Genomic DNA, 243,793 nt, shown 5'->3' on the forward strand with positions numbered 1-243,793 from the left:
AGCTGTGAGCTCATACAAGACTCTCTACACTTTCCTTTCAGTCGTTGTAGATTAATTCAGGTTGCAGGGTAAATCATCCAAGGAGCTCACAGAACAGTAATTCACACGAATCTGGCTCTGATGACAGTCTTTGCACTTAGTCCTCTTAGGTCCTTTGAGCCTGCAGTCTATCTCCTTGCCTCCCTTACTACTATTTCAGTCACGCCTTCAAAGCCAAGGCTTGGTTTTGGAATGCCAATTTGTTTTTTAATCCTGACTTTTACAGGCTGAGCTTTTCCACTCCAAAGATTCACACGGCTAGCTCAACAGCATTACAAGCAGGAGCTCTGAAATCCCAGCAGCTCTGAAAGAGTCACCTATGTCCAAAAGAAGAGTTCCCATTTGTCTGACTACTAAACAATTCTCTCAATTAGCAAAAGTACAAACAAAATCATATTAATATTAGCAGACTCCTGATTCTTGTGTTGCACCACTTTTGAGTAACAATTAAGAGATTCATTTGGCTGAAATGTCTGAATTAGAAAAAAAAAATATTGGAGATTCTGAAAAAGGCCAAATACTATGCAAGTAGTCCAGATTCCAACATGATACGATGAGAACATATGAGAAAAATAGTTAAACCATGTCCAACTGCATCACTGCTTAGGTTCTCTCTACTGCTCCTTTTTTCCTACACATCAAACAATTCTGTAAAAATGGGTTAGTTTTCACAGGATTGAAAACTTAGAAGCTTTCTATTAAAAAACAAAATAATCCTGATAAATAGGAAAAGACATAAAGCAAAATAACTGGGATCTTCAAGAACAATCCTCATTTTCCTACCAAAAAGTGAACTGAAAAAAAAGGACTGCTGTAAAGACAATGTTAAAATTTCTACTTACCAAACTGAGAGTAGACACCCCCATATTACTTCACATTTGCGGCAGTAGTTTCAATAATATAACCTTTTTTTTAGGATTATCTTTCCAAAGAAGACTGCAGTTCTGTGTCTACATTGCTATACTATACTACTACAATTTCAGAGCACCTGGATACAGAAGTACTGATTTATGATTCTAGGCTTGCAATGAAGTCTGTTCACATTTCAAAAACTGAATGAGTCAGAGTAAGATTGGTCAGTGCTACCTGAAATGTAAATAATCTCCTTTGTATTCTGTTTGAGGGCCTGATTGTCTTTAATGGTACATGGATTTTCTGTCTTCTTTGTAAACAGTCAGAGACAGAATTAGAATGATTTAGGTAATCATGGGACAAGAATCATGGGACAAAAGCATACATGTGTTTAGAAATCATGAGATAAAATATAAGCAGAAATTCATAGTTGCATCCAATTCCCTGTGGATTTATATATATATATATAGCATAAGCATATATGTATGTATACATATATATATATATATATGTTTGTGTGTGTGTTTGCATCTGTACATACAGACACATACACCAGTTTCTTGAATGTATACTTGGTGAGAAATGTTAATATCATGACATATCTCAGACACAGGAAGAAGTTCAACAGCACAAAACAAAAAAATCTGAAAGCATGAGATAAACAGGGAAGTCCATAAACTGAGTGGGATGTTGAATAAGACCTCTGCTTAAAGTTCATCAAGGTGGGAGATGTGGCAGTTCACTCCGTCCATCATGCAAAACCAGTACCTACACAATATGCTTGCAGTTTTGTCCAACTACAAATTAAATCTCAGGATTTGCTGAGACCCTTTCCTCCAACGCAATGCAATCCAAACCATTAAAGGAATACTACGATATGGATATTTTAGTATATGCTATTAAAATCTAGATGTATTTCTCCTCCCCAATCACAAGCCATAGACCAACAAATGCCTTTCCTATTTATGAATACTGGGAAGTCATTCCATGTAAATATTTGCTGAGACTAAGAGACTTCAGTGATAATTCCAGAAAATTAATCTCAGCAGCTTTGATTTGTATCCTCAGTTTTTCTGACCATTTTGTTCAAAATTTCAGGCATCCCCGCAGGATCTTAGTTAAATTGTCAGTTAGTTCCCTGGCTCAACAGATAGAATTGAAATGTCTACAGAACAGTGGAAACAGAACAAATGTTCTCATTGATGAAATTTTAGCATCTGGGGAGGGACAATTCTATGTATGCACAGATATCTTGCATTTAGATCCCAAATACTTAGAATACCAACATGGTCTATTTCATGAGAGCCTGAAAAATACTCTAAATGGAGAAATGGAGAAATTCAGCAAAAATGGGTTTGTTATGAAAAATGTAACTGCTTATATGTATTAACATATCAGCTATTATTCCTGTAAGCCTCTGTATTAGCTGCAGAATGACGGTCAATGGTAACAGGTCAAAGTTTGGTTCCTGAGATACTGATTCCAGAGAGGCAAATGAGTTTTATTTATTTTGGTTGCTATAAAGAATACTTTGCTCTAATGCCATATATTCCATGCAGCTGGTTTGAGTTACACTTTCCAGAATAAGAAGCATATATGCTACCACTTTTATAGCAACATATTCGTTACAGTCACAGAATCCTATAATAAATGTATAAAAGGGAAAAACAATACCCTGTGGCTAGTACAGGGGACACAATATAGAAGTCCAGCATCATTTTTATTAACTGGATGATTCATCTGGATTCTTCAACACAGAATAGAACATGTGAAGACACCGTGATTACATTAAGTGTTTGAATTGTCAAGTAGCCTTAAAACATGGAAGAATGTTAATTAGTATAGGAAAACAACTGAGAGAAAATACAGTTTCTTTTAATAATTAGGCAGAATATATACATTGTGACAAACGCTTCATATGCAACCAATTCATCAATGACACATTTATTGGGGTATAATTTGTCGGGAGTCTGCTTTCTTAAGTTGAATCATATCTGGTGTCAAAAGGCCTCTTCAAAGATGAAGGGTTTAAAGATATCTCGTCTTTCTAATGTCCCTGCTGTGTGTTCATCACTGTAATTATACATAGAGTTGTAGTGGAATGCTCTGTATGAGTGCAATTAAATTTTCCTCCTTGATTTTCTGCTTGAATATGAGTGGACACAAAATCAGTTATCTTTCAGAGCCTTGGTCTTGCATTGCAGTGAAAGTTTTCGATACATTTGACAACAACTTCTAAATCCAGTGAATTGTCTTTATACAGAGTAGTGGGAGAAAAAGAATGGCTTTTAACTAACGAAAAAACCCTGAACACCAACTGTCTTCATTTCCTTAAGCAGAAAATATTATGTGATTGAACTGAAATACCTGGGAAAAGCATTAGGAAAAGCAGAAAAGTGGAAAAGCAGTTTTTAAAGTGTTTACAAGTCATTTCTCAGAAGTGTTTCTGCAGAAGTATAACTGCTGGCACATAGGTAAAAGGGGGATCCAGACAGTGAGAGGAACAGCTTGCCAGACAACTTCAGTATGATGGAGGCAGCTGTCATGGAAAGCTCCTTTGCAGAGCACAGGACAATTGCATCTCACCGTGAAGCTCTTAAAGAAGCCCCTAGCTGTGTATCTGTGAGTATTTTCCCTTTAGAAATATAAGAATTGCCTTAAAATCGGAAAACATGCTCACTGAACTCCAATAACCTGTCTCTGCTGGTATCAGATATTCCATAGGAGGGTATAGGAATCCAGCAAAGGACATATATGTCAGCACTGCCCACTGTCAGGGCCTTAATCTGGTCTGTGATTGACATCTGATGAAGTCCTGAAATATGTCCTTGAATAACTCTTCAAAAATATTTCATCAAGAGGAATTACTCATTACATATCTGTCTCATTAAGGATCTGCCACTTCCCAGCTTAAGTACAGATTGTGTAACATAAAAATTGTTTCTATCAATATAAAGTCTCCCACATTTTCATTTAATTTATTCAAGTATTTTCCCCTTTTTCTGTCATGTACCACGGGAACAGAAGTTCCAAATCCCTCATCTGCTTCTTCACATATTTTTTGTAATTTCCTTTCAAGGATAAAATATGTATTTTCACTGCCAGTGTAACTGTTTGGACTACATGTTCCTACTCTCTATTTTCCCCTCTGTCAGCAATGTTTTATCTGAAGAACATAAGAAATGCTTCTGAATATTACATTTAGGTTCATTTAGTATTGTAACCTGCAACCCCTGGTAGGCCTTTTGAAACGAAAGAGGGTAGAGACTTCTCCTTGTACACAGACTAACATATGCAAGTAAAGGATGTACTGTTGGCTTGGGCTGTCACTAGCCCCTGTGAATGCTGTATGACTAAACAGGAGAACAAATGTTGTCTCCTAAGAGAGCTGTGATAGATACAACGTGCAGTACAGCTTCGAAAACTGTATCAAGGATTTTTAGAAGTTGCACAGTCTATTACAAACAATAGGTTCTGATCTAAAATCCGCCATTCAGGTAGGATTGATGACTAATCATTTTATAAGTTTCTGTGATAACCTACAGAGAGATTAGGTACCTTTTCATTAAGCAGAGCTCCAATTACAGGAGTTGCTTTGTAAGGAAATATGTGAATATAGCAGTAGATTCAAGAGATAGGCCATAAAGCTTCTACTCCTTGCTTTGATAACTGCTGAAAAGCATAATTCAAAAGTTAATATGGAAATAAACTGGGTTTCTTTATGTTTATTATGTAAAATGCTCTATTTATAGTGTTGTTTTTTTTTTCTGGAAGATAACAAAATGCATGAAAAATGATAAAATAATAGAAAAAAATATGCAAATACTGCAAATATACATAGTTTGATTTAACAGACCTCATACCACATAATGAGATTACAATTTAACTATCTTGCTTTACTAACGTTCTGGTTTTGGCATAAAATCAGTATTTGATTATAAATATCTAGAGATGCTTTGTTTGAAGGTTGCTTGGAGGAAACAGAACACAAGAGATGCCAGGTCACTTGACTGCTGAAAATGGCTCTGTACAGATTAAAAAGTAAAGGAGGAGAGGTTAAGACATAGATATAATTGGAGGCCTCATCTATCAGAGTATTTAAAAGAAGGCATGCAGCTGGAATTATTATGTAATAGAAATGTAACACAACTTTTGTGTTAAACTGACACGTTGAAAGTAACACATTGAAGAAAAAATCCATGGCCTAGTTGTCAACATTTAGAATACATCTAACCCATCCAGGGATATCTTCACACAGCAGATTATCTAAAAGTCTCACCAACTACCACCAGAACAAAAGGCTTATACAATGGTAGTCCTAAAAAAGTCAGTGAAACTCCCTCCCCTCCATATATTTAATTCCCTGGAGATCATTAGGCAAACCATTAACAAATGCATTAACAAACTTGCAAGACCCTTTTGGCAGACAAGACGGTTTGAATTCATTCAGGGAAAGCCTCACATGCACATCCAGCCCTCTCAAATTGACTCAGGCTAGAGAGTCATGGGAACTGGGTCTCATCCGAGCCCGTAAGTGAAAAGGTGGTGACTGATGGAGCCTTCCATGCCGCAGCTGGCTTCAAATCAAACAGGACCACTATAGAAAAAGACACCTTTAACTAACAAACAAGGAGCTGTTACAAAATGCAGCATTCACAGGAAGGCATCAATCTGCACTTTATGCCAAGATAGCACAATGTACTTCTTGAGAGCTTCTCTAATGGGACAGAGAAAGCACTGGGAACACAGAAACATGCTACATCCACCCCTCCTCGCCCTCTCCTTTCACAGTTCACTAAAGAAGCTTAGTGGTTTGTAACGAAGAATAGGATAATGCAGAGTTTGCTCTGAAAAGCCTGCAGCCAAGATGTGAGAGCATAAGGGGGATGCTACAAAACAACAGAAACCGCCTGAACTCAGAGCATCACCAGCAAATGAACTGGGGGAAATAAAAGTTTGCTCTGAGTAGGAGTCAGGCTACCATGAATAGGAATGTACAAACTGGCTAATGCACTCAGATAATGCAAGTTGCCACATCTCCCATACTCATTTTACTACTAAACTTTCAACTTACAGTGCTCACACTGTACATTTTGCAAAAGGTAAATAGCCTGAGATTGAAAAAAATCAGCTTTTCAGGCCTTAAAGAGCAACCATTCATGAGTTACTGACAGCAGAGGAAGTCCTGCCCTCAGTGCCATGATGCCTTGTGGGCTAGTGCTCCCGCATGCTCCTGCACCACTGGGCTTTGCAGAGAGGTGCAGTCTGAAGGCACCATTAACATAAATGCAGAACAGGACTTCAGGAGGCAGAAGAGAAACCCCATGTCCAACTGATTGTCCATCCAGTTTTTAATGTATCTCAAACTGCAGGCAAGGGTTGCTCTTCCTCCTTTGAACAGAAGCAACTATTTATCTCTAAATAAAAAGTAAGATCAATGTTTTACTTGAAAGTGATTGAACACAGCAAATTAAAAACTGTACTTGAAGTACCAATTTCAAGAAATCTTTGAAAATAAAATGGGCACATGAAAAAAAGATTTACTAATGTGCAAAGCATAGATGGTTTCTGTCTTCTCAGGCCTGGTAGATATCACCAGTTCCAGATTAATGACACTAACCTCACTCCAACCGTACAATCCTCCAATTAAAACAGGAAATTTGCCTTTAGATTTCCTTCACTATCACTACTAATGCAATGGTTCATTAACTTTAATAACATGAATGTGTTACACTAGCCCATTCAGTGCAATTAGTGTACAAGATAAGATAATATTTTAAGAGCACACTTTGCACAGTAGTAACTAGTAGATAATGGATCTTTAAAAAGCCTTACACCCTACATGGGCTACCAAATCCCCAATATCTAATGGCACTTAGACATGCTATAAGAAGGCAACACATACCCAGCTCACTCACCAGACCATGTAATCTTAGATCTATGTAAGCTCGGTTTAATGTCTGCACCAAGGCATGTTTTGCTATGTTAATGCCCTTAAACTAGTCTTTCGGAGCCACTAAGCACTTGTTCAGGGGTAATGGAAGGGTGTATTAAATTTATTTATGTTTCCTCAATCTACTTCTAGATTTGCAATGCATAAGTCCAGATCATTATGCAGTATTTTATTTTCTACTTATTAAACAAGAACCACTACAGCAGCACACTTTCTTCCAGTTTTCCTATGAAATAACTTGTACTTATGTGTTTTTGTAGTACTTCAGTATAAAGTTAAATTGACTAATAGAATTTCCCATACTAAATTGCACCATTTATATGTCAAGTCCAATGTCTTGCCTCCAGCAACAGCCAGTATTCAGTAATATAGAAGGAAACTAGGAAACAAACACTGCTTCTCAGCAATTGCTTCAGTTTTGTCCACAAGTGAAGTGTTTCTTGCCTCCTGAAGCAGTTATTTTGTTCTCAGAGCTCTGTAAATCTATTTGTGCTAAACTTCATTTAAGACAAACATGTCACAACCTTGTGAAACAGAAACACAGGGAATGCTTCCATATACCATCCAGCCCAGACCCATATTTCGAAAGGTGTGCCTGCTAGCATCATCTGACCCAACATGAGGGCCTCTCTGCTTCATTTTCCTTTCCTCAAAAGAAAGTCTTGTCTAGGCCTCTCCCTCCTCCTCCTTCTGATCCCACCCGCCTTCTTTTCCAATCACTGTGTTGCTTAAAAATGACACTTGTCCCAAAAAGTGTATTTTTCATGTTACTACATCTACTATTATTCCACTGTAGGTCTGAGAATTAGAATCTTTCTTCTAATTCCTACCACACATTGCTTGCAGCTAGTTTTTCCTGTTTGTTCTTCTCACCTCACTCAATACACCCATGCGCCAGATCTTTCACCCTGTGGCACTGGCAGCTCAAATACATACTACAATCCTCGTGGTTTCCTTATTAACATCCTGAGTACTATTATTTTCATTTAGCACAGGAAACACAAAATGTCTATTAATTTAAAAGTGATTTTTGCCCTTTGTAAAATTAAGTAACAGCTCCAGTTCTTAGAGTTAACTTTTGCAATTTATTCGCTTAGATCAATTCACTCTTGTTGTTTTGCAGATTGCAATTGTTCCTCTACCTTATAAGTCACTGCCTGTCTCCTTTTTTTCTTGCTAAGGAGCACTAAAATGCAGCTATATATGTCTACATTAATTACGCCAGACCAGTAATTGATGGAGCTTTCAGCATTTTAAAAATTTGTTTCCCAAGCCTTCATAGATCTAGTGATATACCTTCAATTGGCAGAAAGAAATGCAGCAAAACTCCTTTTCTTCCTTCTCATGTGCTGCATGTTAAGTTACAGTTATCTATAAATTCCATAGCATTAATCATGTCCTCATTCCACTGACTCATATTTATATGTTAGAAGGAATGTGTTATAAAAGAGACTCTTGGTAGCAAGGTCTTTCTATAGCTATTGCATTGTGCTGGCCCCAGGATTATAACTCGTAATGAAATGTAAGAAACAAAGGGTGCTAGACTTTCATTACCTCAAAACAGGGTCTAAAATAATGACAGGAGAGGTGTACAAATGAATCTTACATAAAGTACAACTGTTTGAAAAAAGTTTTTATTTTAATAGGCAAACTAAATGCAAAGAAAGCAGCAGATTAAAAGGAGATAAAAGAAGATGTTAAATATTTCAGCCTAAGGAAAATTCTATGCAATTTAGACAACATATTTTTATACAGAAAGAGTCTAACTATATAATCTTACTCTTAATCCAATAAGTACATTAAAAGTTAACATTGGTGGAAAAAAAAATCAATTCTAACATCTTACTTCACTCTATATACAATGCATGCTCTGCACTGCAACCAGTTTCTTATCATACTAAAATCAAGAATACAAAAAATATTATTACTCCTTAGCATTATATAGAAAAGGGTGTTGATATTAATCACAAAAAAAATCTTTTCATGGATAAGTTACAGAATTTTACTAGTTTAATGGATTTTTATTTATGTTATATTTTCCATGGAATGTAAAGAAAAGCAAAATTTCTAAATAATAGTCTTTGTACTTTATATTCAGACTGAAATGTTTTTTCATATTTCAAACAGTCTGAAAAAATACAAAAGAACATACTATTATTTAGAGAATACCTGTTTAAAATTCACTGTCATTTATATGTCTAACATAGCTAATAGAACTAAGTGTCATGTTAGCAGGTCCCAGTTTAAAAGTAGGAATGACGATTAATCCAGTTGCACTCTTCATAAGCTTAAAAATATTAAATATTAGGAATCTTGATCAGTCCATTCAAATCACTTCTTTATGTGCTATAATCCAAACCAAAAAGACTGTAATTTCTAGACAGATAGACATTGGATTTAGGGAATTGGGGTTTTTGGTTCATTTGTTATCTAAAATAACCTGTGTGATATATCACACTGGCATTGCAGGTATTTCAGTTGTGTTAAATATCTGCCAAAACCCAGAATAAATTAAAATCTTCATTAGTGTTAAAAAAGGAAAAAAATCTTTCCTAAAGGCCATTAATTCAGAGTAAAATGGGTTAGAGTTCAGAAGATCCCCAAAGTCTTTCTGTTCTGTTGGTTAATCAAAACTTCAGCAAATACAGTAAATCAAAAGACTTATCTCAATAGATCTCTTATCTCACTACCCTTATCTCAGTATCTTTACCGATGTCTTAAATGTTTTTAATATGAGACATACACATGGGTATATTACTTGTGCTATCATTCTGTCTAGCAGCCCTAATTATGGACTGTTTGATGTTATACAAAGACAGAAAATGAATGATCCCTGCCTTCAACCACATTAAAATGGAAATTAAAAGCCAGAGAAAACCAAGGAAGAAAAAGGCTGAATTTCTGAAACTGTCACAGCACACCAACAACTGAACTATTTTCAAGATCTTTTCTTATATAGACATTACACAAAAGTGAGAGTTTCAGAGAGCAGTTACAGAGGGTTGTGCGTGTAATTCTGGTAAAAAATAGCTGAATGTTTAATAAGTAGTGATAAAGGCTGAGCTAGCTAGAAACAGGTCAGTTTTCTACTACTGAGTGAAGGACAAGAGCCACAGCTATGACCTCTGCTTGAAAAAACATAAATTGGGATTTGATAGGTAAAAGGGACAGATGGAAAGAAAGAGGAGGCATGGATAGAGAAACGAAGTGGGAAAAGGATATGTCCAACACCTCAAATCAAGGCCAGATGAAATGATGGGAGTAAAGAAACACATAACCAAGGTGCTGGCTGTGAAGTTTGTATGAAAACTAGAGTGGGAGATGGGAAATGCAAGAGATTATCTGAGGGACAGAGAGAGACAATGAGAAAAGAGAGCATGTCAGCGTAAAAATGTGGAGGGACTGCAATACGATTTCAGAGGGTAAAGAAAACATGCAGGCAGCCATGCTCAAAACGGGGAAAAAGAATGGGAGTGGAAACCTCTGAATCACAGAAATGGAAGAGGAGAAGCCTAACATGTATAAATCAAGATTAAGCCCAACACATGTAACGCAAGATACCAAATGCCTTTTTTTTTTTTGAAATGTTCAAATGTATTTAGCCTCTACATGCTGAATTACCATAGCCAAAACAGCCTCCCAAAAACTGAAAGATTGGATAATTTGGGAGAAAAGGGAAGGATAGGGCACATAAATGGATAAATAGAATGGTTTTACATATTTCATAGTATTTAGTCAGTATTCCCACACCGTTCATTTGTTTGGCTTACAGCTGTAAATGTGTAAAAACTGAATTGGTAAATCCAAGCCAAAAAGTATAACCTGAAGTGAATCAATAACTGAAATTGAACCTTCACATCAACATTTTTAGTGTGGAGGGGGTTTGAATGATTTTTAGTGTGGAGGGGGGTTCTCTCTTTGAGAAAGTTCTTTTATAAAGAAGGTGGAGAGTAGTTCTTCCAGTTCTCTTTTGTGATTCTGTGATTTTTTAGAAAACAGCAATTGCTGCCAGCTCAGTACACCAAACTGTTCAAATATCCAGTCTTTTCTCAACCCAGTTAGTGTTTAAAATGACAATAGTTGCAAACACAGCTTCAAAATATTACAAGGCTAATGTCAGGCAATTCTGCATCTAATGTGCTTCTTTGAATTTCAGAAGACTCTCTAAAATCTTAAGTAATCAATTTCAAAAAGCAATTCAATGGACAAAATATTGAGGAGCTGGCAAAATAGATTTTAAATGGCAGTTATTCTGTCAGTTTTTAAAAGTGACAATAAGGTTGGCACTGCAGAGGGCTATGGTCTTCTTATAAACTTTCATATCATATGCAGTCACTTAGAAATTAAAGTAACATTAATTTCTGCAAATAAAAGCAGGTCTCTGAGTGTTCAAGCTATATGGTCTTTTATAGAGCAGGAAAACTAATATAAGCAAAACTATTGAAAATGCGCAGAAAGGAAGATAATCCATTTTATCTCCTAGATGTGTGAAACAGTGGGTTTAAAAAGAGTTAGAGATAACAGAACCTTATAGACCTTTCTAAAGCTGGCTAAGCAGACAAACATAAACCACAGACAAAACTATTGAACAGGCTATATCACTTTTACACATTTTTAGAGTAAGAAAACACTTTCATAAAAGGAGGTTAAAACCAGAATGGGCAGGAGACAAAAGAAGAAAGTACAACAGTAGTCAAGTGTCATCCCATAGAAACAACTGTGCACTGATAGCAGTAATGCAAAATTAAAGAGAATAATCCAAATCAATAAGCCACTAATTTTCCCTTCATAAGTTATTTTGGATCCAGTTTCGGCTTACATCCTATTTAGCTGTTCCAAATCATATAGGCTTCAATTTATCTCTTGTCACTAAGAGGGACAACATAGCCTGCAGAATACATGGCTAACATAAGTTTGGTTTTTGGCAGCTAATAGAGCACTTCACATAGTATCTTTCAGGCCAGTCCATGATAAGAATCATTGTTAATGTTCTCAATAGCTAGCATGAATAGTTTAACAATGAAGACATATGACCTAAAGCCATACTGCCAATTGTTAATAATATGGCTTTACAGCAGGAGTTCCTTTTTTTACTTAACAAAATGTTGCGTATCAAGTGACAGACATTTATGCTTCTAGACTAACAAAAAATAAAGCCAATAACCCCTCTGCTGAAGCTACAGGACCATCGCAAACGTGTCAATTGCAGCCAAGCAGATGCAATAGCAAAACTTTCAAATTCCATTAAGTCACAAACAACATGATATCAAGGCTTTTATTCATTCTCCTAATCCCTAGAAACCAACGAAAAAAAAAAAAAACCCTAACAAAACTAATTCCTGATGTTGTGAACATTACTCATTCACACCATGCAGTAAGCACAGTAAGCAAGCTGGGTCTATTCTAGAGTTATTCAGATTTCTCTCAAAGCAAAAAAAAACCCTATCAATTTGAAAACAAGCCATTTTAGACCAGCTAAAACCTGCAAACACCTACCAGTAGCTAGCAAGTTTCTAAGCTTATATATCATCAAATTACCAAATCAAAAAACAATAATGTTCACTGTATATAACCCAGATTATGTCATTTTGGCTCCTTCTGGAATTAAAAACACTTTAAATGACTCATCCAGCTTTCATCAGCAAGACACTTAGAACTACAGGGGGCTAAGGTGGCTCCTCAGAGCAAAATCCAGTGCCCATCCATACCAATAATTGTTTACAGCAAACTTTAAAACAAACAAGAAAACAAATTAATAATAATTCAGCTCATAAAAAACAGTTGTGAGAGGACAGAGATGCTTTAGCAGCATTAAGGGAAAAAGAAAATGAATGCAATTTCTTAACCTCAAAGTAAGTATTTGTACCACATCAGATGCTGGGCTTTTGTTCTTTTTCTTTTTCCTTTTTCACTGTCAGTTATCCTCAGACATTTTCTTGTAAATTACATTGTTTACAGAATGGTTATTTCAACAATGCTCATATAAATGGGGACTAAAAGAAGTGTGTTGTCTATATGCAAATCTGAACATTTACAATTTACAAACAGTATATAAACTAGGAATTATGCTATGAATGCAATGAACAGCAAATATACCTGAGAAAAATATTATCTGTTTACGAACACTTTTTAAACAGAAAGAAATTAATTAACACAAAAAACCCACTAGGAAATAAACTGTTTACTTCTGTAATTATTTTTTTTGAAAGAGAGAGAATCTACACTTCAGAAATCCTACTCATTCTGCAAAACATATCAGAATAGGTTTTTGTCAAATGTGAATTCTAGCTCCATTTTTTTTCTCTTTGATCCTTTTTATTTCTATTATTCTGTGGAATTTATGCATGATTGTATAATATAATTGGCACTTCCACATCACTTATCTAATATCTAAAAGAATGAAACTCTATTAAAAATTAAATCTTGCATCACTCCTCAGGGTGATTAAGCATTAAGCCCAGTTCTTTCTTGATTAGTTTATTGCTAAAGCACTGTAAGACACAGAGGTTTGGGGGGATATTTTTAACCAGAATAAAGATGTGAAGTATTGGGGTTATAATGGAAAAAGTACAAAATATACAGTGTCAGAGGAACTGTGGTACTAAAGAGAAGTCCTGGTGTCTTGCAAATGCAACTGTGTTCATTGACTGGGCACCTTGACTGATACTATGAGATATCTACTGTGGCCACTTATTGTATAGTCCATCTTCCTTTTATTTACATCATTAGTCCTACTCTATAACAAGGAAAAGGCCCAATTTAACGTTCTGCAAAAAGAAGTCAACAGTTCCAAAGGCTGTAAAATCTCTCCTGGATCATCTAAAGACAAAATAAGGGATCTTCTTCAGGTTTCCGACGCTGCAGAGCATAAACTGCTATATCTAAATATAACTGTAAATTGTCAGATCTTTTGATAATGTTAAAACATAAGAAAGGTCAATTTTCTGAGACATCAGTTTTGCTGATTTGTAGTATATTTTGCATTTGGAAGTGAGTAAACAGGATACTTTCAAGAATAAACATTTTGAATTTTGGAAGTTTACTTCCTTTATCTTCACCTCACAGAGATGGAAGAGCATCAAATGATATATAACACTTAAAATTTTTGTGCTGTCACCTGGAAATGCTCTGATCCAAGCACCTCTCCTGAGGTCTATATTTTCTTTTGGTCATAAGTTGCAGGTAAATAGTATGGAGAATAATGACTTCAGCATAGCTATAGATCAGCTCAGTAATGTGCTCTTACTCTGGAGAGTCAGCAGCACAACTCACTAATAGAAGTGTAAAAACTTCATGCCTCTGTTTCAGGATATCATGAGAGATCTGGACATCTGGAACCACAAAGCTGCCAGAAGCAGGCTAATGTCTTTGCTTGGCAGAAGGCAGTTAAACGGAAAGCTTTCTATGAAGCTGCCAGCATTTTGAAAATGTTGAATGCCAACAAAGTGGTGCAAAGATCTTCACCTTGATGGTGAGTTTTGACATCACATTACGGTAATCATTTGGTATCTGTGTCCTCTGGTACCTACAAACTCAGACATAATGGATATTATAATTTATTTAGGTAGAGTCCTGGATCAGAAGGTGACTCAAGCAGAAATCTAGGGCAGACTTGGAAATCATACACAGGTAAGAAAAAGAAGAAGAAAATAAGACTGATAGGAGAAAATAAGTGTTGCAAAATAACAGCTACAGGTAGAAATACAGTTATTGCTAGCTCTACTGAATTCAGTGGGTGCCCATTCAACTGTGCAGTTGAACTATGGATAAAGGAAGACATATCAAAAACACCAGGCTGAAGGAAACATTGAAAGGTGCAGAGCTTCAGAATAGTTTAAGAAGTCATGTATTTCATTATAAAACATACAAAGTAAGTTATAGCTGTCAATTTTAAAGCATCGATTTAGCTTCAGTAAACTACAGACCAGCTTGTGAAACATATGCTTTTTTCCTGCCCTCAGTGAACCCAGCTATATTAGCTATGGGACTGCAAAGAATGTTACAAACTGCCAGGATTTTTCCCCCAAACACATACATAGTTATGTTATGCTTTGAAAAAAAAAAATATTTGATTGAAGCATGTGATATTTTTCACTAACAACACAAGAAACAGTTCTCCTAAGCTAGTCTATTTTGCAAACCTTTTAAGCTTCTCTAAAGAGGCATGAAAACTTCTTGTGCTTCTGTTTCTCCGTTCTCATTCCCAGTTAATACGTTTTAATCTGTTCTCACTCTCTGCTCTTTAATGCTTTGTCCTCATTGGAGTCGCTCTTAATTTCACTAGAGAATATAGGAGGAAAATCAGGCCCATTATATATACATTCACATTAGCAGATGGGATTTCAGGTGAGACTCAGGCCAATACAGTGGTACAGAAAAGAAACTCTGCAGAGCATTCAGCAGCCTTGGAGGTTTAGCAGGGTGACTTTAAATCACCAGTGCCCTCTGCTGCTCTCGGGCTGGTCTTTTGTTTCATTTTGGTTTTCCATGCAGCCCAGTATAACTTTGACAGTGCCCCAAGCCTTCCTTAGTTACTGCTTCCTTGTAGGATGATTTATGGTTACTGCTATGCACAGAATTTTGTCACTATGAGACATTGCAGCCTGCCCTGTCCCAGCATCGGCATAGGTGCTGCATGGAGACGGGACATGGGAGGATGTACCAAGAACCAAAGTTACCGCTGCTTTGCACCGCAGCTCTGACGGGAGTGCTCTTCCTGTCCAAAAGCAAAAGCTCGCAAGGTTTTCAAGGAATTTTACTGCTTGTCCCTAAAGGCCACAGATAGATAGAAAGAGAAGGCTGTTTCTGTTTTTGCCTGGGATGCTTGGTTTTGCAGGAAAGATCCTGTATAGCAAATAGACTAAATCTAATAAAATGAAAAATGAAAGATAGTGAAACATGAATAGTTACAATTTCATCAGCTGCACAGCTTAATACCTACCTTGGGGGAAAATCAATCAGCTAGTGCCTGATCAGTGTTTTCTTGATAGTGTTAGCTATGAGGCTTACACAACCTCTGAGGAGATAGTGCTTGTTTTCCTTACCTGTGTAATTAATTTATTAGCCTAAATTTACAGCTGTCAGCACAGATTTAGAGCACCAAACCCAAATGAACACACATTCTGTAGGTTTCAAGGACATGCAGCTAAAAGCCTAAGACAAATGTAACAGAATTTTTTCCATAGAACAGCTAACTAATATCCATTTCATTTATGGTACCATAAAAATAACTGAATTCCTAGTAGGAAACCTATCTGGTCAGGAGTTCTGAATTTTGTTTCCATTTCCCTTCCTCAGTCACAGGAGGAAGTATGTAAACCTTGGTATCATCCAGGAACTCTCACAGTCTTCAGAACTGGGAATATGGGGGGATTGTCAACTTCAGGTTAAAGGAGATGCATATTTTTGTGACTGTAGGCTACTTTTGTATTCATGCCCAGAATCCTTCTGTACATCCACTTCTCTGCACAGGGTGCCACATATGACAGAGGACATTGTGAACCAATCTGACAGACGAAATAATGTTAATTGCATTATTTATTTGGTACAGCTTTTATAACAAGGGATGAAAGAAGCCAAAAAACCTACTTTTCTACTGGGCTAAATCTTGGGTTGACTCATAAAACCAGGACATACGGTTACAGCCTTAAAGTAGTTTGTGAGCTAATTAAGGCTTAATTGAGCAAGCAGGATGATAGCACAGGGAGCAAGAGATAGCTTGGGTGCTCCCCACTTTGTTTCAAGTAGAGTGACAGAATCATAGAATCAGAATCGTTTTGTTGGAAAAGGACCTTTAAGCCTCTGTTTTCCCTTCAGAAGTGGTTGTTTGGGGTGCTGGAGGGGGGGCTTGGATTTTTGACAGGAAGGGCTGTTACACATAGACACTGCTTGCAGACTTATGGAGAGAACGCTTGTTCCTGTTCTTCTTGATCTTGATCTTGCCCAGAACAGGCACTGCAGGAAGCAGACGCTGCAATCTCCGTTATGCTGCTCCAGCTGTCCTCTGCAGGGACCTGACAGCTTGCAGAACAGGCTCCAACTCATAACAAAAAGCAGCCCTGCTGTCCACGGCTGACTGTGACCCAGAACTGTAGTGTGGGATGTGTGTGTGGCTGTCATGCATCATTTCATTTGGTCTTTCTATGCCAAGAGACAAAGAACCCTACAAAATAAAGATGTTTCATGCTACTACTCTCAACTTTCTTCTGAAAGGAAAGGATTTATTTTACTCATTCTCCAAAGCTGAGATGCCAGCTCTCCTATGCATTACAGTTTGATCCTTGCGGCAGTGCCAGACCATTGCAATAAAAATGTTATCAGGTTATACAGCACAATACAAATTATAAACTACATTCAGTACCCACAGGGCACAAAAAAGTACCAGGACTGGTATTCAGTGACTATGCCATATGAAGAAAAGTACTTTCATAAATGATCTTGAAAGGTAGTAAGAGGGTCCGTACCTTTACTAAAGCAAGTAGCTACTCCAACAGACAACAAAGTAAAGAACGTAGCACTTGCTTGCATTCAACCAACCAACCACTGCGCAATAATTGCCATGCTGTTCAGAGCTAGTATTAAGTGAATGAAACTAAATGAATCTAATCTAATTCTTTGGTCAAGAATTCAAGCAACATCCTTTTCTTGCATTTGAATGTTTGCATGTTTGAAGACCAGTTGAGTTAGACTGAAAAAACTCCAGTGGAGGGGAATGGCCATGTTTCGTGACAAGTCTGACTGCTCAATTACAGACTGTTTTAAAAGGAGTCTTTTGGCAGTATAGATCACAGATTTGTTATACTCTCGCTTGAGTCTCGGTATTTAACTGCCAAAATCAGACAGTTCATGTCATGGACATTGTAATAGCCTACTATTAGACACCAGAATTTTGACAAAGGTAAAACAGGATCTTGTCAGCATGTGTATCACAACAATGCTACTCTTTTCATTGACACTGTCCATTACTGTGCCTACTTGTTCTCCACAGATGAAAAGAATCTGCACTCTTCCAAAAGAGACAGGAAAAAAAAGAGGGCAAAAAAGTGAAAGAAAGAAGACCAAAGGATGGAAAGGGGAAGACAAGTTTTGGGAGCAAGGACAAAAAGTAACTGATGTCTTACAGTCCTTCAAAAGGAAGACATTTAGAGTTAGAAGAAGTTCTGCTTACTTCTACATCCTGGGGCATTTTCAGTTTCTGTCTTTGTTTCAGCAGATACATGTTAGAATTTTCAGCATGTGCAAGACCTAAAATTGACGTGAACAAGTGAGCCTTCAGGTCTTTTTCCACCAGTAACACTCCAGTCCTCTCACACTGGTTTCTGAGCTTAACCTGCCAGTGAATTTCACAGCAGGAGACAGACAGTTGCAGAGGGAGAGCAGCACAGAAGTCAATGTTTCAATACATAGCAGAAAGTAGAGCTGTAAGTGAATTATACTATTATGAATAGGGCACTTCAGAAGATAAGTACACATTTGAAAAGTCTTGAAAAAAGGGTCCCAACCCACTTGCCCAATTGCTTGAAAGGAATAGGAAATTCCTTTCAAATTAAAAAGGGATTTTGAGAGATGTCCTTAAATATATTAAAACGACTTGGCCTTTTGAACATCCAGTGCCATGTGAACATGGTAGGGATTTTCTGACAAGGACAAAGGACACAAAGATTGAGCTGAAACTCAAATAATTGGAGGTTTTTATCACTTCTATTTCTCAAGAGAAAGGAAAATAAAATCCTCTGAGGCTATTATGATCTTCCATGCAAAGCAGGAAAGCTCTCAAGGTTTCTAAGAGGTGAAGAAAGAGCCCATTAACTTTAGCTGCATTTTATATGGCATTTACCTGTATTTATGCATTTATTTCAAGAGACATGGGGCATCACATGCGCAGTACACCATCATACTTCCAAAAATAGGGGGCTTTGACTGCAATCTTTTCATCAATGTCAACAGCAAGAATTCTGCTTCTGTCAGAAGACTAAAATTGTGATTCACAGTATTTTAAAAAATACCAACAATTGTTATATCATGGAAATTCTTATGGTCTCAACTTCCATACATGTTTATGAAGGCTGTTGTGTACCCTTCACTTTGTCTCATCTCTATTTTTCCAGCATTTTTTTTCCTTAAATGCCTACCTTTTCTTCCTCAGTAGTGGCTAAAGACATTCCCCTACTTCAACCTCCTTGTCATGCTACCTCCTGCCCTATATTTGGCTCCTTGTTGGGCTGAATGTCCTCCCTCAAAGCTTCCTCTTGCTTTCAGTCTCTGTCTTAGACACTTAATTTGTATTGATTCACAGCATGGCTGCTGTGAGCTTTGCACCTGCTCCTATCCCACATTGACGGCTAAATTCTTACAGATGACTGTTTCCAAGGGAGACTCCGGCAGAAACTTAAAAATAACAGTTGAGCACGCTATGCAGTGCTGACTCTCAAGCCTACACATTCAATGGCTGACAATTCAGTTTCACTTGAAAACTGTACCGTGCAGTCACTGACCTAAAATCTAAGCATACTCAGGCTTCCCTCTGTATAGCCAAGCCAGCATATGTACAAACAAAATTAGCCTGTTAGTAACTAGGGGTAAGTTTAATTCTATGTTTGCCCAAATGCACAGTAAATGTTGGCAATCTACTTGCATACAAGCACAGTGCCTGCATGTTACCTGAGGCTAACCCTAGTCAAACCCAAAGTGGATGTTTTCCACACAAATATTCAAAGAAAATTAGAAAAGATCAGTTTAAGAGAAATTTTCCAGTTTTCCAGAAAGATGAAAATCAAAACCACAACCTTCCCTTCACAAAATATCAAAATTATTTTGTGTTTTGCTAAACAAAGAACTCTGAAGAATGGAAAGCAAGAAGAAATTTGTACAAAAAAAAATGACCAGTTTTTCTCTGAAACCTAGATGGGCCTACCAGCAGAATCATGTTCATCACCACTTCCAGGTTTTGTAAGAAACTCATACAAGAAACCAACCATGTCCCTACATTGTCTCCGTAGTATGGCTCTAAAATTTGTAAACACAATTATAACTCATCACCATTAGAAACAGTGTCTGAATTATTGCTCAAAATTTGTATCAACCATGTGATCAAGAATGCAGACAGCCTTAATTACTTTAACAAAAAACAGCTGTGTTGTTGTGGGGCTGCCATTTTTTTTCTCATTAGTGATTAATTTTTAACAATCTCACAAGACCATTAAATTAATAAAAAAGAATTAATTATTGGCTCATAAGGAATACTAATAGAGGAAACCTTTTTAATATTTGCTTTGTATTTTAAGTTGCCATGGATGTTATTTATCTATTACTTTGTTCACGGGAGTGAAAAGGCACTTTTTAGGCAGCGACAACTTGCTTGAAGAAATTAAATGCATACTGGATAAAACCCAGGTATTTTTGGTTTTGTAAAGTACTGGCCACATCTTGTAAAACCAAAATTTCTCTAGATACTTGCTTTAACTATTGTCCAGTCTGCTAAAGATTTGACTGAGCTGAAGGTATGGATCAGTTTGCTCTAGATGGTTAGTAATAGGTTATTTTAAAAAATAGGAGCTGCTACTTCCTTCCTATTCCCTATTGTTAAACATTAATCCCTTTCACATATTGCATTCTTAATTAGAGATGAATCAGGGCATTATTTTATTACCCAAACTTTACTACCACTTGTGCTTCAGAAAACTAATGCTTCAGTACGTTTTTTTTAAAGTGGATGCAGAGCTTGCATGTGTTGCTAACTGCAGTCCCCTACCATTGATAATATCAGAAAAATAGACTGAAATTCTACCATTACATCTCCTCTGTTACAGAGTACATTGGCTTCTGCCAGGAAATAAATGTTTGAAAGCCAGGGACGTTTGCAGTATGCAGTAATCCAATGTGCTAATGGAAGTGCAATGGCATGAGACAAGAAAGGTTGCATGTTGGGTCTGCATGTTATTTTCTTTTCCGACACACGGGTAAGTTGCTTAACCACAGCCATACAAACAGCTCCATCAGACATAGGGAGAAGCTATATAGGCATATTCATTATGCAAAAGTGCTGGGCAATTCATGTCTTCCTAAAGCCCCTGGGAGATCACCAAAGTTGCATAACACCAAGTGTCATTGCTGCTGCCCCTGTAGTATGAGATACCATTCATGCACTGGGGTTAGACAGGCCTGCAACAGACTGCCATTCTCCCAAAGATGGGATGAGAGAGACTTGTGACAAGGTATATATCTCCTTTAGAGAGTGTTAAGAAAAATAAAAACCCACATCTCCTGAATCGCAATTATTTTAAAGCTTCACAGAAGATTAAGTGAAGACTTAATTTTAACTTTTTTTTTTCATAGAAATTGAAACATTTCAGCAATATTGGAACTGACCCTGTGGAAATGGCAATTCAATGGAAAATTCTTGACCATAATTTTTCAGGCCATAAATTAATTTGGCTGTCACTTACAAACATTTCAGACTAATATTTTTCAAATGTGAAAATCCATTCAATATATTTAATATCTTGTATTTCCATGTACTTGTACTTAATGTTTGTGATAGGGAAATACAAAAGCATAGTTTTATTTTGAACTAGTAAAACAGCAAAAGAACACAATAAATCCTTTGGATAAAATGAACTGCATTGACAATAAGTCTCTGAGGGATCTCACACTAAACTGATATAATGAACACATGGAAATAGTCTGAAACATTTCTGTGCAGTAGACTCAGTGGAAATACACAGATTCTTCAAGTGGTAATTACCAGGTTTTATTTATTATCTAAGGAATACTCAAAAATAATAAAGCATACTATCTTCAAGTTCAAAGATAACACAATATACAGACATAGAACTTGAATTCTGTCCTTGATGGATATAATATTAAGTGACTTAGTTGAAATACTAGTAAGGCTGTGCAAACATTTTAATAAAAGTTGTGACAAAAAAAGACAGTGTATAATAAAATAATAGAACTTTATTTAAAGATATTGCTGATACATAGGAATCTCTTAAGTATATCTTGAGAACCTTGTAAAAGTTGTTGGGTTTACAAGGTCAAAATGATTAAAAATAACACAGTGAGGAGATTAAAGAGACAGCAAAGAAGCTAAGTGATTTATTTGTTTTGATTTTCACAGAGGGAACAGGGAGGAAATATCTAGTTTAGTGCTGATCTTTAGAGATAATGAAGGTGAAGCGCTGTCAAACCCAGAGACATAAAAGAATAAGATAGAACTCCAGAAATCGTATTAACATAAATTACTCTGGCATGATGCCAGAGCTCTGCAGGAACTTCTGCGCATTCACGCTCAGGCTGAGGATCCCTGGACATTATCTGGATGTAGAGTGAGGGGTAGGAGCCTCCAAGGCCATACCCTGCTCTTTTCATCTACCTAATAAGGATGAGACTCATTTCATTTCCTATAAAAGGGATGAGTTCTTCACAAACTACGGCAAAGAAGATTCGGTGAATAAAAGTGGAAATAAAAGCACTTCCCTGGATAAAAACTGCACTTGATGACCAAAGTAGGACTGAATGATTAGTGCTCAGTAGAGAGACATGTTAGAAGAGCTGTCAGGCAAGTAGTGAAGACACTTTTCCACACACACTTATTTTAATGCTGTAATTAGTTCATTTCACAGCTGCTAGCACCTTTTAGAGCCATGCTTTTATTTCACCAGCATGAATGGTACAGAGAACTGCAATTATGAACCGGTTAGTGTAAATCCACCCTCCAGGAGCAGTTTCAAGAGCTCTACCTGCAGAAAAGCTTCGCAGCAGTGCAGAGACCACCCACCGTCAGGCAGCCACAACTAGCCAGCACAGCACATAGCTCATACTTCTGATTTCCAGCCCAAACCTCACACTGTTCCTCATGCACCTTTCCCATGTCACAAAAACCACAGCACTCACTGAAAGGCAACAGCAGGAGGTGGACAGTGTAGCTGGCAGGTGAGTCCAACCCCACCTCCAAGCCACCGTTTCGGTGCAAGGATGCGTTCAGCTGCTGGTAGGCAGTAGGGTGCTCTTGCCTTGCTCATAGTCCCACAGGCAGCAGCATCCTCATCTGCCACCACCATCAGCATTCCTCTCCTCTCCTCAGAAGAAAGAGGTCCAAACCAGACTATCTCCCCAGCTGGGCTCAGCACCAAGGTGGGCATAATTTGAAGGAGTCAGGTGCAATGACTATGGATGGATTGCTAGATCTTGCACTGACAGAACCAAAGAAAGTAAAACAAATCAGACTATATCTTGTTAAGCATTTGTGCAAGACTTAAACTACAGGATTTATTTTCTCAGAGCTTTTTTTTTTAATGGCTTTTTAATCATAGTATTCCAGAAACTGCTCTCAGAGAACTATACAAATAGCTGTGGAAACTTTGCTTGCAGTGAGTGACTTGTGAAACTCACTTCCCCTTGGAGTTTTTGAGGTAAAGAGATTTGGCAAAGAACTAACATTTATAGCATCATTTTGGTACCACATGCATGCTAAACTTAAAACAATCCTTAAATGCTTCAGAATACAGTCACCAGCTGAAATGAAATAAAAACCTGCACCACCTGTGACAGGACCATTTAGTGTTTCTGTATTTGGCAGTGTCACACAGAAGGAAGCTGTGGTATATTCCCATGCTCTGTGCTAGATGCACATCCTGCCTGGCTCACCACAGGCAGCACTTTGATGTAAAAGAGTTGGGTCTTGATCAACATCATTGATGTCCTGTCTGTCATCTCAAAGAAAAAGAGCCCAGAAATGACCCTCAGTGTGCTACACAACTGCTATCCCCGAGCTGGGTGGCAAACCAGGCTTGAGGCCTCAACATTATCTCTGACCACTCCTTCTGACTACCTCAAGCTTTGCTTCAGCAAAAAGATGTTCCACCAATCAACACTGAAAGCTAGGTCCAGAAGAGGGAGGTTGACAGATGCCGCGGCGAGCGAGAATCAAACACTGCACTCCTGGAATTATCGTGAATGTTCCAACTTTATTCGGTTACACAGTGTATATTTATACTGTAAAAGCAAGGCACAAAGCTATGTGGCTATTCCTGATTGGTTATTTCTATGAGCTTACAAGCCGTAGCAATTATATGATTGGATCATTGTTGCTGTCCAGCTGTCTTGGTAGAGGCGCCAGGCAGTCTCGCAATCTGCTCCTGTTTTCCGTCTCCCACATCCGCTAGAGATCTTGCTAAATACCAAGTTCCTCAAACTTGTTTACCAGATTGTCTCGTGATGACCCCAAACCCTGCTGATACAGCTCTAGTATTTTTCCATGTCCTCTATCCTCTAGAAAGTCGTCCACAATTCCCCCTTTTTCTTTAGCTACGAGGAGCGTCTGTTTAAACATTACTTGTACCGTATTGTTAATCATCCGTTGCAAACAAGCACAAAAACAAGGTAACATGATTAATAATGCACAACAAACTAAGCATCCTACTAATATCAATTTTATAAGCGACGTTATCCATGGCCCAAATCCTAATGAGCGTAACCAGTCTTCTAATCCCCAGCCAGAATTTTCTTGCAGCTGCTTGGTCAATTGTTCTAATTCTTGGATATGTGCATGAATGGATTTAGAATGACTGGATAAATTCATGCAACACATGCCATCGAAGTCTTGGCATCCATGACCATGGGCCAGTAATAGAAAATCAATTGCAGCCCGGTTTTGTAATGTAGCATGACGTACTGAATCGACATCAAGGAGTAACTCAGATAATGCCGATGAGGTAGCATTTGTTTGTTTTGCCAACCAACAGCCCAATTTGTTTAATGTCGCCAACGCTTGTGCTGCAGCGACTCCTGGGGCCAAAAAGGAGGCTGCCACACGCTGTTCTAGTGACCAAAAGTCTGCGTTTGAATCACAGTCTTTGGTAAAAGCATGACTACTTCGTTTTTGTCGTCTATGCCGTCGAGTTATATTCAAAATCATCGAATTGTTTGCCGTCAACAATGTAAGCCTTCCAATTGTACATGGCCCTCCTTTTAAGTGAGAGGGGATTCCAGGCCATGCCCGATCACCACAAATCAAAAATAATCCCGGGGGCAAGGCGATAGGTGTGGTGCTTGATCGAGAAATATTGGTCGATGTATAATTGCACCAATTAGAGGTATTTTGATAATAAACACTTGTTGCATTAACAGTGACCGTAAAATTCTGGCTGTGTTGTACTGATATATAGTTAAACATCACACAATGATCTGCCTTCAAGGATCCTAATATTTCCAGTTCCTGAGGCTCTAGAGGTGCCTGTGGTAGATGTGGCACAATTCCATCCCAGTTATCTACATACGTACTAGTGCTACACAACCCCAATACGGTTGACGGGCAAGGCCATTCCACATCGGGTACTCCTACTAAGCATGTGCTAAAAGGGTTATCTGGTGAAGCCATGGATAAACAAATTGCATCTTGTCCTGTCATGTTAGCTAAAGTAATCCAAATGTTTTGCTTTGGTTGAGCAGGTAAATAGGCAAAAGCATAGCATAAACTAAAAATCAGAGCTGTTAACCTAAACATGCTTGTTTATAATACTCTAATTCTTTTCTATGTACTTTACCCTGGAATTTTTTCCATGCAAAGCGAACAGCGCAATAGCGTTTTACTCGATCCCACCTTTCAGGCTGTATACTCCAAATATGTGGAACCAGGTTGCTTTTACTACATTCACTTGAAATAACATAAAATTCCCGATTCTGTTCCCTTATCCAATTAACCCACTGTTGTCGATAATATCTCCAAGACTCAGAGTCTGTGTCCACGTGGCCTGTAACCTTTAAGATTCTTATGACATCTAACTGTTGATTATAGCATGCTTGACACCATCGGGTAGCTTGGTTACTACGTTTCCACCACTGTGATTTGCAACCTTCACATTCCACAAGGATCCATGGATGACAATGTTCGCAGACCGGACACTCGATAGCTGTCGCCAGATTACGGTTTGGTGTTTACAGCTCGAGTCCACTTGGATGGAATCCAGTGGGGCCCTTCTCCTGTTGAAACACAAGAATAGCCTCTACCGGTAAATATGAGTTGAACAGGTCCTTTCCAGACACCAGAGACAGGGTCTCTATATTCCACCAATACTTCTGAAGTATTCAAAATTTCATGCTTACCAAAGTGTAATAATACTGCCGGTAATTGCCGCTGTTCCGTGATGTTTAAAAAATTCAGAGTAAACAATACCTTAGACAACCTGGTTGAGGGGTCAGTTACAGTAACCTCCTGCTGTTTTTCTAGATATGTTTTCAATATCTGATGCGTCCTCTCTATGATAGCCTGACCTGTAGGGTTGTGAGGAATTCCTGTGATTAGGGTCACACCCCATGTCTGTAAAAACTGCTTTACCTTTTTACTTACATAAGCTGGGCCATTCTCTGTTTTAAGGGTGAGTGGTACTCCCATAACAGCAAAGCACGCTAACAAGTGCCGAATAACATGTACAGCTTTCTCCCCTGCCTGCGGTGTTGCCCATATCATGTGTGAGAATGTATCTATGGTCACATGAATATACCGCAGACGCCCAAAGCTAGGATAATGAGTAACGTCCATCTGCCATATCTCACAAGATTTAAGTCCTCGGGGATTAACCCCGACTCCCAACGGACCACTATGTCGACTACAGGTGTCACAGGCTTTAATTATTCCTTGAGCATCAACAAGGGGTAGGCGAAAGGTTCGTTGCAATGCTTTAGCATTCTGGTGAAACATGGAATGACTGACTCGTGCTGCTTGGAACTGATCTACAGGTCCTTGATGGCCCATAGCCACTAAGCGATCCGCTCGCTCATTTCCTTCCCCAAGACCTATGCTAAGCATATGGCTGCGAATATGGAGGATACAGCAGGTTTGCTGACGTTGTAACATTACCTTCTGTAGATGCAAAAACAGATCTAACAACCGTTCCCTTTTTCCTGATTTGATTATTGCCTCTGCAATGCGTTTTACCACCCCCACCGTGTATTGTGAGTCCGTAACCACGTTTATAGCACTGGTTTTCCAGGTCTCTAAGGCCCATACTATGGCTGTTAGCTCCAATGTCTGAAGGGAGTCCGCATTAGTGCCCTGAATTACGTGATGCACCCATTTGCCATCCTCCTGCCAAACGCAAGCAGCTCTCTTTGTTCGGCGGCCAGCATCTGTAAAGACCGTGAGAGCGCCTTCAATAGGTTTCTCCTGCACATATTCTCTTGGTCGCCACACATTTTGTACAATGGTCTGTAGGCGAGCATCACATAATTGCCGGGCCCGTACAGGTCCTGTATAACCCTCCAGGGCAAGCTGTATTGCTGTGGATTGAGCAATAACCCACTCCAGTAACGGCTGCGTCTGGATCGCCGCCCAGACTTCATCGGGTTCTTGCCCCGCCACATCAACACATCGCTTCCGGCCTTTGACAATTAACAAAGCAAAGACATCAGAGGGCGTAAAAAGACTTTTGGAAGGTGTTTGAGGTGGGAACACCCATTCTAATATGCGCACTCCCCCTTTTTCTTTAGGAACCTGCAAGAGCAAAGCACAAGGGTTCTGTGTTAAGGAACAACAGGCTAACAACAAAGGCAAATTGGGGTGACGTCGATCGGCAAATGCATGAAGGATCTTATCACCCACAGAGGCACAGTGAGATTGGAGTTCAGGTGTCCACTCAATATGTCGCGAGGGATCTGTGCCCCGTAACAGCGCAGTAATGGGTTGTAACTCATTATTTGTAAGGCCCGTAATCGGGCGCAACCATTGTAGGTCACCTGCAAGTTTCTGCACATCCGCTAGGGTTTTGATAGGCGGTATCAATATTGGCCGTAAAGGTCTCACTTCCTTCTCTGTGATTTTCCATCCAAGATACGTCCAAGGGGTGTCTCGTTGTATCTTTTCAGGTGCCACCTGTAAACCTCGAAGATGAAAGATCTGAGTAATAGTCTGAACGTCCTGGTCTACAAAAGGGAAGGCGGAACAAAACAAAATATCGTCCATATAATGATAAATAATCCAGTCTTCATGCTTTTCTCGCAAAGGTTGTAACGCCCACGCCACATACATTTGACACATAGTCGGACTGTTTTTCATACCCTGGGGGAGAACCACCCACTCATATCTTTTGTCCGGTTCCCCATGGTTAGTACTGCGCAAAGTAAAGGCAAAGCGACAAGTGTCTCGTGATTGTAAAGGAATGGTGAAAAAACAATCTTTTAGATCAATAATTAACAAATGCCAATTTTCAGGTAACATTGTTGCTAAGGGTAAACCAGGTTGTAATGCCCCCATGGCTATCATTTGCTCATTCACTGCCCGCAGGTCATGCAACAAGCGCCATTTGCCAGACTTTTTTGGGATAACAAAGATAGGGGTGTTCCAGGGACTAATAGAAGGTTGTATATGGCCTGCTGTTAACTGCTCCTCTACCAACTGAGCAGCTATTTTTTGACGCTCTTGAGATAATGGCCACTGTTCAACCCACACTGGTTCATTTGTTTTCCACTGAATAGCTGGTATGGGTGGCGTCTCAACAGTGACCTTCAGGCTAAATTTGGCGTTGGGATACAAATTGTTGCTCCCATTTGGGATAGTGCATCCCTACCAAGCAACCCTTGTAAATTGCCGGGTAGCGCCATTACATAAGGGCGTAAAGTGACAGCCTGACCCTCAGGCAAAATTAAGCGCACCGGTTTCTGTGCTTGCATGGGTATTCCTCCTCCACCCACACCATGCACTGAGTCTAAGGCCTGTTGTAAAGGCCATTTTGTGGGCCAACTTTCCGAGATAAGATTGTCACATCTGCCCCAGTGTCACACATGACTGGAATTGTATATCCATGTCCCTGGAACTCCACCCGTAGTTGAATCATTGGTCGCTGTTGCATTTTTTGCACCAAATTAACTAGTTGATTGCCAGTAGATCCGAAGGCCTTATCACCTCTATCGTTACTTAAGGCACTTGGCGTCTTAATGTGCCGTTCCCAAAAAACAAGCTGAGCAACTCGCATTCCCTTTTCTACCGTCAGAGGTGGTTGTAGAGCATATGCAATGATCATTATTTGCCCCACATAATCGGCATCAATCACCCCAGGTAACACAATTAATCCATTTATTCCGCTGGAAGACCGGCCAATCAATAAAGCACCAACGGATTTGTCAGGTGTTAACGGTCCATAGGTGGTAGTGGGAATCTTAACGGGGTTAGTAGTTAGGAAAGTTACTGTTGCTGCTGCTTCCAAATCGATTCTCAAGCTGCCTCGTGTTGCGGGGCCACCGCTGGTGAATTGGTTACCGGGAATGTGAGTTGCGCAGCCCCTACTTGTGTCTGTGCGCGAGGGCCCGCGCTCCGCGGAGGGTTTTTTGAACCCCTACACACGGCCGTGGCATGGTTGTCCTTTTGACAGTTGTCACACCATACCGACACATGACATGCCTTTCTGAAATGACCTCCCTTTCCGCATCGATAACACAAGATGCGGTCTGATGTGCCCTTGGGTTTTGTACGTCGGGACAATTGTTGTACTGCAGCCGCAATTATAGATGTAGTTGGTGCCATGGCTGCTTCTACCGCCCCCGCTATATGTTTTGCTTGTGCACCCTGCTCAGCCCGCAATGCCAATTCAGTCATATCGGGTACATCTGCCGTTTTAGGGAGGGTGGCTAGCACCGCCTTCGTTTTTGCATTAGCGTTTTCAAAAGCCAATAATCGAAACATACTTTCCTTACTTTCATTAGGTAACTGAGAAGAATTTCGAATGGTGGCATGTAACCGATCAATAAAATGTGGGTACGGCTCGGTTAACCCCTGTCGGACACTAGTAAAAGAAGGAGGGGTATCTCCGTCAGGTACGGCATCATATGCTCGTAACGCTGCATCCACTACGATATCAATTAAATAAGGAGGATATCGTAATTGCTCTTCCATGGCACTATATAGCCCAGTCCCTGTAATCATATCAGCATGCAACCCAGCCAAGGGGTCATCTTCTGCTCTAGGTCGGTCCTGTAACTCTCTACCCAACCGTGCCCATTCACGAAACCACAGAAGATGCTGAGATGGTGTTAATAACGTTCGTGCAAGCTCATCACAATCGATAGGAATAATGGGTTCATATGTGTGAAGCCATTTTAACATGGCTCGACTTGTTTCAGACTTTAGACCGTTTTCTCTAATTGTCTTAATGGCTTGTTGTATAACTTTCCACTCATGTTTCGCATACACATGGTCACCCCGATCATTCAACACAATAGGACATGCCAACATTTCAGGTGTCCACCCCCCTTCTATAATAGCATCGCGTACCATCCCGCACCATCGCTTCGGCTTCACCCCTCCCCCTTTCGCCGCCCCCCCTTTTATAACAGCGTGTAAAGGGGATAGGGACGGAGTGGTCGACTCAGAATTTAGCTGAGGAATGCCCTGTATCAGTTGTTCAACACGAGCCAACGACGCCTGGCTCCGTAGCTCCATGTCTTTCATCATATTCTGCAGCAATTGTAGGTTCAGTGTGTCAGCACTAGTCGCTGCACTGGCCTCTCCTTCATCTATCCCGTCAGAGTCTTTTGGAAGCGGAACTGAAGCTGGAGAGGGTGGACGGCAACTGGGTCCTCCCTGTTCTTGTTCCCCCAATTCAGCAGAAGGAGGGGGTGCCGATGGTGTAACATTAGTGTCCGGCAAAGGGGGTAACACTGCAGGTAACGGCACCGGGGCGGTTACACGAGTATTCAAAAGTTCAGAAACGGAGTTACAAGGAGTCCCTTTGCGGCCCTTAATTGGAAGCGGGCAATCAGTCTGCACTGGGAATGCAAAACACGGTGGAGAAGGTAGAGGAGTACCAGAACCAACGTTAGCATCAGGTTGCTTTGTCACCACTGGCGAGAGTGCCTGCACAGCAGCTGCCGCAACTGTTGTCTCAGCCTTCATAGCATCTAATGCATTGATCACTATACGCCAAGGTACTTTCAATTCCTTAATGTGCTTATCTTTATCGTCAATAGTGAGTTGCCACATAGCGTCCCCCACAGCTCTCCACTCATCCCTTGAAAACAACGCTGGAGGCTGCTTAAAATGTCCATGGTCTCGTGCCCATGTAATCAGCTTTTTTAACAGCTTATCCGTAACGGCTTCACCTCTCTTTGAGAGAATAGCAAGTAAGAGCCGTTCCGCGGCGGCAAATTCCGCCTCCATTTTTCGTAATAGAACTTAGCCGGCTAACAGTATCCCTCTACCGCAAGGACAGCCCAGCCTTACCTGAAATGTAAGGACGGCGGGCTCTGCTCCTTCAACGCCGATATGCGTCTCTAGGGCACGGCTCTCGAAGTCCCTGTTCGGGCGCCAGATGCCGCGGCGAGCGAGAATCAAACACTGCACTCCTGGAGTTATCGTGAATGTTCCAACTTTATTCGGTTACACAGTGTATATTTATACTGTAAAAGCAAGGCACAAAGCTATGTGGCTATTCCTGATTGGTTATTTCTATGAGCTTACAAGCCGTAGCAATTATATGATTGGATCATTGTTGCTGTCCAGCTGTCTTGGTAGAGGCGCCAGGCAGTCTCGCAATCTGCTCCTGTTTTCCGTCTCCCACATCCGCTAGAGATCTTGCTAAATACCAAGTTCCTCAAACTTGTTTACCAGATTGTCTCGTGATGACCCCAAACCCTGCTGATACAGCTCTAGTATTTTTCCATGTCCTCTATCCTCTAGAAAGTCGTCCACAGACAGACCCATAGCTAAAGGGCTTGCAATAATCTACTGCTTTTAGACATCCAAGATACTGATAAAGAGGGTCTCTGCATACAGCATCATCGACAGCTCCTCAAATTAAATCTGGTCATTGTGATGCACTCCTTTAGTAACAGAATATTATTGTCCTGACCATCCCCCCTGCACTAATGGTTTTAGTTCAATAACACCCCTTGATCCCACCTTACATTAGCGATTACCAAACCAGCCTTTATCTGTTGGTAACAACTGGTTGAGGAACATTACTCTGCATGCATTAATGTCACCATAGTAATAAACTTTCTTGTTGTAAAATGCAAAAACATATTAACCTGTCTAATATAGTATAATAAGCTTATATTTTTTCATTGGGAAATGATTGTCTACCAGCATTTAATATCAATATCAAAGGGACAAAGATTAATTAAAAGAATATTTATTCTTATATTAGAAGAAAGCTAGCAACAAGGCATAATAGGTGGTGAGCATGATAATACATCAAAATCCCAGGGAAATTATTCTGATTAATGCCATTAGCACAGAGCAAATCTCACTTACATTGCTCTCCAGTATGTATAGCAAGTAGGCCACGCCAGAATGCTAATTTGGATATAAGGCTGAATCTTCCAGAATGTTCTCCATTTGCTTGATCGATTCTTTAGGTATACAGGAGGTAATTCTTAACAACAGGCAGACATAAAACTCCCCCAGTGATTATTCCCCAGTTAGCATTCTTGCAAAAACATACCTGCCCAATGTTAACTCCCATATCAGAAAACATAATGCTAAAAAATAAGTCCAGCTAAAAGAGTTGGAGAGAACTAGGACTGTACATACCCAATTATACAGAGTTGTAGGAAAGTGAGGTGAATACCACAGCAAAGATATTTGTTACAGGCATTCAGTGGCCTGCTGGCTTCAATGTTTCTTCTTTCGAAGGTCAAGGGAGGGAAGTGCCACAGCTCAGGGGAAGTGGCATCCTCCCCCGGCGTCTCTGCGCCCAGCGGCAGAGGAGCCCAGCAAGCAGGGTGGCTAACAGCACTGACCACTTGACTTTTGCATCCCAAGCCTTATTGTAAGCTCTGCTTTAAACCTTCCTACTGCTTCAGCTTTTCAGATATACATTTTATCTGTCCTTTGTAAGCCACAGCATGCATTTCCCCTCTGGTTATGGACTTCTATCACACATCTGTCACACACTGGTTAATTACTTTACCCTCATTGCGGATGCCTATGTGTTATAGCAGTACAGTGTATTTAACTCTTGCAATATAATTACAGTGCTGTGATTCTGCATCTCCCAGTCTGCTTACCTTTCCCTGTGAATATCAGGTGTCTCATGTAAACCTGTATTAGCATCTGATAGACTACACCAATCCTACTAATCAGTCTGTTATCTAGCTGCTTATCAGCTCCATTCTCAAGCTTCACCTCATACCTGTTCCAGAGACACAGTAATTAGACTTTTTATTTTTTAGGGGTTTTTAACGTTACTTAATCTTATAATGTGTAAAAACAGTCAGCTGTTCAAACTTGGTGATATTCACAAAGAAATAATGGATCAGCAACATCACATGGGGATGGTTTCTGGAAATGAGAGTACCATAAAAACGTAGCTGTTTTTCTTTTCACTTTGCCCCTCAGACAGCTCCGTGTTAACTATAGATTCAGGCCATTTACTACTGCTGGAGACACCACCATACATCAGCAAAATGGACTTATTTCTGGGAAGACTGTTCTGCCTGCATAGCCATAACAAAACTGCTTAAATTTGGCTTTGTCCTTTGCATAAGCTTTGCATTTCCTACGGTTTTCTCTACAAAGCAAATGTTAAGCAGTGAGGGGTAAAGAATATACAATCATATGGCTAGATAAGTAATCCATGCAGCACTGCTTCTAGAAATAAACACGACCTCAAAGGTCTGTGTTAGGGACTGATTTCGTATGCGAGTCGGACCCTCATACCACCAGGAACAGCTTCCCAGTAGTATCTCTTTGAACTAGAAAAACATCCAGAGATGACATTGAGCAACAGCTATTTATACCAGTTATGTCCTAAAGCTTGTCCCACCTTTCAAAATATGTTTGCTATATCTTGTCTATACATTTACTGGTAACTGCAATACTTCATTTGGATAGCCTGATTTTGCAGAGTATTAGATCTCCCGACTAATATTATTGTAAAATATTTTCATTCTTTTTGATAGACCAAGGTAACTATTTCCAGGTATCAGCTGCAGATTTCATATATTCTTCACTATCAGATTGATTGTATCACCAAAGCTATTTTCACATCCTCTGAGTATTGTCACTTACTCTACCAGACAAAATAAGAGCTGGAGCACAAGGGATGTGGTGCCATTTTGTGACCCAAAGTCAAGCACCTTAAATAATAGAACATGAAACATGGATGGTTTGTGTGAATTAATTAGATTGTGCTTCCAGTCGTTCTTCACTTTTTATACACTATTTCAATATGGAAGGTATATCTTTTCTAGTAGTAATGTAGTCATTACAGTACACAGTGTGCCCCCAATAGAAACCCTTACTAGTCTTTTACAATGAGACTAACTGTAGGAGGCCTAACACCTAGACTATTAAATTTTCTGTATTCATATCTTTAATATTCCTTTTGCTCACATTCAATACAGTACTAATAGGTATTACAGCTGATAAATACTGAGGACAAAAACCTAAAATATCATAATACATTTAAATGGAGTGTTCTATTCTTTTTGTTATTACAGTTGTAGAATTATCATGGTATGAAAGTTCATAACACTACATATTAAGTCTAATGTTCCTATACCTCACAAAATTTGACTCTTAATGGAATATCTAATCAATAATGCAGATTTTAAAGTTCAGATTCAGGTAAGTAATGGTTATATATAGCTATTAGCCAATAATGAAGCGTTGAAAGTTCTGAAAGACTTGGACAATTTCACTAAAATATTGAAATTTCCAGCACCTAAGGTCAATCAAATAATCTATAATATTTTAGATTGATAATATTAATACAAAATTTCAATTAATAAATGCATTTGATAATATTAGATTCTATAATATTATTTTACTGGTATTTGTATACAAATTTACTTATGAATTTCTTCATTATATTGTCTATTTTTTAATATACTATTCTCTGCCAGTCTGTCTTTTTAAAACATGAGTAGAGCTACTCAATATTAGTGCTAGACAGGTTACAGCTGATTGAGTCAATGTCTCGAAAACCTTCATATTATCAAATATGACATTATGTAGAAAATATTCCTCAATAGAGAATTTATACAGTAAATAATCTCATTTTGGAAGAATGTAGTTTTCATTTAATTTTCATGCCTAAATCACTTGTATTCAAAGGTATGCCCACATGTCACTAGGACACCTACTGAAAAATAATCACAAAGAATTATATTCATATACCCATCCATGCACTATTTCTGAATGGAGGACAATTCCATATTAATAGCCTATTATCACTTAGCTTCCAAAGGTCAGATCTATGAGGACATTAAGCTAAAACAATTTTCACCACCCATTTTGTCATTAAATCTGCTGCCTTCTCCCAGTACAGTTCTGATCTTAGATACAGACTACAGGGCATTCTTTGAAGTTTTTACGAGCACCTGTATTTCAAGTCTTTGTTACTATGTGCATAGCACAACAGAGATGTCATTTCTTCACAGAAGCTAGAACGCAAGTGTTTAGCAATTGTAATGATTCTGTAGTTAAAATAACACCCATTTGTCAATGTTACTTCACATACAGGTTTGAATGGCCATAGCACCAATTTAGTCAACTAAATTATAAAAAGGGATAATCATATGGTATTCTACTGTTTTGTTTTGCTTTTCTGATCTTAAGTGAGATCTTCAGATCAAAAGTTATCATATATTTCTGTGAAAAAGACAGGAAAAATATTAGGGATATTTGCAGTCTTCATGGGACATTGGGTATTCAGGCAAGGCCAAACGTTGCTCATGCAAGGAATTTTATTTAACTGAAGGAAGCAAAATATTCCCAAATCATTGAGGCAATACAGAAGGTACCGGCAAGCAGTAGAGTAGTGCTTGCATTGCAGGGAGGAAGGGGGACAGAAAGATGATCAGCAAAGAGTGGAAGTTTCATCAGCTGCTCCAGCAGTCTATTACAGAGTATTACATCCAGAGCAGAGGACAGGTAGGACAAGAAACATCTGTCTCTCAGTTCTCCTAGGTGCAGTCCACATACCTTGGGCACAGCCCTGGGCAAAAGAACCTTCAGTGCAGTACTGGAATTAGCATCCATGGATGCAAAGCAATGGTTTAAAACTCTGCTTATAGTAAGAATTACTTCTGCCGTAGCTTTCCATTTCTAATCTATGAATCACAAGCAAACAAAAAAACAAAATAACCCACAATGCCACAATTAATATTCAGGAAAAAAGAACAACCACTCCACTGCAAACAGTCTGGGTAAGAGTACGTTGTATATTATTTCAGCAACAAATAAGAGTCACAGGGTGTATATTTGACACCAAAGGGTATTTTGACTTTTTAGTATTACATTACACAGAGTGTGACCATAAACAGGCAGAGAATCTACAGCATGGTTCTCCATTTCTTGAATGACAAGACCTCTCTGACTGTCAGTTTGCTTACATTTCACGATTTCAATGTAAGTGAAACTAGGCATGATAAAGAACCACTACGCATCATGTGGCACCACCTAAATTTAGGAACAGCAAAGTCTATGAAAGAAGTGTGCTGTTTCTTTAGAGCTACAGAAGGAGGAGATGATGGTTAACTATGGAAAGCCAGGTATTTGTCCAACAGAACCTATTTTTCATTTGCAGTCACAAGCTACAGGATATTGTTGTTACAGGAAAAAATTCTGATACTGCAAACTGTCTAATTATCTTATTTTTGTTGACCTCACACAATTCCAGGAAAACCAAGAAACACAGATTTTCCTCTTTCCAGGAAAAAGAAAGCTAAAAATGATTTTTGGAAGGAACAAGAATGCTGACCAAAGCAAAAGAAAAAAACAGGTGTTTTTTTTCTTTTTCCTAAAGGTATAATGATTGTGTGAACTACATCATTACAATATACAAGTATGCAACTCCAAAAAATTATAAGTTTGAAAGAAATTAGAAATATCAGTTGAACCTGAACAATGTCCTAAATGAAGTGCTGGCATCAGAAAAAAAAAAAACATTACTGACTGATAAAAAGCCTTAGATCCCCTTAATGAAAGTATTCTCAACGCTGAGAGTACTGAGGTTCTCAGTATTTGTGGGGGGGGATGGAGGGATTGAACATTGACTTTGAATAGCCTTCTGAAATGTAGCAACTACTGTGTGTCTTTGAGGGAAAATTTATTATTTATTTGCACTCAGAGTGAAAAGCTAGTGTTTTTCTTTTCTGACAAAATTCAAAAAAAGCAGATTAATGATAAGCAAGGATGATAGGATGTATGGAGATTGCCTAAAATTCATCTCAGGATGAAAAGGATGAGAAACTAATGTACGTACCCCTCTGTGTATACTAGTTCAGTTACAGAGAAAAACAAATTAATATTAATATATTAGATTCAAGTACACACTAAATATTCAGAGACATTTCCCATTTGTATTTATATTTTTTGACTACTAACAAGGGAAAAAATAAAGGAAAATTTACACAATCCTATAACTTACCCATGTGAAATAATTAGAAAAAATGCAAATAGCCTCTGGCAGGTAGATCTGATAATAGACGCAAACAATTTAGTTATAAAAGGCACCTGGTTTTAGATACCAAAATGTACATGAATTTGCATGTGCTCATTATTTAACACTGTCTGAAAACATATTTCTGCCACTAAAGTATCTGAACCCAGAATCTGGTACTTAATGCCTCAAGTCACACTTCTGTGGCTAATTGCTGTCTTTCTCTGCAAGATGAAACACTGGCTGTTGTTTTACATGTGACAGCGGCCAGCAGATAGAGGGGAGTTACCTTCCTGTACTCAGCACAGGTGAGGATACATTCAAAATACTGTGTCCAGTTTGGGACCCCTTGAGCCTCGTCCAGAAAGGTGTTGAGAAATAGGAAAGGGTACAGCAGAGGACTACTAAAACGGTCAGCAGCTAAGAGGTTGAGGGAGTTGGGCTGGCATCATATGTGATCTAAAAAATGCTTTCTAGCTTCCAAAACATAGGTTTTCAAGTGTACAATTTTAGCCTTGAAAATTGTTCTGTACCATGTTTGGAGATGCGTGTCACATGAGGAAATCGAGAGCAGAAATTTCAGAAAGAAACTCTGAGGCAAGATGGTCAACATTTTTTTTTAAGATAATTTTCTTAAGAGTATTTAAGCTATCTCTAAGCTAGACAGAATTTGCAGGTAATAGGAAAAACTGCAGCAGGACTTGACAGGTGGAGTGAGCTCTTGACAGTAATAAGTCAGAAGGCAGACAAGCACAGGAAGAGCAAGTTTCGTAAAAACAGGCCATGCAATAGCCCACTTTGTCTCTTATTGATAGGGACCCATGGAACTGTGGCCATAAGTGCCTTCTGCCGCTTCAGGTTTCCTCCAGCTGTGAAGCTCTTTCTGTCACTAACACGTTCTCACAAAACACTGAAATTAATCACAACATATTAAAAACTATACCTTATGCACATTTAAATTAAACACTCAATTAGAGAAACCATTCACTCTGTAGTGTCCATATTTTTTTTGCCATTTTATGATGCAAATGGTACTTCTTTCATGGTCGCTATTACATTATTTTAAAGATTTCTTTCCAAGCCACAAGCCATTCATTTATTTGTACATTTCACTGGAAAAAGAATGAGGCATAAAGCAGAACAGTTCTCTTCGAATTTGTTTTATCAGAAGATCATTTTGGCCATCAGTGTCTGAACCCTGCTGAAGTATAGTTTCAATTTTCCTCCTCAGCCATGGATAAAACAAAGCTGACAACACATATTTCTCTCTGTCAAAACATTTCATCTACTTTTCAGTGCACAGACAGCTTAAGAACCATAACTTAGGCCACGATTACAGCACTATTCTTTTTGTTATCTTAATATTGGAAAGGTACACCCACTAGATCCTTAACAGGAGTATACTAGCTTAAAAACATGTCATAGATAAAAAGGGATTTCCCAAACGATAGTGTCAAATAGGAAAAAAAAATAACCTAGCCAGTTATCAGATGAGAGTGGAGAAGGCTAGAACAATACCGTATGCTGTATCTTGTCAGATACATAATGTTCAGCTGTTTCAAGAGTCTTTCAAGCACATTGTATATAGACTTTCGGTTGGCTGAAATGCAGTGTGCACATCTTATGTTTCTGCCTTGGCTGATGCTATTTTAAAGGCCAAAGCAGACACAGACTGTTTATGCCAAGCCTTCCCTTGTACAAAATGAGTTTCTGTCTTATGTAATGCATCTCCCAGACACATTTTTCCTGAGGATTACATAAAGAAAATCACAGTAACATAAGAAAAACCCATGCACACAAATAAATTGCTCTTATTCCCAAACATGAAATTGTCATACAGTTGTCTTTCAAATACTTAGTGCTCCATGTGAAATAAAACGACTACCAGTAAAACAAAATGCTGTGCCTACACAACTGCTGCAAGATGTCCAGATCAGGCCTGCTCAAACCATTTTTAGAAAGACAGTATAAAGGCAGAACAAAAATAACCATTTACCAGTCACAACACACAACTACAATACTCCTCCTAAGTTAAACATGTAAATGGACAAGAAGCTCTCCAGGCCAATGAAGAAAAGATTCTTGTGCCTTTTGTATCAACAACAAAATTGCTATTTGTGCAGAAATATAACTGACAATAAAGTCTGTTATCTCCAAAGTGAAGAACTGTGCACCACCACAAGGATCAGGGGTCAGAGGAAGGGGTTTCTGTCCCTGGCCTGAAAGGGTGTTTAGCCACAGCACTGAGATCCAGTCACTGCAGATGGCAAAAACTCTTCTAATGTACGAAGGTGTCACCTTCAGCTGTGTGTTTCTGCCTACTTGTACTTCCCTTGCATGGCACCCCCCTCAGTGTTGCAAAGGACCTTACAAAAAACATTTAAATAGTCTGCACAAACAATACATGCCTGGAAACTGCAGAGCTGGTGGCACAGGAAGGGATAATGTATTTAAGCAAAATTCCAGCATAATGTTATCCTGGTTCATAATTCCCCTGCCTAAATAACCTTCAATTAATCTGAATAAAAGCATTTATTTCAAATTACGAACTTGGTAGGCTTTTCCTTAGTTGCAGTCTGAGCTCCTCTGCCCCCAGTGCATTCTAGCCTAGAACCATTAGCTATATACTGGCCTAGAGAGTTTGACAGATTCATTCCCTTCTCTAGCATAACATATACACTGATGGTAGGACACCTTTTGCATAGCAGGCCTAATGTTTGCCTCCTAACTAAACAATTAGTTCATATTTTTCTCTCATCTTAATTTATAGCATAATATTGCTGGGAAACTACAAGCAACTGACAGGTTTCTTCCATCACTGAAACGTAGAGCTCTCAAATACTACCTCTTTGAAACTGAGATAAATATATGGATTTATAATCACATAATAACTAGTATATGGGTCAACCACTGTTGAATCAATTGGACTGTTAAGTATTGACCAAATCAGGTCTTCCTTTTCTATTTCAGCACCCATGTAAGAAAAATCACTTCTTGTATTTCGTAGTCTACAGTTGCCGCATCCATATACATATTTTCATTCAGAAACTTTTCACCATGAGAGCAACTTAGGTAATAATTATTAAAACCACAGAACCATAGAGTAATTTGGGGCGAAGAGACCTCTGAAGTTCTCTAGTACAACCCCTTGCTCAAAGCAGGGCTAACATAGATCAGGTCCAGTTGGGTTTTGAGTATCTCCAAGGGCAGAGACTGTAAAATCTCTCTGGGCAACCTATTCCAACAATTTTCCATGCTGAACAATTTTTTTTCTTATGTCAAGTCAGAATTTCCTGTGTTCCAACCTATGTCTGTTGCCTCTTGTCATACCATTACGTACCTCCCAGAAGAGTCTGGGTCCATTTTTTCTATCCCCTTACATTAGGTAGTCATAGCAGAAAAAGACAAAAAGGAAAATAAAGCTGTACTTGACACAAGATTTCCAGAGAGTTTCTTTTTTTTTTCTTTACTGTTTTCGATGCTCTTAACTTAAAAGTGATCAAATTGTGATTGATTACCCAACTTACCTTTGTCTTCTATTTCTGTCAGCTATAGAGGTAAAAAGCAAATAGCATTTGGTCAGGGAAAGATGCAAAATTTATGTTTTCCAAACCATTCAGACTCTCTGAGCCTACAAATTAGGCAGAACATCCTGAAAAAGAACCCCGTGTTTTCTCATAAGATTTCCATTCTTTTTGCTTGTACTCAGACCACAAATAATAGCTGTTCAAGAACAGTTTTTCTTATGCTGCTCTGGCCATTCTTCTTCAGGCCTTCACCTGAACCATAAAAATGGACAAACATGAAAAATAAATTTAAGGTTGAGGTTCTGTTCACATTTAGGCAATTGCATGTTTGTCTTTTTACTTTTTCAATAGGATTAATCTACCTCTAACTGCTTTGTTCCCCTTTGATCCACATCAAGCAGGTTCAGAGACTTTCCTCCTTCTCCCTGCTTCTCTCTTTAATTTCTGTAGGGTGTTTTAAACGGTATCCCTTACATTTCTGTTCTGATTTCACCTTACTCTCTTATCATTCTTTGCAATAACTTTTTTGGAGACTTGTGACATTTCAAATAGATTTCAGTTCTACAAGATTGCATTTCATTTTTCTTTTTACTTCTAGATCGACAGGCGCATTTTCATTCAGAAAGAATGTAAAAAATAATGTTTTGGGTTCCATGTTTTAGGTTATATCTTCTCAGTCAGAACAAATGGGAAACAACTATCTTGGGAATAACTATTTATATCTAATCTCATTTGTGGTCCAGAGGAATTAACCACAGTAGATGTCAACTTCTATCTATTCACACAATATACATACTGACAGCTAGGAATCCCATCCACAACAGTGGTGTGTTCACCCTCTGAACACCAAACCATACTAAACTGGCATGAGTGGCTTTTACTAGACCATTCAACTTGGATGACATTTTCCACTTGTCACGAGTTTGAGGACATGGTAGACAAGAGCACCTAGCTGCATCTTCAGGCACTTCCTGTGGAAGAACAGAAATGCAGACAGGACCATGTGGAATAAAACTTCACAGAAGGTGAAAGACTAAAGCCTGGTAAAATAAGGCCCACATTATGCTTCTTGCAAATAGAAAGCACATTTAGAAAGCATTTAAAAACATTCCAGAGGTATTACTTCTTTACTCTTTCTTTTAATTAATACTTTGGCCTTCATCACTGCAACATAATACATTTTTCTTTTCCCAAAGATTATGGTGATCATATTTACCCTTATTAATACAGAAGTTATATATACTTAGTTACATCCTACTGGATCATTAACAGTCATTTCAGGTGATTAAAGGCCCTTGGCCTTCAGCCTTACATATACAGTATACCTCAAGTATGTATTTATAGTCCATTAATGCACCATCATCCTGTCTTACTGCTTTATTATTTTACATGTTGCAAACCTGGAGCAATGTTATTTCACAATATTTATCTAGAAAAGCGGATGGGGGAAGAACACTGCAGAAATTCCTCTATGGGCTAAATATCTAAAATAGAATTTCATAATAAATTGAAATTGCATATACTAAAGGATATTTGCTGTGGCTTATAGTCTTCATTTGAGTTATGTAGTGCTATGAACCAGAAGAAACAGCACTAAACTATGCAAAAGCAAAACTCACTTGCTTATTCACTTCTTTCCTTGCACAAAGTTCCCAGAAGTCTCCTTCTTCCTCTCCTACACTTCCCAATCCCATACACAGAAAGACCAGGACAGGTGAAACAGAAATGAGTACACTACTCAACTAGCATACTGCAGACAAAGGGCAGCCCTCAGGGAGAGCAGAGCAGAGCAGTAGAGAAGCAGCAGATGATAGTCTCACATTTCTTTTCCAGACAACATGTCAGACTGCTTGCAGTCTTGAACAACTTTCAGTTTGGATATCTGATTTATACTTTAAAGATTATCTTCACAAAACTAAGAGATAATAAATCAAATTTTTTTAAAACAGCAAATATATGTTCTGAAGCTCAGAGTGCAGCCATGAGTAGTATTAGGTCACTGAGCTTCAAAAAGTCAAATCAGTTCACCCCCTGTTATTTCCATCCATGATACTATGAGACTATATGCACAACACTTTCTGCCAGTAACTTACAAAATCTTGTATTAAGAGGTTTTTGCCCTCATTCCATTTTTAGGAAAGTTTATCTTTTATTTTCTGGGTCTTGTCTCAGCACACCCTGAGTCATTTTACCCAGCTCCTTGGTATGCTCTCCTATTATAAGTTGGATCACCACACTTATTTGTTCCATCAGGAAATGAGCCCTCCAAATTGTCTGATACCATTATATCACTCTGCTCAATGCTCTCAATCAGAATAGCTAACACTGATCTAATTATTCTTTAGTAATTTCCAGAACAATAAAAAGGGTGAAGCAAGAGGATATTAACTTCATACAGAGCTGTCATTACAATCATTAGTGTGACAGTAGGTGAGAAGCAGACTTGCAGAGGTCTACTCAGCTGGTAATCCAGATGGGTAATTTTGAAGTTGTTTGCAATTTGGAAAAATACCATGACTGTTCATTGCTCTCAACTTGTCCAAAATAAATTAAACGTTCAATAAAATGTAGGGCTAAGGGTTACGCACAAATTCTAAAGATAACGACTATGGTATTCTAACTGTATTTCCTTGATGAGCATATACGCATACTAGTCCATTGCCCCAGCCAATGACGACAAACGCCAGTGAGTCATACTTCATGGCAAAGTTGATCAGAAAAAGCCCATTAGAGACTTGTGCTGATCTTGCAATATACATGCATAGCAAGGCACAAGGTCCAGCATAGAAGTTCCCTGTTGCAGCGACTTTTAGTGAGCTAAAAGATGCTTGGAGCGCTGTCCACCTCCACCACCTACCTACTTCTATACGCCCTCCTGTTACAGGGGAGTATGCCAATGTCCAGAGAAAGGTCAAATAGCTCAGGTAAATTCATTAATGTCTACTGTTAGAGTTGACGATGAAGCCAGCTCTTAGAACCAAATCAGAAAAGCTGAAGTCACGAGATAGATATAGACAGGTTTTTAAGTCAGCACTTATATATTATACTTGGTCAGACATTTGCAAAATGTATGGTAACCTTTACATTAAATAACCCAGTTCAGGTAATTCAGCCAACAACATGACTCAGACCAAGTGCTGTTCCCAGCAGCCACAGGAGTGGACCTAGATGCACTCAGATTCTAGGGGAACATGTGGCACCCTGCTGTCCATCGTGCCATACCCACTCAGATTGCACAGCACAGATATACTGAGAACCTGGGGAAGTGTGACTCTCCTGAGACAGTGCCACGGGAAGCTAGAGAAAAACAACAGATGTACTGGCAGCAAGAAATGGCCTGTCTCCAGAAGAACCAGAGCTGGAACCTACCTCCATGCACAAACCACAGCAAAGTGCAGCACAGATGCTGTGGGAGGGAGTCTGGGATGGCTGTGTGTTCACGGACACTCAAAAATCTTCCAAGAAGAAAGGCAGAGATGATGATAACACATAACTACTACATGCAGATGCAAATAAAAGTTGATTGGTATCAAGATAAAACTGCATCATGCTGGCTTTCAGTTACCAGCTTATTGAACAACACTATTCTTTCCCTCACAAAGCTCAAGAAGGAGCCTTTCCTGCACTCATTATCTGTGCTAAAACAGAAGAGGAGAATGCACGTTTTATCATTTCTTTGAAGTGCAGTCCAGAATGAAACTGTTGCCTGAGTCTGAACATACACTCTGCAGAACATGAGTAACCCCACTGAGATTAGAATGAGAGCTGCTGTTTCCTAGATAAATGTAGTTAGTGGAAAATATAGCACATTTTCTCAACATTAAATTTTACTTTGTGTTTTGCATAGATCTAACCACTCAGACTTTGCTGAGACTGCAGAAAAAATAAATCTCTTCTGCATATGGGCAGAGTTTGTGAAGACATTCATTAAAAGTGGCTCATGCAGAGCTCCTCATAGGTGCAGTTCCAGAGAAATGTGATGTTGCACAGCAGAAAGATTAAGTTCCTCCCTCAGTTAAATGTGGAATCTTCGTATGTGGCAGTATGATAGCCCTTATTGGTACTTCCTTGCCTTGAGCCTGGATGTGGTTAGTCTCATACAAAAAGCACTGTTCCAGTAACTTGGAACTGACTCTGTTGTCACTTATATCTGTTTTGCACAGGAACATTCCTAGTAAAGAGAGTGGATTTGTTCTGACACGTGAAAGAAGAATCATTATTATATACAGCAGCAGAACAGGTCAGCTGTTAAACAGTCCTAAATCGGATCAACTTGCATGAGAGATGTTCTGAATCAGACAGATTTACCTGCATGTATCTTATCAATATAAACTGTTAAAATAATTTTCATGCATCTTTGCTGGGCGAATAATGTAGGTAAAAACATGAGATAACAGTATTTAGTATGTTGTGTCAGTTCATGCTTTCCTCTTCATGCCAGCCAAGGAGCAGCTTCCTTTCAAAATAAATAGTCATTAATATGAACTCATGTATAATTGTCATGCTTGCTGTGAAAGGATGAAGAGACAGTGGAGCTGAAACACCTTTTCTGGCTTACCCTCTGTAATAGCTGTTGCATTATTATATTATAAGAGGTAGAATGGGGGGAAAAAATAGTGTACGTGTAACGTTTTGCTTCAGAGAGCTCTTCGACTAATTTTCTTGCTGCCTGCATGTGAGAAAGTGCCCAGCTGGCAACTTTGCTTCTGATTTATAGGAAAGGTCAGTTAATTCCAAGCAGGCATTTTCCTAAATATCAAGATATCTCCCCATGTGTTTTCTCTGTCTAGTTCAAAGCAAGTTAGAAGCTGAAGCATTAGCAAGGCTTACAAAGTAAGGTGGAGTGATACTATCTTTAATCACTACCACTCACTAATTTTGCTTCCCAGTATTGTATAGTTTGTGGATCATAATTAAGATTATAAATTTACATATAGTCTCCATTTGTCACAATAATTCCGTATGGACAGACTGACAGGGCGAACATCCCATCTTCACCCATTGTGTGACTGCAGTACTGCCAAGCAAACAATGTGGAGGAGGGAAAGCACGTTGAGAATAATCCTGCAGTCCTGACTAACTCTGAGCAATTCCTCTGTGATCAACATGAGATCTGCATCAAGACTGACGCATCTTAGAAATACCAGTTCTCCCCAGCCATTCCATCTCTGATTTTCAAAATACCAGTTCATAAAAAGGCTGCAGAAACAGCATTCAATGGTTGTTTATTTTCTAAATGTAAAGAGTAGGAACAGTTTCCTCCATGACAGAAAAAAAAAAACAACCATAAAGTCACTACAGGGTCCACAAAGCAAGTGAGGAAACTTTATAGAATTAATACTTGCAGAAATCTGTGTGTTTACCCAATGACATGAAATAAATGGAGCAGAAGTATTGACATCAACATTTGTTTAAGTACACATTAACAAGAACACAAAGTATAAATAAAAGGAGATAAAAGCTTGGCAATAGCCCTGAAGGAAATTGCTGAATTGTCCAGAAGCAACACACCATAACCCTTTCTATATTAAAAGAGTATATCACACCTGACAAGATACCAAGGGAAAAGAGAGTCATAGGAGATGCTTTTTCAGTTTGGGGTTTGGTGTTTTTGCAATTATCTGTGGCACGTAGGCAACACTTCATGCAAGAACGAGCACCCTGAAATTTATACTGGAGAAAACTGTATGAATCACACCGTTATTAAAGCAGAAAACTGTGGCTTTCCTCTCAATTCCTTCACACACCATTCTGACTCCAGTGTAGATAGCATGTCACTCAGCTTAAAAATTAGCATATACGTGTAGTATAGAAGAGTCAATACCTTGCAGTGGGGGACCCCGACATGACTACTTTTTCCATTCCAGAGTCTGTACATTTTGCTAGGGCCATGAACACCTCGCCATTACAGGGTGTGACGAGAACTTCAGTCGGCCAGCAGAGCAACGATGATCCTTTTTAAAGGTCTCATCTGAAAGGCCCTGCACTGAACTTCACACTAATCCTTTTTTCTTTTGAAGTAAGCTGAGCTGAACCCACTAAAATGTCAATGTGAAGTCCAAAAAGGGCAGACATATTTTTGAACAGAGAGCACAAAAAAGTCTAAGGAATGTATAAGCATTTATTTGAATCCCATCTGCATTTTCTCTTAAAATTATTTGCAAAAAAAAATAGAGGGCTATCTCAGCACATTCTTGACAATGCAGCTACAGTAGTGCACGAAATAAAATCATGCCTGGCCAGAGTTTGTGTTCCAGGCAGCCACTGGGCGTATTGTATAAACCACTTAGCCATCAACTTTCACAACAATCTCGGATCAAAGGCACTGACTTGTTAAAGACAGAGCTTCAAACAAACCTCCTCTGTTGCAGCGACTGATCACTGCACAGAGCTTAGTCCTTCCTCAGAGAAGAGGTTTGGGGGGAAAATCCAAAATGTAAGTTTCGCCATCTCCATATTGCTCTGGAAAGGTCCTGCAGAAAGACTTTTCCTGGTGTGGGAAAATTACCTTAAAAACTCTGCTATGTCTTCTCCACATCACCAGAGACAACACAGGGCATAGAAGTAATTGCTTCAGTTGTCTAATGGTGCTGCAGCATCTCCAAGAGGCAGGATCACACGACGCACGTTGAAGCCACTTTCATCTCTGTCTTTGCAGCTCGCACTGAGCCCATCTCAGCCAGAGCAGGATCACATAAATATGTTATTCCACACTGTTGTTTTGCCACTCTTTGGTTAAAACACACAATATCTTTACAATCCTCTCAATTAACTCTATACTTATATTATATATATTATACTCTATACTCTAATCAACTAGAAACTGTGTTGATTGCAAACATATACAGCAAAGACCATCTGGGTCTGGAAATTTTAAATATTGAGTATAAGATGATATTAAAAGGTTGAAGGAGGAGACATTCTTGAGTTTTGCTTGATTTTTGCTAGTTTTTAATCTCCTTGTTTTAAAAAATTATTGGAAAGAAGTGCCTGTAAGATGATAGCTGTAAGATTTATATAACTGCAATTCCAAGAACAAATAACAGAAATTATTAATATGAAACAGAACAGATGATTAACATCTACTTTGTGCTAGAAGCAGAGCTCCCAAGGCTCTGAAATGGTCCTAAACCAAGTGTTGGTCTACTTCCTTGGGTCTTCCTTTGCTCAAGGATGGCTGTGAAAACCTCATTTCCTTTACATCTCTTTTGGCCATCACTATTAAGTCTATAGCAAAGTGCCTAGGCTACCATTTCTGAACTTGTTGTTGCTGTTGCTGCTGCAGCTGATAACCAAAGTAGCAGTGGGTAGCTCATGGTGGCACTTTTCCACTCTGAAATCTGCAGACATAAAATTATCATGTCATGCATTTTAAGGACAAACATCACATGTCTTCCAGTTGAATTATGAGACCCTGCAGAGTTGCATTTTACGGTGTTTGATGGCTTCCATAATTTTCAGTCATCAACCCTTTAAGTTAATTCAAACTGCTCAGCTGTAAATTTGGCACAAGTTACTTTTAATATTATGTAGTAGTTAGAAGAAAAAAGAATATAAAGGTTCAGCTGAAAGTAAGTCTGACCACATACTCCCATGGAAGGTTTGAACAAGTCTAAGAATTTTTGACACAGAACTATTTACAGATCCCAAGTTTTCAGAGCACTTTCAGAAAGTTTGAGACACAGGGTTTTCCCAATTTCTGTTTTGTATGACAGAAGAGGTGAGAGCAGGGTCAGAAGAGCATTCTAAAACACACATCTCTTCCTTGCCTCTCTTGCAACTACCCTCAATTCAATAATTATCTAAGAAAAAATGGGTCAGAAGTTCACCACCTAAGTTAATTGAGTATCTGACAAAAGTTCTTACTCATGAATAAAATTATAACTGTTGCCTAAATTATACAAACAAAACAAAACCATGAAACCTGTCATGGCTGTACTGTTTTTCAGCAGCTAGAGCAAATATTTGCTTCATAGTTCCCTTGCTTCCCCACACACTGCACATTCCACACACATTTACAGCAAAACTCTCGGTTAATGCCTTTCTGCCTCAGCAAAATAAAACCACAAGAGTAGGACGCAGACAAGACAAGTTGTACTCCAAAGGTTTTGTAAAACCTGTGTTTGAACTAGAAAACAAAAATTGCCTGACGTTTGAGGGATTTAACCAACATAAATCCCAAGGCAGAAGTTCAGGGCACTGCGTTAATTTGGTTAGCAACTTTAAAAGCAGTTAAATGGTAATAGGCCTTAAATTAAAGAAAATGTCATTGAAGTGGAAGGGCATAATGGGCCTAAAAGATTCATTATTCTTTGGGGAAGAGGATGTCCCGCCCCACCATGTAACACAATAAAAATCCTTCAATTCAAAGGCATAGTGATAGTTCAGTTAATTACCCTTTTCTCTTGTATTCCACTAGCTGAAAAGTGATGATTAGAGGATTTGTAGGGTCTGAATTTTGGCATCTCTTATGCTGTATAAATAATAGGCTCCATTTTCATTTTAAAATGCAGATTTAAAGGCCTGTGTATTGCTGCTGATATGAGTCAAGCGTGAGCCGTGTTGGTTTACACTTGCTGAATACTCAACCCTTGGCTATCAAAAATACATAGTTCATTAGAGGTTAATTTTATTACAGCAATTTCTGTAAAAGGCTATTGGTTGCTCATGGTCTGTTTGCCCACCCTCCCAGTTTTCAGCTGCTTACCTTACACACACATGAACACACACACAAAACAAGTCTAAAGGGTAATCTAAAGAAAGTGCAGATATTGGTAAAATATTCGTATTTTTTTTGTATATTAAATATATATTAGGGTTACTCAGAGTCAATGTACTCACAAATTCCACAAAGATCTTTCCTGACAAGCAGATTATTTTGGACTTGTCTTTCTAAAAAGCATTACTGATCTAGAAAGCACCAGCAAGAAAAGTATACTGACAAACTTCTAGGGTTATACCATGCTAACAGCAGCCAAATTTGGAAAGTCAGAGAATTATACCATAGTTTCTCTCCTGGGACCCAGATAGGTAACAAAGCACATGTAAGGATCTCTACTAAGTCAGGTAGTCACATGATAAATGTGATTTCCTTAGCATAAGTACTGTGGTATTATATTCTGGGGCATAGACTCCTGAGAATAAGAGACATGAGAGTACCTATAAATCAGCATTCCCAACGCTGACTGCAATACCATCTTCCAGAGATGATGCTTCAGGGAATGATAGTAAGAAACATAATAGGTAGCTAAATCAAAGGAAGTTTCAGCAACATACCTTCTGCCCAAGAGAATGAGTTCTACCCTTAGTTGGGGAATTAACCAAAGTGTATTTTGTGAGCTCAACGAGCTTTGTAAAAATTAATTTTAGGGAAAGATGAAGGATTTTTCACGTATCCAAACTAAATGAAGTTATTTAGGTTGATGCAAAGCCAGCCTAGCACATAATTTAAGTTCAATATAAATATATTTCTCAATGATATTGAGAGGGTGGGGCATACAGCTTCCAGGTATTGCTAACTACTGTCATTCAATTCCCACATCAAAAATTTGTTTCTTTATTGGACACAATTAGAATAATTTCTTTCAGACAACTTGAAAGAAATACAATTTTCATACCTATGAGTTTTTTTTAAACAAACTTTAAAACTTGTTTGATTTTTCTTGTAATGCACTGAGGCAGTCTTAGCACATGTGCACTGTTACTAACATGGCTCGATTCGCTTTAAACCTTCCCTTTTATAAATCTATCTTTTACAAATCTATCTGATCCTCCCTGAAACTGGCAAACATGTTTGTTACCTAAAAGCTTCATTCCTTACACATTTTTTGAAATTCTGGGAAGTACGTTAATACTAATTAATTCATCATTTATATACATTTTTCCCCCTTGCCTCTAGACAAAGATATCCTTTCTGGTCAACAGACAAGAGCCTTGAGCTAGGACACTTGTGTTTCCTGGAACCCAGTGTCCATTTCTGCTGCCAGTGCAGTCACACAACTACACGCTGACTTTTACACATTTCTGCACAGAAGCTAGTGGCCACAACACCCCCTCGTTATCAACAGATGTGTCTGCTCATCAGAGTTGGCTCTTAAATAAAACCACAGAATGGTCACATCACCTGTGGGTGAGCAGCTTCCCCCACTACTCCCCAAGGTTTTCATTTAAAGTGAGGAGAAAGGAGAAGATGAACAAACAAACTACTCTTTGGAGTAGTTTGATCCTTCTCTCTTAATAGCAAAGGACTGCTGAAAATTGCCTAAGAGTGTGAGTGGGATGGGCACACCTTCTCATGAAATTCAGCTTCCTGAAGTAAGTTTCTCAAAATTCAGTTTCTTTAGGGGTCATGAGATCAGTCAGTCCTTTTTCTACCTGAAAACAGAGCTCAATGGAAATACATAGAAAGAAATAACTGAAAAGCAAACTGCAAGTCTTTGCCTGCTTCCCCCTCAATGTCACAGCCCAACACATTCTTCCAGCTCTTGTCCTCCATATTAAGTATGCTACAAAGAATCCTTCTGGGCACAGCATACATTTTCAGCATCCATCCACCAGCCAGGCAAAGTGTATCCAAAGGCTCAAGAGCACAAGTGTACTTAGAAGGAAAAAGCTATCACTTGCCTCCAAGGAAAAAGAGAGGTATGCATCTGTGAGGAATCATATTCTTTTCTCCCCACTGGAAATAAAAAACTGTTCAGTGCAAAGGGATCCTTTCCAGCAGTAAATGAATACTTCTGTTACCCATTTTGTTAAATCAGCTTCAGAAATAGAAATTTTAGTACACAAATTTCCAGGTTTCTAATGTATTCTTGACACTTAGTGATCAACATTGTTTGCTGGTAAAAAGCTATTACAGGTATGCTGTTGTCAGAGGAAAAATATGACCTGGAATACTCAGCATTTCCAATTTCAGCATCTACTTCCCCTTTTTGGGAATAGATTCTTGACATTCAAATTGTGGATTAGTTACCATATTCAGTGAGCCGTCCTCTTAGATAGCAGCTTCACAGAAAGACCAGTGCCAAACAAAGTCAAAACCCAATCAGCTGACTTATCCATTAAGAAAAGAAATGCCTATAAAAGAACTACAGATGAAAAAAGTACAATCACAGATAAACATCTGCTGGGACCCAACAACAGAGTGGATGGCTATTGGTCAGAAAAAATTGTAAATGACCAGTAGGAAAAAAGGGTATATCAAAAAAACCCATCTGAAAAAGAGGCTATCCAGTTCAATGGTCTTAATGTTCCCCTACTCCACAAAATGAGAAGCATCAGTAGAAAATTTTTTACAGCTTAAACTCACATGACCTCAGATGGGAGATGTATGAGGGCTCATGAGGACTCGCGTGTGAACATGCTGTGCAGGATGATGTCAGTGCTATGCAACATGACTGAGCATGGCACTGCAAAGCTTGATGAAGGTGAACTAGAGACAAATTGAGCACAGTTATGAAAATGAAACACAATTACTTTGATGTCATTTTCTTTTTTAATATCAGTTGCGCTCTGAAGCATATAAATGCCGCCTTTACTAAGCTTCTCATGCTGATGGAAGTAAAATTGTCCCATTGATTAAACTACTTGTGGATTTGAAAGAATTAATGTACACCAGGCTAAAGAGGTAGTTATGCATGTATTTTAATAAAGATTAAATGAAGAATGACATTCCTTTGGATCAGAAAAGTCTCCCACTGATCCTTGTCCGGCTCCTAAGCTCCATATTCCATGGTGTGATTTTTTCCCTCTTCATAAGCATCCAATGCTGGCCAGTGTTGCAGACAGGACAGTAGGTTAAATGCACCTTTGATTAGATTCAGCCATCTATGACATTTTTCAATACCGTAATTTAGTCAAATACCTTTGGGGTTAAACAGCTAGAAACACTCTTTGCCTTTATCAGCTGAGGAATTACTTACAATGAGTAAAACTTATAAAATTTCCTTAAAGATTTGAGAGCTTACATTGTATTTCGAAGTTATTTTTCAAAAGTATGCTATGTAATATTCATTTTCCTTTGGGTCTTACTAAAATTCACTTTTGCTGAAAACAGGAATTAGCACCAGTTAGCTGCGTTATAAATCACACATAATAAATTGCCTTTCACCCCCTGATTTCAAGGTTAAAAAAAAAAAACAGCTAATCTGAGTAATAGTGAGGTCACCTAAACACTTGCATATATGTATCATATTTTTAGAGACTAATAATTATCAGGCAGTAGAATTTTAATGGTGGCCAATATATTGTTGCTGAGAATCACAGAATCACAGAATCACGTTAGGGATTGGAAGGGACCTCGAAAGATCATCTAGTCCAATCCCCCTGCCGGAGCAGGACTACCTAGACCATATCACACAGGAACGCGTCCAGGCGGGCCTTGAACGTCTCCAGAGAAGGAGACTCCACAACCTCTCTGGGCAGCCTGTTCTAGTGTTCGGTCACCCTCACCGTAAAGAAGTTTTTCCTCATATTTATGTGGAACCTCCTGTGTTCCAGCTTGCACCCATTCCCCTTGTCCTGTCAAGGGATGTCACTGAGAAGAGCTTGGCTCCATCCTCATGACACTTGCCCTCTACATATTTATAAACATTAATGAGGTCACCCCTCAGTCTCCTCTTCTCTAAGCTAAAGACACCCAGCTCCCTCAGCCTCTCCTCAGAAGGGAGATGTTCCGCTCCCTTAATCATCTTCGTGGCTCTGCGCTGGACTCTCTCTAGCAGTTCCCTGTCCTTCTTGAACTGAGGGGCCCAGAACTGGACACAATACTCCAGATGCAGCCTCAGCAGGGCAGAGTAGAGGGGGAGGAGAACCTCTCTTGACCTGCTAACCACACCCCTTCTAATAAACCCCAGGATGCCATTGGCCTTCTTGGCCACAAGGGCACACTGCTGGCTCATGGTCATCCTGCTGTCCACTAGGACCCCCACGTCCCTTTCCCCTACGCTGCTCTCCAACAGGTCTGTCCCCAACAGGTCTGTCCCCAACTTGTACTCATCCATGGGGTTGTTCTTGCCCAGATGCAGGACTCTACACTTGCCCTTCTAATATTTCATTAAATTACTCCCCGCCCAACTCTCCAGCCTGTCTAGGTCTCTCTGAATGGCTGCGCAGCCTTCCGGTGTGTCAGCCACTCCTCCCAGTTTGGTGTCATCAGCGAACTTACTGACAGTGCACTCTATTCCCTCATCCAAGTCATTAATGAATATATTGAATAGTACTGGTCCCAGTACCGACCCTTGAGGGACTCCGCTAGACACAGGCCTCCAACTGGACTCTGTCCCATTGACCACCACTCTCTGGCTTCTTTCCTTCAGCCAGTTCACAATCCACCTCACTACCCGATCATCCAGACCACACTTCCCCAGTTTAGCTGCGAGGATGCTGTGGGAGACCGTGTCAAACGCTTTACCGAAATCAAGATAGACCACATCCACAGCTTTACCATCATCTATCCACCGGGTTACGTCCTCATAAAAGGCTATCAAGTTGGTTAAGCATGACTTCCCCTTGGTGGAGCCATGCTGAGTGCCCCTAATGATCCCCCTATCCTTGATGTGCCTAGAGACAGCACCAAGAACAAGTTGGTCCATCGCCTTTCCGGGGATGGAGGTGAGGCTGACCGGTCTATAGTTACCCGGGTCCTCCTTCTTGCCCTTTTTGACGACTGGAGTGACATTCGCTTTCCTCCAGTCCTCAGGCACCTCTCCCGTTGCCCACGACTTAGTAAAGATGATGGAGAGTGGCCTAGCAATGACTTCCGCCAGCTCCCTCAGCACCTGCGGGTGCATCCCATCAGTGCCCATGGATTTATGGACATCCAGGTTGCTTAATTGGTCCCTGACCCAGCCCTCATCTACCAAGATAGATTCCTCCTCTATCCTGACTTCTTCTGGGGTCTCGAGAAACTAGAGGAATGGTAAGAGAAAAAAATCTTGATATGGAGACAGCTCCTACAAATGTTACTTCCCTGGGTTGACTGTTACAGAGTGACATGTCACCAATATTTTAAGATAAGGTAACACTTTATAAGTTGTCTGATGAGTTCTGTCTTTTCTTTCTTAGAAAGTCTTCACTCGCCATTTTCTCCAAATACCTGTTTTTCAAACATATTATTTGAGATGTTTAGCATATATAATTTTCCCTGTGGCTGCCTATTTAAAATTTGAACTTTAGGCTCTGAGCTTCGTCTCTGATTAAAGCACCAAATGTTACTAGTTTTGATCCCTGACTGAACCAGTGAAACTCTTACAACTTCAAATTTCTGTTGTAAAGTTGCTTACTGATAGTACATTTAAACTTCACAATCTGCAGTAGACCTAAACTCCACTTGAAATAAGCTTTTGGTCACAAGCTCATGTGAATACTTACAGAAAGCAAACACAACAGGAACACAAGGGCAGACATTCAGTAATATATGTTCATTACAGGAACCTATAACAAACCTTGTTTTGATCACACACCGCCAGCAAAACTCATTTTGAAATTTAAATGAATGTTTAATTCACTTTTTTTTTTTTAAGAGCCCACTCAGAATCCTGAAAAGGTATAAATATAAAGTGACACAGCCCTACTAATACAAAAGCTTGTACTGGTTTACATCACCTTACTTAGGCAAGCAGAACTCAGGTATTTCAATCACAAGAATACTTTTATTTCATGGACTATGTCATGTCGTCTGTGTATCTCAGCTATTCAACATTGGAGACCACAGAGGATTTCTGGCTGTCAGCCAACACCACCGTGCATGAATATCCAAGACTAAGACAAACATCTGCTCATAGCCATGTCATCCAAGCTACACGGTAACTAACAAAAAGAGGTCTAAAATGATGCCTTATAGTCCCTTGCATCACTGCATAACTGAAGAAAAAAAGGAAGCTTCTACTGAAATGCTGGCATACTTCAAAGGAAGAGCCTTCCTGTTTTTTTGAAAAACATATTTACTGTACTCTTCCTGAGTGAAGTCCTGGGTGGTGGCAGGACAACAATGCCATAGTGAGGTGCTTGGGTTTCCCCAAGCCAGCTGCAGCACTGTAACTAGAACCAGAATATTTTTCACAATCCTGAAAGAATATTCACATAAAGACATGGAAATATATAAATATAAGCAGGCGTTTGAAAACAATTTCAAAGGAAACTATAAAATTGCTAGAGAAATTTATCTAATAAATTGTTTGCATCAACATAGTTTACAATATATTCACACAAAAAACCCCAGCACTTGGAATACTTTATTTTTACTCATAGAAAAACAAAACAGTTCAGGTACTTTAGTATCACAGCATATTTCAAACATTTTAGTGAAAGTAACATTTTCATGCTAGGAATTAATAAACACTGTTGCAGTGCATACTCTTTAGAGGGAGACGTTAACCACAAAAGCACTAAACAAAAAAAACCCAAACAAAACAAGCTAAATTGAATTGTCATTTTTATTTTATTTATGGCCTCCTACTATCCTCTCTTGCAATTACACATATGAATGCTAGCTATGAGCTGCTATACACATTAGTGTGTGGTAAAATGTATAAAGCATTCTTTAAATCCATGAAAACAGAGAAGAAAAAACATCTACTTGCCAATATCCATTTAGAGTTCTATCGTTTTTGTAACTTACCAATAAGATACACAGTTACAGATGTATTCTGCCTCAGAAGATGTTATGGATGGCTGCAAATCTGATAAAAAGACAGGTTTAGTGAAAAACAAAGATTTCTTCTTCTTTTTTCCAGAAACGACTTTAACTCTTTTTGGATTTTCAACCAAAATAATTATTTTTATACACACTAGTTAAAACAGTAGTTTTAATTTATTTTTGAGTACAGCATATATTTCCATGTTTTCCTCATAGCAGTTCTCATATAAATGCTTCGTATTGTTCAGTCTTTTATGGATGAGACAAATTGCCAAAAGGAGATACTATCTCTAACTTCCAGAGGAATAGTCTTGATAAGCTGAAGGAAAATAAAGTTTCTCTACAAGGTGTCCACAATACCCTTGCACCCATTTCCAAAAAACTTACCTCATGCTGTAACTTTCATTTGACATCTCATGTCTTTTCTCTGTCAATTGAAGGTTAATAAATTTATCCTTCCTAATTTTTTAAATGCAGAAAGCAGAACAGAAAGTTAATATCCTGCACAGAGCAAGGACTCTCTAAGTGGCTTATTGTTTAGCATCATTTTTACGGCTACTATTTTTATAAAGATCTAGAGTAGAAGACAGGCGTGGTGAGCTGACACTTCATCCTACCTCTGAGGAGGCCAGCCCCAAGGCTTTTATTAGTCAATAACACTGAGATAATTCCTATGCTGTAACAGCTTTTAACATACAACAGGCTTTGTTCTGAAGGGATTACTGTCCTTGCTGGCCCTGTTCCTTAGCAAACACCCAAGGCATCAAACAATCCTTTAAAATGCACTGATGGACACATCTTACTGCCAGAAAGTGGATTCTTCCTTCTCATATTTAAAACTTCCTGCCACATTCTGTTCATACCTACATTCCATATATAACCTGTTACACCCTCCTTCACCATACAGGTCACAGACAGAAAGTGCATCCCAGCACTGGTCTAAACTATCCATGAACAACATGTTATACCAACATATATTTTATCAAGCTACTCTTACTCACCTGTAAAGCTAACTCAGAAAACAAAAAAAAACCAACCATGACTCTATACTGTGTATACAATTTATAGTAAAACACGTATTACACTTTTTAAATATAAACACTTAGCATTTATTTCAACGTCTGTAAAATTGCAATGCTTTTAAAAGCAATAAAGTACTTTGATTTTTACAGATCTATCTTAATACTGTACCTAAACACATCAAGAACAAATAGCATTTTAGTTTCTCCCAGAGAAACTGTCTACAGTCTAACAGCAAGTGTCACTTCAGTTTAATGTATATCCTCTTTCAAGAATGTACGTCTTCAAGACAGAGGATGATCTAATATGCCTTTTCTACATTTAACTGCTATTATTTTAACTGATTTTTTTTAAGGCAATTTAAGCTGTCTGCAGGTTTGGGGATGTTACAGATTTTCCTTTCGTAAAAGTGATGTAAGTATGTAAGTATGACAATACTTTGGCTGTATAATGGCAATAGAAAGTTTGATGTACAAAAATACTGTGGTTTCAACAGATGCATAAAAATGGTATCTTCTCAGAAGTTCTAAATAAATTATATTGAAATCTTAACAGTAATAAAACAGTGTAAAAGATTCTAACATTTATTGCAAACTACATGACACACTGGATTTCTTCTAATTCTAACTCATGCTCAGCTACAAGCATTTAAAAAGTAGCCAGGCCTTGAGGCTATTGCGGACTACTACTGCAGTCACCTGAATCCTCAATATATTTCAATAACAGGCTCTTTCACTATCTGAGCACCAGGGATCATCCCTTAACAATGTTTACTTGATAAACTCTGAGTTAAAAGACATGTTTATAGTCAATAATACAAATCCACTGTATGTTTAAAAAGCTTTATTAATAATACAATGTCTAATAACTTCATATTGATTATACATTAATTCAAAGCTGTCAAAGAGTTTAATTTATCGTCTTGATATACCTGATGTGTATATTACCCACCCAGTTGTATAGATCAGAAACTTGAGATACAGGCAGGTTGAATGATTTTCCCATCTGTTCGCTATGTGCTTTGGAGCATAACCTAAATGTAGACATGTGGCAAAGTTCAAGAAAAATGCTAGCTCCACAAAAGACAATTTTTTCTTTTTGCCTCAATGGAGGCAGAATTTTATCCTCAATTCATAAGAAACTTCCTGAAATTAAAAAAAAAAAAAATAGTGATCGTCCTAATTACATTTCCACTGGGTACAACAGATGCAACCCAACATACGGTAGTGAGCAGGTTGATGCCATCTCAGTTTTTCCTACGGCAACATTACATTTCTGGGGTGGGTGGACATGGACCAGCTTCAGAATGGACTGAGAATATCTCTTTTCAGGACCTGAAAAAGCATGAAAATTAGCATGACCCAGACAACAGCTCAGGGTGGCACACAACTAGCCTGGAAATTAATAATTTATAGGATGCCCTTTTAGTTTGGTCTAGAATATAAATGAACACATCCATGTCATACTTGTACTGATTTTTCTCATTTTCAATAAAATGATGTCTAGTGCCTTCAAATTCAGAAGCCCCTCTTTCCTGTTTAACCTATTATCTAGGGTAATACAATCATGCAGAGCACTTGGTAAGTCACTTCTCAACCATCAATCATCCCTAAATAGTGCGCTCTCACATTAAATCAAAAGGCTAGAACAGATTCCCCCTTTTCTCCATCTCAAAGATAGCAGCAGTCAATAAAGCCGTCCACTTCACATACAAGATTTATAGCTGTCAAGTTTTTCATACCATCTACTCCAAGTTTCTAAATGCGATATTCATATTGGTGGCAAACAAGCAGCAACTACCTGTAGTAATATCTAACGGGATTTTATGTGCCTAACAAAAATCAGAATCCTATCCAGGTGCCTGCTAATTGACCTGCAGAGGAAGCATTCCATTGTGTGCAGCCAGGCAGCCCTGTTTAGATAAATCAATACAGAAGAGAGTTTGGGAGTTTTTAAGCAGAGGTCAGGGTTAATCTGTAAATGTGTTTTATCCCTTGAAGGTTTTATATTAATCCAGGACTGTCTCTGATGCTCCTGATTTGAAGCTTACATTATAACAGAAAATCTTCCCTCTGATGCTTTTTTTTTAAAATATTCAACTGAAGCCACTTAATAGCATACCACGCAACAGGAGAGCAAGGAGAATTGCCTGGTAAATCTTTAAGAAAAGCCCACATACCTTTTAATAAGTGACCAATTATACCTATTGGAGGCTAGAGTTCCTCTAATGAAAAAAAATATCCTGATTTCATGTCTTTTCTGAGTTGTTGTTTTGTGTGTGTGTGGTTTGGTTTTTCTTTTTTTTTTTTACTGCAAGTTTGCATAATATTCTTCTACAGCAAGGAAAAACTGGAAGTTTTCCTGATATTAAGATATGCACTAAAATAGCACAATAGCACAAAATATGTCCAATAGCACAACCCTTGACAGAATTCAGACATATCCCAAAATCCCAAAGAACAAGACAAGAATCCGGCTGATGTCCAAGATATAGAATTTTGTGGGGTACATTGGAATTAAATTTCAAGATGAACCCCAGTAGATGGACCATCCATTTTCAGCATATCAGATGGTGGCTGTTACAATTAGAAATCCCAACTGAAAACCAGGCAGGAGACAACTGCTTCAATTAAGCATTCCACCTTTGCAAACAAGGTCCTGAAAAGGGGGATTTGCTTCCTATTGCAGACTATCCCATTGCCTTATTCTCTGGGGCTCCCTTCTAAGAGGGCAGCTCCTGAGCTGCCAGACCGGGTGCCACATGAATGCTCTGGAGCACTGCCATCCTGGGGTAACAGCCACACCAACACAGGCAGATCCCTGTCCAAACACTGCCCCAGCACAGGCTGCAGCTCCCAAATATACAGCTTCCTGTATATTAAGGGAAGTCAGAGACAGGGACAGTCAGAGCAGAAAGACTGAAACCTTCATTCAACAGCAAGAATCTACCATCTACAAGAGATCAGATTTTGTCATTGGCCACATATCTGTGTTTTGACTGGAATGTGGTCATGGATGGCTATGTCTTGTTCAGGAAAGACAGGCCACTAAGGAGAGGTGGTGGAGTTGCTCTTTATGTGAGTGGGTAGCTAGAATGTATTGAGTTCTGTCCAGGGGCGGATCAGGAGCGAGTTGAGAGTTTGTGGGTGCGAATTAAGGGGCAGGCTGGCAGGGGTGATACTGTTGTGGGTGTCTATTACAGGCCACTGGATCAGGATGAGGAGGGTGATGAGGCCTTCTACAGGCAGCTGAGAGCAGTCTCGCAATTACAGGGCCTGGTTGTTGTGGGGGATTTCAACTACCCTGATATTTGCTGGGAGGCCTACTCAGCCAGCCATCCTCAGTCCAGGAGGTTCCTCCAGTGCATTGATGATAACTTTCTGATGCAAATGGTGGATGAGCCAACTAGGAGAGGAGCGCTGCTGGATCTTATCCTTACTAACAAGGAGGGTCTGGTTGAAGAGGTGAAGGTTGAGAGCAGCCTTGGTTGTAGCGACCATGAGATGGTAGAGTTCAGGATCTCATGTGGCAGGAACAGAATAGCTAGCAGAATCACAACCCTGGACTTCAGGAGGGCCAACTTTGGCCTTTTCAAGCAATTGCTAGGGGAAATCCCATGGGACAGGGTACTAGAAGGTAAGGGGGCCCAAGATAGTTGGTTAGCATTCAAGGACTGCTTCTTCCAAGCTCAAGATCAGAGCATCCCAGCAGGTAGGAAGTCGAGGAAGGGTACCAGGAGACCTGCATGGTTGAACAGGGAACTGCTGGGCAAACTCAAGTGGAAGAAGAGGGTGTACAGATCATGGAAGGAGGGGCTGGCCACTTGGGAGGAATATAAGTCTGTTGTCAGAGGATGTAGGGAGGCAACTAGGAAAGCTAAGGCCTCCTTGGAATTAAACCTTGCAAGAGAGGTCAAGGACAACAGAAAGGGCTTCTTCAAATACATTGCAGGTAAAGCCAACACTAGAGGCAATGTAGGCCCACTGATGAATGAGGTGGGGGCCCTGGAGACAGAGGATAAAAAGAAGGCGGAGTTACTGAATGCCTTCTTTGCCTCTGTCTATACTGTTGGAGGCTGTCCTGAGGAGCCCCGGACCCCTGAGGCCCCAGAAGAAGTCAGGATAGAGGAGGAATCTGTCTTGGTAGATGAGGGCTGGGTCAGGGACCAATTAAGCAACCTGGACGTCCATAAATCCATGGGCCCTGATGGGATGCATCCGCGGGTGCTGAGGGAGCTGGCGGAAGTCATTGCTAGGCCACTCTCCATCATCTTTGCTAAGTCGTGGGCAACGGGAGAGGTGCCTGAGGACTGGAGGAAAGCAAATGTCACTCCAGTCGTCAAAAAGGGCAAGAAGGAGGACCCGGGTAATATAGACCGGTCAGCCTCACCTCCATCCCCTGAAAGATGATGGACCAACTTGTTCTTGGTGCTGTCTCTAGGCACATCAAGGATAGGGGGATCATTAGGGGCACTCAGCATGGCTTCACCAACGGGAAGTCATGCTTAACCAACTTGATAGCCTTTTATGAGGACGTAACCCGGTGGATAGATGATGGTAAAGCTGTGGATGTGGTCTATCTCGATTTCAGTAAAGCGTTTGACACGGTCTCCCACAGCATCCTCGCAGGTAAACTGAGGAAGTGTAGTCTGGATGATCGGGTAGTGAGGTGGATTGTGAACTGGCTGAAGGAAAGAAGCCAGAGAGTGGTGGTCAATGGGACAGAGTCCAGTTGGAGGCCTGTGTCTAGCGGAGTCCCTCAAGGGTCGGTACTGGGACCAGTACTATTCAATATATTCATTAATGACTTGGATGAGGGAATAGAGTGCACTGTCAGCAAGTTCGCTGATGACACAAAACTGGGAGGAGTGGCTGACACACCGGAAGGCTGCGCAGCCATTCAGAGAGACCTAGACAGGCTGGAGAGTTGGGCAGGGAGAAATTTAATGAAATATAATAAGGGCAAGTGTAGAGTCCTGCATCTGGGCAAGAACAACCCCATGGATGAGTACAAGCTGGGGACAGACCTGTTGGGGACAGACCTGTTGGAGAGCAGCGTAGGGGAAAGGGACGTGGGGGTCCTAGTGGACAGCAGGATGACCATGAGCCAGCAGTGTGCCCTTGTGGCCAAGAAGGCCAATGGCATCCTGGGGTGTATTAGAAGGGGTGTGGTTAGCAGGTCGAGAGAGGTTCTCCTACCCCTCTACTCTGCCCTGCTGAGGCCGCATCTGGAATATTGTGTCCAGTTCTTGGCCCCTCAGTTCAAGAAGGACAGGGAACTGCTAGAGAGTGACCAGCGCAGAGCCACGAAGATGATTAAGGGAGCGGAACATCTCCCTTCTGAGGAGAGGCTGAGGGAGCTGGGTCTCTTTAGCTTAGAGAAGAGGACAATGAGGGGTGACCTCATTAATGTTTATAAATATGTAAAGGGCAAGCGTCATGGGGATGGAGCCAGGCTCTTCTCAGTGACATCCCTTGACAGGACAAGGGGCAATGGGTGCAAGCTGGAACACAGTAGGTTCCGCATAAATATGAGGAAAAACTTCTTTACGGTGAGGGTGACCGAACACTGGAACAGGCTGCCCAGAGAGCTTGTGGAGACTCCTCTGGAGACATTCAAAACCCGCCTGGACGTGTTCCTGTGTGATATGGTCTAGGTAATCCTGCTCCGGCAGGGGGATTGGACTAGATGATCTTTCGAGGTCCCTTCCAATCCCTAACATTCTGTGATTCTGTGATTCTGTGTGATTTTATTCAGCCTGTTCTAATGTAGTAAAAGAGAGTAGCCTGCACTGTTTCATAAAGTCACCCATTTTATATGAACACACCAAAAAAAGTACTATGTATGATTTTGGATGTATCCCTTATCCAAGGTGCCATAATATACCAAGACTGCTCCTGCAAGATAAGTGAAGTATCACTGCTCCCTCCCTGTACAAGTCACCTCAGTTTGACGTGATTTCAGCCAGTCATGTCTCTTGCCCATTAGTTGACATTAATGCCCTCCCTTATGATGACATTTATTGTTTCCATTATTTTTTGCAGCACTCCATTGATTTTGAGATCTATAGTACCTACATGAATTGCCCTTCAAAGCTCTGCCATTACGCTTTCTTGTACAATAAGTGAAGGCATGCCCAGTGACTTGGGATCAAATGTAACCAACCTAGCAGCTGCCTGAGGGCTAAAGAAGTGAGGATACTTCTCTCAGCTGAAATTCAGCTTCCTGAAAATCATAAGAATAGTGAAATTTTAATGAATAATAAATGTAATGACCACCATTATACTGATCATTTTTATCTCTCACTACTAAATACTTTAGGCCTTACAAAGGCCTTACAAACTAACTGGAAAATGTGAAAAACGTAAGACTATAAAGCCTCCATTTAGGAACAACCAGAGCAAGAATTAACAGCACATGAAAAGTAGTGTTCAAAACTAAAATGAACCAAAGCCAATCCAAGGCAGGCCAGACTTCATTGCTGTCCAGAAGGACAAATGGGACTTTGCTGAAGTCAGTTCTCAGGATGGGATTGTGCTTGCCTCTCCCCAGCATCTGTGATTACACTGGTTTTCCCTGGCTTAGGGCTGGACATGGGATCCCTTTGGTGGTAAAGGTGAGTACAACTGCAAAAATATACACAGAGGCTTCAGTTTAGGCTTCATTCACCCCCTCTACACACAAAAGTAGCCAGTTTCCAGAGGACACTCTTCTGAAATATTTTGTCTAGGCCAACAGCCTTGGTAGCACAAAAAACCTCAGTAGTTCATGAAAACATCCTCTCTTTCCTCAGTGTTGATGGCTAAACTGCAGGCTTACAGTTGCAGGGCTGCTTGTGATTGCCAGGACTGGACTGCATGGCTGGGTGGTCCACAGTAGACATTTGCTGGGTGTCCTATGGCAGGCTGTCCTTCAGAGGTGCTGTCTCTGTAGTACCATCAGGCTTCAAAACACCCTGAATCGGCGCAAGCTGCCAGTATCGCCAACAACTGCTCCACTGCTGCTGGGGTGAGATGAGAACAGGAAGCTGCTGGGAGCTGTTGGAAAGTCAGCCAAGGTTAAGCCTAATAAATATTTTAGCCAGAAGCATCCCAATTACAGTAAAATCCTCTGTGGATATTCATAAAACCTTAGCTTTTATCACAAGGCTGCATTTATGTGTATTTTCATATTCACAACATTCCCCATTCTGAAAAGGAGAGAAGTGTTGGTGTGTTACTATTGATGGCTAATGTCAAAATTGCTATGGCATTCTCCAAAAACAGGGGGAGTTTATAGAAGAACAGACTGAGCCTCAATATGCTGGTATATAGGGTCATGACTCTTCCTGGAGCTTCAGTCTATGTCTCTTTCTATACTTTTCAGGCACATTTATTTCTCCTTAGACTAGTCACACTGTAAATCTATTATTTTGAAAACTAAGGCCTCCAATAAGTCCTGAACTTCAGTGCATGGTTTTTCTATACTTAAGTCTGACATACTCGCAAGGAAATCATTTTAGTGTGATCTCATTTATCCCTCTCAGAAAATGGTGGTTCAAAAACAAATTTTCATAAAACTCCTCACACAGCCTTAATCCTAGGAACATTTTGCCATCCCATTTGCTCGTGTCATACTTTATCACTGTACAATAGCAGCACCCCACCACCAAGAAAAGAGTGGTGTATTTGCACATGCAGGCAGTTAAGACAGCCACTGCCAAGGGCACCTGAGCTGCATTCGACCTCCTTCCCCAGGTCTCCTCTATTTTGCGCTTCCAGAGAACAGCCATGCATTCAAAATGCTCTCACAAATAGGACAGAGAAAAAATTTTGTCTCCTAAACTAAAACAACTGATGATACCTGTGGCTAATTTCTGTAATTAAAATAGCTCTATCTGTGTGAACCCATTGCAGGGCTTTTGAGCACATTCCGTCCAGTACATGCCATGAAGCCATATACTTCCACCCCTTTGTTTCAGAAACAATGTTTATCAAATTGCAATGTGAGGCCTAAATTTGAGCATTGTTTCTCTAATAAAGCATTGGTTCTTCTACGGCAGCTCAGCAAGGACAAGCAGCTCTCTCCAAGCAGGTTTTCCACATCTGTCTGCCCACGCTCGCTGCAGTTCTCCACTGAGAGAAAGGGGATTCTGCCATCCTGCTACTGCACTGATGAAGTGTTTGCTGGTAAGCACCAGTAGGCTCTCCAGAAACATGACACAGCAAGATAAAGCTTATACAAGCTGAGAGGCATAAACATAGCCTACTTGTGTTAATCCTGTAAAAGCACATGTCTACAACAAGAGGAGGCAGCACTACAGAGCGCTGCGGCCTGTGATTCTCCACTGCAGTTTTTCACTCCTGAAGAGACAGGACATAAATGAATGTATCTTCTGTTGGTAAGCCCTTACATTCATGCAAGGTAAAGCTTCTTTGTAACTCAATTAGCACCCATACTAACTAGGCTGGTTAAGACCCACTTTCAACATACACAGAAAAAAACACTGCATCCATTATGTTAGCGATCAAAGATATACAAGATTGTAGATTGTTTCAGAGATCAAAGGCAGTCTGTCAGACTTTATTACAATAAGAAAAAAGGCACTCTGACTTCAAAAGACATTGCATTGTCCTTTGTTTTCTCCTCGAAAATAATTTTCAAGAAGATGGTGAGCCACCTCAGAGAAATCTAAATTAACAAGACTTTTGACATTACCTTCTAGCTTTGACTGCAGTTTGATCTTCTCATTCTTTTTTCTTCTCCTTTTCTTCTATCATAAGTGAAAGTTGACTGTTTGGCCTGCTGACTTAATCCTGGGGCACATTAAGGAATAAAAATTTAAGCACTTCATACACCTGCAAGTTACCTAAAATTGTTCCTCTCTGTCCCCCAACCCTGACTGCTTTGTCTTGCTCACAGCAAGATTATCTGCAAAACTCTTCTTGAAAATATCTTCAGTTAGATTTTGCATTTCCCTGACTGAAGTGGTAACTTCAGTCAGATTCACAGAACAAATTACACTAATCGTGAATAAAAATAGCATGAAGTTTAGAAGACTTTGATACTGTTTGAGCTGTAATTCATATGGATACCTTTCTGGAGTGTAGTTTCTTGAAAGCATTCACATTTTTGCGATTGCTTTAAATGTTTTTAAACTATTACATAAGGGAATTTTCAGAATTTTCATAATTGTCCACAAGACAAAAAAATAAGCCAGCCACACAAAGATTCAAACCTGCATACCTCCATTTGTATGTCAAGGCTAGAAAACACTAGTATTGCAATATTAGCAGTTTAAACTTGCTTTTCCTATATCCAGGGCTATTTTACATTATCAATGAGGTCTCCATTGACAGTCTACCTAGCCTATCACAAATAGGCTAACAGAGCTAAGTCAACAGCACTGAGAAGTTTCTTCAGTCCCAAGCAGAACTATGAGAAAGTGCAGGTGTTTCTCCAATTCACCTTCTCTACAACACTCATCCAAGTATCACTGAACAAGTGTGCCTTTTGTTTGCCTCTGGGATCTAGTTTTCCATTTCAGAAATTGCACATGAACAGGTTTTTCACTATCATCAAACACTGAGCTAAAATATTTAATAGACAAGATGTTGATTTACCATGTCTTGGGCTCTTGCCTCGTAGGTAATGATCACCCTTCCAGCTTAAGTTGCCCTCTAGATAACGGGTAACATCCCCTCTTTAACATGCTATTTCTTTTCCTATTAACCTGTGATTAATACTACTGTAAGATAAATTCCCAAAATTTACTTCAAGTTGACTCAACAGGCACTGTCAATATTGATGATGTCAAAACACTGTTGGAATAAAGTCTTCCACCCATCTGCACTGTAGTTTGAGAAATGTAAATGCTATGGGAAACACTAAGATAAAAAGCATCCTCTCCACAGACAGTGCTGAACAGGCACTGCAGCAATGGAGTCCTCAATCAGCAATGCCAATATCTGAGATGGTGTTAATATGCTGTAAAGTAGTACTTAATAACAAAGAAATATACCTACAAATGCTCAGAGTAGATAAGGAAAATGAGGAAAGCACTCATGCAGGCTGCTTTGCACTGTTTCTTTCTCTTCCTTGAATGTTTCGTTTTACTTAGCATTTAAAATCTCTAGATTTGCACAGAAATAAAAAGTGGACTGGGATGGGGAGAGGTCCCCCTCAAGACATGAGAATAAAACCCCTTCTTAATAGGAATATTTTGTTACATAATCTTTTAGCCTACACGGATCAACTTAAATCTATTTCCTGGTGACTCCATATTCTATTCCTTAACAGTTTCTCCCCACAGTAATCACTGAGGCATCATCTAAAAGCTGAGAAGCATAAACTGATCAGCAAAGCTAATAGCAAACAGCCAAAATAGAAAACTGTAAACAACCTCTGAACAGACAGGTTTGGTCTTTGACGGCTTTTTGCCTCCTTTTCTCCCCAGGTCTGTTCTTTCTCAAATGTTCACGTGGAGAGACACACATACATACTTATATACGTATAAAAAGCATATAAACACATAGATATAGATATAGATGATATAGATATAGATGATATAGATATAGATATAGATATAGATATAGATATAGATATAGATATAGATATAGATATAGATAGATATAGATACCACCACATATACTGCATATGTATAGAGAGAGATACAGATATAAAAATAAACAGATTGTTCTCTTCAGGGTTTTCTTTAAAGCTTTTTTTGCTTAAAATGCATCTTCTCTTCACTGTACAGGATGGCTGGATGTATTGCAAAATTCACTTTGATTCTTGGTTACATGTCACATTTTTTAAAATGACCTTTCTGAAATAGTAATTCTCGGTCAATAGTGGTTTAGGTCTATGATGACTGCAGATTCAGACCCTGAGATTATGCAGTAGCCAAGAAGGCAACCTCTTTGGGAGTCACAACAAAATGAACCTGGAAGTCTATTAGTTGAGGTTACTTTGCATTAATATACAAATAAAGACAAGGCATAATTGTAGTCTTCACAGACATCTTGAGTCCAAGCAGTGAAATTTTTATCTTTTTAAGGATAATTTTCAACTTTTTGTCATGTTGTTTCCTCATAAAAATCATAGACAAAACCAATAAGGACAGAACACTAACAAATGAGGGATTTGAGACCTTCTCTGCATACACAGACACACACATATGTCTGTTCTTAGAGATCTGTGATTCCCCCTCAAGTAAAAGGAAAGCAAACCCAGGATCTAATAATCTACTTCTTGCTGTAACCACAGTGAACCTTATTGTTAAATCTTGAAAATAGTGATGATGACTTCCATCTCACACAGGCAGCATCCAAAAGTGAGGCAGGCTGCAACAATTTTCCTACCTCAGCTTGGATAAGTACAAGAATGACATGACTTCTCTACTTTGGTCATGGCTCAGAAGTCACTTTGCGTTCTGGAAGTGACCTCTACACCAAAATTAACAAGGTAGAACATGGTCCTCTGGCTTGTGAAATATTAGACTTTATGGATTTTTTTTCATTATATTTCACAAGCAGAAGGTGGAGTTCTTTCTTCCTGTTAAATTTATTTGTGCCTTGCTTTGCATGTAATACTGGTTGGCTCACTGAAAAGGATAAGCATGATCAACCGTATGCTCTAGATAACTCTAATGATTTTGCTGTATAGCCTGGGCCAATGACTGACTACGCAATTAGTGAAAACAGTTCAGCATACGCTTAAGATCATTCCAACTGAAAGCACAATTTAGATATTTAAGTGTAAGAATATGTTTCAGCCCTTTTGAATAAGTTACACATAAACCTAGTCTTATGAAATATTGTGAATTAGGATGTTTTCTTGATTTAGGACCTAGCTTTTGTCTTCCATGACTATAAAAGCAATATACAGATGAAGCTGGGCAGAGACCAGGTTTGGACAGTGGTCCTCATAAAACTATTTGCACCAAGAGGAGGTATTGTTATTCCCCCAACTTGCTTTCTCCTTTTCCTCATTTTATTTTTCCTGCTCATTTCCCCAGTTAGCTGGCCTGACTGGTAAAAAAATGACGCCATAGATTGTCATCTCTGGTCTTTACAACAGTTCCTTATACAAACAATATTCAATTCCCAAATAATTGTAATGTTCCTGAGGAATGCAGGCAGTTTGTATTCATCAATGCAGAGCAACAAGCAGAATCCTAAGGTAATGGCCACCTTGCTCATTACGTACAAGCTGGTTGAATGTAACAGCCCCTTGGGAGCAAATGCTATTTGCTGCCTGTTAGATAATGCATTAAGACATGATTCTAGTTAATAAAGGGCATTCAGATGCCACGCAAGGGACACTGAACACCTGCACCTGTGAAATGGCCTCCCATAAAGCAGTACTGATGGATTTTTTTAAACATGAAACTCTGCTGCAGGAAGAATACTATTAGTGGTGAAGGCAATGGAATTAGTAAGAGTTCATACAGATACTTCTTCCAAGGTCTACAACAGAGTTTTAGAGCCAGGGCAGGGGCAATTCTCTGGTTCCTCCGTGGGTCACAGCACCATATTTTCCTACACTTGGCTTCATGGCATACAGGCAAAAGTTCTTTCCCATTATCTTCCATTTGCCCAGAACAACTTGGATGACAGCTTTCACTGGGAGAGATTATAGCTGGAAAACTCAAGTCCTCATGGTCTCTGGGCACAGGAAGACAGAACTACTTGCCTCCAGAAATATCTTGAAAACACCAGATGTTTGAACAGGAGATGCCATAAACAAGGATCCTGTCTACTTGGAGAGGCAATCTGTAGGCAGCTCATCACAGATGTGTTCTGGATGGCAAACAGAGTTACCACCCTTCGTAAAATGCCTTTTTTCCCCCTTTTTAAAAAAATATGTCTAACAAGGCCCTTACTGGGATTCTTAATAAAAAGACCACTTTTTTTTCTCAATATGATCACAGAATCACAGAATCACAGAATGTTAGGGATTGGAAGGGACCTCAAAAGATCATCTAGTCCAATCCCCCTGCCGGAGCAGGATTCCCTAGATCATATCACACAGGAACGCGTCCAGGCGGGTTTTGAATGTCTCCAGAGAAGGAGACTCCACAACCTCTCTGGGCAGCCTGTTCCAGTGTTCAGTCACCCTCACCGTAAAGAAGTTTTTCCTCATATTTGTGTGGAACCTCCTGTGTTCCAGCTTGCACCCATTGCCCCTTGTCCTGTCAAGGGATGTCACTGAGAAGAGCCTGGCTCCATCCTCTTGACACTTGCCCTTTACATATTTATAAACATTAATGAGGTCACCCCTCAGTCTCCTCTTCTCCAAGCTAAAGAGACCCAGCTCCCTCAGCCTCTCCTCATAAGGGAGATGTTCCACTCCCTTAATCATCTTCGTGGCTCTGCGCTGGACTCTCTCTAGCAGTTCCCTGTCCTTCTTGAACTGAGGGGCCCAGAACTGGACACAATATTCCAGATGTGACCTCAGCAGGGCAGAGTAGAGGGGGAGGAGAACCTCTCTTGACCTGCTAACCACACCCCTTCTAATAAACCCCAGGATGCCATTGGCCTTCTTGGCCACAAGGGCACACTGCTGGCTCATGGTCATCCTGTTGTCCACTAGGACCCCCACGTCCCTTTCCCCTACGCTGCTCTCCAACAGCTCTGCCCCCAACTTGTACTGGTACATGGGGTTGTTCTTGCCCAGATGCAGGACTCTACACTTGCCCTTATTATATTTCATTAAATTACTCCCCGCCCAACTCTCCAGCCTGTCCAGGTCTCTCTGAATGGCTGCGCAGCCTTCCGGTGTGTCAGCCACTCCTCCCAGTTTTGTGTCATCAGCGAACTTGCTGACAGTGCACTCTATTCCCTCATCCAAGTCATTAATGAATATATTGAATAGTACTGGTCCCAGTACCGACCCTTGAGGGACTCCGCTAGACACAGGCCTCCAACTGGACTCTGTCCCATTGACCACCACTCTCTGGCTTCTTTCCTTCAGCCAGTTCACAATCCACCTCACTACCCAATCATCCAGACCACACTTCCTCAGTTTAGCTGCGAGGATGCTGTGGGAGACCGTGTCAAACGCTTTACTGAAATCGAGATAGACCACATCCACAGCTTTACCATCATCTATCCACCGGGTTACGTCCTCATAAAAGGCTATCAAGTTGGTTGAGCATGACTTCCCGTTGGTGAAGCCATGCTGAGTGCCCCTAATGATCCCCCTATCCTTGATGTGTCTAGAGACAGCACCAAGGACAAGTTGGTCCATCACCTTTCCGGGGATGGAGGTGAGGCTGACCGGTCTATAGTTACCCGGGTCCTCCTTCTTGCCCTTTTTGAAGACTGGAGTGACATTCGCTTTCCTCCAGTCCTCAGGCACCTCTCCCGTTGCCCACGACTTAGCAAAGATGATGGAGAGTGGCCTAGCAATGACTTCCGCCAGCTCCCTCAGCACCCGCGGGTGCATCCCATCAGGGCCCATGGATTTATGGACGTCCAGGTTGCTTAATTGGTCCCTGACCCAGCCCTCATCTACCAAGACAGATTCCTCCTCTATCCTGACTTCTTCTGGGGCCTCAGGGGTCCGGGACTCCTCAGGACAGCCTCCAGCAGTATAGACAGAGGCAAAGAAGGCATTCAGTAACTCCGCCTTCTTTTTATCCTCTGTCTCCAGGGCACCCACCTCATTCATCAGTGGGCCTACATTGCCTCTAGTGTTGGCTTTACCTGCAATGTATTTGAAGAAGCCCTTTCTGTTGTCCTTGACCTCTCTTGCAAGGTTTAATTCCAAGGAGGCCTTAGCTTTCCTAGTTGCCTCCCTACATCCTCTGACAACAGACTTATATTCCTCCCAAGTGGCCAGCCCCTCCTTCCATGATCTGTACACCCTCTTCTTCCACTTGAGTTTGCCCAGCAGTTCCCTGTTCAACCATGCAGGTCTCCTGGTACCCTTCCTTGACTTCCTACCTGTTGGGATGCTCTGATCTTGAGCTTGGAAGAAGCAGTCCTTGAATGCTAACCAACTATCTTGGGCCCCCTTACCTTCTAGTACCCTGTCCCATGGGATTTCCCCTAGCAATTGCTTGAAAAGGCCAAAGTTGGCCCTCCTGAAGTTCAGGGTTGTGATTCTGCTAGCTATTCTGTTCCTGCCACATGAGATCCTGAACTCTACCATCTCATGGTCGCTACAACCAAGGCTGCTCTCAACCTTCACCTCTTCAACCAGACCCTCCTTGTTAGTAAGGATAAGATCCAGCAGCGCTCCTCTCCTAGTTGGCTCATCCACCATTTGCATCAGAAAGTTATCATCAATGCACTGGAGGAACCTCCTGGACTGAGGATGGCTGGCTGAGTAGGCCTCCCAGCAAATATCAGGGTAGTTGAAATCCCCCACAACAACCAGGCCCTGTAATTGCGAGACTGCTCTCAGCTGCCTGTAGAAGGCCTCATCACCCTCCTCATCCTGATCCAGTGGCCTGTAATAGACACCCACAACAGTATCACCCCTGCCAGCCTGCCCCTTAATTCGCACCCACAAACTCTCAGCTCGCTCCTGATCCGCCCCTGGACAGAACTCAATACATTCTAGCTACCCACTCACATAAAGAGCAACTCCACCACCTCTCCTTAGTGGCCTGTCTTTCCTGAACAAGACATAGCCATCCATGACCACATTCCAGTCATGCGAGGCGTCCCACCAAGTCTCTGTAATTGCCACTAAATCATAGCCCCCCGACCGAACACGGATTTCCAACTCCTCCTGTTTATTCCCCTGTCATGCGACAGGGGATGATCCTGTCATGCGACACACATGACCTTTTTTGACATGTCAAAATAATGAACTTTGAACTGAAAAATATGTTGAAAATATTTTTAGAGGGGAGCAAGCTGGCAGTAACACAACCATCAGAAACTTCAGAATATCGGAAAAAATATTTCACCTACCCACACAGGCTCTCTGGGAGATTGTTCTGGGAAAGATGTTACATGTTGCTACAAAGCTATTTTTGCTTGGTGATGAAAATAGAATAGTGGAGTTCAAGAGCCCCTGTGGAAAAATAGGCAGAAGGGGAATAAACCAAAAGCCTCAGGACGATGTCATCAGTAGTACCTATAATTTAAAATTCATTTTCATCCCAGGAGCAGTATCTCAAAAAACAGGTAACACACAAAAGCCAAAGCAAGTTAGGTGTTTTTGATATCACTGCAACATGTAGAATTGGCTTGTACAAAGATAGATGGGCAGGAAGGGGTGATCTCAGAGTAATTTCAAATGTAGTTCATAAATGCAAAGACATGGTTTAAAAGTCAAATTTAATATAAAACAAGATATGGTAATGTTGCTGATCATTTATTTACTTGAAAAATGCATCGATCTTGGGTCCCTCTTTACAAAAAAAAAAAAAAAAAGTCCAAGCTGATGTACCCGAGTCTGTCTGAACAGCACATCAAGGCACACAACAGAAACACAGATTTTAACAGATACCTTACATCCACATTCTTCAAACATCAGACAAGACTCAGCACTGAGAAACTCCTTACTAAGCTACTCACTCTCCCTTAGGAAAGTCAGAGAATAGCTACTAGGGAACACTTGCTACTTAAATTAACACTTTTTGTTCCTTCAAAAAACCTAGGGCTTAGAGCCCAAGATATTCCCATCTCAGCCACACTGGAAGAGAAGCAGAAGGTGCCCACCAGCTTGTCCTGAGCCTGTACCTGCAACAGGATGAAAGGGGGCCCAAAACCGGTACCCAGCTGCTTCCGCCATACAAAACGCATCCCTCAGTATAATGACTTCTAATTCAAACCATCTTAACAACTCACCCAAAGCACCACACACAAGGCTTGACTAAGGATCTGCTGATACAGGTGGGGAGGATGGGGACTGCCTTGGTCTGCCTGCTCTCCTGCTTGGCCAGGGCACTGCTCTAGAAACTGAAGAAACGAGTGAGCTCTGTGGTGTCCCGATCAGTCTGTATGGGAGACCTGACAGGCAAATAGACCTGGCACTCAGGGTGGAAAGACAGGAAATGGCACTGAAAGTGAAGGCCAAACTGCGAGACTGCAGTTCCTGCAAAAAACTAGTTGCAGGTTCACAACGGTCATTATTGTAAAGTCAATAGTCAGATTTTCCCCCTACAGATGTACACCTGCACAAGAAGTCCCTGGGCTACAGAAGATGGTTGGCTTTACGTTATAAGCAGTAGCCTTCCTGCAGATGAAATTATTACTGAGTTCAGCAGAGGCGCCAGGCACATCTTCCCTAAGACTTCAGGGGAATACTATAATATTTAAGATAACACTGTGAAAACTCTTTCAGATGCTGGCTCTTTTAAATAATGAAATATTGATCCTTTGTTTTTCAGTATTAACAATTTTTTTCCATATTGTGGTCAAGAGCAAAATAAGCATATGAGTCACTAAAGGAAAAAAGTAGATTAAATCTAAAAAGCTCTGTAATTTTCTCAGTATTTTTAGTAAAATAATGCATAGCATTCCCATTCATTAAGATTACCCAGCACCTTCCATTATAAGGCTCTTTCTAGCTGCTTAACACTTTGCCTTTAACTGCTAAGGCTAAAATTTCCTGTGTAATTTCTAAGCTTCAGTTTCAGTTCCAGAATAATCACAGTCATTTTTCTGAGTAGAGAATAACATAAGAAGATCAATTGTTTCGCCCATGCTGAAAGAAAAAAAAAATACAACAGTATCTAATAGTGTGCTCAAAGATTGACTTATAAATGTACTGCAAAAAGAGCTGAATTCAAGTTCCACAGGCAACCACCATTTTGGCATTTTCTAACCCAGTTTCCCATTTACTTTTCCCTTAATGCCACTGTGAGACTGTAAAGTACAAAACACATATACAGCATTTAGCATAGGGTATTTCTTCTCACAGTTTTCTTGAAGCAATAGTTTATTTGTAAGTGACTGAAGGTTTGGGGGCTTGGTTAACTCACTGCTGGAGGCCTATATCTGGATTTGAAGACTTATAGACTTCTAGTGCACAGTAAATCCATGTGAAAAGGCCAATTTGAAATTCATAGTTATACTTTGGCCTGGGAAGGCAATGCATACGGTGTCTTGAGCAGGCTACATCATTGACAGCTTCAGCTGGCATAAGGACAACTTTGGCGGGCTTTTTTCTGATGGGCATTTGCTCCAACAGCAGTGTGGGAAGGGAATGGAAGAAATTCCCATTGCTGTTTCTTGTTCACTACCTCTAAGGATACAGGAGATACTACAGAACAGCTCACGCAACTGCAGGCCATGGAAATTATCCTGACGTTTCTGTAGAATATTGGGGAAAAAAGTGAGTTTTGGCAAGATGAGAAAAAAAAGAACCTGTTGTTTGCAAATGAGTTTGACCTCAGAAAAAATGCCACATGAGAAAAATGTAGGTCTTTGCACTTGAGGGGTATGAGCAATTCCTCATTCCTGCATCACTTGCAAGATTTGATTGAAGGCAATTCAGAGTAGCAGACAGATAAGGTTAGAGAAACCTTTAACCTAAGCTTTAGGTAAGCCAGCCTCTGGAGGCTGATCCACTCAACAGAGTGTGCTCTCAGTCATACTACTTGAATCAAACAGCTTTTACTTACTGAGCAGAGAGCTTAATTTGAGAAAGCGTTCAGCATCATGTGGTCAGGCGAATTGCTCACATGAGAGGGGGAACAGGGATCTTGATTTTTAATTCTACCACCCCCTCGCCCCAGAGAAAGCGGGGCCAGGCCCTGGGAATTGGCTTCATAAATTGGAGGCACCATGGAAGGGGCTGGCTGTGGCGCGGCACCACCAATTGGCAACACAGGTGCTGTTTATAGCAGGGAGGCGCTGGCAGCTCCTTGGCATACTCTTCATACTACATGTCTGTGCATGTGCACTGAGCTGCCTTCACAACTGGAACAAGATGCTAAATTTGTCCTTGTCTGTCTCTTACTTGACTCCAACTGCTGTCTGCTGGCAAATGCTGATACCCAATGCCTGAATGCGGTCTCTGTGAAGTGGGCACTTGCTATGGTCTGCTCCACCCATCTCCTGTTTCAGGACTGATGAGATCTGGAACAGTCTTTCAGGAGCTATCAGCATTAGATGCGATGACGAGTCTCATCAAGCACAGCTGGGAAATCTCCATTTTAGGATCCATATAAGAACTATCAACCAACAACTGTTCAGATTATCCCAAAGACAGATTGCTTGCTCTCCCTCACACAAAAATATACATATTTCCCACTGCCTCCAGGGGTCTCCTAAAAAATATACAGAGAAAACCTTTCACAATGGGCTCATTGTGACTGATGTGCAACTCAAGTGTAGCAGATTGAAACTGCATGGCATGTTGTGCCATAATGTCTTTATCTGGATTATTCCCTCTTTCAGCAGCTATCAAATATGGTTTTATCTTTTTTTTAAAGCAGTTTTTGCTGAGTGAAAGTAATACAGTCCCTCTGAGGCTTCTGAGGCTTATAAAAAAGGTACTTCATTTTTTCATTTGTGTGCACACACTTGGGGTTCCTACAGTTTGTGCTCAATCAGTAAAACTGAATGGAAATAAAAATGAAAAATGAAATATGTAAAGATCACAGATTTATTTTTGTCTTGAGAACCTTCAAGAAGGAACATTTTTCAGCCTCTAATCTTAACGATAAAGCAGTTGGAAGGAGTGATTATCTCTGTGAGCTTTACACAATAATTAAGCTGTATTGTATATTCTTAGTTGAACTTAGGCTTTGTTATCACCACCTCTGTGAATCTCTCCTTCAAAAAAATTAAAGACCCTAATTGCAAAAGAATCCTTGATTTAAAAAGGTAATGAGAAGAGTTAGCAGTCTCAGGGAACAGCTGATTTTATAGTCTATTAACAGCAAAATCTTCTACAGCAAAGTCCTGATCTACCCGTTTATAAAATAAGTATTTTGAAAGAGAATGAGTTTTAGAGGAGTCTGTGTGGGCATTCTGAATACCCAAGCACAGCCACAGACTCACCTCTATTGTTATAGATATACAACAAACAACAGCTCAACATGTTTGCATTTATTGTCCAGATTTTTTAGGTTGCCAAACACTTTGCAAACAGTAACCAGCACATCTTTGAAACACTCCAGTACGGTGAGGCGACCGGTACTGCATGTCTCCTTTTACTGAAATAACAAGGTCAAAATATTCCATTTTATGTGGATGCTCAATAAGACCACTAAAACCTTATTTCAGAAAGTACTTAGTGTTCTATAAAGCTTTATGTTGAAAGCACAGCTCAGGGGTCCTCCTGCAATTTAGAGGTCTCTGTCAAGCACAGGGAACAGGTGCCAGTCATCTGTGAAAAATCTAATCTAGGTCCTTGTGGCAAAGGCTGAAATAGCCAAATCTCTACTACGGTGCTTCCTATGAGAGGCTTCTTTCTCCTCCCTAAGCTTTACCTCATTGCCTGTACAGCCTGTGCAGCCTCTGCAGCAAAGGACATACAGCTCCTGTATGAAACTTTTTAGCTACTTACCCTCTGCCCATGGGCTCTCCTTAATTAAATCAACCATTCAAAGTCCCACCCACAGCGCCTAATTTTTCAGCTTTTCAACTTCTCATGTGACCTCAACAAGGGTGCAAACTAAACATCTCTTCTTTATGTCCCGTGACAGTGCCCACTGCTACGTATCCTGACAGCCTGATTCAAACCCAGGTCTTTATTGAAGTACCAAAAGCACACACCTGAGGAAACCACCACTGTAACACACATATATGAGTAGCTGCAGCAATGGCTAATGTTCTCCATGACTCCTCTCACTCTCCTGTTACAAGCAGTCTCCCCCCTCCTCCTATGATGGTACCACTCAGCTCCACATTGCACCTAGGTCACCTCCCTACCCTGGAGCCTTCAGAAGAACCAAGAATTTCCATTTCACCCATTTTCCTGACATTTTCACACCCATTACCATGTGTTAGCAGCAAGAGGACATCAATCTTAAACTATTTTTTTTCCCAAATTCTTAAAGCGTGTTTATGTTGAAGTAGAAGCAATGGTATGAGGAATCACTCCCACCTCCTTAGTACAACTTCTCTTCACCCACAAAGAGGAAAGTAAAAATATTCATACCAGACATTCAAGGAAAGACCAGAAAAAGGAGAAGGGATGTCTTTTACTGGTCCCATATTCAACACGGAGTTTTCCACCTGAACATCCTAAAACAGAAGACACAGCCTGAATGCATTGTCGTGCTTTATGTCACTGCAAGAAAACAGGACATCTGAAAGAAGCAGCATCCAAAATGTCAGCAAGCAGTGAATGGTTTTCATGAGCCACTGCTCTGCAATACCCAAAGTTATAACTACAGTTGCAATCAGCTGTTGGGTTGATAGCATTTCAAAGCAGCATTCAATATTCCCACAGTATTTTCTTCTACAAGTGGCATCTACTGCACACACTGACTTTTTGCTTAATTTGCTCATTGGTGTGGTATGGTGGGACACTTCAGTAGTACTAAAATAGGAATGCTCACTGTTCTTATGGGGACTTGTGACACGGGCCTTTTATTTCGGCCAATCATTTTCTTTTTAGCTTATATTACTGATGGGAGTTCTCTTCTCTCACTTTCCTCAGGGACAAGTGCTTCATTTCAGATATGCCTAAAGCTGTGTTTACTACTGGGAAATACGCTGCCAACATGAACAATCTTGTTGGGACTGGAACAATGACAAATCAATCATTCCACAGATTGGAAATGGATGCTGGAAGCAGAGCTGTGTAAAATTATTAATTCCAAGATATAGCAGATAAAACTGGCTCCAATTTATTTAGCAAGTCTTTGCATCTCTGTGAGTCTGCACCATATTTCGGGTTCAAGCCTCCTTAGGATTATTAGAGCAGTATCTTCATTTGTATCAAAAAGGCCACAAAGTGATTTTTCTCTTCCAGTGTTTTTTCCCCTGTGAATGCACTTTTTTTCTGTCTGATTTCAAACAAGTTTCCAACTGCATTCCAGGGCAATTAGCCTTTTGTTAACGAAAGAATTGCTTTGTGATTTTGTGGCAAGTAATACATTGCACAGTGATACACAAAATAGACATAAGATCAGTAGTACCCACTCAACACCTGTGGAATAACTGTGTCCAAGACAAAAATCAAGATTCTCAGATAGGGTCAGTTTACAACTGTGATGCAAAAGAAGTGCCTAGAAAACACTCTAAATTTCAAAGCCTATGATACAAACCAGTTACCAAACAGTAAGAAATCTGCTCTCAAGCACTACGGTGTTCAGAGCTCTTTGAAAACTCCTTCTGCTTTTCTTGCCTCCGATGAACCTGTGATTATACAACTATGATTCAATTTAGAAATAGAATGATGTATACCTTCTTTCCCTCTAATACCCTGGTCACAATGAATCTAGCTCTTCTACCACTCACCTAGTAATTCCAGTCCTTCCTCAAAACCTACAGAAATTTAATAAAACAATAAAAGTAGAATCAGTAAGACAACAGCCAGTGTGACAACTTGCTCACATTACCCTGGATTTGCTTTCTAGCTGACCAAATCTCATTGCTGTGTTGTGGTTTCACATTTTGGATCCTCTGAAGAGTACCTACCACACTAAGTGCTGACATGCTGAAAACCATGAATAAGCATATAATACCACTTGACACCAACGTCACTCAATATACTTGCTAAATGACTCCTAACTTGCCAAGCAGGCAAACAAAAAAATCAATATCAAAACACCTGCAGTTAAACTGATAACATGGGCTGCCTACTACTTCCTGTGCATTTCTCAATATACACCTACAATAGCGTACAAAAACTACCTTCATTCTTGAAGCAATTTTTAAAAGGTATTTGCGAAACAGTGAGATTGCAAGAAGAAAGATTATGTTTATTGTTAACATGAGGAAATTTTCATTGGCTGGTTAGCTATGTTTATGGCTCTAAAACATGAGGATTCTATCATCGACCCTCTGAACCTTGGATTTCTGATGACTTAAAATTTACAGAAGCATTTCATTTTCTTGACTACCATTAGTAGTATTGAAAAAGCTGTAGCTAGCATAAGAATAGATGAGATCATTCAGGAAATTTACAACTGCTTTTTCTTACTTTTCAAGATTACAAATACAATAAATGCAAATCTGCACCAAATTCTTGTTTAGCATTTGACCATTTTAGTCAAAGCAGGAAAGCAATTTCCTTTACTCCTTTTTTAATAGGGAACGGGAAGGTAATTTTGAAAGCTCTGCTTTTACTGAAATCAATGTGCAGTATCTTCACTATTTAGAAGCTGTTGATTAAGTTAACTCTGGCTAAAGGATGAGTCACCACTATAGAATTTTTTTGTGCTTATCATGTTTTGCTTCAAGCAGAATAGAAAGAAGAAATTGCTCAAAATACCTTTAGCACTTATTATGTGCAAGACATTAAACTACAATCAAGCAGAAGGAATTGACAGCAATGCTCAGAGGTGAATATGTACATTTTATAGCATGTCCCTCAGGCTGGCTTGTAACCTGTGTGCTACAGACTCCAGACAAGAAAACTTCTAACAATACTACGTAATGATCACACAGAATCACACAGAATCACACAGAATCAACCAGGCTGGAAGAGACCTCAGGGATCATCGAGTCCAACCATTGCCCTGACACCACCATGTCAACTAGACCATGGCACTAAATGCCATGTCCAGTCTTTTCTTAAACACATCCAGAGATGGTGACTCCACCACCTCCCTGGGCAGCCCATTCCAATGTCTAATAACCCTTTCTGTAAAGAAGTTCTTCCTGATGTCCACCCTGAACCTCCCCTGGCGAAGCTTGAGGCTATGCCCTCTTATCCTATCGCTAGTTGCCCGGGAGAAAAGGTCAACTCCCACTTCACTACAACCTCCCTTCAGGTAGTTGTAGACTGCAATAAGGTCACCTCGGAGCCTCCTCTTCTCCAGGCTAAACAACCCCAGCTCCCTCAGCCGTTCCTCGTAGGTCATACCCTCCAGACCCTTCAGCAGCTTGGTCACCCTCCTCTGGACTCGCTCCAACACCTCAACATCTTTCTTGAAGTGCGGGGCCCAGAACTGGACACAGGATTCAAGATGCGGCCTCACCAGTGCCGAGTACAGAGGGACGATCACTTCCCTAGACTGGCTGGCTACACTATTCCTAATAGAGACCAGGATGCCATTGGCCTTCTTGGCCACCTGGGCACACTGCTGGCTCATGTTTAGCCGGCTGTCGATCAGCACCCCCAGGTCTCTTTCCACTGGGCCGCTTTCTAACCACTCTTCCCCCAGCCTGTAGAGCTGCATGGGGTTGTTGTGGCCGAAGTGTAAGACCCGGCACTTGTTCTTGTTGAACCTCATGCCGTTGGTCTCGGCCCATCTATCTAACGTGTCCAGATCCCTCTGTAGGGCCTTCCTACCCTCCAGCAGATCGACCCTCCCACCCAGCTTGGTGTCATCTGCAAATTTACTGAGGGTGCACTCAATCCCTACGTCTAGATCATCTATAAAGATATTGAACAGCACCGTCCCCAGAACTGAGCCCTGGGGAACACCGCTAGTGACCAGCCACCAGTTGGACTTTGCCCCATTCACCACCATTCTCTGGGCTCAGCCATCCAGCCAGTTTTTAACCCATTTAAGAGTCCACCCATCCAAGCCCCAGGCAGCAAGTTTGTCCAGGAGGATGCTGTGGGAGACAGTGTCGAATGCCTTACTGAAGTCTAGACAGACAACATCCACAGCCCTGCCCTCATCTACTAAGCAGGTCACTTTGTCATAGAAGGAGATCAGGTTGGTCGAGCAGGACCTGCCTTTCATGAATCCATGTTGGCTGGCCCCGATGCCCCGATTGTCCTGCATGTGCCGTGTAATGGCACTCAGGATGATCTGTTCCATCACCTTGCCTGGCACCGAGGTCAGGCTGACAGGCCTATAGTTCCCTGGATCGTCCTTCCAACCCTTCTTGTAGATGGGCATTACATTTGCTAATTTCCAGTCATCTGGAACTTCTCCAGTTAACCAGGACTGCCGGTAGATAATCGAGAGTGGTTTGGCAAGTTCGTTTGACAGTTCCTTCATTACTCTGGGGTGAATCCCATCTGGGCCCATAGCCTTGTGGGTGTCCAACTGGCACAGCAGGTCACTAACCGTCTCCTCCTGGATCATGGGAGGTTCACACAGCCCCCCATCCCTAACTTCAGGCTCTGGGGGCCGAGTCTCCTGAGGACAACCGGTCTTGACCTTAAAGACTGAGGCAAAGAAGGCATTGAGCACCTCTGCCTTTTCCTCATCCCCTGACACTACACTACCCTCCTCATTCAGCAAGTGGTAGAGGCTCTCTTTGACCCTCCTTTTGCTGTTGATGTATTTGTAAAAGCTTTTTTTGTTGTCTTTGACTGTAGCAGCCAAATCGAGCTCTAATTGAGCTTTAGCCCTTCTAATCTTCTCCCTACATGACCTGGCCATGTCCCTATAGACCTCCCAAAATGATAAGAGAGGACTACATTTTGTGAGAACCCCAAGAAACTACTACACTCAGTTCTTCTCATTTTCCAAATATTGATATAACGTCCTGTCATCCCTGTAGGAGCAGATAAGAAGAGTCAATAGCATAGGGTGTTCCTTCTATTTCCTGTACTGATGCAGATAAAGAACATTCCAACATACAGCATACTCCCTTTATATGACGGACCAGTAAATTTAACCTTGCTGACCTTGTATGGAGTCTAATAATTAGGGGTATTAATATCCAAACTGTGTCTGACTAAAACATATTTTCTAAACAGTCTTTCAGTCTCAAGCCAAAAACAGTAGGACAGGGAGTATTGGAAAAAACACCACGTCCTTTGATAACTTCCCCCAAGGATTCATCACCCTTCATCAAAGACGACAAGTATTCCCCTCACTTCCTACCTGAATTTATCTATTTCAGATTGCAGATGTTGGTTCTTCCTTTTGGTCCATCTCACCTGGGTTAAATACTCTGCCTTTGCCCTCAGGAAGCTGTCATTCTCTAATTGAATTAATTTCCTTGATAATCTAGATGTACTGAGGTAGAAAACTCTCACATTACCACACTTGACAACACCACACACTTCACCACATTCTGGTGGATATTTGTTCCATTGTTCCTTACTCTTTAATTCCTTTTCCAAAAAACACCTACAGAACTGCGTACAACACACAGTATTCTACAACTAGACACACTTCCCATTTTCTCCTACTCACTGCTTGTGTTTACTGATTCTAAAAAAGCATCTACAGCTGTTTTAGGCATGAAATCACTCACCAATAGTTTATTCTGAGTTTTTGTCAGTTGCGACAGCCAGATTTTTTCCAAAACAAGTTCAACATATTTTTTTCATTCCCTTTTTCCTTTGTAATACAGAAATCATCTGTATTAAAATAAAATATTATGAAATAATACAAAGCAGGGTCATTATCTCTTCTTATAATCTTTATAATCTTATAGTCAACAATTTTTTAACAATAACTTTATTTATTTCCAGGTAATAAAGTCCTACTCAATGCTTCCATCAGTCTAGTACATACTCCCAAGAAATCCACTAGAAATACCACTATTCAAGGTGATTTCCTCTGAGACATGAGTTATCCAGCTTTGAATTTGTTTAACACACACTTGATTTACTGATATTGTTTTAGTATCCTTTTAAAATTGGAATATCATTGGATGAATGCCATTCAAATATTTATTATGCAGTTACCTTGTACAACCTATATTGTAATCTGATTGAATAAGACCTGTTTTCCATAGAAAAACATGGAACCTGCTGCATTACTGTTTTGTTTAATCAAATCCAATATCAGGCCTTTCTGTTACAGTGCCTAAGGCTGAACTCAGCTTAACAAGTTACCCATGCGATGCTTGTCTACTTCAAATAGCTCTCTGAAGTGTTATAATCTTCCACATTTATTAAATATTAATGCCAGCAAGAAAGACATCTTACCCAGTGGTATTAGACTGTGTACAAATTGTCCAAGTCTTCTGTCTGAAGTGTTTATCTTTAAACTTTGTTGATTATTATTATCCTTCGTGGATGAGAAGGCAGTATGTCAACCTCAGGTGACACAGGCACATCATCTGATTTATTTTCAAATACAGAAGAGAAATGGTTATGAATACTTGTCTCTTCCCTGCATCATAATTTTATCACCTTCATCTATAAATGAACTTTGCCATTCTTTGTCTCTTATATACATGAAATTTTAAATCTTTTGTCTCTCTTGCCCTTCTTAGCACAATTATTCTAGATTCCCTTGTGTTTTATACATCCCTAACTTTTAAGTTTTATAGCAATTCGTATTTCTCCCTTTATTTTGGTAATGCTGAAACAGTAGGGTTTAATTACAATTGTCCTCTTAACCATATTATTGCAGCTTTTTCACTTCTCCATGAACTGTAAGATACAAATTCCTATTCATATTTTTCCATGAGAGTTTTACTTATAGTCATCCTTATCTTTGCTAAATAAGGCTTTTTATCACTTAAAAGAAATACTTGACTGCTTGGAATTGTCTTCATAACTACTGATTTATAAGCCATCAACCAACTTCCACGCCAGTCATAACCTTACCTTAATCCATGAACTTAAGTCTCTAAATGTGACAAACATATTCATGTAATAGTCAGTCGGCAGCAGCGACAGTGACTGAGATGAGTCCGGGGCGAGGGTGAGATCGGGCTGTACCGGGCGGGTTCCGTACTCGGGGCCACCAGAGCAGCAGCCCTGAGTCCCGTCTGGACCCAGAAGTTCCCGGCAACGAATCAGGCCAGGAGGGGGCGGAGCTGGAGGCACCGCGGGAGATTTGAAGGGCCCCTGGGGAGCGCGAGCGACCCGGAGCGCGCGGCAGTTCGCGCAGGCAGGGCGAGCAGGGTAGGTGAGCAGGAAGGTGCAGTCTCCCTCCCATCGGGGCAAGAGGAGAGTCCAGGAATGGTTTCCACTCGGCGGGGCCCTAAGTCCTCTGTGGGTGCCAGAAAGGACACGGCAACCCAAATGGACCTGCTGCGGAAGCATGCGGAGGTGCAGGTGTCAGGCTGCAGGGAGTGCCAGAGCCTGGCCCTGGCACTCGAGGGTAACGGAGACGTCACCTGTGTGAGGTGTGAACAGGCCAATGACCTGATCTTGGTGGCCCAACTCAAGGAGGAGGTGGAAAGGTTAAGGAGCACAAGAGCATCCCAGGAAGAGATTGGCGGGCAGTGCTGTTCCCTGCCTGCCCTGGGGAAAATGGACGGGCCTAATGCTCCCCAGGAAGTGGAGGATCCTCTTTCTCCTCCACAAGGAGCAGGAGGAGACCTAGGGGATGGGGGGGAATGGAGGCAGGTCCCTGCTCAGGGTGGCAGGCGAATCCCATCTCGGCCTTCCTCTCCTCCCCACATTCCCCTGCAGAATAGGTATGAGGTGCTGGAACCTGAGCGTCAGGAAGACACGAATCCACGTGAAGAACCTTCTTAGGGGCTACATAAACAGAAGCAATCAACTAGGAGGGTTGCAACCAGCTCCAAAAAGGAGAAAAGAAAAGTAATTGTTGTAGGTGACTCCCTGCTAAGGGGAATGGAGGGGCCCATATGCAGGCCAGACCCGACTCACAGGGAAGTCTGCTGTCTCCCTGGGGCTTCGGTGAGGGATGTTGCCAGGAGGATTCCTCAACTGGTGAGGCCCTCTGACTACTACCCACTATTAGTATTCCAGGTGGATAGGGATGAGATTGAAGGGAGAAGTGCCAGGGCAATCAAAAGGGACTTCAGGGCCCTGGGGTGTTTGGTGAAGGGGGTAGGTGCATAGGTTATATTCTCCTCAATTCCTTCGGTGTTAGGTGAAAATAGGGAAAGGACTATGAAAATACAACAGATTAATACGTGGCTAAGAGACTGGTGCCGTAGGTGGGATTTTGTGTTCTTTGACCACGGGGCGGCTTTCATGGCACTGGGCATGCTTATGCCGGATGGGGAACACCTGAGTCAGAAGGGGAAAAGGGTTATGGCCCAGAAGTTGGCAGGGCTGATCAAGAGGTCTTTAAACTAGGTTCGATGGGGGAGGGGGATAAGAGCAGGGCAACCACAAATGAACCTAGGGGTGACAGGCCTGCATCTGGGGCAAGACCGTTAGCCCAGCTGAAGTGCATTTACACCAATGCACGCAGTATGGGCAACAAACAGGAAGAGCTAGAAGCCACTGTACAGCAGGAAGGTTATGATGTGATTGCCATCACAGAAACGTGGTGGGATGACTCTCATGACTGGAGTGCTGCTATGGATGGCTATAAGCTATTTAAGAGGGATAGGCGAAGCAGGAGAGGCGGTGGGGTAGCGTTGTATGTTAGGGAGTGCTTGGACTGTGTTGAAATTGAGGAAGATGATGAGGATGACAAGGTTGAATGTCTACGGGTAAAGATCAGGGGGAAGGTCGGTAGGGCGGACATTACGTTGGGAGTCTGTTATAGACCACCCAACCAGGATGAGCAGGCGGACAAGGCATTTTATAAGTGTCTGTCAGAAGCCGCCCGGTCGCCAGACCTTGTACTCATGGGTGACTTCAACTTGCCGGATGTCTGCTGGAAATACAACATGGCAGAGAAGAAGCAATCTAGGAGGTTCCTAGAATGTGGGGAGGACAACTTCCTCACACAAGTGGTAAATGAGCCCACTAGAGGAGGGGCCCTGCTTGACCTATTGTTTGTGAACAGAGAAGGACTAGTGGGAGATGTGAGGGTCGGTGGCCGACTTGGGAACAGCGACCACGAAATGTTAGAGTTTTCGATAGTGGGGGAAGTAAGGAGGGGCAAGAGCAGAACTTCTGCCTTAGATTTCCGGCGGGCAGACTTTAGCCTGCTTAAGAGGCTGGTGGACAGAGTCCCTTGGGAGTCAGTCCTGAAGGGCAAAGGAGTCCAGGAAGGCTGGATGTGCTTTAAAAAGGAATTGCTAAATATTCAGGAACAGGCTGTCCCAGTCTGTAGGAAGACAAGCCGTCAGGGAAAAAGATCAGCCTGGTTAAACAGACAACTTAGGCTAGAACTTAAGGAAAAAAAGAGAGCCTATTTGCTCTGGAAGAAGGGTCGGGTAACAGGAGGTCTATAGGGATGTTGCCAGGTCATGTAGGGAGAAGCTTAGAAGGGCCAAAGCTCAATTAGAGCTCGATTTGACTGCTACGGTCAAAGATAACAAAAAAAGTTTCTACAAATACATCAACAGCAAAAGGAGGGTCAAGGAGAGCCTCCACCACTTGCTGAATGAGGAGGGTAGTGTAGTGTCAGGGGATAAGGAAAAGGCAGAGGTGCTCAATGCCTTCTTTGCCTCAGTCTTTAAGGTCAAGACCGGTTGTCCTCAGGAGACTCGGCCCCCAGAGCCTGAAGTTAGGGATGGGGGGCTGTGTGAACCCCCCGTAATCCAGGAGGAGACGGTTAGTGACCTGCTGTGCCAATTGGACACCCACAAGGCTATGGGCCCAGATGGGATTCACCCCAGAGTAATGAAGGAACTGTTAAATGAACTTGCCAAATCACTCTCGATTATCTACCGGCAGTCCTGGTTAACTGGAGAAGTTCCAGATGACTGGAAATTAGCAAATGTAATGCCCATCTACAAGAAGGGTTGGAAGGATGATCCAGGGAACTATAGGCATGTCAACCTGACCTCGGTGCCAGGCAAGGTGATGGAACAGATCATCCTGAGTGCCATTACACGGCACATGCAGGACAATCGGGGCATCGGGGCCAGCCAGCATGGATTCATGAAAGGCAGGTCCTGCTCGACCAACCTGATCTCCTTCTATGACAAAGTGACCTGCTTAGTAGATGAGGGCAGGGCTGTGGATGTAGTCTATCCGGACTTCAGTAAGGCATTCGACACTGTCTCCCACAGCATCCTCCTAGACAAACTGGCTGCCTGGGGCTTGGATGGGTGGACTCTTCAATGGGTTAAAAACTGGCTGGATGGCTGAGCCCAGAGAATGGTGGTGAATGGGGCAAAGTCCAACTGGCGGCCGGTCACTAGCGGTGTTCCCCAGGGCTCAGTTCTGGGGACGGTGCTGTTCAATATCTTTATAGATGATCTAGACGTAGGGATTGAGTGCACCCTCAGTAAATTTGCAGATGACACCAAGCTGGGTGGGAGGGTCGATCTGCTGGAGGGTAGGAAGGCCCTACAGAGGGATCTGGACACGTTAGATAGATGGGCCGAGACCAACGGCATGAGGTTCAACAAGAACAAGTGCCGGGTCTTACACTTCGGCCACAACAACCCCATGCAGCTCTACAGGCTGGGGGAAGAGTGGTTAGAAAGCGGCCCAGTGGAAAGAGACCTGGGGGTGCTGATCGACAGCCGGCTAAACATGAGCCAGCAGTGTGCCCAGGTGGCCAAGAAGGCTAATGGCATCCTGGTCTCTATTAGGAACAGTGTAGCCAGCCAGTCTAGGGAAGTGATCGTCCCTCTGTACTCGGCACTGGTGAGGCCGCATCTTGAATCCTGTGTCCAGTTCTGGGCCCCGCACTTCAAGAAAGATGTTGAGGTGTTGGAGTCCAGAGGAGGGCGACCAAGCTGCTGAAGGGTCTGGAGGATATGACCTACGAGGAATGGCTGAGGGAGCTGGGGTTGTTTAGCCTGGAGAAGAGGAGGCTCCGAGGTGACCTTATTGCAGTCTACAACTACCTGAAGGGAGGTTGTAGTGGAGTTGGAGTCGGCCTCTTCTCCCACGCAACTAGCGATAGGACAAGAGGACATAGCCTCAAGCTTCGCCAGGGGAGGTTCAGGTTGGACATTAGGAAGAATTTCTTCTCAGAAATCGTCATTATGCATTGGTACGGGCTGCCCAGGGAGGTGGTGGAGTCACCATCTCTGGATGTGTTTAAGAAAAGACTGGACATGGCATTTAGTGCCATGGTCTAGTTGACATGGTGGTGTCAGGGCAATGGTTGGACTCAATGATCCCAGAGGTCTCTTCCAACCTGATTGATTCTGTGATTCTGTAATATCATTAGAGAAACAAAATCATCATCAGTAGTAAAGACTTTATACTATGACAGCTTGCATGTCTCTTCCAAATTGAAATTCCACAGTAACAAAAGGCCTTATTGATATATATTGAAAATAGTGCTCAAAGAGTAACTTTTCTTGTTCTTTGTTCTGATTCAACAATTGTTAAAATATCTCCAGCATTCTGGAATTTGGACTATAATATTCAACCATAATTGTTAGAGCTCCAGATTATGTTTTTATTGGTTATTGTTTACTTGAAATCAAGCAATGGTATTTTACTGTCATGCCACATTCCCCTAACTGTATCTCTAAACCACTCCAAATGTTGTAGAAATTAGCCAATGAATATGACTGGTTGCAATGTTTCAGTACTGACAAACAGTTCCAATCAGGTATTAGACATACCTGCTACAAAATATTTTCACACCAGTTGGATTTTCAACTTCCTCTTGCTTGTTGTTAATATTTATTGTATTTTTATTTGTATTTTTTCTATTCATATTCTTCCGTTAATTACAATTAGTCAAAGTTGATTAAAAATTAATGAACAATATTTTTTCAATTTTTTTTTTTTTTTTTATTTAACACACTGGTTTGTCTTCTAGTCTGTGTCAAACTTGCCTCCCTAGCACTCTTCCTTCCAACTAGACCACCAAGAATGCTCCAGGAAGTCTCCAGCTACCAGACCCTTCCCCATCTCTAAGACGCAGAATAAAACCCCAAATCTTCAAAGACACTTGTCACACTGAATATTTGAACTCTCAGTATTTCCTACCTTCTCTCTTTCTCAGAGACGAAAGGTGACCACTTTATTCTCTGCTACTCTTCATAATTTCAAGCTTTCCACATACTGCGCTGTGCAACATGCTGTCATCTACTTTGCTGCCATTTATGTAATCAATTTGATGTAATTTTCTGAAGACTCCATAATCTGCCCTAATTGTGCAAGCATAATTTAAACCTTTGCCGTGAAGAGAAACAGATATTCCTACTGCATTAAAGTCGTGTCCTGAATTTTCAGTATTTTCAATGACAAATCATCAGGCACCTCAATATTTTTAAGTTTTCTTTGCCCTCTTTGTTGTTTCATCAGGTATTTATTTTCCTCAGAGACTGAGACATGTTGCATTTACCAGAATAAATATTTCCAGCCAAGTTGAGTAACTCCTGGTTGTCATTTTTCCCTAGTCAGAAATATCTAGCCTATTTATTTACTCTTAAATATCTACAGTCACATTAGTACAAATATTTTTTTTTCCAAGCTACCCATGGCAATGGTTTTTCAACCTTTGTTTCTTCAATACTTCATAGCACAGGAATTTGCATCTCCAAATTACACATTTGCTACTGTAGCTTATGCCACAACCTGCTCTCTACAAACCAGAGCTCTGGTGTATTTGTGTTTCAGAACAAAAAACACCACACAAGCTTTAGGAGAGCCAGCAGGAGCATATTAACAGACATCTGCAGAATCAGAACAGGACAAGAGGATTCAAAAGGAGGTTTTCTTCCCAGTGACAAATGTCAATCAAAAAGCATGTTTCTGCTAGGAAAGGCTTCATTCAAACAGGTTCTCTGCAAGCTAAGAATTAGTAGGAAAATAATTTTGAGATGAATTATGAGATAGCAAGTTATATAGCATATGGATATCAAACATAAAGAAATAGTCCCAACCAATAGCCACTATGTAGTAGGTCACTAAAACCACTGTGAATACTTGTAAGAAAGAAAAGCTATCAGTCAGGCCTGCCTTTGTTTTCTAAGGGAATATGGTGTCCAGAGCATGGCACCTTTCATCTGGACAGATAGTAGAGTTGCAGGAGTAGTGTCTCTGATGCCAAAGAAGTTCTGCTGGCTAAAAATGTACTAAATCAGACAATTTGGCTCCTTTTCTTGAAAATACTCCTACCAAGACCAGTGAATTGTTATCCTGAACTGATTCTCAGTTTCCCAAGTACATTAGACTAATATTTCTCAAAGTATGATCTGAAAATAAACCCCCCAAAAACTAACATCTCTGATGCTTATAAATAAAAGTACAGGAAAGGATACATGATGGTCCCAATATTTTAAGGTTTTTCAATCGGTCTAAAACATCTGGGGACCACATATCTATACCTATCTCTTCACTAGAAGCCTGAACCAGACATTTTCCAAATGGAGAACATAGTAAACATATTTCCACCTTTCAGGGTGAATTTTTGTCTTTCTTTTATTTTCATTGTTTTCAAATTACTCCTTTCTTAATCTGTTTCTTTTTCACCCCATCAGAAAGATTCAAAACTCGACATTCATTTCAGTGGGAAAACATGCCCTCAAGAGATGCCACCACATGAAATAAAATCCTGTGTACTGGGCCGCTTTTGCAGCAGCCTGGGATCTTTCACATATGTGAAAAGTGGATGTGAAGTGCTGTAATTCTCAAACAGAGTGGCCACACAAGCAAAAGCGGAGACAGGCTTGCAGCCTTTTAAAAAAGGGAGCCTAGGTACCACTGGAGCTCTGCAACGGAAAGCAACATTCCTCCCCTCTGGAAGATCTACACCACTGGGACCGTGCTGGTGCCGCTGCTGATCAACAACACTCCTTCTGATGACTTTAGCCTGCCAGCAGTGGTTATGGTCCCCTGCCATGAAACAGGGCACACAGAAAATAAAGATCACTGCAGCTGTAAACTTGTGTTTCACCCCTCATATCTTTATCATTGCTTCTTATTTATCTTTTCTCACTTCTTTTTCACATCCCAGCAATCTCTGAGCAAATGAGAGAAGTGGAGCTTGTTTCTGCATAGCAGACTTCCTCTTCTTCCACGACAGAATCGAGATTTAACTCAGGAAAAATTTTAATCGGGCTTCTGAAGTGAGAGGGTTAAAAGTGAACACACTTAAGAGAGCAGAATTTCTCTAATAAATTTTGAAAGTATGCCATAGTCAAAATAAAATACATGAATTTTTAAAAATATCTTTCCCCTCAGGGTGGGATGCCGTGCATATATGTCTCCAGTACTCTAATATACATACATAATGAAAAAGATATTTATCTTGTATAAGGTTTGAAGCAGGTAATTTCCGTGTTTCCTTATGCAAAAAAGAGTCTGAAATACCTGATAGACCTCAATATGAGAGCAGCTGCTCTGTTTTTTTCAGAGGAACTGATGGGGTATTAGCCAGAGAATACTTGAGCCTGTAGGTTCTTACAGTTTACTTTGCAAGTGTGACCTATGAGTTTTTAGTTTTATGTGTGTACATCCACCTCTCACAAATCAACTTCAATTGTGAAATAGTTTTCCTCTGTATATACTTAGATAATTCTAATTAGAATACATTAGATAATGAATTCTTCCTGTTGCAAAGTGACCTCTAGAGTTTGAGAACTAGTTTTCATTTCAATTTGTGTCAATGAAATACTTGACAAATTGCTCTATTTAGAGTCGCGTATATCCTGGATTTCAGTGGTGAGCATTGCTACCCCTCTGACAAAGATAAATGAGGCTGGAAGGTTTGCCCTGTATCGTAACGTCATGACTGCAATTACAGCGATGAGCCCAAAGTGCAGCCTCTGAACAAAGTTGGATGCATCACAGTGACACACTATTTACTTTCATAAAGATTACAGGCATCACGCAACTTGAAGATTTTAGAAAGCTTTAAACAGAGCATGAGGCCTAGTTAAGGAAAACCAAACACACTAACTAGGAAAGTGTATATGGATTTTTTCGTGTATTTTTTTTCTTTTTTTTCTATTTAAGTGAATACCAGTTAGATGCACTGTGAGCTCAGTTTAGCTGTGAGGCTATTGATTTAACATTGTTTTCATGACACAAAGAGCATTTCTGGAAGGAAGACATGTCTTGACTTCTTTTGTGACTCTGCAGGATCCTTCCGGAGAAGCCATAACTCAATCTTCTTTATTAACAAAAAAAAACACGAAAATTTGTGTACTGTTGATCTGAAGGCAAAGCCTTCATCACAGTGATGATGAAATCATGTGCTTATGATTTGCCCTTCCATATGCTGCACTGATAGAAGCCAAAGTTTCTTGGAGCAGCTGCCACTTGTTCGTTTTCTCCTTGCTCCTAAATTATATGAGCTTCACCTGCTCCTTTCTCAAATTAGCCCAGAATTGTTTTTCATTTCTAGTCTTATGCCAACAGTAGCAACTGTAGCAACTGCTACCTAGGCCTGAAATCAGTGGGCCATTCACTTCCGAAACAACGTGTTCCTAATTTCTTTGAATGGAATCAAAGGTTTTCAGAACTAGCCCAAGGATTCAAAACATGGAAATTATTCCTGAGCAATATACATGGAATATACAAACAGATACTATCATGTATCTCAGGAACAAAAAAGTATATCATGTCACCTCTAAGAAACTGAGCAATAAACCAAAACCACAGAAAATTGTATTTGTTAAGTAGCCCATGATTACATTAATTAGAAATGGTCTGACTCCAAAATACTGTCAGACTGTTACAAAGCTGTTAAAGTTTTCAAGTCCACATACAAATCAAAATCAGAATATTAGAGAAGATCTTCTCTCTAATATTTTTTATCATGTTAAGCTCTTACTGACTTCAAAACCATCAATAAACTTTACCTTGACAATATTAACTTAGGGCTTACACAGAAATTATTACTTAAAATTACAGTTAAAGTTCACGTTTATAATTGAAATTCTTTTGTTCAATAAAAGAAAGAATGAAGAAACAAGCAGGGTTTGCATGCTTCAAATTGAAAGTGAGAGTATCTTTTATACATTTACTCCTCTAATTATTTGTGAAGACAAGAGCATGCAGAATTTGTGCTACATTTTTATATTTTCAGTTATATTTACAGGGAGAGTATAATTTCTTTTCTCTTCTTGAAATGCCTACTCTTTCCTCTCTAGATCTAGTTTCTTTATAAAAGGTTGTTACTCCACATTTGCAAAACAATTCTGATTTTCAGTAGTGCAAGACGGTGGTTTCTAAACCTTCCAGTAAAGGTTTCCAATTCAGCTCTCATAAAAGCAGTGGAAAGCTCTCACTTACTGTGTTCAGTGAGAGCTGAATGCATCCTAAAACCTGGAGTAAGTCTCTTTGACTGGAGGTTACAAAAAAAATTAAATTTCCATCTTTTACAATCCAACATGACTAAAAGACCATCAGCCACAATTCAGAATCTCTATGACTTTAAGACAGTTCCTAAAGCAAAAGCCGTAATCAGCTCCTACAAATAATTATCAGTACACAAGATGAATATGAATTCCTTGTTTATTCCTACCTAAGCCTTATTGTTGTAAGAGGACCTATGAGTAGCGTTTACCACATGCCTCATTTCAGGGACTCGCATGCAGCTATTAGTAAAAAAGTATCCCTATAGGCTCTGAAGAACATGGAAAGATCAGTGGTGAAATCCATGTCTTATTCATTTAAAATAAATCTTACAAAAAACCCTCAATATATATTGCAATCCACCTTCTAGAAGGGCATTTTGAAAAATATGAATATCATTACAAGTAATACTGCTGGTATCACTTTGCAGCGGAAAAAAACACAAACTCCACAGAACCACGTTTCCTGTAAGCGCAAGTGCTCAGCCTTCTCAGATATGGCCATAGTAAATCAAAACAGACCTTTATGTAGCCTGGGTTACAAAGGAAAAGGAAGGAGAAATGAATTTGATGTCATGCTCGCTTTTGTTTTTTTAACCGGGGTTTGAGTTGAAGATTATTTAAATGATATTGAAGTAAAATTAAGAAAAGGCAAGATGTCATAGGCAGGATCACTAATCAAACACAGCCTAGATAATATGCACCATGTCTTGCTCAACGGGAAGTAATTACTATAACATTAGCTTTGCAGTGTTTAAACAACCATTTCATTATATTTTTTCTACACTGATTAAATTTTCTCAGCATTTATAATGCATCATTACATCTGCTTTGTGCACAGATAATGCACAGCATAGCTACTCATTAAAACTTCCCTGCTCCCCTTCATAATTATTAATAAATCTAATTTGACTGATTTGTATAAAGTTTTAAAAAGAATGGTTAGTTCTTTATTAACACCATACCTTAGGTGTGAAGTGACTAGGCTACTACTTGCCAAAAGCAGTTTTTTTCCATTTCAAGGCCTCAGGGAACTACACACGCCAGAGGTAAACAAGCATGGTGTGAACATATGACCTTACTGCCACTGCCCTTGTTGCTATGACATATTGTCTCATGGGTGTAGTAATTGAAAAAAATAAAAATCTCAGTCTTCTAGTTCATAATAAGCTTCATGGATATGAAGGATACTTCAGAAAATAACTGAAGGAATAACTTGCTTAAATTATCTCAAGAAGAATTTTGTATTGTATGGCTGCCCGGGGCTTGGATGGGTGGACTCTTCGATGGGTTAAAAACTGGCTGGATGGCCGAGCCCAGAGAATGGTGGTGAATGGGGCAAAGTCCAACTGGCGGCCGGTCACTAGCGGTGTTCCCCAGGGCTCAGTTCTGGGGACGGTGCTGTTCAATATCTTTATAGATGATCTAGACGTAGGGATTGAGTGCACCCTCAGTAAATTTGCAGATGACACCAAGCTGGGTGGGAGGGTCGATCTGCTGGAGGGTAGGAAGGCCCTACAGAGGGATCTGGACACGTTAGATAGATGGGCCGAGACCAACGGCATGAGGTTCAACAAGAACAAGTGCCGGGTCTTACACTTCAGCCACAACAACCCCATGCAGCGCTACAGGCTGGGGGAAGAGTGGTTAGAAAGCGGCCTGGCGGAAAGAGACCTGGGGGTGCTGATTGACAGCCGGCTAAACATGAGCCAGCAGTGTGCCCAGGTGGCCAAGAAGGCTAATGGCATCCTGGTCCCTATTAGGAATAGTGTAGCCAGCCAGTCTAGGGAAGTGATCGTCCCTCTGTACTCGGCACTGGTGAGGCCGCACCTTGAATCCTGTGTCCAGTTCTGGGCCCCGCACTTCAAGAAAGATGTTGAGGTGTTGGAGCGAGTCCAGAGGAGGGCGACCAAGCTGCTGAAGGGTCTGGAGGATATGACCTATGAGGAACGTCTGAGGGAGCTGGGGTTGTTTAGCCTGAAGAAGAGGAGGCTCAGAGGTGACCTTATTGCAGTCTACAACTACCTGAAGGGAGGTTGTAGTGGAGTGGGAGTCAGCCTCTTCTCCCACGCAACTAGCGATAGGACAAGAGGACATAGCCTCAAACTTCGCCAGGGGAGGTTCACGTTGGACATTAGGAAGCATTTCTTTACAGAAAGGGTCATTAGACATTGGAACGGGCTGCCCAGGGAGGTGGTGGAGTCACCATCTCTGGATGTGTTTAAGAAAAGACTGGACATGGCACTTAGTGCCATGGTCTAGTTGACATGGTGGTGTCAGGGCAATGGTTGGACTCGATGATCCCAGAGGTCTCTTCCAACCTGGCTGATTCTGTGATTCTGTGATTCTGTGATTCTGTATTCTCTCAAGCAAAAAGTTACACTGACTATTAATCTAAATGTTGTACAAGAAGGTTACTCTGGGCTGAATTTTTTGAGTCTGGGGAAAAAAAGTTCTATTTTTTTTTTAAACTAACAAATGAAAAAACTATCTTATTTCTTTAAACCATTGTGAAGTAGATGATTTATTTTAATTATTGCCCTTGATTTCATCATTAGATGCAAGACTGTACCAAGAAAAAAGCAGAAAATTTATTTCTCTTTATCATTTATGATTTTTTAGATCTCTGCCCGACCCCATTCCATCTTTTTTTTTTCTTTCTTAGATGTCTTACTTCATGTGTATGAACATTATATCTTCAATTTGTACAACAGAATGAGCTGCCAGAGCTGACAGGTCTGAGACTCCTGAGGGCCCTGGCTCCCAAATGCATAATTGCTGATTATCGTGAATTTGAAGTTCCATTACCACTCATAAAGCATTGAGAAGTTTGGGGGAACTTTGCGACCAAGGTGGAATTACTCTTCTGGCTGTCATCAGAATGAAATATCCATCTTCATTCATCTCTCCACCAGGAAGTTACAAATCTTGACAAACAAGAAGGCTCAATCAAAGCCAAGTTCTACTTTCAGTGACATTGATGTAAATCCAAAGAAACTTCTCTCACTTTGAGGGGGTTAACCTTGTAGTATCCAAGATGAGGCTTTGCCCTGACATGTTTAACATTTCTGTTATTTTAAAGTAACTCCAAAAATGAGGTGCTGAAGAAGATGCCATCTTGATTTCCTTTCTAACACTTGCTCTTTAATTCATATACTTCTGCAGTGTTCCAAAACTGTCACATCATTACCGTCACATTTCTAAAATTGTTCAGGTCAAGGTATTGTATTATCCCAGACAGAATCCAAATAGCAGACGATATTGTGAGTATAGCTGTGCTAACAGGCGGCCACTCCTAAGGAATAACCTTACATTACAAAATAGTGAGGTGGGAAAGTGATTAAAATATTCTTGTACTCTTTTAATAGATGGCTATGTGCAAATCAGTTGTGGATAGTGATGAACTTCTGCAGTGGGTAACATCTTATTTCTTTCCCAAAAGCATGTTGTTTTATCCTTAAGAAGTCCCCACAGCCTCCTTTCCTCTGTGTGCAAGCTGATCTGTGCTAGAATTGTTTCTGCTTGCTCTACAGGCACTTAACAACAGGAAAAGAAAAGGTATCTTCTATTCTTGCTATAGATGCAAATATATTCTCTTAGGAGAAATGAAAGCTTTTATCTGCCCAGTAAATTATAACTTGTCCTCTGCTCAAAGGGAACATGTCTGGCTGGAAGTTTTTCTTTGATGGGAATTAAACAACACCAGCATTTTATTAGATGTACCTGGTCTATACTAACTAGATAGCAACAGAAGTTTTATACTAGACATGAAAGCCTAGCATCAGTTTCAGCTTTATGGGCATGCTGCCAATAATTACTCCTCAGCAATCTGTCTCAGGAAAGATCACTCTTCTGTCCTTACCCATCTCTGTAGGCAGAAGTTCTTGAAGTCCTTCTCCTGTATTTATACATAACAATACTATTTCAAAAGAAAGTGCTGGCTTGTGATCAAAGAGAATAAATACTCCCCTTTCCCCTTTCCCCCTCAGAGAGGCCACACTATTTGAAGTTTTCCAAATAAGCCAAATACAAAAAAAAAGAATCAAAAGATTGTAAAGGAACAGCCTTTCAATAGCTTGACATCAGAAAAAAATGGGAAAAGATAAGGAAAACACCAGAAAATAACATCTGTCTTAAAACTCAGAACCATTCTGCTGTCCCATAATGAAACAAACTTTTAAGATCCTTTCATTAGACACAATTAGAAGTTTCTGTCTTGAAGAGAAGAACAGCCTTCTTCAGAAAGCCTTACTCTCCTCCACCTTCAGCTGTCAGAAGATCTGAGGCAGGAAGCAAGAGTCTTAAGAGGCAAGCAAACCACAGGACTTTCATCCTTCAGATCATGAGACCAGATCCTTCAGAGGTGAACAGCACAGCTCTCCAGACAACACTACCTTCTTTTTCTTTGTAAACAAAAGGAGAAACAGTGCCCTAGGCCTCATCTAAACTCTCCAACAAAGCTAATATTACAGCTTTTACTTTCTTTTCTCTTAAAACCATTTTATTTCATTTTAAACTCGAACATTCATCCATCACATCAAACAGATTAACAAGTGCTTTTCTACGCAGACTATGGGTGCACTGACCCACTCTTAAGGAGGGCAATAGAGTCAGTGTCCAAAGGGTGTGTTTGTCTGCAAAACAGGATCCACATTCACCCCACCACAGGTTCCTGCTTGAAACTCATAGGATTTGTAGGTGAGCACTCTTTTTCCATTGGTATTGCTAATACCTCCTGCTTCCCATAAAGCTACTAAGTCCATGCCAGTGACTTCACAGAGCAAGGGACAAGAATTTTTTTCCTGAGAACTTATAGGCAAATGACCTTGACAAAAGCTGCCTAAATAAGCAGGAACTAAAACTACAATAAGAAGAGAGACACCAAGAAATGAAACAGCTGTTAAAATTAACTCAATGAAAGAGATTAGGCACATGCAATTGTAGCCTATTGGGTGCTAAAATATTTTATAACATGATTTTGGATGAGGAGAATTGTGCCTGTTCAACTGCAACCAGTGTTTCACTGAAAGACTAAAGGATAGAGCATTCATCACTCATCAGTATCCTGGGCTGAGCATAATTTTGCAAGAGTTGCTACATAATTCTGGAAAAATACTTACATTCTCCTTGCCTCAATACCCTTAACTGTAAAACTCGGTTACGTTTCATGATCACACTTTGGTCTAACTCACTGTTCAATCCTTAATAGTTGGTGCATTGCATTATTCTTCTATTCACTTGCAGATATCCTGCAGTCACTGCACTGACATGTAAAACTTCAGTGATAAAAAGCAAATGGTGGACAAATGTATGGACAAATCAATGAATGCAGACTGTGAATCTGAGGCCAAATAGTAGAAAGTGAAGAAGGAAAACAACGTAAATTCACAGAGACTTCTTAAAGACACAGAGCTGACAAATCTCACCTTGGTTGAGAACTAGCCAGATACTGTTTTCAGTCAAGCATAAGTCTCAGTGTATTAAAAGTCTCTTTAGCTCCGCATGTTCTCACATAAACATCCCTGCTATCCACACAACATGGTCTTCGTATGAAGTCCTTCCTTAATGAAATTGCATCCATTGCTCATAGAAACATCCCAAAGCCTCCTGGGTCTTTTTCCATTGCTAACAAAATTCCTATTCTGTTCTGCCTTGCACCACTACCTCTAGAGCAATTATTCATCATTTGTCAGAGGCAGAAAAATTACTTTTGCTTCCTTTTCTACATTTAGCAATACTGGACACCAGACATTTGAATATAAGAGATGTCCATGCAGACTGTGGCCTCCACAGCAAAGACTGCTAGCCAGGGACAGATTAAAGTAGTACAAGAGGGCATCTTTAGCACAAAGCTTTCTGAAAAGCTTGCCTGAATCTGGAAAGAAACTCTCTAGAGCAAAACTGCATTTAGGATACACAAAGCAGGAATGAAAGTATCTGAAAATGAACTAATGTGTTCTTGATTAAAATGCAATTCTAAGTAAATCATTACTTTGGTACTCAAAGAAAAGTTTTATTTAGTGCATATAATATGGTGTTATCTGATCCTAAAATCTTATGGCTACCCTTCTGAGAAAAATTTTAGAAGCAATTTATCCCATCCATTCCCTTCTGGATAAAAGGTGGAGCAGCTTCCAACTCAGAATTGTCTCTACATGTCTACTTTTGTATACAAACTGCTTCTCCTTTTCCCACTTATTGTCCTCAAGTTTTTCCTCTTGCATAATAGTTTTTGACATTATTATGGTTTCTATAACATAGGTAAGCCAAGAAGCTTGAACCCTTTGTGTAAGGATGTGGACTTTGCTTAACTGAGCAGGAGCTTCATGGAATTTGGCACATCAGTGCTCAGAACCGTGTCAAGGATTTCAAGGATGTGGGTGTGGATCTGTAAACGCTCACGCCTACTGAAAGATATCTTTCATCACTCCAAACATTTTCATTCCTGTGAAAAGAAAAAAGAGTTAATGGTAATTTCTATTTGGCATATTCAGGATAGAGACAGCTATCTTGCACAAGTGAAGTGGACAGCTGTTGTAGACTGGTTGCAGGGCACCAACACAATGAGTACTTGGTGCACGTGGAGAGGCACCTACTGCTGTTCTTGTTTTCCTCCCAATGTGGACGAAGCAAGAGTGTTCGCAGGCACTCCACTCCCATCTCTCCTTCTCCCCTCTGTGGCCATAGCCTGGCCAGGTGTGACCTCTTCAGAGCTTTGGGCAGTAAAATTCAACTTGGATTCTATTTCAATAAAATTAATCTCTGACTCAAGCTTAACCAAGAAAACTGAAGACTTTACAAAAGAAAAACTTAGGCCAGCCAACAAGTCAAGTGTGATTGCAAACAGCCCACTTGTCACCTGGCAGGAATAAGGCAGCACTGCCAAGAGATCCAGCAGGCTCAGGCCAGATAAGGCTGCCTCACAGAGCATCAGCAGGTGCCATTCTACAAAGACCTCATCTCTGCTTGCAGGCTGTTCTTTGAAGTTAGGCTAGAAAATAATTTAAAAAATAATAATAAAAAAAAAAAGAATAACATGAATGTTTTATTATTGTTCTGTTCTGCTGCGAAGAACTGAAATAAAAATAGAATTTGGGGCAGAGACAGCAGCACATTCAGGCAGCAAGCATACTCATTTCTTTCCGAAAGATAATACTATCTGTCAAGATCTATCCCATAAAGGGTTTCATATACTGCTGTTCCACTTCCTCACATTCAAGATGAAAAGAACAGAAATTGTTTTCTAGGGGACTCAGAGCCAGAAATCATTCTTTCTATCCAGGTTGCTGTAAGAATGAAAAAGGTTAGCAAGCCTAACAAGACAATAAAGGAAAAATGTGGTGTAAAGGGGAAACCTGAAAAGAGATGCAGGTAGAAGCAGTATTCACAATGCAAATTCGACATAGCCTATGGAATAACTTCAGCAGAGTGGCAGGAAAAATTAGTTTAGTATAACAAGCTGCATTCATAGTAATTCCCCCAGATGGATGTCAGGAAATGCAACAAACAAAACTTTGCTCTGACACACTCTTCTGATACACTGTTTTAAATATTACCACTCTAAAGCAAGCCCCTGTGAAAATTTTCAGACTAATTTTGGGTACTACTACTAAAAAACAAAGCTATCCACACAACAGAGTTTGTTTCAAGATCAGCAAATCATTCTGTTGATTAGTTCTTCTATGCCCAGACTCTCACAAGTCTGTGCACAAGAAAGCAATATTCATTGGCTTGTGCTAAGCTTTGCTGTCTGTGCTCAGTCTCAACTTACATGCCGAAGTGTGCAGGCATTGTGCAGCACACACTGCCTGCAGCCTTAGGTAACACGGAATGTCAGTCTTTCAGAGCTCACAAGGTGACATCCCTAGCGCTACCACAGTGCAGTTACTGAATACAACATGGAGACTTGAAATTTAGAATTTCGTGTCACCTATTTGGCATCACAGACTTTGGCCAAGATCCTTCATATCTGTCTGATTTCATTTCCCCTGTGGGAGAAAGATTGCTGCTTTCTACAGGTGCACAAGGAACTCATTCCCACAGTATTTGGGAAATGCAGACGTTGCTCATTTAGTGTTTATGAAGTACACCGAGCTGCCCAGAGCTCCTGTGTTTTAAGTAAAGATATCACTAGCAAGCAGTCAGCGGTACCTAGTAGTACAGCTATCAGTACTCCTATTACATAAAAGGGAATTCTCAGGTATTTGGAAACTATGTGGATTGGATGCTGTCCTAGATCATAGGGACTGATGATGGAAAAACCCTTTTTCAAACAGAAAGTCACTCAACTGCTCAATTAAATTGAGCTTTGTTGACTCGTTCCTGAAGTCAGACTGGAGCTCCACTAGAACAGACTGCTAAATCAGCATTGAAAGCTATTCATTTTCTTATGCTCCTTAAAATAACTGCATGAAATCACTGAACTCTTTATGCTGTGGCATGTTTTTAAGTAAAAGATGAGTATGTAATCTTCTCTGCCCATCAGAAGCATTCAGCAGCAATATCGACAACTATCTCAAACTCAGTTGACATTCCTCCTCTTTTCTACCCTTCATACTGTCTTTAAAAGCGTAGACCATAAAATATATTCATTAACATTAGATGGACTAAGACCAGAAAAAGACAACGACATTTTAATAAAAAGTATTACTTCCAGTGGCCATACAGATACTAGACATATTACGTTATGATAGACTAACTCAATTATTTCTACTTATCACATTTTCATCTTCATCCACGCCTACAGAGGTCCAAGCTCTACATTTTTCTTTGAAGCTTCAGGGTATGGAGGAAGCATGAGGACCTTTGACTGGAACTCTTTCCTCAGTTAGGCTATTTGTTTTCAGCTGAGCATGTTACAGTTTATATGTGTTTTCCTTCCCTTTCCTCAGTTTACTGGGAGGTGAAAAAAAGCCAGTTGAAAATCTACATCTGACCACTCTGACAGCTGCTCTCAAAAAGTTTTTCCCATCTAAGATGGACTACAATTTTTTCTGGTTAGTGAACAAGTATGATTTTACTTTTCACATTCCTTAAAGCAAAGTTGTTCTTTATTTTAAAGGAATTGAAACTGCATGACATTAGAAAAAAAATGAAAATGTAAACTCATAACAAACTAATAACATTGATTGAAAATACACAAATTCAATATAAATTCTGAAGTTTATCCATGTGGTTAATTTTTTTGCCCATATAACATGGTCTAAAGAGTAGAACATTTTATCCTACTGCAATCTTTTTCTTCTGAGGATTTTTTTCACAGTCCTGCATACTTCTGCGGTCTTCCTTAAAGATGAGTTATTAGGCCCAACATGTGTGCTTAAAGCTTTGCTGATACATAAAGACTTGCAGGATTATAATTCTAAAATCCAAATCTGAGGATATATTCACATTGTTCTGAACAGAACTGAACAAAAAAAAAAAAGAGGAAAAAACAGAAAGTATACCACTAAGGAAAAAATAAATCTAGAATAGCAGAGTTGTTGGCTTTTTTTTTTTTTCAAAATAGGCCTGCTTGAATCTGGTCTTGCCACCACGTTGGAAGTTCAAACATAAACTTGCTTTACATTTTTTTCTGTCTCAAACCTCAGTATGCAGTCTTTCTCCTTAAATTAATCTCTGTACTGTAGTACAGTTCCATACAACATCCTCCCACTTTTGCTCTAGTCCTCCCCAGCATCCTCACCTCTCTTTGCTGGACTCCAGCAATGTCTCTCTCTTCAATCCAGATCAGCATCTATCAGCACTGTGGGAACTCATTTCAGCATAATGAAAGGTGGCAGGAAACAACCACGTCATAAGATAAACTAGAATGCAGGTTCTCAATAAGTTCGTAATTTGGAGATTCCAACTGGATGTAGCCTTCTAGACTTCTGGTATGTGTCTGTCATTGCCTCTTCATATGACGTTGAAAATGTTGATGACTGCCACAGGATGAATTGCTCTATACGCATGGCTTAAACAGGAGGCAACCACGGGCCTTCAAGCATCTCAGCACTGCCATCATTCAAATAATGTCACAAGCTATGGCAGGTCTCTATGGAAATGATTTGCTTCTTATGGAGGTAGCTCTGTTTATGAGCTGCAAAATGTTCTGAATCAGATGTCTGCTGTTCAAACCTGTTACTTCTGGCAAGACTTTTGAATGATACCTCAGGGAGCAGTTCCGGACAAGTAGAGCAATTGTCTATAAAAGTTTACAAGAGGTCATTCTTTAAACATATCCTATGCTGTACTTGATCATTTTGTATATTTTCACTAATGCATGACTTCTTCTCTATGGGCTTCACTTCACGAAGACAGAAATTTTTCAGGTCTTCATGCTTTTTTTTTTTCCCACTTGATCTCATCTTGTAAACTGGGACTGGGGAGTCTCAGGTATTTTGGACACCAGAACACAAACTCATTGGAGGTCTGCTCCTTTTCACATCGCTGGCAGAGTACAAAAAAAGAAAAAAAAAAGAAGTAGGTTTGCTCATCTTTAAATTCATTTTCATAGCACGATAGAAGGGACTCACAATAACTGTGAATTCCTTTCTGCAGGCAAGGAATCACTCGCAGATGACGTCAGAATCAGCAATGACCAACATGAGCTAGGACAGAACTGAAACAGTCACTGGATTCCCTAACCTGTGCATCTCAAATGCGCCCCACTTCGTATCTTAGAGTGTCTTATTTCCCACAACAGCAAGTCCCAGCAGGAAGCAAGGACAGGCCTCAGCAGAGGTACCATCTTGATGTTCAGCAGGAACCTTAACAGGTCTCTTAGACAAGTTCAGTCATATGAGTCCAGTATGCAGATAAGTATTATTTATCTACACAAAAGGCAAAACTAAAGCTTTAGGAAGACACACAGAATTTCTTCACTGTTCACATCCCAGATTTTGCAGCCATGTGACACAGCTCCCGCTACAAAATATGTTCCTGCCCTAGAAAGGCTCCAGGCTCTAAAACAGGTGCTAATGTCAGTAACTGAGCCACAGTGGAAAACCCAAGTCCTGCAGGGTAGCCATAAAACAGAAGATGAGAAAAAATGTGCTAGATGATTAAGAAAGTATATAATTTATCAGAAATGTATCAACTTGATCAGAAATAAGTGCTTAAAATAGGTTCAAATAGGAACACTTAAGTCACTGACACTGTACGCAAATCTTGTTCTATTAGAAATTACATGTTATAATGAGGTGATTATTAACCATAATACTCTTCCTTCTTCAGTATCACAAGCAGTGGATCACGGCATTCTCCTTTCTCATCTCCATCTGACTTTAGGCTACAATATTACTTTCTTTGCTTATTCATATCTGCCAGTGAAAGATCTGAAAGTTTTGGGAGTGAGTGCAAAATCTGCCAACAGTGCCAGGAATGTAACACACATAAATACATTATTAATTTTTCTGTAAATGGATTAATGCAGGAAGATAGAAAATATTTTGCACGCAAATGGGACAGAATGCATAATCTTTCAAGAGTAAAGAGCAGAACTGCTGAATCAGTACAGCAATTCACCCAGGTCCTGACCCCGCTCCTTTGCAATTAACAGTAGTTTTGTTACTGACTTCAATGGTATGAAGGCATACTCTGGTGGTATCTGAAGTTTGAGACACATGCAAGAAATGACACAGTGAAGTATCAGGAAACCAATTTAATAAGTCAGCATATCCCTCAAGTATAATATACTGCTCAAATATCAAATCCTCTGCCTTTCAAAGATAAGACTCCCTACAACAGGAACCACAGAATGGTCACGCCTGTGGAGAAAAAAGGCAAAAAGAAATAACTTTCACCAAAATCAAAAGTTATTTCATTGGAGGATGATGTGTTGCATCATAAATGTCTATTTTAGCCTCTAAAAAGGTAAATTCATGTTGCTACTCAGAAACTAGGTCATTTTCTTTACTAATTTTGTACTACTCTTATTCTCAGAATAAGATTCATAAAAGCATATATATTTATATAAAAGTAAAACACAAAGTAGGGTGTTGTAAATCTGCATCTTTTATTGAAACTAACACTCATGCTTCATCAGATGCCGCCTATTTGCTATTTAGCCTAATTTTATGTTCTTTTTCCCAATTTTTGCTGTGGAGTTGTGCCTTACATGTGGATGTCAGAGCATCAGAGTGGAAGTCAGGCAAACGCACCAGCACACAAGTGTTTCAAAGCACCCTGACCGAAACCTGTGTTTTTTGGAACAGTCTCCTAGAATTGGTCATTCCCACCAGCAACCATATTTATAACTCTGTATTGTCGATAAGGCTGAGGCTGATAAATATGCTGAAAAGGTCATGTCATGTAGCAGTTGCTAAAGGGATACTAAAAAGGCCACAAGTAATAAGTCAAGCAGGTAAAATTTACTCACTAATCTTAACACTCTTACAGTCCTTCTTTGAGAAAGGCAAAATTGCTTGCTGGAACAGAGGGTGACCCCTGCCTAACTAACACTTTCAGTACCTTCCCTTTTAAAGTCCTCTACTGAAACAAACCATTTGGTACATTTTCGTTGTTAAGTTGGGGCTTTTAAACTACACAAGAGGATGAGAATTCACACAACATGTTAAACAGCTCCATTTCAGCATGATAATTACATGGCTTTTCAAAACATAAGATCTGCATATGGTACCAGTGACTCTCACAATCATCTCATATGGAATGTCACAAATAACACGACTTCTGGTTTTGTCAACAGTTTTAATTCATCCATTTACTACTTCATTGCAGCCTTATCACAGCACATGTAATGTCACAAACACAACTGAAATGGCTTCTTTTCTTTTTATTTTGTATTACCTACTACAAAATAAAGCCAGACAGAGACAGATCTGTTTGATGTAAGGGTTAACTCCAGAAATTAGTGCTATAAACGCTCTCAAAGCATTTGTTGTCTCTTGCAGCAAGCCATGGATATTGGAAACTCACCTTGGATGCAGACTGTCTTTTTACAATAGAAAGTGTATTTAGAAACAAAATATATGGAACATCAGCTTACCTCACAAGATAAGATGGTGGGAATATTTGTTTTGGCAGAACTCACAGGGAAATGGTTACTGTTTTGTAGGAAATTTTTAAAGATAAAATAAGGCTTGGCCCATCAATAAAGTAAACTAAACTTCAACAGCCAGCAGCCCAGGAAACTGTTTCTTTATTAGACTTTTTTTGCTGTTGTTTTTCCACTCAGTGGCACAGATCATTGAAAATGATAACCAGCAGTTGAGGCAAAAGAAAGCTCCTGATAAAGAGCAGCTTTAGGAGGGCAGGAAACTTTAGCAGGAATATATTCTGTTGCTATAAACTTTCAAATGCAAATGACATGAGATCTGAGTATCTGGCTACAATAGTGCCCCCAGGTGATGTCCCTGTTTCTATTAGTTATTCCTGTGTGCTAATGCTGTAACGCACTGAAATGGACTAATATCAAGCTGTTTCGGACCTGCGTTTCCAGTGCTTACTTCCGTCTCTTACTCAGTCCAACAGCTGTGAGAGGAAAGAAAGCTTCTACGCAAAGCACAGCTGATGGATGCTGCACTGAAGCCTCATCCTGCTGGGACATCAGGACAGTCTCAGCAGCTATGCTAAGGGGGAAGGAGGGGGTTTTTGCAGGAGGCTTTTTTATTTGTTTTACCATTAGCCAGGAGAGTGGATGAAAGAAGGGATGAGTTTAGTGGAGAGGAGGACAATTCAAAGAAAGATTTACTGGAAGTAAGTTTCATGAATTTGCTACAGTGTTACACAGGTGCTGTTCTGTACATCTTCAACAGACACTGCACATACGTTTATTCTGCTACCAATATTTGCAAAGTAGAAAAATATGAAAAAAAGTATGCTGGGAAGCAAATGGGAATTTGTAAGCGTGCAAGATAAACCAGGCCATCAGGCTGAAGAAATGTTCAGTGATGGACCAAATAATTCTCAGCCTTTATTCTGAGCTCTTGCATTTCCCGGAGAAGAGACAGACCTCTCTTTTAGCCCAAAGAAAGCTTTAATCCAGGGCTGGAGATATACATGATTTTTCCGGCTCCATCACTTAGAGCCAGATATGTCCACTCTTGGGCAGTGCTAACAAGCCTCAAGGGCAGAAGCTATAATCCCTTGGCTTCCCTGTAAATCCACCCTTGAAGCACAGACTTTGAGTTTATTTGTCATCTAGGAGTACACTCCACCCACTTCTGATATCTAACTGCCAGTGGTCTCCCATATCTGACCTAACTGTCTACCTACAGCCTAGGGAGGTCAGTATACATGCCCTGCATCCGTGCTGTCTCTCCTGAACTGGCCTCAGGAGTCTCATTTGAAGCCCATTTACACTGCTTAAGTACCACCTAAAGGCCCAGATGTAACCAGCATGTATCTTTCCCTGTAAGAAAAATGGAAACTCAGAGCGACTGAATGACTACTACTCTCCCAGAGATAGATACTGTTTTTTAAAAATTACCTATAAAGAACTCTGAAACTTTAATAAAACTTTGTCTGTCAAACTATCTGTTCTGTACCATGGATCATTCCCAGTTAACTCACACAGGTTTCTCCAAGAACACTTACAAATTACTGAGGCCAAGACAAGCATACCCTGCTCGTAACTGACTGAGAAACCTGGCATGGAATGAACTACATATCTGCTATTCATCTACCTCTTCCTTTCAAGAAATGAAACAACACTGCTGTCACCACCGAGACTTTGCTACTAAGAGAGGCCTGATTGAGGACTACAGCTCTCCAAGTGTACGCTGGTGTTGCTGCATCCGTTGCAGTGGAGTTATCATCCTGTACAACAAGGCAGCACAGATAAGTCCGTGATGTGCAAGTATACCAGGAAGAGATCCTACCCCACACTAGCAAATATTTAAACATGTCCTTAGGCCTGTTTTCAGGGGCAGGCCTTGAAGCTTCAAGTGCTCAGGACCCTACAGGACAAAAGCCCTCTTCCCTAGAAGCTGTGAGATATTTTTCAGACCAGTGAAGAAGTACAGATTCTACTTCAGACAGCAGGATTGGTGGTTTTTTGTCAGTTTGAATTTAATTGCAAATACAAGTATATTTTCACTTGCTGCCTGAGGGAGAAAAATCAACACCTGCCATTTTGGACGTTGTACAGTGAAGGGCTGGCTGCTCCAAACATTTAATCAAAAGCTAGGAATCCTCAGCTAGCTGTTCCAGTTTATTAAGGGTGCAGATGTTTTAAACACCTACGATTCAGGTTGCCTGTGTAATTTCTTTTCATACAAAGAAGTCAGGCAAGCTGCTGGCTTGTTGTTTTCTAACCACTTAATGCAAGTGGATGAAAGAGTCATCTTCTCTATAACATTAACAGTCCAGTTGACAATGCCCTCTACTATAAAGCTTCTGCTCAGTAAGGGATAACATAGTCAGGGGCTACTTGTGGAGATGTGCTTTGATTTCTCCTTACTCATGTTACCTTGCAGACTTAATAGGCACTTTGAATCTATTTGTTTATATATAGACTAGATTGTTAGTCAGGTGGAAGCTGTGTTGACACCACTTAAACCCAACTGGTAAGATTAAAATCATTGCCATGACAAAAAAAAAAGATATTCTGACTGCCTATGGCACTCCAAGTGCAAGTTCAGACATTAGCCTCTGGAAAGAACACAAAACAAAATGTAACAAAGAAATCAAAAAAGCACCCCCCTGACAAAAACCCAGAATGTATCTAGCAATTTTCAAGCCAGTCAAAAAAGAAAAGGCACAGGCATGAAACGGCAAATTAGCAAATTTTTCCAAGCTTTGAATTAATTCTGAGTACCACTGCACAATAATACCCAGAATTAATTCAAAGGCTGGGATGGATGCTTGAGGTGGTAAGATAAAAGCATACATCCATTACGACTTTTATTATCAGCAGCGTTAACGAAGTACAGCCTTTTCCCTTGCAAAGCAGAAACTGTGTCGGTTACAGGCTGGTTTTTGCTCTCCCTGCAAGGGAATACTTCAGCTGCCACCTCCTGGATAATCAACTCGACTGCACTGCACCGGTCTTGTTTCTCACCTGCCTTCCTAAATCCTGTAAATATAGACAAAACAGGTTCTCCTTTAAGTGTATTCTTACCCTAACCCAAAGAGGTGCGTTACTAACTATTTTTCCAAGGAGTGAAGAGTGACAAACACTGTATTTTCAGCCTTGACCCTAAATCGGGCTGGGCAGAAAATAGATTAAGAGCAGGCCTGAGAAGGACTTGGGGGTGATGGTTGATGAGAAGCTCAACATGAGCCGGCAGTGTGTGCTTGCAGCCCAGAAAGCCAACTGTATCCTGCGCTGCATCAAAAGCAGTGTGGCCGGCAGGTTGAGGGAGGTGATTCTGCCCCTCTCTACTCCGCTATCGTGACACCCCACCTGGAGTACTGCGTCCAGCTCTGGGGCCCCCAACATAAGAAGGACATGGAGCTGTTGGAGTGAGTCCAGAGGAGGGCCACGAAGATGACCAGAGGGCTGGAGCGCTTCTCCTATGAAGACAGCCTGAGACACTTGGGGCTTTTCAGCCTGGAGAAGAGAAGGCTCTGGGGAGACCTCATAGCAGCCTTCCAGTACCTGAAGGGGGCCTAACAGGAAAGCTGGAGAGGGACTTTTTACAGGGGCATGTAGTGATAAGACGAGGGATAACGGTTTTAAACTGAAAGAGGGTAGATTTAGATTAGATATTAGGAAGAAATTCTTGATTGTGAGGGTGGTGAGACAATGGAATGAGTTGCCCAGAGAAGTTGTGTATGCCCCCTCCCTGGAAGTGTTCAAGGCCAGGCTGGATAGGGCTTTGAGCAACCTGGTCTAGTGGAAAGGTGTCCCTGCCCATGGCAGGGGGTTGGAACTAGATGATCCTTAAGCTCCCTTTCAACCCAAACGATTCTATGCAGGAGACCAGAAAAGACTAGGAACTTGGATGCAACACAGAGGGAACATGATTAGTCCAGGGCAGGATGTGGTAGGTACTATAGACCCACCTACCTAACAAGATGGCAGTACTGAACTAGGAGGATCTCTGTTCTGCCCAGATTTGCTAAGTCCTGTAAAGTGTAGCCTTCACAAGGAAGAATAAGAAGCTAAAAGAAATCCCTGATGATCTATAGCAGTGCATCAGAGATTTTATCAACATGATGTGGTATAACTGGTCATTAAATAACACAGGCCAAATACAGGTTTGTGGTGAGGAAGAGAAAGGTATATACACATGTACTTCTTCATTTGATTACTACCATGACATTAGTTACTACGTAAGCCAATGTAGCTTGGTCATGGGTGATACCTATCACCTTGCTTTAGCAAGAATGAAGTGAATGTCTCTAGGTGACCTGTGCATTACAGCACAGGAGCTGCAGCCTTTGACATTCTGCTTCTTGTTCAAATGGGGCTAATACCCTAAAGTAGATATTTTACAAAAGAGGATCTGGGGTCTCTTTGAACAGGAATTTTTAAGGTCGCTGCATCTGTCTATCTGCTGCAATGCCCAAACGGAACTACAGAGAAAATGCTTACGATAAACACAGGTATTTCACACTGGTGACTCAGGCTAAAACTAAGAGTTGTAGGATTCTACTCAGAAAACTGAACATTCTGGACCTCTTAGACATTATGTTTCTGTCTCAGGACTCCCCTGTACTACAAGTCAACAGACACTGTGAGAACATGACAACATTTCTCTATATGCATCAACCCCATTTGACTCTGTCAGACAAGGCACAGGGTCATAGTTGAACATTTAACCTAAACAATGTGTCACACTTAGTTAAAAACAGGGCCATAGAGAGTGGAAAGTCAGAGGTAACACCATTCCTTGTAACCACAGCCACTAGTAGCATCCAGTTTCTCTCATCAGTGACTAACATGCTTCCAGTGGTGTTCCACAGTCCCTGTTGGCTTTATCTCCTTAGTATGAGTCTTCAGCAGCTTGGGGTATTCTGACACTGTGAAACAAGTATCACACTCTGTGGAAATGTGAGTTCTCCAGGCAAGGGCATGGCTGGACGCTCTGTTCAAAACCTCTGTTCATGGATGAGAAGACCAGAGAAGCAGAGCAGTAGACTTAATCCCCAGTTTTATAAAGAAGCAGCACTGTTTCATTGTACCATAACATATCATATTTACTTCCAGCCAAGCAAGACAACAAATAAAAAAAGCACGCTGCAACAAAAATTGCTTGTACATTTGAGGTTCACCTTTAACTCTCATAATCTCCCTGCACATCTTCAGTTGTTGGTTTTTTTCTGTTCTGAAGTATGGCGTTGACTTATCCAGTGCTCTGCATCAGTGATGGCCTCCACGTAGAAAAGGTTAGGGATCTCTGGCCTAGAAGCATAAAGATTATGAAAATACTAACATTGTCTCCAGAAATTATTAAATAACTTAGACAATGAAAAGAGATGGGGAAATCAGCATACTCAACAAATCAACATAATGAAAATCAGAAAAGCAAGCTGAGGAGGTTTATCTGTTTTGTGATTCCTTTCTAATGGGATCTAGCTGTCTAATTACCAGGTTCTTCGAATAAGCCAGTTTTTGCCTCTTTACCTCTAAATCTCAACATGGTTCTCCATGAACCTGCTAACACAATTTTCTACTTCTTTTTTTTGTGCCACAATACAGGAGAGGGAATTCTCTCCTAGTATTAAACAAACAGTCCTGTTCACATGAGAACATCGCAGTCACTCACGCACACTGACATCACATCCTCTGAGGTTTCTAACACCAAGTATCAGCCATTCATTCCGGTCTGGTATTTCTTCCCCATTAGACCACATTGAAAGAATCCTTCCTCCCAGTCTTGACGCCAGTCTCACAAGAACTGCCTGACTCCCCACTTCCCGCTGAGCTCTTCCCCCAGCCACTGCCACCTTTGCCCCAAGATCTAATAAAGGCAAATTCGTTTATCAGTAATTTCAAAGTCATTTTCTAAGATGGGCATTACACTCTTTTGGCTTCTGCCATCCACTGCACAGGTTTGTATATAAGTCACAGTCATTTGCATAAATAATGTACTATTTATTTATAATCTGTATCAGTGCTGTACCCAGATCTCACACAATATTTCATTAGTTTCAGGGGCTGTGACAATTTTCTTACAAGCTGTAATTAATCTTTTTTAAAAATGGAACAAAACAAAACAACAAACGAACTCCCCTCAAATTATTTAGTCAGTCTTCAATCAAATCGTGGAAATACAAGCCAATTTGAATTAACCCAATTACCCTTCTCTTTCTGCTTCACTCTGTGTTTCAGTCACTTGTCACTAAGATGAAGCATGGTTTAAAGGAAAAAAGCTTTCACTTCTGTCTGGGAATAAAGGGCTTGTTGAAACAGATTGCTTTTTCATTTTGAGGCTAACCTTGCCTTCATTTCCTTTCACTCTTCATCTGCATGTCACTACAGCAATGTTACTAAGGCAGGGAGATAGATGTCATGTAGCTGTTGCAGGAAAATAACATCCCAAGAATGCGCACTGAATGTATATGCAACTGTTGGGACACAAACGTTCTGCGGATTTTCCGTCTTCCCACTAGCTGTACGACGAATTTAGAACACCCTTCATGGCTGATGTTACCCCCATCTCCTCAGCTTGCAGAGAACTGTGGGACGCTTGTTTTCTTTTAGCACTCCAATAATGTGAAAATTTAACCCAAGAGTACACCTTCCTGATAGGCAGGAGTGATGCTTGGTCACACTGAAGAAGAGATATCACCATTAGGGTGCTCAAATACACAAGAAAACCATGCACTGTTCATCTCAAGAAAGCAATGCAAGGAATAAACATGAGTTTGAGTTCAAGGAAATGCAGTGCAACACAGCTGCAGGGTTAAATATGTACACAGGTTATTTTTCTGTTTTATCATCCAGATCTGCAAGTAATATGGCTCAGAACTGATATTGCATCACCTTGAGGAATTCACAGCTGCGCAACATCAGTCAGAGCCAGATCAAAGATCCACTGCTAAAGGCAGTAACTTTTTGGTGTCAGCTTGCTGTGTTTCAGTGTTTCAGAAATGTGGTTTCTCTGCAAAAGCCAGACTACTGAACTAGCAAATTCATCAAGCTATTTCTTTCAACAAGTCATCAAGATGAGCAGAATGAGTTTTTGTCCTTCTCAGCATTCTGTACAGGTTAGCACTGGTTTCTGAAGATCATTTTGAAGTAGCAAGGCTGGAGGGAGGATCAGGTAGGTCATTTCCTTTAAAAACACTTTCACTGACTTGCACTGAAGTGAAACTGCTGATTGTCCGTTAATGCACTCACCATCTTTCTATACATTCAAGACTACTTCAAAAGCAGACCTTGAAACATCTGTTCTCTTTGGTTTTGTATTTCTTGCTCAAATTAGTGTATGACAAAAGACACTTATTTAGTATTCTCATTCATAAACTTTAGTAGGAAGAAAATGTGTCAGTTTTATTCCTGATCGATACCATGTCAATAGGGGCTATGAATGAATAAATATAGTTTCAAAAACAAGGAAGCTTTGCAATATGAACAAAATACATTGAAAATCGATGTGAAAAAAAGTCAAACTAGAACCTCTGCATGCAATATAATTCAGACTACTGATACTTAAATGAAGCTGTTTATTAATTGGGACAGCTTACTACGATATAGAGCAGGGAAGTAAAAAACTATGTTTGGGTCCTCCATCTCATTACAGGACCAAGAAGGAACAGTCATTTGCTAGCAAAGTGACGGCACCAAGATTTCTGGGTATTTACCTAGACATCTTACTGAAAAGCTTCAGACTAAGCAATATCAACATAAGAGGCTAAAGAAAGAATTTTGGAAAAACTCTTAAAAGACTATCATGTATGTCAGCTTAGCCAAGGTAAAATAAGAGGAAAATAAAGCAAGTAAGTGGATGCAAATATCTGACGGGAAGACACATCAAAGTAAGAAGAATCATGTGCAGAAATAGAAAGCTTGCTATGTTGAACAGAGAGATGCAATTAAAATAAGGACATTTAATATGTTTATTACCAAAAATAGTTTATGCTAAAATACAACAGGCTATGGGAAATATCACAAACAGAACTGAAATGTCGTAAGTATTTAGAGGAAGAAAAAAAGCAGTATTTTTATATACAATCATTCTGCAGCAGAAGTGAGACGATACAGAAACTACCAAGCAACAGCGATCCTACAGTGCTTTTGTCACTATGTTTCTAACTAATTCGACTAACAATGTGTTCAAAAACTGCAAACACTTAAAAGCTGCATTGGTCATAATGCTAAATAACTATTTTCTTAAAAAGACAGGCCCTTGCAAACAGTGGCACATTTTTCCACTTCATGTAGACATATCCAAAACATCAAGAAATACAACTCAAGGGTACTTATGCAACCTGAGTAAAAGTTTCAGGTGGTTTTCTCTCAGTTTCAGCCTCCCCACTGATATGTCAAGGGGGAGGGAGTCCCATGGCAACCAGAACAACAGGATATACCCTTTGTGATATGCCACCATGCCACACAGGGCTGACCAGCATGCCGTTTATATCAAAACAGAGCCACTTCCCAGGCGATGCAGACCCCTGCAGCACTGTGGCAGCGCAGGGACCATATCAGAAGAAACTCTCGAGGTGTTTAAATGATCCACAGTTATTTTCACTATTCATTTCATTATTATTAAAACAGTGACAGCATGACAAAAGACTGCAGATTTTCAGATAGGTCTGTGTAACGAAATGGCAGAAAGCCTGCAGCCTGGCTGTGCACACAATTAAAATGAACAGGCTACAGAGACAGATGCAGTCCCCTCTGACCTTAACGATGTTGATGTTTGCACATGAACCTCCCCGCTCAGCTGCAGATAAGGAATGACAGACAATACTACAAATTAGTGAAGGTCAATAGAGCAGGAGGCAGCAGTTAGTCAATTACAAAAGCAAATCCTCTGCTAAAGCACCAAGTCCTGTGTTTTCTCAGTATAATCAACTGCCTGAGTCACCTAGTCTAATAAAATTGACCTGTTTTTCCTTTGTCTAATTGACTGATGCCTGGAATTGCACAAACTTTAGGTGTGCTAGAATTTAAGTCTTAATACCATGTAGCAAAAGGCAGACATCTAATTAGTCTGTCTTCAGGTCTAATGGCTGCTTCTGCAATGTGCAGTTCCATCCAACCATGACAAGATCTTTGCTTTGAAGGTGTTTACAAAGACAACAAAATTTGTTTACAAGCTTTGTATGAACTCTACTGGGTGCTAGTAAAGTTCCCATAGCAAAATAGTTCTTGTGTGAAGAACAAGGATTGAATTATAAACAAAAGCAAAAAAAAAAAAAACCACTTTCCTCAAATGAGATGTGTTCTTTCTGGCAGAGAGATGAAGAAAACCATGAAGTTAGTTTGCTTGAAATAGCAAGGCGTAATAATTTTCCTGATTCATTCCCCAGAACAAGTCATTCAAATTCCTAAATAGCCTTATAGATCTGTTTTTTCTGCTTAGCTCTGTGGGTCATCTACATAACTATTCAAGACCTCTAAAAAGCTGTATACAGCTTCATGATTTTCAAGGGGTTTTTTTCCACACATTTCCTATATATTCTGAGCTTAACTTAAAATGGCCTTCAGATGAAATACCTCAAAGCTTGCTCCCTAGTGATAAGTAGCTGCAACTGCTGTTGTGGTTTAAGGGACCTGATGCTTCATGGCTCCTCCTTTAGCCAAGGTATTTGTGTGTGTACTTAAGCTTAGACACCATGGCTGAGCTTTAAATGAAATAAAGTTGGACACTGGTCTCAAGTACTATTTGACAGGTGGATTTTCAAAGGAATCCAAGGACTCACAGATCTCATTGCAAGACTTGGTACCTAACAAAATCCCAACAAAAACCAGAAGATACCTTACTGTTTCTTGGCCATGCCTCTTTTAGTAAAAACATAGTTGGACATGGAAGACCCACAAAGTTTAGTTTTACTCAAGGCTCTACGATCCTCAAACTATACTCACTGATGTTACAAATTGGAAAGTAGCTGTAAAACTCCTCTACTATATCATTTGCAGTATAGGAAGATGCAAATCATTAAAAATAATAATTAAAAAAGATAATAAAAATTAAGACAAACTCCAAAAATGTACCTTCTATGTACAGTTCCCTACGCATTCACAGCAACATCATGTAGTTTCTGCTTTGGACAAATCAGCTGCCTAGGGTTACTGCTGATAATTCTATTTAAAAATACATTATAAATAGAGTTCCTCTAACAGTGTACCACAGAGCACCAGTGCCCACAAAGGGATTCTTCTGACACCAGAAACTCTAGACCAAGGAGTTGAAAAGCACATTCTCAAAAACTCAAAGCAAAATTATAGCCTTCATTTATGCACAGTTTGGTGAGAAAGTATACCTACTCTCTCTCTCTCTCTAATTACACACAATATTTTATACATATGTTTACACATTTTTATATATATAAATAAAATACACAACTTGGAAATTCATCTTCCAAATCCATTCAGTTTCTCATTGCTATACTAGCAGCTTCTCTGCTCCACTAAACCTCTACCCAGATTTTTCAACAGTCTTTCTCTTTAGGCTGGGAAATTTCCTAGTTGCTTTCCTTCCCTCCCAGCTGCACAGTTACCAATGCCTCACTAACACATTTCCCTTGAACTGACATTGCTTCTCAACCATTTCTATGCTCCCCAGTGTCGTACTGTTATTTCTGGACTAATGCATTCTATTACCATGTTAAGAGTCATCCCCTAAGAGGCAAATAAATGTATTTACTATTACTCACTTCTTTTACCAAGGGGCTACTTAGTTGAAAAATCAAAATTTGTTTTCAACATCCTTAAAAACAGCACACTTATAATACACACCATGAAACTCAAGTTTTTTAAACAACAGCTTCAGTGCTCACATACATTCAGAAGCAAGCACCCAATGCTTCCAGAAAGTATCAAAACGTTGCCAAATAAGGCTATCTCAATCTATAATAAAAGGGCAGGGAAAATGGAAACCCTTTAGTCACTGACACGGTTGTTAGATTCATGAAATGTCAGAAATAGAAACATCTTAGCAGCAGATACAGAAAAAGGGAAAGTAAGTAGACTTTACATCTCCCGTTTATCAGATCGAGTACACTGTACAGGTCCAGCTAGTTCCAGCCAGTTTCACTGACACACCTTAGAAACCTTTAACAAACTTTAAAAGCTTCACTTGAACGAACTCTCGTGTAGTTTAAGTGAGTTCACAACAGGCACTGGTCTTACAACACTAGAATTGTCATGCCTAGTCAACTTTTACATAAATATTTCCATTCCACTGAAAAACTGCTTACACGGTAACATCAACAAAAACTGAGTAAACATCAGAAGCCTATGCACCTATTAACCACAGCCACCAATTAAAACAAATTACTAGTATAAAAGACTTTTAGCAGGATTAGTGTTCAAAAGTATGAGATTCCCTTGGGAACTCTGAGAAATCAGAGCCCAAAGTTTCCTTTTAATGAAAGATGGTACTTTTGTACTAGACAGAAAGTTAACAAACACTAAGGCAAAATCCAGAAAGGTTAAAAAAAATCCACCTTCATTTGATACTAAACATTAACCATGTTTAAGCTCCTTCTCAAAGAAGGAATAACATTGGTTTTGTGATACTACACTCACTTCCAATGCAGTAAAATTTTATGTCAAATAAAATTACGTTGAAAAGAATGTCTGAACATATCTTGCCTTTGGCCATCACACTCCTTGTCTCATTGTCCAAAGAGGCACAATAAAGATACAAGGGGAAAGTTAGGGGATAAGGAGAAACAAGTGTTCTCACACATCATCCATGCCTTGAGGTAGCTGGATCCTGTTGTGCACATCAGCAGGATCAAGTATTTCTTAGTATACTGGGTACACGCTGCAAGTGGAGCTGGCCAACTCCAGAGAGAACTAGCAGCCACACCAGGAGGGCTGAGGCTTTCACTGACCTCACTGAAGAGACATAAACCTGCCTCTCAGAGACTTTAGTAAATATCTACACCTCTATGTCTAAATTCACTGAGCGCTGTGCATACCAGTTGCATCTCCAGAACAGTAGACTTTGGCCCCTTTAGAGTGCACCAGTTGTGTCCATACTGGAAAAGGGAAAGCTTTTGTCCAGTTGATCTAGAGTTTGTATCCAACGCTAGAGCTTCCTCACAAAGGGAAGCAGACATACACCAAAGCCAAGGCCTGATGTGAACCAATATACAGATGACTGAGGGACAGGGTTTAAGAGAGAAGACAAAAGAGCACCAACATGACCTTACAAACTCATCCACACACATCTCCTATAATACAGTTAACAAATCTTGAGCTGGCTTTTATAACACAGTAAGTGCTCTATAGAAAGTTATAATCTGATAAAACGTCAGTTAACATACATAAAGGCCAGAGGTCCCAAAGGGGAAAATTAGTGAGATCTTCCTGAAGAGAAAATTAAAACAGAACAGCTTATAGAAAACAGATACCATGGCAGAACACAATTTTAGTTTAAGATACAGCACTATGAACCATAAAATGTTGTAATCTCATATTGAGATATGAGGTCTTTGAAGCAAAGAAAATGGATCTTTGAAAGCAATGTTAATAGAAAGTGGTTAGCACAGTAAGGCAAATGAAAGAACTAATTTATAAGCAATTAAACTCCAGACACTCTGAGAAGTAATTCTCAAGCCTGTCCAATCAAAAACTTGGCATATAAAAATAACAGAAAGGATCTGATAACTTACTAGTTGGAAAAACTAGTACTCTGTTTTTTAGCAATTTGGCAGACAAAAGGCAAAGGAAAGATATTTAAACACAGCCTTTCAGAGAGGTGGGTCAGTATATGCCCTGATTTGGGAAGAGGGCACATCAAGAGGGACGCCAAGGAGGTTAGAATGTAATTCCTAGCACAAAGATGTTGAAAATCAAGGCAAAGACAACAGAGGAACTTGAAAGGTTCAGGAAACCCGAGCAGTCCTGAAGAGGCACCTGTAGTATCTCAGGCTTTTGTAAAGCGTAAACTATGTTTGCAATCTATGAGAATTAAATTTTTGCTCTGGATAAATTGTGGCTTGAGTGAGAAACCTCTAGCAAGACGCCAGACTTGATTTCTCTTTCACAGAGACATAAAAGTCTATTAAGAGAACAGGAAAAGGCACCAGGTAAGAGTTACAAACGCACCGGGTAAGAGTTACATTTTTTAATGTTGAAATTAGTTTGTTGGGTTTTTTTTATTCCCCAAGTACTTTTGCAGTAACAAACTTAAAAGACTGGTATGACCTACCCCGCTCCACTGAGCAGGTTTAAGTTGGCAGTCACAAAGGGGCTGACCTGCCTTCTTAGGACAGATTTTCTTCTCAAGGACCCAGGTCTCAGCTGGGTCCACAGCATGAAGCTTTAATGCAGTGGCACGTGCGGTGGTCTGTTGCTTGAAATGTTGCATTAAAGTGTAGCAGCCCTCCACAAGCCAGAGGCACTGGCTGCCCTCTCCTGCAGAAGCCCAGGCCATGGCCATTGCTCTGGAAGGTGACTCTGAAGAGGTGCGAAGCAGGACAGTGTGTTTCGCACACTCCTTGGTCCAGCCACTGAGCTTTACGCAAGCAGAGCAGGAGATGACTGCAAGGACTTCAGGTCACATCAAGACTTTGGATGACATCCTCTGCTCACATCAGCCCTGGGGAGGGAGCGTGGCTCGAAGGAGTGCCCGAGCCTTGTGCTGAAGAGGGACTCCCTAGGTCCTAGTGGGGAAGGGTTCTGCTGGACTCCTCCAGGCTGAGAGCACAGGCAATGTTGCCCTCAGCTAACGAGCTACCTGGCTGCTTGTGGTGCAGCAGAAGCCTCTGGCCAAGGCCAGGCTGTAACCTGACTCTTGGCCCTTCCATGGTGATGCCAGGAGTCTGCTGCACAGGGTCACAGGGAGGGAGCCCAGCAAGCTGTCCCATCTGTGCCCGGTGCATGGCCACCAAGGGCAGGGGCAGACCACAGCCCCTGGGCACAGGGACCGCCTCGGGGCCAGCACCCCAAAGGCCTTCCTACTGTGCAGCCCTCCATGGTGATACGAGGGGCCCCACCACCCCCATGGCACAGTGCCACTGCCCAGCAATGCAGCGTCACCATGCCTGGGCAGGATAAAAGGGGCATCCTCCCGTGCCCCAGCACCAGCCTGCAAAGGTTGTGCCATCGGGACAGAGCCAGCTGGGGCTGTCCCATGGCGTGGGCGAGGATGTCTTTGAGGGGCCAGTGGGATTAATTGGAGGGGCTGATGGGGGAAGACTCGAGGCTGGACGAGGCTGCTGGAGGTTCTCTGCCACAGTCTCAGCTCCTGGCAGGGCCACGTTCAAAGCTGGATGGAAATCCTGCTTCATCCTTCCTTTGGGGAATGGAGACAAGCTCCTGGGGAGATGAGAAGCGCCACAAACACCTGGAGGTGCCCACAGCTGGATAGCAGTGGCAAAGGTTGGCTTGGTGGCCTACTGAGACCATAGGAATGCGTTCTCGGTGCTCGAGGAGCACTGCAGAGCTCACTGTCCTCATGCCCTGCAGAGCCAGTGGCAGCAGCACTAAGGAATGGGCTGCAAAGATGTTGCGAGGGGTATCAGAGCCAGCACCTTCCCCAGTGCTTTGGAGCACCCACTGGTGTCCTGCCGGGCACACGAAGGATTCTCGCCCCCAAGGCTGATCTCTCTGGGGGCTCTTTGCCATCTCAGAAGCCCCTGAGACGGATCTGGGTTGCAGGAGGGAAGGGGTCAGGCAGTGGTGGCGTCCCTGGTAGGTATGACCACCCCGTGGGGCCAGGAGGCAGACCTTGCTCACATGCTCAGGGAACAGCTGATCACCAGCTCTGGGGTCAGGAAGCAATTTCCCCCTCGCCTCCCTGGGACAGATTGGCACTGGTCCCCGGGGGCTTGTGTTCCTTCCTCTGCAGTACTGAGCAGAGCCCCTTGCCAGGGCTACTCTGGGGCATTTTGGCTAAGTGCCTGTCCTCTGTTCTTGCATCATGAAGACACCGTGGGTGCCCTGGATCCCCCCAAGTGGCCATTTTTCAGCTGTCCCCGCATTCAATAAAAGTGCTGTTTTGTCCTTGGTCTGTATTCATGTCATGTGCATGCTGGTCTCAGACCAGAAGCCTTCTCCTGCAGCTGTGCATGTACACTGTATTGGGTTCACGTGGCAAGTTTCAGGGGGCTGGGGGGGCTGCAGGGGTGCCTTCTGTGAGAAGACACCAGAAGCTGTCCCCATGTTGGACAGATCCAGTTCCAGTTGGCTCCAAGATGGACCCACTGGTGGCCACAGCCAAGCCTGTCAGCAACGCTGGTAATGCCTCTGTGATACAATATTTAAGAAGCGGTAAAAACTGCTGCAGTATCTATCCAGGTATTGCAGTAACCTTTTGAATGGCACTGCACATTAGAACATGTTTTCAGCTCTAGGATGTTGAAACAAATTTTACATGCTGCAGCAAAGTCCTTATGCTACTGTACAAAACCATGATGGTAAGGCAGAAGGAAAACAGGAGCAGTCTCCAGCCGTACCTAAGAGAGGCCTTCCATAGCCACAGTCGCTGCAAAGGACGAATTCTAGTCTTACCAAACAGCACTAATGAAACAGATAAATAGGAATAGCACAATTGATCCATTAACTTTTCAACAACTCCTTTCAAGCATAAAGCAAGCATCTTAGCAGGTTTTGGTACCACAATGAAAATGCAGAAGTTAAGCAACCTTTTTAAACTCCTCACAGATTCACAGATAACAGTCATTATCCTCCGTATAACTCCAGCATCTACAGGCTGCATTTACAACTCAGGCATATTTGCAGAACAAATACATTTGTTTAATAAATACGGAAATTAAAACACAGCAGTTGGTATTCACTATGCGTTTCTTACATGAGCTACCATAGTTCATTTTTAAAAGATATTGGATTCCTATTAAAGCTTGCTTCTGTTCCTGCTTAGATTACCTACACAAAGAAGTTTAACCCTTCAGGAAGCAGAGCAACATAGAGTGGAGTACCTGCTTCTTCCCTATAGTTTTTCCATACCCATCTGTAAAATTCTGTCACCATGCTCTCTTTTAAAAGCCAGTTCAGCTTGCCTAAGAACTGGAGCCTGGTGCTATTTTAGGGAACAGTGACCATCCACTTGGTTCCATTTTAAAACAGAGCATTTGTGACAGCTTCAGAAGTGATACACACAAATGCTGTTTGGGGTTCAACCCTACTGCACCTCTGGCTATCCTACAGGACAAAACTTATTAATACTTAAACATCAGCATTAAGACTATCATGCATTTTACATAGAATGCTTTGGTTCCAACATGGTTTCTTCATTGAGTCATAGGCCAGCAAGGCACTTGCTTCTATCTTATCTGAATTATTCACAAGGCATTCCCCTGTAGAAATCATCAACTTAACTGGAAGAATCATTCAACAGAACACTCCTGTCATATTTTATTTTTTCCCCTTTATTAAGTTCCAATGTTAATCAAAAGCACTGCATTTCCTTCCCCAAGAAAGAAATTGTGTATGAAGCATTTTTTCACGAACGTCCATTACTTGCCACACATCAGAAGCAGCATCTTGGACTAAAAGGTGGGAAATCTGTTGTGCAGATGACGAAGTTACTAAAAATCAGTGAATAAATACAAATGGGTAGATACGAATAATAATTTGATATAAATACCATTTGATATAAATAACTACCTGCCAAATATCTACTTCTAGGAACTAGTAATTTTCTCAAAATAAAGGAACCAGTATGATTGTAACTTTAGATTAATTTATAAAGGGGATGAAAATCAGCTGTTGCCATTGCATAGACAAAAGTCACAAAATTATTTCAGGAGGCTGACGTTTCATTATGAAGGCTGGAGACACACAAAGTGCTATAATACTACTAGTAGGTTTCCATCTTCTATGGTTGCTTCAGCAATTTTGGAGGCAGAATATACTCAGTATTTTACAGGCAAAACATCAAAGGTAACTAAAACTTGCAGTGAATTCCATACAAATCACCAAAATTTCATCCAAAGCTTCACAAAGGCAAAGTTCATACCTCTGCAAAGGGCAGCACAGGACCTTTTTTTAGAATTTCAACAGAATATAGATGAAGAATGAGTTAGCACTCTGAAAGGTTACAGCATTCACATTACAATTTTTCTGACTCGAAAGTGCTAGGAAGTCAGAGCAGATGCAAATTACAGGGCCTAAACTCTCCAATTCTGTCACTCACACCTCTCTCCACATCCAGTCCAATTCCTCCAATCATTTTTGCCCTGCTCCTGAATTTTAGAGCGATTTCAAAAAAACCAAACAAAACCAAAAACATCCAATTCCCCGACCCCAAACTTCATTACCACTTTGAATTAGGTATCATTTTCTCATATACACACTGTGAAAACAACAACAGTAACTCAGATCAGTTTCTGTCTGAAGCAGGCAATGCTGCCAGGTAAGTGAACGCTTCTTGTTTGGTTTTTAACTATGCTTAACTTCCTCTTGCTGTAAAGCTCTTAAAAACTTACAGAGCACATATCCTAAAGAAAAGGCTGCATCCACCCACGGATTCACTTTTATAGGGGTAACATACAGTATTACAACAATTTTGAGCTATACAATAGTCATGCCCTTTTCCCTCCATCTTTGAAGTGATACATACCTCTAGAGACAGAGCAAACGAACTGTTCTTCTATTCCCTTGAACAGAAGGGCTGTGATTTCCCTTGTATCTTGTGAAGGGCACATAAGCGAGGACCTCACATTACCTGCTCCCAGGCAAGGTGTAAAATCTGGTCCTTAAAAGTTTGCTTTCGTATTTGGTCTTTATCATCAGACAAATATTGACTTTTTATTTTTTCCTTTTCAAATAAACCCCTAGTGAACAGTAAATGCAACAGAAATTTACATTCACAGCATGCTCTCCTTCTTCATACCAAAAGCACATAATGCCCCAACAGTGCCAGAACAGCTCTGCAACTCCACAGTGATGACGGGGTCAAAAAGTAAACACAACTGCTGTCCAAACAGAGAGGCAGGGATGATTTAGTTTTTCAGGCAGAGGTGTCAGTTCAGCCCGCACAGCTAAAGAATGTGAAACTCACGCTGATCACAGGGAGACCAGCGGCACAAATCCCAGAGGGGAGAACTGCTGCCTGTCTGGGGGGAGACAGGTGAAAAAAGCCAAGCAGAACAAGAATCTCACAACTATTTCAAGATCAGCTGAAGCATGTATTTTGTCTACTACAAATGCCAGCTCAAAGAAAAAGAGAAAGAAAATGTCTTTCAATAAGGCAAGGGTCACAGACTGTAAGTGTTCAACTTTTTTGGCTACGAGCACTTTCCATTAACAAATCCATAATTGATACAATCCATAATGAAACAGAATGACCAGTAAGATTCCAGTTCTGCATAACTTTTATGACACTCAAATGGCAAAAAACACAGATACTGATCCAGAGACACTCAGTGAAAGAGAAAAACCTCATAATCTTTCTAGGGAAAATTATATAAGTGATCTTTTCATCTAAACTTGGTATTCCTCACAATACTGATTCCATATTTGCCATACATCAGCACATACTAGCACTGACTCAAGACATCCTACCTAATCCCTGAAAAGAATAGGAAACTTGATTTTGTGTAAAGTTAAAATCCCTTAGAGGACTACTTCAAGCATAATAAAGTACTGTAAGTTGATAAATTAATATATTACAGTATCACTTTTTCCTTATTACCTTTGCTGGTAATTACAGAAAAGATTCAACTGTAATGTAAATGACCTCAATTCTGCAAATGCTTAATCACAACCAGTATATGACCCATTTCTCAACACATCCATTAAAAAATGTATAAAAAAGCACATTAAAAAAAAAAAAAAACCCACTAGAAATTTACTACTACTTTTATCTGCACATCTGCTCTCTATATATGGCCCTTTTGGCAATAAAAGGAAAACAAGGAACTAAAACTACTGACGGTTTTTTATAGAAATTTAATTTTACTTTTAAAAACTACTTAAAAGATAGTGATAACTTATAATAATTACTTATGTATTTTGTAAACACATGGTCTATAAGCAAATAGTTTATATATTATTGCTTTGCAAATATTCTAAGTTGCCGTGTTTCACTAACATATAGAGTAGATATGTCTTAATGTGCTTTAAATCTTTTGTATATACTCTTTGATGTACCTCTTTATTGAGAGTAAATCCTAGTATTCAAGCCCAAAAGAATCTTTCATATGCCGGATAAAGTCCCAGTTTCAGTTCAGCTATAAAAGCTAAAATATGTTACCTGTCCTTACAGACACAGTAGGCCACAGCATAGCATATGATCTGTTACATCTACTCAGGTTTTTAATTATTACTTACATGGGCAGAGAGAACAGTTCAAAGCTACTTCCAAATGAGCATCTGCTGCCCCTTACACCATGACAGAAGATGTGCAGTATGCATGGACCAGCCAGATCAACTGGTATATATACATCAACTTAAGCCACACTGTGCTGCAAGCATTGCTGCCCCGTAAGTATAACATTTTTTCTGTTGCTTAGTGATAGAAGTATGTTCTCACACTGAAAACTATTTAGCATCTTTTATGGAATACAAAGAGTTCCAAAGAATTTTTTAGTGAATCTTAAACCAGTAAAACAAAGCAGCTGCCCTACAATATACTCCACAAACAAGTCAAACTGTTAGGACAATCCTGGTATTAAGCAAATCCCAAGCCATAGTGATAAGTATCAAGCTTTATAGCAGCCATACCCTAGCAACAGAAGCAACTTTTATCTAAGACTCTTATTCAACTTCTTAAAACACAGACCTTTCCCTCCTCCCCTCTTTGCTTCCCCCTGTCATCTGTCCCCCACCACAAAAGCAGCAGCTCTCAGGACATCAAGTGCTGGGGCTCTGGAGGGATTGTGACAAGGGACACAAGGAACGAACCTAGTAACTAAGGGTGTGTGGAAGTCCCTAAAGCATAGGTTTTGTAGCAGGGAGATGAGGAACAGCTGCATGAGGACAGAAACAGCTTTTTTTTTTTAACTTGAGTACAACGATTTAGGGAAGGAAAAAATGTGGGTGTGATACAGGATGTTCAGATCATTACTCCTAGTAGGGCACTGAGCTGGAGATGCAGCGCTTGTGGGATACTAGAATGTGGGAAGATGTGAGTGTTTGTGGGGTAGCAAACAGGAGTCAGCCACTACTGCAGAAAGTGAGAAGAGGGCTCTGAAACTGAAATGCTTGAGAAACTGTCACAGCAATTTAGCCTTCATGCAGGTTTCAACAGATAACAAAGGAACCACCTTCTTCATATGGCATAGGAAAAGCCACATCTCTTCATTAACTGACCAAATGGTGTTAAAAAGGCACAAAAAAGGACTAGGCTTACGTCTTTGTGATACCAGCACATGTGAACACCATTTTGTGATACCAGCACATGGGAGGCCTCCCATCCCCCTAGGGTGAAATCGGTGTGCTCAGCTCGCTCCCTGAAATGCCTGTACACCAATGCACGCAGCATGGGGAATAAACAGGAGGAGTTAGAAATCCGTGTTCGGTCGGGGGGCTATGATTTAGTGGCAATTACAGAGACTTGGTGGGACGCCTCACATGACTGGAATGTGGTCATGGATGGCTATGTCCTGTTCAGGAAAGACAGGCCACTAAGGAGAGGTGGTGGAGTTGCTCTTTATGTGAGTGAGCAGCTAGAATGTATTTGAGTTCTGTCCAGGGGCGGATCAGGAGCGAGTTGAGAGTTTGCGGGTGCGAATTAAGGGGCAGGCTGGCAGGGGTGATACTGTTGTGGGTGTCTATTACAGGCCACCGGATCAGGATGAGGAGGGTGATGAGGCCTTCTACAGGCAGCTGAGAGCAGTCTCGCAATTACAGGGCCTGGTTGTTGTGGGGGATTTCAACTACCCTGATATTTGCTGGGAGGCCTACTCAGCCAGCCATCCTCAGTCCAGGAGGTTCCTCCAGTGCATTGACGATAACTTTCTGATGCAAATGGTGGATGAGCAAACTAGGAGAGGAGCGCTGCTGGATCTTATCCTCACTAACAAGGAGGGTCTGGTTGAAGAGGTGAAGGTTGAGGGCAGCCTTGGTTGTAGTGACCATGAGATGGTAGAGTTCAGGATCTCATGTGGCAGGAACAGAACAGCTAGCAGAATCGCAACCCTGGACTTCAGGAGGGCCAACTTTGGCCTTTTCAAGCAATTGCTAGGGGAAATCCCATGGGACAGGGTACTAGAAGGTAAGGGGGCCCAAGATAGTTGGTTAGCATTCAAGGACTGCGTCTTCCGAGCTCAAGATCAGAGCATCCCAACAGGTAGGAAGTCAAGGAAGGGTACCAGGAGACCTGCATGGTTAAACAGGGAACTGCTGGGCAAACTCAAGTGGAAGAAGAGGGTGTACAGATCATGGAAGGAGGGGCTGGCCACTTGGGAGGAATATAAGTCTGTTGTCAGAGGATGTAGGGAGGCAACTAGGAAAGCTAAGGCCTCCTTGGAATTAAACCTTGCAAGAGAGGTCAAGGACAACAGAAAGGGCTTCTTCAAATACATTGCAGGTAAAGCCAACACTAGAGGCAATGTAGGCCCACTGATGAATGAGGTGGGTGCCCTGGAGACAGAGGATAAAAAGAAGGCAGAGTTACTGAATGCCTTCTTTGCCTCTGTCTATACTGCTGGAGGCTGTCCTGAGGAGCCCCGGACCCCTGAGGCCCCAGAAGAAGTCAGGATAGAGGAGGAATCTGTCTTGGTAGATGAGGGCTGGGTCAGGGACCAATTAAGCAACCTGGATGTCCATAAATCCATGGGCCCTGATGGGATGCACCCGCGGGTGCTGAGGGAGCTGGCGGAAGTCATTGCTAGGCCACTCTCCATCATCTTTGCTAAGTCGTGGGCAATGGGAGAGGTGCCTGAGGACTGGAGGAAAGCAAATGTCACTCCAGTCTTCAAAAAGGGCAAGAAGGTGGACCCAGCTAACTATAGACCGGTCAGCCTCACCTCCATCCCCGGAAAGGTGATGGAACAACTTGTTCTTGATGCTGTCTCTAGGCACATCAAGGATAGGGGGATCATTAGGGGCACTCAGCATGGCTTCACCAACGGGAAGTCTTGCTCAACCAATTTGATAGCCTTTTATGAGGATGTAACCCGGTGGATAGATGATGGTAAAGCTGTGGATGTGGTCTATCTCGATTTCAGTAAAGCGTTTGACACGGTCTCCCACAGCATCCTCGCAGCTAAACTGGGGAAGTGTGGTCTGGATGATCGGGTAGTGAGGTGGATTGTGAACTGGCTGAAGGAAAGAAGCCAGAGAGTGGTGGTCAATGCGACAGAGTCCAGTTGGAGGCCTGTGTCTAGCGGAGTCCCTCAAGGGTCGGTACTGGGACCAGTACTATTCAATATATTCATTAATGACTTGGATGAGGGATTAGAGTGCGCTGTCAGCAAGTTCGCTGATGACACCAAACTGGGAGGAGTGGCTGACACACCGGAAGGCTGCGCAGCCACTCAGAGAGACCTAGACAGGCCGCTGGAGAGTTGGGCAGGGAGAAATTTAATGAAATATAACAAGGGCAAGTGTAGAGTCCTGCATCTGGGCAAGAACAACCCCATGTACCAGTACAAGTTGGGGGCAGAGCTGTTGGAGAGCAGCGTAGGGGAAAGGGACCTGGGGGTCCTAGTGGACAGCAGGATGACCATGAGCCAGCAGTGTGCCCTTGTGGCCAAGAAGGACAATGGCATCCTGGGGTGTATTAGAAGGGGTGTGGTTAGCAGGTCAAGAGAGGTTCTCCTCCCCCTCTACTCTGCCCTGCTGAGGCCGCTTCTGGAATATTGTGTCCAGTTCTGGGCCCCTCAGTTCAAGAAGGACAGGGAACTGCTAGAGAGAGTCCAGCGCAGAGCCACGAAGATGATTAAGGGAGTGGAACATCTCCCTTCTGAGGAGAGGCTGAGGGAGCTGGGTGTCTTTAGCTTAGAGAAGAGGAGACTGAGGGGTGACCTCATTAATGTTTATAAATATGTAAAGGGCAAGTGTCAAGAGGATGGAGCCAGGCTCTTCTCAGTGACATCCCTTGACAGGACAAGGGGCAACAGGTGCAAGCTGGAACACAGGAGGTTCCACATAAATATGAGGAAAAACTTCTTTACGGTGAGGGTGACTGAACACTGGAACAGGCTGCCCAGAGAGGATGTGGAGTCTCCTTCTCTGGAGACATTCAAAACCCGCCTGGACGCGTTCCTGTGTGATATGATCTAGGGAATCCTGCTCCGGCAGGGGGATTGGACTAGATGATCTTTCGAGGTCCCTTCCAATCCCTAACATTCTGTGATTCTGTGATTCTGTGATTCTGTGATTCTGTGAACCAATTCAGTTCTGTAGAGACACAGTGGCACGTGATCACAGTAAACTAGATCTTTTATTGCTTTGAAGCAGAAACAAATACATAATTTATGTGCATTCATGTATGTAGGCATAATAAACAAAAACCTCAGGAGGAAAGCATGAATGACTATCCCTTGTAACAAGTTCAGTTTTTAATTAAACTTCAAAACAAGCTGGAAAGTTGTAGAAAATAATGCAGCATAAGCAACTTTTTATCTAATGTAACAGCTGAGAGGAAAACACTTGGTCTTAAAATAATTTTTGCCCCTTTTGAAGTCAGTTGAAAAGTCTTCTTTTTATTTAAAGAAAAATTAATAAAAGAGTAATTTCTTGGTAGTATGGTAACACCATCTTCCAGCTGGAATTCCAATGGGGTTATGAGGCAATGAAAGTAAAATCTTGAAGAAAAATAAATTTATGTTTGTCCTGAGTGTCTCTTCACTTTTAATTTGAAAGCTTTCAAAACAAAAGGTGTGTGGAGGCTTGTGTTCTTATTTTGAAAGATTTCTAGCATTGTCCTTTTTCTTAAACCTTGTCCCACAGATTATGAAAATACAGAGACTTAACAACACCCACCTTTGTAAAATTTTGACATGTGTTCATGTGTTCAAAAGCCTGCTATCCATGTCACCTGTTCCCCAAAGCATGACACAGTGGCACAGGGAAGGCAGATTTCATTTTGGTAGCAATATTTGAAAGTACAAAGTGGACAAGGACAAAGGACCAAACATTAGAAGCAAACACATTCCATTCTTTTTAATCAATATATTGTTAGACTGGTGGGTTTAACTCACTGATCTTTTGGTAAGTGAAAAATGAAACAGACTGACCATTACAGCAAAAAATAAAATTGCAAATTAAACTCATTCTAATGAAATTGCTTGCAAAGGGTGCTACTTCATCACGCACAACTTTTGTCAAAAGAGTTTGGACTTCGGAGTACTCATTTCTTTGAGATAATGTATTTAGAGGTAAACTCTGAATCCAACAGACCTGAAAACAAACTTTCTAAACTCTTCCTCTTACATTGTGTGTATTTTTAAAGCCATGCAAGTTCCACCAAAAAAAGTAAAGAAAAAGCATTATATTTTGTGTTTAATAGCTTCGAACAAATCTGGAACTGAACTTCATATGACTGCTGTGTTGCATCTAAATGATCACTATATTATAGCTGAGATGGGACATACAAAAAACTCAAGAAATAAAATGCCCGGAGGTTTGCTATAAATTCATTTTCGTTTCTTCAGCAACTGCTGCATAGTGATTGATCTACTACTGTACAACACAGGAAATTAGCAATTAAATTAGCAAGGTTTCCATGCATCCAGCACTAGATCCTACAAATCCTGTTAACCACAGGAGCAAAATTAGAAGAACAAAAGGAATCAACAAAACTAAAAAGTGATTATTGTAAGCTGTATGGAATTCATCCTTTGCTGAAAAACATGAAAACTCTGCACAGACTGCATGCACAGGAGTATTTAATGTAGGATTATAACTCAATTAAGACAGCTATTTCTCTGATCCTGTAATTCTAAGGCATTTTTCAGATGTCTGTGAATCCCAGCCTGTAATACAAATTCCCTTCTGCTCTCCATAATATAAACTCACATTTTATGAAAAGATACATTTGAAAAGATACTCTGTCTAGGAAAATAATATTCACAATGTAGGTCAAAAGATACACTACTGTTCTAGATGAATCTAAAATAAGGTAAACTAAATTAACACATACCACGTTAAATGTGAACATTGTCCATATATGTAAATACAGCATTAACAGTAAAGCCCAACTGATACCCTTGTTTCTTTAAGGAATGCTTGGACCATGTCCCGGAGCACAGGGGAAAGAGATTACCAGCCCAGCACAAGCCATGTCAACCCCAGAACTGGATGCAGCGTCACACACAAGGCTGCGCACACAAGCTGCACAAGAGTGCAACTTCAGACTCCAAGCCAGCCTGAGGATTGCTGCGCTGTGCTTTGCTACAGGAATAAACATGCCCTTTCTCTGCTCCAACGTGAACAAAAGTGCATCTACACTATCATTAATCACATGAGATTGTTTTGCTTCAGGTTTCTCAGAAGTAATTCAGGTCTGCTGAATTTAGCGACAGATACAGGATTTATTTAGACCGGGAGAAGAGAAAAAGGTTATATAAACTTTGCTCACATAGCCAGACAAATTAAATTGTTCATCTGTGCCTAAACAAAAGGTCACTGTTAGCTCAGGGTTAACTAAAACTTCTTAGCTAATCTCTGACCTACTTCTAACCTCTCTTGTTAATTGCAGAAATGCCTTCAGTTAATATATTAGTTAGCTGTGTTTACACCCTCCACTTCTATAGTTTTTTGCCTTGCAGCTCATAAATTAAAAGACAAAATATCTTTTTCTAAGACTAGTACCCAATTAGCTCCATGTTGTTACCTAGAGTGGAACCGATAGTAAAGACAAACTTTAAGCATTTTAATCTGTTTCATGAAGGAGGCATTTACAAACATGAAGTAAGGAACACCAATACCTTTATTTCACTTTTTTTCCTCCTCCAGATCATAAAATATTACATCACAAAGCTTGTAAAAATACCCAATTCTTCCGCTTCTAGCGATTTCCATTAGAAAGAGATACAGTTATATCACTGTTAGAAAAGAAGAACTAATTAAAGAACACACGTAAATCTAACTGATCTGCAATCATCTTAGTAGTAGGTGGTATCCAGACATAACCATTTGTCATTGCATCATACTTCTTACAGGGCTGTTTACACTGGGCTTGTTTAATTCCTTTAGTATCATAACCATTGTATGTCTGGGTATGGGTATGATGTATCCCTATCCTTAAAATGTCCCCTTCTGCAGAAGAGTAGTTTTTGCTCAAGCAAAAGTGAAGTACTTGAGTTATAATTCCAGAATGCATTTCTCTACATTCACTTTTTTTTTGAAGTCGGAAGTGTTTTAAGTTCTGGTAAAAACATATACAGGCTTAATTTAAAAATTAAGTCTGAGAGAGAAATTAAACCCGACTGGATTGTAAAATGTATATAAATTTACAAAAAGGCATTCTAATAATGTAAGAAATAAAAATCTCAATGTTAAAAAGAACTATATAAATAGCATGCCTTATGTTCATCTGAACTAAGTAATATAAGGAATTATAGTTTGAAAACCTACTGTAATTAGAAATTGAAGTTAAAATGCTCAGCAGAAATTCAATACACTTCTAAATGCTGAAGCCTTACTGTTCCATTACATTCATATTCCTTGTCTTTTTGTACTGATAAAAGCTTCTCCAAAGTAAATTTATCCAGTTGTATTGAGGATCATACTAGTCACCCAAGAGATAACATAACTCTAAATTATGCTCAGAGTTTTCTTCTTCTTTTCTATAGGAAATGAGAATTATCTCCTATCATCTGAACAAAGGCACCTGGCCTACTGCAAAAATGAAAAAGCTCGTCCATTACTGTTTGTCACATTTGTAGATAAACTCTTGCCTATGAAGGGCCTAAAAGTTGTTTCACTACAGTAGAGTCAACTGTTTGGATCAAATCCAGATTCATATTCATTTGCTAGCTGCAAATAAATCCCATTGTATTGTCAGTACAGTTTTCTTATATTTTAACATTATTTACCAAAAGCTCCATTCTTCTGAGTTTGCGCTTATTCTTTGGCATTGGCTTGTCATATAAGCCATTTTTGAGAAGATGCTCCTTGCTGTGATGGATCTGGGCACCATGCTGAAGCTGGAAAGAGCATAAAGCTTGAAGCGGGCGGAGTACTGTCTGCAGAAAAACGAAGGGGTGGGGGGAGACAAAAACCCCAACATTTTAGTAAGCTATTTTAAAGACATCAATTATTCCAGGTTTTGTATTTGAGGACCACTTTAAATTGCTGATAAAATATAATTTGTATGATAAATGTGGATAAAATAAAACCTTTGGAGACCAAGAGGTCACAGCTGAATAAGAGATATACTAAAAAGAACCCACATAGCAGACACACATCCACCTACCTGCTGTTGTCCCTTACTCCTTCCTTGGACTCACTCAATCCTGACTTCAGCCCCAGCAACATTACGGTAAGTTATGGCTTTAACTTGACCTTAGCAATGGACTACAACCAATTACTGTGGCTCAGTCAACAAGCTATAATAAAATAAGTAACAATAACTAAGGTTGTTGTGCTTGCATGAAAATACGTTGAGGCAGGGTTTTAGAAAGAGAGGAGGAACTGTTGATCAAGGCAGGTGGAATGCTATCCTGGAGGCTGGAATCTATCCCTGCTTCTGCCCAGCAATATTATGTAGGACTAACGAAGCCACACAAACCAAATTTATCTCAAGTCATTCCTAATTGTAGGTTCTTCATTTTCTGGTTGCTTGACTCAGTATCATGAGGCCTCATGTGCGGATGTGTACAGCAATCACAAGTGTAATTGCAGTCAGCAGGAGCTGAGTTTCTACTGAGTAAAATGTGACTCTTCTGAGCATACAGGAAAATCAAGCAGCTTACACTGGGCATCAAACTAAGTGCCCATTTTTAACTTCCACGGCTCTGCTCTCTACGTCAATTCACTATTTTATATGCTGGGAACAGCACCCATTTAACTCAGAGAGGGTATAAAGAAGCGCACAAATATTTATGAAGCTCTTGGCTATTGCAACATTTATAGAAGCACCCTTGAGAAACTGATAATTTTGTCCCTGAAAAGTAGGCTGGGCCAATTCTGAGTCATAGGGATAAAACAGAACACAGAACTGGGAATTGTAGACACTAACAACACATTCACCCTGGACCTCAATAAGACAGAAGCCCTAATGAAGGAAAAATATGCCAACATTGCCCTAGCACACCAAAGGAGAAAGGAGATACACAAAGCCCCCTTTAATTTCAGTATTTCTAATTTTTCATGGGTTTAACTTCTACAATAACTAATTACCACCTTCTAACATAAAAGCATATGATAGCTGCACTGGCATAAAAGATACACAAGTTTCCAGAAAAGTTTCTTTGGGCAGAGTTCCAATTTCTGAGCCATATTTTCTTGTGTGGCCATACACTTTGTCCCAGTCTGATTCTAAATGCAATTTATTTGGTGTTCAGGTGACTCTCTAGTGTCACAGAGGCAGACATGGGGGTGGCATACTCTACACTATGCCAATTGCAGAAGCCATTTTTGACCTGGGAATCTTTTTTTAGTAGGAGGAGTACCAAAATACTAATTATCTGATGGAGAGGGATATGAGCATCTCAGGGTGGACACTACAATGTAGTGAATACATGGGTGAGCTTTAGATCCCTTTCACAGACCCTTCTGGACTACGTTCTGGGTACACAATCCAATTGCTGACCTGGGTCTATGTTGCAAAACTACTCATAGGTCTTTTTCAAAATGCTTATTAAATTCATATTACTAATGTCAGCAACAAAAGATTAAGACAGACATTATATTAATAACCTCTTCCATCACAGACTAGAGGGATCACAACTTCCAAGGAAAAGGCTAATGTCCAATTAGTATTCTTTGACCTGGGATAAACTTAAACTCAAGAACTTTCAAGTCCCAAATTCCTCCAATGACACATAAGAGTTGTGAGTTGGCTGGTAGGAAGACATAACCCAGTGGGTTGCATACCATGGCTGCAGGAGTGCAGGAGGTCAGTGGGACAGGCTTACAAAAGCCTTTTATCTTCAAGCTAGCTGTGAGGGGGTATTCAGATGATCTCTGCTGTCTAGTTTTTGCAGAAAACAGCTTACTACTTTCCATGCAGTAATATACTCAATTGCTTGTCTCCAACTGAATCACCTTTTGGGTTTTTGAGAGTCAAAGATCACCTTGCTGTGCTTTGACTTCAGAGGATCATTTAAAAATATGGATCTATAAAAAAAAGATAACGGTTATTTGACTCCAGTAAATATTACAAGACCAACACATGCTAAAAAGGAAATTAATCCTACCTGACTGCTAACTAAATGAAACTTTTTAGAGTCTAGCACCAGTCATTCTCAATAACATTTGTCAGTCCAGTAGTTTTAAATTCAGATCTTAACTGAAGAAGTTAACTGTAAATTTAAAGGTAGTTAAGAGTTCTGTCTGTAAGAGAGACAGAAACTTCACTGATACTAATCTCCAAATTTTCTTAAGTTTCTCACATCTTGGAAATACTTTTCCTTTTTAACAAGTTGTACCCAAAGGTATTTTACAAATTCCCAAGAGCCTCAACTGATATTATCTGAAGTAATACTAGTTCCCACTATTAGAATATGAAGAGACTGGTGAAAATATCTGAGTGGTTCTAAGACAATTTTGTTCTCAACTAAAGTAAATAAATGTTTTAGGGCGTGCATATATATATACCGCCTCCTAACATCTATTACAGGATGTACTATTTAAAATTAATAAACTCTCCTGACTTAAGTGGTTTCACGTTTTATCTACCATTATGAAAAAGCACAAGAAAGTCAATGACACAAAGCCTTCGAGACCTAGCACAAAAATTTCATTCCAAACACTGCTTGCCACATCATTCAGTACCAATGAATCACTCATTAACTAAATAATCATCATGCTTTTCTGGCTTCATGAAAATTAGACATCAGAGTGATTATAGGCTATAATCTCTGCCAAGTTTACTAATATCTTCCTTTGCTACAAAATACTAATCATACTTTAGACTGAGTATAACTTTGGTAAATAAGAGTGCAACATGCAAATTCCATACATTACAGCAACAGAACAGTTGTTAACAGTTAACTGTTAATTACATCAGTTAACATAGTACATAAAACAAATTAGTTTTCAATACATTGTGGTTACGAAATACCCAAAAGAAAACTGTTTAAAAAAATAAAATGAAACTAGCATGTTACATTTGTACAATTTAGTATATAACACGTGCCTGGTACACAGTGTGTTTTGAAGTTTTGCAATAAGAAATGGCAAGTGAACTTAGAAAAACATCACAGGAAGAGATAACTACAACAGTGCATCTCTGCGTTATTTGCCCTGCAATATACACAGTAATACCTCTATTTGTTTTGCTAAATCCCATTTTATTCCGTATTGTGGCAAGCACAGCATATACTTGGTGCCTTATAAACCATCTTTTTAAGAAAAGGGATGTACAGGTGAAGAGAATCTGAGTCACTGTTCTCATCATATTCAGAATTACAGGAAGAAGTGTGCAGGAGAGCAGTACAGGATGAGAGAATGTGATGGGAAAGAAGAATGCGTTAGAAGGGAAGAAGGAACTGGACTGCTAAGTTAAAAATGCATAAAAGGTACAAGAGAGAAAAAGTGAACAGAAAAGACAAATGGAAAAAAGAGGAAAGAAGAAAAGGGAGACTGAGTAACAAATGCAGGAAAAAGGGACACAAATTCTCAGAAATATGACCCTGAAGATTCCCAAGTGAAAACTTGTAAAAGTGGAAGTGCCTGGGGAAAGCACTAGACAATTAAAGAAAAGGAAAAAAAAAAAGCCAAGGGAAAAAGAGGATTTAAGGAGATGAATTCCATACACAAAATGGGCTACCAGGGTAAAACTGGTCGGTAAGATAAGTAGTCTGCATTCAGCCTTGATGGACATTGCAGCACCAAACACAATCTGTTACAGGACATGATCTGACCCTAACTGGTACTTCAAACATCATCAAAGCAAGATTTTTAGCCTTGAATCTTGCCCAGGTTTATCTTCAGACAACTCTTTGTGGCAAAAGAGACACTCTAATTCCGTTATGGGATAGAACAAAAAATACCGTACCAGAATTTAACATACTGAAAAGAGGAATAGCAAAACAGTCATTCAAGACCTTCGTACGTAACAAGTTCGCTCAGCAATCTGACAGCAACGTTGAATAATGAAGAGGAAAACTATAGAGACTTTTGGAACACAACAAGAAAAAGTCACAGTAATCTGAACATACTAGAGTTAATAAATAACTGAAGAAAAATAGTTTCTATTGCTGCATTCTTGATTCAGTTTGCTATGCAACAAAACCATTACAATGTCATTAAGATTTTGACTGTCAAATGTGACATTTATAGTTAAGTACCTTCGGTGTTCCTCTATTATTCATAAAAGAAAAACTCAAGTGTCTAAAATTACGTACCTCTTGTATAGTCTTATTTTTTTCCATGATAGTAAGAGCAACAGCTGCACATTCAAGTGTAGACAGACAGGTGTTTGTTGGCTGTGTACGAATTATGTATTGACTTGAAATGTTGGGTTTTAACTGCACCTGAAAAATAGCAAACTCTACTAAAATAAACAGGTCAGTATAGCAAACAAGATACTCTCTATGCTAAGCAAAACATAGCCCCTCTCCCTCTGTGGTCAGTGGCCTTCTATCCTTTTTGCTGTTTTGTCTCCTAGTAGCCAATGACCTTATGCTACTGCTAAGATAATACTATAAGACCTGTGACTCGCCATCAGAGACAATAACTGCGTATTTGTTACTGCACAAACACGTAAAGAAAACACAACTGTTTGTTAGAGAAAGACTGAGTCAAATTTAGCAACTAATTTCAGTTGCCACAGATATCCTACAACAACAAAAAAATTATACACCTATGCTTGTTTTATTGCACGCTCTATGCACACATGATCCCATACGATGTACAATGCCTGTATAGTCACTGACAGTATTTACCTTGGTTAAATACTATTTGTCACGTTCTGAATGAAGGACTTTTAGAAACTACATTTATCCACATAATGTACTAGGTCACTGATTAGAACTACTTGCTTACCTAAATCATGTTTCAAAATGATTTATTGGCTCTGCCTCAAGTGATAACCACTCTATACTATCTCACAAGTTAAAGTTATTTAAGAAAAATAAATTTAATTCAACAACTACACTGCTTGTTTTATCAGCTCCAAAAGCTTTTACTGAGTTTATAAACAACAGTTGAAACATCATAGAATTCACATTATTAGACTTTATGTGAAAATTCAGATATTATTCCTTTATTCCTAAAATTTCCATCTCCACATATGTTTAAAATATAATTTGCCACACAAGTTAATGTTTTAGCAACACTGTCACTATTCTTAACCAAAAATTATCAGTTTTTTCAAAAAATTGTAGTACAGTACAATAAACCCTAAGGAATTATTATAAAAGAGCAAGTCAATTTTCTTTTTTTTTAAATCTCATCCCAGCAAGTGTCTTTTATTTTTCATTCATCTCAAAAAAATGAGATTGTTCCCCATGGCCATCATAATATTGCTCCCATTCTGCTTGACAGAGGTTTTTCAGCATTCCTCACTTCATTCAGTATTTTCCCTTCTTCGTTTTTCCCATTTTTCCTTCATTTCTAATGCTTCATTATCCTTCATCTCTTTAACATGTAATCATCCATTCTTAAAAGTTCAAGATATCATCTATAAAAGGGAAACTCTAAGCTGCTGAAGAAACATGAATGTATAAGACCAAATTCCAATGCTTAACCCGATCCCAATGTAATGGGAATTAAAAATAAATAAATAAAAAGAAGGCAACACGAGAAGAGAAAAGCGGTTCTGGAAAGGACAAATAAGTTAGCTATAAAAGTTCAATATACTCAAATACAGGAAAAGATAGAAAAATGTACCTTTGTGACAGAAGGTCCTAACTTGTTTATCAAAGGAAACTTTTTTTTTAAAAAAGCTAGTCTCATTACTGCATAGGCTTGAAGGGCCAAAAGATGCATGTTTCAGAATGTTTTAAAAGTTTTGAGCAAGGAGTCTTTACATAGTTTGGAGAGATCACTTTCAACAGCCAAAGAATACACACTCGGGTTGAGGAATTGCGAAGATGAGTGCATGTTAGTTATGTAAAGAATACAGCATACTAACATTACGATTTTTGCATTACATACCAATCATTTCTATTCTTCACAACTGTAATACTGAAGGAGTAATTTTAATCAAATAAATTTAAAATCACATCTTCAAAATCCATTCTGACCCCTTGAATGAAGATAGCTGTTTTTGCTATTTTTAAGGCTGCTTACCATAGTAATTACTGTGAATGCATTGTAGTTTTAATCAGGTTATACAATTACCAACTGTTAATTAAACTGAAAATACACCACTGGTCTCAAAGCACATACAAATGTATCTTTCCTGAACATACTTATTATTCTTAGATATTTGAAAGTAATGGTTAGGGTGATGATATACAGAGTTACTTCCTGCAAATTCAGTGGTCATCTCCACTTAAAACTCATTTTCATTTTCTGCAGCTATTCAGCTTATTTCTGCATATGAATTGGCACAATGCATGCAAATTACTCAATGAATGCCTATTACTTACTATGAAGTCGAATCTGATATTTTATATTTAAAGACAAGATACCTGAAGTAGTTGATTATTCCATGTTTGCATTATTCCATGCCTTTAGTCTCTGTCATACTGTAGAACTTCTATCTACTGTATGAAAGATGCTAACAGTTACTTGGATATTCAACAGCAAATTCAGTCCACATGCTGTGGAACAGATCCAGGGCAGATTCAAGAATGAAGCTAGTGGATACATACTAGCCTTTATCAATTACCTCCTTTAATTTGGTACTGAAAAATTAAAAAGAGAATAAATTGATTTATGAGAGAAAATTTAGAATTTGGGCATCAGTGTACGTAACAAAATGCAAAAGAAAATTAAAATGAAATTAGTATTTTCATTTGTTTTTCCTCAAGGTTTGCTTTGGGTTTATGCTCCCTTTACTGGGACCATCATGACAGAGTAGGAAGGCTAGTTATTTCAAGCACACAGAGATCTATGCTGGAGGGAGCTTTGGTCCCTACTTAGAAATTCCTAGATAGGCATTAAAAAAAAAAACAGGGTAAACTCAGTCCATTGCTTCTCCAGCATGTATCCAGGGCAGCAGGGCAGAAACATATCCACACTTTTTCTCAAAAGCTGACAGTCACATTCTTCATGGATTCTCTCTACAGAAATTGAGAGAAACCACCTCATGGACTACCTTCAGGCACACTGGCTTCCCCCTCCTTGGACACAGACAAAGAGTGCCTTAAGGCTTTTTTTTTTGTAGAGCTAGGAATTGTTCTGTCTGCTGGTTTCTATACTTCATTTCTTAGGGATTATGCTGAAAAATGTTTGAGATCACCAGCATTCCAGAGAAAGGAAAACTATTATTGATTGCATAACAACTATGGAAGACAAGCTGCCTGCACTCCACCTTACACTGTGGCTCTGAAGAGTCTGTAAGTACAGCTCTCAAACAGCTGACATAGTACGAAAGGGCAACTTTCTATTTCTAACAGCAATGGCAGGGGCAACCAAATGTCTTCTTTCCTGAAAAGAGTGAGAGAGGATGCAAACGAGTGGTCCCCAGCCATTTTTTCTAAGAAATTGCATATTCACTGGGATGAGGTGAAAATACCACAGACACAGAGCACAGTGGTGGAGATCAGAGGAAGAACACCTGCCCAGGACAACTCCCTGCTATAGTTTATCATACAATCACAGAATAATAGAATGGTTTGGGTTGGAAAGGACCTTAAAGATCATCTAGTTCCCCTTGACATGAGCAGGGACACCTTTCCACTAAACCAGGTTGCTCAAAGCCCCATCCAATCTGGCCTTGAACACTTCCAGGGAGGGGGCATACACAACTTCTCTGGGCAACCCATTCCAGTGTCTCACCACCCTCACAGGAAAGAATTTCTTCCTAATATCTAATATAAATCTACCCTCTTTCAGTTTAAAACCATTACCTCTCGTCTTATCACTACATGCCCCTGTAAAAAGTCCCTCTCCTGCTTTCCTGTAGGTCCCCTTCAGGTACTGGAAGGCTGCTATGAGGTCTCCCCAGAGCCTTCTCTTCTCCAGGCTGAACAGCCCCAACTCTCTCAGCCTGTCTTCACAGGAGAGGTGCTCCAGCCCTCTGATCAACTTTGTGGCCCTCCTCTGGACTCACTCCAACAGCTCCATGTCCTTCTTATGTTGGGGGCCCCAGAGCTGAACTCTCAGAGAAGGAAGTAAGCAAGTACCATCTGTCATCCTGCTTAACATAGGCAGTAGTTATTGTTCATATGTACTGCTAATTTTAATAAATAACTTCCAGAAAAAATACCATAAGCCGTTTTTTTTAAAGGAACTCAAAAGGCACAAAAAATCCCAGAAAGAGTGCCATCACATCCTACCATCTCACCCATCATTCTAGAAACTAAGAAAAAATTGCTTTTAGGTGCTGAAGAGAAAGAGCATTCTCTGTGTGCTACTCCACAAACAACCTCAGACAGAAAAGGGAGTCAGGCATGGGAAAGATCTTCCACTCCGTATCCAGTTGGCACAAGCACCTTTTACCTGTAAGCCAAAACAAACTATTTTCTGTATCTTATAGAAATTTTATGCAGTTAATTAAAATTACCTTTGTGACAGAGAAGACAGCCTGAATAAATTTAGTCTCAGCATGCTACTGAAATTTAAATCAGGAATATAAATAAGTTACTTTGTTCAAAATCTTGGCTTTAATTTAAAGTGACATCTTAAGAGCACTCTGTTTCTAAATACTGGAGGGAATAACTGCCATGCAACTGTCACAAATGGATAGCCTGAAAGAGTTCATAGATGTGACAAAAACCTCTGTCCACTTTGCATGTCTTTTGATTGAATATTTAGGCATATCCATGACATTCCTGTGTATGTTCCATGTAAAATGAAGAAACAAGCCATAGATTATATTGTGACTTTCAGGTAAACTTGAAGAAATTTTTTCAATTTCTATGAAATGACAAGATATTTTGCACATTATCTCAGACAATCTCCACTGAACCCCAAAACCTTTCTCTTTGGGTATCACAGAATCACAGAATGTTAGGGATTGGAAGGGACCTCGAAAGATCATCTAGTCCAATCCCCCTGCCGGAGCAGGATTACCTGGATCATATCTCACAGGAACGTGTCCAGGCGGGTTTTGAATGTCTCCAGAGAAGAAGACTCCACAACCTCTCTGGGCAGCCTGTTCCAGTGTTCGGTCACCCTCACCGTAAAGAAGTTTTTCCTCATATTTATGTGGAACCTCCTGTGTTCCAGCTTGCACCATTGCCCCTTGTCCTGTCAAGGGATGTCACTGAGAAGAGCCTAGCTCCATCCTCTTGACACTTGCCCTTTACATATTTATAAACATTAATGAGGTCACCCCTCAGTCTCCTCTTCTCCAAACTAAAGAGACCCAGCTCCCTCAGCCTCTCCTCAGAAGGGAGATGTTCCACTCCCTTAATCATCTTCGTGGCTCAGCATTGGACTCTCTCTAGCAGTTCCCTGTCCTTCTTGAACTGAGGGGCCCAGAACTGGACACAATATTCCTTTCTCTCTGACATTTTATGGTGTCAGGTTAGACTCCAGAGTCTTAGCTCTACAACAAGCCTCCAGATATCTCACTGCTGCTGTGATGGGAACTGCAGTAAACATGTAACATTAAGTCTTTGCAAGAGAAGCATAATTGCTTCTGCTGAACAGTGGCTCTGTGTAGGTTCTATTTCCTTATGCTCCTTTCAGCCCGTTCAGAAGAACCTGAATTTGGAGTTGCAATTCAGATTAGTTCTCGCAGGTCAAAAGCAGAAGCCTTCTTACACTCTTATAAAACGCAGCTGTGTAAAAGCAATGCCCAGAATTTCTTTCATTAAATATGCCGTTAACGTATGAAAATACATTAAACTTCTGTGCACTTTCAAGAATGCTCGGTCTTTACCTCTGGAACCAAAACAACTTAAGAACCAGATTTTATTGCTGTGGTGTATTACATGCTAAAGAGTGGTCCTACAGTGCTTCAGGAAAATTTGTTTAATAGAGATTCTTTCCCAAGAGCTGGGCAAGGAAGCAATGAACACAAAAAGGAAATACTGTCTTTAAAAAGTAGATTAGAATAAACGCAAATCTCTTCCAGTCATACAAGGTAACATTACATTTTCCACATATAAAAAATTATGGTAAATGAACCAGGGTATAAAAAAACAGTGAACAAAGAACATTACCGATAGCATCATTTATCTGCGGAAGACAAGTTCCTCATATAGAAAGCTTCCAACTTCGTAATTCAGCTTGCGTAAAGACTGGAGAATCTGATACATAAACATGAAACTTCCATTTATTAAACAGTTGCAAGAATTGCAAGCTAAATACCTACTAAAGTTAAAAAATAGCAACCAAAATAGATAACTCACTTTTCTAAATATATCTGTAATCTAATCTATATGTCTATATTGATCATCTTTACACATGATACTGTATGAAGTTAAGGTAAAATTCAGGTTCCAAAGCACCATTTTTCTTGCAGGAGAACCTGGTAATTCAAAATACTTAGTACCATGTATGAAGACAGTTTTGAGAATGTCCAACAACTACCCCATAATTCCTTTGGCTATATATTTCTCTATTTAGTGCACTATGAAATCAAAGATCTACACAAAAACATGGAATAATTTGCAGCGGCCTCCTTAATACTTTGTTTTACACAGCTGTTTACAACAGGTCCTTCTTCTGCTTATGCAATCATTTCTGAACTGTTTTTACCAGGAATCTCATCACCGTTTTTGTAAGAACTCAAATTTTTAGCATATTCTCAAAGATGATGACAGAATTTAGCAGTTTAGCGCTTGTCACATTTTGCAAAGTCAAACAAATTGTCTCTTCTCTACATTCTCAAATAAGGTAGTAGAAACACCCGCAAACTTTAGAAGTATCACCAAAGTAAACAATGTTTTTGAAAGTTATTTCAGATGCTTATGTCCATCTCCATATTTTGAATCCTTAATGTTACATACAATACAGAAGGGGTAAAATTATGGAATCACAATGTTTCAAACCATTTCCCATGATGTTTGTCATCACTTAAACCACGTATGGAAAACATATAGTATGAAATAAGTGTCCACCCCAAAAGAAGTTTGGAAAATAAACACATGCCTACATAAGAACCTCTTTTTTTTCAAAGAAGAAAACAGGATATTCAGGCCTACATTTAATAAATAAAATGTAAACAGTAAGTATATACAAAAAAAACCAAGTCATTTCTTCAGTATTGCTGCTCTGAAGAAAGTAAGTATCTAACTTAGTAGATAAGTAACATGAACTTTTACACTAATGAAAATTGTCAACAGTAGAAGTTATCTAAAACAGCACTTTCTAAGGTGCCAAGACCAGGCTGCTGACAGGGAGAGATACATACCAGCCTCCAGTGCTGGAAGGAGACTGAAGAAAATTTGTATGCATGTATCCTGCTTCCCTGAAAGACAAGACACTGAACTTCATGTCAGGAAATAACCTGAGCTCACTAAATCACAGTGCAACTTTAGGCAAGCCACCTTCCTTCTGTGAGCTCCAAGGTCTCGATCTATGAGATGATATTTACCCTATGCCGTACAGCACCTTGAAGGCTGCGGAAATGGATGATGGAGAAGCAGGAGATAGATCAGAAACAGCAAGTGCTGTTACTGGAGATAAGAAGAGCATCTTCCTTCTGATATTTTTGTGCGATATATTTCTAAAAAAGCTGTGGGAATGGGAAGGAGAAAAAAGCAAGTAAGAATTACGCCAAACTTTCTTATATATAGGGGTAAAACAAAATCAAAGTTCCCTTCACTATTGCCCCTGTGCTTCGTGTATGAATATTTACAAGCACAAGAAGAACCAAAAAAAAACCCCAGAAGGCCTTACTATCCTTAAAGAAAGTAAAATAGTATTGTCAATAGTTAAAACAGATAACTGAAATAAAGTCCAAGTGCAGATAAGCTGTAGTTCTAATCTAAAATTAATAGTTCAAATTCCTAAACTAAAGAAGGCAGCCTGAGGCTGACCCAAATGGCTTACATAAAATTAAGAGCTAACAGACAGTGAAATTTTAAGGGAAGGGAAGTCCTAACAGCTAAGGTAAAACAGAAGACAGGACTGACCTAGTAATATTTGGACTATATATTTTGCACAAATAATTGAAATACCTCCTGGTTACTGTCTCAGGTTCTGAAACCGCAGATTTTTTCCTATAACTAAGAAATGACATATGTTATGTAAAAATAATTATATTTAAATGCAAATCACACAGGGCACACCTGGCACTTCATAAAATGACTATGCAATTTTAGTTAATTTCCATGCATTGTAATCTTTTGTATTTAGAGAAAGAAAGATCCAGAAATTATTTCTGGTAATATCTGTCTTGCTCTGCTTACATTTCAAAAATGAATGTCAAGCAACAGATCAATATTTTATGCAGCACTATTCTTTTAATAATTAATACAGCAGGAAAGTGCTGCAAGTAAATTCAGTCAGTGAGCAGAGTACTGATCTAGAGAGCGAGGTCATGAAATGAAGGAAGAAAATTTAATTATGTGTATTGTCACAGCCATTTAACTTTAATTACCTGCAAATATCAGAAAATTGAAAGGGAAAATTAAACACCTCAGTGTCAAACAGTAGCATCAACGGAAGGACATTATTCTTTGGAATATATTAACTATTTTTGCTTTCTCCAGTTTCTTTTTTTCTTCTTATATGTGAATAGCAGTAAGTGCTTCCTTGGAAAGGAAAAAGGCGGTGGAAGAAGCTCTTGAGAAGAACTTCGGCAAGGGCAGAAGGGAACATGTAAAGAAAGACTAAAAGAAGGAAAAAGCCTTCAATTAATCTAGTTATTTTAAGGTAAGTTCAATCAAAACGAAAAATATTTCCAGTTTCCTTTTTACAAAGTGTTCATATCTCATGAGAACTTCAGCATGGGCACAACAGTACAAAATCTGCAATTGCTCCTGGACTATTCTAGCAGCACTATAGTCAGATATTCAGCAAAGAATTTAACAATAATTATGAAAGAAATGGCAAAGAAATAAATTCAAAGCAAAGCTCCTCCCAAGACTGAAAATAGCACAGACTTCTGACATCTGGCACATTACCTGAGACCTTTCAGTCGCAAAGAAAATATCACTGTACTGAGAGGTAATAAATACATACTTATGACCACAAAAATGTCAAAGCGGACCAATGTCATTCAAATTAACCTAAATGTCAGAAGGACAGACTCCTGTTGATTGCTCAGCATCATATCTCAACTATGCATGCCACCTTGACCCAAAGTAATTCCCAATTCTCTCCCTCTGATCTCACTCTTCTCGAAGAGTAATTTCTGCCAGCCCTAACATAAAACACTTTGTTCTTTAGGGTCCAAAATACTTCCCCGAGTGTTTCAGTTGTAATGAGACAGCAGCTAAAACATGAACACATAAAACATTTCAGAATATGTAATAGATTTTAACAGTTATATTTACCTTCTAAGCCATTACAGAGCAGAAGATCTGAGCTACTTAATGAAAACATGTTTTCTTGCAACATCAAAAATTACTCAATTTAAAAACTCAACTCAGAAACAAAAAGTTACTATCAAAGCCAGACTTCTATAGCCAACAGATAACTGAGCTCTCCTATGGTTATTAGTAAAATCACCAGTGTCACCAACATATAGACAAAAAACATTTATAGAACAAGCCAATGAAAACAAGGTTTTTTTTCTTCCATTAGTATGAGGATGAATGGTTGAATGCCTACCACCTTCTGGGACCTATATTACTACGGTTTTCCCCACTGCAGCCGCTGTTGGCTGGCCTTCCTTGCCTTGGGTTCTGATTTGCCTCCCACCCACCTGCATCCCTGATTCATCACCGTACCTCTTTCTCTTGCAGAATTAAACTGGGCATTGTCCATTTCCTTAGGTTCTATGGTAAAATTTGGTATTTAATTTCTCTCTCTCGTGCAAAATGGAAATTGTGACAAATGAAAACAGAGATAGGAAAACAAAGATAAAAGGGAGGATAGAAGAAAAGTGTAATAAAATGTATTTACTACCTGGCACTATTTATTATTTGGTCCTCATATATTTACTTGCCTCAGTCCCATAACTGTGGAGGATGAAAGAGTAGATTTTTCTCTGCATCTCCTCAGCTCACTGAATAGGAAATTTTATAAAAATAATTCAGACAATCAGGAAAGGAATAAACTAAAATACAGCCAGCTGACAATAGTGATACTTGCTGTCTTGCTTGCTCTTTTGTTCTGAGCATTTTCTGTATGCAGATGAATGGATGTTTTTATATTTCTATTTTTACATTAAATGTAATCCTCTCTCAAGGTGGAGAGGATATTAGAAGGAAGTTTTTAACCTCCTCTAGACGAAATTTATCTAAATGGCAGATTACATTTTAGAATAGCTGCTTGCCACAGCAAAGAAATTCTTCTGATTTTTGGACATGCTTTCAGAAACAGATTGCCACTCCTTCTTTTATCCTCTAGGCTTGAAAACGGCAAATCCTCAAATAAAGTTTTATTATCTAAACACACCAGAGGACTAGAGCACAAAACCCACTTTCTGTTAAAAAGCACATCAATATAACTATTCACACACCTTTAACCATTACAGTTTGTCTATCAACTCATTTATTACTTTACCCATCATTACTGGAAAAAAAAACAGAATTAATTTTAGCTTCTGCTCAACTATGCATGCTGTCAATTTTATATTGATAATTCCAGCATTGCTGCAAGTTGAATTGCTGGCAGAAGATCCTACTGTCAACTACAGTTCCATTTCCTACACCTGTTGACACTATTGCATTTTATCCTATCTGCCATACACTTTGCCTTAAACCAGATGGCATTTTATAATTTCCTTCTAGCATTTAATCCCTCATTTTTCCTCATTGCCTTCTCCTACCTAGTAACTCCAATTAAAACTGAAAAGCAGGTGGATCTCTAAAGGAACAGCTTTTTAAATTTTGTTTTTTCTATTCTTCTAAGCAAAAAGAGTGGCAAGAGTGTTTTGAGCCAGCTTGTTGGAACAAAGATCCCTTACCTTGCTTTCCATAATCCAAGTGCAGTGCCTTCATTTCTTACTGCTGATAGAGTGCTCAGTGAGGTCCTGCCAATAGTTTGAGCCTCCCTTCACTGACTCCTACAGAAGAAGGATGAGAATGCTCTTCCGAAGAGTCCCTAGATGAGAGCATTTCAAGCAAGCTGCTTGATAAGACTTACTCTCAGGCTCCCCAAAGCATCTGTGAACCCATGCTTACCCACCAGAGGAAGCACAGAAACCATGAAGTCAATCCATTAAGCACTACTCACTTTGCACAGCATGAAGTTTTCACAGGAGCAAAAAGGTAAATCAGAAAGAATTCTTAAAGCAGATGGTGATGTGACTGACTTTGATGAAAGATCAAAACTCTGGAAACTCAGGCAGCAGTTTGTGTTGACAACTGCCCAGGCATATTACAAAAGGGTCAGTGAACAATGGGAAAGAAAAGAAAATGCACAAGTGTTTCATAAATACTTCATCACACTGTCTTCCAAATTGTAACACTTGGATTTGGCCCACGTTTCTCAGAAGCTGAGAATCCCTGCCCAATACATCGCCAAAATTCTCTTTCATTGACTGGAGTTCAAGACAGCATATAACCTTGACACTGCAAATTTCTAAGGCCTTTTTAGAAGCCAGCGTATCGACCGTGAACAAGTAGCAACAGTTTTAATTAATCAGTTTATGAGGTCAAAGATCACAGCTTCCTGTCATCAGTAACACCTTTTGTAAACCTTTCCATTCTGTTGAAGACTATGAAGTATTTTGAGGCTTTTTTAGAGTACTACTACCAATAAGTGTTCTTAACAACCCGATTATATTGTTTGCAAATTGAAGCATATTTAGAGGACTGTGCCCATCTTATGTATGGAGCGAGACTATTACACAAAGGTCAGACAGAAGGGACTAAACAAACTCAGCAGGAATGATCCTTTTACATATGCAGTGCTGAGTAAGAACATTTGTGTGATACCTTGAAACTTTGCAGCTTATTGTCACAAACGAGTTCATAAACTAATCGCCCTGAAGGTCTTGGCTCAAAACCATTATGTTTACCTGCAAATGTGCGACCTATTTTAGTAGCTTTATGACAATGCATTTTACCACAGGATTCCTAAGATCTCATATAAATATGAGTAACTGGCTGTAAAAAAAAAAGGTTTAAAAAAAAAAGCATATGGCAGCATTTACCTCACCTACTGTAGGTCACATTTTTTTCTAGGTCATTTAACAGTTCATTTCAAACCCATAAAGCTGTATAACAAAGAACACTTAATTCAATTGGAAAAATGGGGGAAACTGAATTTAAGAGAATGTTTAATTACTCTGGGAAGAATTTGGCTAGGATGCCTGAGCTAACAGCCCATCACTCATGGGAAGACATCATAAAAACCTTGGGGTTTTTTGTTTTGTTTTGTTTAAATGAGTTGAGAGCCCTTCACCAAAACAGCATTTCCAGTAACAGGGGCTCCCTAAACTCATCTTCCCTGGTACCAAAGTGAGAATAGGCACACGGAACTAAAAACCTGGTATCATTTGAGAGCAACCTGCTGACTGTTTGGTGCACTCAACACCGTCTATTTGGAACAACATATCTCAGAGGAAAAACCTTATGCCTCACAGCTTGCCACCTATTACATGTGTCTCCTCAGTCATTCCCACCCTGGTTGCCTGGAGCAGTCTGATGAAGTTGGGAAGGCACCTTCCCACTTTGCCCATGGGACACATGCACACCCTTGCACTGCTCCCTGAGCCTTTCTGAGCTTGTCTGGGAGTTCTTACAAGGCCAGCTCTCAGCACAGAGATGAAGACCTACAACTTGTGCATTGTGCATTAATTGCCAGGGTTTTGGTAGCAGGGGGCAGCAGGGCAGGTCCTGCTTCAAGCCCATGCCCTAGTGGTGGCTTGCAGCCTGGACCATCACTACGAGAAGACCTGGACCACTCGGCAGAGCTGAGTCGCCCAACCAACAGCCTCTGTTGGAGCAGCAGGGCATTAGCGAGTGCCTGACTCAGAAGGGAACCAGCAGCCAGCAGTGCAGAGGTGCCCGTGTGGGAAGCTACTGTCAGCTGTGGAGGGAAGAGAGGACGCTGCCAGAGAGTGGGGAGCAACTGTCCCAGACGGGCACCCCAACATCTGGGACAGGAAAACAGAGGAGTCTGATGGTGAATTAACAACACAGACTGATCAGACCATTCCAGTTACAGTCCTTCACTCAGAAGACCGAAATTATCTAAGTGAGGGAGGCCCACAGCCATTGTCCCAGTGAGACGCCTCTGCAAGGGTGTATCGAGTTTATGTGGCAAGGTTTTGGGCGGGGGGGAGAGGAGGACTGCAGGGGTGGCTTCTGTGAGAAGACAGCAGGAGGTGCCCCCACGTTGGACAGAGACCGTTTTAGCTGGCTCCAAGATGGATCTACAGATGGCCAAAGCTGAGCCTGTCAGTGATGTTGGTAGCGCCTCTGGGATAATGTATTTAAGAAGGGTCAAAAATGCGCAACAGCAGCTGGGACAGAGGAGCGAGAATATGTGAGACAGCCCTGCAGACGCTAAGGTCAGTGAATAAGGAGAAGGAGGTGCTCCAAGCACTGGAGCAGAGATTCTCCTGCAGCCTGTGGTGAAGACCATGGTGATGTAGGTTGTCACCATGAAGCCCACGGAGGATCATGGTGGAGCAGATCTCCACCCTGCAGCCCATGGAGGACATCCATTGCAGCACATGGATATGCCCTGAAGGAAGCTGTGACTCTGTGGAGACCCCGCACAGGAGCAGAATCCTGGCAGGAACTGAAGCCTGTGGAGAAGACCCCATGCAGGATCAGGACTTCTGGCAATCACAGAATCACAGAATCACAGAATGTTAGGGATTGGAAGGGACCTCGAAAGATCATCTAGTCCAATTCCCCTGCCGGGGCAGGATTACCTAGACCATATCACACAGGAATGCGTCCAGGCGGGTTTTGAATGTCTCCAGAGAAGGAGACTCCACAACCTCTCTGGGCAGCCTGTTCCAGTGTTCAGTCACCCTCACCGTAAAGAAGTTTTTCCTCAAATTTAAGTGGAACCTCCTGTGCTCCAGCTTGCACCCATTGCCCCTTGTCCTGTCAAGGGATGTCACTGAGAAGAGCCTGGCTCCATCCTCTTGACACTTGCCCTTTACATATTTATAAACATTAATGAGGTCACCCCTCAGTCTCCTCTTCTCCAAGCTAAAGAGACCCAGCTCCCTCAGCCTCTCCTCAGAAGGGAGATGTTCCACTCCCTTAATCATCTTCGTGGCTCTGCGCTGGACTCTCTCTAGCAGTTCCCTGTCCTTCTTGAACTGAGGGGCCCAGAACTGGACCCAATATTCCAGATGTGACCTCAGCAGGGCAGAGTAAAGGGGGAGGAGAACCTCTCTTGACCTGCTGACCACACCCCTTCTAATACACCCCAGGATGCCATTGGCCTTCTTGGCCACAAGGGCACACTGCTGGCTCATGGTCATCCTGTTGTCCACTAGGACCCCCAGGTCCCTTTCCCCTACGCTGCTCTCCAACAGCTCTGCCCCCAATTTGTACTGGTACATGGGGTTGTTCTTGCCCAGATGCAGGACTCTACACTTGCCCTTGTTATATTTCATTAAATTTCTCCCTGCCCAACTCTCCAGCCTGTCCAGGTCTCTCTGAAGGGCAGAACAGCCTTCTGATGTGTCAGCCACTCCTCCCAGCTTTGTGTCATCAGCGAACTTGCTGACAGCGCACTCTAATCCCTCATCCAAGTCATTAATGAATATATTGAATAGAACTGGTCCCAGAACCGACCCTTGCGGGACTCCGCTAGACACAGGCCTCCAACTGGACTCTGTCCCACTGACCACCACTCTCTGGCTTCTTTCCTTCAGCCAGTTCACAATCCACCTCACTACCCGATCATCCAGACCACACTTCCCCAGTTTAGCTGCGAGGATGCTGTGGGAGACCGTGTCAAACGCTTTACTGAAATCAAGATAGACCACATCCACAGCTTTACCATCATCTATCCACCGGGTTACGTCCTCATAAAAGGCTATCAAGTTGGTTAAGCATGACTTCCCCTTGGTGGAGCCATGCTGAGTGCCCCTAATGATCCCCCTATCCTTGATGTGCCTAGAGACAGCACCAAGAACAAGTTGTTCCATCACCTTTCCGGGGATGGAGGTGAGGCTCACCGGTCTATAGTTACCCGGGTCCTCCTTCTTGCCCTTTTTGAAGACTGGAGTGACATTCGCTTTCCTCCAGTCCTCAGGCACCTCTCCCGTTGCCCACGACTTAGTAAAGATGATGGAGAGTGGCCTAGCAATGACTTCCGCCAGCTCCCTCAGCACCGGCGGGTGCATCCCATCAGGGCCCATGGATTTATGGACATCCAGATTGCTTAATTGGTCCCTGACCCAGCCCTCATCTACCAAGACAGATTCCTCCTCTATCCTGACTTCTTCTGGGGCCTCAGGGGTCCGGGGCTCCTCAGGACAGCCTCCAACAGTACAGACAGAGGCAAAGAAGGCATTCAGTAACTCCGCCTTCTTTTTATCCTCTGTCTCCAGGGCACCCACCTCATTCATCAGTGGGCCTACATTGCCTCTAGTGTTGGCTTTACCTGCAATGTATTTGAAGAAGCCCTTTCTGTTGTCCTTGACCTCTCTTGCAAGGTTTAATTCCAAGGAGGCCTTAGCTTTCCTAGTTGCCTCCCTACATCCTCTGACAACAGACTTATATTCCTCCCAAGTGGCCAGCCCCTCCTTCCATGATCTGTACACCCTCTTCTTCCACTTGAGTTTGCCCAGCAGTTCCCTGTTTAACCATGCAGGTCTCCTGGTACCCTTCCTCGACTTCCTGCCTGCTGGGATGCTCTGATCTTGAGCTCGGAAGACGCAGTCCTTGAATGCTAACCAACTATCTTGGGCCCCCTTACCTTCTAGTACCCTGTCCCATGGGATTTCCCCTAGCAATTGCTTGAAAAGGCCAAAGTTGGCCCTCCTGAAGTTCAGGGTTGTGATTCTGCTAGCTATTCTGTTCCTGCCACATGAGATCCTGAACTCTATCATCTCATGGTCACTACAACCAAGGCTGCCCTCAACCTTCACCGCTTCAACCAGACCCTCCTTGTTAGTGAGGATAAGATCCAGCAGCGCTCCTCTCCTAGTTTGCTCATCCACCATTTGCATCAGAAAGTTATCATCAACGCACTGGAGGAACCTCCTGGACTGAGGATGGCTGGCTGAGTAGGCCTCCCAGCAAATATCAGGGTAGTTGAAATCCCCCACAACAACCAGGCCCTGTAATTGCGAGACTGCTCTCAGCTGCCTGTAGAAGGCCTCATCACCCTCCTCATCCTGATCCGGTGGCCTGTAATAGACACCCACAACAGTATCACCCCTGCCAGCCTGCCCCTTGATTCGCACCCACAAACTCTCAACTTGCTCCTGATCCGCCTCTGGACAGAACTCAATACATTCTAGCTGCTCACTCACATAAAGAGCAACTCCACCACCTCTCCTTAGCGGCCTGTCTTTCCTGAACAGGACATAGCCATCCATGACCACATTCCAGTCATGCGAGGTGTCCCACCAAGTCTCTGTAATTGCCACTAGATCATAGTCCCCCGACCAAACACGGATTTCTAACTCCTCCTGCTTATTCCCCATGCTGCGTGCATTGGTGTACAGGCATTTCAGGGAGCGAGCTGGGCACACCGATTTCATCCCAGATTTACCCCCTGATTTCACCCCAATGGACCCATGCTGGAGCAGTCCATTCCTGAAGAACTGCACCCCCTGGAAAGGACCCACACTGGAGCTGTTCATGAAGAACTGCAGCCTGTGGGAAGGACCCATGTTGGACAGGTTCGTGAAGAACGGCATCCCATAAGTGGGACCCCACACTGGAGCAGGGGAAGAGCACGAGGAGGAAGGGGGGGCAGAGACAATGTGTGATGAACTGACCACAACCCCCATTCCCCGTCCCCTTGCACCGCTTGGGCGAAGGAGGTAGAATAATTGCGAGGAAAGCTGAGCCTGGAAAGAAAGGAGGGGTGGGGGGAAGGTGTTTTTTAGATTTGTCCTTATTTCTCATTATCCCACTCTGACTGGCAATAAATTAAACTAATATCCCCAAGTCAAGTCTGGTTTGCCTGTGATGGTAATTGGTAAGTGAACGCCATGTCCTTATTTTGACCCACGAGCCTTTTGTTGCATTTTCTCCCTGTCCTGTTGAGGAGGGGGGTGATAGAGCGGCTTGGTGGGTACGTGGCAGCCAACTAAGTTCAACCCACCACAAATGGCTATGGTGATGCGGGGAAAAGGGAGCTGGGGAGATACCAGGGCTGGCTCCAGAGAGCAGAGTCCTGGGGAGTCTGGGCCTATGTTACTTGTAAATGCTGTCCTCTGTAGGGGAAAAAGCCTTTGGGATGAGCTGATGGAGGAATAAGTGGAGCAATGGGTCAATCCTGTTGTTTCCACAAAGGAGATGCCCTGCCAGAGGGACAAAGTTTGGAAGCCATGATAGATGAATATTTAAACAGCTATAATGGTAGGGATGCACGTTTTTTAGAGACAAGGGGTGGAGGTTGTTGAAATGTTGAACCTGGACCAGGAACTATATCCTGATCCACAGCGACAAGGCGTGGAGATTTCAATGCATATAGATGTTGAAATCATTGTAATGCTTCTGATTTTGGTGTTTTGCAGGGATGAGGGGTGGAGTTTCACTATGCACACGTAGACATTGCTACCATGTCCATTCCTTTTATCTGGTAGGAAGTGTAGAGCTTGTAAGACGTGTCTATTAAGGTTTTGGTGACACTAGAAGCCGTGCTCGTAATGAATGTAACATGTTGCTGAGGAGAAGGATGGAATGTATTGGGCAAAATTGTTAGGGTTTTGGCAGCAGAAGGGCATCAGGAGAGATCACTGCAAGAGGAGGCCAAGGGCTGTCTACTCCTCAACAAACCCACCACAGGTCACAGCTAAGCTCATCAGCCAAGCATGGTGCCTCTGACCCAACCAGAGGAGTCTGCAGCACAAAAATATATTTAAGAAAGAGTGGTAAAAGCAAAAAGAAAAAAAGAAAAAAGGAACAAAGCCAGAGCAGAAGGAAGAGGAAGCAGACAAAAAAGAAAAAGACCACACCAGACCAGGAGGAGGAGAGGGGAGACAGAAGTCAAACTGAGCAGAGGCCACAGCTGAAGCAGCAGTCGCACAAGCAGCGGCTGAGTGGTGGGATGCTGAAGGGACTGCCACCTGCGGAGCAACCACCACACACTGCCCCCAACCTCCTGCACCACCTGTTCCCTCACTGAAGGGGCCAAGCAGAGAGTGCAGCAAGAGGCCTGCAGAACAAACAGGGGGAGGAGAGGTTTCACAGAGACAAAGGGAGCCTTCCTTAAGTGTGTGTTTGTTTTTTTCTTTCTGTTACCAGAATCAGTAATTGGAAGTTTGTTTATTGGCAATAAATTAAATTTATTGAAATTCCACTAAAATCACTAAAACTGTTTTGCCTGCGACAAACCTGGCAATAAAATCGTACCGTAGGCAAATGAGGAGTGACAGAAGAAAAGGAGATAATACAAACAGGTTGAAATGCTCAGGTTACAAAAAAGGAGGGAAATCAGACCTGTGGAAAAGAGGCATACATCCGGTCTAGCAGTAGAGTATTCAAACCTGCAAAACTAACAAATTAATGCTACAAACAAGGTAAGCCCACCCATATATTCCCAGCAGTAATGGAACAGCATGGCAGAGTTCTGCTTCCTGCAGCTCCATTTTTCTCAAAACTTGTTTAATGGCATTAGCTAACAGTGTGGCTTCCAGCTCACTCTTAACGGCTATATTAAAGGAAATTTGTCTCCCCTCCTTAGTTTAGTCAAAGACCACAGCACCAACAGGATGATTCACCCCAGAGCAATGAAGGAACTAGCAAATGAACTTGCCAAATCACTCTCAATTATCTACCGGCAGTCCTGGTTAACTGGAGAAGTTCCAGATGACTGGAAATTAGAAAATGTAACGCCCATCTACAAGAAGGGCCGGAAGGATGATCCAGGGAACTATAGGCCTGTCAGCCTGACCTCGGTGCCAGGCAAGGTGATGGAACAGATCATCCTGAGTGCCATTACACGGCACATGCAGGACAATCGGGGCATCGGGGCCAGCCAACATGGATTCATGAAAGGCAGGTCCTGCTCGACCAACCTGGTCTCCTTCTATGACAAAGTGACCCGCTTAGTAGATGAGGGCAGGGCTGTGGATGTAGTCTATCCGGACTTCAGTAAGGCATTCGACACTGTCTCCCACAGCATCCTCCTAGACAAACTGGCTGCCTGGGGCTTGGATGGGTGGACTCTTAAATGGGTTAAAAACTGGCTGGATGGCTGAGCCCAGAGAATGGTGGTGAATGGGGCAAAGTCCAACTGGCGGCCGGTCACTAGCGGTGTTCCCCAGGGCTCAGTTCTGGGGACGGTGCTGTTCAATATCTTTATAGATGATCTAGACGTAGGGATTGAGTGCACCCTCAGTAAATTTGCAGATGACACCAAGCTGGGTGGGAGGGTCGATCTGCTGGAGGGTAGGAAGGCCCTACAGAGGGATCTGGACAGTTAGATAGATGGGCAGAGACCAACGGCATGAGGTTCAACAAGAACAAGTGCCGGGTCTTACACTTCGGCCACAACAACCCCATGCAGCGCTACAGGCTGGGGGAAGAGTGGTTAGAAAGCGGCCTGGTGGAAAGAGACCTGGGGGTGCTGATCGACAGCCGGCTAAACATGAGCCAGCAGTGTGCCCAGGTGGCCAAGAAGGCCAATGGCATCCTGGCCTCTATTAGGAATAGTGTAGCCAGCCGGTCTAGGGAAGTGATCGTCCCTCTGTACTCGGCACTGGTGAGGCCGCACCTTGAATCCTGTGTCCAGTTCTGGGTCCTGCACTTCAAGAAAGATGTTGAGGTGTTGGAGTGAGTCCAGAGGAGGGCGACCAAGCTGCTGAAGGGTCTGGAGGGTATGACCTATGAGGAACGGCTGAGAGAGCTGGGGTTGTTTAGCCTGGAGAAGAGGAGGCTCGGAGGCGACCTTACTGCAGTCTACAACTACCTGAAGGGAGGTTGTAGTGGAGCAGTAGTCAGCCTCTTCTCCCAGGCAACTAGAGATAGGACAAGAGGACATAGCCTCAAGCTTCGCCAGGGGAGGTTCAGGTTGGACATTAGGAAGTATTTCTTCTCAGAAAGGGTCGTTAGACATTGGAACAGGCTGCCCAGGGAGGTGGTGGAGTCACCATCTCTGGATGTGTTTTAGAAAAGACCAGACACGGCACTTAGTGCCATGGTCTAGTGGACGTGCTCATGTCAGTGCAATGGTTGGACTCGATGATCCCAGAGTTCTCTTCCAACCTGATTGATTCTGTGATTCTGTGTGATTCTGTAATTCTGCCATCTGTAGATCAAGCATTGCACAAAAGGTGCAGCCTTGCATTATAAAGTATGACTACACAGTATTCCCCATAATACTTGTAAGAACCATTATCTCCCACCTAATCCTCAGTTCAACCATTTTGCAAAAGCTGAAGCATGGATGGCTCTGTGTTAATAGAACCTGCAATGGGAAAGATTTTATTCCTCTTCAGCCTTGTAAGAAAATCCAATTAATTGGATTTTCCCAGTTATTTAGATGGCATAATTTTTTTTAAAAAATGAAAAAAAGATGTAGAACAGTTATCTAAAAATAAATCCATGGCAATCCACCTGTAGTTCATATCAGGGTCATGGAAATGAAGTTGGAAACTATTTTAAAATCCATTGTACTTTTTCTGAGATTAAATTATCAGAAATTCCTTTTATTGGTAGGATGGTTCTGTATTTTAATAAAGAAACGTGTATTAAGAAAAGTTGAAATTACTTTTCTGAGACAACAAAACCTTCTAGACAACCGCAGACCATGGAATAAACAGTGTTTTGCTTTTGCTCCCATATGCACCTGTCTTTTAGGACTTATGAAAATCTGCTGTGATAAAAATAAAATTTCCCATACATAATTTTTTATGTATTAACTAAAGAAGGAAGATACTAGTGATAGTCACCTACTTCCTTTTTCAGAGCTATAAGCACTGCTTGTCCAACGGACTTCAGAATTTCAACTCCAAATTTATCTTTCACTCACAGTTATGTGTATATCTAACTGTAATAATTGCTACTATAAAAACACAAACGCTTAACTAATTGCAAACAATGAAACTGACAGATGTATGAATTGACAGATGGCTAAAGCATGAGATTTACAAAGTTCTTCAACCCGTTTTATCAACTCCCCTGCTTACTTCTGACCTTGCTGAAGTCCCTTACATTCTGTATAATTCTTTTTCCCAGTCTATGAAGTGACACTGTCTCCCTCCCACTTTGAAACAATGAGCTGTTTGGACAGAAAGAAATCTCTAGAAGCTCACAGGCAAGGCAGAAACTGATCTCATGTTTTTAGGTAAAAATAGTTTTGTCTTGAGGTTCAGGAGTTAATCATGTCTTCTCCCACTCCCTCTGGCACAATAAACTAGTCTGTTGCTGCCTCTGAATTCATGCCTCATCACAAAAAAATCTGTGTTTCAGGATTTGCAAGAGAAATTTTTGTATACATTGCAGAAGACCTCAAAGTAGTCGCCAAGGCTACAGGTAAGATTTATGGCTGAGCAGGATAAAGAGACCGCTCAGCTGGAATGGACTCAAACACAAATAAATGCTGGACAGGGTATTACATTACATGTCACGGAAGTAAGTCTACAAAGACTGCATGTTGAGGGTCTTGTATGTAATTCATCTATCATCACATTTGATCACTACTACTTAACAGAATGTCAACTAATTGAAATCTCACTTCTAATTAACTTCAAAGGGGTAAAATCTAGGATTTCTGCACTGGACCTACAAACTTTTTTTTTTTTTTTTGTAGTAAAGAACTGTTCCAGGTGTCTTCAGGTGAAGAGATTTCAAAGTAGAAAGTATCTCATCCACAATGGTATTACTTAGGAACATGTTAATTTAACAATTCGAAATCTGGTCCTGAATTTGAAATATTGTCTTGTGTGTATGTAAAGTCCAAAACGTACACAGATAATGTAGATACTTGGGTCCTGCCCTTAAATGAGAATATTTTTTAAGTAAATGCAAAAAATACTATCAAATGCCCAAGTTCACAGGCTCAAGGACTGCAAGAAAGCCACTACTTACACTATTGAGCAGTTTCTTACATGAATATTGAGTAATTACTCAGCGGTACGAAAAGGATCCTTAAAACTAAGGATCAATTCTGCTGTCATTTAATTGCACAGTAAAATACTAAGTAAACTCAGTGTAAATAAATGTAACTGATTTGTCATAGGAATAAGAAAAGCAAACTCTTGTCCTAACTTTTCTTCTTAAATGCTGAGAGCTACCTTTAAAATTTTGCTTTTACAATAAAGCTCATCTAGTTGTCCCCTTGATTCATAATTAACCCTGCAGAACCACCACTCCTCCAGAATGGCTGCAAAGTGTCTTTATCAATAGCAGGAACTTTCATGAAAAAATCTGAAACAAAATAGTTTCTATAAAAGATTTTGGCCTTATGAAATTTCAGATGGTGAGCTCAAAACCAGTTTGCTTCAGCTTTCTCATAAGCTGAAGATAAAAGACTTTCATAACAGAAATAGTTATTCTAACTATGAAGTGATATAGGGAGAGCTGGTGAAACATAGCTTGCGCTGGAGCGGAAATCTAATATAAGAAAAGGAATGTGATGAAGTAGAGAATCTGGCAAATCACAGAAGTGACATTTTAAGTCAAATAGTCTAGTAACCAAAACAAGCAAATAAAAAGACAGGAGACCAAGTAACACAAAAGATCATTGAGACGGTTAAACAAAAAGAAAGCCTGATTAAGAAAAGTCAGAAGTAGCTGTACAGATAGGAAACAAAAAAGAGCAAAATATTGACTGTTTTCTGTCTTCTTAGAAGTAGTTTATACCAAACATGTATAAAGACAATGACAAAACAGAAAGAAGACAGAAACTACAAGTAAATTAGTGAATCCACAGAAGAGAAGTGATCATTACTGTGCAGAAAATAGCTCAAGAAAACAAACAAAGACAACTGTGCTGGTTTGGACTAGGACAGACTTTTCAGTTAAGTTCTTTTAAGTGACTTTACTTCCTGAAGTGGACTACACGGCCTGTTCCCGCAGGAGCTAGAGTCCCGGTTGGGCCTCTTTGTCCCACAGAGGTAGGGACCATAGAGTGCTGCACCTGTGGGGAGGAGCAGGCAGGACAGGTGACCCAAACCTGACCACCGGGGTATTCCATCCCATACATGTCATTCTCAGTATAAAGCTGAGGGACCACGAGGGGCGCACTCTCTTCCGCTATGGCTGACATCCTGGGAGGACCCTGCCCACACTCCTCCCTTCGCTCCTGAACCCTGTTCCTGCTGCTGCTGCGTGTGCTCCGGGACAGCCCAGTGCCTGCCCTGCAGCGGTCAGGGGGGACGTGGTCATCATCCGGGGGAGCGCAGTAGTGGTTTTGTACATAGTTCATTATTTATTATACTCTTTTTTTTCCTTGTTACTGTTCATTAAAACTGTTTTAACTTTCCAATCTGTAAGTCTCTCTCCCTTTTCTCTTTTCCTTTTCCTCTCTGGGGAAGGAGAAGGTTAACAGAGAGCATCTGCAGTCCACTTAACTGCCCGCCCAGCCTTAAACGATGACAACACCACTCTGTCAATTTTAACAAGTTTTAATATTGAACGAGCCAACAGCAGTTGTATTAGCATGGCAAAATGATGTGATTGGAGGCTCTTGGAAAACTGACTTCTTGTCTCTCCCCTCTCTTGAGGTTTGGGCTGTTCTGTTCTCAACATCAGTCACCACTTCTTATTTATGCTGCCACCACCCACTTAAGGTCCCATCAAGTTTCAGGGCCTCAGTTTCAAGCTCCTCCTGGCTCACTGTTGCCTGCATTTTCATCTTTTTACTCAATTTATTTTTTCTACTTCCTCTTTTGGGGGAGGGATGGGGTAACAGAATATTTAATTTGCCAAATATGGGTTTACATCTGTCCCTAATGGGAAAAAAACAACATAAACAGCAGAAGCCTATAATAAAGTACACATAGAAATACTTCCTCTGAATGTTTTTCTAACCTCCAACAACTCAGGAATCTCACAGGCTGGAAGTGACCCCTTGGCATTTAACATCAACTTAATCCTTGTTGGATTTTTCATCCATGATTTTGTCCAGTTACTTGCTGAACTTAGAAAATATACAAATTCCAACTGTGAAGAATTCCACTGCTTTGATACATGTGTGAAGAACTACCATTTTTTATCTGAATTTCTCACTACTAATTTCTTTTGATGACTTTTGTTTCATGTATTGGCAAGGATAGTAAACTCTTGGTCCATACCTACCCTTTGTGTATCACTTATACATTTATAAATCTTTACTATGCTGGACCAGTTGCCTTTCCAGCTACAGAATAGCCCACTTTGCTGTTTCTTATATGCAGCCCATCCCATACTTTGATCATTTGTTGGCTTTCTTTGAACCTCTTCTAGGTGTTTGTGAATTTTCGTGGTTTTTTTTAAATAGCAGGGCTGTGGGCCTGAAAGAGACAGCATGCATGCATGCAAGCAAGCAGATGTGCATCTAACATCAAATTTAATTTTTCAATGCTTTTGGGCACCGAACTGAGACTTTTCATGGAACTTGTTATTATAATCCCATAATCTCATTGCTGATGAGTAAAGGGCCCAGTCAAGAGCTTCTTTTTTAAAAAAAGTAAAATTAGGATAATTTTTGGTGTGTGCTTTCGTTACCATTTATCTACAGTGAATTTCCTGGGCTACGTTAATGTCCAGTTACTGAGCTTCATAGTCTTTCAACCAACCAGTCTTTCAACCTGGCCAACTACTCACAGCTGTCCATTCTCATTACCATTCTAAATAACTTAATGTCATGACAAAATTTTATCACTTAAGTAGTAAACACTCCTTTGTATTACTTCAGAATATGCTGAACAACGTGGATTCACTGGGGGCTCCACTGATGATGTCACTACAAACCATAAAACAAAATTACAGTCATTATGAAAACAGACCAGTTACTGCTACCCTGTTTAATATTTTTTACATGAGACAGTTTTTCTTCTTATGACACATAGTTTTATTGAAGGTATTTGGTGAGGGCACCTGCCAAAGGCGACCTCCACACACTGCTTCAGTCAGATTGCTTCTGAAGGAGCCATGAAGCAGTGGGTAAAGAGCTCCAGCAAACTTGTGAGATACATCATCTGTTTTCAACAGCTGCATTGGGCTATACTGCATATTTATCCATGGATCTTCTAATTCTATTCCTTATCATCTTTTCCATTAAATTATTTGACACAGGTATTACTACAGCCTCCCTAGATATGTGGAAGGATAAGCAGAAATACAGCCAACAACATGCAGTACCAGAGTAATAATCAGGGACTGTGATAATCTTAGACTACGGAGATGTTTAGAATTCCTGATGCCCACACTCTCCAAGTCTTCACTGTTGATTGGGTGAGATGGCAATGAGGCACGATTGTCCTCAGAAAATTGATGATTCTAGAGCTGAACACAAATTTTGTGGCCAAAAGATCATTCTGGGATACTTCATCCTTCTGTCAAGAACTTCCCTTTGAATCGAGTGTCCTGGAAGTTTAAAGCATTGGCAGGAATGACTTTCCCTCCTTAGAAGGGGTGGCATGTCCTTATAAACACATCATGATGTCTAACACACAGGAAATGAGCACATTTTTTCACATAGATATTTTATTTGTGTGCCAAGTATTGATAGGTGTATAGATCAACAGAATTATAATTATGATTTTAAATAACATGGCCCTCATTAAAAATGCTCATATAGAGAGCCTGCTTTGCATCAGTTGAAGTAAATTCTGACTATTAAAGGTTGTTCTTCTCCAAGGGTTACTGCAAATAGATGCTCTCGAGACTGATCAAAAACTCTAGCCTCCAGAATCTCTAAATATTCACTAAAATTACTGTAGACAGGGTCTGCCAAAACCTCTGAATAACAATCAAAGTCTGTACACTTAATTGTTGTCATTTTGTCATTTCTGTGTGCTTCTGCCATATATTCTCAAGTTGGCATTTGGTACTCTCACTTCTCTTGCAAGAGAAGAAATACACTAATCATTTTCAACTCTTAAAATATTAGTTACAGTAAGTCAGATTTACTGATTATTCCCTGATATCAAAGCTAGCTCTCATTTTTTAAAAGCTCAAGCAAGACTGCATGCAGATCTGTTAAAAGTCTTTAAGAGTCACATCCTGGGCTCCGAGGAAACTGGTCAGGAAAACAAACCCCATCTCAGGCATGGAAAGGTGAGGAGGGAGAGAGAAGAACAGCGAGAGAGATCACAAGCATAATCTTAACTCAGATATCAAAATATCAACTCACTTGAGGACTAGTGCTTGGATAAGTACAAGCATATGCTCACAAATCCTCACCACTAGAGTCAAGCAGATTTAAGCATACAGTGCAAGCTGAATTGAACACTAAACCTCAAGGGTTAAAAATTTGGTGTAACAAACCAGATTTTAGCTGATGATATTGATTTTCATATAACAAAGGAAGTATAAGGAAAACAAAATAGATGTGTCAGATATTGTGAAGGCATAATGGGAAAAGAAAATGGGATGTTGAATATTTGAATAACAGCAATGCTGTGATGAATGTATAAACAGACAGGATGATTTGTTGGCATTATGCTGCTGACATTACTATGCCCATTAAATAGCAGAGGAATGTATCAACAAAGAATTATGGAGTCAAAGTGAATATGAAGCTACCCTCAGCCTCAAACTATGCCCACTCATGGACAAGCAGGCACACCATTGAGATTTACAGTGAATTAAGCTAGAACCAAAAAGTTACACAACCTGTGCAAATGGTAACATTACAACTGGCATACTCTGACTTCATGAAAACACACTGCTGTTCTGAGATGTTTAGAAAGTCTTTTGTGACTACAAAATGTCAAGGAATTACAGATTATTAGGTATAAATAATCTGTAATAACAACACAGGAAGAAAAAGCAAAATAATTAAAAGTAAACTATACTTTACACCCCTTTCCTGACTGTCTGAAACCATAATTCTTTTGACTGCTGGCTAGCTTGATGTCAGCTCAAAATTACAGGGAAACACTCAAAATTTTCATACATCACTGTATATTCAGTTCAAACTATTTTTTAATACCAGCATATGAATCCCACCCTAATTCTCATAAACAAGTGTGTAGCACTTTTCAACATTTTTAAGGGATGGATAATTCTTTTATTCTACAACTATATGGCATAAGCATAATGATCCCATGGAGATTTTCATTGGCTGTTTAAAAAAGGAAAACAAGATATCAGGTGATTGAAATAATCCATTCAGGTTTTGGATAGCAGATGTTTGGATTTACAACAGTGGCCCAGAAACACTTACATATAAATAAAACTGACTCACATATTACCTACTTCTGAGAAGACAGTAAGTACTTGGGATAGCTTGCCTGCATTTCTATATGTATGCTTGCCACTAGGTTAATTTTTTCAACCTTTTTTTGGTGCTGGAGGAGTAAAAGGTCAAATGTTTTTTTCAGCCATCTGTTCCCACTATGCTATGCTTATCTCCTCATAACCAGAAGCAGCTTCACCCGCAGTGCTCTGTGACTGCTTCGTACAATATACCACCAGCCTAACTGTGCCAAGCACGCCTGCTGTGCAAACCAGCTCATTCTTCCCTCTGAACTAATTGCATCCACTGCTCCCAGTTAACTGAATACTTTTTCTGTATCACCTTTGCAAAGCACAACAGCTGTTGTAAGAAAGCCTGCAGTACGCACTCTAAAGCTTGTGGCCTCTTCCTCAGTTGCGGCTATGCAAAACATCCTGCGATAATGTGCTTCTCTAGAGGGTGTCTGCTCATGGAGTACAAGACATAATCAATGTAATAATATTAACTATAAAAGTCACCTTAAGCCATGCGTCTCATAAGTTTCTGCTATAAAGTTTGTCCAAGCTCATGTATTGTCATTTGTAAAGATTCTAGACAATAAGAATTATACTGGATCAAGACATAAATTTAAATATTTGTTATAAAGTCAGATATGTTAGATTCATAAATGTATTTCCTCTGGGACTTTCTGGAAGAGCTCAACTGAAATTTCTTCAAAGGTTCCTTTCAAAGAAACAAGCTCTGCTGACCGAGCTGTTGATTAAAAGAGCTTTTCACTGAAGATCTTTAGATTTTAATACTAGTTTAAAACAACAACAAAGTTTATTAAATACCCTACAGTACCTTTAAAATTATTCAATATAGCAATTTGTATTACCCAAAATCAGTGAAGCTGTGAAGGAACACAATTAAATGTGATCTTCTAATGCCTCCAATTTATTGTGTCTTTGTAATATATCTTGCAATTAAGAATTGCTAATCTCTTCATTACTAAAATAGCTCTTTTCTACCTACAGAACATTGATTAAAAGCTCAAATCAGCATTTGTTGAAGAATTTTAGTTATAATATTTTCTTTTGCATTTACAGATAATGCCTGCAGAAATCGTACCCTCTTATCCTTTAATAGCCCCTTTCTTTAGATACTGTCATATCTACCTCATTCTCTGGGACAAAAACCTGCCCTATTAAATTCCAAATATAATGACATTCTACTCATTTTAATCTTGCAAAACTGCATTATCAACCCAAAGTTTCAAAACATGAAGCAAAACTCCTCATTCAGACAGAGAATCATTTTCAGAGTATCTAAGCATGAACCATAATGCAGGAAAACAGGAAATAATGTAGAAATAGGAAAAAGCCAGAAAAACCCTACAGTGTTGGCCATGGTGTCTAGCTCAATGGGACTGATGAAACAGAACGCAATCAGGGTGAGCAAAATTTAACCCATAAGAGTGCTGGTGTTTGCTGACAGACAGTTTTATTATGATCTTTTACCATCTGACTGCTAATTTTAAGTATTTTGAAGTTATAGCAGATTGCACAAGTACCTCTTGTTCATTTCAGCACAAAATGGCCAAACTTAGTCAAATACATAGTTGCGTACACAGCGCTTAAATGAAGCCTTTGCGCTGCTCATGCTTGACTGGTGTCTTCATTGAGCACTACCTGTCTCATAGATGTCTCCTTGCAGCTACGGAACAAGTTCTGACTTAGCACTGCACCACCAGGATAGCACAAGCAAAGCTGAAATAACACTCAAACCACTAAATATAACCTTTAAACTTGACCTAAGAGACTAAAGCCAGTTAGGTCACACTTCAACATGGGAAAACATTTTTTTTTCCTGCAGGAAGCTATTTCTGCATTTGAGAACTCCCAACAATGTCATTAAAACAGCTCCATGTGATTTGAAAAATAGCAAGTATCAACGAGCATATAAAATAAAAATCAAACTAAATATTGATTTTAGCTCTGGTATACTTAGTAACAATGAAACTATCCATCATAGTTTTAAAAAATACTTTAATACACTTATTAATACTTCAAGAGTCACTGCATTTTTTCATTTTCACTAAGAATTTAACCCTTTAAAACAACAGTTGCAATGCAATTCCAATAAAAGCAAGGGTAGGAACAGCAGAATATTCTTTTCCTTTAAAAAAAGATCAGGTAAAAAGTACAGAATGTTAATTCAGACAGGCTGTAACTGCAACTGTTAAAGGCTGTGATCCATGCAATGCAGAGTTCAAGTATGCACAAAGAAGTAAATCTGCTAGGAACATTTTTTATATTCCTGCTGTCTGCTCATACTTTTCCCCAAGAGCTTAGAGTATGATCATTTGCATCACTGCTTCATAACTCAATGCCTCAGAACTTATAAAGAAAGTCTGTGACTCACCCCAGTGATAAACTATATCTGATAGTTCACTTTTGCAAAGTCTTAAACCCACTATATAAGTGCACACTGCAAGAGAGTGAAGGTACACAGTACCCTGTCAACAATTAGCATCTGGAAGATCGATTCTTGTACTTTCAAGGCTATCATGTAATTACATGTTTCTACCCATGTTCATGTACAGAGGGCTCCAGATTGACATTGTCACACTTACCTTTGCTCCTACATCTATAAAATTTTGTACAAAACATTTTAAAATTCAGAAACCTGTTATGGGCAAATTAAGTTTCTACAAAATCACATGCAGATGTGATTTATACCTAGCCTTTCTGGTGTAATAACTTCCTACAGTAAGAGCAGATTTGTTTGTAAACTGCAAATGTTCTTCCATTTCCTGTAGTACACAAACACATTTTAATATCTTAGTGAAATCTAAAGTACTAGTAAAGTATATCTAAAGTAAAGTAATAAACTGTTTTTTACTGGATTTTTTTAATACTTAAAGATCGGTAGTTATGAAGTTATGAACATTTTGGAAAAACACATTGCACTCAAAATCACAGAACCAAAGAAGAATGCTTAAGAAGAATATTAATTCTAATTGGACTTTTTCAGAACACCAATTCCAAGCATGTAGAACACTAACAGTCGCTCTCTGCCTGCCATTTTATCAATAATATCATTCCACCCTTAAAAAGCAAATCATAGTCTTTAATGAAGAAGTATTATTATGCTCTATCATTGTTTTAGAAAAAAAAGATGTATCCAGACAGAAGTGTAGGGACAATTAGTATCAGCCGCAGTGGGAACAATGAGAATACCCAGCATGTGTTTAATATTTCAGTTTTGCATACTGAAGCTCATCTCTATCGCCGTTTAGTGGTACTACCTCAAAAAGCAAAAAAGATTTCGTGCAGCATAGTCAATACTACCGCTCACTTTTGCAAGAGTTTCGTGGCATAATATCTTACTTTACTTTCATTACATTATCTTTACTCGTTCTACCACTTCAAAGACTTCTTCAGTTCCATTTTGCATTAGGTAGGACTTCAGAATTTTAAAAGAATCATTTGTATGTTAAATGATCCATAATTCTTCTGTCTGTTATTTTTATAAAGCAAACATTTTAACAGCCTCAGGGATATTAATTATATTTTATGTTCTACTACAACGCCTAAAAACATTTAGGCAGGTAAAATGCCAAAATACAGATGTATTTAGTCCACATCCCTTTGACTTTCACTAAATGCTTAGACCATATAAGCATTTATATAGCTAGGTTCAATTCAGTTAGTACCTAACAGCATTGCCTTAAGTCACTGTTTACCAGGATCAAAACCACAGGTATACAGCACGTGCTGTGACCACACACTGCTGTGGTAAGATTGGCACTGAGATTTACATAAGACAGCCTAGTTTAAACTGACTGCTTCAAAATTATCTCAAGGACATATGCACAATCAGGAAAATAACCCTCTCAAGTGTAATGCAGATATAATTTTAGGACTCAAAGTGTCAACACTTGAAAATGGAATTAAACACTGGAGTCTCTTCAGACTTGAAGGATGTATCATCTTCAATATCTGACTATTATCTCATCTAGCACTGCAATACTTGTCACCATTTAAGGCTGGGAGGGCGGTTAAGTGGACTGCAGATGCTCTCTGTTAACCTTCTCCTTCCCCAGAGAGGAGCTACCCTGGATGACGACCACGTCCCCGCTGACACTGAAGGGCAGGCGCTAGGCAGTCCCGGAGCACATGCGGCAGCAGTAGGAACAGGGTTCAGGAGCGAAGGGAGGAGCGCGGGTAGGGTCCTCCCAGGATGTCAGCCATAGCGGAAGAGAGCATGACCCTTGTGGTCCCTCAGCTTTATACTGAGAATGACATGTATGGGATGGAATACCCCGGTGGTCAGGTTTGGGTCACCTGTCCTGCCTGCTCCTCCCCACAGGTGCAGCACTCTACGGTCCCTTCCTCTGTGGGACAAAGAGGCCCAACCGGGACCCTAGTTCCCACAGCAACAAGTGTGTGTGGTCAACTTCAGGAAGTAAAGTCACTTAAAAGAAACTTAACTGAAAAGTCTGTCCTAGTCCAAGGCAGGACACATATTTGCCAGCAAAAGTCAAAAATCACAAATTCTGCAAACTGGCAATTCTCAATTGCAGAGTGTTTTCCTGAGTTAGACAATGCAGAAGAAATCACAGAATCACAGAATCACAGAATCACAGAATCACAGAATGTTAGGGATTGGAAGGGACCTCGAAAGATCATCTAGTCCAATCCCCCTGCCGGGGCAGGATTGCCTAGACCATATCACACAGGAATGCGTCCAGGCGGGTTTTGAATGTCTCCAGAGAAGGAGACTCCACAACCTCTCTGGGCAGCCTGTTCCAGTGTTCAGTCACCCTCACCGTAAAGAAGTTTTTCCTCATATTTAAGTGGAACCTCCTGTGTTCCAGCTTGCACCCATTGCCCCTTGTCCTGTCAAGGGATGTCACTGAGAAGAGCCTGGCTCCATCCTCTTGACACTTGCCCTTTACATATTTATAAACATTAATGAGGTCACCCCTCAGTCTCCTCTTCTCTAAGCTAAAGACACCCAGCTCCCTCAGCCTCTCCTCAGAAGGGAGATGTTCCACTCCCTTAATCATCTTCGTGGCTCTGCGCTGGACTCTCTCTAGCAGTTCCCTGTCCTTTTTGAACTGAGGGGCCCAGAACTGGACACAATACTCCAGATGCGGCCTCACCAGGGCAGAGTAGAGGGGGAGGAGAACCTCTCTCGACCTGCTAACCACACCCCTTCTAATACACCCCAGGATGCCATTGGCCTTCTTGGCCACAAGGGCACACTGCTGGCTCATGGTCATCCTGTTGTCCACTAGGACCCCCAGGTCCCTTTCCCCTACGCTGCTCTCCAACAGCTCTGCCCCCAACTTGTACTGGTACATGGGGTTGTTCTTGCCCAGATGCAGGACTCTACACTTGCCCTTGTTATATTTCATTAAATTTCTCCCCGCACAACTCTCCAGCCTGTCCAGGTCCCTCTGAATGGCTGCGCAGCCTTCTGATGTGTCAGCCACTCCTCCCAGCTTTGTGTCATCAGCGAACTTGCTGACAGCGCACTCTAATCCCTCATCCAAGTCATTAATGAATATATTGAATAGAACTGGTCCCAGAACCGACCCTTGAGGGACTCCGCTAGACACAGACCTCCAACTGGACTCTGTCCCATTGACCACCACTCTCTGGCTTCTTTCCTTCAGCCAGTTCACAATCCACCTCACTACCCGATCATCCAGACCACACTTCCCCAGTTTAGCTGCGAGGATGCTGTGGGAGACCGTGTCAAACGCTTTACTGAAATCGAGATAGACCACATCCACAGCTTTACCATCATCTATCCGCCGGGTAACATCCTCATAAAAGGCTATCAAGTTGGTTGAGCATGACTTCCCGTTGGTGAAGCCATGCTGAGTGCCCCTAATGATCCCCCTATCCTTGATGTGCCTAGAGACAGCACCGAGAACAAGTTATCAAAATCACTTATTTGTAATCTATTCACTTGGAGGGAGGAGTAGATAAAGGAAAAAAAAGTGGTTGTCATTCTTGTCTGTTCCTTTTAAAACTTGCAAAAATAGTTTTAGCTTTATTAGCCAAAGCTATTAATTATTCCTATACTTTTGCAGCTTCCCTTTTTATTTTTTAATTTCTTATTTTTTTCTGGGAGAAACAGATTAATATCTTCAAAGATAAGATCCAATGGTTGCAGCTCAACTCCAACCCACCATTCCAGAACAGCTCTTTTCTATTAATTTGTACTGTGATTAGTGTTCCTTTCTTGAAAATTAACTGGGGGAGTAGCTTAGGTGTTCTAGATGGCCTTCCTTTTTGCTTCCCTTCTCTTATGTGCTTGCTGCTGACAGAACTTCCTCTCAGTGGGTACATGTAAGACAGGTAATCTCTGCAAAACCTGGAACAAACAGAAGTGTATTGCACGTTTTCTAAAGGTGTTTTTTCTTTGCCCAGTCATTTTAAAGCTAACTTATTTACTTATGTGTAATTCAAGTTTGTTTAAAGTTGATGCCACCTTCCTCTATAAAGCTGAAACCTGATCATTGTTTTAGTTTTTTTTTCTTCTGACAGTTAGAGTGTCTTTGGTAGTGGATTTTGACTTTTGGAAGATGAGTTATTTGAGCATATTCCAGCTGGTTGCTGCTTTATGACATTTGACTACTACCTCTGTCTGCCCATAGTCAGTGGTTTTGGCAGATCAGATCATCAGGAGTGTTATGATACAAGAGAGGACTGTGTGTTGATAATCCATTTTATTATCTGTCTCTTCTTCTAGACTGCATCATCTTCAATTTTCCTTTATTGTGGTGTTGAGAGTAGCTTCTGGGCTATTACTTACTCAGCTTAGATTACTGCTATTTCCTAATAATAATAGCTGTGGTAGAACCTATTTCTTATCCTGTATTGTAAACTATAAAATATGATTTTTCTCTAATCAGTTGTTAATATGTAAGCTAAATTTAGATTCTAATGACCTGTTGAAATAAAAATAGCTGAACCTGAATGAAATTGACAGTATTTCTTTGTTCAGAAAAAAGCTAATTGGGTCATCATTGGGAGGTGTAGTACGGGGAAAACCGGGGGAGGCGCGCTCGCGGGTGCTGGGGGACGGTCCGGAGTAAGCTACGTGATCTCAATGTGAGTATGGAAGCTTCTCGTTTATTAACTAAGAAAGCAGTGGTTACATAGACTATGCATATGTTAATCACGCGCCCCGATCGCACTTGTGATTGGTCCATAGGTTTACATATTCAGAGCCGTGACCGCCCCCTCCCCTCCCGGATGTAGTTTTGCTTCCCGCGAAGCAGGCACCACGGGGTTCTTTGTTCTGCACCGTGCAAGGGGAGTGCAAGGTCGCTAGCTCTGGGCTTAACCCTTGCTCAAAGCCTGGGTTGCTCAGACTGCTCAGTGACTGACACAGGATCGTGCCCCTTCTCACTCAACCAAACCTCTACAGGGAGGAGCACAGTAGCGGTTTTGTACATAGTTCATTATTTATTATACTCTTTTCCTTGTTATTGTTTATTAAAACTGTTTTAACTTTCCAACCCATAAGTCTCTCTCCCTTTTCTCTTTTCCTTTTCCCCTCTGAGGAAGGAAAAGGTTAACAGTGAGCGTCTGCCGTCCGCTTAACAGCCTGCCCAGCCTTAAATGGCAATAATTTGGTAGGGCCCAACTAAAGAGATTATGAATGGAAACACTTCCTCACTTAAAGGCAAGTTATGTATCTGTGGTCAGGTGCCTCAGCATATGACAAATTTTCTGCGGAATTTGAAATGGATTGCAGTGAAATAAATTCCATAAAATCTATTCATACAGTTGCAGTTAAATTGAGATACACTGAAATAAATCCCATAACTTCCTAGATGTAAATTCCATCTGTTTCACCATCTTCCTCTGGAGGCCAAAATAATTTGACTAAAACCTAAAATCTATTCTTTCATTTCACTTATGCCAATGTAACCTAATTGCTATACTATAGTAAAAGCAACTCCCAGATTTGATATGAAACAGATTTCATCCCCTAAAGCAAATTACTTATAAGACTTAGAGTAGCTCTTTTTTTTGAATCAGCAGCACATTGACTAACAGTACTCCATTAAAATATTCTAACATCACAGTCATAAGGCTTTGGTTTTTAAGTTTACAAATTGCCACCTCCTCCCCCCTCCTGAAAGGGTAGTCATTTTTCCCTAACCAAAAGGTGATCCAACGATAAAAAGAACTTTTTTCATTAGTAAAACTGTTGGTGTCAATACTTTTTCTACAATATACTTTCAATAATACCCCTGAACAAAAATGGCAGCTTTGTCAACAAATTACACCTGGACAAATAATCCTACTCTTATGGAAATACTTAAGAAATAGAAACTAAATCCTTGTTTATACCACCCAGTGGGCAGTATTTTTTATAAATGTTGAAAAACTTCCCTGTTAGACACACTATTATAACAATAGATGGGTGGAAGTATTTTAGAAGCATCATGCCATCTACAAGAAGCCAAGTCACCAGGACAAAATTCTGCCCCATTTTGATCTGTAGCAAAACTGCTCATATATGTGATTTTGGACAGCCAAATTGAACTAGATGATGGAAACAAATATTTCAGATCACTTATGTATTTGTGAATCCACACCAAAAGCCTAAAGTCCCCAGAAGCTTCAAAAAAGCACAATAAATGAGGAACAGCAAACTAGTACTAAACTAGAACAAAGACCGGAGTTAAGACAGCTACTTAGACAAGAGCTGTGTTCACTGCATTTGACAGTTCAAGGAGGTGCACATCTTTTCTTTTAAATGGGCCAGAGGCCCTTCACCGCTCCCAAAGTTGTGTGCTCTGCCACACTAGCTCCCTACCAGCATGGCCGTAGGGGAATGGGTTAGGAGCAAAATCAAGAATATTTATAGATGATCTAGACGTAGGGATTGAGTGCACCCTCAGTAAATTTGCAGATGACACCAAGCTGGGTGGGAGGGTCGATCTGCTGGAGGGTAGGAAGGCCCTACAGAGGGATCTGGACACGTTAGATAGATGGGCCGAGACCAACGGCATGAGGTTCAACAAGAACAAGTGCCGGGTCTTACACTTCGGCCACAACAACCCCATGCAGCGCTACAGGCTGGGGGAAGAGTGGTTAGAAAGCGGCCCGGTGGAAAGAGACCTGGGGGTGCTGATTGACAGCTGGCTAAACATGAGCCAGCAGTGTGCCCAGGTGGCCAAGAAGGCTAATGGCATCCTGGTCTCTATTAGGAATAGTGTAGCCAGCCGGTATAGGGAAGTGATCGTCCCTCTGTACTCGGCACTGGTGAGGCCGCACCTTGAATACTGTGTCCAGTTCTGGGTCCCGCACTTCAAGAAAGATGTTGAGATGCTGGAGCGAGTCCAGAGGAGGGCGACCAAGCTGGTGAAGGGTCTGGAGCGTATGACCTATGAGGAATGGCTGAGGGAGCTGGGGTTGTTTAGCCTGGAGAAGAGGAGGCTCAGAGGTGACCTTATTGCAGTCTACAACTACCTGAAAGGAGGATTTAGCGGGGTGGGGGTTGGCCTCTTCTCCCAGGCAACTAGCGATAGGACAAGAGGACACAGCCAGGGGAGGTTCACGTTGGACATCAGGAAGTATTTCTTCTCAGAAAGGGTCATTAGACATTGGAATGGGCTGCCCAGGGAGTTGGTGGAGTCACCATCTCTGGATGTGTTTAAGAAAAAACTGGACATGGCCCTTAGTGCCATGGTCTAGTTGACAGGGTGGTGTCAGGGCAACGGTTGGACTCGATGATCCCAGAGGTCTCTTCCAACCTGACTGATTCTGTGATTCTGTGAATGTCATTGTAAGAACCAACACAAGAGGAAACCTAAAGCAATGGCAGTGCTAAACTTTAGGCAACAATTTGACTTCCAAACAAATTCAAACTTACGGTATTACAGACAAGTTCCAGCTACAGAAGAAATGTAACAGTTTGACCAGCCTTTCCATGCTCCATTGACAAGCATATGACAAAACTACAAAAACTAAAAGTTACGTTTCCTTTCAAAGACTTATAAAGAATCAATCAGTAACAAATCTCAGCTTCTAGATTTAACAGAAGTTGGTAATGAATGATGCACAATGCAGATACAAAACTGCAGCGTGCGAAATCTGTAAATTGAGCACTTAACTCAGACACACCATTGTAGCACATAAAGAAATGCCGCATGGTATGTTTATATGACATAAGGACAAAAACTTATTCAATAACAGCAACTCAGTGACATGAGATCAAGTTTTGTGTTCAAAACTTATATTCAAGACTCCTGTGCCAAAGCCACACTCAATTATACACTAAAAGATTCCTTGAAAAGTAGTGTCATACCATTCACAATGAAGCAACAGGAACCTATGTCCACTACTGTTATTAACGTTGTATTATAATCTAGGATATTTTCATTAGGGCAGGGACAGCTGTAATAATTGAATAACCACAGCTTAAGCCTTATTGGCAGTTCAGGTAGGTGGGTGTTGATGTTCCTAAGGAGGAAAAAAAAAAAAAGAAAAAGGCCCTGAAAAAAAAAAAAAAAAAAAACAATAACAAAATCCCCAAACCTCAAGTGACCAGTATTTGTTCTGCTTAAATTGTAAGGAACATTTGCCAAATGTCATTAAGTTTTAAATATGGTGGAGACCAAATATTTGGGAAAGAGTGGGATACTTTCACATAAGGCTACAAAATTCTACTTTCAGCTTTCCTATTACTGCAATGCAAAATACTTATGCAGGGGAAAAAAAACGCTTATTTCATTGCGTATGTTCTAACATCTTAGGCAACAGGCAAAAATTTTCTACATAAACCAGTTTTCAATTTTGCAAAACAACGATTCACTATGAAGTTAGATGCATTAACTCAAAACAAACAAAATCAAATTTCAAGTGACAAAGTGAAAATCCTCAATATTTGGTCATCTTTCTCACAGTCTTATAGGTTGTTTTATTTAACTGTTCAAGTTTTCCTTATCTTGTCAGCTGGTTACAGCTGAGAAGGAAAAAAAGATTTCCATGATTTTCATCCTCACAAAAATGCTCCCTTCTGGATGGACAGAAAGCAAGCATCTATTAGACGCACTTAAAATTTTTATTTTACATATAATAACTCACCTGCTTGGGAAGCCGGAAGAGAGAATTTTTGTAAAATATATCTTTAGCCTGACTCCACGTTCCATCGATGATGATCATAACAGATGGACTAGAAGACATCACAGCAACTTCTTCCAAATCGGTTGCTTCAGCTCCAGGATACAAAATCAGAGTACTGGGATTTCTGCACACAGTTGCTAATTCAGGATACCTTCAATGCACAGACACACAAAATGACAATTATTATTAAAAGTTTTCACAACAAATACATACTTTCAGGTATTCCATGTTACTAACTCCCATTCATCATCTCCAAATTCTACTGAAGGTTCAAAAAAAGTCCATTGCTCAGCTACCACCTTCTCTTTCCAACACCTCAAAAGTTGTTGGTTCTCCCTCAGCTCCTAAGGGGGGAGGAAAAAACCACCCATGAAAGTAATCAATGAAAGCTTGATAAAGCAATATATTAGGAATATTTTCCAATACTTTAATCATTAAGTCGCTAATGTCTATTTGAACCAAAGATGTTTTGAATTGTTTACCAAAATTTAACATACATATTCTAGCAAAATTTTTTCAAGCTCTTGGCACAAAAATACTACAATCATCCCACTTTGAACCTTGTATATATAAAGAACACCAGCAATTCATGGTCCACATCTACAGGACATTTTTGAAAATATTACCATCTCAGTTTATCTTTTGTTTGTTTGTTTGGGTTTTTTTATTTACTGCTTCTACAGTTGCAGTCCCCAAACTTGTACATTCTCTTCTTCCTTCCTGTTGGCTTCTACATTTGGCAATGGTACCAGAGGAATAACTACTGTCCATTAAAGTTTTCACTTAATGTACTTGGAAATTCCTGAAGTTTTTGTAGGACACCACCGTAAGTTAGTTTATAAAAATCTATGAAGGGCATTGTCATTTAAGTAGTATTGGAAGCCTCAAAAACATCAAGTACGCTGATAAGGGAGAATCTGAGAAAAACCTGGCCTTGTAAAATGTGACCATCGTCGCCCCCCCGAAGCAAATAGTCCAGACCAATTCAACATGGTTCACTACTGTCAACACTATTTGCTAAAAAAAAGAGTAATGATCTCTCCTTCCAAAGTGAACAGTAAAAGAAGTGTAAATAGACACAGGAAATCTCTAAGATAATTCTATGGCAAATAAAAGTAGATGAAAACTTCTCTGCCCACTATTTGTTTTAAACCTTACTTACATTATGGTAATTTGGTATCACTTTAGTTTAACCAAGAATCACGCTATACAAAATCAAAAGCAAGGGGGTATCTCACTACAGGCTACCTAGCATTCAAGGTTTAAATCTAGAAAACAGGTCATTATTTTCAGATGTTTGTCTCGAGAACCTAACTCCTTCAAGAGCAAAGTATCCTACTTCTGGATAGCAGAGCTTTCAAATCATTAACATCTCTTAGATGACTTAAAAAATAACAAAATAATGAATTCTCCAAAACCATAATGATTATGAAGCACTACAAATTCATATTATGAACGCTACAACTGAAGTCTTGGTCTTCCAAATATAATTCAGTTGAAAACAATGGTTTTCAATGCATACTCAGCCAAGAATTCCAGTCATTTCAGTTTACAACAGTTTATATGCAAAAGCAAAGGAGGGGAGGGTGGTTCAAACAAATTTTGTAAACTTGTCCCACAAATTTAACCTAAGATTTGAGGGCTCATTATGCATACACTGTCATAAGAACTCAGAACACTTCACAAACTGCTGAGAGTTGCTGCTATCTTCAAAGAGTCTACTGTCCACAGAATTAATCCTAGACTGAAACTGAGCACATGCAGAGAGCTATTTAGTACTCTTTCCTTTCACGGGAACAGGGTTTCAGAAATATATGCTGTGCAACCCCTTCTAAGTTATGGTTCACACTGACAGTCACAGTCCACGTTAGCAGCGTTATTAAAACGTGTCTTCCATTCATAAAACATGCTTGTTCTTCTTTCCTTAGAACAGCACAGGAAGAAAGAGCTGAACACGAACATCTAATGATTTGCTTAGAAAGGGATATAGTTTGTATAAAACAAGTTCAAAAAACTTTTTGTATGCATTTCTGTACAGGTACATCCTGTTAATTCCACTGCAGGTTTTGTACTTGCTGGGTTTTAAGGCTTTGCTTCCTGTTAGTTTGCTGCTGATACATAGTGCAATTAGACTTTTTCTACTCACATACTACCACCGTTAAGAATTTGTCCCCCCAAACCAGTTTTTATGTACATCCTTCAGCTGCATTTAATCAGATCTGTGAAAGAAATGAAAAGTCTCACTAAAAGACTGAATTTGTATCAGGTAAATAAAAATGAATCTCTTAACTGAACAAATTGATATGGCATTCAAAAGGCAAGTACAGAGCAACAGTATCACTCTTCACAGCCACTTAGCAATAATACGCTTTTGATATGCTTGCTTTGGGTAAACACTGTAATACAGTGTATTTAATCACACACTATTTCTGAAATACTGCTATAGGGCAGGATTTTCTCTCCAAGAGTCAGATGCTTTTAAAGGAAACTTACAGGAAACAATTGTGAAAAATAGGCATTTCACTATATTGCCAAAATAGAGCTGTCGCCTGCTGAGCTCTTTTGAAAACCTGATCCATGCCCTATGGTACAACTTTTTTTTTCCATATAAGCTTTCACTTGTATGCTTAAGCTTACCACAGTATATAAGTAAAAGGACTAGGAATTAGATTTCATCTTCCCAGAGCTTTACTTCTAAAAGTAAGTGCATATAACCCTACTATAAAAACACATTCAAACAATGTTAATATTGTTTTTTTAAATACCAATAATTTATTCCATTGTTTAAGTACAAGAGTGATTTGAGACAAATAGTATGGCTTATTAAAAATACAGAGGACAATTTCATTAAGGCTGATGTTTGCATTCATGAGACTCATGAAATATTAAAGGATACATGCCGGTTTTGAAACTCTCCTCAGAGTCACAGCAGAAGCTCCTTGCTTAGTCCTGTGCTACCCAGGAAAATGTATTTTTGCTTTTTATCCCTGTCTAAATGTCCCCTGCAAAACAAGAGTGGAGTAAAAACCTCAGTACCAGGTCAGCTGGCAGTCCAGACTGCCTTGTTCAGAATGACTAGACAAATTTCAGGCCACACACTAGATCACTGCACTGGGAGATAAATGAGCAACTTCTTAGCAAGACACATCTCTGATCCTAACTCCTCCAAATTGCTAAAAGCTGAGAAAGGAATTGGGTAAGTCTCAACAGGCTTGTACCCACTCTTCTGTGAGCTCTTTACCCTTTGGGGTGTTTTTTATTTGTTTGTTTCTTTTAAATACAATCTGCTTTTATTTAAATTCAGGAACACAATTCTGTAGTCCAGGTAGACTTGTGTAGCTGGGGAAATTAAACCCAACTGAAATGCAGAGGTAAATTAGGAGCAGAAGGCCGAATTAGGACAAGCACAAGAACAAGCTAGGAGCACAAGCACAAGCAGAATAAGCTAGTCCAAGCTACCGAAGGAACAGTTGATTATGATGATGGAAGAATTTCACACAGCAGCTGCCCAGAGCCAGAAACGTGGTCGTCTTGCTTTTCTTGCCATCTTGGGACGTACAGCAGTACGCAGTTTCACAGCATTTGTGACTTTGAACGTGCCAAAATACAACGTGCCTGTCGTCAAGCCATGTAGCTTTGGCACTGCAGATGCAGAATGAGGGAGGATGGTTGTGCTGGGGCAGCAGTTGCTGTGGACAAGACAGCTGGACCGCATGCCTCACAACAAAGCTTTGTTTATGAAACGTCTTCACAAATGAGTTTGCCCGCTAGTTTATGACAACCTGGATTCAGGAACAATACAGTGAAAGAAGTTCCTCCTTTAATTGTATATCTTCTCACCAGTGTTCAGAACATTGACATTTGCTACCATCTTTGAAACCTCAGCCTCATCTGCAAACACTTGAACGTGGCTGTGGCCCAATACCAGCAGACATGTCAAAGACAATGTCAAGGCTGGACATGGTAAAGGGGCACAGCCATAAGCCCAAGAGGCTAAACTGGAAGGGGAAGAAGAGAGTGAAGAGCAGTATGGTTGCTGGTTAGTGTTGGAGACTACTTTAAGTTACATCTTATTCCACCTCATAGTCCTAGATCTTTACATAGTGCTTTTGTAGAAGCCTTTCTTAGTGTGAAGTACGACTAACTTCAGAGAATTAACAGGGTCGTTAATTTTACCTTCCATTTCAGTCAGAACAGACATGCTGATGGCAGACTCTTTGAAGCCACCAAATTTCAAGAAGAGACTGAGAAGCTGAATTTCTGAACAATAAGCACTTTTCTTCCTACAGGTCAGAGGCTGACTTTTAAAGAATTTACAACTCAGTCAGGGAAAAAAAAAAGAAAAATAATGTTGCTACACATGAAAAAAATCTCTTAAACAGTCTTTTTCTCCTTGTTTTTTCTCAAAGATGCTGCAAAAGAATGGTATGAACTCCTGAGCGATGAGAACTTTTCTTAATTTAGGTACTGTACTTAAGTGTATTACCAGATTTAGTAGGCTTTAGAATTACTTTGGTTTGTATGCTACTTCACAAACAGCTTTTCTCATTAAAGAAGTGGCTCAGGTAAAGAATTTCAAATACGAAAGTGTTTTATGCTAACGTAAAAGCCGTAAAAACAATCAATTAAGCAAATCCTTCATTTCTTTTATGTCACACGTATTCATGCACTATCAACAGCAGTTATCAAAAGCTTCCTATAGATTTGTTATGATTAGGACTTCGAAGCCATGAATTTCAATCCTTACATAAAAATCTCAAAAGACTATATTATAGTGAATCTCTGATGACGCTACGAATATACAGAATTCACTCATACATACGTAACAAGGAAAAAAAATGTGCAGCTCTGTAACACTGCACCCTAGCCAAGGCAAACATTTAACTGAGTTCTTAATTGTTATTTGGGGGGCCGGGGGACGAAAAATGCAGCTTAATTTTTCCTTTTGGAAATATTACAACTATAACAGTTTATAACAGGTTTTAGTTGATGTTACCTGAAAGGGCTTGATAATGAACATGGCTTGGTTGCCTGTTAGGCATGACTTAGGTTTGTGAATTACTGTAAAGTGAGTATTAAGCAATATAATTATAAATAGAAGTGACACTTGGTGGGAGCTAAAGGGACTTCATATGTATTGGACGTTAATATAAAAAGAGATTGCTTGAAAAATGCATTGAGGTAAAAAGAGGTGTTACTTTCTCTGAAGCCTGCAAGGCAAAGTAAGATCTATTCTTTCCTCCGTAGGCCTCTAAGTAATAACTCAGGAGGAAAGGAATAAAGTGGAGGCATATGAAGGATCAGATGGCTTGGAATTTTTTTCTAACTATTTCTATGTTGCTAAAAACTAGCAGAGGCGCTCCAACAAGCTTTCCAAACAAAGACAACAGAATTTTAAAACCAAAAGTTGTTCACAGACTTGATGGGCAAGACTAAGTATGAAAAGACAAAAAGAAAATAGTTTCTGTCTCCCCAGAAGAAACAATACAAATTAAGGGGACAAAAAGCAAAGGATGAAAAAGAAATGTAATGAGAACTTTCGCGAAATCCTGAACACTTCACTGATATCATAAACCATATGAAATATAAGAAGTATAAGCAAATATGAATATAGATACAACAGAGACTCACTAAGATACCAAGGGTGGTTATAAAAGTATAGCACATGTTTACATGTATAAAAGTATAGCACATGTTTTTACACGAAAACTAGGTAAAAAATAAGCACATTAATTAAAACCAGAGGGAAAAAAAAAGAAAAACATGACCAACCACACTGGTCTGCAATCCAGAGGAAAAATTAGTAATAAATAAAATTAGGAATAAGTAAGACCTCAAAAATTTAATTTCACAGCTGACTTTTTCAATGGAATAATGTGCAACACACCCAGCAGCAACAAACAAGTCAGCTCTTACATTAGAATATAGGCCACCTCAAAAAGTACTCTACTGCAGTTAAAACACAGTGTCCTTTCTTAAGAAAAAAAAAAAAAAAAAATTAAAAAAAAAACCAAACCCACAAACATAGGTGTGAACTAGCTGGAGAAGGTCAACTGACAAGAATAGCAAGAGGGATGAAAGCCTTCACAGAGAAACTGAAGAAACTAAGAAACTGAGGTTTAAAGTTTTAGAGAAAAGGTGGCCAAAGGGAAACCTAGTCTCCAAAACCACAAAAGAAAGGAAATAACCTATTTTCCATGTCCACAGAGGACAAGAAAAGAAATAACTGTAGCAATAAAAAATTCAAACTAAACAGGGACAAAACTTCACAAGCTTTCTAATGGTAATAAGTTAAGTTCACATGTTAAAAGAGATCCACTGAGAATTCTGCAGACTCTCCTGCACATGGTATTAATACCACACCTACATGCAGCTGATCTCGCTTTTGTAGGGCAGAAACAGTGGCATCTTGAAGATCTTTCTATCCCTACTTCTCCAACTATGCTGCTATACATATACGTAATGAATATCAAATGCCAACACCGGTCCACTTCAATCCATGTAACATTTTATTGCAATAATTAAAAATAAGATCAATCTGAAGATAATAACATTCTCTTTCTATAAATACATCAATATAAAATTTCTTATCTGTTACCCATCTTTCCAGGATCAACAGCTATTGCAAAGCTCAAAAAGATGATGCGATTTAAAAGGTATGTTTTAAGGTGCAACTAGAGTCTTGAACTCTGTAAGATAAATACTTGCAATACTTGTTTCTCATACAAATCACTGTTCAGCCTTAGTTTTGGTACGCAGCAGGCATTTAAGGCCTATACAATCCATTTAGTCTGACAACAACCTCCACTAAGCAGAATTATTCAGGTCTTTCATTCATGCCTGAATTGTATCCAACCACTTTGTCATAGCAGATTTATACGTTCTCATAATGATACTTGACAAGTAGCATTTCATTATTTCTGGGATACATGCTCTTGAGATGTGTAATTTAAACACTATCTTATCTCATTATAATCTAGTTTTTGTATCATAAACATTTTTATTACACTTCTATACTCAGTTTCTCTCAAACTCTCTAAGTGGTTTTAATTCAACAGGGATCTATTAAACTTTGCCAGTGAGAAAGGCAGGTGTTCAAATTTTAAAAATCCAACATTGACATTTAGTAGCAAACAGTACTAATACTATAGAACAGACGCTAATTTATTATCTGTGGAAAACCAGGTTAATGGGAACTTCTCATTTTTTCTCATCATTTTTACTGTTTCACCTTGGTCTTAAGCAGGTGCCTTTGCCTCTCTCAATACGCCTGCACTTGGAAGATTTTAGGAATACTGATCCCCATAATTCCCATAAGGTAACAGAATGAGTGAAAATAACAGCAACAATCCTTTATCATCTCCACTCTCAGAAGTAGTCCCTTAGGATCAGGATTGAAGCATAAGAGATATCCAACAAAAGAAAAGATTATGGTTTTGTATTAGATACTCTACTTTTTTGTAGATCAATGACATTTAGTATCTAATACAACTTGGATTTTTTTTTTTTTGCTTTTAAACAGATCAATTGTATCAACACATTATCTTTGGTCGGAAGATCAAATCATTACATATATTTTTAAGGTTTGGAAACCTGTAAATTTACAATGAAATATTTTACCATTTACTGGGGAAAAAGATCATAAACACAGCTTATTAAATAAACCTTTTTAATCTATTAAAACCTGTACATAAAATACTTTGTTAGCAAAAACTCTGGCAAGTTCCCCAGTGAAAAACTATCCTTACCAATGCCTCCAAATAACATTAGCTTTTATAGCATAAGCATGTAAATAAAACACAGGAGTTTGTACTGGGACCCTAGTACATGATACCAAGTTTCTTATAACTGTCACAAGTGGAGCTGGCGTGCAATGTTTAATAAACTAGAATAAAAAGGAATAATGGATAACAATCGGTTGTTTTTATTGTCTTCTATTGCTGCAATTTCAATTTACTTCTCCTTTCTTATGTACTGTGCTTAAATTAAAACAAAAAATAGAATATAAGCTAGTAATAAAAGGAAAACTACTTCCTGTCTGTACTATTAGAGTACTAACAGGTTCTTCTGGAAAAAATGGCTTTCAACCAATCTCAACATTTAAAAATCTGACTCTTCTAATATTTCAACAGTCATATTTGGTAACATGGGTAGATTAGTTTTGAAAAACTAATGCAGTGGCAGCCAAAGGTACAGAAATGAAAAGCAGAGCCATTACCTTGGCAAGTTTTTGCTTTGTTAGTAGACCTCAATATCAATTCCCTCAAATACTTAACGGCTTCCTCAATGAAAACAGTTTATTGCAAACCTCTTTCCCCCCACCAAAAAAAAAATTTTAAACCCAACACAACAGATTCTTATGCACTAAAACACAGGTCTCCACATTCTACTGAAGGACACTTTTTTCCTTTACATTGCATTCAGTAACCTCTTCCTATCTATAACTCAAACAACACAAAACTTACCAAAAACATTTTATGGCTGATCTAGCATCATGGAAAAAAGCAAGAAAACCAATATACAGTTTTCTTATGGAGAAAACGAATATTCTTTCTACAGAAGAGCAGCAGCAATCATTTCGTCAGGTTATACCCAGCTTCTTTAAACAATTAATGGCAGAGAAACCTAGACAGCAGTACTTAGCTACACCTAGAAGCCATATCATAGGCTAAACCACTTCTCCTCTATGTAACAAATACACCCAGAATAAGAAGCCTAATCCTCTATCAAGCAGTGTGTAGGACTTGTACAGAAAGAAACTACAGTAATTCTAAGAGACTTTCATATATCTTTTAGTGAGTCTTAAGATGCCTTTTATGTAACACACGCTAGCCACCCATTAGCATCTCTAAACATCTTAAAACCTTAATTTCAATACAAGATTCCTTTTTCCCTTTCTAAGTCTGTAAAACTTCAATTAAACATTTGTTTTCTATACTATCTATATCACATTATTTTTAACTGGTTTGATATAATTCAGTATGTTAACCACATACACTAAACTCCAGTACTTCTTCAAAGTGCTTGTTCTGGAGAGAAGAGGGACAAAATTGAAATAGAAGCCAGGAAACTGATGAAGAATTACTGAAGTGTCACCACGAGAGACAAAAATAATCTTTCACTTCTTCTAGTAGAGAAAAAATTCTCCAAACATACCTTAAACCCAGCAGGAGCAGGGGGAAGGAAAGGAATTTCTAAAGCTACAGTCCCAGAATAGTAGGAAAAGGTCATACCATACTTTAATTTTAACTCAAGGTATGACAAGAAAACAAAGCAGACAATTGTACAGAGAAAACACTTCAGAACAAAACTTCTAAATACAGCAAAAATATCCAACCAAATTAGAAACTGAAGCCCGGGAAATAAAGCACATTTGAAATGGCAGCAACGATTAGTCTATCTAGAAATGCCACATCCCTTTAAAATACACAACATCCATTACTGTTTCTCTAAAAAAAGTTGCACGTTTTGCTTCCAGAAAGTAATGCACCTGTTTTTCACAGAATCACAGAATCACAGAATGTTAGGGATTGGAAGGGACCTCGAAAGATCATCTAGTCCAATCCCCCTGCCGGGGCAGGATTGCCTAGACCATATCACACAGGAACGCGTCCAGGTGGGTTTTGAATGTCTCCAGAGAAGAAGACTCCACAACCTCTCTGGGCAGCCTGTTCCAGTGTTCAGTCACCCTCATCGTAAAGAAGTTTTTCCTCAAATTTAAGTGGAACCTCCTGTGTTCCAGCTTGCACCCATTGCCCCTTGTCCTGTCAAGGGATGTCACTGAGAAGAGCCTGGCTCCATCCTCTTGACACTTGCCCTTTACATATTTATAAACATTAATGAGGTCACCCCTCAGTCTCCTCTTCTCTAAGCTAAAGACACCCAGCTCCCTCAGCCTCTCCTCATAAGGGAGATGTTCCACTCCCTTAATCATCTTCGTGGCTCTGCGCTGGACTCTCTCTAGCAGTTCCCTGTCCTTCTTGAACTGAGGGGCCCAGAACTGGACACAATACTCCAGATGCGGCCTCACCAGGGCAGAGTAGAGGGGGAGGAGAACCTCTCTCGACCTGCTAACCACACCCCTTCTAATACACCCCAGGATGCCATTGTCCTTCTTGGCCACAAGGGCACACTGCTGGCTCATGGTCATCCTGTTTTTCATCTGTAACTTGGGCTAATGCAATTAATTTCACTATTAACATGAAGTATTCACAACAAATTATTGCCAAGCAAAACAAAAAATATAAATTACTAATGCCAATTAACTTCTACTTTTTACTCAATGTGAAAAAAGAAAAAAAATCAGTGCATATTTTGGCTTTAATTCACAAAGCTGTTGCTGAGATAGGCCCAGAGGCATCACCTTGCTAGGGCAAATCCAGACCATCGCATTATTCTTACACAGCTGGTGAACTGCAGCCACTGGTCACTACATTCACTTGCACAGTTCTTTCCCTGCACAAAGCAACAGTATGCATTTGAAAACAAAGAGCCCACAATACCAGATCTTTCTCTTCTGCTACTGTGAAGCACAGTCTTTAAGAACTGAAGCATTAGCAGAAGGATCCATATGCTGTGTTGGGCTCATGTGGCAAGGTTTTGGCTGAGAGGGAGCTGCAGGCATATTCCCTGTGGATATGCCCTGAAGAGAGCTGCAGCACGTGAAGAGGACCCACACTGGAGCAGGGGAGGGTGAGGAGAAAGGAGCAGCAGAGAGGAACTGCTATGGACAGACCACAAAGCTGAAGGCTGCAATATTCAAAGAAAAAATAGCCAGAGAAAATGTTATCCAGATTATACTGAGGAATCCAAAATTTGATATGGTAAAGTACAGTCCTGGATGAAAATGAGAAAATGTTCAGTTACTCAGCATTAATTACTTTCGTACACAGAACCAACAAAAGCTGTGACAGGCTGATCTCTGGCTGTATCTACTAGTTGTTGATTGAGATAAGGAGTAAAAAGGCACAAATTTAGTTTAATAAACATAATGACACTGAAGCACACACAAAAAAACTTTCACGAAAGTTACCTGAATACAGTACCATATCTTGTAAATAGTTTTAAATTATTTGGTAAGTGGTAAGAGTTTATAAGTTGATATTTGATACAGTAAGAACTTTTTTATTTGTGAACAAGCACTAGAAAAGTGCCATGCCTACAGTACGTAATTACCACAAACAGCTTTATAAAATTAACAGAAATAAGTTGCATTTTATTCCTTCAAAACTGGTTGAAGCTACAAATTTTCCCAAGTGCCCCATTTAATTTCTGATCTGAACTACTGAACTGTAGCAGAGCTGGCAACTATACTGTACAGAATGTATTGGAGATTTGTGTAACTTGATTTCAGAGAGCAATGCAAATAAACTTGTAATTGCCTCCTCACTGTCCTAAATAACAGGGTGGTCGATACAGAGATATTTGCATCTGTTTTCTTGTCAGTGAACATTCACTAGAGTAAATAATTTTATCATAGCGCACAGAATTATCAAACTACGGAAGTGTGAATATTTGCAAAGAGGGAAGGTTTGAGAATAAGATTACCTTCTCAGGAGGAAAAAAAAAAAAAAAAAAAGGCAAAATCACGCCTCCCAAACTGTCACAAGGTATAAAATCAAACTTAAAAGCAATAGTGACAAGGCTGTTTATATAACTATGATATTAAATTAAAATAATTCAAATTTTTGACATGTCAGACTTAGATACAGTTGCTATCTCTGTCCAACGTTGATATGCTAGAAATTCCTATTGAGCAGAACAAACTATTATTATTCAAAAACAACTGCCTGCAAAAAGTTTATTAGTACCCTAAAAAGAACATGAATCCTGTAAGTTGTATTTTATTCACAAATATGAGACTATAGTTGGGTTTTCCCTAGAATTTCTACAGTCAATAGCAAACCTACTGCTCAAAGAATGTACTGTAATTGTTAGATACAGTCCTACGAACAATGCTAGGAGACACACTAGTAGCACACTCCTCCCCTCCCCATTCTCAGACAAACTGAGACAACAGATGACCTAGCTACTCCTCTGTCCTTGCCTGCACTGTCTAATTTTTTCATTGCCCTTGCTCACTGTATCATGTGTATTAATAGTAACATTCCATTTTCATTGCAGGGCTTGAAATTCAGATAACGTAAAGCAAACTTATTGTTGAATATATTTCACTGTGCAGGCTTTTGGATTTGATCTTCCTCTGAAGTGTGCCAGTATCTTGACCAAATGGGCATCTTGGTTCCCCTTTATTGCCTTAATCATTGCTACCATGCAACCTTCGTAATCCACTGTGAGTTCAGTAAACTTTCTTTCCTGGAGTAATCTCAGTGCAAGCATAACGCACAAGAAAGAGGCTCTGCCAAAAGGGGTTGCATACACTTAAACTTACTGCTGGCAATGTCCAAAGCAAGAACTTCAGAATCTAGATGAAACATTTAATGATCAAGTCAGCCTACTCTTAGAGGGAGTTTAAAAAAAAGTTCAGTGAAATATTTTCCAAGTGTCATTGTTTGAATACAATTCATTATTAAATAATTCTATGTAAAAGCACAAATTTAGCTGGTGGAGTCAAAGGAGGAAGAAAAGGATAGACATGCAGTGTTTCCGTGCCAACATGATCACAACCAAACTTGATTCAGGCTCTGTCTATTCCTGCATATGTAATCACACACTAATGTGCTTAGAAAGCCTCAAATGTGTGATATACTAAAAATACTACCCACTATATTAGCATAACAAATACATACATAATACTACAACTGCATATGCAAGTTGCAGGTACAAATTCAAATGCATTAAGTTGCATTATTCAAGCACTGAAGACCCTCACTTTTTGAGACCAGACACCAGTTCACTGAGGAATTGTAAAAACAAAAGTATCTAGTCTCTACCAAGTAATTAACAAACTAGATGTAAAACAGATTAAGTAAAGGAATAAGAAACCTATAATAAGAATAATGAAGAGCACAAACCTTAAGTATTTTCAGTATATCAGCAGCCTGACTTACGATTCTGCTTGCACATATTAAAATTTACGGCAAATTGAGTTTTTCAGACAGATAAGCTGGATGGTCGCAGAGTTGCGGTCAACGGGCTCAATGTCCAAGTGGAGACCAGTGACGAGTGGCGTTCCTCAGAGGTCGGTATTGGGACCGGAGCTGTTTAATATCTTTGTTGGTGACACAGACAGCGGGATTGAGTGCGCCCTCAGCAAGTTTGCCAACAACACCAGGCTGTGTGGTGCGGTTGATACCCTGGAGGGAAGGGATGCCATCCAGAGGGAGATGGACAGGCTGGAGAGGTAGGCCCATCCAAACTGCATGAAGTTCAATAAGGCCAAGTGCAAGGTCCTGCACATGGGTCAGGCCAATCCCAAGCACAAATATAGGCTGCGTGGAGAATGGATTGAGAGCGGCCCTGAGGAGAAGGACTTGGGGGTGATGGTTGATGAGAAGCTCAACATGAGCCGGCAGAGCGTGCTTGCAGCCCAGAAGGCCAACCGCATCCTGGGCTGCATCAAAAGCAGTGTGGCCAGCAGGTCGAGGGAGGTGATTCTGCCCCTCTCTACTCCGCTCTCATGACACCTCACCTGGAGTACTGAATCCAGCTCTGGGGCCCCCAACATAAGAAGGACATGGAGCTGTTGGAGTGAGTCCAGAGGAGGGCCACAAAGATGCTGAGAGGGCTGGAGCACCTCTCCTATGAAGACAGGTTGAGAGAGTTGGGGCTCTTCAGCCCGGAGAAGAGAAGGCTCTGGGGAGACCTCATAGCAGCCTTCCAGTACCTGAAGGGGGCCTAACAGGAAAGCTGGAGAGGGACTTTTTACAAGGGCAAGTAGTGGCAGAACAAGGGGTAACGGTTTTAAACTGAAAGAGAGTAGATTTAGATTAGATATTAGGAAGAAATTCTTGACTGTGAGGGTGGTGAGACACTGGAACATGTTGTCAAGAGAATTTGTGGGCCGGGTTGGATTGGGCTTTGAGCAATCTGGTCTAGTGGAAAGGTGTGCCTGCCCATGGCAGGGGGGTTGGAACTAGGGTATCTTTAAGGTCCCTTCCAACCCAAACCATTCTATGATTCTATAATAAAACAGAGACTAATTACCTCTGCAAGTCTTTCCAGGACAATTAACCAATCCTAAACAGACACATGGAATAAATTCGACCAACAATAAAAAGAAACATGCATCTTTGAGTAACAGGAGGTGAAAGTATACATTTCAAGAGTGAGTGGGATGACAGAACACCAGGCAAAGAAAAGCTATGAAAACAACATACTTATTTTCAGTCTGACAACAAGAGATAGCATCCTGAATTGTCAAAAAATCAGGACAAAGAAGTTCAATAAGCTAAGAAAACAGTTGTTATGCAGGATTTCAGATGGACCTTCACGGGAAAAGACTGTTATGTTTATCAAGGCCAAAGAAAAGCATGCTATAATATTTGAAACAGATGAAAGTCAAGACAAGAATTGTAAGCTCAAACTTAACAGTCACCAGAACACATCAGAGAATTAGGATCTCTCCTTCTATTCCAGGAGAGCATAGTTTTGCAAGTTTTCACCATTTGGGCAAGGTATGACCACATGTCTATAGATAATCAGTAAAAATCAAACACAGAGAAAATAAATTGGCCCCCATGAAACCAATACAAAAAACTGAACCAGAGAACAGCAGCATTCTGAAGCCAAAATGATGACAGAGGGACAGAAACTAAACAGTATGAGAATATCAAAATGTAGACAATATCCCAAGATTAAAACAAAATTTTGAAAGATGGGTAATAGAGGAGATGAGACTAGGCCAAGAGAAATCAGAAGATAGTGTCATTAGATTAATTACTTAACCTAGAAGAAAAGAAGGGATAAGAAAAATATCTTATTTTGCCAGTGCAGAGCAGAATGAAGAAAAGCCAACAAGGCAAGAATAAAACCCACACTACTACGTTCTGTCAACATTATCCTAGAAAAATCATCAGTATTGAGGAAAGACAGCAAAAGAGCTGGAGGAAGATCTACATGTTTCAAGAAATTAAGTCTTGATGGTGGCAGTGTACGTTGCAAAATAACACTGAGTTAACCTCAATGAAAAATTAGAATTGCTTATCTGCAAAGATAGCAGAACTGAAGGAGAGAATAAAGTGAGCACAGAAAGTAAGTTCTGTCATGGACAGGAAGGTCAGTCATACCAATGGAGAACAGGAAGTAGTTTTGGGGCTGATAATCTTGGCAATGAACACTGATAAACTGGAAACCATCTGATGACTGAGTAAAAGGAGGAAAGAAAGGAGGAAGCTGATGGAAATTACGCAGAGGGAGGCAGGAGTATTTAGAAATCTAAGAGAACATTATGTTTGAAGAATTATATATGCCTTTGATAAGCAGAAACACTGTACCAGAAATACTCATTTAATAAAAATAGGTTTAGATCAAGAACTATGAAGCAGAAGTTATCCTAACTAATGCTAGAGAATGGTATGTTTGTTCTCACCTGAAAGCAGATCTCTTCTGACAGCTACATTAACAACTGTCACTTTGCTGGTTGGTATGCCACTGCTAGAGCTGTTGTGATGGAGGCTTTAAAAAAAATATCAGCTGCTGTGTATGGCTTACTTTTCACTCAAATCCATAAGGACAATTATTTGTGCTCCCAAAGGCTACCTTGAAGTGTTCTAAGTTTTCAGAGCTGTTGCCAAGAGCTGCTGGATCCTGTGATAATACAAATATGCCCACTACCATTCTATTCGGATAATTTACAAATGTATGGGCAACCATCAAGGACATTACTTTCCCAGGTCTGCCGCATGGTAGGGCTTCTATATGTATGCAGAAAAAGAATGTGTGCACTGCATTTCCCCTCCATCTGCAGGCACTGTTTACATGCAAAATCAATGCAACCACAGATTTAGAGTCATACTGTTTCTATTCCCTTCCAACCCATGCACTTCTGCTTGAAGCTGCAAAGGACATAAATAATATCATACAACTTCAAAAAAAGCAAAGGTATGGCCTTAATGTGCTTCAAAACAATACTACTTATAAAATGTATCAGCAAGCACTCTTTAGTAATTTTTTTCTTCAAACTAACAAAGACAGAAGTCTTTCCCTGACATGGGGCAAGATTAAGTTGCTTGTGCAGCAGGTCCCAAACTGCTTAGAAACAGCATGGCTTCTAAGAAAACCAGAAAAAAAACAAGCCCTGTTTAGTTTAATATGCTATAAAACATGAGCTGAACCACTGCAATTTATGAGGCTTTAAAAGTCCCATTAGCAGAGATTTTTACCCTAAGAGGAGGGCAGCGACCAGTACAGCCCTCCCCATTCACGGTAAACACTGAGATGTTTCTACCCGTCTGCAGATGCCTGTTCCTAGAACATACCACAACAGAGAAGGAACTTAAGTAATTTGAGGTGACTAATGTGAGCTCTCTGAACACATCTATCCAGTTTATGGCCTGAAAGGATGCTACAAGTCCAAAATAACACTGATATGATCCTCTAACTGGCCATTCAAGTACCGAGTGCTAGTTACAAATAAGGATTAACACATTGGCAGAATGCATGTATAGCTAAGAAAATAAAATTATGTAGAAATAACACATTGCAAAGCTGGAAAACATTTCTCTCCTTCTCAACCTTCCTCCTCCCAAGAAGGTGGGAATGAACTCCAGGACTGAGCTCTCACGAATTCTGCAGTCTCACTTACATCCACAGTCCAAAGCAGGCATACTGCAGGTACTTAGAGTGGAGCCATGACTACTACCTTATTACTTTTAGCCCTGCATCCAGGTAAGTCACATCACCAAAATTCAGGTTAACTTAAGGAAAACCTTCATTTCTTTCACCATCTCCAGTATGTTTTATGGCAAAAAACCTCATAGGAACCAGGTAATTATGAATCTATTTAAACTATTTCGAGGCTGAGATGTTCCACAACTAGTTTTGACCTGAAGAGGATCCTTTAGGTTAGAGAAATATCTCTGGATTCAAACTTGAAGAAGCTTTAATACTGTAATCATCTCTTCTAAAAAAAATTCTAAGGAGATTTACTAGGAGCAGACTGTATTGACAGTGTTCCACTCTGTGCACATCAGTGTGAAAAGCTGCTTCATTTTCAGGTTTAATGGGAAGACAGTACAATTTCCCCGTAGCCTGGAACTTCTTAGATAATTATTATAGTTATTATCATAGAAGACTAATAGAAAAGCAATGTATTTCTAATGTGCTCTAGTTACTATACAGGCAGCAAAAAGATGTGGGAGCACCACACTGCACCACCTTCCAACAATTTTTTCACTGAACTCTAGAAAAGTTTTCTCCAAAGATTGAACTCAATTTTAGAATTAATTTCCTTTATCAGTATTAACGATTTTTATTTACTTTTATTGAAAATGTAGTAGTAAAATTTCATTGGCATTTGTACCAAGAACTGGTTTCTAAGACTTAGCTTCATCTAGTGAAGATTAAAGACATCATGTGGGAGACCAATACTGTCCAAGGTTTCAGAATAATAATAAAAAAATAACAAAAATTCTGAAAGCTATACTTTCTTGTAATTAATTTTAAGAGAAGAGGAAAGGACTTGAAACAATACATTTTCTAAGAGTTTTTCACCACTGGACTTTCTTCTCAAGTACAATCTCCCACACTCGAGTAAAAACTATTACTTATATTTCAGTAACACCGAATGGTTTGTCAGACAAAGCAAATACAAAAAAACATAAAGAATAGCAAGATAAACCTAGTACCAGGTAAGAACAGAACTGTAAAAAGCTAAGAGTTACAGTGTAACCACCTGAACTTTCCAAGAGCACAAAACTGAGACAGTAAAAGCTACAACCTAGAGGAAGACATATTAAGTGTTTCTGGCTATTATACATAATTTGTCTTTGCTGGAAATCATCAGCTTATATCTAAAGTGAATGTGCACATTTGAAATAAAAATTAAGAACAATGGTGGCTATTAATAAAGACGCTGAAAAAAACATCTCCATAATTTACAGAGGACCAGAAAATGCCTAGGTAATCCCGCTCACCTGTCTTCACTAAAACGTCGACCAACCAAAATTTTACATTTGTCTGGAGGGAGACAAGCTGCTAGCAAAGGTACCGTCCTTAACACTCGACTTTCCTGTAAAAAAAGAAAAGTTACTTTTGAATAAAATTAAGGAGGGCTTCCCTGAATTGTTAATGTTTCCATTTACTTTCAAGTTCTTTTAATCACAGACACAGAAAAAAATCTTACCAGGTAACAGAAAAAAAAATATCTACAAGCAAAAATACCCAATTTTGATGCATTCAAACTGTATTGTTTTGATTGACAGTACTAAACTTAGCCTTAATTAACCTATGATCATCAGCATAAATTTGAACTAGGCTATCAGTATCGAAAACAACAATGAAACTTCACAGAATAATAAACAGTAGGCAAAAAACAGCATTAGCATTAATGTAATAGGTTGGGGACCTAATGTCTCCATATTGGAAAATGAGGGGAGGGCTTGATTTCCACAAACAGGTGCTAAAAATAAAAGCACTGGGTGTATCAGAACAGTGTGAAATACAAATATCTCCACACTGCTGTCACTTCACAGTAACCAGGACAACACCACCAACACTGCCATGAGTACTCATTCTCGTGTCTTTCAGGCTGTGTCGACCAGGCACCTGCCTATATCTTTGTGCCACAGATGAGGAAGGTGACTGCCGTGCCTCAGTGGGTGGGGAGAAGGGGCTCTTCGGATCTCAAAGAGCATTAAAGAGAGCTGTGTTGGAGCAGGGCTTCCAAAAGTGGACGAAGAGGCAAGTACTGCCAGCTGAAGCAAATCATCTACTTATCAAACAGAGCAATTTGTTTCTGTCCTTTGTTTAACTCAGCTGGAAATACACTAGTTTTTGTCTAGACAAGAAGTATTGCAAACTGAGCTTGAATACTTAGGATGTCAATTAGGAAGTCAGTTTTCCCATCAGGAAAGAGGGAGCATAGATTTATCTTCCATTTAATGAGGACAGCAGCCAACATCAAAAACTGAATGAAAGTTTCAGTTTATTTATTTATCACAAAAGAAACAAAAGAATGTTATTAGCTGAATCTAGTACGAGTCAGGACTCTAGAGGTCAGGTGAGGATTACAAAAGCCCTAAACCCAGTAAGAAATGAGTTCTTATAATATCCTCAACCTGAATGTTTCACGATTGAGACAATGAAAATCCAAAGATCAGACCCTAAACCACAGGATTAATTAATGAAAACCCAGGGGGGGTTTGGTTTGTCTTTTGATTTATGAGCCGTGAATCAACAGTTCATTATTTGTGAACACATAAGGCCTTGATTTGCGCTCTCAGTTCTCTCTGGGTGGCTGTTACCTTCCACAAGCATCAATGTGCAGCTGTGGCTCTCACATTGTCTTGCTACCAAACTGCTGTTCTGTGAAGACTTTTATCACTGTTGCCTAAAGTCTTTATTAATTGTGCTTTTTCTGATACATATCTACTGATCCTCTATAAATAAAACATTGTGGAGTCAAAGGAATAAGTTGTCCTGCTATGTCCACTACCACTTTGCACAGAGGCAGCAGCAGCATGATGTCTCCAAGGGACAGATGAAGATCAAAGTACCTCGAGAGTGAAGTCCTAGCAAGGAGGGTAGAAATATCCTTCAAACTACCATTGATTCCTTCTGTCTCAGCAAAGCAGAATAAGCCATCAACAGTGGTACAGTATTATTTGTCTTTACTCCATCATAATTAAATAACACTCCAATTCACTAGTCAGAAGACTCCCTTCTTCATAAGAACATAAGAAGTGGCAATAAAGGAACTGGAAGAAAATCAGTTATTTGCCTCTGATAAGCAAAACCAAGAGTTATCATCAGTCAAGGGAAAGTTATTCAACTGTTCCCTCCAATGTCATATCATTACTTCAGAATTACCTTTCATATAAAATAAATACACTCTCTGACCAACAGAGAAAATAGAATTTCCAATCTAAAAAACAATGCATGTTTACAGAAAGACAAAACATAAAATTCAAAGCTGAAAGGAATTGTTTGAGAACAAAAGCTTAACAATAGCTATGTCAAAATAACATTAAAAAAATGTTTCATTCGTTTATAATTTTCTTCATTAAAAACCATTTGTATTTAACTAGACTATATATAACCTATGTGTCATCATATTGGCTATTTTCCATTTACTGGTTTGAAAGTGAGCAGTTACTGGCTCCTGTGTTCTTCTCAGTGTTCTAATAGTGATTTGCAACTCTTTTTTTATTCATTATTTGAACATTGGAGTACATAAATAGAAATAGGATTGGAGGACTTATGTGGTGGGCTGACCTCGACTGGCCTACAGATCCTCACCAAGCTGCTCCATCACTCCACTTCCTCAGCAGGACAGGGGGGAGAAAATAAGATGAAAAAGACCTCATGGGTCGAGATAAAGGCAGTTTAATAAAGAAAAGGCGGTGTACCGAAGCAAAGGAAAACAATATTCTCTCCTTCCCATCAGCAGGCAACGTCCAGACACTTCCTGGGAAGTAGGGCTTCAGCAGGTGTAGCAGTTGCTCCAGAAGACAAATGCCTTAATAACAAATGCCACCCCTGCCCTCCCTTGCCCCAGATTTTATTGCCTCATATGTTATGCCATATCCCTTTGGTCACCTTAGGTCAGCTGTTCTGGCTGTGTCCCCTCCCATTCTCTTGCCCACCCCCAGGCTACTGGCCTTTAGAGGGGGGGTTTGTAAGGACAGCCTTGATGCTGTGCAAGCACTGCTCAGCAGTAGCCCAAACACTGGTGTGTTATTAATATTGTTCTAGCCACAAATACAAAGCACAGCACTATGGGGGCTGTTACGGGGAAAGATAACGCCATATCAGCCAGACCCAGTACAACTTACTTTCACATTTGTTTTTTTTTTCTTTTCTGGGAATTACTGGTACTTTTGGTTAGCGTCATCCATCTACAATAAGCAGGACAGTTCTAACTAATAATAATGTTTGTTAAAGCCAGCAGATATATATTTCCTCCAGTTTTGTTTATAAATTGTTAGGACAATTAGGAAAAATTTTCCTCTTATACTTGATTCTTACTGTTCAATAAGGAATACTACACAGAAGTAGTACTATAATGAGCAAGTCAAAGCTAATTACGTGCATTAGATCAATATACAAACTCATTAAATATACACAATCTAAGATTTCTTCTCAGATGCTTAACATTGAAAATTCTTACACTTCTATAAAGAAAGAAGTCAGGGGAGCAGAACAACCTAAACAGATACCCTCTGCTATGCTTTAAGGGTCCTGTCCTGAGTTATACCTATCACCCAGGTTTTAAAAAGTAGATAATGGCCTACACTCTGCTGGAGATCACTCCAAGGATGATACAGGGCAAGGTAAGACAAATGTATACAGGATTTGTACACCTAACTATGCCACCGACCTGACATAAGGTTCATAACAGTAGGCATGAGAAGGGAAAAATGACAAAATTATTTTATTTACTTTTATATATACATATCTATATGCAAAGAAGAAAAAGAAATTAGGCTAGGCAAATAACTCCTTCACCTTTCCACTAGTCCTGATGCTGGGTTTGGGATACTGGGTTTCTATATACTTAATTTTTAAATTACTCTCATGAACAATGGTACACTAACACTATTGAGAAAACAAGTATTTACCCTTTGACATGGAATGCTGAATTCTCTTAGAATTCCTTCACAAATAAAAATCTAATTAACTCATGGACTTATTATGTAAAATGGAAGCTGGATGGTAGGATTCCTCACCTGGGATCCACTGCTCTGCAATAAGTGATTCCTGTCTCTTTCACAGTACCTGATACCTGCACAGGTCTATCTGGCAGTATGGCCTCTGGACAGTAGGAATGTGGAGACATAACCACATTAATCAGAGCACAGGACATGCTCCTGAATTCCTACATTACCATCTGGCCTGAATACAAGTCTCAACAGCATCATTTGACCATAGCTGGTGGCTTACTTCACTGCGCTGTGGACTTCAAAGACAATAAATAACGAAGCACATGGAGGATGACAGTCGACACTGATGTGCAGTAGGGGAAAGACAGTAACTATCTGGTTAGTTTAATGAGATACTTTTGAAACAGACTCTTAAGAGTGTATCTTTAACAAAACAGCAGACTGAAGGATCAGATACAGTCCAGAAGGCTTATCTGCCTTCAAGAATGATTGTACTTTGAGTATAAGCAGCTACAGCAAAGGGAACCTATCTTTTGTCAGGTATGTGTCTGCTGTTCTGGAGTCAAAAGCATGACCAGTCATCATCTAAGATGAACACTTTCAAAGGTCATTGTAAGATATTCTTAGCTTCCGATCATGTTTGGATTTATCTCTGATAAGCCAAGTGCCCTCATATAGTCAGATAGTTATATTTTTCCTCTCATATGGATTGTCTTCAAATACAGTGGTCTTCCAATACTAGTTTATTGGGTGAATTACCATTATGTAACATATACTAATGGCAAAGTTGCATCCCATTGTAACAGACAGCTGTTGTGACTGCTGATTAATAAAAAATGTAGATAGCCTTTCAGAAGGACACAGAAATGGTGTAGGAAATCTAAAAAGAATCTGCAAATTTTTCTAATACTTTCCACCATGAATAAAAAAATCAACACAATTCAAATGCCAATTCAAAGTTCTCTGGCACATCTTTAAATCTCTTTTTTCCAGCAAGTGGCTTAAGCATACACTTAAGTACTTTTGAAATAAGTAGTAACACAAAACAGTATTCTTATAATAAGTAGTCAATTAGAAATCACTGCTTTCCCATTCAGGGACCAAATATGTCATGGCTTCTGTTTTGTTTCTCTGTGAAAGCACACTTTTCTCTAACTTGCTCTTTTACATTCTGCTTAAGTTCCTTCAGGCAAAGACTCTCTGCATGCTGAGTTACTGTATAATGCTAAGTAAACAGCTGGACCAGAAGAGTACAGGTTTCTGAACTTCAGTCTAATTTGTAGACCCACCACCTATCCAGATCTGTGTAACTGCAGTCCAGCTTCTAAAACCCTTACGATACACCACCATACTCCATTGTTAACAGACAAGAAAACAACAACATAAATTCTCCTATTAGGAAAACAAAACATACTGTTCATTGGCTAAACAGCTAAGGTCATCACTAAAATGAATTGCTTAATTTGTATTTTTAACAGAACACTAACATCAATGAAAGACCACTGCTATAATCAAAACACATTCTTCCCTGGATCAGCTCTGAGCACCTCCATGAAATACCATGTCAAGATTAATTCTTGCAATTTGTGCCAACGCAAGCAGACTTCAGATTCTAGCAGGACTATTCAGGTAAGAAAAGATAACTTGCATGCACGGAAGTTGCAGAAATAAGGTGTAATTTCAGAAGATACAATAATTCTGAAGAACTGAATAAAAGACAGAATAACTGGTGAACTGGCATTTCCATCATCAAGTTTAAAAGGAAAAATCATTATACGATGTTAACAGCATAGCTGTTTCCTCTTGCCTACCATTTGCTACATTAAGATTCTAGCTGAACTCAAACAATTACCGCAGCCTTACTCACCTCTGCTGGATGCTGAATTATATACAAGCAGGTGGAGACCTTTAGGGGATGTATTGGCAGGAATGGACATAAACACACCTTCTGAGGACGGCTACATGACAGAAGGGAGTGAGAGAACAATAAAAGTAATTAGCAATTTATGAAAGATGGCATAAATACATTGCACAAATACATAACACATCCCAAGAGGCTCACTAAGAACTTCCCCTTATGACAATGTATTAAACCTGATGTAATTTTCTGTTTGAAACTCTTCTTTCTAACAATAAAGCAGCAAGGTTTTCATTGAAATAGTTTTGAGAACAGTGTTTGGACCCCTCCTGTAGTCTGGTTAGGATTAAAGCACTCTAAAAATCCTTTCATCTTCTTCTAGAGGAGCAACTTACTAGTATCCATACCCCAATCAGAGAAATCTGTTACTGCTTTTCATAACAAGCTAGCCTTTCAACAATTTGATAAAATATTAGAATAGAATATATAATATTTATAATTTGTATAATACTTATAATATATTAATTACAATAGAAAATTTTAGAAGTATACACACATGAAACTCCAGACATGCTATATTTATGATTGGGTTCATTTTTTATAATACCACCTATGCTGAAATATGTAGTAGACATGTAGCATGAACACAAAGAATCGTTATCAGGAATTCTCATTTAAGTCTGAAAAAAATAAAATAAAAATTATTTAAAATTCTTTGGTGTACTGCATGTAGCTGTTAAAATGACTAGCAGAAGAACTGTATCTAAAGAAATAAACTTAAATATTGCTTGGCATGAAACTAATATGCCGAATGATCAAGAATAAACAGAAGCAATGAATTAAGCTCAAAGTTACACACAGAGTAATTGAAGTTGTTACACCAAAAATACACACATGCACGTGCATGCACAGAAGTCACTATAGCTACTCGCACACGTTATTCAATAACTCAGAAAAATGAAGATTTTCCTTAACAGTGAAGATATTACCAGTGTTCACCACTTAAAATCATACCATCTCTGCAAACAAAGCTCTCTGAGCTTAAAAAATAAAAAGTCAGGATTTTCAGCAGAATGCCAAGGACCCTGAGCACAACCTCACCTGCATCCTCCTTGTAATCTTCATTGTTAATTTATATGTTGGTCACACAGGACAGCCAGTAAGCAATCACTGCAGTAGATACGATTTACAGAAGCGAATTCTGAAGACAGGTCCAGATCAAGTTCGTGGCGAGCCCAGCTAACACTGAACTTGCTTGTCCACGAGAGCATGCACCCAGCCAAGTGTACTAAGTAATGTTACAGTAATCCAAGCCGGTATAACTGTTCCCCAGTCAAACATTAGCACTTACCAGTCAATGGTGGCATTACAAAGAGGCAATAACGATAGATAAGCTCCTCCTTAACAGTTGAGAGGTTGTGTTAATTTAAACCCCTTACTTCTAGCCCCAGCTACTAAGACACAGAGACTATTCCCTTCTCCACAGGGTATACAGTTAAAGGTTACCCAAGAACAGCCTAAATCCAAAGCGATACTGATCAAAATAAGCACTGGAAAAAGTATCTTAAAATATTTAGACTAAAATGCCCACAGCCAAGAAATCAGCCTAATGACAAAAGGGAAATTATTCCCAAACTCTCTTTCCTGTCGCAAATCCTGCATAAATTTGGTATATTCTGTTGTATTAATGGACAGGCTTTGAGCCTAAAATTAATGAGTACTTATTTTCAGTGAGCTATTACAGGGACATTCACCATGAATGAACCAAAACCAACCTCACTTCCAGGTCTGGTGGGTCTAATTTCAGAAGTTCTCCAGTGCTGTACCACTGCCTTTTTTCCAAAATTTTCTCACGTGTAACCAATTTAAACAGAAATTTCTGAAAACAGTTTTGTTAACAACGTGAAAGTAGCAAATACCCCCGGAGGCTGTTTGTTGCCTGTGCCCCCTTTGTTAAGGAGAAGCTCATCCTCTTTTTAATCATCAGATCTAAACTAGTGTAAACTCAATTTTGTGCTAAGTGCGATTCCTTAGTTTCTCCCCGTTATTAAATGGCTGGTTTCACTAACAGGAGAAGCTGTTAAAGTTCTCCCCATCATGGCATTTTCTACTGAGGAGAGATTAAAGCAGAAAAATTCACTATACAAAGCTGTTCCAAAACAGTTAGCTGACGACTTCAATCCAAGGAGCTGCATTGTTCACTAGTTTTTATAAGCAGATGGAAACAGTTTCCAGTAGTTTCTGACCTCAGGGTGTTTAACCATAACAAAGTTGGCTAGATATAACTTACTTATTTTCAAGTCTCCCTTTTGCATATGCTTTTTGTATTTTCCACACTGGCTTGGATTTTTCACAGGTAGTTTTTTAAGCTTTGTTAACCTCACCAAAAAAAAAAAACAAAACCAAAACCAACAAACTCCAAACCAAAAAAGTAAATTACCAGAAGCAAGCATTTTCAAATAGTTACAGAATAAATTCTACCTATAACTTGATTTGTAGGGAGCAGAGCACAAACCATGACAAATAAAATACTTTCCAATATAATTTAATTACTTACACATGTATATACATTACTTAACCTTAAGCACTCAATTAGGTACCTAATTATGTTGAATATGTACTTTTACAAGCCTGTCCTGGGGGCACAAGACTTATTTCTGTATTTTCACTTTGGTACCTAACAGTTATTGTGCCAAGAGAAAAAAAAAAAAGGTTATTCCTATGTGAAACTTGATGTTACCAGCCTACAGCAGTCAGATAGGAAGCACTGCAGAACAAGAGAAGTTCTGTTCCACCACCACAAAAGCCACCTTTGCTCTGAGAAAGGCCACCTAGCCAGAAAAGGCTTTTTACGCTTTTCTTTTGTTTAAAGATTCTGCTGCAGTCTTGCCCCACATACGCAGCTGATGCTACAGAAGAGTAGGGGCAGCACCAGGGAAATTATTTAATGATGAACATCAGTTTTCTCCCATTTCTGGAAATGAAAATAGCAATCTGCTCCACGCAGGAACAGCTGCATTCAGAACACTAAGGAAAAGGTTTGTGGGTGGGGATTAAGATTTGAAGGAAGATAATTTTTACAGTATTATTCACCTGTATGCAGTTTCACTACAGCTCAAAGCTATCCAGTGGGTTCTTACCTGTTTTTCAACACAGCATTGCTAGTTTAAAAACTTATGACAAAGGAAACTGTCACATTGGGGGGACTAAAAAAAAAATAAAACAAAAATTCTGTGTCTTGCAAAAGTGCTCCATATGCAAAAGACAGCCATGCACATGCACAGACTTCTCATTGTTTTCCTTCCATTATTCCCATCTGATTTATTGATGTTCAGATTCAGAATAACATTGAGTCTATTTTCCCAGCAGAACTGAATCGGTACAGTGTGGACTCTGCTGTACTGTGGTGTCAGGTTTAGTGTGATTACAAGTTTCTGGGCAGACATACTCTAAAAGTGAATACGCAGCAGCCTGGAAAATCGTGAGCTAATTCTGAAACTCTTTCCACATCTCTATTATTTTCCTACAAATATAAATGTCCTCACTTACTTCAGGACTAACTTTTACCTTGTTACAACACGTTCAAAGGGCTTCTGAAAACAGGCACCATTCTGGGAATGCAAATGAGCGTACTCTTACACTCATATTCAGAAACGTAAAGGTAGGTAATTCAAGGATTTAAACCCGAAGTAAGCAAAGAATAAAAATGTTACAATTTTACGCTCAGTATTTGTATGCATTTCTAGGGAAAGATATAAAGAGGTTAAGCGTGCCAAACACATGTTCTAGAAACAATGCTTGCAATATTAAAATAAAGAGGAAGCTTATGTTTTTAAACTACTATCACTTGTGGCAACATTTTCATGTTCCAACACATGGTGCCAAGGTCAGGCTCCAGACTCTGTATTTTCAAAGAAACATGCCTGCCCAAACAGAAACGGCTGCTTGAAGTAAATTAGATTTCTCTACTGTTTAGGTCAAAACACCAAAGTTTCAAGGTCAAAACCCACCTGAGAAATCTGGAGAAAAGCCACAAATTTACCATATGTTTCTTTTATACTAATGTTTTAATATATGTTTTATACTAACACAAGCCCATTACACACAGGCATTAAAACAACATTCTGGAATTTTACAAAGCTGTGTTGGAAATTTAAAGGCACAAGCCTATACATTTCATAGAATTTGAGAACTAATATTATTTTACTTCTTTATGTTAGAGGACAAACACAATTAAGAATGGTTTTAAGATCACATTTTGCATCCTCCACCTCAACCACTACAGCTATAGAAGGACCTTAAAAGAATGAGTAGGTTAAGTTAAACATAGATAAACATGAAATGATGCATTTAGGAAGAAATAATCCCAACCCAACATACAGACAAACCCCTGGGCTGAGGTTAATATGGCATGACATTCAGGAGTACAACCTTATGATAAACAGTTTTGTGAAAATGGCAGTTTAATGCCTAGCAGTTCTCAAAAATGCAGATCAGATGTTAAGTGCTACTAGGAAAGGATCACAGAATCACAGAATCACAGAATGTTAGGGATTGGAAGGGACCTCGAAAGATCATCTAGTCCAATCCCCCTGCCGGGGCAGGATTGCCTAGACCATATCACACAGGAACGCGTCCAGGCGGGTTTTGAATGTCTCCAGAGAAGGAGACTCCACAACCTCTCTGGGCAGCCTGTTCCAGTGTTCAGTCACCCTCACCGTGAAGAAGTTTTTCCTCAAATTTAAGTGGAACCTCTTGTGTTCCAGCTTGCACCCATTGCCCCTTGTCCTGTCAAGGGATGTCACTGAGAATGAAAGGATGAAAGAATTCAACAAGGAACATTATTATGCCACTACATAAACCTCTGGTTTAGCCCCATCTTGCACTCTGAGTGCAAAAAAAGGCTGGGGAAGCCAGGTCGAAAGCAAACACAAGGACTAATTCCTCTTGCCAAGGGCCACAGACCTCCTTGCTGACCAGTGCTGTGGATACAAGAACGTTAACTGGGTTCAAGGGAAACTGGTAAAATTTGAAATAAAAATCCATCAGATATGGAAGCACCATCACTGAAGGTACAAAGTCACAGCCAACTCAGAAAGTCCACTGAGTTAAAGGCAGCTGGAGAAAGGAGAGAAGTATTAGCATATGCTTACCCTTTGTTCTTTAGATGTTATGTATACACTCATTACTACATCTGTTTGTGGCTGGTGACAGCATGCTGTGCAAACAGAACTTTGATATGCTTTAGTATGGCCATTCTTCTATCCTCAGTCATTCTGCACAATTTAAAATGAACGTATGCAATGCCAATTCCAGTGGCTTGAGATTATCTAGATGTAATTCTTTACTTTTTGTATTTTAGCTCTAAAATTTGTCTGTATGTACTTCTGCATTTCTCTGGGCAAAATCTTCCACCTCCTTTGGGGCAGGCTTCTGTAATTGACATGACTTACTGCCATCTTAAAAATAATTTGCTGAGTATATTATGTTTCTGCTTTCCCTTGCCCTATGGCTACACAGTATGTGACCTGCTGCAATTACCACAACTTTCATGGAAGGTAAGAAGCCATCCCTATTAAATGAAAACGTCTCTCTCTTGCACTGAACAGAAGTGAAATAATGGATTACCTCATCTTCTATACGGCCAAGGCCCACCTGGCAAACCCAGGACCAGTGCAGCCAGGAGAGGGACTTGGTGTTGCCTGTAGTTCTGCTGACAATAAGAGTAGATTCTGCAAAAAGAGCCAAACTGCCATGGTCACCAGCTGAACTGCACATTAAAGACAGGCCTAAAGTTCACTCTAGCTAGTCTACACAGTAGACCTGAGATTTCTGAAAACTTGCCCATTCTCTGATACTAATAAATATGAGTCAGATTTAAACTAGAAACTCCATAGCTAATGTCCCAAATATACAAGCTCTGCTATCTGCTTTGTTAATTGAAGCTCACACATGCTTTTAAACTACTGAGGGAAACTGTGAAGTATAATACTGAAACAATAAATGAAGGAATTACTTGAGAGTTCTCCCTCTTCTTTTGTTTTAAAACTGAATAGGATGAGCCAATTCAATCATTACCACTGCTTCCACTATTATGAGCTGCCCTTATTTCTCAGTTGCAGATAGTTTGTCAGTAATGTGGCTGGGTGATTTTGAGGCACTACAAGATAGCTGTGTAACATTACCAGGTAAATATTTCTCACAGTTGCAGTGCTAGTAGTTCTTCAGTCTCATGGTCAGTTACCCTGGAGCACAGAAATAACAAAATATCATCTCTGTCATACTTCAGTTTTAATTATTAAATTCATGGTCATCATATGTTGTTGTTTTAACTCTCCTGCTTGAAGTACTGTACTTTTAAGATATCTACTACTATCCTCACAACCATTCAAATCAACTAGCCTACAGAAGACTGACTCCCACAGACAAGATCAAGAAATAAAATCTTATCAGAAGTAAAATGTGATAGAAGCTCATCCTTTTTTAGCCTCAGTTTTCTAATTACATGCCTACCAGCTGTTCAGTTTCTCCTTAAAGTAGGTTTTGGAAAATCATCTTTCTGAGAAGTGCTACAGCTCTCATGAGATGCAGAGAAACTCAAGGAGCCATCAGCACTGTTTAGGTTTCTTCTAAGCTTATTTTGAACATTCTTTACTCAAGCCAATTCTCCAAGCCTTAGTTTAATGGTGTTTCTTGAGAAAAATCAAGCATAGATTATTCCGACTCCATCGTGTTCCAGCTTCCATCCTTTCCTCCAATTTCTTTCAAAAGACCTTGGAATTCATTGGTCACAAGGCATAAAAATGTAAAATTAAATTCTTACAAACTTCATTAAGAGTCAACAGCCACATAAATTAAAAACACAGTATCAGAAACACAGGTGGAGAGAGTATTGAGAATTATCAACAAAGCACCTCCTTTTTTACTTGGTAACCTGTACAGCACCAGTTTCCTGGCATGAAAAAAGGAAAAAGAAAAAAAAAAAAAGAGGCATAATGCTGAGGTTTTCCTTCCCACGAGAAGTTAAAAATAAATAGAACAGGTTTTATTTATGCTTTTCGTTTGGTTTTTTTTTTTCTTCTTTTTTTTAAATGGTGCAGCCAGTGAATTTAATGGAACATATCCCAGATTCCTGAGTAAAATGATACATTTAAATGAAGAAGCATCTAATACAAATCATAGTGAAAATCATTTGTGCCTTTTGAATTTCAAATTTATAACTTAAAAGGTGATTAATTATGTATGCATATTATTTAATAGAACACAACTTTCAAAACAGATGATGATATCTACTGATTAGTCAACCTGCATTTCTGGACAAATCACATAAATATTCCTTCTCATCTCCAGCTCCTCAATCTCTTCATCAGCTCTAGAAGCATTTAAAGAGCACCAGACTAATTATTCTGCTAACCTTCTCTGTAAAAACATGCACAGAAAAGATATTCCACCCAAAGATCACACGCAACAGGAAAAAATTTATTTCCATGTTAGTCACTAACATGCATCAACTACTCTGCAAAGAAACTGCCTTTAGGTGTAAAGAGGTAACTATCTTTGCGAATCTTTGCAAATTAAGGGGCAGGCTGGCAGGGGTGATACTGTTGTGGGTGTCTATTACAGGCCACCGGATCAGGATGAGGAGGGTGATGAGGCCTTCTACAGGCAGCTGAGAGCAGTCTCGCAATTACAGGGCCTGGTTGTTGTGGGGGATTTCAACTACCCTGATATTTGCTGGGAGGCCTACTCAGCCAGCCATCCCCAGTCCAGGAGGTTCCTCCAGTGCGTTGATGATAACTTTCTGATGCAAATGGTGGATGAGCAAACTAGGAGAGGAGCGCTGCTGGATCTGATCCTCACTAACAAGGAGGGTCTGGTTGAAGAGGTGAAGGTTGAGGGTAGCCTTGGTTGTAGTGACCATGAGATGGTAGAGTTCAGGATCTCATGTGGCAGGAACAGAATAGCTAGCAGAATCACAACCCTGGACTTCAGGAGGGCCAACTTTGGCCTTTTCAAGCAATTGCTAGGGGAAATCCCATGGGACAGGGTACTAGAAGGTAAGGGGGCTCAAGATAGTTGGTTAGCATTCAAGGACTGCTTCTTCCGAGCTCAAGATCAGAGCATCCCAACAGGTAGGAAGTCAAGGAAGGGTACCAGGAGACCTGCATGGTTGAACAGGGAACTGCTGGGCAAACTCAAGTGGAAGAAGAGGGTGTACAGATCATGGAAGGAGGGGCTGGCCACTTGGGAGGAATATAAGTCTGTTGTCAGAGGATGTAGGGAGGCAACTAGGAAAGCTAAGGCCTCCTTGGAATTAAACCTTGCAAGAGAGGTCAAGGACAACAGAAAGGGCTTCTTCAAATACACTGAGGTAAAGCCAACACTAGAGGCAATGTAGGCCCACTGATGAATGAGGTGGGGGCCCTGGAGACAGAGGATAAAAAGAAGGCGGAGTTACTGAATGCCTTCTTTGCCTCTGTCTATACTGCTGGAGGCTGTCCTGAGGAGCCCCGAACCCCTGAGGCCCCAGAAGAAGTCAGGATAGAGGAGGAATCTGTCTTGGTAGATGAGGGCTGGGTCAGGGACCAATTAAACAATCTGGATGTCCATAAATCCATGGGCCCTGATGGGATGCACCCGCCGGTGCTGAGGGAGCTGGCGGAAGTCATTGCTAGGCCACTCTCCAACATCTTTGCTAAGTCGTGGGCAACGGGAGAGGTGCCTGAGGACTGGAGGAAAGCGAATGTCACTCCAGTCTTCAAGAAGGGCAAGAAGGAGGACCCAGGTAACTATAGACTGGTCAGCCTCACCTCCATCCCCGGAAAGGTGATAGACCAACTTCTTCTTGGTGCTGTCTCTAGGCACATCAAGGATAGGGGGATCATTAGGGGCACTCAGCATGGCTTCACCAACGGGAAGTCATGCTCAACCAACTTGATAGCCTTTTATGAGGACATAACCCAGTGGATAGATGATGGTAAAGCTGTGGATGTGGTCTATCTTGATTTCAGTAAAGCGTTTGACACGGTCTCCCACAGCATCCTCGCAGCTAAACTGAGGAAGTGTGGTCTGGATGATCGGGTAGTGAGGTGGATTGTGAACTGGCTGAAGGAAAGAAGCCAAAGAGTGGTGGTCAATGGGACAGAGTCCAGTTGGAGGCCTGTGTCTAGCAGAGTCCCTCAAGGGTCGGTACTGGGACTAGTTCTATTCAATATATTCATTAATGACTTGGATGAGGGAATAGAGTGCACTGTCAGCAAGTTCGCTGATGACACAAAACTGGGAGGAGTGGCTGACACAACGGAAGGTTGTGCAGCCATTCAGAGGGACCTAGACAGGCTGGAGAGTTGGGCGGGGAGAAATTTAATGAAATATAACAAGGGCAAGTGTAGAGTCCTGCATCTGGGCAAGAACAACCCCATATACCAGTACAAGTTGGGGACAGACCTGTTGGAGAGCAGCGTAGGGGAAAGGGACCTGGGGGTCCTAGTGGACAGCAGGATGACCGTGAGCCAGCAGTGTGCCCTTGTGGCCAAGAAGGCCAATGCCATCCTGGGGTGTATTAGAAGGGGTGTGGTTAGCAGGTCGAGAGAGGTTCTCCTCCCCCTCTACTCTGCCCTGCTGAGGCCGCATCTGGAATATTGTGTCCAGTTCTGGGCACCTCAGTTCAAGAAGGACAGGGAACTGCTAGAGAGAGTCCAGCGCAGAGCCACGAAGATGATTAAGGGAGTGGAACATCTCCCTTCTGAGGAGAGGCTGAGGGAGCTGGGTGTCTTTAGCTTAGAGAAGAGGAGACTGAGGGGTGACCTCATTAATGTTTATAAATATGTAAAGGGCAAGTGTCATGAGGATGGAGCCAGGCTCTTCTCAGTGACATCCCTTGACAGGACAAGGGGCAATGGGTGCAAGCTGGAACACAGGAGGTTCCACTTAAATTTGAGGAAAAACTTCTTTACGGTGAGGGTGACCGAACACTGGAACAGGCTGCCCAGAGAGGTTGTGGAGTCTTCTTCTCTGGAGACATTCAAAACCCGCCTGGACGCATTCCTGTGTGATATGGTCTAGGCAATCCTGCTCCGGTAGGAGGATTGGACTAGATGATCTTTCGAGGTCCCTTCCAATACCTAACATTCTGTGATTCTGTGATTCTATCTGGAAATTCTGCAGTTATTCTGCACAAAGGCTTTTGTACCCTTTTCAACACAATTAGGAACAGCAACTTCAAGCAGACTCACACAGGAATAAATTAACTCAGCTGATCAGAAATCTGGAATACTTGTTCTAATTAATACAAAAGCTCTACCACTATACCATGAGAGAGCTATGAAGTTATTTGGTGTCTTTACATCTTGTGGAAGATCGTTCTCCAATGCACAGGGAACACGAACTGCGCTAACAAGCTAGAGGCACTGAGGTTTAATGTCAGAACTCCATATAATGTCTACAAATATCAGCTTTCTTCTTTCATTGCTCCAGAGTGCCAGGCAGGAACAGAGAAGCATCCTCCTAGAAACACGCGTGAGGGCATTATCAGACTGGATCAATTCAAACCTGCAAAGCATTCTGTTACAAGTTTCAAAACTTCCACCTAGTTCCATGAAAAGCCACCGCAGCACCACATTTTAAATTCATTAAAATATACCAGACTAATTTTAGCATTTTGTACCAGAAGAGATTCAAGGCAGTACCATGAATTTCCAAACCAACATGACTGCAAAAATGACCAAGTAAATACACGTTACTGCTGTATTTGACAAGTTAGTTTCAAGAGGACTTTTCTGATAGTTGTAGACTTGACGTAATACAGCATCTGTTCTTGCCACAAGATACCACCAACACAGCAAGCTTGGTCACAGTATAAAGAGGCATGATATATAACAGAGGCACCCAAAAAGCAATACAATATATTTAGACAAAAACTGTCTTTGAACCCACTGGAACCATCAGGGGCAGGGGATGCAGCAATGGGAAAAGGCAATGGGATGGGGTCAGAGATATGGCAGAGGTACAGAAAGCGGTTCAGAAAGGAGGACAGGGAGACAGAGCTATCTCCCTGCCTCTCAACAAGGCATGCACTACCTACCAGTGAGCAGCTAAGAGGTCACAGCACTATTTCCTAGCATTCGGATTCCCTTGGAACAGCTCTCAGCAATTCTCCTGCTCCTACATGCTATGGTGAGAAGATACATCCCTTGCCCTTCTTTCCATTCTCCACTCTACTCTCAGCATTAGGGCTACAACTCTCCTGACCAAAACCCTGATTATGTTTTCCATCATATGCAATCAAGATTTCTCCATCAATTTGAAAACTACTGCTCTCTTGCAAATTTGAAACAATCCTGGGCCTTTGCTGAGAGCAACGGACTTCAGAAAACCCAAACAAAGAATAAGGCAGTTAACTGACAGAGGCACCAAGCAATACCAGCAGAGAGTAAGTTCAAAAGGAAACATCTATTTGCATCTGTTTCATGAACAGCTACATTGTACATCTTATCACATGATTACGGGAACAAAAAAATCACAGCAGGAAAAAAAAAAGTATCCATCATCAAGAGCTATTAAAGCATGAAGATACGTTTTTTTGTTCAGAAAATCCCAGAACCACTATTCCTATCAGCCACAAAATATCCCTCTACAGTTGCCCCGTATCTATGCTGATCCCCAGGTACCTGTTTTTCACCACTGTTCAACTCTCCACCACAGGAACCTCAGGTCTGACCCATTTGTTCTGAGTATAGTTTACTGGCATAAATCACCATTTAAAAGAATACAGCTGTAAAACCATGTGCAAGCAGCTCTCAGGTCTTCCAGTCTTCATCAGCACGCGGAGCATGAGTGCATGTTTTACTGTTACTGAACAACAATACAAACAAGTTTACAGGTCTCAAAAAAGCAATATATTATATTCAGCTCCTACACTCAACAGAAGAAAATAAAGTTCAGCAAAATAAGTATTAAGAACAAAAGCACAGACTATATGTGGTTGCATTTTAACATTTACTTTCAGAGTAACCCAATAGATTTGAGGAACTATGTCCTGAGCTCTTACTAGAAAAAGTGACAAAATGTATCATCTCAAAAAGCAAAATCATCAAAACTATCTTCAATGCAAGTCTTAAAGCAGCTGTTGTGTTCAGAGCTGATTTTGAGCTTGGAGTTTTCTGTTGTTGACACCCAGCCACTGGAAATGGGATTTACATCACCAACTCACTTTTTTTTCAGCACCAAACAGCTATCAGTTTGCATTTATACTCAGTTAAAGCTCAACTGGTCTCGATTTGAACAACAGTAGCAAAACATTTGAAAAGCCTTACTTAAAAAAACTACAAGATGTCATTTTTCCTAGATTTAAGACTAAAATTGGACAAAAAAGGCAACTCTCTGGAGGTAAGGGATGGAAGCAGTCATTTATTTCATGACAAGCTCAGAGTTCTCATTAAGGACAACATTCCTGTCTTTTTGAAAATTACATCAGCTAGTGTGTTTCTTGAAAAAATAGGCAAATAAGTAAACATAGATGTATTTTTTTTTTCTCTCCAGAAATTGTGTATTTGTAAAAATATCTACAATTAGTAAAGAAAAAACCTTCCCTTTCAAGTATGTGGTAGTTTATGTATCATTCAAAACTTCCCTTCTATTTCACATTATCATATTTTTCACAGTGATTTTGAACACTGTGTTCAAACAATAAACAGTACAACATATTTTTTATTATTATTATGTATTGAAGAGATAGTTTTATCTAGAAAATTACCACTTATGGGTGAAGTGGCTTTTACAGAGAAGTTTATAACACTACAGTGACAGGCAATTACATTAGAAATATTTTAATTAATTTGGACATTTCCTTTAGACTTTGACACTACAATAGAAGGTTACAGGTTACCCCACAAAATTAGTAGATTCATTAGTACAGCATCTATATGAATGCTATATGTTAAGTGTAAGCTGTCCTCAAGGAGTGTTCTTTTACATTTTTTCATACTGAAGGCATACGGACAAAAATCAATACATTTCAGAAATGTGGACAAGGTCCATGCCGCCTTTATTAAAGACTCTAAGTTGTGCAGTATTCTCATGTGACCATTTCCCAAGGCAAATAACCTTCTTGCCTGACCAATTAAATCATAAATAAACGACAAGCAAGTAAGTTTGGGGATTTTTTTAGCCTGGAATGTTCACGGCGCTCTACAAGGCTAATATGAACATATTAAAAACAACAAATATCTTCCAATGCTATAAAAGAGAAAAGATATGAAGAATAAAAGAACAAAATATACACTCTGTATATTTTCGTAACTTATTATATGGAAGCTGACCTTGGCAGGCAGCTTTCCTTGCAAATAACTGAAATTAACAAATCAATAGGAGAACAGTCCTATTTCAACTATTTCAACTGTTTACATTAAAGTTGGCTGTGCTTCCCACTGTAACTAATAAGAGTAAATTAAAAAATAGCATTTAGCTTACGCAACACTGCAGTCATTACAGAAAGGCCAGCAAAGCCAAAAACTAATGAGCCTGAGATTGTTGACATTTTCATGCATCTTGGCTCTACAGTCTGGCAAAATAGCTGGCACTCTGACAAGCTTGATGCCAGACAGTTAGAAGAGCTTTAAATTTGCTGAGGAAGGTGAAGCAGTAATGGCATTTAAAGTGAGCCATTGAGACATTAAGAAGTTAAACTGAAGTTTTCTTAAACTGCCAGCTTTCTAATTCCCAATCTGTCTCAGAAGTTTCAAGGCTGTCACAAGAAAAGACAAACCAGAAAAATGCTGTAACCAAAAACGCCTTCTGGAAAAGCTCAGAATTTCCTGGGGAACAGAGGAACCCACAGATCCAGGAAAGAAAAAGAAAAAAAAATCCAACAATACAGAATCAGCATCTTGATTTGTATATATGCAGAGATACATCCATTTGTATACATGCAGAGAACAGTTAACAACATAAAGTAAAAACAGAAGTCTATTTTTAAAGAGCATATGAAGTTCCTAAATTAATGCTTCTTAAGTTAAATGAGATCTGTGCATACCATTGGCTGAGGATAATTTTTTTTGCAGCACAACAGAAGTACATTTGTTTGAATGTTTGCTTCAAACTGAAGAGTTGTGTTTCCCCAAATGCCTGTTACTATTTTAGCTTTTGAAATAATAATTACAAAATGAGAAACTCTGCCATTGGCTTTATATGATAAAGTTCAGTCCAGCTATGATTTATTTAAATTGACATGCAGTTTGTTTAAAAGATCGTTAAGAAATGCCTACATCTGAAAATGCTGCACCAAACCACCTCCAACATAAGAACACAAAATACTTATAAAAATAAAGACTGTCAAAGAGACTCTCTCGAAGTTTTCGTTTCTAATTCTTCCTTAATTTACGTCTCTCCATCAGTTTTGATTGAAGAGACAAAATCTGAACTTTGTGTTGGCAGGATTTTATGAACTCTGGTTACACAATCTGACATATATTCCCCTTTCTAAAGGCTTATACATGAAAAAGAAGAAAAGGTGTGAGCAGTTACTTGAGTAAAATTAGAGTCGTTGCCTATTTACCTGCAACAACATCACATATTAGGAAAGTCTGTCCTAACCTGGCCAAAATACTTGTTACCTTATTTTCTTGACTAGAACTGAAAATAAAAAGCTGAAAACTATCTTAAAAGGCATGGACTACAACAGGGTAGAGACCACTAAGCTATAAAACAGTCCAGAGAAGCAAAAATGGTCCTAACATATAAAGTATCTGCTGTGTGGCTTCCCTACAAGGGCCACTAAGCCGAATCCGGACCCGGGCTGATCCTGCCACGCAGTGGGTGCCCTCACCAGGCAGCACCTAGCCATCTGCCACCACTGCCGGGCTGCACTGTGCCCATGGCCCCTCACTGCTGCAGCTGCTACTCAGCCACTCCGGTTTCAGCAAGCTTCAAAATAAAAAAATTCCATTCAATATTAAATTTTATTTAATATTGTGGAACGGCATTTTAGCAAGCATTAATACACTCACCAGCAATTAGTATTTTTAGCAGTATTTCAGGTTCTGTTTAAGTTAGCAACAAATAATTATGTAAGTCATAATTGTATATGTACACAATTACTTCACAAATTTTATCATGTTTTTACACAGGTTTGCACGACAAATCAGTCCAGTGCATTGCTAACATCTGTATCTCCACACACAAGAACATATATAACTGATAAATGAGAAAAGCATTAGCACAACCTAAGGGAAGTTTGCTTCTGCCTCCTACTCAGCCTGTTTTCAGCAGAATGATAGGCTTCTTCCAAAGCAATAAAAGCCACCAGACACAGAACTCAATGCTGATTCTCCACTGGCACTAAGCTTTCATTATAATCTGGAAGAGGACCAAAATATATTACACATGGTACCTGGACTTCTGTACACCAGATGACCTCTTCCAACCTGCCAGGACTAGCAGACAGGGTCTCCAGCATAGGGTCTAGTACGCTTGCTAGCTCCCTGCATGCCTGCCCAAAGAGCCTCCCCGCGGAGCACTCTCAGAAATTGTGGCTAACCAGTCCTTCTCCCCCTCTCCTTCTCAGTCTGGTACCTTGGCGTGAGGGAACACCCCACGTGGAATAGAGGGTCATAGTGAACACTGCAGTGAGCCAAAGGAAAGGCAGCTTGAGAAGCTGAGGGATTAAGACACTGCTAGCTGGAGCTCGTGACAGTATGTTCCAGCCTCATTCAGTGGTTCAAACAGCAACTGAAGCTGTGTAAATGCAGCCTACAAATCTGAAGTTAAATTACCTAAAAGCTTCATGCATTGTTGTTTTGTTATTGTTGGTTTCCTGATTGAAAAAGGATAGCTATAACTTGTCATTGAGTAACTTTGCAAGAATCTATGCAAGAATAAAAACTTCTAACTAACTTTCCATGCCACAGTTTATGAAGTTTTTCAGTTTTGTTTTGTAGTTTAAGCTACATGCACAGCATTCTCTTGTTCCAAAAACACAGACCACGTATGAGCAAAACTGACTTTTTTATCTCTACATAAGCAACAGGTCTTTTAATATTTGAAATTTAGGTCTACGTATGCAACTTTACCTAATTTAATATGGTATTTTAAAGACAGAGCCTATTGGTATGTGTTTTGCTATTAGCAAGTAAAATACAAGTCTGAATCCTAGTTTGAAACAAGCAGATGAGAAAGAGGAGTTAAATTAAAAGCTCAGTTCTGCACCAAATGAAGTCAGAAGTGAATTCTGCCATTGATTTTTTAATGAAAGCAGGCTCAGTACCCACACATCTTTCAGAAGTTAAAAGAGGAGCTAAGTTTTTGTATCTCTCAATCCATGCAACAATGCCATATCCTGTCACTTAGAGCTATGAATTTAAGCTTTCTTCCTTTCACCAAAAAAAAAAAAAAAATCTGCAATGAAAGGAAGGTATAGCTATACTTCATTTTGGTAAAACAGATGGATACACAATAGAAAGCCCATTCTAATATATATTTAGCATTAACATAAAAGTGGATACCTTCTATCAGACAAAACTTCTTTCAAGAGTACATATTCCTATCAAAAGGAAAATCGACCATTCTCTGTAGTTTATCTTCAGCTGAATGTAAGCAAAAAATACAGTTAACAGAGCTTCATATGATGAATAACCAATGTTAGGAAAATGGTTAAATATTACATAGAATATTCAATTAAAGTATTCTAGGGTACTATTCACTTCTTCTGCCATAGATGGTAGAAGAATGGAGTTATGTTTAGACATTCAGAGAACTTCAGTATAACTCAACATTATTACACCATATGAAGAAAAGGTAGTGTGCGAGCCATGTTCTGTTCAGAAGACTTCTGACACCTTTTAGCTATGAGAGTACTACAAATGCTACAGTACACTCTAGCGTCCTTTTTCTGAATAGCAGGCACTTCGTCGAACACACTTTCACTTTAATTTTGATCTAGCATCAATCTTCTTAAAAAGCAGTCAACCGGTTTCCTGGTATAATGCAATGAAATAACGTATTTTAAAATAGTATACCTGTTATTAAACAGTAAAGTTTCTGTATTTCATTAAAACGTGTTGATTTTTACTGATTTCAGAATATTTTATTTATTTAACCAGGCATTAAATTCATTAAATTATTCTAAAGCTTTTTAGAGATACTCTAAGATGCTGCTTTTAAGGTATATATTCAATTAAGCACATGTGCTTTTAAATGCTGAATATAGCAGTCACCACATCAAACCCCAGAACCATACTGATTTGCACCTAATGACCACTCAAGGTGGCATTTCTTAGGAAAAATACCTTACAATAATACTTTCTTTTGAATAAGAAAGCTGAAAGTCTGTTGCATAGATGAACCTTTCTTGTGTAACTTGGAAACACTAGTTTTATAACTAATGAAGTATATTTGGCAAGCACGCTCACAGAAGTTAACAAAAACAAGGTTAGACTGCACCTGCGTACCTCATTAAGAAACTGATGGGAATGGGATGGACCACAACAGTAAGACTTTGCACTGAGAAAATTAGCACTGCCATGTCTAAGAGGCCACTGGTATTAACTCAGACAGCACAACAGTACAAAGCTATAAACAGACTCACAAAATAATTCAGATTGGAAGGGACCTCTGGAGGTCATCTAGGCCAGCTTCCCCCTCAAATCAGGAATAATTTCAAAGGCCTTGAGCCACCTGATCTGAGCATGTCCAAGGATGGAGACTCCACAGTCTCCCCAGGCAACCAGCTCTAGCATTTAACCACATTGAAACACAGCTACACTCTCGTTGAAACAGCCAGGACATACTGGATCTCTTCTGCCACCAGTGCATGCTGCTGGCCCCCTGCTCAGCCCACTGCAACCTGGGCATCCTGGTTGTTTGCTGCAGAGTGACTCCCTTGCCAGCCAGTACGCAGGCTCACAATGCTGCCAGAGCTTGTTCAGTCCCAGGCACAGGGCTTTGAATTTGCTGAATTTTGTGAGGCTCCTAATGACAAGACAGTTTGTCAATGTCTCTCTGAATGGCAGCTCTATCCTCCTGCAGTACAGCAACTGCTCCCTCCACGTTGGTGCCACCTGCAAGCTTGTTGTGCATGCCTTCTACCTCACGAACCTGGTCACCTGGAACAGGTTCACCAGCTTTGCACACAGCGTAAGCCCCCACAGAAACCTCTCCTAGGCAGCTGTCTCATAGACTGTGAACTGCCAGTCACAAGCTCAACAGTCCATCCAGCTCCTTCTTCATTTTGTAGCTTCATTGATCTAGTCTGTATCTTCTCAGCTTGACTACCAGAATGTTGTAGAAAGTTGTCAAATACCTCCCTAGTATTCTTATCCACTCAGGAAAATGTAACCACCACTATTTCAAGTTCTGTCATCATGGTTAGATACTACTAAACCCATTATCCAGTCTGGCAAAGAAGGCGGGCATGCTGTTCTTCTTTCTGTCCCCTAGCCCCACTTGTTTTTGTGGTACATGACTTCATTAGTCCTCTGATACAGTGCCCTTACTAAATTTCTTCCCTGACCCCCCTCCAAACTGCTACATAACCTATATTTGCAAACATTAACAGAATACGAAACCAAAGCAGTGGCTCATAACAGAATGATATTAAAGGATAACTAACTTAATGGGGTTTGACAGATTACATCCACTGTACTGTTATAAATGTCAAAGACATTACCAAAATAATTTCAGAGACTGAAGCTCTAAGATATTTAGGTGTCTAGATCCCTTTGAAACTACTTGAGTTTAAACACACACATATCCGTCAGAATCTCTGCTTCAGTTCCATAAAGCATGAAGGGGCTATACGTATAAGAAAGCTCGTTGTACTCAATGCGTTTTTTTTTTAATCTACTTGGAGATGACACATTCTAAAAGGCACTTAAAATCAACTTAATGCACTGCATTAGCTGACTGCTTTTTCATACATTAGGGTTTTTAAAAGAACTTAGATGTCCGTGGAGAACTAGATGTAGGTCTCCAAGAGAAACAGCACATGTGGATTTAATTGCTCATCTCTTTGGTATTTTAATGAAGAAAATCTCTATTAGAGGGTACAATTAACAATGCCTTCTATTAAAAACAGTAAAACACATTTAAACCTTAATGATTTTACAGACTCAAAACTCCATTTGATGAAAACTTCAACAAAGAAAGAGAAATTATCGAGTTCCTAAATCAAGTCCTAATAGACACTGATGAAAAAATTAAAGGGATTATTCCCAAACTGTGTGTGTAATACTGAATTCAGAACTACCAGAAAAAACAAGTTCCATATATTATAAAATTCTAGTAGACCACTACTGTTGTCCCATACAAGTAACATATTGTAAGAACCCCCAAATCATCCTTTTTGAATATCCTTCTTTATAAAATACTACTCTCTTGATTTACCATTTTCTAGCAGTTAAGAGTACAATCCAGTGCTAACAAAACTAGCCACAGTTGATCACTGTCCCCTCATAACAGTCTGACCTTATCTCTGATTAACTTTTCTGGCAGTGGATTTCTCCGGACTGTTTGGCTTCCTTAATAAAACTCACAAACTGTGGGTGCTTTATTTAAGGTAAGGACCATCTTCTTTCCACTATCTGAGGTAAGCATCAAAATACGTAATTCCTGAACATTTCACATTCATTCCAATTTGCTCCGTTTATTCTCCCCCCAGTGCACGATTCATCTATTTTCAATTTCATTAAACTGGACTTTTGAAATAGACATGTTGAAGTGCTAGTACTAAACAGAATTATAGTGAAAAATGCCTATTCCATGCCACTGTAAGAAAATGAAAACAGTTTAAAACATTGTAAGGTTGTATAAGCAGATATTGTCAATTCATACAAAAAGTGTGCCTTTTAAGGCGCTCCTTCCAAAACTTAAGAAGCATGCACACTCAACTTTATTTAAAAAATCTAGCCTTTTGGAAAACAGTTGACTGACTGCTTATAAAAGAAAAAAAAACACAAAAACAAAAACCCAACAAACTAAGAAAATTGTATTATTGATCGTTAATATAGAAACAACTAAGAGAAACATACTGAAAGGAATAAAGATCAGCCACAGTAAGTATTTGGCTACTCATTAGGTAAGAAAAATTCCAGTTAACTTTACAACATAAATCATCTACTATCTACTACTGTTGTGCCAGAAGAGCCACAGGATGGGGCCTCCAGGACTCATTTTGTCTATTTTCTTTACACAGTGCCCAGCAAGACAAAAATTAAGTACAGCAAGCACAAATTCTCCTTTACATGTCTAACCTGATACAGCTGGACATCCATGAGGAGATAAACTTGAGATTAAATGAAAACCACCTGTTACAGACAGTTTGCAGGTCTTCAATATTAACATAGATGTTTAACAGCTGTAGGAACTGAGGACAAGAATTTAAAAAGAAACTCTCATCAGAAATTATAGACATCATTAGTGTAACTGAGAAATGGTATGTAGAAAGATGGGCGAAAAAAATAGCTGAGGACTATATCTTAGAAGCCAAAGGAGAGCTATGCTCCCCGCAAAAACACAGGCAACTACTAGGCCGACATATCCAGGAGTTTGAAGCTGGATTATTTGTTCCAAGCAGAAAGCATTACAGACTTTGACAAAAAACGTTTCAGCAGAGTTTGTGGAGCAAAAGTACGATCCTGGTAAAGCTATAAAAGAGCCAAGAGAAAACTGAATCCAGTGCTCAGAAGACAGTATTTGACTTAAGAGAAAGTGACACACGGGTACACTGCAAGGGATAAATCTGGATCATAGATCAGATAGTGGAATGAAATACAGTTACTAAAAGGAGAGAAGACTCCAACATCCACGTTCCACAACTGAAATGGAAGAAAAAAAATTATTCATAAATGAAAGGCAGTCAAAAAACTAGAGGTGAAGGAAGTCAGATGTGGGAATCTGGCCCGCCCTTTTTAGCATTGTCTCAGAAATCGTAAACCACGTGCCCGGGCGACATCTTATGGCGGCTGCCTGGAATGCCTGAGCCTGGCAACGTAAGATGGCGCAATAAGCTAGGCGCCCGCCCTCCACCCGCCTCCGGATGCGTGTCTCCGGTGACAGCCTGGCAAGGGGCCAATCCTACGGCGCAGGAACCGGACATGTCCCGCCTTTGGACCTGTGATTGGTGCGAACTGTTGACTGACGGCTCCCAGTCACATGACTCTGCCAAAAACTCTATAAAAGAGGCTGGATCACTTCAACACGTGGGACCCTCACCACCATCTTCCAAGTAGGAAGCAGGACACCGCTGGATCTCAGGGTGGTGAATATTTTCTTTTTCTTTCTCTTTCAACTGTTTTCTCTGTTTCTTTCTTTCTTTTATCTCTCTCGCTTTCTTTTCCTTGAATATTGAGTTGCCTCAGTGTTGGACCTAATAAAGTCAGAGCCAAGTTTGTTGATACCGTGCCTCGGTTGTGCTTTGTCTGAACTCAAGGATCACGAATCTTTAATATTTCGGGTCAGGATTTTTTGGGGGTGCTTTACCTGCAGGCAGGTTAAGCATACCGGGTGTTCGCATTGAACCAGGCACGCCGCACGTGGGCTGCACTGGAATTATTTATATTTTTGGCGGGCCCTGCGCGCGGGCTGTCTGCATTGAACCAGGCACGCCGCACGTGGGCTGCACTGGAATTACTAATTAGGCGGGTCTCTCTCTCTCTCTCTCTCTCTCTCGGGGAGCAGGGGACGGGGATTGTCTGCATTTTATTTCTAGATTTGCTCCTTTTTTGACTAATTAGGCGGGTCTCTCTCTCTCCCTCTCTCTCTCTTGGGGGGGCGGACGGGGGGCGGCTGTCTGCATTTTATTTCTAGATTTGCTTTAGAGGCGGACCTTAAATCCGGAACCCGACATCAGATCACCCTGATAATTCATTCTCAGGGAAGTCAGGGAAAAAAAAACACCTAAGAAATTCTAGGCATACAGATTCAAGAAGGGAGGGAGGTTTGAGTGGTGCAGCTGAAGTGACAGGAAAGCTTGGTTTTGTAAAATTGAAACTCAGTTAGACTGTGGGGAAGGGGAAAAAAAAAAAAAGGCAGTGTAACCGAAGAAGAATCTGAGTGAAGTAAGACCACATCAGTCACAGGACATTCAGGCAAGCTCTACAGTACTTTTATGTCATAAACAACTCTGGGATATGTCAGGATGGCTTTCCTCAAAAGGAAATACTGTTCTGTTTCATCGCACCACATTCCAGGCGAAATTCACCTACGCCAATCTCAGATGCAAGCCTTAGAAATTACAAGTAAAATCACAGAACTGGCTGCACTTAAACTAACTCTTATTTGGATATATGGATAACAGTCTTCAGCTCTCACCTACTCTTGTAACCACCACAGGATGAAAAGTCAAAAACTTTTTTTTTTTTAGGTTTTTGCTTTGTGTTGTCTATAAAAATCAATAGCAATTCTTCTAAAGGAACCATTGGTATTTTTAGTATTCCTTATGATTAAATTGGGAAGGCTTGATCAACGTTGAAACATCTTTGGCTTCTCTTACGATACGCTACCATCCCCAAAGCAAAGTTGTACTTGGTGTAATTACAGAAAAAAAGCAGATCAAAGGTACTAGAGTTGCTTTAATTAACAAGATTATTCTCTGTTGCAGTTCTCGTCTCTGGTTGTGCTCCTACTAGCCTACAGTTGTCCATAGTGAAAAGGATGTGGCCAGCCTGACAAACCCTTTTTCTTTTTTCTATTTTTTTTTAAATTTTATTGTCAGCAGATCAAAATGGATGCTAACCAAGTCAGCCAAGCACAAAATAAGTGGCCTAAAAAGGTCACTACTCATTAATCTGATCACAATATAATAGGAGATGAATAAATGCCTTTGAAATTTAGCCCAGCAGAAAGAAGTAACATTCAAGTCACTAAAATTTTTAATTCAGCAACAGTTCTGGCACCACTCATTACTCCTAATACAGGCCAAATAAACAACAGCATGAGAAACTACTCCAGATACAGTAACTCCTAAATGCAGAACAAAAATAAACCGAAACACACTGACCGATGCTTAGCTTGATATTTATAGTTCTAACCAACAGAAGCCACAGAATCTAGTGTGCAAACTGCAATTATTTAAAGCAACTTTAATAAAAGTGTGTTAAGATTATAAGAGGCACTGAACTTCAAAACTAACGCTTGGTAATTTTTCTATTTACCTTCAGCTTCTCTTCCTAAAATGCGGTAGAGATTATATATATATCTTAGTTCATCAAATAAGTTACAGCTTCATCTGTAGCTGGTAAATTCTACATCTATTTTAGTATTAAGTATATAATTTCAAGAGTCCCTCCTAACATTCTTTAAAATGCCTTGACAATATTCTACTGAAAATAAAATAAAAACTCAAGAGATATACGTGTCTACAAAGGAAAAAGGTAATTCTTGAATGGTAGAGACTTTCAGCTTGTGTACTGTCGCCTTCCACACCCCCAGCCCTATTAAAATTTCTTAGCCTCTTCAGAAGAACTGACATATTACTGCATAAACCTCTCTGCTGCCCAAATAGCAGGAAAATCTGCATAACTACTTAATGCTGAAATAAACTTTCACAGTTTGTAAAATAACTTTTTGCAGTTGCAAAAATAAGCATTTATTGTTAAATAATTCTGGATTAGGCTGTAAAACCTTTAAGGAATGTTTTCCCCTTGATGCACATGAGTTTACACAGAAAACTCACAATAGTAGTTTGTTCTGTGGTCTTGTGGCTGGATTCTTTGCTGGCCAGTGAAGTACAATCAACTCCAATTCTGGGGGCAGGGAGGCCGACAGCACCTCCTTGCTTAAGAACTTAACTCACCTTCTAGCTTTCTAAGGGCACTGCTTCAGATCTCTCTATGCAAATACACAGATCGTCACGCTGGCTACGAATCCATAAATCACGTATCAAAAAATACACTCATGGCAACAGAGCTCTTCTTTATGTCACTCATGTTTGGTATAGGGCTGACAAAGCCCCAAAGCAGTGTCAGACTCCTGATCTACACCGAGGTCTCTCTTTCCTACTCAGCTGCCTATATACTTAACACTTACGGAAACTGAAATACGTTTACATCTCTACTCTTCTGTATTAAATTACAGACATATTTGAAATGTTTTATATAAAAATCAGTAAGTATCAGGAATAAACACTTATTTTACATTCATAGTAAGGAGAAATCTTTGCCAATGCTTCTAGTTATTTTTTTAAGAAATACAACTTATAGGTGTCAAGGCCTGTAACTATTTTATCAGGCTCATCTGTGTTGAAACAAGATTACAAAAGTCTCATCAATTCACCAGTTCAGAGAATTCCATCCCCACGTTTGGACGACACTTTGAAAAATCTATGTATGCAATTACTAGGCCAACACAAGGATACAACCAAATTGCAAATGCACCATGTTTTTTGAAAAGTAGTAAATGAAAAAAGTTACACGAAACAAAATTCAGTTCCATAGGCCAAAAATCCATGAAGAGATAAATCATTTCTGATTCCTTCAGCTATACTACAACACACAGAACAATTTACCCACTTCACTATTACCAGCAACAGCTGAAGACAACTCTCTTAAAAAACATAATTTCTCTCCCCAGTGTTTCCCTGCTCGGCACTCCCCTTTTCCCCATCCTCAAACTGGATTTGTGTCAGTGACAAAGTCCTTCCACACAAATCCAAAGGCAGACCTAAGATCTAATTTCTTCAACATAATCACTCTCCACACATGCTCTGTTAGACACATCTGCAAAATACTGAATACTACCTACCAAAATATCTTCCTCAGCAAATGCTGATGCTGCAGACACTCTTGAGATACTGTCATGTATACTATGACATGTAGTATCTTCATAGTGCAACCTTTGACTGCCACTTAAGAACTGGAAAGCCAGTTTTATGTTTACAAAAGACTAGTATTCATAGAGGGTCTTGCCTCATCTCAGAATTAAATTTTATTACCAGCTACTTGTGTTCTTATGGCAGATCTCTAATCTGCCATTGTCTCATTACTATCTATAACTTTACCAAGACAAAGTCCTCTGTTAACGGTATTACTTCTTTCTTATCTTTTACTTATCTCTGTATCTCACAAGAAAGATATATATAATTAATTTTAATTTATTTTGAATGGGGATACTTTTGATTTAGTAGGATTACATTACCTCAGTGCTCTTTCACAGCAGTTTAAACTTACCCGAGTCAAGCTTCCACAGTTCCACCTTCTACATTCAGTCTGATAACCCCACTCACAGTAAGGCAGAAACCTGGTAAAAGCCTGTCCAGCAGAAAACTCACTCAGCTGAACAGCTAACTGGTTTCATAGAATCATAGAATGGTTTGGGTTGGAAGGGACCTTAAAGATCATCTAGTCCCAACGCCCTTGCCACAGGCAGGGACATTTTTCCTCTAGACCAGGTTGCTCAAAGCCTCATCCAACCTGACCTTATACACTGCCAGGGAGGGGGCAGCCACAACTTCTCTGGGCAACCTATTCCAGTGTCTCACCAACCTCACAGTAAAGAATTTCTTCCTGATATCTAATCTAAATCTACCCTCTTTCAGTTTAAAACCATTCCCCCTCATCCTGTCACTACTTCCCCTTGTAAAAAGTCCCTCTCCTGCTTTCCTGTGAACAACCCCAACTCTCTCAGCCTGTCTTCATAAGAGAGGTGCTCCAGCCCTCTGATCATCTTTGTGGCCCTCCTCTGGACTCACTCCAACAGCTCCATGTCCTTCTTATGTTGGGGGCCCCAGAGCTGAAGCGCAGTACTCCAAGTGGGGTCTCACAAAAGCGAAGTAAAGGGGCAGAATCACCTCCCTCGACCTGATGGCCATGCTTCTTTTGATGCAGCCCAGGATGCGGTTGGCCTTCTGGGCTGCAAGCACGCACTGCCGGCTCATGTTGAGCTTCTCATCAACCACCACCCCCAAGTCCTTCTCCTCAGGGCTGCTCTCAATCCATTCTCCACGCAGCCTGTATTTGTGCTTGGCATTGCCCTGATCCACGTGCAGGACCTCGCACTTGGCCTTGTTGAACTTCATGCAGTTTGCACAGGCCCAGCTCTCAAGCCTGGCAAGGTCCCTCTTGTCAAGGTATCCCCTCCCTCCAGCATGTCGACCAGACTGCACAGCTTAGTGTCATCGGCAAACTTGCTGAGGGCGCACTCAATCCCACTGTCCATGTCACTGACAAAGATGTTAAACAGGACCGGTCCCAATACCAACCCCTGAGGAACGCCACTCGTCACTGGTGTCCACTTGGATATTGAGCCATTGACCGTAACTCTTTGAGTACGACCATCCAGCCAACTCTTTATCCACGGAGTGGTCCATCCGTCAAGTCCATGTCTCTCCAATTTAGAGACAAGGATGTCATGCGGCACAGTGTCAAATGCTTTGCACAAGTCCAGGTAGATGACATCAGTTGCTCTTCCCCTATCCACCAGTGCTGTAATCCCATTGTAGAAAGCCACCAAATTTGTCAGGCATGATTTGCCCTTGGTGAAGCCATGTTGGCTGTCACCAATCACCTCCTTGATTTCCGTGTGCCTCAGTATAGTTACCAAGAGGATATGCTCCATGATCTTGCCAGGCACAGAGGTGAGACTGACTGGCCTGTAGTTCCCCACGTCTTCCTTTTTCCCCTTCTTGAGCCAGTCGGCAACAGCGGCGGCGGCAGCAGCAGCAGCAGCGACTGAGGTCAGTGCAGGGCGAGGCGAGATCGGGCTGTACCGGGCGGTTTTCATACTTTGGGCCCCCCGAGCAGCAGCCCCGAGCTGCTTTCCCCTGGACCCGGAAGTTCCCGGCAACGAATCAGGAGGGGGGGAGCGTAGCACCACCCCCCGTCGATCGGTTGATAAATAGCCTCCGGAAGGACAGGGACTAGTCCCTGCCCAGAGGGTACAGGGGGAGTCAGCAGTGACTGGGTGTGTCCCAGGGCGCGGGAGGCCACAGCCGTTTGCAGCTCGTTGGGGAGGGCGCTGACTCCCTCCCAGTGCACAAGGAGAGGAAGGTGCCAAGGAGCTGTGAACCAGCCAAGCTGTGAAGGCGTCAAGGAGCTGTGAACCAGGGGTGTCACCAACAGGTATTTCCCAACTCAGTGAAAGAACAATGATCTCCACCCGGCAGAAGAAGATCAAAATGGATGTGGGAACCCAGACAGAGCTCCCACGGAAGGAGGCAATTGTGCAGGTTGCAGGCTGCAGGGAATGCTACAGCGTCTCTGTGGTGACAGGGGGCTGTGTGCGCTGTGAGCAGGTAGATGATCTGCTCGGCCGAGTGGCACAACTGCAAAGCCAGGTTGAAAGGCTTCAAGCCGAAGTAGAAAGGCTTAGGAGCATTCGGGAGGCTGAAATGGAGATAGACTGGTGGAGCCAGGCTCTGCCCTCCCTGCAACAAAAATGGGAGCACCTGCCGGAGAGCTCCCAGGATTGAGGGACCCCTGTACTCTGCCCCTCCCAGGTGGAAAACAATAACCTAGAGGAAAGGAGTGAGTGGAGGCAAGTCTATGGCCGTGGCAAAAGGCAAGTGCCCTCCTTGCCTACCTCGCCTCCACAGGTGCCTCTGAGAAATAGATATGAAGCCCTGGTGGAATACAGCCAGTCCAATGGGGATGTGGTGGAGAGGCAACCTATATCAGAGGTCCCACCACAGTCAGAAAAACCTGACAGGCGTATAGCTACCTCCTCCACAAGGAAGAAGAGAAGGGTTTTAGTGGTTGGAGACTCCTCCCTAAAGGGATCTGAGGGCCCAATATGCAGAGCTGACCCCCATCACAGGGAGATCTGCAGTCTGCCTGGAGCCAGAATCAGGGATATCACCAGGAAACTCCCCAACCTGGTGCAGGCCACAGACTACTACCTGCTGCTGATCTTCCAGACAGGTGGGGAAGAAGCTGTATCCCGTAGTCTGAGGGGGATGAAGAAAGACTACAAGGCCCTAGGACGGTTGGTGAAAGAGTCTGGGGCACAAGTTGTTTTCTCCTCCCTACTTCCATTTTCAGGTGATGACGTGGGATGGAATAGTAGGATTCTCTCTATAAATGCCTGGCTACGAGACTGGTGCCACAGGCAGGGCTTTGGGTTCTTTGATAATGGCTGGTTTTATAAGACACCAGGCGTGACCGTAATACATGGGAAGGGTTTATGTCGCAGGGGCAAAAGGGTTCTGGGACAGGAATTAGCAGGGCTCTTTCGGAGAGCTTTAAACTAGATTCGAAGGGGGATGGGGAAGTAGCTGGGCTTGCACCACTGGGGCAACGCTCTAGTGTTGAGGTAGACCAGGAGGCCTCCCATCCCCCTGGGGTGAAATCAGTGTGCTCAGCTCGCTCCCTGAAATGCCTGTACACCAATGCACGCAGCATGGGGAATAAACAGGAGGAGTTGGAAATCCGTGTTCGGTCGGGGGGCTATGATTTAGTGGCAATTACAGAGACCTGGTGGGACACCTCGCATGACTGGAATGTGGTCATGGATGGCTATGTCCTGTTCAGGAAAGACAGGCCGCTAAGGAGAGGTGGTGGAGTTGCTCTTTATGTGAGTGAGCAGCTAGAATGTATTGAGTTCTGTCCAGGGGCGGATCAGGAGCGAGTTGAGAGTTTGTGGGTGCGAATTAAGAGGCAGGCTGGCAGGGGTGATACTGTTGTGGGTGTCTATTACAGGCCACTGGATCAGGATGAGGAGGGTGATGAGGCCTTCTACAGGCAGCTGAGAGCAGTCTCGCAATTACAGGGCCTGGTTGTCATGGGGGATTTCAACTACCCTGATATTTGCTGGGAGGCCTACTCAGCCAGCCATCCTCAGTCCAGGAGGTTCCTCCAGTGCATTGATGATAACTTTCTGATGCAAATGGTGGATGAGCCAACTAGGAGAGGAGCGTTGCTGGATCTTATCCTCACTAACAAGGAGGGTCTGGTTGAAGAGGTGAAGGTTGAGGGCAGCCTTGGTTGTAGTGACCATGAGATGGTAGAGTTCAGGATCTCATGTGGCAGGAACAAAATAGCTAGCAGAATCACAACCCTGGACTTCAGGAGGGCCAACTTTGGCCTTTTCAAGCAATTGCTAGGGGAAATCCCATGGGACAGGGTACTAGAAGGTAAGGGGGCTCAAGATAGTTGGTTAGCATTCAAGGACTGCTTCTTCCGAGCTCAAGATCAGAGCATCCCAACAGGTAGGAAGTCAAGGAAGAGTACCAGGAGACCTGCATGGTTAAACAGGGAACTGCTGGGCAAACTCAAGTGGAAGAAGAGGGTGTACAGATCATGGAAGGAGGGTCTGGCCACTTGGGAGGAATATAAGTCTGTTGTCAGAGGATGTAGGGAGGCAACTAGGAAAGCTAAGGCCTCCTTGGAATTAAACCTTGCAAGAGAGGTCAAGGACAACAGAAAGGGCTTCTTCAAATACATTGCAGGTAAAGCCAACATTAGAGGCAATGTAGGCCCACTGATGAATGAGATGGGGGCCCTGGAGACAGAGGATAAAAAGAAGGCGGAGTTACTGAATGCCTTCTTTGCCTCTGTCTATACTGCTGGAGACTGTCCTGAGGAGCCCCGAACCCCTGAGGCCCCAGAAGAAGTCAGGATAGAGGAGGAATCTGTCTTGGTAGATGAGGGCTGGGTCAGGGACCAATTAAGCAATCTGGATGTCCATAAATCCATGGGCCCTGATGGGATGCACCCGCCGGTGCTGAGGGAGCTGGCGGAAGTCATTGCTAGGCCACTCTCCAACATCTTTGCTAAGTCGTGGGCAACGGGAGAGGTGCCTGAGGACTGGAGGAAAGTGAATGTCACTCCAGTCTTCAAAAAGGGCAAGAAGGAGGACCCAGGTAACTATAGACTGGTCAGCCTCACCTCCATCCCCGGAAAGGTGATGGACCAACTTCTTCTTGGTGCTGTCTCTAGGCACATCAAGGATACTGGGATCATTAGGGGCAGTCAACATGGCTTCACCAAGGGGAAGTCATGCTTAACCAACTTGATAGCCTTTTATGAGGACGTAACCCGGTGGATAGATGATGGTAAAGCTGTGGATGTGGTCTATCTCGATTTCAGTAAAGCGTTTGACACGGTCTCCCACAGCATTCTCGCAGCTAAACTGAGGAAGTGTAGTCTGGATGATCGGGTAGTGAGGTGGATTGTGAACTGGCTGAAGGAAAGAAGCCAGAGAGTGGTGGTCAATGCGACAGAGTCCAGCTGGAGGCCTGTGTCTAGCGGAGTCCCTCAAGGGTCGGTACTGGGACTAGTTCTATTCAATATATTCATTAATGACTTGGATGAGGGAATAGAGTGCACTGTCAGCAAGTTCGCTGATGACACAAAACTGGGAGGAGTGGCTGACACAACGGAAGGCTGCGCAGCCATTCAGAGAGACCTAGACAGGCTGGAGAGTTGGGCGGGGAGAAACTTAATGAAATATAACAAGGGCAAGTGTAGAGTCCTGCATCTGGGCAAGAACAACCCCATGTACCAGTACAAGTTGGGGACAGACTTGTTGGAGAGCAGCGTAGGGGAATAGGACCTGGGGGTCCTAGTGGACAGCAGGATGACCATGAGCCAGCAGTGTGCCCTTGTGGCCAAGAAGGCCAATGGCATCCTGGGGTGTATTAGAAGGGGTGTGGTTAGCAGGTCAAGAGAGGTTCTCCTCCCCCACTACTCTGCCCTGCTGAGGCCGCATCTGGAATATTGTGTCCAGTTCTGGGCCCCTCAGTTCAAGAAGGACAGGGAACTGCTAGAGAGAGTCCAGCGCAGAGCCACAAAGATGATTAAGGGGGTGGAACATCTCCCTTATGAGGAGAGGCTGAGGGAGCTGGGTCTCTTTAGCTTAGAGAAGAGAAGACTAAGGGGTGACCTCATTAATGTTTATAAATATGTAAAGGGCAAGTGTCATGAGGACGGAGCCAGGCTCTTCTCAGTGACATCCCTTGACAGGACAAGGGGCAATGGGTGCAAGCTGGAACACAGGAGGTTCCACATAAATATGAGGAAAAACTTCTTTACAGTGAGGGTGACCGAACACTGGAACAGGCTGCCCAGAGAGGTTGTGGAGTCTTCTTCTCTGGAGACATTCAAAATCCGCCTGGACGTGTTCCTGTGTGATATGGGCTAGGTAATCCTGCTCCGGCAGGGGGATTGGACTAGATGATCTTTCGAGGTCCCTTCCACTCCCTAACATTCTGTGATTCTGTGATTCAGTGAAGATGGGGGTTATGTTTCCCCTTTTCCAGTCAGTGGGAACTTCACCAGACTGCCACGACTTCTCAAAAATTATGGATAGTGGCTTAGCAACTTCATCCACCAGTTCCCTCAGGACCCGTGGATGCACCTCATCAGGACCCATGGACTTGTGCATCTTCAGGTTCCTCAGATGGTCTCAAACCTGATCTTCTTCTACAGTGGGTGGTTCTTTATCCTTCCAGTCCCTGCCTCTGCCTTCTGTGACTTGGGTGGTGAGGCTAGAGCTCTTGCTGGTGAAGACTGAGGCAAAAAAGTCTTTGAGTACCTCAGCTTTCTCCATATTTTGGGTAACCAGGTCTCCCGTTACCTTCTGGAGAGGGCCCACATTTTCCCTAGTCTTCCTTTTATCACTGACATGCCTATAGAAGCTTATCTTGTTGTCCTTGACATCCCTGGCCAGATTTAATTCTATCAGGGCTTTAACTTTCCTAACCTGGTCCCTGGCTTCTTGGACAATTTCCCTGTATTCCTCCCAGGCTGCCTGCCCTTGCTTCCACCCTCTGTAGGCTTCATTCTTGTGCCTGAGTTTATCCAGAAGCTCCTTGTTCATCCATGCAGGCCTCCTGGCATTCTTGCCTGCCTTCCTCTTTGTCAGGATGCATCACTCCTGAGTTTGGAGGAGGTGATCCTTGAATACTAACCAGCTTTCTTGGGCCCCTCTTCCCTCCAGGGATTTATCCCAAGGGACTTTCCCAAGCAGTTCCCTGAAGAGGTCAATGTCTGCTCTCCTGAAATCCAGGGTGGTGAGCTGGCTGCGCGCCCTCCTTGCTGCCCTATGGATCTTGAACTCCACCATTTCATAGTCACTGCAGGCAAGGCTACCCTTGAGCTTCACATTCCCCACCAGCCCCTCCTTGTTGGTGAGAACAAGGTCCAGCATGGCACCTCTCCTCATCAGCTCCTCTATCACTTGGAGAAGGAAGCTGTCATCTGTGGAAGACCCTCAGCCTGCAAAGAGCTGTGCTTTACTTGGGGAGCATAAGATTTGCTTGGGAACACTGCACTGAGAATAGTTTTTGCTTGCTTCTGAGATAAAGGAGCCGAGACCAGTTCACAGGGCTCTTTGAGGCATGTAACAAGTAAACATGTGTTGAAGGTCAGTTCTGAACACAGAGCTGAAAACAGGAATGGTTGTTGATGTTTTGAGCCCAGGACACTGTGGGCTCTTCCCAGGATGAGTGATGAGTGCTTAGCGTGTGAATGTTGATGTTATCTTGAACTGCCTAGTCTGGCTCCTGCATTGTAGCAGTTAAATAGAGTAGTAGCATAACAATAAAAAGCCTTAGGCCTTTCGGCTTCAGGCCCTTGCATCCTCGATCTCAGAGTCTGTGCCTTCCTTGCCTCCCGCCGCAGTCATCCACACATTCCAGGAACCTCCTGGATTGCTTGTGCCCAGCTGTGTTGTCCTTCCAACAGATGTCAGGGTGGTTGAAGTCCCCCATGAGGACCAGGGCCTGTGAACGTGAGGCTACATCTCTCTGCCTGTGGAGGGCCTCATCCGCTTGGCCATCCTGGTCAGGTGGCCTGTAGCAGACGCCCACTATAATGTCTCCCGTCCCTGACCACCCTTTAATCCTGACCCATAAGCTTTCCGTCAGCTCCTCCTCCATCCCCAGGCAGAGCTCCATGCACTCAAACTGATCATTGACATAGAGCACAACACCCCCTCCTCTTCTCCCCTGCCTGTCCTTCCTTAAAAGCCTGTATCCCTCCATTCCAACGCTCCAGCTGTCAGAGTCATCCCACCATGTCTCCATGATGCCAATAAGGTCGTAGCCTTGCAGGTATGCGCATGTCTCTAGTTCCTCTTGTTTGTTCCCCATGCTCTGTGCATTTACATAGAGGCATTTCAGTTGGGCCCCAGACGAAGCTGCCTTGCGGCCTGAACTTCCTATCCATGGCTCTTCTGGCGCTCTCCTGCCGACCTGCCATCCTCCTCCAGTCTCTGGGAACCTGTTGACTGGCTCTGGCATTGGACTGGCTGAATTGGGATGGACTGAGGATCCCCTCCCCCGGCAAATCTAGTTTAAAGCCCTCTTTACCAGCTTGGCTAACCTATGACCCAAGATGGTCTTCCCCTTCTCTGATAGATGGACCCCATCGGCTGCCAGAAGACCAGGTTTCTCAAAACGAGTCCCGTGGTCTAAGTAGCCAAACCCCTGGCTGTGGCACCAGACCTGTAGCCATGTGTTGATTTCCCTAATATGACTGTCCCTTTTAGTCCCCTTCCCTTTGACTGGAAGGATTGTTCAGCTCGGAGAAGGATTTGTTCAGCTTGGAGAAGAGAAGGCTGAGGGGTGACCTCATCACAGCCTACAACTTCCTCATGGAAAGCAGCAAAGGGGAAGCTGCTGATCTCCTCTCTGGTGACCAGCAACAGGACACAAGGAAATTGAATGAAGCTGTGTCAGGGGAAGTTTGGATTGGACATGAGGAAAAGGTTCTTCACCGAGAGGGTGGTCCATCACTGGAACAAGCTCCCCAGGGAAGTGGTCACGGCACCAAGCCTGTCAGAGTTCAAGGAACATCCTGATGACGCTCTTAGTCACAGGATCTAGTTTTAAGTAGTCCTGCAAGGCACAGGGAGTTGGACTCTGATCCTTATGGGTCCCTTACAACTTGATATAGTCTATGATAATTAATCTACTTTGGATTAGAACACTGCTCTCAGCAATGGTGGTCACAAGGCACGGTTCTTAGGCACCACTGGAGTAACCACCCCTTTGCTATTAGACTCTAAGACCCAGCTGGAGCTGGGTGTCCTTCAGAAGAAGGACACACCTCTGCAAGTCTCAGGCTGAGGTAGTGCTTGGGGCCTATCAGTGTGGTATGTGGTCTTCTAGCCTGCAGGAGGTGTGCAGTTGTCCACCAGCTGTGCTATAAAGTGGAAGAACTGTGGAAGGAGGTCACCCTGCATGGCATCAAACAGTGTAAGGAAGATCAGCTGGATCTCTTCTGAGACCCTGAATCTTCAGCTGCAGCAGAGGAGCACAAAGAACCTGTGCCCATGAAGCTGGTAAGACAGAACTCCTATTACAATGAAGGCTGGACGGTGGTGACTCTCACACCAGGAGGAAGGCTCCTGCCCCACCCAATGACTTGCAGTTACACAATAGGTTCACTGTCTTCATAGATGATGAGAAGCTGGGAGTGCTGTCCAACCTCTGATGGCTTGGTGTGACCCACTCAGGACCCCTAGAAGGAAGCAGGAAGTGACAGTGGCAGAAGACTCCCTGCTGCAAGGGATGGAATCCCCCATGATCTGTCTTCTAGGGAAGTTTGCTGCTTGCTGGGGGCTCACATTTGGAATATTGTGGAAAAGCAACCAAGGCTCATCTGGCTCTCCGACTACTACCCTCTGCTGTTCTTCCATGTAGGCACCAATGACGCTGTTGGGGTGACCTGAGAAGTATCAAGCGTGACTGCAGAGCTCTGGGGGTGGCAGTCTAGGGAACGGGTGGTGCTCTTGTCAGTCCTGCTGGTGAGGGGGAAAGGTCTCACAAGGACTCAATGGACCCTGCAGGTTACCAACTGGTTGTGCAGCTGGTGTCAGCAGCAGGGTTTTGGTTTCTACAACCACGGGTTCCTCTTTGAGGATCAACAGATACTTGAAAGAAATAGGATGCATTTACTAAACCGGGTAAAACTACCTTTGCCAACAGGCTGGACAGACTATTCGTAGGGAGAGCTTCAAACTAGAAATTATGGGGAAGGGAGTGATTCCTCAAGACACGTGTAAGGAAATTGGGTAGGCAAGTATCACAGTGATGGGAACAGAAGAGAGACAGCAACCAAAAAAACAGGTGAAGTGAGGACAGGCATGTGAAGAAGGAGGTGCCTGCAGAACAGTCTAATGGAGAAGGCTCTTAAGCCTGTACTGGGGAATTGGCACGCTCAGGTGCCTCTCTGAAATGTTTCTAGACTCAGGATGGGAACAAGCATCATCAGTCCTGAGCAGAGAGGAAGGATTGCCTTCCTCAACCTGCTGGCCGTGCTGGCAGGAGGAGAGAGAAGTCTGTGTGCAGTTACAGGGCTACAGACTCATTGGGATCATGGAGACATGGGGTATTTTACATGACTGGTATGCTGTGATGGAGGAATATGGGGTTTTTAAGAAGGACAGCCAAGTTACCGCTTATGTGAGACACCAGCTGAAATGCCTGGAAGTCAGCCTTGGGACAGGTCAGAAATCAGTTGAGAGCATGTGGGTCAAGATTAGCAGGGAGACCAACACAGGTGGTTTTGTAGTGGATATGTGCTCTAGACCTCCTGATCAAGCAGAAGTAGATGAAGCTTTCCTCAAACAACTGTAAGAAGCATTACATTCACACGCCTTTGTCCTCATGGGCAGCTTTAACCATCCTGATATCTGCTGGAAGGACAATACAGCAGGGCTCAAGCAATCTAGGAGATTTGAGTACATTGATGACAAATTCTTGGCACAGGTGATTGAGGAATCCACATGAAAAGCTGCTCTGCTGAATGTGATACTTATGAACAAGGGAGAGGCAGCCTTAGCATGATCATGAGATGATGGATTCAGGATCATAAGAAGACAGAGCAGAGAAAAAAGTAGGACCAGTGCTTTGCACTTCTGGAGAGCAGACTTCAATCTCTTCAGGGATCTGCTTGGAAGAATCCCATGAGATGTGGCCATTAAGAGAAAAGCAGTCCAGGAGAGCTGGCTGATCTTCAAGGATCACCTCGTCCAAACTCAGGAAAGGTTCATCCCAACAAGCGGGAAATCAGCAGAGATGGCAGGAAGCCTGCATGGATTAGCCAGAAACTCCTGACTAAACTCAGATTTAATAAACTAAAGAAATGTATAAGAGATGGAAGCAAGGGCAGGTGACCCAGGAGGAATATAGAGCTGCTGTCCGAGCACGCAGGGATGGCCAAGACTGACCTGGAGTTTAATCTGGTAAGGAATGTGAAAGGCAACAAGAAAGGCTTCTACAAGTACCTAAAGAGCAAAAAAGGCAGTTAGGAAAAACATGAGCCTGCTGCTGAGTGGGGCAGGGGAACTGGTGACACAGGACAGGGAAAAGGCTGAGGTGCTCAATGCCTTCTTTGCCTCTGTCTTCACCAGTAAAACTAGCCTTTGGTAATCCCAGGCCAGTATGGAGCAGGGAAGAATTACCCTTGGTGGAGGAGGACAAGGTTAGGGAGCACTTAAACAAACTGGATGTTCAAAAGTCCACAGGGCCTGGTGGGTTGCATCCATGAATGCTAAGGGAGCTGGCTGATGCTATTGTGAGGCCAATTTTTATTACCTCTGAATAGTGGGAGAGATTGCTGCAGACTGAAAGAAAGTAAATGTCACTCCTGCCTGCATCAAGGGCAAGAAGATCTGGGAAACTACAGGTCAGTCAACCTCACATCAATCCCTGGGAAGGTAGTGGAGAAAATCCTCATGGAAACCATTTCCAAACACATGATGAACAAGAAGGGGACTGGGAGTAGTCAGATGGATCTACAAAGGGGAAATCAGCTTGACCAACCTAACGGCCTTCTACAGTGAAGTGACTAGCTTGGTGGATGAGGGGAAAGCAGTGGATGTTGTTTACCACAACTTTGGTAAGGCTTCTGACAATGTCTCAATCTGTCAGAAGATCCCCACAGACTAGATGACACTCAAGTCTCCTTCACAGTAGCGTCATACATACACACAATAATACCAGATGATGACATACAGCAACTCCCTCCTGAAATCCTACAAGAGTCCTTCAAGTCACACAGTGAACCCAGCTCTCCTGATTAAGGAAAATAATTACTGGCACAACCTGGCTTTGAGTTGCTGCCAAATTTACCATGCATGTGAATGGATCTCCTCTTTGTTTCATCTGCTCAGCCTTTTCCTTTCTGTCTCCTGATGATGCACTAATTTAGCTCCTTCTAAACTCTGCAGAACCATCTTATCTATCCATGTAATTTTGACATGGAGGTTCTCAGATACACTTGTAAATCCACTTTATGCATTTAACTATACTGAAAATGAGTAAATTCAGCAAAAATATTGCTCTGATACAGGAGTCTTTAAAAGTGCTAACAGTGTTTTAAAAAATTTGCCTTTGATACACCACTTAAGAACCTGGAATAATAAAATTCACTCAAGTGATGCCCGTCACCTAACCACGTGTATTTTTTTTCCCTTTTTTTTCCAACGCAAACATAATAGGAAATGCATGAAACTTTTTAAAAAACATTATACATGTTGAATGTAAGAGGTGAAAAGTAAGTCACCTCTTACAAGTCATGAACCATGGGGAAATACACAGTTTCAGTTATGTAAGAAGCATAAGAAATTTATTTAAGCAGTGGTAAGGAATCAATACTTTCAGGGAGCGAAAAATTGCAATAAACTTAGAGCAGTGAAAATAAATACCTAGAGTTCATTTTTAAGAACATCAAAGAAATCAAAGGCTACGAAGATGTTTTCTTGCAGCAGGCATTGCTAAAATAATTAATGTATGCTTATTTCACTTTGTCTGATAGGCAATTATTAACTTTAAAATTCACATTTACATTTAAATACCTCACCAATGTGCTATAAAGCAACTGCATGTGTTTACTGTGTTGAAGAAAGACCACATTGCTTCTTCAGACTCTGCCTTTATATGACTTAACAGGATTATTAACAAATATGGGACACTTATGTAAAAACATTATATTTTTCCTCAAAATAGGAAGCAGCACTATGCCATTGCATGTCATTATCAATCTATCAATGCTATAAAGAGCACTCACACAGTACCCAGATTAAGTATAGTATCTCTAATGTTTTAGATATAGGCAAAGGGAGCATTTGTACAAAAGGATTAAAGTTATTCCTGCTCTTTCTTTTTTTCCCCTCTTGAAATCCAAACACCATATAACAGTATATATCATAGAACCTGAGAAAACACCAGTGGTTATTATCCCAACTTTACAACATAAATTAGTCCTGCAAACATAGAGGACTGCTTCCACTGGGGACTTGTGATGGCCTGCAAGAGACCTAGTAATGCCCATAGATCATAAATGAAACCATTAAAAATATCTTAGTCTTTCCTGAAAAAACTCCTCAGAAGTTCTCCTACTACAGTAAAATTCTGCACATGCACAGTCAAGATCTGTGGTAACAAGTCATTGTGCATTTATTACTTTTGTACTACCAAAAGGCTTTTCCCGTAACAGCACACCAAGTACCCAGAAAAGAGTGCACTCTGACCCACACAAGGACTTTATATTGCTCTCAGAGTGTCACACCAAGTGTCACACCACAAAATCAAATTGTTGTCCTATATGGCTTCAGTTGCAAGGCCTGTTCATTTTGTTTTCCATGCTAACAGCAACTTGGAAACTATATTGAGCTTATTCTCCAATTTAAATGTTTGGGTGAGGGGTTTTAACTTCTGAAAGCAAGTTGAACATTTAAGTCAGGTGAGAAAGCCTCAAGAAATGATCCAATAACCATCAGTGATTCAAAGTTTATCGCCACTGACCTTTTGGTTTTGGCAGACAAGCAGAATATGTATTAAACTGTAGACTCAAGAACAACACAGCATAAAGTCAACTGCACACACTCCATTTGCATCAGCCGTTTGCCATCTCAAACACCAACTATGAGTAGGATCATTTTCCACAATCTTTTTCTTCTAAACTATCACACACACACAAAAACTTCCAAAATGTAAAATTTCATTACATTATTTCATTCAAATTCTCCACCATAAGCTATTGCAAATGCTAGCATTTTCTGCACAACCACCATAGCAACACAAAGTCCCAAACACATAATACTTAGAAACACTGTTCCTTCAGGACCCTCAAGTTGTTCACATCATCCAAAATGAAAACTTATCTACCTTACTCACACATTTCTGTTTCACATCTTGACTGACTGAGTACTTGTCAGAAAGCTGTCAATCAGCTGTCTTACCATATTAGAAAAGCCAAAAGCTTAAGTCAGTCCCCATGAGGAATCACCAGATGATGCTAAAGAGAACCCATTCTTCTGTGCTTTTGTACTGAATTTAGACCATCACCGCTATAAACATTGATCCAAAATACTCTTAAATCACATTCACTAATATACTTTACAGTAAAAACCTACCCTATAGTTCAGAATATCGAGGGATTCAGTTAAAGATGTCTGTCCCCAACCATCACCATTATGATAATGTTCAGGGTAATAGTCAGGTTTCATAATATTCCTTCCTACGATGTACCCTAAATCACTGACTTAGTCACTTTTATTCCAAGTCATGCTGCAGAATGCTGTGGTCAAAGACAACCATAATTTGGTTATATTCCTGAGGAAAAGGACGGAGAGGATATACTGCAAAAATAGACTGAGTGCACAATTCAGTCTTGCATTGTAATTTCCACGAAAACTTCAGTTTTAAAAAAATTGCCACTTTCCTTGGTTCTTAAAAAGCAAGCAGCTCTGTGGTCTTTTTATCTTCCTTGGTTTCTCTGCCCCTACATTTCTTTCACTGACTGTCCTCATTGTACTCATGGTCTTCACAGCAAGTGTAATTCACTGAGAGCTCTTTAGGAAGCTGGTGTTTTAATACTACATGGTGATGAGGAGCTGAGTAAATACTTTCCACTTATGAAAGAAAACAGGAAGATGCGTATTCTGGAAACCATTTTTGTAGGTGACTCATCAGAGAATCTGCCCAAAATTGAAGGAACTAGAGCAGAGGTTATGAAACACACTGACAAAATAACAATCAGCAGCATGCTATAGGCATCTTAGAACTCAAGGTTAAGTAGCTGAATAAGGAATTACAGTGGGTTAACTCTCATTCAGCAGTTCCTTGGCACCTCAGGACTAGAAATGGCAAAGGTGAAACAACTTTAAAAAAAATAAAAATCTGCAACAAATAAAACTGTTAATGTAAGTGGAAACTATAATTAAAAATATGGTTAGCGAACACTTACAAAAATATATGATTTACATGAGAAGAATTAGCATAGCTTTTGCAAAAGGAAATCCTGATTTTCAAAACAATTTAAGATCTCTGAAAAATTCCACAAACATGGGGGTGAGGGTGCTGCAGTTGTCAAATATCAACTTTGGCTTTCCAAAAGACTTTTAACAAAGTACCTTACCAAAAGGTTACTAGAAAACTAAGCAGCCATAGCATGAGGAAGGGTCCTTATAAGAATAAGCAGAAACACATTGCCCAATGTATAAATCTCTGGCTTGCTCACACCTTGAATCCTATGTGCAAAAGAGGAAGGTAGAAGCCACAAACAAAATAAACACAAAGGTAATTCTTCCCACCCATGTTTTGTAGGCCTGAGATGTCTTCTTGCCACCCAGATGCTGCAGATACAAGAACTTTACATGGGTTCAAGGGAGACTGGAAAAATTCACAGAAGAAAAAAAAAAAATCTACTAGTGGGGCATACTAAATAAACACAAACTCACATCTGGCTCAAGAAGTCCCCTGAGCAAAAACTCATTGGACAAAAAGAGAGCAGCAAAAAGGAAGGGTCATGAATCTGCTTGGTTTTCATCTTCGAGCATCAACTACTGCCCATGACCATTCTTTTTATAGTTAACATTTACAAATGTTATGACTTACATGATATATATTTTTTATGATTACTTATTTACAGGAATCTCACCAAAAATAAGCTCCTGAACTCTGACGCTTCAAAGAGTCTACAACCACACTGTTAGTAAAATTACATGCCTTTCTACTTATTTTACCAATCAACAGAAACAGATGAAATCAATACAGGTACTGTAGATTTTTTTCCTTCGGCGGTTTTGCACAAATTTTTGAGTTCAGGAACAACTCACTCCATTAAAAGGACATATATACATAAACATGTAATCAGGTTACATATATATGTCTGTTTTAAGAGATGTGAAGAAGCTGTCAGGATGGCAGTTCTTAAACAAGCATATTCAAATAGCAGGTGTAGTTTCCCCAGCAGCTTTAGCCAGTTTAATTCAAAGTACCATGTTTCTACGCCCTGGGTTGACTCATGGTTTCAAAAACCAACATAAGTAATTTGAAATCCTGCTGGATTTATGATTTTTTTTTTGCAAAAGCTATATCCTCATGCAGAATGTGCTTTCATCGCAGTTCTTATTCAGTAAGAACAAGTTAAATTTCTTGCTGTTACAAGCGGTGTACCCAGAAAAGTCACACTTCCCCAGCCCCAAAAGGTCCAAGTTTAATACACTTTATATGCTATATTAATCCCTCCATTCCCCCGTGCTTGAATGGATTTCAAAATTAGCCGTGAAGTTTGTTAAATAATGTTAGTTTCTTGTTTTCTTTTGACAAAGCACCAGAGACTGAGCAGATATTCTGAGGTCTCACGTACTTCATTGCACAGCACTTAGGGGACACCACTCCCTCCCCTTCCCACCTCACCCTCCCAGACTCCAGGAAAGATTTTCCACCTCGTCCAGGTGTCACGGAGGCGGCCTGTGCTTGGAAAGAGAGACCAGGGTTCTAACGCAGTACAGCCAAATTTACACGTCTGCTGAGAACCACCGACTTCTTAAATAAATAAATAAATAAATAACTTTACATCAGCTCGTTGCCAGCCTCTGCAAGGCCCCCCCCAACCCTCCCCGCCTGCCTACTGCCCGCCCTCCCCACCGCGCACCACGGAAGGCGGCTTCCTGAGGTGAAAGGGCCGACGGGCGGCCCGAAACCCTGATCAACCGGCAGCCCAGCCGCCTGCGTACGGACACACATCGCCATGACGGACACACGCTGCCATAGAGACAGCGCCTGTCTCACACACAGACGTGTGCGGTTTCAATCGAACTCGAGCCGCTGCCTCTGTGTGAGTCTGGGAGAGGGGGGGTAAAGGGGGAGTGAAACGACTTCTTCCCTGCCGAGTAACCCACTCCCCGTCTGGCGCGCCGGTAAGTACCCAAACCCCGCTTGCCCCGACCTCCGCACCGCCCCGCCACCACCACCACGACGCGCCGCCCCGGGGCCTCAGCGCAGCCTCCCGAAGACCGGGGCGGGGCGACGGCTGGCCGGTCCCGCCAGCCCCGCGGCTCCTCTACCCCCCTGCCCCGCGCGTCACCTGCAGCGCCCGCACTCCGGCCGCCTCTCGCAGCACTCCACCGGCAGCTCCCACAGGCCCGCGCAGCCCTCTCGCTCCTCGCCGTCCTGGGCCGGGACCGGGGCCGCCCCGCTGCTGCCCGCTGTGCTGCCCCACTCCATGCTGGCGCGGTGGGAAGCGCCGGCGGCCGCCAGGGGGCGCCCGCGGGCAGGAAAGGCCGCCGTCCCCGCTCACGTGAGGCGCCCCCGCCCCTTCGCGGGTCTCGCCCAATCGGGGCGCGGGGAGCCCTAGCGGGGCCTCATCCAATGGGAGCGCGGGGAGCCTTTCAGCCGGCGCGGTGGGGAGCGGGGCAGCCAGCAGGGGGCGCCGTTGCCGCCCGTCTTTGCTGGGGCCGGCTGACCCCTCCCGCGCCGCTCCCGCCGCGTCCCCGGGGTGAGGCGCCCGGCGTGGCTGGGGCCTCAGGCCGTGGGCGCGCGGAGCTGACGCTGCGCTTACACGGAATGGTGTCGGCGCCTGCAGGCGGCGAGAGCGGTGCTAACAGCCCGCCTGTCACAGCGGTGGAGGCGGCGGTGCCGGGCCTAGCGCCTCCTGGCAGGCCTGGGCCTTGCCCACCGCACCGCCCGGAGCCGGCAACAGGCTTTGCCACCCGCGGCGTCCCCTTCCGCAGGCATTGCAGCTTGTCCTGTGCCTCTCGGCCCGCCCGAGCAGTGCCGGGGCGAG

General features: G+C 40.8%; 1 protein-coding gene across 3 annotated transcripts; it reads right to left on the reverse strand.

Moving 5' to 3' along the window:
• Positions 1-112,639: 112,639 nt before the first annotated feature.
• Positions 112,640-243,241, reverse strand: DTWD2 (DTW domain containing 2). 3 transcript variants are annotated; one of them, XM_068423485.1, is made up of 7 exons: positions 243,095-243,241; positions 200,859-200,949; positions 195,305-195,399; positions 177,231-177,420; positions 138,873-139,001; positions 134,397-134,546; positions 112,640-112,722 (listed from the first exon to the last, which is right to left on the reverse strand). In XM_068423485.1, exons 1-7 carry the CDS (start codon positions 243,232-243,234, stop codon positions 112,708-112,710), a joined length of 810 nt encoding a protein of 269 aa, XP_068279586.1. In that variant the 5' UTR covers positions 243,235-243,241; the 3' UTR covers positions 112,640-112,707. The 3 variants fall into 3 exon arrangements, with proteins under 3 accessions (XP_068279586.1, XP_068279584.1, XP_068279587.1); XM_068423483.1 differs by lacking the exon at positions 112,640-112,722 and having other exon boundaries at positions 133,884-134,546; XM_068423486.1 differs by lacking the exons at positions 112,640-112,722; positions 138,873-139,001 and having other exon boundaries at positions 133,884-134,546.
• Between the last annotated feature and the right edge of the window lie 552 nt (positions 243,242-243,793).

Source organism: Nyctibius grandis, chromosome Z (assembly GCF_013368605.1).
Source record: "Nyctibius grandis isolate bNycGra1 chromosome Z, bNycGra1.pri, whole genome shotgun sequence".
Lineage (NCBI taxonomy): Eukaryota > Metazoa > Chordata > Aves > Nyctibiiformes > Nyctibiidae > Nyctibius > Nyctibius grandis.

Excerpts from the sequence above, each read along its gene's own strand:
- DTWD2 (XM_068423483.1), bottom strand. The coding sequence starts at position 243,234 with ATGGAGTGGGGCAGCACAGCGGGCAGCAGCGGGGCGGCCCCGGTCCCG. Across the intron at positions 195,400-200,858 it reads TAATTCAGCATCCAGCAGAG|GAAAGTCGAGTGTTAAGGAC; the intron begins GTGAGTAAGGCT and ends CTTTTTTTACAG. Across the intron at positions 134,547-138,872 it reads AAAATAAGACTATACAAGAG|ACAGTACTCCGCCCGCTTCA; the intron begins GTACGTAATTTT and ends GTTTTTCTGCAG.